This window comes from Pseudopodoces humilis, chromosome 1 (genome assembly GCF_049639895.1).
Source record: "Pseudopodoces humilis isolate 2021_Gansu_Grassland_sample_001 chromosome 1, ASM4963989v1, whole genome shotgun sequence".
Lineage (NCBI taxonomy): Eukaryota > Metazoa > Chordata > Aves > Passeriformes > Paridae > Pseudopodoces > Pseudopodoces humilis.
In genome coordinates this window covers 117,174,214-117,397,980 of record NC_142200.1, presented here as the reverse complement: position 1 = coordinate 117,397,980, position 223,767 = coordinate 117,174,214, and the positions used below count along the sequence as shown (strand labels likewise).

The 223,767-nt window shown below is 40.8% G+C and overlaps 7 protein-coding genes across 22 annotated transcripts; 3 read left to right on the top strand and 4 right to left on the bottom strand.

The window, feature by feature from the left end:
- Positions 1 to 2,771: 2,771 nt before the first annotated feature.
- Positions 2,772 to 40,657, top strand: WIPF3 (WAS/WASL interacting protein family member 3). Of its 6 annotated transcripts, none has more exons than XM_088055765.1 (8): positions 2,772 to 2,803; positions 17,046 to 17,211; positions 30,808 to 30,940; positions 31,560 to 31,688; positions 33,173 to 33,910; positions 35,522 to 35,668; positions 36,354 to 36,455; positions 37,360 to 40,657. In XM_088055765.1, the coding sequence occupies exons 2-8, from the start codon at positions 17,101 to 17,103 to the stop codon at positions 37,398 to 37,400; spliced, it is 1,401 nt and encodes a 466-aa protein (XP_087911891.1). In that variant the 5' UTR covers positions 2,772 to 2,803; positions 17,046 to 17,100; the 3' UTR covers positions 37,401 to 40,657. The 6 variants fall into 6 exon arrangements, with proteins under 6 accessions (XP_087911891.1, XP_087911884.1, XP_087911883.1 ...); XM_088055758.1 differs by lacking the exon at positions 2,772 to 2,803 and adding an exon at positions 2,898 to 2,993; XM_088055757.1 differs by lacking the exon at positions 2,772 to 2,803 and adding an exon at positions 3,127 to 3,208.
- A 1,750-nt stretch (positions 40,658 to 42,407) lies between these two features.
- SCRN1 (secernin 1) lies at positions 42,408 to 79,308 on the bottom strand. Of its 4 annotated transcripts, none has more exons than XM_005518919.3 (9): positions 79,256 to 79,308; positions 68,211 to 68,370; positions 57,172 to 57,353; positions 51,863 to 52,065; positions 48,885 to 49,079; positions 47,108 to 47,273; positions 45,089 to 45,269; positions 42,954 to 43,113; positions 42,408 to 42,715 (listed from the first exon to the last, which is right to left on the bottom strand). In XM_005518919.3, exons 2-8 carry the CDS (start codon positions 68,367 to 68,369, stop codon positions 42,955 to 42,957), a joined length of 1,245 nt encoding a protein of 414 aa, XP_005518976.1. In that variant the 5' UTR covers position 68,370; positions 79,256 to 79,308; the 3' UTR covers positions 42,408 to 42,715; position 42,954. The 4 variants fall into 4 exon arrangements, with proteins under 4 accessions (XP_005518976.1, XP_087911910.1, XP_087911913.1 ...); XM_088055784.1 differs by lacking the exon at positions 79,256 to 79,308 and adding an exon at positions 79,123 to 79,243; XM_088055787.1 differs by lacking the exon at positions 79,256 to 79,308 and adding an exon at positions 79,119 to 79,229.
- A 9,058-nt stretch (positions 79,309 to 88,366) lies between these two features.
- Positions 88,367 to 97,720, bottom strand: FKBP14 (FKBP prolyl isomerase 14). The gene is made up of 4 exons (XM_005519140.3): positions 97,435 to 97,720; positions 94,697 to 94,848; positions 92,113 to 92,240; positions 88,367 to 90,839 (listed from the first exon to the last, which is right to left on the bottom strand). The coding sequence occupies exons 1-4, from the start codon at positions 97,650 to 97,652 to the stop codon at positions 90,681 to 90,683; spliced, it is 657 nt and encodes a 218-aa protein (XP_005519197.1). The 5' UTR covers positions 97,653 to 97,720; the 3' UTR covers positions 88,367 to 90,680.
- Positions 97,721 to 98,265: 545 nt separating this feature from the next.
- Positions 98,266 to 150,269, top strand: PLEKHA8 (pleckstrin homology domain containing A8). Of its 4 annotated transcripts, none has more exons than XM_005518921.3 (14): positions 98,266 to 98,398; positions 108,305 to 108,421; positions 109,066 to 109,221; positions 110,820 to 110,944; positions 112,349 to 112,507; positions 113,430 to 113,470; positions 114,156 to 114,313; positions 116,823 to 116,982; positions 117,391 to 117,476; positions 118,116 to 118,174; positions 119,451 to 119,581; positions 120,075 to 120,145; positions 121,420 to 121,481; positions 122,383 to 129,374. In XM_005518921.3, the coding sequence occupies exons 1-14, from the start codon at positions 98,359 to 98,361 to the stop codon at positions 122,578 to 122,580; spliced, it is 1,563 nt and encodes a 520-aa protein (XP_005518978.1). In that variant the 5' UTR covers positions 98,266 to 98,358; the 3' UTR covers positions 122,581 to 129,374. The 4 variants fall into 4 exon arrangements, with proteins under 4 accessions (XP_005518978.1, XP_087908875.1, XP_014103886.1 ...); XM_088052740.1 differs by lacking the exon at positions 98,266 to 98,398 and adding an exon at positions 98,432 to 98,450; XM_088052749.1 differs by lacking the exons at positions 121,420 to 121,481; positions 122,383 to 129,374 and adding an exon at positions 150,193 to 150,269.
- On the bottom strand, positions 140,841 to 179,932 carry COLQ (collagen like tail subunit of asymmetric acetylcholinesterase). 2 transcript variants are annotated; one of them, XM_088052763.1, is made up of 17 exons: positions 179,766 to 179,932; positions 167,374 to 167,486; positions 165,410 to 165,505; positions 162,533 to 162,577; positions 161,751 to 161,777; positions 160,295 to 160,366; positions 157,860 to 157,922; positions 156,896 to 156,922; positions 156,252 to 156,296; positions 155,498 to 155,533; positions 154,534 to 154,614; positions 151,254 to 151,350; positions 148,801 to 148,940; positions 146,036 to 146,155; positions 145,308 to 145,428; positions 142,960 to 143,062; positions 140,841 to 140,971 (listed from the first exon to the last, which is right to left on the bottom strand). In XM_088052763.1, the coding sequence occupies exons 1-17, from the start codon at positions 179,869 to 179,871 to the stop codon at positions 140,902 to 140,904; spliced, it is 1,362 nt and encodes a 453-aa protein (XP_087908889.1). In that variant the 5' UTR covers positions 179,872 to 179,932; the 3' UTR covers positions 140,841 to 140,901. The 2 variants fall into 2 exon arrangements, with proteins under 2 accessions (XP_087908889.1, XP_087908893.1); XM_088052767.1 differs by having other exon boundaries at positions 165,410 to 165,502.
- BTD (biotinidase) lies at positions 179,611 to 220,240 on the top strand. Of its 3 annotated transcripts, XM_088052726.1 has the most exons (6): positions 179,611 to 179,835; positions 209,724 to 209,871; positions 211,287 to 211,369; positions 214,603 to 214,837; positions 216,394 to 216,543; positions 217,921 to 220,240. In XM_088052726.1, exons 4-6 carry the CDS (start codon positions 214,607 to 214,609, stop codon positions 219,103 to 219,105), a joined length of 1,566 nt encoding a protein of 521 aa, XP_087908852.1. In that variant the 5' UTR covers positions 179,611 to 179,835; positions 209,724 to 209,871; positions 211,287 to 211,369; positions 214,603 to 214,606; the 3' UTR covers positions 219,106 to 220,240. The 3 variants fall into 3 exon arrangements, with proteins under 3 accessions (XP_087908852.1, XP_087908850.1, XP_087908859.1); XM_088052724.1 differs by lacking the exons at positions 179,611 to 179,835; positions 209,724 to 209,871 and adding an exon at positions 210,409 to 210,461; XM_088052733.1 differs by lacking the exons at positions 179,611 to 179,835; positions 209,724 to 209,871 and adding an exon at positions 210,430 to 210,449.
- HACL1 (2-hydroxyacyl-CoA lyase 1) lies at positions 188,835 to 210,267 on the bottom strand. 2 transcript variants are annotated; one of them, XM_005518923.3, is made up of 17 exons: positions 210,172 to 210,267; positions 209,097 to 209,201; positions 205,407 to 205,447; positions 204,786 to 204,866; positions 202,056 to 202,128; positions 201,457 to 201,534; positions 200,311 to 200,405; positions 199,798 to 199,910; positions 198,018 to 198,153; positions 196,786 to 196,891; positions 195,326 to 195,409; positions 194,928 to 195,029; positions 193,745 to 193,899; positions 192,443 to 192,601; positions 192,051 to 192,158; positions 191,225 to 191,411; positions 188,835 to 190,812 (listed from the first exon to the last, which is right to left on the bottom strand). In XM_005518923.3, exons 1-17 carry the CDS (start codon positions 210,226 to 210,228, stop codon positions 190,780 to 190,782), a joined length of 1,713 nt encoding a protein of 570 aa, XP_005518980.2. In that variant the 5' UTR covers positions 210,229 to 210,267; the 3' UTR covers positions 188,835 to 190,779. The 2 variants fall into 2 exon arrangements, with proteins under 2 accessions (XP_005518980.2, XP_087908845.1); XM_088052719.1 differs by lacking the exon at positions 210,172 to 210,267 and adding an exon at positions 209,502 to 209,734.
- Positions 220,241 to 223,767: the final 3,527 nt, after the last annotated feature.

Here is a 223,767-nt window from a genome sequence, read left to right as displayed (position 1 = left end):
CTCACAGATTGTTGTTCTCAAAATCAGTAACCATGCCAATCTGTTTGGGACACACCACCTCCTTTTCATTGGTTTCATTTATTTCAGGTATTTTTCATTTTATTTTATGGGATTTCGAGGAGTCTTAAAGATGACAGTGTCATAAACATACTTTTAGTGCAGAAAGGTATTTTTAACTAAGAAATGGTCAATTATATATTTGCTAAGCATGATCATCACCTAATATTGAACGAGTTACAAACAGGAGGAAACTCCTATGAAGTTATGTGTGGGGTTTCATTCTAATTTATATTTGTTTGTAGTAAAAAATGGTGAATCAAAATGAAATTTCTCTCAGTCTCCATCAGATACTATAGCAGCTCACCACGGGCTATTCACATCTCTCCTGTCTTTAATGGCCATGACTTTTTTGTATAGAAGACAGAGATTCTGCTTCATTCTGGTTTAGGTTAGATTTATCCTGGCATTCATTTGTACTCCTTTTAGACTACACTTTTGTAATGTTTTAGAAATTAAAGGCTCATAATGAATTTGCCTTTCAGCAGGAGGGCCAGGAACAGAAATAGAAAGGGTGAAAAATTTCTCGGTAAGTCTAACAAGGCTGAACATACATTCAGCTGGGGTTCAGCTGTGCAGGACATAGCAAAGGAAAGAAATGTAGGAGGAAAGTACCAGGTCTAGCAGCTGTCTGTTTTGGAACACAAAGATAACAGGCCAAGGCTGTTATATTGATCAGCAGAGCCACTCAGAAAATCTTCACCAGATTGACCTCAGAAACATGTTCCCAACCTGTGACAAAACCCAAAATAACCTTACAGTTGCTTGTGAAATGGTACCAAGGAACTACAGAGAACTAGTAGCTCAAGTCTAACATATATACAGAGATTCTCCTTTTCTAAAGAAATTGATGTGTTGTTTGATCCATGTTAAAAAGTATTTGTCAAGAGTAAAAATGTAATTGCAATACAACATAATTTTAAACAGTTATGCAGGTAGAATGTATGGAAAATAAAATTGCATTTATGGCTATGCATTGTAAAACATATCTATGTTAGCTACAAATATATTTGAGGCAAGTTTTCAGTATTTAAAACATTTCAAATAATCTTAAATTAGTAGATAATCAAACCCAGGAAAAGCACATCCTCTACAGTAATGTAGGGTCAGTTTTGTCCCTGCTGCATTACTCTTTCTGTGATCTTGGATACAGCTGGGAGGAAGGCAAGCAGAAGGAGGAGGAGGAGGAAGAGGAGGAGGAGGAGGATTACATGTGGAGAAACAGAAGAAATGAGTGTTTCAGTGCCTGGCCTTCACAGAACTCCTTGAAGTTTGTGCAGAAGTCTTTGGCCTCCTCCACTGCCATTGTGCGCTCCAGAAGTGCCCTCCTTCCAATTCAGCATAGGAAAGGCCTCTTTCCTTTTTCCTTTTCATCTACATCTCCCAAAGACAAAGCAGAAAGAGGAGACTCTTGTAACTCCTAGGCATGCAATCCACTATGATTCTCTGAATGAAATATAATGCGTGACAAGTTTCTGTAACTAGCCAAGAGGCAGTAGTACCTCCTGCAGTGTTTTAAATGTGGGCAAACTGTACCACAGGAAAAGCTGATTGTTTCAGACCAGACCAGCATGCAGCCTTTGTACTGGGTCAGTCCAGCCCCATAGGTAGAAATGGTTGCTGCTGCACTGGACAAATTCTGCAGTCATTATGTGGACCTTGTTGGGAAGTGAAAGAAATTAAATGAAAGAAAAGTCATAGAAATGGGACAAAGCCATTTCTTTTTCCTGCAGCTCTTGCAGGCTGTTCCTCTGAAGTTCTTTTTCTGTCTAATCCAAAAAGTGGACAAAGTTCATTTCAGCATTAGCAAGCTAAAATCAAGTCTCAGATGAGACTAATTTGCATGAATCATGAAAGTAATTTTCAAGTGTGGTATTTTATTATTTTTTTTAAAGTAAATGCTGACATTTTGATTTTTCTGGAGCACTACCTGTGACCCTCTTGGCTTTGTTTTGTGCTTTAAAGTTCAAACTAGTGACCAGCTGGAAACGGGTTTAGAAGTCCCTGACTGCTGGGGTAGGTACTTAGGACTGAAAATGATTTAGTCTGGAAAGCAATCAGGATGATATTTTCAGAATAATAAATCAAACTCACACCTCTGGACAGACAGGACATGGAGATCAAGATCACTCATTTTCATGCCCCTGCCCTGATGAGCAGAACTGCCACAACAGCCCATTGTTGACCTTCCACCAATCTCAGGCTGATATTGCCATCATTCAGGTCCAAGTGACATAGATTTGTCTGGACTGTTTTATAAGCAAGCAAAGCAATGAAAAATACCATTTTACATTTCTACAGCTAAACAGGTTTTCCAGAGAAATCCAGTGAAGATGGGCCTGCCTTTCAGCCACCTGAAAACACCATCCAAAGGCTGCTGGGCAGACCAGCGCCCACATTGTGATTTTTAAATTATTCATCAGCATAGTCATTCCTGAGACACTCGCACATGACAAACTCGGGGTGCCCCATTCCCCCAGCTGTTCTGGGAGGCTGCTCTACTGCAACTCCTAGCCCTGACAGAAACATGGAAGGCTCATTAGGGCAGGACCTTAATGTTCCCATCTACAAGCAGCCTTGGAATAAATCCAGAAGAAAACAAGATTTTATTTTTTTTTCCAGATGGCAGTGCACTCTCAGGTGTACAAAAGCCAAGGGCGCCCAGCCAGCTCCAAGTGCAACGCCCTCAGGGCACTGCAGGGCAGAAGTGGTTTGGCAGGTGGACGTCTTTGGGCAGGGGGACAAGGTAGTGCCATCTTTTTTCCGTCCCGTGGGGCAGCACTGTGGCATCCTCGTGGGCTTTTAAAAAAAGCTTTGGCTCTACCGAGGCACCAGCATGTGGGAGGGTGCGCCAGGCTGCAGCTGGACTTCACCCTCGCACCAAAGCCGCCGCGCCCCCAGGGGTGCGGATGGAAAGTGTGGGTGGGCGGCGGTGGGTATGTGCGTGCATGTGTATAAAATTACTACTTTTAAAAATATATATTTATTTTTATTTCCCCGTAAAGCCCGGGGCGGGCTTTTTCCCCTCAGGATCCTACGATCCCTGCGCTCCTTTCCCCGCCCCCCGCCAGGAGAGACGGGCGGCCGCCGTACCTGGCGCCCTCAGCCCGGGAGGAGCTGCCTCGGCCCCGCCGGCACCGGCGCCGAGCAGGTGGGAACGGCGGGGGTAGGGCGGCGGAGCTGGGGGTCCCCGGTGCCCCCGGCCCCCTCACAGCCTCGGCCGGCCGGGAGCGTCGGGCGGGACCGGGGTTCCCTCGGTGCTGCCGGGGCAGAGACGATTTGGTGGGCAAAGTTGTGCTGCGGCTCGGCCCCGGCCCCGGCCCCGGGCAGCGTCGGGCCGACGGGGCAGCCAGGGCAAGGGGTGACCGCGACACCCGCGCCCCTGGGATGTGGGTACTGCCGGCGGCGGCGAAGGAAGCGTGGCTGAGGTCAGGCAGGGGCTGTGCGCGGTGCTGCTCCTCTGTTTTGTCAAGCAGAGGAACACGGGTTGTTTTCCGGCGGCGGTGGATGACAAGAAGTTTGGGGTTTTTTTTCCCCTAGTTCTCGTCCTTGAAGTAGATGTGCCAGAATAGGTCAGCAGAGAAAACGGGGCTGATTGTGAATTATTAAGTACTTATATACATACTGGAAGGGGAATGCTGGAGAAATGTTGGAAATAAGCTCTTAAAGGTTTAATAATAATTAACATGGATAAAATTGAGACTAAAATCTAATGACTTTCGCATCAGCCTGTTGGCGCTAATACAGAGCGACAGGGAATGTGTTGGTAATGAGTAGCATGCGGATTTTTTTATTTCTCTTTGGATACTCTTGGGAGTTTGCAAAGACATAGAGATGATGGGTTATGTGACACCCTGCATCTCTGGGGTTGTGGGGGGGTGGGGCTGGGCTTGTGTCGCTCAAGAAATTCGGGAGTTTGAGGATAGGGAGGACACATGAGACCAGCGTGCCTTTGGTTTGTTTGGTCCTGAAAGTGGAATATTACTAGGGGATATTTCTGAAAGATAGCAAAATAAGTCTGATTCAGGAGAGGAAACATAGATGTGAAGTTTAATGATTTCCACACAGACCTGTCTTGGGGCAGTCTGGATTTATGGGCTAAAGTCTGCAGGTGCTCCTGCTGATTCAGACAGTGACATATTGCTGAAATTGCGATAGCAGTGATACCTGTTACTGTGCACGCTGCATGAATCAAGTCGTTGAACTGCCTCCTGATACAATCAGTGCTTTCAGTTTACTCCATCTGTATATGCAGTACAAGTTCCTGTTTATTTCACAGGGTGTGTTTGTATAATCAGTGTTCACATCTTCGGTTCGCGTGCTTTGTCCTGAAGGACAAGCCACAGGGCAGATGGTCAAGGAAATGAATGCGACTTTACTGTGTGATGGGTGCTGGGACACTCTTTATGCACTTGTGTGCGTGGGGATGGTTCCCGTTCACTGCGTGAACCTGTGACCCAAAACAGTGTCCCGGCTGGAATGTGCAGGCGGTGCAGACGCTGCTGCCACCCACGGCTCGTACGGGACATTGCCCTGAGTGCAGTGGAAAGGTTGAGTCTACTTTGCTGCCAGGTACCGGCTTCCATGTGCAAGATAAATGAGGAGCTCGGTGTGGGACCCTTAAAGCAGATTGCGTGAGTGTGTTTTTTTTAATTGATAGACTGCTTTGACTGTTTTGTTGTAGATGATAATGATAAAATCTGGATTAGACTCGTAACCAGGAAGAATGCTGTGGGAGTTGATGTTTTTTCCGTAGAAGATGCAGGTTAGGGAATGGGGCTCTCAATTTCAGTATGAAACTTTTTTTATTTAGCTTTTTTACTAAAGGATATATATTCTCTAAAAACAGGGGTGTATAAATAGTTTGGCCAGCTTTGCATACAGACTTTGGTTGCTTAGGGGCAGATGCAATCTTTAATTCATTAGCTGCAGTGCTCAAGTTATTGCTGGTTTGGATCTATGCCTGAAAATGATTGAGATGCACTTTAAATTCAGATTCTGTGATTGTACTGCACTGGAAAGGGCAACATATGACTGTATTTATCAAATCATGTCGTATAATACAAAGCAACTTCCTCTTTTTTTCTCTCACTCCTTCCCCACCTACAAGAGGAAATATAAAGATCCTGTAACATCTCAATTTCTGTTACTGCAGTAGGGGAAAGTACAGTCAATGTTTGGAGTTTTTACATAATGATTACTAAATCTGAACTTGCAGAAAGTATTTAGATAGTTGGTTTTAACAGTAAGTCAAAACACAGCACTGTCACATCTCAGCAATCATACCATGAAAGTTAGCACTGTTTGTTGAATGTTCTAACAGGATATAGCCGGATTCTAATAGATGATCTTTATACTTAGTAATTTTATTGCTTGATGAGGTCAGTATTTTGGGAAACTCATTGTCCTCTGAAAAGAAGACCTTGAACAAAAAATAATATCTTAGTCATAACAAATAGAAAAATATTTGCATTTCAAGAGACAGATGTTGAGAGCTCTATAGTAGAATAACACAATTTACAATTTTACATCTTAAAAAAATATTAACTTATGTTAAGTATTAAAAATATTTTAGCTCCAAAGAGAAGCAAAACAGTGAAAAGACTGATATCAAATCTCTTTGTTTATAAGTCATAAATCACCTATAAGAATTACATTATTTTTTTCAGAAGCATTTACTTTTGTGGAAGCTTTTCTGTGCTCCATGACTGGGACAAGTTCTTTTCAGTCATGCAGAGTAGGTGAGACTGGACAGGCTCAGCTTTCTTTCCCTGTAAGTTACTGATCCTGCATGTGTGTGAGCATCTGCTGCATTATTATGTGGGTATTTTATGCAGTTCATTTAAGTTCTAATAAATAAGATCACAGTTTAAGGTTTAAGTTCTGGGGAATTTATACTAGGCTCTGCTGCACCAGAATAAAGATTCCTATCTTCTTCAGACTGTATATGAAATTAGAATCTAAATAAACATAATAATCAAGTGAGATATCCAGTAAAGTCTTTTATCTAGAAGTCTTTAGTACTCACATTACACTGAGTTACCAGTGGCTGCTATGCAGTTTTGAGATGCAGCTTTCTGGACTGCCTTTAACACTGTTCTTATAGATCTTCCTCAATTAGTCTGTGTTCTTAAACAAAGTAGTTACTGTCTTTGAAAGACTGAAGCTTTCTGAAAACGGACTTATAGTAGCAAAACCTTAATGGTACTTCACAGTTGCTTTTTTATCTGTGGTCATTCTGCATCAGGGTTGTCTGGTGGCTTAGTAGCCAGGATGAACAGAGATATAAAGAGTGCTATATTTGCAAACAGAAAAAAATGTTCTTGGGGCTTCCAGATTGGAAAGAAAGAATCTGTATTTTTAGACCAAATTGTGGTTTTGTAATGTGCCCATCTTAATTTGACTTCTGAGTATCATGAAGTGGACTCATTCAGTATTACATACATGACAGCTGTAAATCTGCCTTTTGATTGCTTTGAAAGAATGTGAAACAGCTAAAGGATTTTCACAACATGCAAAGAGCATGTTTTCATGCCATGGTAATTGAAACAACAGCTGAAACAGATTTCACCACCAGAAATATCTCTCTCTCAAATAAGATAATGCAGGGAGAGCCTAATTCTCCTACACATTGACCCTGATTGTCATCTTTCAGCATTGTTACAAATAGATATATAACCCTCTGTGGTGCGAATGGTGTCTCTGTGCAGCCAGCCCAGGCAGGGCACAGCAACATAGCAGCTATGCTGTAGCTACAGTGTAAGTGCTAAATTGAAAAGTGGAGGAAAAGTGGGCCAAAAGTCCCTAAGTGATTAAGTTCTCTAAGCATAAGAACAGAAAATTCAGCATGAAAGCACTTCAGTCTTGACCCTGCTCTTACAAGTGTCTAAGATAACTAAACAAACTGTGTCTGCTCTGCAGCTTCTGTGTAATGGATATTCTACATCCTCCATTTACACTGGTGGCAGCTGCCATGCCTGCCTTGATAAATGGAAGTGTTGGCTAGAAATTACAGTGCTTCTGCTTCATTCATAAGAGAGGGGTAAAATGAAGGAAGTGGGTGAATAGGTTTAGAGATAGTAACCCCTTTGTGTTGGTGCCTTTCATGAGCCTTACTCAGGTCTGTAAATGACTACTGTACCATTTAACTTTTTCTAGTTGCTATATCATGTTTTCCTCTTTTCATTTTAAGTAACCAAAAAAAAGAAAAGGAGAACAGAATAAGGTAGTGGATCACAGAGGAGCTCTTGGGCTCTTTTGTTCCTCTTTTGTACCCTATTGTTTTAAAGCTGTTATGTTATTGCTTTCCTAACTGACATAATTTTGTGTGAGAGAAAAATATGTATGCAGCAGCACTACTGATGTGCATAAAAAAATAGTCCTGACAGGTTTTGGCTTTTGTCCAAGTCAGTTACAGACTTTTTTATATGCTAAAGAAGAAAATAAATAACACTATATCTGTTCAAAATCTATAGATCTGCTGTGTTAGGTGAGTAGACACATAAAGAAAATCATGAGGCACATAAAAGCCAAGCCAAGCTTACATATCAGGAAAACAGACTGGGGTTTTAGCAACTAGTTTTCAGAGGGAATGTTTGCTCCTCTTGGGGATATGTAAATCACTGCAAAAATATCTGTCAAATCCTGCCCGGGATTTAGACAGAAAGTTGCTTTTATTGGTCAGCTGTGTGAGTGTGAACAGCTTAACACACGTTAGTGATGTTACTTCTGTTGCTGCAGATCATGTTTCCTGGAGTATTTTCAGAATTAAACCCTAAAGAACTGATCTCACTTCTACTGAAAATAAAGGAAAATTTGGCATTAAAAAAAAATAAAATATGTATTAGCCCCTAGATTAGTAAATTGGCAGAGGGGGTGGAGACTATCCCTGTATTGTACTGTGTGAATGATAGATGTGGGGCCTAACAGGGCATTTAATGCAGAATGAAAGCCTTTTTTTAGCCTTAAAATGACTAAGTAGCAAGGAAATTATGCAAAAGCGGATTGTACAAAATATCCTTGGATCAAGTGATCATGAGTTTACATTGATTTAACAGTGGGATAAATGATGCAGTTCCATGTGGGCTACTTGGGCTTGCTCTGAACACACTGAACCAAGAGCTACAAAGGCCTGGAGTAGGTGCAAAATGGGTTTGCTGTGGTTTCTCTGCTCCTTTCCTCTGCCCACACCTGCTTGTTTTTCTCCAATACTTCAATCTTTTATCCAATCCATCAGGTGGGGCTTTGTACATTTGCATTAATACTTTCCAGTTCAAGTTAGGATATACACCCTGATATCTCCTAGAATCACATTTTCTGGGTTTTTTCAGAGCTGGATCAACCTAGCTTTGCATTTCTCTGTTTTTCTCAGTCCTAGTAGCACGTGCTGAACCTTTAGTATCATCATGCAGAGTTACTTACTTTTGCCCCATGTGCAGTGTTTCTTTCCCCCAGGCAGACAGCTCTACCTTTTAAATAAAGTGTCTTTTTTTGCCTTGCCTTGCATCAACAGCAGGCAACAGTGCAGTGAATGGTGACAAGGGCAAAGAAAGTGGAGAGTGGGGATGGAGAGACTGGTAAACCTCTAGGAAAGGGAAGAAATATTCACAAAGTGAAATAAAGAAAGAGGATGGGCCATATCCAGACTAGTTAAAATGTGAAAGCTGAAGTCCAAAGCCAGCATAAAACTTGACACCAGAATTCATGGATAGAAGGGAGTCCTCATCTTTAACCTGCTTGGTCTGATGGTAGCAGATACTGATTGCTCTGCAAGTATACTTGGGAGCTGTTCAAAGAAAACCACTTTTCTCCTTTGTGCCTAGATACAAATGCAAAAAATTTCTATTGCTGTTTAATCCCTAGAATAATTTTTCTTCTTCATCAGGCAGCAAAGTTAGTTGAGTATTTTTGAATCCCCGATGTTCATTGCTTGTGCCATGTGTACAGGTAGGTATCAATCACAATTTCCTCTCTAAATATAATGCCTTTCCCAAGGAATTACAAATGAAGACCTTTAATAACTCAAAGGGCTGAAACTTCGATTTAGTAAATTAATACTTTTTTTTCTCAGCACTTTGTTTTATTAGCAATTCAGAACTAGGCCTACAAATCAAAACATCTTTTGTCAGGAATTTTTTTTGTTGTTGCAATTACAAATGACTGCAATTTGTTGTTCATTGTACAAAGTAAAATCATTGTCCTGAATAAATGGATGTAAGATTGGAGCTAAATACTTTGTGCACTGCCTTCAAAAACAGCTAACAAATTTCTGTACAAGAAAGCATATTTACACCTTTATGCACATAGGAAGTTTGATATCAGCTTTTACACTTAAGGGAGAATAAGAACATATTGCATATTATTTTTTCAGAGCAATGAGTTAGTTAAAATACCAAAAATGCAATTTTATAGTAGTGTAGAAAGACCTTCTTAATAACATAGGGGTTTATAGTTACGTACTTTTAAGTATGGAAGCCTTACCCTGGTGTAAACATCTGAGATGAAGCTTTGAATTATGTCACTGAAATGGGACAGCAGCTTCAACAGGATTGACAGAAAAGGGCATGAAAGTGAGAATGAATGTTCAGAAATTATACTTTAATTTGTTAGGCCATTAGGGCTAACATTTTTACCACTGGAATAGAAATTAAGTAATCACAATTTCACTGAAAACCAGAATCAAAGCTTCCCATTCCTTCTTTGAGGTGAGGATTTCCCTGACAGCTTATTCCTGCAGGTGTCCCGATCATTGTGTTTTACATCCCTTGTGAAAGACAATTCTGCTTAGCACATACAATGACCACAGTCCTTGCTGGGGCCTCAAACTGTATTGTAGGAAAGCATGGTTCCTGTTGAATTGCAAAATTTATTTTTCTTGTATTGCCAGTATTAGACTGTTTCTTAAGCTGATAGCTATCAGCCTCACGTGGCATGCATGCAGGTTTTTATAAATTTACATTTTCAAGATGTAAAGCTGTGAAAATAGGACCTCTGATAAAATATCATGTGGTTGACAGTGGAAATTACAAAATTATTTAAGAGCTGGATTTTTAAAGTCCTCTAGTCTTCCGATACCCACGTTTGCAAATTCTTTTCACTTGACTGTCTTTTTAAAACAAGGTTTGAGCTGTCTGTAGCAAATATAGAAGAGCAAGATGCTGAATACTGCCTTGTTTGCATTTTCTATTTTGATGCTAGTTACTTAATTGGAAAGCAAAACTTCCTTCTGTTAAGGGAATTGGTTAAACAATGTTTGGCATTTTTTTGTGGAAACCATTCTATGTACAGGTATACTTTTCAAATAACTCTGTATTATAAAAGCAATAGTCAATAAATATATTAATAACTATAAAGGAATAGATGATTAATAATTATGTGAAAACATTAAATTAGCTTCTTAGCAGGGGCTGCAAAACTTGCAAATGTTAACCTGAAACATCAAATTACTGCTACAGAGGTCAAGCTCTGCTCACACTGATACTCTTGAGGAGTATAAGAGTTGTCTTGAGAATGTGGCCCTGACCTTGAGCGTCTACTGAGCTGCACAGTCTTTAGCTTAGGCCAGTGATTAACTTTGCTAATGGCTGTATATCAAATTCACCATTGTTTGCCTATCTGGCAGTGAAACGAGCCATGTCTGTCTTTGTGTGGAAGATGCAGTATTGATTTCAAGGAAACCCTTTCTATAAATTGTTTCCTTTGAAAAGTTATGTCTGTGCAAGTCCTGATTACTTCTAATTTACCTCATTTGTCTTTGGACTCTCTAACTTCAAATTAACACTACTATAGGCACAACATATTTCTTCTTGGTATGTGTTGTTCTTTTTCCTTACTCCTTATTTAAAAGAGGATGATGAATTCTCTTATTCTGCTCCCTTACAATCAATCTTCTATGACAGATCCCCATGGAACAGAGGAAACTACACCCTGAAATAGTCATATGGAGGGATGTGAAGTCATCTGTGCAGCTTTGCCTCTGAAGGGAGGGTTGTCAAGGCGCAGCACTGTAATTTCTGGCCTCAGCACCATAGGGAACCCAGCAGAGATCTGCCCACAGGACACATGGAAGCAAGGCGTCCTCAAATTCCTGTAGTCTCCTGCTGGGTCAGCCCTGAACAGTTTGTGGCAATTTTATCAGGCTTCTGACTGAATAAGAGTCATGCTGGGTTTTTTTCAGGCAGAAGGGGGAAGCAGTCCCTAAATCCATTAAGCCTGGTGGAAATAGTCCAAGCTCAGGGGAACTTACAGTCCTTGGCTTAAATTCAGGATACTATTACATGCTGTGAGACAATCATACAGACCCTGTAGAAGACAAATGCTGCTTAGAAGTGTTTCATCAGGTATTTAATGGAGAAAAGCCCTTCACTAAGGTTTGCACATTCCAATGGAATTGAAAAAGCCAGATTCTGCCTTAAGTTACAATGATGTAAATGGTGACTGAGAGCAGAAATTTCTCTCAAGTTGTACACAATTCAGGTGTACAATTGTTTGGAGATGGTGAAAGGCTGGAGTTTTCTTAGTCAGCTGTAGGATACATGTGAAAGTCTTAATATATATATATATGTATATATAGTAAGATGTGTATGTGTGTATTGGTATTTACCTTCCTTCTGTAAATGAAGTTTCTAACAGTTTGACACTTCTGCACAGTTCTTAAATGTCTCAAATGCAGCAGAGACTATAAATTATTTTGTGAATGGGATTATCATTGCAGGGTGAAAAAGAGGATATTCAGAGGCTCTACCTAGGTTCTTTATTGTTGTCTCTAAACTAAAAAAGTCATTCACACTCTAAAAAGAAGAAAAAAATGTAGCATCCAATGCTTTAATACTAAATGGTTTGATTCTGTTAAAATTAGAATCTAGACCAGCTCATTCCAAACAGAAGCTTTTTCCAAGTCTTACCCAGTTGTGTGATAGTGACATCAGGAAAGTTGATCTGTGTTAACACACATCTACTGTTCTCTGTTTTTAATCTTCCCTGTATCTACATGTGTTGTACTGTCTTTAAAAGATTAGTGGAGATCTCATTCTTCAGTGATGTTTCACAGGAGAAAATGAGCACACAATTATGCTAATTGTCTGCTTTTGAGATCATGAAAGTTGAGCAGATGCTTATTGATGCTGTTTTTTCACAGGTAATTTTGAAATTATTTGACTTTTCTGTTGAAATATAAGGACTTAAAAGCTATAACTCAGAACAGTACAGTTAATCAGGAAATCATATTTGATTATATAAAAGTTGATTAAAAGATAAAACCAGTTTGTGGTCTTTTTTTCTTCAGTTTTTAATCAAGAAAGTGAGACCAATATTGTAGATTAGCTCTCCTGCACACCTTTGAAATATCTACCCCAGTCTTCCTCTGAAAGAAGAAAACCTATACATTTCCCCAGAGTGGAATTACCTACTTCAGAGTGTGAAGCTGCAGTGATTGCAAATCCAGTAGTAATGAACCTGTTATTTTGCAGTCCTTTCTCCAAATTCGTCATAGGGGTCAGATTTTCAATTCCATCTGTGTTGTTTCATGCTATTGACTATACTACCTAAAGACCTAAGGACATTAGCCCTGTGTAGAGTTGTTTTAGTCTATAAATGCATATTATGCACATTTAAATAATTGTGATTTTTTTTCCCCCCTCTGTCTTTTCCCCTTCTAGACATTGTACTAAATTGAAGGTACACCTGTTTCATGCCTTCCCTTTCCTTGATGGGTGAAGGTATTTTGGAATAGTTTTTGCATGCCCACCTGTGGTGGTTCTCCTGAATGTTAGTGTGACAGGAGATGCATGAGCTGCTTTCCAAAATCCAGTTTCTCAGTTTGGCTCTCTGCTCCCAGCAGGATTTTGTTTTAGTGTGAGCCTTGCACTGAGGCTGTGGCAGTGACACTTCAGGAGGAGACTTTGGAAGCGCTTGGATCAGAGTTTTTGTGTGTCTGGTAGCTGGATAAAGCGAGACCAAAACTACAGAAAGGCTTAGGCATACATTTTGAGTTTCCCACAGGCAAATCTAGCACAAAATTGAGAGAGCAATCCATGAAGAAGAAAGACCTGCACCTCCTCTGTCTTGTCTGACACTTCAAATTGAAGTCTGGGTGAAGACTTTATTTGGGTCTTCAGAAATCTGGAGCTTGAATTCTGACATTGATGACTGCAGTCCTCTTCTTAAACCCATCTGCTATTAAAGCACACGCAGTGAGAACACTCAGAGAACAATCTGTGACACCTGAAATTACCAGGTTCAGAATTATCCTTACCAAGAGAACAAAAGAAGACCAGCTGTTTTGAGATCAGAGGAGAGCAATAATGTTCTCTGACTGATGAGAAATTCACTGCCGTGTGAGAAGTAAAACAACTCAAAAAGTGTAACAAGTCCTTGCAAATGTACTTTTGAATTACAGTGCTTATATTCCACAAAGCTGGTGCTGAGCAGTAGGAGAAACTATTTTGTTTGGAACAAGGTAGAGTCATCTGCAGTGGAGTGCAAATGGGATAAAACTAAGAGAAGGAGAAATTAGGCTGCGTGTCAGGCAATCTGAACTAAAAGAGTTATTTTACTGGGAAAGAGCTTCCCAAGGGAAATAAAAGCCACATTATTTGGGACACCTAAAATTAGACTTTACAAAGCACTAAAAAAATGTACAACCTTGCTTTGGTAGGGAGGTGGACTAGAAAAGGCAGGGTTTGGGATTTTCTTATCTTTTTTTTTTTTGCAATAAATTCTACAATTGTTTGGCTTGATTCTGTTCTGTGATATTTAAATCAAGGTGAGATTTACATTGCTTCTTGCCTTAGGAAACTGAGGTTAAACATACAGGCTCCTCCTCTCCACCTATTGCCAGCCCTTTGAACTATATCTTTTTATTTCCGTCCCTCAGGGGTAGTTCAGACCCCTCTATTCCAATTATAGGAATGTATATTTAGAGGAGTGGAGAAAGGGCACATGTGCCTTAAGGATACTTTGTAGCATTTCCTTATTGCTTGTCTCTAAGGAGACACTAGAACTGATCAATATGATACTCCTTTTTTTTTTGTTTTTAATTCAGAATTTATTTAGATTATTATGTGAAAATCCATTAACTTTGCATGTTCTGAAGCTGTTGTGTGAAATTACTGACCATGGGGTTTATATATATATATATATATATATATATATATATATATATGTAGCTATAATATAATGAGGGGAGAGGCAAATGAAATACAGCCTTTAACCAAGGAACTCCACATAACTTGTGTTGATATACTGAAAGTGTTGCAGCCTGTTCCGTAATTTTCTTTCAATACGTTCCACGTGATATTGCTGCAGTAATACAAAAGAGGTTATCATAGCCAATCCTACATATTAAAAAGTGTCCATTGTACAGTTGTGACTAAATGTTAAGAGCCAAATGTTTTTTTTTGTAAGCTAGCTTGAAGATTCCTGCCTTTATCAGTATACATTGTCTACTTGTCAGATGGCAGCACTCCTTTCAAAGCCCACTTGAACACCTGAATAAAGTGAGACCAAAGCTACAGAAAACCACTTGGAAAGTGGTTCTTCATTGTGTAGGCATTACCCTGTAAATAGTGCTGGTATAAAAACATGAGTTTAATGTGTACACAAGAGCAGGACAAGGTCAGGACATCGAGCCTCCTAGTTTGTGTTGAGAGACAAAAGAAGGCATGTCAGCAGGATTTTTCTGAAAGATGGTTCATTTGCAGAGGGTTTGAAACAGCATGGGAGGAAAGCTATACGGTGTCTCCAGTATTTAATTCAAAGGCTATGTGTTATAGCCCCACAGAATGCATTTTTCCTTGATCCCACTGGACAGGAGGCTATGGGAATGGGATACATGGTGAACCCTTCCTCTGCACTGAATTTTGGGTTGTAGATGGTCACACAGTTTCTAGTCCTTGAATTTAGATTGCATCATTTGGAGGAATGGATGCTGGAGCAGGGACTGGTGGAGAGGCAGCTAGGAAAGTTATCTGATGGCATTTCAGATTGTGACTTTTAAACAGCAGGAGCTGATTCCCATTTCCTTTCTCCCACTGCTGCTTCCTCCAATGTTCCCTACCTCCTGCTGCCATTCATGTGGTCTGCCACAGGAGCGTGGGTTGTATTTTTTTTCCTAATTTGACTAAGAGCATATTTCCCATTCTAAAACCTTAATGAAGACAAAAGGCCTGTATTGCAGGGTAGGAAGATACTAACCCGAAACATATTATTAGCTGGGAAGACTCATTCTCCTTATGTCCGTGTTTTTGAATGGCCTAATTGAGGAAAAGAGACATCTTCTGGTAATGGGTTTTTGAATAGGGCAACAATGAGGCTGAAATGGGAGAGATGCTGTGATGCCAGCTTTCTTGGAAAGCTTTATTAGGAGATTATTAAAGTGTTTGTAACCGATTCTGTTACAGATCAGGGTGCTTTGATATGCCAGCCCTTTGCACAGCAGTCTCTCAAGGGAGAAAGTGAGTGTTTCAGAGGCTCTGCGTGTTTAATTTTTGACTGATCTCTCATTAGGTATTTTACAAGATAGAAAAAGAGAAAAATGCTCAGATATTATCGGGATATTGTTCATGTACACTGGGTAGGAAGTGAACAAGTCTGCATGTAAATTTTAATTTCACTGCCTCTTCCAATCTAACCCTCTAGCAAAACAGACAGATATTCCGCTCAGGACTGTAACTTGCCTCATATCTATATTGTTTTCTCTTCTGAACTTTTCCAGACTTAACTGTCATGCCTCCTTCCTACACAGATGATTCTGGAAAAGCATGGAGTGCCTGCTTTTAAAAATGAAGGGAGAAGCAAGGGGAATAGGGTCTGGGAGTTGTGGTCTTTTCAACTTAACATCAATTTCTAGTAAAACATTAAAATGTGAAAAATGTTTTTAAGACCTTTCAGGAGTCAGGGAAACAAATTATGACCTAGAGAGATGTATAAAGAGTAAATGCGAGAAACCAGTGTAATTTCTTGTTAAGATAAAGCCTTACAAAAAGAAAATACAAAGCATATAACATATTTTTTGTTATTGTAGGGCTTTTTACGTGGTTTCATATGACATTGTGAAGAGTCTCAGAAAATAATCATGACATGATGAATGTAGAACAAGATGTAAAACTAGATGTGTTCGGAGCATTTATCCAAGTCTCACTATCAAAAGAAGATTTCAAGTTTGGCTTGCAGAGGGCTCTCTTTGGCACTGCCTAGTACTTTCATTTGCAACTTTACTAATTAAATATAGGGATTTATTGTTAACTTTAATGATGACTGAGTCATGCTGAGGGCTGGGTTAGGTATGAAAATCAGTGAGTGATGCACTGTCATTTTGCAAAAGAATTTTTTTTTTTAAAAAAGCATATAGCTTTTGTTGGAAGATATGTGCTTTTTGTCAGTGTTACTAAAGAACTGTGAAAATTAACTTTTAAAAATGGCAGGAAAAACACTTGATTTTAACACTTGAGATGTCTGATCCTTCATATTCTATCATTTGGTAATAGAAGCATTAATTTGTAGAGTTATTTATTTATTTATTATTAAATCATGAGGTAGTTTTTTCGCTTTTTTTCTTTAACATTGAGTAAGTCCACTGAACCTTGAGAAGTCCCTTGCTCTCTCCTTAGAGCAGCAGACCTCTGGCTTAAAGTCAACAGAGTTTTTGTCCCAGCAGGAGTGTCTACATGTGGTCAACTGTGATTTGTTCTCTGCAGAATTGCATTTCAGGGCTATGGGCTAGGTTAAGGCAAGATGTAATAGTTGGACAGGCTAACATCTGTGCATTTGGTACTCATGGCACTGGTCCAGATCCATGAGCTTGCTCTTTAGATGTATGTTGTCATCATAACTGTAATGAGGCTGTCCGTACTGTACTTTCGGAAGCAATGCAGTATAAAAGTCTTCAGTCTGCTGAGAGCTAGATATTTGGCCGATCTTCAGCTTTCAGGGTATAAACACATTCCTCTCTGGTTTTAATTTTTATTCTTCCACTTTTCCTTCTCCTCAAGGACATAGACTTTGGCTATATTTTTCACACTTGCGTGAAGCTAGAAGTCCAAGCGGATGCCTGTGCCGCCGCCGCCACCTCCTCCTCCACCACCTCCACCACCACCACCTTCTGGAGGGCCCCCTCCACCACCACCTTCTGGAGGGCCCCCTCCACCACCACCACTGGTAAGACTGACTTTTCATTTCTGTGAGCTGCAGTAGCCAGCTAGTAGCCCAAAAAGGATTTTGGCATGGATATTCATAAGAGATATCTGGGGCAGATGTTTGTTTTGCTGGCACTGGTTCTTCTGTTTATTACAGCAGTGGTCTCCAAAGTGGGGTGTGTGAGATGATCCACTGGTGTATGGGATGAAAATACTGGAACTTCAGTCATACATGTGTATACTTTATAAAGAAATAAACATATGTATATTGGCGTGCATGCACAAAAATTTTGTTACTGCTAGGAGTGCATGATCAAAAGGTTTTGAGATGATTAGAGTGCATATGGTGAGAATTTAGCATTTGTGAATACTTTTTCAGCCAAAGGGAATTCATTTTTGTATTGGTAATGTACAGATGGTAAGTATTAATTTCTTTATCCTTTTTCCTACAGCTCCTATTAAGACTCACAGTGTTCAGCTGTATATTTTGCCCTTTCTAGCACACGGTGTCTTCCTGGGGGTACAGCACAGTATTCTTTTGTACATGTGCAGGAACAATTACAGCTTGTAACAAATCATTACTGTGTGTGTCATGAAGTAGAACATGTGCCTTGCCAGCATGTTTGCAATAAGAGGAGGATGCTCTGGGTGAACTTTCAGGGTATTACATTTTCATACCTTCACAATCAGTTATTCTACCTATGGTAAAACCTGTTTAAGTAATTCCTTGAATTCGGTGATCAGTTGGTCATAATGTGTTTCTGCATTGAGATTCTTAGACTTTTTTTTGAAAGAGTGGAACCAGGCATAGTTGTGTTCAAGTCATAAAATCTCTCCTGACTTTTTTTCACATATTTTTCTGTCACTGCTGTGTTTATTTGCAGAGTGTGTTAGTCTCTGTAGCATGGTACTTCATGTTTATTTTTTTTTAAGGACTACATTTCTCCCTTGCATTCCCTGGCATCTCTGCCTGTTTTGTTCCCAGGAAGGTTGGTTGATTTTGTTTGGTATTGTTCATAACACTCTTATTTTATCTTTTTTTCCAGAAGGCGGTTTCTTTTTAAGTTTCTCTCTTCTACTTTACAGGCTGAACCATTTTGTAAAACTCCACTTGAGTTGTGGAGATGAAGAGGAGGAGGATAAAGACAGCAAATGAAATAAGCAGTGTTTGATTCTTTTCAGCATTCATTTTCAACTTTGGCACTATGAGCAGTGTTTCCAATTAGCAATTCTTCTGGGCTGGTACACAACCTATACTTAGATGCTAAAATAAGTGGGCTGCATATTGTGAGCAACTTAATGCTCACAACTGCAATTGAAGTCAACAGAAGTTACAAATGTTCCTATCCTAATAAATTTAGATCAGTGAAGTATTTAGAGACATTTTTTGACTCCTCTGACATATGCCAATTGTAAATGACTTGAGAAAGCTAAAAGGACTCCTAAGGATCATTATGAACAGGTTTAGGATTTTTTTGTTTCCCCTTCCTTTTTCTGACAGCTAAGCCCACTGCTGTGATAGGGTTTGATACAAAAAGGCTTGATTTCATATTGTAGTTGGATCATTCCGTTTCAAATGGGGTGATCTCTTACAAGATACACAGAATTTAGGGTCAGCTCAGTCTTGGTGACACAGTACATACTAGATGTGTTTCTAGTTAATGTCTGATATTGAAGCCTTGCTTGTAATAAGTCTTGATGGTAAAAAGACTATATGAATCAACACAATTAATAAAACAGCGTGGCAGGACATTTTTTTTTCTGCAACAGCAAAATTACTTTTCCCTGTCAAAATTGAATGAGAGACGGAAACAGAAATCTGCCTGGTGAGTTCAGCAGAAGTACAGAATAAGAGGCTGCTCTCCAGCTGGTGCCAAGTTACAGAGTAAAATCTTTTAGTTGGAGAGTCTGAGAAACTTGCTACAGACGCTATTTTGTTTTACTTGAAAGCCTTTCTCTAGAAATTGGCATTTGTCTTTTATGGTTGCTAAACTTCCCAGCTGCTGTTACAGCTGCTAGCTTTACAGTTGGGGAATGGAAGAAGGAAAAATTTTAACAGGCATATAGCTTTAAGGAAAACCTTCAAAGCAAATAAGTTATAATTTGGCCAACAGCTGGAAAAGTTCCAAAGTAAACAGCACAGTGATTTTTATTATACTGGTATGATTAAACCAGAGTAAGATTTCCCTGTTAGCAATTATGTTAGATTTTAATTTTGCTATTGATATGCGGGTGAGCTACTAGTTTAACTTATGTGATTTATGTTAAAAGAAAAATGTCTGTGTGTAGGTGGGGGGTTTAGAATCCTATTATTTTTCATGATGGTATTGCAGGGGTACCATAGGCTTGTCTTGCTTTTCTAGTTATGGATGAGAACCGTGCTTTCCTCTTGATTTCACTATTGAGATTTTTAGCAGAAGTAGCCACCACATTATCTTTTTCTCTTTACATTTGTTTTGCAAATATTGTGAGCCTTGATCCCAAATAATTTTGCGGTCCTTACTTCATGGTAATTCTAATCATGGTTGGCACATAGCTTTTTTGTCCTGTTAACCCCTTCTTAAGGCAGAAAAAAATTCTTTCCTAGTGTTTTTTTGGCCTTGTTCCTACTGTTTTCTAAGACTTTTGGACTTGATAATATTCCATAAGTACTTGTACTGAATTTTGTTGACAAAAGTTGTTACAAGACAATACAAAGTGATTTGGAGATGGTATTTAAGACACGCTAGGTGCCACCTGTGCCAAACAGCCAAAAAGCTGCTGGCTGTTAGAGCAAACTTAAAAAGAAGCAAATTCCTGGATTTCTCAAGAGGGAATGGTGGTGTGTCTGCTGTAGCAGATGTAGGTGGCTGAACCAAAATGTAATAGATTAATTGAGCATGTCTTCAAATGCCTGTCTTCTGGTGGTCATAGAGATGAGAGGGGTGAGTAGGCAGGATGAAACTGTGCCCTGATGTATTTTCTTGAACTGGTTCACAGAATTCAATTTTCTTCTTCCCATTTCCTCTATACCTTAACAAAGCACACTTAGATAGGTGGCACGGGGTGTTTGTTCTAAAGCTCTTTTAATTTATGAGCATATCATGTAAGGTGGGGTTTTTTAATAGAGTTTTTGTTGGTGGTCTTTGGGAAGAGGGTGGTAGGTTTGGGGTTCTTTAAAGCTTTCTGCTCATGGAAAACTTCATTTTATTCCCCCTCTATTTCTTTTACCAGTTTGGTATAAGAGGCAACTAGGTTAGTTTTGGTTTGTCATATTTTCTGGAGAGAGTGTCATCACTGAGACTGCTTAAAATTTTTCTCTACTTAATTTCCCAAGAAAAGGATCAAGAGAGAATTTGCTTTGATAAACCCTGTTCACTTACTACATGCAGTGAAGGCTGCTTACTGCTGTGTAGCCTCTGTATATATGAATTTGTAATGTTAAGATCAGTCATCACCTATTAAAATGTTAATATTGGAGGAAGTGTGGATGTGTAGCAGCCCTGCTGGGTTGTGCCTTACTCAGAGATGTTTGTTTAATGATTCATATGTTTGTGGAGTTTAAGAAAATACTTTTGTTCTCTTTAGAATTGTTATGATTAAAGTCTTAGCATAGAAATTAACCCCTAAAATCACAGCGGATCAGATGATTAAAGCTCATAAATTAGCACCAGGTGTTTATTTGCTGCCTTGTGGCACACTAGAAACTAGGATAGCAGGAAGAGAAAGTAATGTGCTTACTTTGGTGATAGAAATGTGAAACTTTAAATGATGAGCACTAGACTAGCATGTAGATTAATCTTAATGATTACCTCATTCTTATTTAGTTAAAAAAAAATAAAAATTAAAACATAGTTAGTGTTGTAGATAAGCCAGTCAGTGTTTATCAATTTGGTTATTCTCTTCTTATTTTCTACTCTTATCCTACAAAACTCAGAAAGCAATTCCTCATGATATAATGCTGTGATAAGAGCATAATTTATACAGAAGGAGGATTTCCAAGGCTTAGAAAAACATCATCTGATAGTTTTCCTTGAAGGGATGTTTTTTTTCCCCTTCTCCATGCAGTTGTTAGATGGGAAACCTTGCTGAGCTGTTTCCTTCAGCCTTCACAAGAAATTCAGTGAGCTACAGCATTCATCTGAAGTTGTGTGGGAGTTGGTTTTGCTCCTGTGACATTTAGCACTACTGTTCTTTGGAAAGAGAACAAACAACATATGTAAAACATCTTGGCTGAAGATAATGATGATTTGTGGTATTTTGATTTGGTCTTACCAAATATAGTATGAGTGAATATGTGCATATGAGCACTTATATGCATAAAATTTTGGTTATGCTTGCTAATTATTTTATGTAAAAATTAAAATAATTTCTCAAGTTTTTATTCAGATCCCTAGACATGCAAGTGTAATACTGAAAGAACAGGATCATGCATGGTGCCAATAGCAAAATATGTAGGAATGTGTTTATTAAAATTTTACCTGAGATGTAATGTCATATTTTGTACTTCATCATGGAGTCTCTAGGCCAGGAGATACTAAAGCACAATATTTATTGCTGATAGGTAAAATACACCAGAGTGAGAGAAAGTGCAGGCTTGGTAATGTTGTTGGTGACTGACTGATCATAAAGACTGTGCTATGGGCTGGACAAAGCACAGCTGAAATTTTTGAGTGCTTTGTTCCAGACAAAATAAAGGATACTGATTGATTGTGTTTTAATAATATATCATATCTCACACCATTCTACTTTCATAAAGAAGTGAGAGGCAATCATATAGAAAAAAAAATGCAGTGTCTTTGTGTGGTTTATTTGACTTCATTTTCTGCTGTTGGAAAATTGGGGTTGCATAGCTGTGGCATCTCAAAGTATTGCTGCTGAAGCCTTGTAGTTCTTGTAGTCAACAAATACAGAAAAGACAAGTGGGAGCTTTGAAAGATGGGGAAAATGAAAAGAAAACATAAATATTAGGCTGGCACTGCTCTGTTTCATCTGGACAGGCACAGGGGCATGGAATGCATATAGTTCCTAGGTGCTAATTTCAATTGCTTCACTTGAGAACTCCTATGTCACCATTTTAAATGTATTTAGATAATGAGTTCTGTTTTGCAGGTTTCTTCATAATGTCACGTGCTCTACGTGTCTGAATGGAATGGAACACATTTAAAGAGCGTTCTTTCTCTTTGTTTTTCATCTGTATAATATAAAAGTATGGAAATTGCAGAGTAGAGTTACCAGCTGTAAATGATCAAACTAAGCCTAGCTGCAGAGAACTAATAGGTTAATTTGCCATTCTAATCACAAAGTAATAATGCCCTTAGAAGTCAGTACCCCATCTCTAGTGCATGCAGTGGCTACCTATTAAATTCCATCTGTCAATTAATATTATACTTTTTGCCTTTTAATTAAAAGAGAACTCAGAATAATAGCAACACTTGAGTAGGACTTCTCTAATGGCTGGAAGGTGACAGTGCAAGAAATGCTAGTTTCTTGTTATTCTGTCTTGGGTTAACCATAATTTTGTGTGGATGCTAAAAGGCATTTCAGAATGATCATTAGCTTCTGCACAGGTAGCTGGGTAGGAGAAATAGCCTACTGTTCTTAGAGAGATTAAATTGTGATGTGTGTAGATTGTTACATGCTGAAATTTCTGTTGCCACTATTAATGGTATCTCTTGTCATTCTGGGGACTCTGCTATGGTAGACAGAGAGAATAAACAGTGCTAGTGTCACCAGCTCCCATGCCAATGTTTTCAGCCTCGTATTGTTTGACATTTTCATTCTAATTCCAGACCCTCACCCTCAGATTTTCTAGTTTATGTAAGAGTTTTCCCTTTCTTTTCATTGATGCAGAGGTAGTTATGGGAGTTTGAATCCCAAAAATTTAGAAATCAAAAGATGAAGTTCAAAATTATTTTTTTAAGGCAGTCTAAGGGTATTTTTGGTACTTGACCTGTGATTTTTCTGGACTGCTGGGAAAGACTTCTAGAGTAGTTTAAATTTTATACTGCTTCCATTGTGGTGAGTTCTGTTACTGCATGGTTTCTTTTAGTGAAAGAACAGTCAGAATTTGCGTTTAAAATGTAGGTGTCAGAAAATTAAATACCCACAGAAAAGCTCAGCAGGCATAAATGATCCTATTGATTCTGTTGCATTTTTTGTATTCAGGTACAGAAATCTAGGAGCCCATGCTGGAAAACCTTAAGAACACCCTAGTGAATAAGCCCACTGCTCCATTTGAGGCAGGAGCAATTGAACCCTTTAGTAGGCAAGGTTTTATGTTGTCTGATACAGTGGTGCTAGTGTAAAGTGCAGAAGTGTGTTTGAAATGAGCACTGGGAACATAGGTTTAGAAGAAAGTTGCTCCTACCATGCTGGTTTTTGTGTTCTGTTCCCTGCCATTGTGTGTGGTGGTAGCTTCAAGGAGGTGCAGAACAAGCACCGGGCTCTGCTAACACTGAAAGGCCTCACTATTTGGGACTAAAGCCAGGGCTAGGCGGTGGCTGTAGTGCCAGGCAGAGATCCGTAACAACTTCTGCACTACTTCCCTTGCTGGGAGCTGAGAAACAAGGTCGGTGTAGACTCAGCCTATCTAAGTACACACTTGCTCAATGACCTTTTCAACCGGGCAGGTTCAGACTGCAGAACTTCGTGCAGTAGAGACTGAGATCATGGTTAATCAGTACTGAGCTGGGTGTAGGTGGAATTGTCAAGTTCTGGTCCTGTCATTCTCTTGAAACAATGATTTCATTAGCTGCCAGGAAGCTATTTGGCAGGTCCCCTCGTGTGGGCTCCCTCAGAAAAGTTGGCTGGAGAGTGACCCCTTGCATGGGAAGCATTTGAAGCTCAACTTGCCAGAAGGCTGAGAGAGCACCATGTTTGCCCAGGCAGACCAGGTGCCAAGAATTAATTAGTTTTGTCCTATGCTACTCAGCAGAAACACAAGAAGTGGCTCTGATCTTGCAAACGACCGTGCAGGTGGAGTCTTGCACTGTCGTGAGGTCTCCTGTAATTAAAAAGCTTTAAATCAGAGGTCAGAGCTTTCTTGTGAACAGTATAAAAATTAAAAATTGTGAGGTACCTGATCTCCCAAGCTTTTTTAGAAACAGGCAGTTTAAAATATTTAAAATAAAAGAAGAGATCTGCTTTGTTGTTGAGACTTGTTGTGTTTTTCCTTAAACTGGAAGAGGGGATTATTTTGATTATTTTATTTTGTATTTGACAGTGCATGACTGAAACACCTGATGCATATGTAATGAAAATATAAGAAGTATGACAGTGTTTTTCTCTGTGGTACTCTTGTTTGTGATATGCTGGAAACTGGGTTTGTTATTTTAATAAGCTCCTTCTTTTTGTTGCTACTTTTCTTGGCACATTCATGGTGGAGACTTTAGCTGCTGGTTTGAGAATTCTTTGTAAAAGCAATGCCCTTGCCTGCTGGGCAAACTGTTTCTGCTGCAAATTAAAATCATTAATTCCTGGTATAATTCTGAACTAGTAATAGTAGATTGATCTTGGAATCAAGTTTCAAATTCCTCTGGGGTTTCAGATTTCATGCTGAGCTACAATGGATAGATGACTTTTATAATCCTCTGCTGTGTCAAGGAAGACATACAAGTCAGCTTACAGTAAGATTTCTGGTAAACTTCCATGTTTGACTTTGTCCCAAAACAACTTCATTTTTTTAATAAAAAGTTCTGACATTGTAGTTTGTTAGACTGTTCTGGGATCTTACTTTTTTTCTGCCAGTTCTGCTTTTGAAAAGGATGCAGTCTTTGAGGGGCTGAATTCATTTAAATATCTTATTCCTGATGGCTACAGGAATCACCTTAAGGAACACTTGTGGTCAGCAGCTTGTGGTTAAGTGGAAGGAAGCTACAGAGTAAATTGCTTGCAAGCAGGTCTCCCCTGTTCTTGGTCCACTCTTTTTTATCATCAGTGGTCCCAGAAGGGTATTTTAACAGACTTGTGTCCTTTGAGGCCCCTTACTCAAGCTCTCTTGCCCTTCCAGACTGTTGTGAGCACCAAACCAATGCCTTGGCTTTCCTTCAAAGGAGTAGGAGATTTATGGCTGGATGGGGACCCAGTCATCATCTCTCCCTTCATGCTCCCCTGCTTGGAAAGTCTTGTGGTGCCATATGGGTGGTAAGAACACTTATCATCCTTACTCAGATGGTTTACCAACCACAAACAAGCTGTGTTTTTCTCTCATATTCTCAGCTCTCTCTGGCATGACGCACATATTGCATTAGGCAGCTAGCTTCACCTTTTTTGTCCTCTTTCCTGAAAAATCTATATTTGTTTACACCAGAATTTCAGTTATTGCTAATACAAAAATAATATTTGGAGAATTTTGTTAGATTTCCAGTGGTTTCTGCTCTTTCGTGATGCTTTTATACATCCTTTATTTAAGATTTAGATGTTTTAGTTGTGTCTCATTATTGACAAATATTTTCTTTGACCAGACCTGGCACTATCACATTAGTAACTGCACTGCCTCCACAGCTCTTGCTTATTTTGCCCTACCTGCTGTTTTAAATGCTGTTTTTAATGGTCCATTGCCATGTCTGTAGGCTTCTTCTCTTGCATTTTTTAGTTTAACTTGGGTCTCTGAATCATAACAGATTGGATGCCAGAGAAGGCCAGGACTCACTCAGAAACTATTCCCCCCCTCCCCCCATAAATATTTGTCTCTGTGATCAAATATCCTTTATTCTAGAGCTTTCTGCTTGGTCTTTATCTTGCTGCACTGTCTTTCCCTTCCTTAAAAGCCAGACCTGAGGTGTTTCATGCTGCAGTGGTGAAAAATCACTTGCCTCAGCTTGGATCTGTGCAGGTTTGGCTGAGGATGGCAAAGAAAAATAAGAAAGCAAGGGGTGTCCTCAAACTCTTTTTCCGCTAAAATATATGCTGCTTATGCCTTCTGCCAGTACCTTTTCTTGATCTCTGCATTGAGTCCGGGGGATTTTGCATATGGTGGGAAAAAATGTTAATGGGAGAGAGGAAGGTTAATTGCCACCAGATTCATATAAATAATTTATATTGTCAGCAAAAGAGAGCTCTTCTTCTGCCCATAATAAAATTCTGATGTCAAATGTATTGATTGGTCTTTAATTTTATCATTATATGTCTCAAAATAATTAGGGAAAAGCTAAATATATTTAGCCTTTTTTTGTTTTAGCTTTTTTTCTAGTTGAGATAAATAAATCATTTTCCACACAGGTGTCTTTCCAGTGTTTCCTATCAAATGTGACCAGGAGAAGGAACCTACTGTGATCATACAATTCATTGCACATTAGGCATGCAAATACTCAGTGCTGTTAAGTTCTCTGAGTAAAAGTATGTCGTGCCTTTGGATGGAATAATGCTTTATCTTACTTATGGCTCCTATCTAATTTAGACTTTTAGTACTGGATCATCTTTTCAGATCACTTGATGGGTTTACTCTGAAAGAAAGGCCTATGACTGCCTGGCTATTGGGTTGTCCAGAAGGCTAGAGGAGCATTTTTCCTGCAGCTGTCCTGTTTATGTAGTTCTGTGTTACCCTGAAGTACTTTACAAATGCATGAAAGAACATATTTAAAATCTGACTAAATACAAGCCATTTATGGGACAGTATGTATGAACTGTGACTGAATTACCTGTCCAGAGTCCAGAGGATTTTCCCTTTTCTGTGTGCAGGGGTACTCTTTAGAATCTGAAGATTGTAATTAGTATTAATATAAACTTTTTTAAATGGCTGGTGCCTTCTGCATTTACATCACTTTAGTATCTGAGCACGTATATCTCTTAAATATTTTAAGTATCATAGGAGCCCAGAGGGTAGGTCGATGTTCCCATCTGTCTTGCAGAATGTAAAGTGACATTCTGAAGGTGATGCAAATATCACAGCAGAGTGTACCCAGAAATGGAGCTCATTGCCATGCATTTCAGTCAGTTTTCCCTAGAAAAAGTCTGTCAGTTCTTAATTTGTTTTATACAACTCAGTTTAGGTTGTTAAGATTGTGATTATTCAGGGTCAAACCTGAAGTGGTCCATGTGTAGAAAGTACAAAAATAGAGAGTTGTTGTTCTAAATTGAACAGTCCACTTCCACAGAACTCTTAACTGGAAGAAGCTGTTCCAAACCGCTGGCTGTGCCCCTCCACCACAGGGTACTGCACATCACCAAGTAGCTCTGCACAGGACCTGGCAAATTGTGCTTCACAAGAAACACTTCTGCCAGAGAGGATGCAGCCTTGATCTGAAGTATTTTTCTGAAAGTTTGAGATATATTCTGATATATTTCTCAAAGGCTGAGATATATTGGAGGAGTGTATATCCCTCCTTGCCATACTTGCTAATTCAGGCTTGCTGCTGGAGCCCCCTTCCAGGTCCTGGCTTGTGGGACTTGGAATGCAGGCTTTAGTTTCACAGATATGACCATTACTTGTAATCCAGTTATTTTACACTTGACATCTTTTTATTGTGCATTTTTTTTCTCCTTTCTCCCCTCCACCTCAGCAGTGGGGAAACATGTTTTGGGTTGTTGTTCTTTTCAAACTGCAATGATTTAGGTACCCCTCTATATCCATGCTGTCCTCATTCATATCTCCACTCTTCTAAGCTATCAGCTTCAAATTCTGAAATGTTTATTTCCAGCATTGATGATTTTCATGTGAAACATCACTGTAAAAATATGATTTGATGGTATTTTCCTATTTATGGATATTTTGAAGACCTGGCAGATACCCTAAACATTAGTCCAATACTTTACTGCATATTATAGCTGAGTGTGTAGTTTAGGACACTGGAGACAAAATGTGATGGAGTTGGGTGAGTTGAAAAGTAAGTATTTCTTATGTTCAGGCTACTTACATGCGTGGTTTGTTCCATTCTGTTTCTAAGTATGTACTGAACGTGACGTTCTTTGTGTCTGAAATAGTAGCAGAATAACCTAGTGGTTGCTAAGGTAATGAGAGCCCACCGTTCCCTGTAAATAAAGTATGGCATTTAATTTCACTCTGTGTTACCTGGGGCAGCTCTGGCATCAGATGAAACAAATGATCTTCACATTCTTCTCCACTTCCCTTCTGATTTTCATTGAAATACTGAGATGTTTCTCTTTTTGTAAATAAATGAGGCTGCCCTGCAGATGGCGAGGTAGAAAGTAGCCTAAGAATTACATCTTTTTGTCTTGCAGCTGTTTTCCCTCTGTGACTTAAAATGTATTTGTCTTTGCTGAAACACTTCTATTGGGTGTCATCAGGGCTGAAGATTTAACAGTCATAAGAATTCCTCCTTCTGTTTTTCTCTTGATGCAGAACTTAAATGCTTATTATCTGTGCTTGTGCTATGGATTGCAAGCACAGCATGAGTGTGAATCTAAGATTTTTTTCTTCATCAAAGAAAAGAAGGTTACCTCAAAATACAATATGGTAAATCCAGGAATTTGCAAATGCTGGACACCAGTAGAGGAGTGAGTGAGATACTTACCTGGTGAAACAGTTCTTGGCAAGGATTGTAACTGGCCTTGGGACTGCAGGCAGCAAACAAGAAATCCAAAGGAGCTCTGACTGCTGTGCAACCAGGCAACACTACACCCCAGGCCATCTTGACTTTGTAATGGAAAAAGAGAGAATCCATATCAAGCTACTCGGCAGCTAATCAATCATCCGAGTCCACCAAGCTGGGCACAGAAGATTGTGTCTCTTATGTACATGAGGAGGAAGAAGAAACAGCTGGGGCATGGGATGGAGTTATTCTTGGCATAAAGGAATCTGTTGTAAGAGAGAAGCAGCTTGTTATGCTGCATTATGGAAGGGCAGAAAAATATTCCTGCTTTTTTATGCAAAAGATTTTTGTCTTGCTTATGTTTACATTGATACTAAGTCATGGTCACTAGCCACAAGTTGCCACAAGTGGGTTATTTTAGCCTAATAGCTGTCTGGATATCAAGACTTTACATTCTAATAGCCTGTCTGCCCAGATAAATAGATCTGGGAGGTGAAATGGACAGCTGGCATAATATATGGACACTTGAACCCGGAAATTAAAGACAGCTGCTGGATCTAATTTTAAACATAGCTCTTGAGCAGATCCCTCTAGATCCTGCTTGTCCTGCTACAGCAAAGTCATTAGTGGGAGTAGAGAGAAAATACGTGGAAGATACTGGTAGAGAGCTTTTGTGAGGAGGGGAATCACCCTTGTTCCAGTGATGGTGTTTCCATTTTTCACAGTAAGTACTGTCAGCTTCCAGAGAAGGGGAGTGGGAATGGTTTGTGGCTGGTACTTGGTCTAACACCGCTGACACGGGCAGCTCTTCTCTGGGGCCTCATAATGGCCAGCGGGACTCCAAGCTCTGCAAGTACAAGGGCAGGCAGCGCTGTTCCAAACGAGGAAAATGTGACAGAGTGGGGGTTTTCCTAACATTTTAAAATAACACGTGGTTACGTATCAGCCAGGTTGTAATTCCGAGTTTTTACATCAGGGGCCGGGAATGCAGCGGCGTTAGCGGCGGTCTGGAGCTCCATCTAGCGGGGCGCGGCAAATCCCGCCGGCTGGGTTTGGATTTTTTTAGCCAGGTACAAAAATAACTACGAATAATATCGTATCCACAGAATTCTTCACTTGGGATTAACGAGTTAGTCACAATATTAATTCAGCAGCTGGTTAAATGTTTTCAAGTTTCTGTTTTGCTTTCAGAATGCCATTACCAAGCTGGTTTGGTTTTGGGGATTTTTCAAGTGTGACAGTATTGTTCTGCTTTATTACAACTATGATACTAAAATTAAGGGCTGTGGAAATATTTCTGGTACTCGCTTCTTTAGAGAGTTACCTAACCTCTGGGAATTTTGGAAGCAAGGAGAACATTGCCCCTCTGATGCGAAAATCCCCCTCTATTAGACGGCTCTGTTAATCACAATAGATTTTGAAATAACAGCTTTGCTGTTTATTATCTGCTTTTAAAAAGTGAAATATCCAACTTTTTTAAAGATATGGGGGTTTTTTAATATATATAATGAGAAACTTGAAGAAGTAAGAATAATTTTTGTTTGTTTTATTACAAAACTTTAAATTGCAACTTGACTGTACGTTTACCAAGCTTGGTTAGAATAGAAACGTTCCTAAAATATAATTGTATTATTCTAAAGGCATTCTTCTTAAACCGGTGTTAATCTCCAGTGCAGAGAGACAGTCTAAGTTAATTATCACATCCAAATATAAGTGCATCATGTATTTATCTATCCCTTTTCCTAAGTGGATAAAACAGATATTTACTGTAATTTGACATATAAAAATCTTGATGTAAAGCATTGTAAATAGTATGATAAGAGCTGACAGAGGCAGTTGGAGGTGGAGTTGTGGGACAGAGGCCATAAATGGCCAAATGAGGTCACATTGCATTTAAGCATGTTTTCTAATTTGCTTTCAACAGTATGAACCCAACTAGTATTAGATTTGTGTTATATTTAAACTTTCAGCTTTCCTGCCCTCCTGCACAACCAAATGCTGTTCCTGTTGATTTGATTCAAAGGCTTGGGAGTGACAGATGCCAAGGAGGGCTTATTTTAAATCCTCTGTTCCCAGTTTGCCTGTGTATCCTTTCTAGGTATGCATTTTTGTCTGTACCTCCCGTCTAAAGCTCTTATTGTCAACAGGCAAGCTCAGAGATACCAAAATTGCGAAAGGAGGACCAAAAAGCACGAAACGCACTCTTGGCTGATATCCAGCAGGGAACTCGCCTGAGGAAAGTGACTCAAATCAACGACCGCAGTGCACCACAGATTGAAAGTGAGTGTGTGCTCCTCAGTAAGGCCCTGGGGGAGATTTGCTGAAGCCTCGAGTGTGGGTACAGGTCAGATGGACAGTATTAAACTGAAGGGCAGGTTTGAAGGTCAGCAAAGGTCTGTTTGTTGTATGGTTTTAGGATGCAGAGAGGGGACACTTTCTAAACATGCATTCTGCTCTGAGATCAGTGACTGTTAACACTTCATGGTAAATCTCCAACTGATTATCAGCTTAACAGGCATTCCTTGTTCCAAAATAAATAATGAATGACGAAATCCTTGAGAGCATTTCAATAAAATAATTAAGTGGGAATTGTTGGCTCTCACAGAACAATTGTTCTTTATTAGATTAAAAGGACAAAAAATGCTGAAAAACTCCGGAAACATAAATTCAATATTAAGCCTAAGACAACTACTTCTTGGCGTCATGATTTGTGTGAGATTGAAGAGCACCAGAGGGTGCTGTGCTCCAAGGTACAGGTCAGAGAGGGATGGCAGTTCCTGTAGTAACAGTACAGGAAAAGTGTGGCCTTGGTTGTTTGTTGGCACCAAGCCTTAGCAGTCTCAGGGCAAGGATGAAATGATTTTCTGATATACCTTGGGTTTTTCATTCTTTTTAACAGAACCCAAAGAAGCTAACAGAGATGGCAGTAACACAGCTGTTAATAAAGGTGGCTCTCCACAGCCTCTGGGAGGTTTATTTGCTGGTGGCTTTCCTGTTCTCAGACCAGCAGGTCAGAGGGACATGACAGGTAAGGGCTTCATTTGTATGAAAACGTAGCTGGGCTAGCAGAAATTAGGGGTGAAAGTACTTTGGGATTAGCTTCACTGATTGATTTTTATTGGGTTGTTTGCTTTTTTCTGAATGCTTAGTTCATCATGTGACCATGGAGGGCTCAATTAATAATGTGATTGAAGCCACCTTTCTAGATCTGAGGTGCTTTATTCCTTAAAACATAAATAAAAAGCTATCTCCACACTTGGTAAGAAAGAGATCAAACTGATCTCTTTAACTGAGCTTTTTACATTATTTTAATGAAAATTTTTAATTGTGCCTTGAATACAGTATTGAAATCTGACCTTATCAGTTTCAGTACAAATGGCAAATTCATATTTCCTTACCTCCACTAGTGTGTATTTCTATGCTATTACAGTCTTGTGTATTACTTTAAGGATTCATATTTAAGATTTTTGCCCTCTGGATTTTATAGAGTATAGCTTTGATCCGGCAAGGTAATTTACTGATCTGAAAAAGAAGGGTATTGTTGCTTCACAATGACAGGAGGAAGGCACATGTGGGAGCCCCACTGCTGCTTTCACCTCAAGAAATGCCAGTATCAACGAGGGATGAGTTTTATAACCACAGTAATGACCTCTGTCACTGTTGGGCAGCGGATGCCTGCTCATACAGCACAGAGCAAAGTAGCTTTTTGCAGGGAAAGACAGAACTTGGCTCTACCTAAAGGTTTTTTGCTCCCAAAAGGCAAGCCAAAGATGCACAGCACTGTGTGTCTGGGGTTTTGACATAGCTTCAGTGGCAGTAAGTACTTTGAGTTGTTCTTAAAACTATGGCCATGCCTATCAGACTCTGTGTGTGTCAGATGAGATGCCTTTTTTGACATCTTGCTTTGTGACATTTATTCAGGAAAAGACATTTTGTAAGTTCAAGAGTCTTCAGGCATTTGCTTTTAAAAAGGAAATAGCAGAACCTGTGCCTTACAGAAAGCCTTTGAGGCATTGCTTTTTAAAACGTGGCTTTTATCCATGGAGTTGAGGTTTCTGTAACATTTGTGTGAATTTTTTGATACTAAGCAAGTACTTAGCTTGAAGGATGCCAGTTGATGTGTGTCAAACTGCTCGTGTACTTTTCACCAGGGCAGTGGGTTGTACCAGGCAAGATGAAGCTGCTGTGTAGGGCCTCAGACTCTGCAGAAAAGTTCCTTCTTCTTAAGATGTTTCATTCTGCAGAAGCTGAGGAACAGGGAGGGGGAGCAGGGTCTCTCAGCAGGTCATCATATAACTAAGCAGAATCCCTGGTGCCCCCTGGAATACATCACCTCCTAAGCCCCATTACAGCGTGGGCAACCTGTTGGATATGAAGTGTTTGGGGTGAATGAGTTTAATCCCTCCGGGTATCCACTGGGGAAGGGAAGATGAAGAGCTTGCCCTTGTCGCTGTTCGCTCTGAGGAGTGGGAACGCAGCCTCGGTGTGTAACATGTGGTATCTGGTTTTCAGCAGGGAGGCCTGGGCAGCCCTCCGGAGCCCGACCAGCATCCCCCAGACCCTCCGCACCGGCGAGCAGCGGCGCTGCCAAGGCGAGCAGCAACCCCTCGCACCCGGCCGAGGGCCCAAGGGCAGCTGTCCCACCGGAGCCTCCCGGCACCTCCCGAGCCGCAGCGGGAGCGGGTCCCGGGCGCCCCAGCCTGCCCGCCCCGCCTCCACCGCCTCCCGCTTCCAGCAAGCCTTCCCTCACCTTCCCTCCTCCTCCCCCTCTGCCCCCGCCGGCCGATCGCCCGGCCAAGGGGGTGATCCCCGGCGCTGCTCCCCCGCTCCCTCCCCCTCAGGCTGACAAACCCGCCAAGCCTCAAGCAGGCGCTTCGCACCCGCCCCCGCCGCCCCCTCCTCCTCCTCCTCCCCCGCTGCCCCCCGTGCCCCCCTGCGGGCTGCCGGGCAGGGCCGCCGAGGCCTCTGCGGCCGAAGGCAGGGACTGTCCCCCGCCCGCGCCGCCGCCCCCGCCTCCTCCCCCGCCGCCTCACGCCCACCCCCCGGCCCCCAACAGGCTCTCCTTTCCCCCCTCCCCGGCCTTCAGCGGTGCCGACGTGCCCCCTCCGCTGCCCCCCAAGTCTCCACACTTGCTGTCACAGTTCCACAAGCCGAGCAATATCCAGTCGCTGCCGCTCCCACCCACCCCCGGCCCCCCTCAGCCCGCAGCCGTGGTGGATACGAGGAAGAAGAGACCCGGCCGAGGCGCAGGTGAGAGCGGCACCTCTGAAGGGAGGAGGCTTTTCCCTCCCTTTGGCTAGCGGGGAAGATCATAGAATTATTTGGGTTGGAACAGGACCTTGAAGATTATTTAGTTCTTCAAGACCCCTTCCAACCCAAACCATTCTATCGCACTGGTGACTGGAGAGCATGGAGGGGCAGGGATGAAGAGCACACATGGGAGGAATACCTATAGGTTGCACGGCTGGTGTGAACACCCAAAACATCTGGCTTTTTGAGATGTCAGGCAGTTCTTAGAACTGGGCACACATGCCTTATAGTTCAAGCTGCCACTCTTGGAAGCGACATCCAAAGTCTTAGGACCACTGGGCTGGTTCTTGCTTTTGTGTTGGCATTGGTATGTCTCCAGCAGTGCAATGGGTGGTACCCTGACAGACTCGGGGTACAGCAGAGTACACACCATGGTGTCTATCAGCTCAGCAGCTTCTCATGTGCCAGACTGCCCAGGACATCCCTCTACAGCTATACCCATGCAGGAGCAATATTGGCAACAGCTAGGAAACACTAGGAGATAATGAAACAGAGATGGAGCAGCTACCACCATAAGTAAGCAAAAGCAAATCTGGCTGCAGCCCTCTCCTGTTCAACAAAGAGGAGCAGCCAGTGCATCCTGTGATGAAGATGGTTGGGCTGAACTTCTTCCCAATTTCTTGGGAAGAGGTGTATTACCCACTATTTCCTTGAGTAGATGATAGAAGGAAATTTTTTTTGACTCCTCTAATGTAATGAAAATAATAAAAAAGATGAGTCTAGATCTGTGTGGGTTTGAGAAATGGAGACAGCTACTTAACAGGGAACATCTGAAAGAGAATGTTCTGTACCCTGCATTTTAGCAGCCACATGTCAGGAAAAAGATTACTGGCTCCCTTTGAGAGCCAGGGGAAAGGCCGTGTAAGTACAGCAGATCAGGTGCCTTGTGGTGGTGATTAATGCTGCTCAGAATGCTCTGTGAACTATGTCAAGACGCTCTTTTCTTGTGGCAGTTCCATTTATACGTTTTCCATAAAATTACCCTGCCTTCCCTTGCTATGTAGGAGGATAAGCAGTTTTGAGAGGCTGCTAACTTGGAGGCCTTGGGCTCGCTCCCCCTCACACAGCTCCTGTGGTATGTCTTCCAGGTGTAAACCTTGATGGCCCTTGCCATCAAGTGAATATCAGCTCCTCAGTGAAATGCACAAGACTAATGGTAATTCTATTGCATAGCTGCCAAATTGTCAGCTTTTAAATTTTTACATTTTCTTTTGACATACCACCTCGTGTGGCTGTTTTGTTGATTTCCTTTGCTTATTCTTGTGAAAATGGAAGGACAACCTTCCCTTCCAGACTGGGACAAAACCACACTTCAGAATGTCACACTTCCCTTAGAACTGGAAATGGAAAACCCCAGCCAGTTCCAAGAGTCACTTTGAATTTAATACTTAACATTACAAATCTGTGGTCAGGCTTGGCAAACAACAGCAATAGGTACATTTTCCCCAAATACTGCATTCTTTCTACACTCCCTCCACTTTTGTGTGTCGTTTACTGTTGGGTTTAAGCCATGATGATGTTTATATGCTGGTCTCCTGGGTTTTTTTAAAGGAACTGGTGCTGGGAAGCTGGTCACACCTCCACAGCCACCAGCAAGATCCCCAACAACTGAACTTACAAGCAAGTCTGGAGTCTCAGCCTGGGCTACAGCGCATGACCCGTACACACCACTTAAAAATGGAAATATGCACATCATTGGTAATATCATTAAATTAAATCTCTTTGCCTTAGTTAATAATTTTACTACAAAAGCCTGTGTGTGTCTCAGACCCCAAAAGCTCACTCAAAGACTTTGTCCTAGCAATAACAGGGTAGTATAATAGAAACATTTTTGTACAGCCTTACACAATGATAGAAAATTAAGGCTTTTTCACAAAGGATTTTAATTCAGTCAGTAGAAAAGCATGCACTACCTGCAAAGTTACTTAAAAATATTAAAAGTTCCCATAGTGTGCTTATATTACCATTCTTAAACCAGATCATGGACATTTAGAGGCTTCACTCCTAAAGGGCAAAGACCACTAAGAATTATATTTATGGTCTGATGAATTGGCCACTCATTCTTGTTTACAACTAAAAATGTCTTGAAAACCACCAAGGAATACCTCTATTGCCACAATACCATCAATGCAGAAAACTGGAATGGCAGCCAGAAGCTTAACTTCAGTTTTAACAGCAGGCAGTGATTGTAATTAATGCAAAAAAATTGGATGACTCATCAGGATAGTTTATATGGAATGAGCCACTATCAATTCCAGGGGAAAATAAATCAGCATTTTTAATTGAAATTACTTGTGGCAATATTGTTGGGATTTGGGTTTGTTTTTTTTTTTTAAGTTTCTCTCTAGCAGCAGCTAATGTTTATTTCCCTGAAACTTCCCAGATGACTTTGAATCAAAATTTACTTTCCATTCTGTGGAAGATTTCCCCCCACCTGATGAATTCAAACCATTTCAAAAAACATACCCCAGCAAGATAGCCAGAGGTAAGTGTGTAAACATGAAAAGATCTGATCATTAACAAGAGGTTTAAAAATGGGGATGAAAAATAAAGAACTGAATAAGCATTAGCATAACTGGACTGCTAGCATAGGCACAGAGAGGCATGGGATTTGTCACAGTGGCAACAGGGACCAAAGATACAGTGAAAAGCTCCAAATACTTTGGAATCTTAGCTAAAAACAAATTATGTGGCTGGACATGGAGCCTGTGTTTTTAGATTCCTAAATTTGCAAAGCCTGTAATGTTAAAAACAGTCATGTTGTAAAACAGACTTGGGCAGCTACTAAGTTTGATTTTTTTGTTCACTAACTTGTGAAATCACAGAGAATGACTCGATCCATGTCCTCTATTATATATTTTGATTTAAATCCTATGCATGGTGTTTTACCTGAATAACAAAGAGACTTAGTACCTGAACTTCGTCAGGAAAGTAATAAATGGCTGAACCTTGCTTTATTTTTTATTCCTCCCTTCTTAACTTTGAAACTTAGAATCAGGTCACTGTTGTAAGAACAGTTCACTTATCCAGTTTTGAAAATGGGTAGTTGAAAGTGTCAAAAGAACTCACACCCATATTCTGCTTTTTATAGAACCCAGTTTTCTGTTATTATTAGCTCTCCAACTTTTAATTAACCTTTTGTTTTGTTTCCATGTTAAGGTACTTTGCATGACTTTTCATAGCAGCCTCCGTCAGACTAAATTGTCTGCTGTATATTCTGACTTTTTACTGAAGGGCTGCAGAGCACAAGCAATATGTGTGTGTATGTAGGTATACATATGTATATATGTACATGTCTGTATATATCAGTAGTAGCAGATAAATGCAGCATCCCTGCTATATAACTGTATCCAAAATACTTATTTAAAATCTGTCCTATCTATTTACAGATCCCTCTAAAAATCCTCCGTTAAGAACACACGTGAGATGAGAAGAATCTTCTGATTGTCTCTGGACTAGTATAAAAGTCAAGATCAAGATACTATATAAAGCAGAAGTGGTTCCTGTTGAAGTGATAGATTGTACTTGAGTCACAAGTACTGCAATATTAACATTTCTATAAACTGTAAAACAATATAAATCATACCTTTTGAACTGGCCTGCATACTACAGGAATGTTAGCACAGGCTTTTAAATTACAGTATATAGGGGAATATTTTTTAAGCAAAGCAGCATAAAATTTAAATTCTTTGTAATGTTGAAACAGTTCTCATTCTTACTATGCTGACAATGTTACCTCAGAATGTTTTGTGCTACGTGCCTGTAGTTCTTTTTTCCTCTTCCATCATAATTTTTGGAAGTTCTCCAGTTATTATTCAGACATTTTTTCAATGAACTGTCAAACTAATATGCTATCTTTATTCTGTTTTTATGTTTATTCACTTCTTCCATTCTGCCTGGCCTCAGATTGCAGCAGGCTGTCACTTTTATGAAGAGATGGGCCCACAGTCCTTTTCTCATGAAGCATGAAGAAGAGATGCCAAGGAGCTGTGGCTGTTAATGAACCTACCTCCTAATGATTACATATCCTTATAGGATAGTGTCTGAAGAAGCCCAGCTGGATAGGGTGGTCATGGACTTGACAGAGATGACAGAACCTTTCCAAAGCAGAGGAAAAGGAAGTTGCTCTATTGTAAGCAAGAAAAAGAAATAGCATGTGTGAATACACGTGATGAGTGTCCTGTCTTTTCCTGCAGGCAAAGTGGATATTTACCATTTCTGTGATAGACTGCCTTTACCCAGCAATTACAAGGCCTTTGGATGAGGGGTCCAAAACCTACATTTTAAACAGGCAACTAGAGCTACTACTGTTCGCCAGCAGTGAAGGTTCATTGTCCAAAACACACCATGTGGAACACTCAGCCCCAAAAGTGGTCATTGTCTCAAATACAGTTGGTTGGGAAAAGTAACAGCCTAGCAGCAGACAGGACTTGAATTACTGCTTTGAATATTCAGACCTTGAGTAAGGTCTTTGGATCACAGATGTTCAGATCTGGTCCTAAGATGTCTATTTCTAGCAAGAATTACCCTTATTCTTGTGCAATCACTGCATTGGGAGGAGTGGTGCCAGGTCAGGGAGGTGATTCTTCCCCTCTGCTAGTGAGGCTAGACCTGGTATATGGCCACATGTGCTGTCCACATTCTGGGCTCCCCCGTGAAAGAATGACATGGCCATGCTAAAGAGAGTCCTACAAAGGTGGACTGGAAGGAACTGGAGCATCTCTCTTATGAGGGAAGGCTGAGAGAGCTGGGACTGATGGGCCTATAAAAGAGAAGGCTCAGAGGAGATCTCTCTAATGTATATAAATATTCAAAGGGAGGGTATAAAGATGAAGCCAGACTCTTTTCAGCGGTGTCCAGTGACAGGACCGGAGGAAATGGGCAACTGCAACGCAGGTGTTGTCAGAACTTCAGGAAACAAATTTTGACCAGGGGGGTAACTGAATCTTAGAACAGGTTGCCCAGGGACCTTGTAGAGTTTCACTCCTTAAGGTACTTAAAAGCCATCTGGACTTTGTCCTCAGCAACTGGCACTAGGTGACCCTGCTTGGCCAGGGGTGTTGGACCAGATGACCTGTAGCCATCCCTTTCAATCCCAACCACCTTTTGATTCCCCTTTTTACAGCTTTTCTGAGTTCCTAGACATGGGTTACAACAACCCAAGGCACCAGGGGAGAGCAGAGCAGCTGGAAATCTGCCTGCCACTAAAGCACCTAGGTGTGCTGTCTGACAGTGGCTAGACATGCTGAACAGGAGCCAGTGTGTGCTCAGGTGGTCAAGAAAGCCAACAACATCCTGGCTTGAGGAGGTTCAGAGGGGACCTTATCACTCTCTATAATCCGAAAGGACACTGTACCAATGTAGGGGTCAGTCACTTCTCTCAAGTAACAAGGCACAGGACAAGAGGAAATACCCTCAAGCTGTGCCAGGGGAGATTCTGTATAAGGAAAAACATCTTCTCCAAAAGGGTGGTCAGGCATTGGAACAGGCTCCTCAGGTAAGTGGTGAAGTCACCATTTAATACCTACAGAAAGAGGTATTGTAAAATACTTGTAGATGTGGCATTCAGGGACACATGGTTTAGAGGTGGACTTGGCAGTGCTGGGTTAAGGGTTGGATTAGATGATCTCAGGAGTTGTTTTCCAGTGTAAATGATTCCATGATTCACCAGCCTGAAAAAAGAATACTGCTGTTCCAGGGTGAGTCTGGTGCTAACAGCCAGGCTATTACAGTTATGGCATTAATTTATGTAATTGCCATAAATTCCCCTCAGTTAGAGGTGTAATAATGTTATAGATCACTGATGATCTTTCCCCATGCTGTTGCCTTTGAACAAAACTGTTTGGAAAAGACAGGTAACTGCATCTTTTCATCCCTGCTTTTCTCTTTGTTCTTACAGCAGCTCAGTTAAGCTGTAAGAACATTCCCACACACATGCACATTCATGGTGTAAGATAGTGTAGGGGTAAGAAGCTCTTCACCCACAGAACTCCAAGAAAGCAACATTAGTCTTTTTCTAGCCTATTATGATAACTTGCTGTACATCATGTGAAAAGAAAAAAAAAAAAGTGGTGATGCTTTGACCAATACTGTCACTTTTTATAGTTACTTGATGACTATGCATGAATATAGTAACATCTACATTGCTTCTCAAACAACTGGAAAAGCTGAATACTGTTTTAAAACTATTTTGTTATGGTACTATAAAAGTGGCATATTGTTGGCTCTCATTCTGAAATTTGTGTACTGCGCTGTAGTAAGCACCTTCCTAAGGATTTTAAAACTACCTAATGCTAGACTACCTGCCAGCATATATATAAAGGAGAAGAAAATTTTACTCCATTTCTATTACAGTTTGGGTATTTTAGAAATAAACATCTTTCAGGGATGAAACTAGAAATCCTGTGCCTATTTGTTAGTATTTCTGAAATGTTTCCATTTATTTGTCATTCAAGATCCATTGAAGCCTCTGGAGATACACTGTCACCCTGAGGCAGCTGATCCCACAAGTCCCTCGTGTCCTTCCACTGAGATGCACCTCTGTTCAAGACCACTGCAAATATTAAAACTGTGCTGTTGCTCCAGTTTCTACTACCAACCATGTTGCTGTACCACAGTTGTTTATTGTTTTTAAATGCACTACACTTGTAAACAAAATCAACATTCTATTAGAAAATTACTACCTGATCACTGTGCTCAAAACAATTTATTCATTCTGTCATATAAGCAGTTCCAAATAAGGACATAAACGCCCATGAGATAATTGCAGGTGCTGCTTTCTTCTTTCTTAAGAAACAGACAAATAAGATATATGATGTTTTCAACAGGAACACCCACTTCTTTCATCTTGCCTCCCTCCCAATTCTCAAAGACTAGAGATTCAAGTTGTGCAAAATAGCTGTGAGAAGTGGTATATCCTAATATTTTTCTTCTGGCTCGGGCAACCCATTTTATCCCTGTTCCCCGGTTGTTCAGAAATACCCAGCTGGTCCTAGCAGGAGTTGCAACTTCATGGGAAATCCATTTACTTCAGTTATGGGCAGCTGGAAAAAGCACACTTCTCTTTCAGTGGGCTTCATTCCCCCCACAACATTCTCTGAAATCAAGTGTGGTTCTTGCAGGCAGCCCCTCCTCTGGTTACCATACAGAGAAGCTAAATTTCAGGGTCTACTTGAATATTTTCTTCTCTTATTGTCTACACCTTAAAATACTTAGACACAGGAGTTGGTCCTATGATAGACACCATGGGAGGGTTTTATTGTGAATGGGAGATTATTAGGTAGGCCATAAGAGAAAATATATTCTTCCTTGTTTTCTGTAAGTGAAAAGGCCCCATGTTTTCTTGTTCAATTGCCATTTGTCATATAAGGCAATAACAAAGTAATGAGTCTGAACAGAACAATTTCATTTAAATAATCCTGAGAATGCAATATGCCAATATGGCAATGACTATTTCCCTGATGCACAACTGTTACAGTTTCAACTGGAGGTGTTTCTGCTTTCTAAGGAGCTTTTACATCCTCAGTACAGAAGCCTGTAGTTCTTCACCATCCACTTTCCCAAACAGTGAAGGATTTTAATTCCCTATGTTAACTTCCACTTTAAAGGCATGGATGTCTCCGTTCACCTTCCCGTATGAAAAAAACCCACCAAGCATCTTCACTGGACACAGTATTTACTGGTTTAATTCTCAGTGTTTGCCCTATCTCACTTCCACAAGAAGAAAATACAATGAAAAGCAGGTCTGCCTGTAGGACTCTGGAGGAAGGGAAGCACATTGCAGCACTGCACTTAATGTAAGGAAGCGTAGGACAGCCATTTCTGAGCCTAACCACTTGGATTGCCACACCCACCAGCATCTCCTGGTACTTAATGGATTCATCAGCTATGTGTCTCACAACAGAAATTACTAGGAACTGTTCAGCAGTACAAAGGCAGAAAGATGGAGAGTAGCCAGGTATTTATCAACGTCCAACATATATTCCCTTAAACAATTCCAAATCTGTAGCTTGTATATAAATCTGACATCTTCTTAATTGCAACTTAAGAGCCAATATGTGTAGATCTCTGTGCCATCCAGGCTGGCTCTGCAGTTCAGTACTCAGTTCTGGAGCAGCAGCCAGGTGCACTACAAACACAAGCTGGCTGAGGGTGAAGGCAGAAGTTTAACCTGGGGACCTAATGCTGATAGTTTGTACAGGCATAATGTCAGGTGCTGAGTTACTGCAACCAGATACAGCCATATGAGGCCAGCACAAGGTCAAGAACCAGGACTTACCTTCTTGCCCATCTCAAATTGTGATTTCAACTCTACCATTTCAACTCTGTATGAATTAGCAAGAAGAGAAAAATGCAAGTCAGCTTTGCTGCAAGCCTAGTCCTGAGCAACAGAGGGAAAACCAGATTGCTTTCAATGACAATATGGCAATTAGCTTGATGAAGTTAAAGATTTACTTTAATTGGTTGCCCAACATACATGTTTTAACATTCTGTACTAAATTAGCCAGCATGCACACAGTAATTGGACCAGTCAGTGACTTTCTCCTTTCACTATATACATACACAAACAGGAACGCCACAAGATTGGACAAAGGAAAGCAGTTTGTTAACCGGATACAGCTAGCAAGTAATATCTTTTCCTCTAGAAATGTTTTTTCCTGCAAAATCACAAATGTGAAGACTTTCTTTCAAGGCTTGAAGAACATTGCAGTCTTCCAGTGAAAAGGCTAACAATAGCCACTGTAGCTGAAATGAGATAAAACTTGTTGAAAATCCATTCCAAGCAAGAGTGAAATTGAAAAAAAATCACCTGCAATGCAGCATAGGGAAAAGGGACTTTGGAGACAAGCTGAGCAGGTAGGAAGTTGGGTTTGCACCCAATTCTTAACATCCTCAGCTTAGTGTAAAAGAGGAGGAGGTTCAGAATCAGATCCAACATTTTACATTTAGTGGTAGAGTAGTACCTAAAGAATTGCTTGCTTACTTTATTTGAAGAACTTTAGTTCTGTGTCAACACAGTCATAGAAAAGATCCACTACTTCAGCTGGATCCAGAATCTCTGTACGAGAAAGGATATCTTCCATTGCTTCTAAACCTTGTTTTTCAAGGTCGAACATAATCCTCATCAGTTTCTGGCCTTTATCCTAAAGGCATGGAACAACCAAACTCAGTTAACCAGCAAACAGGCTCACTAAAGCATTTTACTGTTTATCTTTTTTACAGAGATATTTTCAAATATTTTTAAAAACGAAAAAGCCTTTTAAAGTAGAAACTGTTTCCGTTATTAATTACTTTGGATGGCCAAAGACTAAGAGGAACAGTCCTGGACAGTTTGTGCATTAAGAAAAATAACCAAAAAGGAGTTGCTAAGTTTAAAGCAAAGAAGGAAGAGGGTGAAAGATGGATAGAGGAAAATTATATAATGCTAGTACAGCAAGTTCTTAAGCTTGTGATCCCACTAACAGAACTATATGAGAAGACTAGAAGCCCTAAGAATTGTACAGGTTGTGGTATTTGCATGTGCATCCCTCAAATCAACACCTGCAAGATGATGAATAGATCTGAAATTATATGTCATGTAACAGTATTAAGACTCCAGAACCCAGGGAGGTTTTGTGTGCCATTTGTGTACTGTTCTTTGTGTTTCTAGAAAATTTTCTCCTGGAAAAGGTGTAATTTCATTTTATCCAAATGTTATTAAAACTTTTTTTTTTTTTTTAATGCAGAATTGCTGCTTGCTTTGCTTGCAGCTTTCAAAGATGAGTTTCAGGGGAAAAAAAAAGTCATTTAAAATGAGTGGTGGTTCTGAGCTTTTCAGGATTTTTCTCAGCATTTTGTCCAGAAAGAGTAGAGCATCTCATTTAAGGTTTAAGCTCTCAGATTGGCAGCTTTTATAGCATGAAGCCTTAGTAAAAACTGCATTTTCTTTTCTACCATAGCTGTTGGTGTCACATTGTGGGGATTTTAACAGGCAAGAGTCCACAAGATGCCTCTTCTAGGTCTTCCCCTAAATCAACATCTTGCATAATGATATGAGAGCCAGCTGCACATTAAAACAATGTTAGCAGAAACCACAGATTTTAAATTACACCATTCCAAGAAACTAAAACTCTAGCCTAAACTGCATTTAAATAATATTTGTACTAGCAAAGGTTATCATAGCTTCCTTAATCAATAATGGGTAGGTCTGAATGTTAGATTGTAGCAAGACTCTGACCCATGCCAATACACACAGAGGAAAATTGTAGAAAAGCAAATCCTCTGTGGAAGTTCAACACAACTATGTGAGGGTCTTCCACAAATTGCCTGAATACCAATAAAAGCCTGACAGCTGTGCCTTGGTGACCTTTCCCTCTGTTTCACTTCCTTAAAACCACTTGTCCAGTTTACTGCTGTGTAGTTGTAATTGCAAAGGTTGAGAAGTTATTGAACTACCTGCCTAATGACACCAGTTGTTGTATCTCAACCATTTGGAAAAATTATATAGATTAATCCCCGTCCTGATTTTACTGATTCCAAAATTATTTGCATAAGAGATGTTCTACACTAAGATTTTAGATTGGAAGGTTTTCAGCCCTCGGGTCTGTACGGCATGGCACTGCAAAGTGTTGTTTCTTCTCACATGGTTTCTTCTCACATGGCATTTTCAGTTAAACCACAAAAATTAACAGAAGTGCATTACAAAACACAAGACTTGAAAAACTGTCACGTACACATTACTCCTTCAAGAAAAATACCTTTCCAAACTATGTAGTTCGTAATCCAGCATGTAATGTAAATTACAACACTCCTGCCCTCACCCTAACACATAATTCTGATACCATGTTACACTAGCGGCCAGTGTTCTAATCACTAAAAAGATTATATGCACAGTGGGGATTGAACAAGATAATCAGTTTAACAGTTTGACTGTTCATTTTGTAAAAGTAATGGAACAGAGCAACACTCTCAGGATAAGAAAAACTAAGTTTGTCCTTCAGAGGGCATCATTATTCAAGCTAAACTCACAAGGGTTCTAAGAATATTCAGAGAATGTCGTTCAGTGACTATGAACTAAGTTCTGGAGTTAGGAATTTACATTGACTTCAGTTCTTTAATTCCAGGTCCCACAGCTCTTACCTGATCATTCTCCAGGAGAGATCGGGCCCATTCATGTGCCTTGTACAATTCATGCCTACGATCAGGTTTCTCCTGGAATCGAGGTATCTTTTTAGCAGGATCATCATTGCCAAAAGAAGGAGACTGCACTTTTGGTACTAATTTTACATCATCAACAAAAATAAAGGGTTTAAATATGGACCTGAAAGAAATGAGAATTACTGCTTGCAGCAATAAGAGAGATCTCATATATGTTACTGAAATGTTCACCAGGCAACAGTTACAGAGCAGCATAGGTAATTCATCTACACTAGGAATGGGTAAGGTTAGAGACTTGGAACTGGTCACAAGCAAAAGAAATCTATGTGCTTTAAAAGAACTGGGTTTGGCAATCATTGTAAAACCTTATTATCCCTTTTACCTATAAGATTCTCTGGTGTCCTCATGCCAGTTCCGCCACTTCTTTAGAAGAGCGGCACTGATTTTGTCCTCCAAGTTTTTTGTAACAAATCTCAACATTCAGCCTCATATCACTTTTTCTCCTTGTTCTCACTATCATCTCTCCTCCTCCTTCCAGATTTCATTTTTATTAAAATCAGAAGAAACACTTGTATGGAGCGGGGAAGATTACACATCTTGCTCAATATCGGAAGATTTTACATATAAACAGCAGCACTTTAGAATTTTACTTCAATAGGTGGGGGAAGACATGGCTACCAACATTGTGACATTTCTCAAACAACTTTAACACTGAGTTTGGATCTAAACTCCAGAGAGAGACAAACAAAAAAAACCCATCAATACAGAATCTTCATTCCTGAGAAGCTGATAGGAGGTTTTGGCAAGTGCATGGAACAACTGCCTTCCTTCTCTTTAGATACAGAAAAACAAAGCACCCTGCATTCTGCAGTGAAGAACCTGCCAAAAGTGTAAGACTTCTGCAACACACAATTAAAAACCACTGCCTGGGTACAGTCAGCAGGTTCAGTGCTGCTACCCTTTCCATCACTGTCATGAAGCCTTGCTGACTAAGAATTTACATGACTCACTAGCTTCATTTAAAATAATTATTTCTTAATGCATTACAATCTAGAATAAAGCAAGAAAGGTCTCTAAACAAGACTTTTAAGACAGGTTTTCCACCTTCAAAAGGACAGAAATCCCAAAAAAATAATTTGAAGCCTTGCTCCTTTTTATCGCAAAGGATTTGCATCAAGTTAAAGAAAGATTTGGGTAAGCAAGTTTAAAATTGACACTTAACCCTGCAAGGCTGAGTTGCATAATGCAAAGAAGGTGGAAAGTCCCTTTGACATGGGTGACTTGCACAGCCCTCAGTAAAACCTAATGATTACTACCATCCTCTTACATGAATGACTGTCAGCTGTTCAAGGACATCATTTCTTCCCCCCATAACCTCTTCACCTCAATGCAATCTTTACCTCAGGCTGATCTCATGAATAACTGCAAGTGGTTTAGTTTAATTTCTGTGAATCCCAGGTGGATTCTGTTTAAAACACAAGATAAATCATTAGTTTTTTAATGATCTGGCCTGTGAGTTCCCTGATCTCCTCAGTTACTTTCAGCTAGAGAGAACACCATGTAAACCAACTGGAAATTGTCCCCCCTAATAAAAAACATGCTTGGGATCCCAGAAACTTGCAGAAGTTTTGCTGTGTTAATGTTTTGATGTCATATGAATACACCTAGAGTACACAAACTCTCTTTGATAGTTAAGACACATTTGTTTCAGTTTTGCACCCGCCTGTTCAAAAGAAGTGACTCGGGAAGTCCCCGACTTCATAATCTCAACTTTCCAACTGGAAAGCAACTACACTGGAATTCCTGGCTCCTCTCTAAACTGCATTTCCCCTAGAAGCTCGGTAACACAGGACTGTCAGATTGCACATCACAGAGAACTGACTGCATTTGTGGTTAGAACTTGCTCTTGAAGTAGGTTCCAGTTTGGGTGGCAGGGTTTGTTCATCACCTTTCAACCCATCACCTGCTCTGCACCCCAGGGACCCCAGTGCTGTGGCTTACCTTGAAGGGTCTGGCGTGCCAGTGAAGTAATGAATACAGGGAAAACTAGGGTCCTGAGGCAGAACAGACACTATGCTAGCTGTAGTAAGGAAAGATTCAGAGTCCACACAGACACCACTATCCTTGTCACGCAGGACATCAATCATAGCTTGTGCAGAAACGTCACCTATATGGAGGGGGGGAAAAAATTCCTCAGTGTTCAATGGCTTAGAGCCCAGGTAAGGATTTTAGCCTGAACAAGCTTTAGCCTAAAATGGCCACTGACACTTGACATGGGCATGTAACAAATCCCAGTTAATAATTTCTACTTAAGCAATGAACATTCAGAAAGAATGTGCCCAGCTAGTAAATGAGAACAGTAGGAAGCATTACTTAGGCATGGCAATTGCCTGGTAGGGAGAAGTGCTATTAAAAAGATACTTTTCAGGAAGAAGGCTGTAATACTGCTTTAGCAGTCAGTGGGAACAGACTACTTACATAGAACATCCATTTTCCTCTACCCATGCAGGGCAGAATGAGAGCACCCTGATCTTCCACTTCTCAATTTCCATTATCTCTCTCTGTCAAAATTTTGAAACATCATCTCACAGTCACAGAATGTTACAGCAGCAGACCTAGGCACCAAGATTTTTCTCCAAACCCCTATGTACAAGAATCCCCCATTCTCACTGTGTTTCCTGCCTGTGTCTCTCACATCTTTCCCCCCACAGCCCCTGCATGTTTTCTCACATGCTCCTTTAGCAGGTCAGGCTTCTTCCCCATACCTTCTCAGACTCTGCAGTGACTCAAACATCCATGCACAGGTGCCTCAACACACCAGGAGATATGGAATGACTCAGTAGCCTGCAAGATTTTCAGCCATAGCCATTTATCTGTAGGGGCCCTTAGTGCTATCATTCAGATTTATTAAGTTCTTTTACCTATAGTCCTTCAGAGTTACTGTATCTGCCTCAGACACAAACCACACTCCCTGCAATCCTACAGCCTTAGCAAGAACTCTGCAGTGCAACAAATACCTCACCTCTACACCCCTCAGGACATGTACCAACATGTGAAAATGCCAACAGTCTAGTAAATGCACAGCTGTAGTAAAGGGCTTTTTAGAAAATGATAATTTGTGCTATTTTTCATGCATGAAAGAGCAGATATACGTCAGCCATGCACTGCTGCAGGCTGGCCATTTCAGAGGTATTTTGGTATTTGCTGCAGCAAACCAAAGTCAGTAATAAATTTGGGTCTGGAAATAAACACTTTCTTTGATTGCAGAGAATAGGCACAACGTCTGTTCCAGTAGCTTTGTTCTACTCAGCAAAGAAAAAGGGGCTTCAGTTTGCAACTGCTCTTCCTTAAACTATGCTCTTGAAACTTTCCCCAAAAGGTAAAATCTACATTTTCCCAAAAATGCAGATTCCACTGAGCTCAATCTTTGACATGTGAGGCCATTTTTTTATTAAATAGTATAATTTTGGTATTATACTATACTATATTAAAATTACAGGAAAGCACAAATACAGTGGCACATCATGCACATCAGAACACTGAAGAAAGTTACTTTGTAATTTCAATCCTGTTTTGAAACCTTGAGGGTGACATGAAAGGCTTCATCCTAAATTGTGGCAAGTTTAGGGACAATCTTTAGTTCTGATTTTCTTTCCTACACAGTTTACATGTAGAGGTGTTCTCAGTCACACGTAGTTCTGGACAGAATGCCTGAAAAGGAGGCAGCAGTGACTAAAAAAAAACCAGTGTACCCACAGAAAGATAGTTCAGCACTTACCACCTTGCTTTTCTAGGCTCTCCCTGCCAGAACAACAGGCCAAGTGGTCATCGGCAAGAGAAAACACTTCAGAAAAATTGAAGTCTGAGTCTCCATTCCACCAGCCTTGACTTTTCACATAATTCCTTAGTTCAGGATGCTCAGCATCAATTTTTGTAGTTAATGAAAGCTGATTGCAAATGCATTTCACTCCCTCTAGAAAGAGCCACATATTAAAAGAGAGCATTAATACAGTTTTTCTGAGAGAAGCTGGAAGGTAAATGTCATATCAATTAGGAAATAAATTAAACCATTGGTATGTGCATTTGGCATGACTATGTAACTATATAATTACACGTACAGGGAACTACCAATCACTGCTGACACTTGTGATTAATAGAAGGATTTAGACAGAATACCAGTTTCACAACCCACACCTCACACATTCTGACCACAAAGCAATAGTGGTATCCAAATGCCAAAGGCACCTGCCTAATCTTTTTTTTCCAATGGCATATTCCACAGGCACGAGAAGGCTTGAGATCTGACTTGATTTTAAAATATATTTCAGCAGAGCTGCATTTAATCAACCTGCCTTTCCCTTCAAAATTAAGAATTTGGAAAATTATTTTTAAAATCTTAACAATTGCTTTAAGCTTCCCAGTTGAGAAACAGTTTCACTGTAATCTGCAAGACAGGTTTAAATAGAATTTTTTTTCTCAAATTTTAAAATGGCATGAAGTAAAAAGAATGTGTAAGTAGCCTCCAAAGAATACTAAACAGTTCTTTAAGTTCCTTTTATCAAAAATACTGCAGTGCTTACAACCATATATCCACAGCATGACAGTGGTTGCTGCAGATATTCCTTAGAGAGAATAAAGCAAATGTATTGGAAGCCAGAGAAAGAGCTGATAAAGTAAAACTATAAAATAAACACATATTCTGGAATTTGGCACAAAACCTTTCTTAGACAGAAGCAAAATCAGTAGTTGTGGAAGTTTTTAATACTGCTTTCCAAAAAAGTAAGCTTGTTTTTGTCATGCCTCATGCATGAAATTTAAATAATGGATAGCAACCTCAGGAAACGCTGTGCATCATTCTTCAAAAAAGTCCCTGTCCTCCAATTCTGACTTACTCTAGGGTCACTGACAGCTTACTCTGATCCACACTTTCAAACAGCATACTTTTCAGGGAATTTTCTTGACTTGAGTGATGAGTGTATTCGTGTCCAGCTAGGCAAGCCACTCTTTAAGAGCTCTTTAAATATTACATTTATTAACCCATGCAAAATAGTGTTTCATGGGTTTGATCCACCGGAAAAAAATATGATTTATCAGTCAAATAATTTTTTCCACTGAGGTTTAGGAATGTTAATAGAAAGGATTTTGAAGTGTTTATTCTTAGATTATTGTCAGAGAGTTGCTTGATAAACACTCACTATAAGCTTTACAGTCCTGCAGCAGTAATATTAGAACTCTGAGGACAGTCAGGAAAAGATATGCCTTCACACTGGGGAATGACACATATTCCCCATTTTAACAGCATTTGTGCATTCACTTGAAAGCTTAAGAACACCCTGAAAAAAGTATGAAATACAGAGTTCTAACATAGCCAGCAGCCTTTCCTCCTGGCGTGCTGCAGGAGATGGAAAGTACTTATCTGCAGCTCACAGGGACCTCCTGAAGAGCAATGTGCTGGTAAAAACCAGAACAGAGCTGCAGAATCATTTCAAAAAGCTGCAAGCAGCAGATGAAGGCAACAGTTTATTTGCTGGGAAGAAGGACGTGAAGGTTATCTATTGCTGATGCAGCTAAAACTGCTAAATAAAACCCACTGTTCTTCAAATATCAGCCAGGCAGGTCAAGAGAAGATGGCAGGCTGTCACTGCATAATCCCAGGAACCTCAGGAGTCAGCTGCTTTCCAGAACTGGGGTTTTATCAGGGCAGCATTTTCCGTCTTCCCTCCTCTATGTTTGGAATCTGTTCGTGCGAGATAACCTGTAGGTATCTCTAAAATACAAGGTTTACTTGGGAAAACACCACCTCCTTGAAGGTAACTGATTCCTATTTGGTGGCAGGGACTGACAGCAGCTCATCATACAGCATTGCACAGCCTGGTGCTATTTCTCTGCTCCTTCCCATATCTGCTATCTCCTACCTTTCATTTAGGGGGAAACGAGGAGAGAATTTAAAGGATCTGTCACAGCTCAAGTCATGGATGACAGAAGTCCTCTTGAATACTCTGAATTTTCACTTCGTTCAGACATGAGTACATTATAAAAAGCTCTACTCTTATGAAAACAAAAATCCCTTCAAAATCAAGATGAGAATAAATTAAATACAGGCCTTAAACAACCAAATTATGTTAAGACAGCCCATATATGCTGGAAGTTTTAAATAAATTCATCCACTAAGCCAAGTGAATTCTAGAAGTTAGCTTGACAGTTCTGGCTTCACACATACAGAAAAAGAAACCATTTAGAAGTTAAAGAGCAGTAAATTATTGTTTTGCACTATCATTTAAGAAACAGGGAGTATATCTATTTCAGTAAAGGAACCACCACCAGCAACCCATTCAATTTATCACCTAAAAAAAAAGCCCTTTTGTCAAAACTATCAATGCTTATCCTCTCCTCGCAATATTTTAGTTTTGTAAGTAATAATTTGGGCATTAACTCCATCAAAACATCTGACATATTCCAAACAGAAAATAAATCTGGGAAATTACACTTATCAAATATAAAAATTATGATTATTACGTTGTTTATGCATAAAGGCAACAATCTCCATCTTCACAGAAAGTGCTAAGTCACATCAGCTAATGCAAATCAACATTAAAAAACAGAGTAGTACAAATATAGAAAACTAAAATTAGTGATTTAATCAAACACTTGCATTCATTAGTCTCTTATTTAAACTTACTGACTTTAAGACCAATTCTTCCAAGACAACTTTTTATAGCTACTTTTAATAGGATTTGCTGTGAGTTCTAAACTAACCTGTGATTTTTTCAGCTGCCCAATACTTTCCAGAAGTCTCCAATATCCAGGCTTCATTTCTGTCCACAATCAAAAATGCACTTTGGAAAGTATGGCATGAACTCCCATCTTCATAATAATTTCCACCTTGTCCATGCTCTTCTAACAGAGCAACTATTACATCCAAAGCTTCTTTAGCTGTTGCACCTCTTTCTAGGCCAAGTCTATAAGAAAAGGGTAAAACAGAGATTCAGAAAGGAATGAAACAGTGAGAATACCTTAAGTTATTACTTTTAAACATCAGCACTCATTTGGGTTTAAAATAGTGAAGTGTCTGGTATGCCTAGTTTAAGAGTTCTTGCTTTAATGAGTTACTAGAATTAAAGGATGAGATGCTGAATTATTTGTTTCTAGTCTTGATTTTCTATGCTGGTACTTTACTCTCAAGCCTATCACAGCTGGCTTTTAGTTTTTTCAAAAAGAGTCCAATTACCAACCAATGATCTCAGCTGCACTGTAAACATGCAATGCTCTATTTATCTCCTCCTCAGGCAGAATACATTTGAAGGACAATTTGCAATTTTTTTCTTTTAAGTAACAGCTGTACCAAGTTTACTTTTCTGTACAAGGGTGGGAAATTGTGAATTAATATTACCAGTTATCAGAAAAGGAAAGGAGTATTCAATAATACAAGCTCTCTACAACATTTCTTTCCCAATGCTCTAGTTGGCCATGGAAAATAGGTGTTATCCTTATATGCAAACCACATGGTGTAAAGACAAGCTTTTGTGCACTCACTTCAGAGTTCCTGCAGAGGTTTCCCCAAAAATTTATTTGAATAAAAGATATGGCTTTTGTCAGAAGTAAGAACAACCGTATGTGTGAAAGAACAGAATTTTTAAAGGAAGTTCAAGCAGAGCAAGGGTATTTTATGGAAAAGTAAACTGCAGTGTGGCAATAAATTTTACAAAGCCAGAGGGAATGACTGTATCCTGCCTTGAATAAGTGGCATTTAATAATCCCTTGATATAATTTACAGCCCTAATTGAGTCAACAACAAAAGCAGTAACCAGAAGTTGAAATCAGACCTGCAAACAATTTCACCGGTTTCAAAATCCAATTACTGGTAATGAGGAAATGCAGTGTTTCAAAAAACAGCATATCCATGCCCCTATCCTTTGGGAGAGTTACCTGGATCAGTCCAAAATTTCTGTTGTTTTGTCACCTTAATATTTTCCTCTGTGTTTGTCTTTCTCTAGCTGCTCAATGAACAAAATAATTTTGACTGATGGATAGTTCCAAGAAAATCACTTTTTTTAGATATAAGTACTATCTATGCTAGCTCTTTCCATTTCTCTTGAAATCACATGACAAGAAAATACTACCCTGTTTCTTTCCTAAAGACTACAATAGACAAATCAGGTCCTGATAATTAGAATATAAATTTGTTGATCTCAGTACTTCTCAACCTGAGCTCTGCACTGGCTCTGCTTTGTTAAATACTTGGCTACCATTAGCCTTGTTTTAGGCTGAATTATTGAAAGCACTGTTTTCATCTCTCTCAGAAGCATCTATTTATCACTTACTGATGAAGAAGAGCCAAGAGCCAACTAGAATTTTAAGGATTAACTTAAAGTGACAGTTCCTCCCCCATCATCCTCTTACTTTGCATTTATAGGATCTTTTCCTCTCGTCTTTTCTTGTTAGCTGAAACTTGTTTTGTACTGGTGACTCCACTTTTAGTCCCTCTGCATTTATGTTTTTCCTTCATTCTTTTCATCACTGGTGCAATTCCTTTTTCAGACCAATACAGCTATGCCAGTCTTTGCACATACCACAGACATAATTTAAAAGCCAGTCCTAAAGCATGTTTTATTTATTCCCTAAGAGCAGTCCCTGCCACAGGTAAGTGAATGGACTGAAAACTACCTTGGGAAAAACTACCTTTGGAGATTCAGTGATAATCTGCTCCCTTCTCCCCAGTTAATGGCGAAAACCATGTGGTAATAATTAGATTAAAACCTGCCAAGAGACATAACATCCTGCTAAAACTTTAATGATGTCTCCCTGAAATGTTCCATTTGAGATGGTTACAGTCTAGCTTTCAAAATCACAGCAGGGATTCAGGCTGAAGAAGTATCCTTTAGGTATTACTTTTTTTTATAAATGGCCCTAATGCCATATTTATTTCCAATAAGTAAAGGTCTAGGCCCTGCTTTTGCTTGGCTGCTCCTGTCAGTCACAAGAGACTGCAAAAAAAGAAAAAAAAAAAAAGAAAAACCACCAAACCAAACAAACAAAAAATAAAACCAAAACAAACAACAATAAAAAAAAACCCACACAAGAAGCCCCATCCTACACAACAACCACACAACTCATTTCCACAAAATTAAGTCCTGTCAGTTATCTCTGCATCAGTGTCCTGGACAACCACGGCATAACCCTCCCACTAACACACTTCAGAGTACCCTTCAAGGTGAGCTGGAAAAACAGAAGCAATTTCAACCCCAGATGAGAGCTTGAATTAGTTATTAATAAAATTTCAGTGATTTAGTACAATCCACTGCCTAAGTACCTTCAATATGCTGTCATATTGTCAAAACAATATTATCTTTTTCAACTTCACCTATCAATTACATAATGCAGGCTTTCCAAATTAACTAACATACTTGATGACATTCTACTTTATTCAGTTTTGAGATCTCTAAGGAAAGAAATTGGTAAACAAATTAATACCATTTTAAAGAGCATTCTTGACTCCCTGCCAAGATTGGCATCTCTGTGTGGCTCTGAAAAAAATATTGCACCTGTGATGAAAAGAACAAATAAATAATACAAACACATAGGGATTAAAATTAAGACAAAAATGCCAAAATAAGGGTGTAATTTACAGGTTTTTCCATATTTATCTTTTGTATGATAATGCTGTCCTAACTTAGCAGCAAAACAGTACATGAACTCTTCAGAAGAATATGCTTCCATAAGTGAACAGGTGCTTTACAGTTGCAATTGTGCATCAAAAAAAACCAAACCCAAAACTGCAGGCAGCTAGGAAGAATATGTGAAGAAAATCCTGCTAAGCTAACTATTGCAGTAATATTGATATATCTTTTAAAAAATCAGCTTTTGAATAAATCCCTAGGGAAAAAAAATAAAGGTTCCTTAGGAATTTGTTCTGGAGCATTTTTTTCTCAGTTTTTCTGTATGCTGTGTCTAAGTCCATGTTCTCCATTTAGATTAACTGGGATGGGGACTGGCCTGCATGGAATAGGACCAACTTCTAACCCTGAAGTCCATCACACAAACTTTATTAGTTTCTTAAGAATCACTCAAGTGTTCTGACACGCTGCGATACTTTCTCAAAGAGGCAGAGCTGGCACCAGCTGCTTCCCTGCAGCCTACAGAGATGGATTTTGTTACTTGATGGCTCTCTGTTCTATGAGGTGACATGAAATAAACACACCTAATTCAACTGGCCAAGTCTCCATAATAAGAGAAAGAATCACTTAGGCTGGAACAAGCAGCAGACGGTAACAGCACATCTCTGGTTCTCCTTGCCTGAGGCACACTCTCTCTGCATCTGAGCTACAATTTCTTCTGCAGGTAAGAAGGAAGAGAGAGAGGGCAGCATCTACAGGTGATGATTACTTGTAGTTTATGGTCAGTGCCTCCTTACTTTGGTATGTCCTGATTTGCTAGTGTGGGTAAATCTAGAGCTGTTGGATAACATATATATATATTTGAATGTTAAACAGTCCTTTGAGACTGCAGTAACTGAGTAAGAAATAAGTAGGACTCGACATTTAAACCAATGGTTTGTTAAAGTTTCAAAGGGACTGTAGTAGGATGGCAAAAATAAAAGTGGAGCTTAGAAAGTCATCTAAGTCCTTTTCTTCACAAAAGGTTGTCCTATACTTTCTTAAACAACCCCTCACTTCTACTCAGCCTCCCTTGATGCAATTAAATTTACTAGTTCTCTCAGGTATAGGTTCTCCACAGATTCCTTCAGTATTCCTACAGGGCTTAGAAAAAATACCAAAGAGAAATATAACCCAAATTCCCTCATGATTTTCTCATTGGTCAGATTCTAAAGCTCTCAGATCACATTTCCAATTTCCACTGCATTCTCTCCAATTGGCCCATATTCCTCTTGATTTATGGTGGCTGGAAGCAGACACCATATTTCTGCTGAGACATGTTAGAGAAGATTTACAGTTACAGTTTCAGGCAGCCATGCACCTAACATTCTAACTCATGCTCTAAAAAGTCAAGGTATCCATTTCCTATCCTTTTATCTATAAAATGTGTTAACTCACTGCACGAGTAAAGTAGAATGGTTTGATGGGATTTTTCTTGACTGCCAGTTATTACTGTGCATTTATCAGCTCCTTGATATTTAAGGTTTCTCCCCTTCAGGAACTGAGGTTAAGCTGGTCTACAACTCTTTCTAACTATACTAAGCATCTAACAACATCTAACTTTTTTGCAGTCAACCAAAACTTCTCCCATTTTTCATCAGTCCTCAAGAAAAATGAGAGTTCACCTGTAACTGCTTCAGTCAGCTCATTAAGTATCCTGGGGCAAAGTCCAGCAGGACTATTTTGTCTAAGACTGATTTACTTAAATATGCAGCTGTTGTCCTGTTCAGTCTTTAAATTGAGTCAATTTGCTAATTTCTCTTTGTAATAAGTTCACATGTCCTCTCCTTTCACTTTCAGCTTTCATTCCCCCACCCAAGCCTCCTTTAAATTCTCTTCACTACAAGACCAGCATGCAGGCTGAGGCTTACAGTGCAGCACAAGCCTTTTGGGCAGAGAGCTGTCAATGAACAGGCTCACGGGAGTTTGTGTGCCAGCATTTGAATAAGGGCAATGGCTTGCATTGGAATGCATGGGCTGAGGTAAGGCATAGTAGTTTGTTTATGCCTACAGTTGGCTATAAGCCCAGAATAAGATTTTTAGGTCAGAGTAGGCTGTTGTAATGTGGGGAAGAACGAAGAGCACACTAGCAATCTGGTATTACAAATTAGTTAGGAGCTCCTTACTAACAATGTAGTCATATCTCTTACCCTGCCAGAATAGCCACTGCTAGACTGTAGGGTAGGTAGACAAGGTAGATTGAGTGAACCCACAACAGACTGGTACATTCTTGGTAGGTAAGTTCAGATTGCAGGTACTTTAAATTTTCATTCAGCTGTATCTGGAGCCCTACCTAGCCTGCTTAAATTGTTCTAAAATATCCTTATGCCAACATCACAAAGCTGTTACCTGGTACCAGCATTGTCTAAGGCTGACGATGAAAGGCTGGTCACAGCTCAGCAGGACACCCACCTGACAAGATCCATGCCAAGCAGGGCTTCAGACTCAGAAGCTGGTTCTCTGGTCACGACAGCTTCATTAGCTACACACACTCCATGCTCGTTAGCTCCCATTTCTGCCCCCCAAAGCCAGGAGGGCCTGCTCAGCACAACAGCATGAGTCTTCGGCGCCTGCTCAATCTCAATATACGTACACTGCAGGGACAGCAGGAAGACAGAAAGTTAAACAATCACTTCATCTATTGCTGGGACTGAAGTAACACAAGACTTCAATGTATAGAAAGGTCACACATTATTTTAAAGGTCCATGTTTTGTGAATGAACAAGGAACGTTTTTAAACATGTCATGTTTGAACCTTCACATCCTTATATTGCATAAGCCTGGGAAAATACATGTGTTGATGCTCGCAGGCTCCCAAGAGACAAGCAGGACTCAAATGCTAGAATCAGTGGGAGAGAGCAGGAGACAGACTGTACTGTTACATTAATAAAAATACAGATCATACCTCTACATAGTAACAACATCAAAGCATTCTACCACCTCCCCTAAGCACCATTTCCAGTACTTAATTACATACATAGTGTAACAATGATAACTGGGACAAGATAGATCAGAGGGCTTCCTCCTCTCCCTTGCTGCCTTCCCTGCAGCTGCCCCCAACACAAAGACAACGGGTAGAAAGAGGGGAAAAAAAAACAAGCCTTGAAAATATTCAGTAGTGTAATAAACCACTTTGATAAGCAATCATGGAAATAAAACATGGCTATTGCTGTTGCTTAAAATGGTGTTTTTACTATTTTAAATGGACTGCTTTAATAAGTTGTCCGTGAATATACTGTGACAAGTCAAAAATATACAGGAAGGCTGCAGAGAAGTCATTGTAACTGCAAGGAAGAAACAAATTATGTTACCTCTCAAATACATTTACTTGCCTTCAAAACAAGCCCTTGCCTTCAAAACAAGCACTGTTTTCCCAGGCAGCACAGATGAGAGCTCGATCCATCATTGGTTTGTGCAAACCAAAAAATGGACTTTACATTTGACTGTTGAGTTCACATAAAGCTTTTCATGCAGAATTTGCTTTTGAGAAACCTAAAGTCATCTGTATTTATGAGGCATCTCTTAGGGTCCAGCATTCCTGTTGTAACATCTTTCCTTTCAGGAAGTAATCTGCAACAGTTTTTTTGGAGGAATATCTGATCAGGTATATCAAAGTAAATAGGATCATCAGAATAGACTTGTGGACTAAAAGTTATTCACCTTGTTTGACTGGCTGTGTCTATATTAAAATCTAAAGCCAAAGACATCAATCCAAAATTATCAGAGCATCAAGAAGCTTTGGGTTTATCCTAAACTTTCTTTCTGCCTTTAAGGATTATACAGCATGATCATCTTCAGCCTGCAGTCTTGAGCAATGATTTCTACAGTAATAGTTCCTCTAGCATGCAATTAAAATATGTAATAGACTATCTTTGGTCAGAAAAGGGATTTTCAGAGTCCTTCACTTTGACCATGCAAGAGGGATACAAGCAATTGCCATCTTCATTAGGTAATGTGTGCAAATAGGTCAAAACTAAACAAAATCAAAACCAAAACACCACAATGCAGAGAGGCAGTGAACTCTTTCAGTCTAAGGAGAGGCTTAGGCAAGAAGATCCTGTCAGGGACAAATACCTGCTGTATTTGTAGGAGAACATCCCTAATGTTTGACCAGGCTGTTTGACCAAATTGCTTATACAGTAACACACTGCGATTTTGTAGAGGCAAATTCCTCATCTATCAAGGTGCAACAACATTTGGCACTGGCCAGGAGGTAAGATCTGACTAATAGAAACTCTTTACACAGTTCACCCTTTGCTGCATTTTGTAACCAAGCCGTGCCGTAACTGACATTTCTCATCAAAACTCCTACTTCTGAGCTGTCAGCTAACAAATCTCATTTCTGACATTCTGCACAATTTCATTTCAGAGCTTCAGGTCAGTGCAGTTTGGATAAGCTCCTGACACATGTGTGTGAACAGAGAATAACTCTACTTGCTGGATGTGCAGAGGGGGTGCTGGAGCAGCAAGGGAAGACAACACCGGAGCAGCTACCAGGCCCCAGCTCTGCAGCCTCATCCCCCTACATGTCACAGGTGGTCAGCTGGCTGCAGCCATCCTGCAGAGTCATCCATGAACCTTCTCAATCCTACAGCAGAAAGCAAAAACCTAGACACAGTGTGGAGGAGACTTCAGTATTCCATACACCCACACTTGCATAGCATTTTCTGGCTGAATAGCCCTGTTATACAAGCTTGCTTACACTGACTCTTTGATTTTTTAGAAGGAAAAATGATAACACTCAGAAAAGTGATAGTTAAGCTAAAAAAATGCTGAATGCCTTTCCTCTGCAAAACGTATTTGCAAGGCTATCCTTGCTACCAGTCATTTATTACTTGGTTCCTCATTCCAAAAGCAAGCACTACCAAAGCTGCTATTCATTGCAAAGATCTTATTGTCAATAGTAACAGTTGAGAAAAGGGAAAGAGGAAATTGTTTGTTCCTGCTTGACGAATCCAGAGCATTCGGGGAAAAAATGTGGTTTTGTTTTGTAACTATGTAATCAGAGGCCAGAAAACATCCATAGCCAACACACCTCAAAATACAGCTGTTACCTTTGATATTGCTTCTTTATGTCCCTCAAACCAAAAAGAAGTAAACATGGAGCATATTTTCATGCTATATTCAGTTTTCATACAATAACTCAGGCACATAGATGATATTCAAGACTTGCCTTATTTATATAAATTGCCTCAGAAGATCTAACTAACAGAAAAACCATTTCAATCTGACAGTCACTGACAGGTCTTTTAAAACTACTATTGACTTGATTCTTATTCATTTGTCATGGGTATTGACACTGCTGAATAAGTCCTGATGACATTTTACCTTTCCACTATAGTTATTTACTCCAGTAAGCATAAAAGTAGGCACTCAATGGGATTGATGCATTAAGGCAGGAGCTCGGTTCATATTTATAAGAGTAAGTATGAGCTTCTCAAAAAGATAGGGTCCAGAGGTGACAGTAAATTATTAATTTTAAACATAAAGCTCTTCATAACTTCACTGTCCTCCCCCCTTAAAATAACATCAGAAAACTCTTTCCCAAGAAACAAGAGGAACTGGGCTATGGGAACTTGTAACCAAGACACATAAATTGTAAAGATAGGTCAACTGGAGCCAGACACTGGATTTGCAACACAGCAAACCACTGCTTCTTGTTCCACAGAAACCAGGACATCCTTGCAACGGCCAAAGCACAAAAGCAAATAGTGGGGGAAAGACAACACTATCCACCAAAAATACCCCACTGGCCACTAGATCTCTAGAAACAGGAGCTCAGATGATGACAGGATTGCAAAAGCAGGCAATTCCAACATCCCTATCCCCTCTCCAGCACCCCAAACCCACCTGGCAAATCCCTCCAGCACAACAGCAGAGCAGCCTGTTCCACTGAGCACTGTGCCAAGCTAGGCAATGACAAATAAAACAGACATCAGGTACTGCTGTGATTCTGCTTGCCACTAACCCAGTCTTCAAAATCCCTGAAATGTTCAGCCTCAGCTGGACTAACATTTTTCTTTGAGTATGAATGCTAAAAACAGAAAAATACTGACAAATTTGGTGGCAAAGGCTGAGAGTGAGTGGTGTCAGGCTCCAATGATTTTCTAGAATTCAGCCTCTGAAAGTGGTAAAACTGGCATCTTGCCCTGTGACAGTAAATTCCCATTAGAAAATATAAAACTTTAGAAGAGAGACCTCAGACACAAGAGGTGCAGCCAACAACTTTTAAGAGAATTGAGCAGGCTGGGAACTAATCATACTTCTTTTATTTCACTTACAGTATCAAGAAGAGAATCCCAGAAGGAGTTCTAAGAATAGCACAAGGCACAAATGTATCTACCAGGCTAGCTAGGGCATGCAGATAAGTTGGAGGTATTCCAAAACCAGACACCACAGTCATAAGCACAAGAGATTTCTTCTTTCATTAATGAAAAGAAACTATTGTGCAGTTTCTACTGTACTAAGGCTGCAGAAGCCCAATTCCTAGCACTGTCAGTCAGGTCATTATGAAATATCAATGAAATCACGTAGGCCTCAGCCCTGGATAACAAAGGCAATAGTCAGGGAATGCTTTAGAAAGAAATTATCTTTGAAAAGGGGTATTAAGATTCCAAATTACAAAAGAGAACCAACCCCCTTCCCTGTCAACAGATCCAGGCTCAAACTTAGCATTAACTCCTCGCTTCACTACTTCAAGCATTGCCATACCATAGCACATATCTGAAAATAGGTAAAATATCTGTATGATTGCAGCAACTCAGTAAGTTGCCCCATGGCTGCTTTTTTAACCCCTTCCAAAAGTGGGATGCAAAAAATGTGCTGAGGCAGTCTCACAGCCTGCTGCCTCACTGGCCATCAAGACTGACAGCCTGGTTGGAAATGTATAGACATTTTATATAGACAAATGTGATTCCACAGGTGACATGGGGCTGCCTGGACTTTCCCATCGTGGTGAAGTGGAAATCTGGAAAACTAGAACAGAGTCAAGGAAGCCCCTCAGACTATCTAATGCAGATGTGCCTAGCAATGAGCTTTACAGACAATTCTTCTGCTGCTTATTTACAGAAACAAATTTAGTTGAGCTCAAAGAAGTGGGAATAACCTCTCCTTGGAAAGAGAAGCATACAAGCAGCAGTACACAGTACAAGAGAGGTAGTTAGTCAATGCTATTGCCACTGCTTGCTTACACAGTAAGCAGAACTAAGTGTAGAGAGGAAAATATCTCAATGACTTTACCACACCCATTAAACGTGGCCATGACATCTCCTACAGCAGCAGAACTTGTGCCACAGTGAAGGGGACAGCCAGACAGCAGGATAAATCCAGCCTGGGGGTAACTCTCAAGTAGTCAGCCCCAGTTCCAGTGGCCACATGGCCAAGCCAGAACAGTGAGCAGGAGCCTCTCCAGCAGCAGGATGAATCCTCAGGTATCATGAATCCTCAGCTCTCAGAAACACAAACTGTGCTACTACTTGTATCCTCATATTGTAGATAAATATAAAAGTATTTACTAACTGTACAAATAGAGAAAAAAGCCATTTTCTGCCACAGTAAAGTGTCTCTTTCTTCTTCATATTAAAAACAGGGTTTTTTCTCTTTTTATGAAGATCCTAGAGCACTTTACATATGCTTACTATTATTTTTTACACTTTACATATGCTTTATTATTATTTGCATATTGTTCCCAGCTGTTTGTATTCATTGCAACCAATACCTATAAAATTTGAATCTTTAGCAGTGTGTAAGGATTATACATTTTATTCCAGGAAAAAAAATAAATAATTGGAGAAGCTAGAAAAAAAACAAACATTTCCCCTGAAAAAAAGCAAAACTATCTGCACCCTCTGACTGACTCTAACCTGCTCTATCAATCCACCAAGGAGCCTCAGGCATGTGAGCCACTGTATGGAAAAGTGCTCCGCAAAATGAAATTTAAATATCTTTAAACAAATCAAATACCACAGAGTGCAGCAAGGCACCCAAGGCTGAGAATACTCTCTGGAGACACTATATGCCAGAGTAGATTTAGCAGGCAATAATTCACCTCTTGTTTGTCAAGATACAAATTTAGCAGTCTCCTGGGTGATAAGCAAAAGTAAAACTGAAATGTGGATGAAGCTTATTAATTTAATGTTTTAAAACAGTAAGAAACAGATTTCAAAGAAGGCACAAAGAACCCAGAGATATCCTTGGAACTCCTGGATATCCTAGGTGTTTGAAATACTTGCTCACTCACATGTTTTGACACAGTCAAATGTTTTGGGTCAAGATGGAAGAGTTGGCAGTTTTTTGCTCCACACAATTCTAAAACTCTCCCCCTCCTCTTCCTGTCTGCTACAATAAAAAAAAGGAAAATTAAAAATATTAAGAACAAAAAAGCACAGAATAACAAGTTTTGCTCTGGTAGCAGAGGAGAACAAATAAGCAGCACTCCTACAATAAAAGCAAGCTTTGAGAGGGCAGAAACATCCAAGAGATTATAGCTTCTACCTCTGAACCACTGCGGGGTTGTGCACTGTGCTACAAAGCAAAGTCAAACACATTAGTTTAAAGGCCAGTGGCCTGCAGTGGAGCAGAAGAGAGAAAACGCTCACATTAGCCAAGCAATAGACTGCTGAAGGCAGCAACCAGTTTCTTTTCTTAGCTGCTGTCTGCCTGCATGGTGCCTCTGTCTCTGTGCTCAGCCTCAGGGTGAGCTCCAGCAAGGTGCTTGGGCAAAGCCATCTGTCTGTGCGTGCAGGAGCTCTGCTGCCCACCAGCCAGCACCGCAGGGGCAAGAATGCAGCTTCCTAAACCACCTCTGACCCACAAGCCTTCCCACCACAACCTCGTCTATCCACACAGAGTAAGCAAAGCACTCCACTGTAGGCACAAACCCTGCTGTGTTTCATCACTGCTTCCCTCCAGGCACTGCTTTCTCATGGAAGTGTCACTGGGGGTGCCCAGACATACATCCACACCTGCAGCAATGTGAGTTAGCACTGCCAGTCCAACCTGGAGGCTCCCCAGAGAGCAAATTCTCAGTAGATCCTGCTGCTGATTGACTTCTGTTACCAGATTGTGAACCCCTTGCCCATGACAAAATGCAGATAACCCAAAAAGCTGGCAAAAAAGGGAACCAAAAGTACCCCAGAACTGAACTGCAGCACTGCTGTGATGCCTGGTGATTATGCTGCAAACACAAGGATTAAGATCACCATGTGATACAAAGACAACTTTAATACAGTCAAAGTCTGCTTTCCAAGCTTTATGCTGTCTTGCAACACCAGGCAGGGACCCATTTCCTTTAAGTGAGTTTTTGTCTCAGCTTTATGCAGTCCTCAGGCCAATGTACAGAAAAAATCTTACTGCTCCTCTGAAAACTCAGAGCAAGGGGAGGTACAATGATATCCATTAAAAAAAAAAAAAACAACAGAGAAAACAAAATAACTAAGGCATGATGATTATATGATGTTTTAGAGAACAAAAAAATTCCTCCTACCCCACAGAAGGCTGGCTTTTAGACCAGATCTGTGTTTAATACCAATATACTAGAAAAATTTTGCATATTCCACAGTTTTATAGACTTCTTTGCTTGTCTTTTCTACTTTCTACTTTTCTACTTTCCCCTTTCCATTCCTCCCTAAGAATTTGCATGACGTTAAGATAAAAGAGCTTTTACAGCTCTATATTGAAGCGAGAAACCATGACTATTTTGAAATCATGAATATAAGGTCAAGTTAGAGGAAAGGAAGGTGGATCTAAAAGGAAAAAAAAAATGCACATAGGAACGTCATCCACAAAAAAGTCATTCAGACAAGACTTCTTCAGAAGAAAAACCACAGCAAGCAGTAGGATAATAAATAAAAGAAACCTAGTAAGAAAAATCTACCTTACAAATAAGACAGAGGGGCTTGCATCTGAAAGAGCATATGACAAGAATTCTCACTAACACATGACAAACTCTTAAAATCCACATCTGGGAAAAAAAGAACACTTACTTTTAGTAGCAGAATTTAAAAAAGGACCTTATGTATGATTAGGGGAGCAATACTTCACCTGGACACACAAATTCACTAGGCTGATCACTACAACAAGGAAGAGGGCTGATCAGCATCTGCCCCTGCAAAATTGCAATGCAAGAGAAGAACAAACTTTTGAGAAAGTTGTCACACACATACACAGAAGGGACCTTTAATGAAAAGCCCCATTGTTCAGGGTCTTGGGAACCTGCTGACATGGAGGGAAGGAATTATGTTGATGAGCTAGCTGCAGTGTTGTTACTTGTCTGGTAGATTGAGCCACAAAGATCAGGCTGAAAATGTCTTGCAGTATTCACTGAGCTCCCCTGAGGCCCTGCCACAAACTGATAGCTGTGCAGCACAGCCCACCCCATTCCTTTTTGGCAACAATCTCACTGAATTACTGTGCCACTTTTGGTTACACTCTGCATTATCACAGTTGCAAACAGGAGAAGCACAGAAATAGGAAATAAAGAGGATACAAAGTCCCTGACAAGAGTTCTGTAGAACAACACTTGTCATTACCACCTCATAACAAAAATTCAGAACATGAGCTACAGCCACAAACAGGTCATCACAGTTTGATACACACTGAAACACATTATATGCAAAAAGTAGAACATAATGAGAACCAAGTGCACTATCATTGTCCCATGAAGGTAAATAAATCAGAGCAAATATACAATATGGAATGGAGAGAAAAGCTGCTCATTTGGAAAAAAGGAGCCCAAAACATTAGGATGGATGAGAAGAAAAATCTAGTCAGAGGCACAAAGGATTACTGACTTGGAAAAACTGTAGTGTCAAATTGATCAGCCACATTTTTTCCAGTTGTAAATATTGTACATTTAGTTTCTCAGAGCTGGTTAGTTAGTTTTACAAAGTGCAAGGGAAGGAAAGCTGTAATAAAAAAGAAAACCCACAGCAACAATAACTGAAGTGTTGGTAGCTTTCACTGGTTTTAAAGAAGAAAGTATAAACCCTGAGTATGTCAAAGCTACATATAGAAGCTTTGACACTCCTCTCCACTCCTTCATCAGTTAATTAACTCTGACAAGTTTGCTTAAAAGGTAGATAGTGTTGCATGCCTGGTACTTAACCAGTCGAAGCAGCTGAATTCGAGCTTCTCCTTAAAGCTTTTCTTGATTTTGAGGTACCACTCACTGGTAATACTCAACAACTGTGCAAAGCTACCAGACAGCCCTTCGACCTAACAGAACTATTAAAATCAGTTCTGTGTTTTAACCAGCTTGCTCTACTCAAAATATGCATGAGAAAAAGAAAAAAAAAAACCAAAAAACCAGAAACCTACATTAACAATACTTAGTGCTGAATGTGATGAAGATGCAGTGATAAGCAATTATTTGCACTACTCAGAGAAAATGATGATGTTTTCATCCTGTGCTAGGAGGAAACAGGAAGAATTCTGGCAAACATCTGGATCCTGTATGTTGCTGTACACAACTTTGCTTGAAAAGCCTCAGGCTAGCTAATGAAGACTTATGTATTAGCATAGACCAGCAGAAGCCAAAGCATCAATTAATTAGGATTTAAGCTCCTAATTTAGAAAAAAAAAATATATATGGCCCACTCCAGTCTGTCATCTGAAAGTGCACCTCACTGCGCTGCAACAAACTTTACCTTGATTTAAAAAAAAAACAAACAAACCCGCATTTAAGGAGAATGCTTACAGATCCTTGTTGGCAGATTAAATCTACAAACTGTGTTGTGCAATGAGAACGAATTATGCTTCCTGCTTCTAGAAGGTCTAGCAAAAGAGTTGAGTTTATGACTGAATTCTAAAAAAAAGGCATTAAACCACTTAATCATGGTATGAAAGAGGAATCATAATAGATTATATATACGGCTTAGTGATATACTTCAGCAAATTATGACAATCTTATCAAAGAGTTAGATATGGAGCAAAGAGACCAAAAGAATCAAGAACTCTTACAGTAAATTCTTACAAATTATTCTCCATTAAGGGTACAAAACAAAGAAACTTTCCAAAGTTCTTTTTCCCCAGTAATAAAACTTTTTTTTCCCAGTTCTATGAAGAGGCATTTTAAAACAAAATGCTCTGAAGCTTTCTTCTTGTCTTGTTGTCATTGTTGTGTTACATATGCCAGCACATGTCTACAAGGTGCTACAGCACTTAACTGCACATAGTGATCCTGGGGGAGGGGATTTCTTGATATCCAAAATGAAACCATTTAATAATGCGTAAGTTGTACTAGATGTTGGCAGCAAAAAGAAGTAAGAGAACATTAACTGTTAGAACGAAGAGCATCAAACCCTCTGAAACTGGGAAAAACATTTGAAAAACAGAACTAAAACTGGCACTGGCCTTCAGATATCTCCTCAGTATGGGACAACTAGATCTATAAATTATCTGTTTGGATGAGAGACATCAGCCTGGTGTAAAACACCTCCTGTACTCAGCCTTCTGCACAGCCACAGGGGCAGCAGGAAGCTGAATGCAGGGAACCTTACAGATTCTGCTTTCCCAGCTGCCAGTCAGAGCAAGAACCTGCTGTCTCTAAAAGCTCCTGGCAGTGCAGCATCAGGCTCTGTCTCCTCTGGTACAATGACTGCCTGCACAGATCCTTGTCTTTCCTTCTGGTGCCTCAGTCACTTCATTCCACCTTCACTTTACACTTCCCCTCTTCCCGTCTTCTTGTTCATTTGTCCCTTTGCTTCACTCTTCCACATCTGCTTATCCTTTCATTTCTGCTGCCAGTAAAACAAGGCTGCAATAAAAGATTACAATTACGATAACCTCCAGCAGGGTGCCTTTCAACCATGGCATCAGTGTCCAGCTTCAGGACTCCACATCCAGCCTGGATTCAGAGAAAAGCCACAGCACTAAAAATTGACCATGATGCAGGTGCCCAGCTGCAGAACATCCCAACAGAGCTAATGGCATGTACAAGAGTTAAATCTGGCTTACAAAGCTTGCACAGTCTCATTCTCCTCCTCTCACATTCCTTTATTAGAGCACAAGTTCCTCAAGTTCCAGATTTCTGGCTACCTGTTTTTCAGCCTGTGCAGTATAGTCAGGCCCCATTACTGCCAGATAACAACCATGAATGAGAATAATTCATTTGGCATGTGACAAACTCAGAAAATTGGCTTCTAGTTCCAGATAGCCAGGATATTTTTCCCTTAAAACAAAATCAATCGACTACATGGTGCAGGAATCTGAGAGGTGAACAGTTTTGCCTGTCTGCCAGAAAAAGTACAGATCATGGATTTTTCCCCAATTAAAAAAGTTACATTGTGAGTTTCATCTTCAGACTTTTAAAAAAATCTTGGGTTTTTTTTTCTACTCAAGAGATTTGAGTGAAGTGAGCAAGGACTCCACAACCTGATGAGAAAACAAGACAGTATTCACTTCTTCCAATAACAGTGATTTCTTACAGTTTGAATGCAACAATTCACCCTTACCTCAACTTTGCTTCCTGGATCATGCTCTGCAGCAGCAAAGTAGACCACCTCCTGTACCTCATCCCTAGGCCGTGCAGAGTTCTTTCCAAATACCACCAGCCCATCTTTAGAACACGGGGGGAAAGCTACAAAACAGTAACTTGGAGGAGCTGCAGCCATCCTAGAAAAGGAAGAAAGCATAAACAAACAAAACTCGTGGGTTTTTTATTCATAACTGTATACCTTAGAGAATCATTCAGTCTACTGGTACGAACTGTAGCTAAGAGGGAATTAAATCCCTCTGTCAATTGATTGCCCAATGATAAGGGAAGAACAGGTCAGCTCAAAGGAAGCTTATCTGAATTAAATTTTAAAAATATAATAATTTCCATCATTTTTCACCCAAGCTTTGTGAAGGCATAGATAGGAAAAAAAGGCAAGAGAACTGTGCCTTGATGAGTCTGCTTAGTCCCAAGTAAAAGAAGATACTCTGCAGTGGAGCTGCTCTGGAATGTATGACCTAGATGTATTCTGCTGACTCAGACAAGTGCAGAGCCACAGAAACACTTTAAATAATTTACTCTCTCTGCTCACCTGCACTTTAATATTTTTAAAAAGGAAAGATGAAAACATGTTTGAGGGATTCCTGAGAGGACAATAGTATGTCTGGAAACAGAACAACAGCACAATTACATCAAAAACTGTCAGTCAATTTATCTACTCAGATGGGAGTGACTGAAGCACTAATTGCACTTTATTTTCTCTGTGGTTTGTCTGCATTGCTACTCTTACCTGAAGTTAATTGATTGCTGTTTATTTGTTTATGTAGGCTAATGTGAAATGTTTATAGGATAATTTCAAGTGTTTGCAATGAAAATATATTTTAAAAAAATGCAAACTGTTTCAGGACTATCACACTACTGTAGCTGGTCTTGCGTACATTGCCATATCTGACATTTTTTTCCATCATTCAGGAAAACTGGCACTTATGCCTACAAAAGAAAAATGTGGGGTGTCTATCATTTGTTAAAAAAGTACTCAATGCAGATGTCAGAGATATCTTCATAGTTCTTATCACAGCAATAGAAACTCAGCCCCCAAATAAACAAACATGTTCCCCTTTGTCTTCCACAGTATCCAGAAGTAAAAATACTTGCGCACATCTGCACTCCTTAGAAACAACCAGCACATGAGCTCCCCCCCAGATTCACCTTCAAGACAGTGCTGAGCATAGGGGAGTGGGCAATAAAACAGGAAAAATTCCTTTTGTATAAGGACTGTAATCCATAAAATGGTAATTGTTTGCCTGTGGACTATGAACAGGTCACACAGATGTTCAACCTTGCAAAAAAAGGTCAAGTAGGTCCTGGTTAGAAGTGCTCTCTACCAACACAATGTGAGGCAATGAATTGTCCAGGGAACTCACACAATCTTTCCATTTAGGTAAAATTATATTCATCCACTTGAGCTGAAAATGCATTAGGAAAGAAATAAATCCTTTTTCATAAGCAGAGTTTTGACCAGTGAGAAAGGACAAGCTACTCTGAGCTGGAATTACTTCAGCTGATAAAACACATCTGTCAGAGGACACTGGGCTGCAGACCTGCCTCTTGTGCCTCTAAATCTGGGACACTGCTGGTCCTGCATGAGTGTCTTGCACACAGACACGATAAAAAGCCCCACTTCAGCTGCTGCTCATTGCCTGTGAGCCATCAGAGGATTTGTGGTTTAACTGAACCACGGTGTGTAGGCAGAGGATTGCCCAACCTTCTTCACTAATGAAACCATTCAGTATTTTGCTATGAATTATTACTGTATTAAGCCTGTGTATTACTGTGTGGTTGATGTCAATGGAACTGCTTTCCAGCACTCCAAGAGCTCCCATCTGCCTTCAGGTAACTCATCTTTTAGTGCGCCAAATTTGTCTTCTGATACATTGCCAGATGAGACAAAATCTTGAATAACTTGCAGACTTTCTGAGGATCTCGCTATCCAAAAAAAGTATTTCCTTTATTCTAAGCACCAAGCATATTTATTTGAAATACATGACACAGCTGGAAAACATTAAGTATCCAAGAGCCTAGCAAGAAAGGTTAAAATTACATACAATATTAATTTTTATTAAATTAATACCTAAATATATTGGCAGGTAGGCTTAAAAAGATGGAAAATGTTTCAGCACTGTTACTGAACAAATACGAAGGTATGCAAGGCAGACATTTACAGACCTACAGTCTGAGTAGATAAGGAAAAGAATTAAAAGCATGTAGGTATCTAATGCCCTTCAGAATTCTGAAATCACCCTGAAATAGTCTCAACTGTATGTGTGAGATTTATTTTTTCCCCCCCTTAAATATACCAACAGTTACTGAACCTAAAGCAAATTGCCATTTTGGTAATGCTTTTTAAGCACGAAAGTATGAGTAAGCTCCTCTATAACTAGAGCTCCCTTCAACACACAGCATATTTCATAAGTATGAGCAAGCTACCCAGTAACTAGAGGTTATTTCAACACAGTGCATCTCATACAGGCAAGCATGTAACAGTCAAACACTGTGTCAATTGTGTTAACCTTATCCTGAAAACATCACTGTCAATGGAGGAGTTTGCACTAGGACCTCAGATTACATTTTAGAGAAGGAAGCCATCTAGCAGTCTACTTCATTGTGAAACTACTTGCTAGGTTGCACTTTTTCCCTGAACCTCATTTGGTTCATTTTGAATATGACAAGGATAGCCATTTCTCAGATATACCCACAACCTCTATTTGTTCAGAACTCCAGGGTACTTTATCTTCCTCCATCACGTAGCTAAAACAGCTGAACAGCCACCTATCTAAGCAGGACATTTCTACTTGCCTACTTCATGTTCCTCTTTTCTTTATTCAGCTTCAGGTTGTCCTCATGCTCATTTTTTCACGTATTTGCCACCTCTCCCGTCTTACACAGCTCAATATCAAAACACCTTTCACTCACAGGAGGAAAAGAACAGTCCTTCATGGTACCTCTGATAAATCAGCCTGACTTATAAAACCACCTACTGTTATAATTCCTACACTTTTTTTTCACAGAGTTTGCTCCTCTAGTGAAAGGTAATCCTGAAAACCTTAGAAAACACAGGGAATGACTGCAAATAGATCTCAAAGAACAGCTTGCTGCCCATTCACACAGTTCTTTACCATAGAGCATGTTAAACATGCTGGCCTGATTTTCTCGGCAGACCATACCTCAGACCCACATTCTGGTGCAGACAGAGGTAAAGCTACACCATATGTCTTGATTATAAACCATTACACTCATAAATGGGCCACTGCAAGTTCAGAGAAATGGGGACTGTACAGATCATTATGGGCTATATCCAATATCACTCTGCATATGGAAGCCCTGGAAATAGACAAAGAGCTGTACGTTATGCTATGCCACTGTATAACAACTGCTGCACTTGCAGGGAGTTAACAGGCATCATGCTTGGTTGACCTCAAATCACTGCAGGCACAAAGGTTGTAAAAAGAGTTCTGAGCAGCAGCCACAAGCTAATATACTCTGCTTGCTATCTTTTTATTTGACAAAAACATGCTACAGCAGGGATGCCATATTCCACCTGGTCATATTTTTTTTCCAGTCTCCTGTGTTCTGACACTATAAAGAAGACTTACTTAACAAGTTCCTTTATTAAGATCTTTTCTCATTGTGATAAGTCCCATTTAACACCTGACAAGCCAAATTAATTGTATGAATATATCACCACTACTGTCAGTGGTAAAACAGACAGCACTGAGTTCATAAGTATTTTAATGCAGAGAGAAAGGAGTAACAACCATTGGGTTGATTCTTTTACAGAATCAAAACAGTTGGAAAATACCTCCATGACCATCGAGTTCAGCCTTTGAGCAAACACTATCACATCAACTAAATCACATCACTGAGTGCCATATCTAGGGGTTTCTCAAACACCTCCAGGGATGGTGACTCCATTGCCTCCTCGGGCAGCCTGTTCCAACACTTAACCAACCTTTCAGTGAAGAAATTCCTCCTGAGGTCCAACCTGAGCCTCCCCTGGCACAGCTTGAGGCCATGTCCTCTTCTCCTGTCACCAGCTGCCTGGAGAACAGGCTGATCCCCACCTGGCTACAGCCTCCTCTCAGGCAGCTGTAGGGAGCAGTAAGGTCTCCCCTGAGCCTCCTCTTCTCCAGGCTCAACAGCCACAGCTCCCTCAGCTGCTCCTCGTAGGACTCACTCTTCACAGCTTCATGGCTCTTCTCCAGAGAAGGCAAATGTCTGGCTCCAAATATCACAAACAACAGGTACAACAATTATCAGGGCTTTCTAAACGTGTCTGAACATCACTGTGCTCCTGAAATAGGGTGAACACATGGGTGTGTTATTGCCTAGCACCACCTCAAGAAAACTAACGCATAAATCTTGATAAACAGAAAACACCATAAAACTTCCAGGCTGAAAATACCAAAACCTGAAACATTTTACTCTGGAGTATTTTTCATTTCACAGCATGAGGATCTTACACATATTAAAAAAGCTCACGAATTACAATTAGAACAACTTGCACTATTAGAGTAAATGCCTATCCACAATCAGAAATTTAAAGTGCTCAACACATAATAAAATTGCTACTAAATCTGTACATACAGGTTGGAACAATCTAATGGAAACTTCATTTAGATGTCATTCTTCACTTACAAAAAATGAGCAGACAAATAATGCTGGAAGAGAGATTAACACATGGAATAGAGATTGCAGTATCCCATCCTCCACCTCATGAACATGAGTGTCAGAGGCTGAACCTCGGTCTTAAGAAAACAGAGACAGGCATAAATAATTCAGTGTGCTTTAGAGACTTCCTTCCCCCCAGCCCAAGAAAACTGAGAAAGCTATGCATCCACAACAAAGCACTCCCAGCTTAGCATGATAGAGTCCAAATTAAAGAAAAGATTTTCATAGTAACTCATTCTAGATTCCTTGGGGTTTTATTCTGTTATTTTTCCAGAATAACACTGTGTACTTCTCTGAAAGCTGTAATTTGGTACTGCAATAATCTTTTGTAAAGCTAAAGAATCTTACTGCTACAATAAAATTACTTCTCAGAAAAATAACTTTATCATCCCACATCAAATAGATGTTGACTTGTAAAGTCAACTAATTTTCCATTTGCCAAAATAACCAGAAGACATTAAGCACAAAGTAATTACTAGTTTTACAAAACTACAAATTATGTGAAAACTGGCTCACCAACAGCGGCTTTCAGTTGCTGTCTTATTAAGAAAAAAAATTAACAAAAATAAACATTCAGTTTTATGAACTATTATAATCTTGAAGCTCTTACAGCAAGTTATTGTTCAAGTAATTCCAGAAGTTATAACAGTTCAACTGGATTTGCTCTTTTCTCTGTCTTTTCTGTTAATTAAAAAAAAAAACCCAATATGTTTATAATGAAAGTGCAGCACTCCCTAGGAAGCAGTGGGTGATAAAAAGGTGTGAGGAAAAAAGGGGTGAAAGTAAGGGTCTGTCTTGAAATTTAACTCATGTTTATTGAACTAAACCAATATTTGCTCTTCACACATCTTTTAATTGCTGCTCACTTAATGCCCTGCAACTTTTTCTCAGAAAAAGCTAGAGACACCATTAACATCACATGCCTTTGGGTTTAATACAAGTTTCTGAAATGTTAATTAGTAGTTATTGTTAATCTCAATTAAGATTTATACCAGATGAAAAAGTTCTGAAGGAGCTATTCCTGTGCAGAGCAAGTCCTTTCCCAGCAACACATTATTTAAGACATTTTAAGTGATGGACATCTACAAACAGTTCTAGACACACTACGCAGAAGCTGTTTTCTACACAATATAGTCTCTTGCTCAAAAATTTAATAGTATCTAGTCATCATCATGTATAAAGTAAAAGGTGCTACATGAGAAGTCAGCCATGACGAATACAGACCCTTTTCACAAGAAACTGTAGCAATGCCCAAGCAGATATTAAGGCTATTAAGCTTCAGTGAGACCAGGCAGTCAGCACTGACACCAGAAGAGCATTCACCTCGTGCTGTGATGAGTAGCATTCAGCTGTAAAACTTGCCTTGTATTGATTTGACTCAGAAGCTGCCAAAACCTCAGCTTGATCGAGCCAAACCTTCACCCAGGAGCACAACTGCTGTGTTCATTACTCAGCATGGCTGTGCCAGCAAGCAGGGATGGAGCAAGGAACAGCACACCTTGCTTTCATTCACCTTAGTGGGGTTACATAGATACATCACACAGACTCATCTTTCAAACATTTTCTGTGTTTGTCTCCAAGAGCTTTGTTGGTATAACTGTCAAGCTCCCTGAAGCTCAGACATGATCAAAGTGCTGTACAAGATGAAGACTAAACCTCTCATAAGACCCAATTTTTCAAGCACACCTGTGATTGTCCCAGATTACCCATTATTAATGCTGGTAATAATCAACATAATGCTTTCAAGACAGCACAGGTGTCCACAAAAACAAGTGTGGCAGTGTTAACACTAGAGTTTTGTCTCAGACCTCCACAGCAGTTTGGTCAGAACATGAATTTTACTGACTGTATAGCCTGATCTTTCTACCCTCACTTCTTTGGTTTCTTCAAATTCAAGCTGGTCTTTGACAGGCGCTTTAGGTAGCAGAAATACAGAGGCTGCTAAACTCCTTGCTGCTAAGTTCAGACTACATTCTGGTGATGACAGCATTTTCTTTAATATTTATCTTACAAAAGAGATTTGAGCTGCTTTTAAGGTCCAGAGAACACATTAAACCTTTTATGAAGACATATAATGTGGTTTGGTGTATTAAAGGATGATTATTCCTCACTGTATTTTGTGATCTCATAAAACGGAAACCCAGCTGTGCTAATACTGCTGAACTATTTCAGTAACATTTAAAGATTTCAATAAACCTGTTTTCATTGCAACCAGAAAGAGTAGGTGATCTTATCTGCAAGAAACGTTTACAGTAAAAAACAGAGAGGCAGCATATGAACAGGAGTCCTCAGATTTGGATCAAGGCTGTCTTGTTAAGAAAGGAAGAATTTATGGAATGGGCCATGCATCATTTATCCTCAACTCCTCCATATTTTTAATTGGGTGGCAAAAGAAAGGTCAGTTACATTTGTGAAAACTTTGTTCAGGGCTTAATTTTTGGTTTTCAACCTTTGTTTTAACTTTCAAAATAAGATGTTTCTTGTGCCCGAGACAAGCTTGTATTTCCATTTACAAATCAAGCCCAGCATCTTATGCACACAGAGACATGTGATCTCTGCACCCTGCAGAAAAGCAGTGCTTCCAAAAACAGAAATGAAAAGCAAAATTCATTCAGCTGCAGGCACAGAACAAAGACAGCAAACTGAGAGGCACAATAATAATACTGTTCGCATCTAAGGAAACACTAAAAGGTTATTTTTTTTTATTGACAATTTGGACAGTTTTAATGCATGACTTTTCAGGAGAGAGGAAGGTTGAATGTATTAAGAACTTAGAAAGCAGAGACTGTTCCTGAACATAAAGCACAAAACCATGCCAAATCCCTGTGTCCCTATGGTTTGGACATTTCATTACCAGACCTAAGTCAAATTGTTTGACTCTTTCCTATCTACCAATGGATGATGATGCCAATTTACTGCTTGAAGGTGGGACACCCAACTGTGATTGTTTCTGTCCCTCCAAGCTGTGCCTGACAAGATATCCAAGAGGAGTTTAATCAGCAGCTGAAATTTAGCAAACCATGCTCAACACGTTTTTTTATTTATTTTCTTTTACATTAACTAAATGCTGAAAAATTCTCAAGAATTTACTCAAAATGGGCAACACCTCAAACTTTGAGTCAGGGATTTGGGATGGCCTTTTTCTCCACTAAATTCATTTTTAGTTTTGAATTATGAGAAATAGCAATTCCCTACACAGGCATAAAATCAAGTTGCACTTCAAAGCTTTATTAAGCTGTATGCTCCCTCAGTCATTTAACTGAACAAATGCATAATAGGCCTGGAAGGAATTGAAAATATTTCTCTTGCTGTATGTGGGAAAATTTGGAATATTCCTAGCAACAGCTGCCAGACTGCTTTATACTGTGTAAAAAAAAAAAAAAAAAAAAAAAAAAATCAGGTAGTGGCCATCAAATGCACATTCTAAAATTCTTCAGCACTTTAAGTCCTAACAAATGGTAAGATTTCAGCTGTTACAAAAGTTTATAATCCCTTGACCAACCAGTTCTATTTTAATTCTGTAATACACCCTTGTCCAAAGTATGTCTTTGCTTTCAAAGCAGGCATCTTTCAAAATAAGACAGGATCTTATTTTTTGCCCCACGTAATCTGAATTATGTTAATGAAAACATAGTTCTATTTAAAAACAAATCAGGGTCAGTCATTCAGAAGACAACAGATTTCAGACTCATTTCCATCACAGGCTGCACATACAGGGAAAATTCATTATTTATACAGACTTTTCACAGAGTGGGTGTCAGTGCTCTTAATTAAGTCTCCACGCAGTCACAGAACTCTATCCCTTTTGTGGCTCGTATCCCAGCCTGCAGTTTAAGGTCATATTTGTAACACTCTCCATTTTGTAGAGAAGCACCTGCTTTCTTGCTTCTGTCACTGGGACAGAGACCCTTGTTAGGGGCTGCTGGCATCTACAGCATTGTACAACACCCAAGTTTATAATGAGAACTTGCTAACTCTGCTGCATAACTCGTGGGCACGCAGCTTTTGCTTTTTGTAAAGAGGCAGCACAATCGCGTTTTGCGGTTCAGTCGGGTCTTGGTCCCTGCCCAAGGGAGACTGTCCACCTCCTCCCACAGCTGGCTAATGCACACTGACTGCTCGTCATTTCAAATTAGCAACACTGTTATGTTAACAAGGCGCAAAACAAAAAGCATCCGAGTAGCTAGGTGGAAGCCTCCCTTTGCTTTTAAATATGCACTAAAAAAAAAAGCGTCGCAACACTATCCATAAGAGTTTGAAAATGTTAGGATGTAACGCAGCACATTGTCAGAAACCAGGCTTTTGGGGACTTCACAGAGAGGCAGGTCTGGGAAAGACAACAGAAATCTGAAACAATTCTGTTTCTCAATCTGCTGAATTTACAGCAAAGTATGCTATTGGAGACAACGTCCATCTTCACAACTCTTCAACTTCATAATAAAGAAGCTCTGTACTAGAAGCTTTGAACATGTAGCAAACTTTCCAACATTCAAGCTGCATAAAGCATCCACAGTTGATGACTTCTGAAGGAGAGGGTGCAGACTCAAATTCAGCACCCTTTACCAAAGATACCAACCTTGGCACAAGTAAATAAATGGAGCTTAAATCATGCTGCACTTTACCAGAAAAAAAAAAAAAAACAACCAAAAAAACCCCCCAAAACAACAAGAAGTTACAAATGTCTTTCAAAATTGGAAGAGACCTTTAAAAATCTCAAGCTCTAAGCATCAAAAATACTTTTCTGGGGAGGACAAAACTGACTGATACCAATAAGTGTTTTCATCTACCACATTTGCCTCAATACAACACCTGCCTTTTTAGACTGTTTATGTAAGCTCTGGGGCATAAGCTACTTGCGAAAGTCCACAGCATTATGAATAGTTCAAGTTAATTTCAGTGTTGGTTCACCTCAAAAAGCTGAAAGTCCTGTGTTCACAGAGATCTACTTCCCAAGCAGAATATGATTGAAGGGTTTTCAAGATTTTGTTTTGCTTGGCTGGACAATTTAGAGTGCGTATTATGAACAAAACAGCATGTTTGGAGGTGCCTTAAATCATTAATTCTAAAACAGCTTTTATAGCAATAGTTGAAACTGTAGTAGCCTATAACCAAATGAGCCAGTCACTCCACTTCTCACAAGTTCATGTACTTATTATCTTTTAAACTAGTTAGCACAGACACGTAGTTTGCATCACAAAATTTACCAAGTTTACTGCAGCACAATCATTTCTCTGGGTTTATTAAAGTTTCATATCTTACAGGTACGGATGGCTTTTCTCAGTTCTGTGACATTTTTTCATAGGGATAGATTAACAAACGTGCATTCATAGGATCAAGGCCCTAAGCTGTCTTCTGCTTGAGAATCTGGTTTAATATGATTTATTTCCCTTTTATTTGTCAGTACTGGAGAATTTTTATTTTTAGGGCAGATCAATCATAGCCCGTAGCATTATTAAAGTAGCACAAATAGAGGTGTCAGTTTTGTAGGCACCTGCAGGAAGGTATATCTGCTCATCAGTGACTGAAACCAGCACATAGCTACCCGAGTGTAACAGTATGCTTAGAAAAGCACACGGAAGCATCTAGGTTTCAAGGTGACCATACGAAAAGGTACCTTCAAAAAAAAAAAAAAAAAAAAAAGAAAAATGGGGGGAAAACAATCCTCGCCGAGTCCTTCAAGAGCAGAAGGGAAAACAGCAGTGACTAGAGAGTGCAGCCAGCGAAGACGAGAGGCCGGAGAGCCTCGCTTCAAACGGGAAGGCAAAGGACAGCCGAGGACAGCATCTGCTGATGCCAGCTCCCAGCACTGAGTCCTCCCCCACCCCGGACCCCTCCCGCACCGCGGGGCCGGGGGAGGCGGCGGCGCAGCCCCGCTACGGGAGGCCCGCAGACCCCGCCCGGCAGCGCGGTGCCTCCCGCCGTGCGCGGGGCCGCCGGGGGACATCGCCCGCCCCGGCTCCGGGAAAGCGGCTCTGCGCCATCCTGCCGCCACATCCCCGCTGCTCCCCTCCCGCGCCATCCCCCACGGCTGCCTCCTTCGTGCCTCCCTACATCCCTCCCTGCCTCCCTACATCCCTCCTTGCCCGCTCCTTGCTTCCCTCCCTGTCCCCCGCCGCCCGGCGCTGGCGGGGTGAGCCTCGCTGGGAAGGTCGCTGCCCGCAGACCCCGACACTTTCTCCGGCGCCGAGAAGTAACACACCAACCCGGCCGCGCCGCTCCGAGGAGGAAGGGGACAGGAAGGGGACGGGAAGCTGGCGGGGATCTGATGGGGATGACGGGGAGCTGCCCTGCCCTGCCCTGCCCTTCCCCGCGGCGCTGCCGGCTCCGCTGCCGTACCTGAGCGCCGCTCCCGCTCCGCCCGCTCCGCTCGGCCCCGCGGCGCCCCGGCCCCGCCCCCTGCGCGCGCAGCCGCCGCACGCTCCCGGCCCGAGGAGGGCGCGGCCCCGAGCGGGCGGGCGCGGCCCCGGGCGGCACCGGGGATGCTCCGCCGGAGCCACGTGCTTTGGGGTGTCCCTGGAGCAGGGAGCACTGTGGTCCCTTCCCAGCTGAGCCGCTCAGGGATGCTGCGGAGAGCCGTCGGCGCTCGGCGTGCTATCCCTCAGCCCGTCTCGAGGACCAAGAGTTGGAAGAGAAGGGACTTTTTTATTAAGTTTTAGTCTTACGGCTAACTTGTGTTCCTCTGTCTCACACAGAGGACAGGTCTAGGAAGCGAAACGAGTGTGTTAAAATATAGCTGCTACCTCATTAACCAGTCAAACCAAACTGTGTAAGTAGTTCTCCAAACTTTGCAAAGCTGAGGAGATGACTTCATCAGAAGTCTCCTCAAAGAAAGGGTTGTTAAGGATTGGAATGGGCTGCCCAGGGAGGTGGTGAAGTCACCATCCCTGGAAGTGTTCAAGAAACAGCTGGACTGGCATTTAGTGCCGTGGTCTAGTTGACAAGGAGGTGATCAGTCACATGTTGGGCTCAATGATCTTGGAGATCTTTTCCAACCTAATTCTGTGATTCTGTGGTTTATGACTGAGAAATTCCCTGCTGCTGCATGTGAAGTGTCACAGTGGGGTCCTGCCCCTCCAGCAACTGAGCCTCCAGGGACCTCTCAGCTCTTTGGCTGCAGTAGCACCAGCACCATCAGGTACCACTGTCCCTCTGAGGTCCCATTCACAGCCCAGCATCCCTCAGCCATGGTACATGGAGCAGATGGCCTACTCTCTTTGCCAAACCTGCCCAAATGGGGCTGTCCTCTGTGCTCCATCCTCAGCACATAACCTGTGCTCTCATGGAGAGGTGGGAATAGTTTAACTGTTAAGTATAATCATGTAGGTCCCTGCGTAAATGGTTAAACTGCTAAATATGGTCTAACACATATGGTTACATGGTGCTGGTATAAGGCAGCACCTTTATGTTTCTATCTCTGTCTTCAAGGAGAAGAGGAACCTTGCTGCACATTCTACCACTTCCTGCCTTAAACCAGACATTTAATGTGCAGAAGAGACTGCCAAGTATGTCTGATGGGAAGATAGGAAGGTTAAAAGGAAGCAAGGGAGAAGTCAGAGAGGCAAGGACAAGCCAGTAGAGATAGTAAAGAGCATTATAAACTAGATTATTTCACCATGAGAGCAGAAAGAAGCAAGTATGTTAGGCTGGTACAGCAGTACCACTTAAATATTGCACTGCCTGTTAGATCAGAAGATCTGGTTTAGTAACCTGGCTAAAGACAAAACAAAAAGCCAGACAGAATCTGCATATGGGACCCTACTTTTAAAGAAAATACAGGAGGAAAAATTCTGAAATCCTATGCACCAAAACCAGCATCTCATCACCACAAACAGCACCACAGGTCTGTGTCTGTTCAGAAATTGTGGATAAGCTTTGGACACTGTTGCTGTCAAACTTGGATGCAGACCAGAAGGTGCAGCTTCATTATATAACTAAGACAGAAGATAGTTTGCTGTTCTCAGTCTCAGTAAATGTGAAATTCTGTGGCATTGCACCTGTCTGGGGTATATAAGTAGCCTGAGTAGGGACTACTTAGGCTCAATGGTTTTGTTGAAAAAGCAGGGCTGATCATTAGCAAATCGGACCCCTTCATACTCTAAGGGTTTCCATTCTATATTTTAAGCAAGACCTTTATTTTCTTCTGCTATCAGTTTTGCTGTCATCAGAATTATATTTCAATGTGTTTTACAACAGGAAAAGACTCTGTATCTCCTGCTTAAGATATATAATTGAAAGGTGATCTGAATCACTGAAAAGCTGAGGACTTGATACCAATTTAATTGTAACAAGTTTAGTTGAACATAACAACCCAAATTCCTTGCTCTGGAGTTACATCAAGGATGAACTGCGTCACAGGCAGCTTGCTTCTTAGAATCAGAAAGACAGCCGATGAAAAGAGCAGGTGCAATTTAGAAATGGGTTTAGACTATATCCTATAACACACCACTTATATTACCTATATTATGCTCACTTAGATGACTAAGTCTCTTCTCTAATTACACTGGAGATGATTATGGCTGAGTATAATCTACCTAAGAATTATTAGACTGTCTACAGAATGATTACATGCTGTCAACACAGAAATCCTTGATGCTTCCTTTCTGTGTAAGCTGTCATGAACTGTGTAAAACAGCAAGGATGAGTGGTTAGAGCACAGTACTGGGAATCGAGAGAGGCTGGGGTGTATGTTGTTCTGCCATAAGCTTGCTTCTCAGCTTTGGATAAATCTTGCAGCCTCACAGTAATTAAATTACCTCACACAAGAAATGGGGAGAGCATTTCCTCAAAGCTGCATCTTTAAAATCTTTGAATAGAGATTGTTGCGTAAACAGAAAATACAAAATTGTAATAATTAGGACAAAGCCAGAATACTTACCTATTGATTATTTCCTCTTTAAAAATATAACAGCGGAATGTATGGATTTTATAAATGTGGGTTTTTTTCTCCTGTAAAAGATTAATTTCCAATGGGATGCAAAATCAAGAGCAGGAAGGACACCTCTTAAGAAAAGAGAATTTCAAAGAATCTTTGTTCCATGTTTTATATGTGAAAGGGAAAGAACAAAAGGCAGACACTGCATCATACAGCTTAAGTTACAGTGGGTTTTTGGTTTTCTTTAACCACCTCCTTAATTGGAGATCAAAACTAGTTCAGTAGAACTAGTATCCCAAAACAATCAAGACACTGCAGCACTAGTCTTTGTTTCATCATTTCCAAAATACTTTCCTCTGCAAGTCCAAGACAGCAGCCATGCAGGCATAGGACAGATGGGACTGGTTTTCTCAATAAACTGTGTTTAGGAGAGAAGTTGACTTAATGTAGATGGTAGAAAATGCAGAGGCTTAAATGATAGATTTTGGTGGAAGAGTAGTACAGCCAAAAAAACCTTTTTTGTTGGTATTCAGTTTTGTCATTTCAGGGCACCATCTTTGTTGCCTTCTTTCTGGTGGAACTCTGATTTGGAGTACCAAACATCAGATGAACTTGGGTTATTCAGAAGAAACGTACTTGATTACTAAGGCAATCAAATCCGATACCCATAATTTAAATTATTCCTCTTACTGCGAGTTACAGGAAGAAAAGAGTTCCTCATATACAGAAGAGTAAATAACATTGAAAACACCTATGAGACCCTAGGTGATAGTTACATCATAGGCCAGTAAATTCAACTGATGCCATAGAATGAACCTAAAGAGCAAGAAGTATCAATGGCACTTGGGTGTTTTGGGGTATTTTTATATAGTCAGAAGACTGGACCAGATAATTGAGAGTAATTCTCCCACACTAAAGGTAGCTTCCATCCATAACAAAGAGAAGGGGTGGCAGGTGCTGGATTATGATGTAAAATAAAGATGTCACTTGCTGAGCTCTGTGAATGTTCAAAATGGAAAAGATAGGAGAAATCCTGGCTGCAGCCTCTTTATCCAATTATACCACTGAAGATTAATCTATGGAAATGGCTGCAGCTGTACATAAAATGTGACTGTAGGCACAATGGCAGGCTTAGATGCTGAGCTCTTACTCATGCACCACAGAAGGTGATTCATATCCCCATTACACAAGTGACACAACAGAACACGACTCCTCAGTGTGACAGGGACAGCTGCAAGGACTCCAGGCATGCTGCAGTTACTCCAGAGTGCTGCAAGGACTCCAGGCATGCTGCAGTTACTCTCAGTGTCCAGAAGCCTGCTAGGCATAGCAGCACTGAACCACACAGCCAAGCTGCTCCATTGCCCAGTCAAAAAGGTTGCCTACTTCTAGAGTAATGTTGTATCAAAAAATCATCAGTCTCTTGCTTTGTTTTCATAAATTTTGACATTTTCCTTATAATTCACAGAAATTTGGGATAGGATATTTATGTTTGTGGCTCTAAAATGTATCACAAGACACATTTATTATTACTGTCTTTTTTAATGTGTTAGAATGCCACAATGAGGCTAAAGCACATGACAATAGCTAAAGACTCATAATAATAAATAGTCCAGGCAGGTGGACTGTCATCCTGAGTGGGTAAGGCAGTAATGACAGCAAAGCAGCAGAAAATACAGAGGCAACTGCATTAGTTTCTTATGCAATGAGCCTGTTTAATCTTCATCTATGCTTCATGGTTTTTGATGCTGCCTGTACAGAAATGCTTGTGGCAGGCAGATGAACTGCAAAAGGCATCTCGCTTCCCTCTGCAATAAATGTGCTACAGTAACTATGTTATTAGAATTATATTAAAATCCAGGCATAGTTTTTTTCTCAGCTTAACATTATTCATCAAATTGCAAAGTGAACATCAATACATAAGGCAAAATGCATTTTTTGCATTATGCAGGTGATACTAGAGTTCATTAAAGTGACTGCACACCTGCAGCAGTTTCATATCTTAGTGTGTCATGACTAAATAATCTATGTGTGAATTGCTGCAAATTAAATCATAGCACTTGGAGAAAAGATCGGACAGTAACACAAGGGACAGCAAATTCCCCTCTGTGATTTAGCAGCCATCTGGTGCAGTGCAAATTGCACTCATTCAGGGGAGGTTCTGGTTAGTAACCACAGCAACAGGTCTGCTGAGTACTCCAAAAAGTTATGCATGTGTCAGCAACCTTTTCTCTCCTCCCATACACATCATTCACTGGGGAATGTGAGCAGTGGCATGTCCTTCCTGGGCTACAGATGTTTTTGCTGCAGCATTTTTCAGTATTCCGTTTTTCAGGAGACTTAAAACTTGTAAAGTTTTGTTTTGGTGTTTTGTAATATGCCTTCAAGGACTTCTGAATCCAAAAAACAAAGCAATTTTCCTTATTCAAGGAAGGGGCAGATAGCTGCAAGGTGGGAAGAGATCACTGATAACAGAAATATTTTAAACTAAAATAAAAAAAGTGCTTTTGGCTCCTGTACTTCCAAAAGGACAGGAAAAATGTGTTTTCTAAAATGTTCACAGCTGAGTACCTCTGTTGTAAAAAATTATATTTAGTTAAATGGCCTTATCCACCAGGTTCAACTGGAAGATAGTAGTTAATAGATGGGCAAAATTACAAAGCTCACACTCTGTTGGAAGTTTAACACTGACTGCATGTTATTCCTTATGGACATATTTTAACAGAGAAATGTAAATAATAAATTACCCAGGAGGTTTTAAACTTCCTTCTATTTGCTGTGGGTTATCAGCCAAGAAAGACTGGATGGTACATGGACATAGACACAGGTTCACCAAAACCATTTTGCATTGCATTTGTGGAATGAAAACCTATTCTCTAAAGATATATCCTAGCAGATTAGAGAGACCAGAGCTAAACTCTGCTATTTACTCCCAGAGAGAGAGCAGGCCAAGCACACAAAAGAAATAGGTATTATCTACCTCACTATCAGGGAAAGTGGCAGGAGAGGAAACATAACTGCTTTAAAGAAATTTCAATACCAATAACATGAAAGAGGACAGGATTGATTTAATGCTTCCAGTCTGACTCCCAGATGAGGAATCAATTATCCTGCATCATTTTAATCTCCTTATGCAGGTCATGACACAAACTAGAAATTAGAAGTATCATGTCTAAAATGAAGAGCAGCTCTTAATGGTAGTTAGAATCAGCCTCAGATATTTTTAGAGGAAAATATACCTGGGATTTGGGGAGCTCTGAAGAGTTGGCTCCACTGGATTTCTGCAGTCAGACCCTAATATTTTAAAAGTGGGTTTGTCCTTGTTTACCTAATGGAGATGCAAAGCAGTTATAAAGGGAAAAAAAAAGAAAAAGAAAAAAAATGTTATCCCTTTGGACAAACTCAAACCTGCAAGGAACACGACCTGCAGAAAATTTGCATAAAGTTTCATGCCATGTTTCAAATTATTCCTGTCATGGCAACTTTCTCAGATAAACCAAGCTCCTACATTTTTTATGTCATTCAACAGAAATACCACATGATCTCTGACCAGGTCCAACCCCTAGCTGAACCAAACATTTTTTGGAACAAAAATTCCCAGAAGGCAGAAATGTGATGCAGTAGGAGCCTCCATCTGAATCCCCTCCAGGCTGGAAGCGATACTTGGTTATCCAAGTTCTTGTCCCTATACAGCCTCCCACTGAGATTGTCAATTATATTTCTTGTGTGAAACTGTTGACATAATCAAGCAAAGGCATGAAAACAGAAGCAATATAGCTAAAGAAAGATCCTTATTTTGTCAGAGAGTTGTTTTTCCTATGAACCAGGAGAAAACTAGGACACAGAATGTAAGCATTACGATTAACTTTCAAGAGAAGCTAAAATTATCCAGGATTATACAAATATAAGCAGTTTTGATTTATTTCCTGTTATCAAAAACAATTCAGCAGTGGAGACAAATTAAGGGGTTTGGAATAGTGTGTTTTGGGCTGTGTTTGGGGGGGGTTTTGCAAAAACTCTGTGATGAGGCCAATGTATTTTCAAGAAGTAAACTCAACATACCTATTCTGAAATCTCTTTAACAAACCTTGGAAATGTGAATTTAAATTTTGTCTTCAGCTCCATATAGGAGCTGTCCAAAGCAGTGGTTTCTAATCAAAGTCAAATCAGGAACTAGCCTTATTACTTGCAGTGGCTGCCAGTGCTCTTTCTTCCAAGTAAGCAGGTGCCAGAGGATCTAGGAAACAAAATCTTTTGCATTTCTCACATCACGCTGCATAATTCCACTCTCTCTGACATTTTCCCTAGCTTTGTGTCTTTTCCCAGAATGCCCCATAGCAGTGAGCTTTCCCAATCCTGCTGGTACTCACCTGCACCTGAAACTAGGATTTCTGGATCAAAGGATAGAACATCTTGTATCTAACAGCATAAATGATGGGATGTGGGAAACAAGTACGACAAAGGTAATGTAAGAGCCAACCTGTACAACTTATTTTTTATACGAAAGTACTCGGGAAACCAACTATGTATCACTTTCATTCAAGATCATGAAGAAGACATTATGGCAGCAATTTGTTCAATATGTACTTAACACTACAATTTTATGACTCTAACATATCATACTCACCAAAATACCAAAAGACACTCTATACTTGGGATGTTCCTGGCAGCACAAGGATGTGCTCTACAGAGGGACCTGGACAGGCTGGATTGATGGGCTGAGTCCAAACGAACAAGGTTCAACCCCCAGCTACTGGGTCACATCTACTCCAGGCAGTGCTACAGGCTGGGGCAGAGTGCCTGGAAAGCAGGAAAGGACCTGGGGGTGCTGGTCAACAGCAGCTGAACACGAGCCAGGAGTGAACCCAGGTGGCCAAATAGGCCAATGGCAGCCTGGCTTGTGTCAGCAATAGCGTGGCCAGCAGGACCAGGGCAGTGATTGCCCTGTACTGGGCACTGGTGGGGCTGCAGCTCAAATCCTGTGTTCAGTTTCGGGCTCTCACTAGAAGACACTGAAGTGCTGAAGTGCATCCAGAGAAGGGAATGAAGCTGCTCAGGGGTTTGGAGCACAAGTCTGATGAGGGAGCTGGGAGTGTTTAGGCCAGAGAAAAGGAGGATAAGGGGGAAAACATTTTCACTCTCTACAGCTGCCTGATAAGAGGTTGTAGCAAGGTGAGGGTAGGACTTTTCTCTCAAGTAACAAGGCACAGGACAAAAGGAATCATCCTCAAGTTGTACCAGGGGAGATTTCATTGTTAGGAAAATTTCATCATGTGAAGAGTTGTCAAGCATTGGGAAAGGTTGCCAAGGAATGTGGTGGAGGAACCACTGAAACACCTGCAGGTATTCAAAAGACATGTAGATGTGGCACTTGGACATGACTGAGAGGTGGACTTGGCTGTGCTGGGTTAACAGTTGGATTGGATGATCTTAAGGGTCTTTCCAACATAAATGATTCTGTAATTCTATGACATAAGTTTCTGTAAAGATTCAAGACCAAATAAAGTAATTCCTTCTGTTTGCCTTGTCAGTTTATCTCAAAAAAGAAAACTTTAAAACGTTTCAGACTAAAGCACCATTCTTGAAGCTTTGCCAAAAGCTTTCTTGTGTCATTGTATTGCATATCAAGAATTTTCAAATCAAATGTGCTCTGAAGGCTGCTTCTGTACCTACAGAAGGCAGCAACTCCCACTGTAATTGTTAGATACTGGCTGTGAATAACAGGCTGCAGTTCTAAAAAACATCACTATATATTTTCCCAAATAACCACAAACCAACAAGAAATGTTTGAAGAAGGCTGTAAGATGCAGAAGTGCTCCATTTTGAACCCTCTCCACTTTTTCAAGTGCCATGTTTTACAGAGATGCAGTGAGAGTTTCTTTCTTCAGGGGAAATACACCTCACACTTCACACACAGGCCAGCCAAAATGTGCCTGAGTGCCACTGAAGTTCCAACATTCCTCCCCACTTTGGGGGACAGGCAGCTGCCTGCCTCTGGCATCCTGCAGGTTGTTGGCTGGCTCCTGCTGGCACTGCAGCAGTTTGCTCTGTGGATTAACAAGCAAATGGAAGCAAGGTTAAAACAGGCAGTGCTATTTCTACTTAAGAAAGTCTTTCATCTTCACAGGAGGACTTTTAATGGGAGCAAATGATAATCAAATTGAAGTGACTTCTCAAATCTGCTGCTGATTCTGCACTTTTAAAAAAATATTTTTCAGTTCAATTTCAGAATTTAACACAACTCTCAAGAAAACTACCAACAAAAACCATACTCTCATTTGGCATAAAACTATACACAACACCAAATAAGGCCATCTTGGTCTTGCAGCTTTAACACTGCTGGCATTAACAAGTAACTATATGTTCACTGAAAGTTATTTTTATTAAATGCTTTAAAAATCCAAGCAGAAGATTATGTCTATGTACATGTCACAGCAGTCACTGACTATAAACTCCTATTTAATACAAAAGAAACAACTGTCCCCCACTGGAGTCACATATTGGCACTCCATTATTTAATCTTAACTTTCAAGTATTAGGTCAGTAACAAGGGCAAATTTAATTCCATGCTTTTATGCTTTCATTCCCCAGCCACATATTTTGAAAACATGCTAACAGTGCAAACAATGATCTAAAACCCTCTCAGACCAAGTAAAAGTTTCAGTTCTGTTCTTCCCAGCAATGCACTCACACACACACACACACACACACACACACACACACACACACACACACACACACACAGAGTATTCACCCTTTGGTTGGTTGGGTACCTGCCAGTCCCCACATCTAGGCAAGACTGGATTAAAGATCAGCTTCATATTCTATTATCCTCCCTTGGCCTAGGCTATAATAATTGTCTAGGCTCCCCACATAGTCAACAGAGAAAGACTATTTGATAAGACAGCTTTCTCAATACAAGATAAACAACACATGTGCGATGAGTTGCCCCCAGGTGCCCAGTGCTCTGGTGACTGCGGGGGAAATCAAGTCAGCACAGAACATGCAACCAGCCTTGGGCAAGCTGAAGTCAGGCAAGCTTGATTTTTTGTAAGTGGTGAGAAAAAAAAATATCAATATGCAAAACCAGTAAGAATAGCTGAATAGGTAATGACTATTCATTATTTCTTCACAATAATAGAATAAGGGCAGGCAAAGAGCCTAAAACAGAAGGGAAATATTTTCCTACACTATTTTACTGAAATTCACAGCCACAGAAGCAGAAGTTTTATTGGTTTCAAGAAAAGCAGATGGCATTACTGAGGAAAAAGACCTAAGGTTACTGAAAACAAAATACATAGTTGCAATTCCCTGTCACTTAGAACATCACCCACAAAATATTAGATGTCGTAAGAAAACAAAAACAGAACAGCCCAGTGCTGCCTACCCTCACAACTTTCCTTTTTCCCCCAATCGTCACTGTTGACAGGCATCTCTAAATGCCCCTCTGCAGCTGAACTCAGTTCAATGAAGCAGTCCTCTAATCCTCAGTTGCAACACTAGGTGGCAGGGAAACATCTAACACACCTACAGCGCTGAGAACCTTGAATGCAGAGTCTCAGTTCGCGGTAGTTAAGGGATAGTGCAATGCAGCAATCTCACTTTCATACAACTGGATTTGCTTTGCGTCCTTACATAGCTTTGGCAAACAATTTTCAGGTACAACGCTGTGTTTACAGACCCATAGGTTAGTGATGTCAGAATAAATTCTGTCCCTGAAATACCTTGCCCTCTCATTTAAGAAACCATGGACAACCACAAAATGTTTCTTCCTCTCCAAAAACAGTTCTTTGAACTCAAATTTTGTGTTTGAAATATTAATGATCTCCACCTCTGTAAAGACACAGCACCATAACACTTACCTCACACCTTTATTTTTCTAAAAATTCATTTTTTTATTTAAAATTCCTAACACTTGTGTGCTACTTGTGAAAAAATGCTGCGAAGGGGCAATGAAACAAGTTCTGCAACTCACACAGCCGCAAAACAGACAGCCCATGGAAACTGCTCTTCAGACCATACTGATCTTCCTGTCAGTACACTCTCCCTTCTGCCACCAGGAAAAACTTCAGACTTGTAACATTCTGCTAAAGATCCCCCTCAAACTGAGAGGGGTGTGAGCTTTTCTGATGAATTCCAAGTCTGAGTTTCAAAACAAACGTGTGCGTACATTTAAAGGACACTGTGCACTGCAGCACAGCTTGCTGCTTTCCAAATTACAGATGTTTCCTAGAATGTTGCTGGCAGTAGAAGTGAAAGTCTGACATTTAACTCCTGCTTTGTTCACAAAATCTAACAAAAAAATGCAGACAATTATTGGCATGACACTCTCCCTTTAGAAGGGCAATAACCACTCTTCTCATTCAGCTTCGCATCAGTTTCTCAGCCATACAGAGAGATGCTGATGCCTTCTACTACATCTTTCAAAAATCTGCAGGAAAAAAACCCAAGGTCAGCAAACTGCTTTTTAAGCAGTGACACTCAAGTAGGAAGGTCAAGTAATTAAGCCACAGACTACAAGTAATACATAAGGTAGCTGCTGAAAGTGATCTTGGCAGACAAACAAATCACAGAAAGTCACTGAACTGGATTTTGATTTTCGAAACGAATAATAACCTAGAAAGTTTGTTTCATTTCTGAAAAATAATTTAATACAAAATTTTAAAAACACTGATGTACTTCATTGTATAAGAGGAGGTACATTTTCACATTTTAAAATAGTTTAAAACTTTTGTACATAATGAATAGAAATTCTCTTTTATATAAACCAAGTGTTTCTTTGCCAACAGCAATTGTCAATTCCGGAACACAGAATTAAGATGACACAAGAACCAGACAGTCTAAGTTACTGCTATTTGTATCAAAAAAAATTATTCCACCCTTTACTTTCTACAGCTCATCATGCTTGTATGTGAATTCCCTTGCAGATATAAACCCGTCACTGTCTTCATCCTCTTTATCAAATATGTCTTCAACCAAAGCATCGTGCTGGGTGTCATTTACCACTGCTCCATGCTTTTCAAATTCTTTCTTCAAGTAAATTTTCACCTGTTAGACAAAAAGTGAGAGTGAACATTTTCAGACTTATGAAATAATTGATTACTGCAGCGTTACAGAGGGATGCTGCGCTCAGGATGGTGGTATTAGATAACAGATACCTCCCCTCCTTTGCCACTGCCAGAATAATACTTGTCTAACTGATTCTGCAGTCCCTCTGAGTGAAGGGTCTTTAGTGATAGAAGTGACAGTAAAACTAGCAAAGCTGCTGCAAAACATTTATGGTACCTGACTCAAAAAATGAGTCAAGACAGCCTGTCTTCTATGTCTATACAGTAAAGTACAAATAGCTGGTCAGAAGTTATTAGCTACCAATTGGTCAGAGACAGCTTTTCCTCATTCTAGCACCCTGCCAACTCAGTACACGTAAACAGCCACCCCAGATATATACAGAAATCTGTACACAATCTCAGTCTTTGCTGCTTCAATGGGAAATACATTAAAAGATTTCTAGATATCTCAAAATTTTTAAGAACAAAGACCCAAGACAGGTTTTAAACAGATCACTGGAATACTTAACGACATTAACCTAGATACTAATGGTAAGCAGTGTTTTCAACAACATCAGAATGGTTTTAGTAAGTTTTTAAGGTTTAAATATGGAGATCCCAAGTATTCTGAACCACAGAGCCTTCTACAAAAATAACAATACCAACATATCTATTAAACAGATACCACTTGTATAAGAACCATGGACCTTGTTTTGGGTCTGTTTTAGTTACTTCAGTCCCCGGGATTTGTTAAACTTATAGCTTACATTCCTAATATGCAGACATTACACACACTGATACTGTCTGATGCATAATACAAATGGTTAATTAGCCTTCTGAGTCCAGTAAACTGTACCAGACCCAAATCAAAAACAACTCAGTGGTTTATACTAGCTTCTCGTGGATCACTTTTGCTGAAAAAGCATAATTTTGAAAATGAGAGGCACACAGATGGTGAATAATGCTGAATAAATGTCCTTCACAGAGTGAATGCTATGAAATAGGATTGCCCTACAGCAGAAGAAATCCCAGTTTATTTATAAATCAGCAATTAAATCCAAAAAGCCCTGAAGTCTGGTTTTATTTCTGTGATGCTTTATCCAAGTCTTCCACAAATCACATGCCTATCCTCAGCTTACCAAGGCTCCTTTTGAACCTCCAGTCCAGGATTTTCACAAGGATGCAAGGCTCAGAGCAGTGCAGCATAGATATTCATTCTTTTCCACTCTCCCATCCTGTTAGATTTGCTCACAAGAGAAGGATAAACCACTCACCTCTTGCTTGGATAGCTTCCAGTCATCATTAAGATCCATCTCTTGGAATGACTCATGAGACCTTGGTCCATTTCTAATTTCTAGAAGGTCAATGTTGAAAATCAGTGTGCTCTCAGGTGGAATTTTTCCTGCCCAAAATGGAAAAAAGTTAAAACCAACTATATATTCAATGCCATACAAAAGCCATATGCATCAGAAGAATGTTCCAGCAAGCCTAGTCATTTCAAAGCAGCCTGAAGTTTGCACTAGTAAGGATAAGTATCTGTAACAGTGATGACCACAACACCATTTCAGCCTGTAGCCTGGACTCTGAGCAGCCCTTACAGCATAAATGTAAGCTTAGATGCAACTAGTTTTGTTGGAGACTGGTAGGTGTTGATGCAAGCTCTTATTCAGCAATTACCATCACAAGTTTATCAAACAATGTTCTTGAACCCTTTTTCTTTCATGGTCAGAGCCAGATAAACTGGAAAACACTAAAGGAGACTGTACAGTCAGACTGCCCACAGCCAGGTCTAACGGGCAGCAGGAAGAGAGAATTTAGTCTGCCAGATACCCCATCACTCCCCAAATTCCTCTCTACTGCCAGCTGATACCTTGTATCTCCTGTTCTGCCACTGAGAAAATCTCTTTTACAGAGAAAGACAGAAAGGCTGGGATGATGTTGGTCTCCCACAGCAGTCTCTGGACTCAGGGAACAAAGTACCCAGCTATTTCCAAATTCACAGCAGAAACTAAGTACCTAAACCTGATCACAAGGCATGTGTTATCACAACAGCATTTCTGATGTAGGTGAACAGACCGGTAACTTCCAAATAGTGCCACAGAGTACTTCCCCATGCCACCACACCTCAAGGATTTCAGTTTATCAGGCACTGCCTTTTACAGAGCTGTGATATGCCCTCATGCTCATGGCTGAAGCTACTGTCAAAGACCTTTTAGCACACACTTTGCTCCTTTATATAGAGAGATGTCGAATAGCACCAAATATATCTCTATGTTGGATGGCAGCACCCCAAAAAAAATTTCTGTGCCTTGAGAAGACAGGGTAAAATAACCCACATCTACCACTTTGGAGTAATGGTGTTAAATACACCCTGCTGCAGCAACAAATAGACTTGTAGATTTCTGGGATGAATAAACATGCAGAATTTTCTGGAAATACATGGCACAGTGCCCTGTTTAGAGTTTGGAACACAGGTGATTTTTTTGAGTGTAACAGAAAAAGGCATCTGACTCAAATGATGAGTCAGACAGCACCAAGGTAGGAGGCTAGTGAAAAAAAAGTGCATTTGGAAGAAAGCATGAAGAAAATGAAAAAATTCTGTCTTCAAGGGCATCGCTTGAAAATAGCAACAAAATTATGTTAAAATACTTCAAAATCTTCCTAAAGCAAGTAATTTCTTACATCAGTTAACAGTGTTTAGCTGTTTAACCTTCTTGCACTAAAAACAGAGGTGAGACTTTCAAGTCTTTGAAGAACAACTATAGTGCTTTACATATCAATCAGACAATTAGGCCTGTGATGACTACATGAGCACTGCAGCATTTCTTATATTTTTTTGGAAAATTTTACAGCTGAGCCCACCATAAAGACAGCTAAATGATGACTAAATGAAGTTCCTGTTCTCTACTAGAAACATGATTACTTCTAATACTGTATCTTGCACCCTTGAACCTAAACCAGAGCTTCTAGAAAAATATGTATTAAACAGGTACATTTAATAAAGGAGGGTATGAAGTATGCTGTAGGTATGAATACTACCTGGCATGAGGTAATATGGAGTGCTAAGCCTGTGTGCAGCCTTACTTGCCAGAAGACACAGACATGCAAACAGTCCTCATTCCCAAAACAGTCTCATAGTGATGGGAGAGATGGATGGACTGTACATTCCTAGACATTTATCCTTTCTGCTTTGGAACCTTGTACTACTGCAGGTCATTTGTTGCAACTCTTGTCATGACATAAACATTCATAGTAATTGCTCAAAAGGAAGTCAACTTAAACAAATCCCATAACGCAGAAATATAACCATTCAAGCTGTCACTTGCTTAACTGCATATTCCAAATCTAGCCCTCCTGTTAAAGGAATCTGGAAATATTTGAAAGGAAAAGCCCCAGCACAGGGAGTTTCTTAGGGTTCTAAAAGAAACCTGAAAGCAAGAATGAGGCTTGCACATGTACACTCATGAAGTATTACCACAAAAACAGATCCAACAGCCAAAAAGCCAACTGTTACCTAAGCAACCACCTCCACTTGACTGTAAAAGGGAGAAAAAAAAACCAAACTAAAAAAAGAGTAAAAAAACCAACAAGGGCACCGTTGAACACAGCACTAGCAGAAGACACTTAGAACATACAGCACAGCAGTTACCATCAGTTTCTGGGGTTTTTTGCCTGCATTCACCACATAGCCACTTAGTGGATATTACTGCAGGAAACAAATTTATGAGAAAGAGCATCTGACTCTCACTTTAACAGAATCAACCTGGAAAGCTTGAATGCTTGCTAACTTCTCAGGCCATGAATAACAGTAAAATACAGAGATTAGAAACAGTTAGAGCAAGGGTACGGTTTTTTTACCTTTCCCTTCTTTTCCATAAGCAAGGGCTGGTGGAATAGTTAGCTTCCGTTTCTCTCCCACACACATGTCCTTCAACCCTCTGTCCCAGCCTTTGAGAGCTTCCCTTATGCCAAGTGTAAACCACATAGGCTGACCATTGTTATGCTTGTGACTGGAAAAGAAAGGAATAAAACACTTGGCATTTAAACCTCAAGTTCCACAAAAGGCAAATAGAATATGCTCATAATGTAGATATACAGTTAAAAACAGAGCACTATTCAGCACCTTGACAAATGAGCACTTTCAAAGTCTTTAAAATTTATGCTTTGCATGACAAGGTTCCTTGGGAAGTGGAAAGAAATAAACCAACATTTATCTGGTGTGTTTATGACAACACTAACCAGTCCAGATCTCCACCTTCACCTCCCTCATCACCTATTTCCACTTGGAAATTGATCAGACTAGAAGGGCATTTTTCTTACAAATCTACAGTCAAGGCCATCGTAAATTGCAAATCACAGACCAGCATGGTCATGATAGGAATACACATTTTAATATGCTTAGAAGAATCAGCCTCATTTCTTTCAAGAAGCCACTGGGGGGGGAAAAAGCAAATAACAAAACAACTACGTAACAGTCTAGAAAAAAAAAAATGCATACAAAACATTGAACTTTAGTTTTGGGAGACAAGATCCTTTTCTGATTTGACCACTTTCACTCTACTAACAGACAAGGAATTTGAAAGCTCTATTTACTAGTCATGCAAGAAAGGTGTTTAAGAAGAAAATAGAACACTTACAGAAGTTAGTCAGCAACAAAAACTTTAGTGTGTCACTAGAAGTCCTTTTAAAGAGGCAGGTTAACTACAAGAGAAAATTAGTGAGATTTTAGTTGAATCGTCTGCAAAAGCATAAACATGCAAAACTGTCTTTTTTGTTTAATATACAAAAAGTAGCCTTCAGGCAGCCTGCAGAGACTTGAGTATTTTGCTGTCTCCCACTATTAACACTTCGCTGATGTTTTACAGGACATTTAGCATTAGCAAGTCATTGCAGGCTCTTAGCAGAGTCCCTCGAATTTCTGGCTCTTCCTCCTATTTGCATTTCTGTGGCTCTGGTATGTTGACTTGTCTGGTCGGGGCCAGGTAAAGAATAATGAAAAGCTGTGATTGTGGTGCCACTAGTGGAAGGATACATAAAACTTTTTTATTTTTTAAATTAATACTTCGCTTTAGAAACCAAACAGAAATTCATGCGTAGCACAAGACTTACTAAACCGCTGAGATCATATACCAAAACCTGCACCTAAATGACAGAATCATACAACGGTTTGGATTAAAAGAGACCTTTAAGATCACCCAGTTCCAACTCCTCTGTGCCATGGGCTGGGACACAGACTAGAACGGGTTCTCAGAGCCCCATCCAAGCTGGCCTTGAACACCTCCAGGAATGGGTTGTCAACAACTTCTCAGGGCAACCTGCTCCAGTGTCTCACCATCCTCCGAGTAAAAAATTTCTTTCTAATAACCTAATCTACACTCTTTAAGTTGAAGCCATTCCCCCTTGATCTGTCACTACACGCCCTTGCAAAAAGTCTCTCTCCATCTCTCTTCACGTAGTGGAAAGCCACAATTAGGTCACCTCAAAGCCTTCTCTTTTCCAGGCTAATCAGTGCCAGTTTTCTCAGCCTTTCCACACAGGAGAGGTGCTCCATGCATAACATCCCCATCTTTTAAGAAATGCCACATGGCTCTACTTCCTACAGACTGACCAGAAAACAAATGCTAAAAAGGAGATGAGCCTTACTCCTGGTGATCATCTTGAACAGCATTGTGAGATACTGCTTCACACCAAACTTTCTGAGAACAGGTGGCAGTGGGAGGGGCCCCAGTGACAAGTTTATTCGGTGTTATTTAAGCTCTTTTATCCCAAAACAAATAAATCATTCATGCTTTTGTTTCCTTGCACATAAGTAAATGCTAGTTTTGGGCTTTTGGGGAGGGAGGAGTCAAAAAACCTAACAAAAAACCGCTTGCCCCTTACAAAATGCTCTTCACAGAGCTATTTGCAGGCAGATTGCAGACACCTGTGAGAGGTCAGGATTCAGGAAAGCACGACCAGAAGAGACCATCTATAAATAATAGATATACCTTAAAATATACACACACATGAAGGAGCGAGCACCAAGATTGCTAGAGGGATGGAGCAGCACCTCTCCTACAATGGAAGACTGAGAGAAATGGGATTGTTCAGCCTGGTAAAGAGAAAGCTGCAGGGTGACTTAATTTTATCTTTCCAGTACCTCAAGGGAGCCTACAAGAAAGATGGAGAGAGACAATTTAAAAGGGCGTGCAGCGACAGGACAAGGGGTGATGGCTCTAAACTGGGGCTCAGATTAGATATTGGAAAGAAATTCTTTACTGTGAGGGTGGTAAGCCACTGGAACAGGCTGCCCAGGCAAGCTGCTGACCACCCATTCCTGGAGATGTTCAAGGCCGGGCTGGATGGGGCTCTGAGCAACCTGGGCAGCGTTCAAAGGTGCGTCGGATGGGGTTGCTCTGAGCAACTTCATCTAGCGGAAGGGCCAATGAATCTTTAAGATCACTTCTAGCTCAAGCCATTCTATGATTCTATTACATATATATATGTATGTATATACATATATATACACACACACACACACACACACATATATATGTATATTTCCCCACGCAAGCTCAACCAGCAGCTGGCTCGGAGAAGACGCGCCGCTCACTTACGTCGAGTGAAACATGGAGCCATCCCTCTCCAAGTAGCCCTCGTAGTGAACCAGCATCATGTCCCCCCACTTGGTCTTTCTGTGGCAGAGGAAAGGCTTGTGCAGCACCTCCACCTTCACGTCGGGAGCGGGGGGGATCAGCGCCGCGCCCGCGCAGCTCAGCGCCGCGCACAGCAGGGCGGAGCACAGCAGCAGCGCCGCCGCCATCGCCCCCGCCATCGCTCCTGCCCCGCTCCTCTCACCGTGCCGCCATCCCGCGCCCCGAGCCCTGCCGGTCCTTCCAACGTGGCAGCGGCGCTCACCGCTCCCAGCCCCCGGCTCCCTACGGCCCGGCACCGGCGGCGCGCGCTCTGATTGGCTCCCCGCAAGGCCAGCTCAGGAGGAGCTGTCGCCCATTGGGACACATCCCTGTCCGTCACTCAGACCACCCAATCGGCAGGCCCGAACAGCCGGGAGTGGGCGGGCCGGGCGCTCCGGGAAGTCACAGCTCCGGCGAGCGGGGCAGCCCCGGGGAGCGCGCGCACAATAGAGCAGGCTGCTGCCGGCCCTTGATTGGGCGGCAGCGGCAGCGAGGGCGCGTTCTGATTGGCCGCGAGAGGCCACCTGCTCTGGGCATTCCGCTCCTGCCCCCCCCCCCTACCCGCCCCCCTCTTCTTCCCGCTGGTCACGCGGGCCGCGATTCACAGCGCGGGTTGCGCTGACGTAGCGCTGCGGGGCCGTGCCGCGGCTGGGCGGATGCGGCGCTCCCTGCGCTGGGAGCGTGGCGGCGGCGACGGCGGGGGGCGGGCGCGGCGCGAGCAGGGCGGGGCGCGAGCCCCCCCGCGATGGCGCTGTGTGGCGGCAGCGCGGCGGAGCGCGGCCGGTGGCGGGCGGCGTGACCCCGCCGCGGGGCGGCCGCGCTGTATGGGGCCGGAGACCGGCCGGCATGGAGGGGGTCCTGTACAAGTGGACCAACTACCTGAGCGGTGAGTTCCTGCCAGTGCTCAGCCTTTGCGGGACGGGCGCCGTCATCTTCTCGTATGTGTATTTATGCAAGTACATAAGTGTATTATGTTCAGTGTATTTGCTGTGTGCGGGTCAGTGCTCCTCCTTGATCCCTCCATCCCGGGGAGCAGCCCCAGCTCTGCCTTATTGTCACTGCCCGGTGTTTAACCCGGTGCCGGTGCCTGTCCGGGCGCCCCTCGCCCTCCCCGCGGTCCTGGGTTGGGGTTTGGGGTAGTTTGGGTGCTCTGGGTCACAGTTCGAACAGCGAACTTCCCCGTTCTCCACACACCCCCGTGGAACTTCTCTTGAGGCGAGTCGGGGATTCCGGGCATTCCCAGAGCTGGGAGGAAAAGGTGTTGCCGTGTCAGTCCCACCTGGGGGATTCGGATGAGAAGGCATTGCAGGGGGAAAAAAAAAAAAAAGAAAAAAGACAAGAAAAAAGGTGGAGGGGATTGTCCCGCTAGCTCTAGGCCCAAACTTTAATTTTTCGGGTGTTCCCGTGCCACGGAAGGCTTGATTTTCATGGCAGATTGGAAGCAGCCGTGTGTGGCCAGAGTTTGCTCTGCAGAGGTTAAAGGTGCTGGGGTCAGAAGCCCCCTGTGTTCCCAGGGGATGTCCACTGCCGGACTCCTTCGAGCCAGGTGAGGCAGAGGCGTGTGATTTGGGGTTGTGGATGGGGTCTTACCGGGTGCAAACCTCTCCGTGGTTTGTTGGAACAGTTTGGAAACTTGAAGGTCAGAGGAAAGTAACCGCGACCACCTTGACATTGCCAGGTGCGAGGCGAGTGTTGCTCAGTAGTGTATGTTACAAGGGCTGCCGCCTTGCTTGAATTTTTTCCCGAGAGGTTGGAACAGCTGCACCTCTCTTGTTAGCTGGGAAACTGTAGGAAATCAAAATTAAACAAAGAGAAAGCTGAAGCACAAGCGAGTGTTGAATTTATATGGTAGGGATGGCGGGGGGCAGGAGTGGTGCATAACACTTGATTTATTGCTGTGCTAGAAGATTGCTGTGACTTTTCCCCTTTAGGCATGAGGTGTTCTGAGATGAGAATCAAAATTTGTCAGGTCTCAGTGAACAGACATGGATTTTTTTGTTCTTGTTGTTAATTATTTGTGAATGCTCTTGAATTATGAAGTGGAAGTAGGAGCAGCCACGCTTGCTCTTTTCATTTGAATTGCAGGACTGTGATAGTGGTATTAGTCCTTTCTCCACACTAAAAACACGTTTGGTCTAGTTGATTGAAAGTTTTACATGTTTTTCTTTGCATTGCTGAGATGCTGGGGTGTGTCTGGAATCCTTGTGCTTGGTTTTGTGCCATGAGACCTGGGAATGTGTGTCTGTGGGAAACAATGCATGTTGTAGATAATTTACTGGCGTTTGACATTTTAGTGCCTGCAGTAGGATCAGCTGGTTTTCTGTTTTCATGGTAAGATGAAGACTAAGAAGTATTCTGTTTTCATCACAATTAAGTTTTCTTTTGTTAGCCACAGTGATAAGCACTTCCAATCAAATGACCCTTCAAGAAGAAGGATGATGCTTTGCAAACCTTAGTCTTAAGTGAATGCAGACTGAAGGAAGCTTTTCCTTGCATATATAAGATTTGTACTGGCTGAAAACTGGAAGAGGTTTTGCTGTCAACAGAGACAAAATCTGTGATGAAAGATTGAAGCATCCTTCTGATTTCTTGGTTGAAACTTGACTCTTCTAGTGAGTGATCAAGGTCACTCTATGCCTTTTCTTAGGTTGTAGAAGGCCCATGGTGTGTTTGAGAACAGTAAATTTGCTGCTCTGCAAGCTGTCTGTATATACTAGTGCTTTCTATTGCTGTAAAATGAAGACTTCCTGCCCTAAAGCCATTAAGTTATAAGTTTATGCAGAGATGGGAAAAAAAAAATTCATTCTGGAATGTGGTGTTAATTGTATCAGTAACAAAGAGCTGGAATGAGAGACAGGAAAGCCTCCTTTCAGGGATTAAGGGAAGTAAGAATGTTCAACAGGTCATCCAGAACAGTATTTCTGCTAGTATTCTGCCCCCAGTATGCTTTTTCTGTTGTTCAAGGTTGATGAATCAGGTGCTGTATAGTGTAAATGATGCAAGCAAAAAGTAGGGAGATGGTGTGTCATCTCTCTGTGTTCGCCTGTGCTAGTAACATGGTGGTGATGTGCCTCGGAGTGAGGACCCCTCACAGTCAGAGAAGGGATAGGACATTCAAAAAAGAGTAAGCATGAAACTGTAGAAAAGAACTGCTTTTCCTTCTTTCTGTGAGGGAGGAGCTGATGGGAATTTGTTGGTACTTGTGTCTTTTCTGGGACTTTTGATTTTGTAATGTCTATGTCATTGCCGTTATGAGAGGTCAAGTCCACATCTAACCCATTTCCTCCCAGCTCTTGGGCTGGGAGCTAGATCTGTGTTACAAATTACATAGTTACTGACAGCAAGAACGTTTCAGAAATAGGAAACGAGTTTGGTTTTCTGTGGGCAAAGGGCAAAGAAAGCACACCATGATTGCCACCAATTGAAAGACAGATCAGTTTGCCTTACTGCTTAAACAAGTTATCTTGTTTGTAATAAATGCACTTGTTTGCTTTATACAGATTAGAATAAATCAAATCAGTATTACCTGGTTTCTGCTTGGAGTAAGAGTTTTTCCTCTGGTGTTGATCCTGCACTCACATTGTGGTTTCTATATGTAGGGTTCCAGTGCTACCTCAGAAATCTCTTGAGTTTAGAAAGCTGAGATTTTTAGAGATTTTTCTGTTCCCTAATGCAATGGCCACCAGATAGTGATTTCTCAGTGTGTTACTTTTGTTTAGGTTCAAGTGAAGTGTTCCAGCTTTGGATCAGATACACATTCACAAAGTTCTAGCCTATGATAACACGTTGGGATCTTGTGCTTGCACTGTGTGTCCTTTGATTGCGTTTTTCTATGCTGTCTCCACTAAATCGGTTAAAACCTTAAGAGAGCAGGGAACTTTGCAAGCAGTTATCGTCATACAAAGTGAGACAGCACTTTTTCTTTTGGGCAAATATATAATACATCTGCAAACCTCAAATTATTAATCCTCAAAATCTGGAGCAGGGTGACTTAAATCATGCAGGCATGTAAGTTGGCCTCAGCTGAGCTTATAGTCAAAGCATGTAACATGATCTTAAAAAATTCCTAGATTTCATCCTTTGCCAAAAGTCTCTATCTGATGTTAGCTTTGTTTGATGGGGGCTGGGGATGGGTGTGTAACTATTGTTTCACTGCCACTTACTGTAGTGAGCAGCTGGAATGATGAAAGTGTGCCTTCCCTATAGCTCCTTGGTCTGCACTGCCTGCAGTCCTGGCTGAGCACAAACCATTCTGCTGTGGGCAGCATCAAAGGCAGATCCTGGCTGCACTGCCATAGCGTGACTGATCTCCAGCTGGGGAGCGCTGCTTGCAGGATAGAGAAAGGACAGAGCGGAGCTGAACTGGACGTGAAGATTACTCTTTGCTGCTTGGAAACTGCGTCCCCTGGGACTCTCTGACTGAACTTAACCTGCATTGCATGCTCTTTATTGAGCGTAACTTCTGATTAATAAAATAAATTTATTTAGTCTTTGGAGTTTGCCTTGTAAAAGGCATCTATGTTTTTTTTTCTCATCTCATTTATAGAATGAGTAAGCTGGGAAACAGCATGGAGTTGAGGAATACCTCCCTTCAGTGGTGTGTGTGAGGGCTTGGCACTTTCAAGTTGATTTTTTTCTTTCTGCTGAAATTCAGTTCAGATCTTCAATGTAGGCACACATCCTACCTGGGATTGCTGGCCACAGGCAGGATTGATGATAACTGTGGAAGAGACAGTATGGATCAGCTCTTGGCTGTGGGGTTCAAAGGCAGCTTCATCATTAGATGAAAAAGGATGACTGCTTCCACTGGCTTGTCTGGTATTTGTTACATGCTTCATGAAATGGCTTTGATCACTTTCCTTTACAAAGCTAAGCTTTTGCTGATATTTAAATATTCACTTCCTTATTTCTGCTGAGTAATTCAAACCCTCAGTATTTCATCTTCCTCAAGGCACGATATACTCAGTTTCATGCCATCACCTGTGACGCTGCATCATGCCACATACTTCAATTAGCTCTCCCCATCTACCTGTATGTAATCATCCCCTCTCAGTTTATTGTTGTACTTTGGATTCTTTTCAGTTTATCCTGAGATACCAAGAGCTAGCACCAAGCAGTACATTTCAGCTTTCACATAAAACTTTAAATTACTCTTGTCTCTAATGATTCAGAATTCCTTAATAAACTTAGGGGTAGAGCTTAAAAAAATGTGAAAAAGCATTAATTCTTGTATCTTGGATCTGGATGCATATGATATTGCTTAGAGCAAGTCTTTGTTTTAGGAGTTTAAGAAATCTGACCTTTAAGGATCAGAGACACATATCCTTCCAGCAGGAAATAAGCTCCCCTGTTTCCAGACATGGAGGAATTAATGGAAAACTTCACACTTAGATAAAGATTTGGTTCTAAAAAGACTTTTATAATTTTCCCCTTCATTTTAGCCTCTGGATATACTCCAAGATATGATTGTATAAAATTAGAAGTCTGGCTTTTGTGGAGGTGGACCTAGACAGCTGAGGTTTCTGTTGCCTTCAGGGCAATGGTCTGCCTTCTATTACTGGCTGTAGCTGCTCTCAGGATCCAGGTGTTGGTTTAGATTAATGCCTGACTCCCAGCCAGTTCTGGCTGGATGAGACTTTTCATGCAGGATACTTCAGGGACTGATTAGTTAATTCTCTTTGGATTTTGCTTAATTGTCTTTCTGTGATTTGACCTTCTTTCTCATTATTTGCTTCCCTTTCCCTCTGTATTTCTTCATGCAGCAATCTTACTTTTGTCCAACCTTTTTGGAATTGTGCAATGTACTCTCAGTAGAAAGGTTTGATGAGGCTGCAGGAATGGAAATCGGTGTCCCTTCTCTCCTCTGGAAGTGTTAGAGCACTGCTGCAGAGCCTCCATGGTGCGGCATTCCCTGCCAGGTATGCTGCAGTACCAGTGCCTCTGCATTCAGTCCCTCTGCACTGAAGTAAGTGATCACAGGGTAGGACTGAAGCCAAAGGTGTGGTAGACTGATGGTGAAGAGATACCATCATGTGGTATCTGTATGTGCTTACATAAATTCAGTCTGTTGACTTAGTCTGGCATGATAACCACCCCAGGGGTCAGAGAGAGGAGCAGCTTGTTTGCTGGGGCTGAGAAGTATAAATAGAGGAGGAAAACTCCCAGAGCTTTTTATGATTTGAATTAGTGTGTCTGAGCAGTGGGCCTGTATTATTGAACTTCTGCCTCCACCATGATCCCCTCTCTGCCCTTCATCCTTTCACTGCATCCCCTTAAAAAATACCTGATGCTGGTACATTGTGCTCTGTGCCTTGGCTGGTCTCTGCCATAAAATCATTTGCAAACAAGCCCAATTGCCCTGTGATGACAGGATGCTCTTTCAATGCTGCTAACATTGCCCTAACACTAGTGATTGAAACAGAAGTGGGCTTTATGGACCCCCTGTGAAAAAAATCGTTTAGGAGAAGGTCACTGTGTTAAAGCCCATTCCAGCTATTGCTACCTTCACTTGAACCTCTAGTGTCCCTCAAACTAATGCTTTAAAAAGTGATACCATTGTTAAAGTGCTAAATCTTTGAACTTTGTTACCTTTAGGGGCTTTTTTGTATTGATTCCTGTTGTTAATATTCACATAATCAGAGTGAAATTGCAATATGGGCATTTCCAGAAGCTGCTCTCTAGGTGACAGGATAGTAGCTCAGAAAAGAGGTGTAGATTGTCACACGCTCTTGTCTGCCTTTCTGCTATCCCTTACGGATACAGGGGAATTTTAAACTGTATTTTTATCCAGTCAGATAGTTTTGCTACAGAATTAAGGCTGCAAAATGCATTCTAGCACCTGGGATTGCCCTTTGCAAAATACTGGGTAGCCTTAGAAGGCTGTCTAGAAAAATAGACACCTGTTTTGAGTGCAAAATGCTTGTGCCATCTTTTACTTCTGTTCCTTGAATGAGAAAAAAGGGGGAATGTTTCAAGTTTGATCTGTGTAAGATACTTTCTTGCAAATTGCTATTTCTGACTAGGAACCTGGTTGACTGACAAGCGCCTTTGCCCTGCTAGAGCTGAGTTTTCAGCAGTTCTTGTCCAGCTATCAGTTGCTGACACAGCACTGGGCAGACAATGTGGTGCTTTTGCCCTTGGAGTGAGCTTACATGGCGCAGTTTACCTTTGCTCAAGGTAGGATGAAATGATGGATATTGGTCATTCTCACTGTGAGGTGGCTCTGTCAGGGCACCCACTCTGGGACTTTTTTGTGACCCTGCACAGAAAAACAGGGATCTGTTCTGCTGTGCCACCTGCAACTAAGTCTTGGATCTTGTCCTTCTTATAAGCAGTAGGGAGGGTTACAGTGGCTTTAACTCTTCCTATGAGACAGATGTTGTAACATGGAAAGTTCATAATTATCTCCTATCTGCACCTAAACTCTGGATTAGGGGCAAAGAAGTCCAAGGACTTTTTTTGCAAAAGTTTTACAAAAACTTTTTCTGAAGCTCAAGAAATTAATAAGCCTAAGATATTACATAATTCTCATGGAAAGCAAGCAATAATAGAAACCTGGATGTCTGGCCTTTATGCATTTTAGAAATGCAGATGGAACTGGTGTCTTAATTGCTGCTTGTTTTCCAGGTCATCAGTTTGACTTCTTGAGTATGTAATTCTCCCTGATGGCTTGGCTTTGTAGATGTCTGACATGATCTACATGTCTTCAAATGTTTGGTTGTTTGTTTTTTTTTTAATTCAGGCTTGGCACTTTGGAAGGAATACTGTCTGGAATCTGAGTTGTATAACATCAAATTTTGAATTATGTCCAAGTTTCAGCTGTGTTATCAAGAAATGTCAAGTTTGCTCAGTGATAGCTACATCCAGATTTCCTGAAGTGTAATGGTGGAAATAGGCAGATCTTTCTTTCTTTGGAAACTTCTTGAGAAGTAATGAATCCTTAGCAGGCACAGACTGCTTAAATATCTGGTTTTCTAGTGGATAATATCAGATCTTCCAGGTATAACAGGCACTAACTATAACTTTCACACAGGAGTGCAATATGTACTTTAACCAGTGCCTGTGAAGTCGTCTGGAATATCTTCACTCTCTTCTATGGCTGAGACCTTAAGCTGCTCCTCACTTTTTATTGTGCTTTGTGCTTTACTGGGGATTTTTTGTACATACCTTTCCCACCAAGGTCAATTTTTACTGTTAATGGTACTGTGCCTCTAAAACGAGATGTTGGAAGTACAAGCTGTATTCTTTCCTGCCTGTGCACCACCAGTATAATGGACTTAAATTCTTCTTCAAAGTTGTATTAATGCTAGCACCAGTAAGACCTTAAAAGGTTCAGCTTTATCTTTCCATATCAGGTGAAATCTGAATGCTCAGTTCCAAAAATTGCAATATTCCTGTGTCAGTTCATGGGAGGAAAATAACACTGAATAAACCCAAGACTTGCTTTCTTGGAAGTGCCTAAGTATCTTTTTTGCTGCTTTGGTTTTTGTTTTGTTTTTTCTTTCCTCCATTCTTCACTTGTCTGCGAAAGTGAAGCTCCCGTAATTAAAGACTGTATCCCTGTGCAGTGCCCATGGTTTGACAGCCACATGCTATTTTTAGCTGGTTGTTTAGGATAACCTTCCCATGGCTGCTGACTCAGTGGCAGTGAGTACCAGCTGGTTAGTGCATCTTCTGACAGAACCTTGCTGTGAGTATTTTTTTTTTTAATTGTTTTCCTTTCACAAAAATGTGTTTTTATTAGTGTAAGAATTCTGTTGTGTAAATATATATTGTCCTAGGTAAAAATTGTCTATTACAGTCTTTTTACTATGTATCTAATAATTAAAGAAGAGTTTGCTTCTGGAAAGGAATACAGATAGCTGCTCTGTTCCGCACAAAAAAAACCCCAAGACCCAGAACCAAAAAACCAACCAAATGAAAGTCTCAAAAAATACATTGATTCATAACATATTTTTAACCGGCCTCCAAAGTGATGGAGGCAGAGTGATTTGTATGTTGGCTAATTGATTGCACAGCCTTTGATTGATGGAATGCAATTTGGTTGAGCATCAGCTGCAATTGTAAGTTGTAGGACCATGGCTGAAATGATTCATGCGCAGCAGCAGGAGCTCCGGACTGAATTAGAGGCTTGTATTGACTGTGGCGCTGTGCATTATTTAAAGACTTGGTTCTGTGCCATTGAGTGTCTGAAGCAATTAACTGCTTCTCTCTGCTGAACAATCACTTCCTTTTTTTGTGAGTTCCTACATATCAATAGTGACTTTTAAGATAGTTTCTTTATTTTGGAGGCAAGACAAATAGAAACCAGTCTTGCTGATTTTTTTTTTTTAATTCTCATTCTTGTGGTTTTTCTCCCCCTTCATATAAAGTAAAGAAGTGTTGAGAGTACTTTGGATTTTCAATATTTTTGTATTCTTATAGGAAATAATGGAAGAGATCTGGAAGGGAATGAAATAATATTTATGTTTAATTTGTTTTCCGGCCACCACACAGGGTTCAGCAATCTATAAACTGGGTTGGACTGAATGCAGTGGTATTGATTGGAAAAAAAAAAAAAGGGGGGGGGCAAGCCAGACCATACTCCTGCTGTTAGCCTGAGGCTTTAGGCCTTTCCAGTCTAAAACTGTGTTGAGCTTGGTTTCAGCAGTAGTCTAAGGAACCAGTTTCTAGCTGGAGAGGAGCTGTCATTCCTCCAAAGTCGTATCAGTCCAAGCCCAGCCTGGGTTCCTGCAGCACAGTGCTGGTTGGCAGAGCCCTGGTGCAGGGGACAGCAGATTTGAGGACCCTCTGCCAAAATATCTAAGAGCCATGTGGCCCCCATGGTCTTGTCCAAGTGTTCCTTCCAAAGAAGGTTTGCTGGCACAGTGTGGGAGTGTCAGAATCTCTGTCCATTGGATCTGGCCAGCGAAGCTTGTTGTAGCTCAGTAATGAAAGCTCCTTTCCTCCAGTGACGTTGCTGCCTCATTTCTTCTTAGGTTAATGAGCTTGTAGTTTTTAATCAGACATAAATGGCGGCTGTCAGGTCACGTTTGGTTTTATCTTTTCATACTGCTGGTGTGCTTCCAAAAGTAGAAAAAAAGGATAATTTACTTCTAAAGTTGGGCAGCAGGGTGGGCAAAAATGTATACCCAGAACTACTGGTGTGGGTCCAGCTTTGTGTTTTGGTTTTCCTCTGGGAAGGCATCCAGAAGTACAGGTCGGTAATTCAAGACTGTTTTATGTGGGCAGCACAAGAAGTTTCAAGAGCTGTTGAAAACTGCTTGACTGAAAGATGGTGTTCAGAATGTTCAAAAATTAACACATCCGCCTCTGTTGCTCTGTTGATTTTTATGAGATTCTTACACGTTGTTTTTCAAGATAACCTGGCTAGCCCTTCTATCAAGGGAGGAAAACTTGTAAGGCAAGACAGCAGGGGTGGCTTTTGGGAAGAGTGAAGAGGTAGGTTGAGGCAGGGTGGAAGGAATTGAGGGGTGGTGAACTGAGAAGGTGGTTTTGGAAAAGAGGGTGAATCAGTGATGCTGTGTTAGCAAAACTACTGAAAATTACATATGGCATCTCAAGACACACACTGCTGTGGTCCAGTTGTGTGGAGAACAAACACCATGTAGGTGCCAGCAAGCTGGGGTTATGGTGTACAACATCCGAGTCTGTCCTGAAATGTTAATACTTCGAAGAGTTTTGTTTTCCAGGGGGACTGAGACTCTTTGGGGCTGTATTTGCTGCAAGTCTCAAGTGAGAGAGATGGTGGAATTGCAGGGAGATAACTGAGAAATGGAGTTTTGTTTTTCAGGCTGGCAGCCTCGATGGTTCCTTCTCTGTGGTGGCATCCTGTCCTATTATGACTCCCAGGAAGATGCCTGGAAGGGTTGTAAGGGAAGCATCCAAATGGCTGTTTGTGAAATTCAAGGTAACTAAGATACAGTAACACTTAGCTGCATGAAGTTTGTCCAATAATGTTGCATTCAAGATGAGATTTCAGGTGACAAGAGCTATTTGGCTGCTTCATTTCTCTGGTATGTATTTGCAATAGTTTGATGTTTATGTGGTTTTTATACAATAGTATTTTTAAAATGTTGAGAGAACTGCAAGCCTCTATTCTCATGGATATTCTATGTGCAGGTGGGTCACTGTTTTTCATGGGTTGTGGTGGAACATTGCACAGCTTCAAATGACTCCTCATAAGCACAGAGCTGAAGCTAGAAACATGTATAATAAACTTCAGTACTAGGTCTGCTCAGTCATATTGCCACATTTTTGAGGTTCAGTTAACAGCTGGAAGCTTGAAAGAGAGGTTTTCCAGAAAAGGATGCCCTTTCCATAATGACTCTCAGATTATACTGGTCACAAAGCTGTCTTTCATAGCTGTACACACGTGCGTCCTGTCCATTCCCTAGCTCAGAAGAGAAGTCATAAAATGGCAGTGGGGGAAGTTGGGACCATAGATTCCTCCTCTTTCATTACTGTTTGACTTGCCACCTAACACATCTGTTGGAATATTTGGTTGGGCTGGGAAGAGCCAGGAGGCTGGTCTGAAATCTATGTTGCTTTCAGTTCATCCTGCAGATAACACACGAATGGACCTGATTATCCCAGGGGAGCAGTACTTCTATCTGAAGGCAAGAAATGCAGTTGAAAGGCAAAAGTGGCTGGTTGCCCTAGGAACTGCCAAAGCCTGTCTGACTGACAGCAGGACACAGAAGGAAAAAGGCAAGAACACCCTTTTGCTGGCACAGAATGTTTGTTTTCTGTTTCCCCATGCTTTCCTTAGTGCGTGTACATACATCTTCAGTGTCCAGCCTGTGGTTCAGGTCTTTGGTGCTGCTAAAAGCTAAGACATGTGGGAATATTAACTAGAAATCTCAGGTATTAATACTCAGGGCAGGGATTTGAAAACTTTGCTTTTTCCTTAAAATACACTATATAAAAATAATTTGAAAACCATGTGCTGATGGGTTCTGTAAGTACAGTGAGTAAATAGGCCCTGGCTAGAGGTCACTGTGATGCAGTACACAGTGTACAAGAATGTAAGACCCCCACCTTCTCCAGCTGTGTAAATATGATGACCCAGCCTCTCACACCAGTGTTTCTTCAGCTTTGGAGTTCCTCACATGCTTTCCTTACGTGTTCCAATTGGGCTGTCTTCTGCACTTTGAGAATGCCTCAGCAATTAAGAGGTTTGCACTGGGTTCCAAATCTATTAGTATTCAGATCCTTAAATCTGATCATGGTAAGGCTATGAAAATTAATTCACTTACCACTTTGCTTTCACCAGCAGTCTCACTTCCCCCTCCCCCAGTGAAAGCCCCTCTTGCTTACAAGTGTGGCATTAGTCACAGAACATTGTGAGGCCTTGTGCCTTCTTAACTTTGTATAACCTCAGCACAGTGACTATACAGAAGATGGAAAACCAGCAAATTATTAATGTCCTGGGCAAATGCAGGGGTGGTGAGCACTCCTTTCCCTGACGTGAGGATTTGCTTCTCCTCTTAGCCTTATGTGTGTTATCACCAGGCTTTGCATCTGCTGGTTCAAGCTGAGTCAGAACTGAGCAGAAGATTCTACTGTAGAGTCCTTCACTAGGTGGGATTCTGATGTGCAGTGCTATGATTCAGGGACTCTAATATCAAAAACATTGCTTCTGAAAAATCTCAGAATGACTGTTAATCTTATCTGGATTAGTCTTCTCAGTTCTGCACTCTGTTTCTCAGTATAAGAAACATATGGACACACTGGAGTGAGTCCAGCAAAGGGCTGCTAAGATGATTAAAGGAAATATCTAGTGAGAGCATAAAAAAGATGAAGCCAGAGTCTTCACAGTGAATGAACAAGAGAAAATATGCATGAATTTTGATACAAACCACTCAGTTGAAACATAAGCAAAAATGTTTATGTTGTGAAGAGGAGGGAGCGCTGAAAGGCTGCACAGAAGAGGTTGTGTCGTCTCCATCCTTGGCATTGTTCAAAACCTGACTAGACCTGAGTAATTTGCTCTGACTGTCCTTGAACAGGGGAGTAGGACTAGCTGATATCCAAAGGTATCTTCTAACCTTACCCATCCTGTGATTCAAGGATATCTATATTAAATTAATCTCTTTCTGTTGGACAGAATGCATCTTTTCTAGGTGTTTTCTACTAGAACCCTATCTAAACAATGCTATTGCTTACACCTTAAATTACTTTGTGAAAACAAAGAATGTTATGTGTAGAGCTTTTGTCCTATTTAAAAGGTCTGCTAAGACCAAATGTTGTGTACTTGCCTTGCATTGGATACAGTAAATTTAACTTTTCTTTTGTTTAACTTTTAGAGTTCACTGAAAACACAGAAGCCTTGAAGACTAAAATGTCTGAACTCAGACTGTACTGTAACCTCCTTGTTCAGCAAGTGCATAAAACAAAGGAAGCCAGCATTTCTGGTGTGTCAGAACCAGAGGTACAGCTCTATTTTTGCTAGAGACCACATCTGTAAAGTCTTGGGCACATGAGCTTTCCTGGGTAGCCAATGTAGTATTCACTCAATTACTTAATGTTGCAGCCTCCATCTGCAGAGAGGTAAATAAAGTGCTCACAAAACAGTTCTTGTTTAAATGAAGTATTACTATATTGTTGCAAATGACTTGCCCTTTGTTGGGCTAGCAAGTAGTGAGATGATACCTGTGATCTAGGCAGTAACACCTCTGTAGGTGATCATGTGTTTACAGTGGATCAAAAAAAGCAAAAGATCTTTTATAAAAAGATAGTTTGCACAAAGCACACATTTTTCTGCCTGAGTCATTAATATCCTGCTCAGCAAAACACATCCAAAACCATTAAAAGGTCAAGAGATGTTGCAGACCACAAAAAAAGGGCAAAAGTGATATAAAGAACTGGCTTGGTTAGCCTCACTTAAGTTAAAGTTTCAAACCTTGGAAATCTTTCTGATCAAAGAAGCCTTATTTAAGAGGGATCTCCTAAAGGCAGTGATCAGCCCCTTGCTTTGAGAAAGAAATGTATGAAGATGCATTTCCCTTGCTAGAGAAGCTGGTGTGGAGTTGCAGAATGCCTCCCACTGGAGAGATGGGTCCTCAGGTGCAGAATGAGCAGGCAGAACAATTGAAGGCTGACCATTTGTATGCCCAAACCGTCTCTGTAAAGACACCTGGCAGACTGTTTAAGGTGAATTAAAAGAAATGAATTAGAAGCATGATGTGATGTACAAATGACTAAAAGGCACTGTTAGAACTTGCAGCTCACAGGTGTTGACCTATAATGTGGTGTTTATCCTGCTCATATTTCATGCATCTGGGGAAGGACTCTTTTCCTGATCTTACTGGCATTTAACTGCAAAGATTTATTGCTAAAAGCATTTCAGCAACAATAACTCACTTTGCAGAGATGAAGAGGCAATGTGATACCTCATTCTGCATTTTTGTCATTTGCAGTAATTTTTTGTTCATGGGGTTTTTGAAATGATTATCTGCAGATCATTCTGCATCTATTTAATTTACTTACTTTTCATATCTCCTGTCAGTGGTGTTTCCTGGAATGCCATTGTTGAATACATTCAGGCGTAGTATTTCATGCACTTTTAACACCAATAAGATAAGTAACTAAGAGGCATTGATTTCAAAACACAAGCATGCTAAGCTTCTTGTACTGAGAGGCTGACAAGAGTGGTAATACTGCAAGGGGACATAGCCACAGTAATATGTGATGCCAGCTCTGAGCAGCTAACACATTGAATTTTAATTCATGTTAACCAGAAATCACAACTGTAGCAGCTGTGGGCTTTGCAGACATTAGTCCAAATTGCTCATCTGTGGTGAGTCCATTTCTTCCAGTTGATTTCTTCCTGCAGAGTGAGATTGATATGGGAGCTCTGTTGAAATCAACTTGTGACACTTTCCTGAAGACTCTTGAAGAATGTATGCAGATTGCAAATACTGCCTTCACTTCTGAGTTATTGCATCAGACCCCACCTGGATCCCCAAATTTAGCAGTTCTCAGAACGAGCAAGGTAAAGGCCAGTATCTTCTTTTCTAAGCTTCAGCAGGGATGCTAATGGGTCCTTTTTTCAAAAGTAGCATTTGTAGAAGTAGGAAATGTCTTTTTACCCATATCATAGCTACTGGTCCCACACTGGACATGCTCTGCTATTTCTTGTGGTTTGCAAGTGAGGTAGGGCCATTTTTTTAATAAGCAGTGACCAATCTCTTAACTTTTAATGACAGGTGGAAGTTATTAAACATTAACTTTCAGGGCCTGAGAGTTACACACTGGTGTTTCACAGAAAGTAATGCAATGGTGTTTCAAAATACCTTGGCTTTACAGCAAGTTTGTCCATGTGGGAGCTCACAGCAATTATTGCTCTGTTAAACTACAGCAGTATTGGATGTGTGCTAATATGCCAGTGGGAGGTGATGAGTAGCTTTTTAATGAGAAGGGCACTTTCTTGAATCATGGATCCATAACTACATGTGGAAAACTGGAGCATCTCTGGCAAGCAGAAAGATCTATGTAGGAAGGTGGATGCATGACTGCATCTGAGAAATGGGATTGCTTCACCATACCTAATGTCTAGCCTCATGTTTCTTCTTTTTTTTCAAAACTTTTTTTTATTAAGTGAAGAACACATTGCAAAGGAAACTTACTGCTTTATCTCCATATGCTGTGTGGTGGCTCACTTGACACTTGCTAACTAGCTTCTGAAAGAAATCTTCTGATTTTATTTCTTCTTTTTCTTTTTTTTCTTTACAATATTGTAATGGTGTAATAATATAGCACCATTTTCACGTTTGTCTGTGTACTGCGTCCAGGTCAGAGAATTAGGGAGGGTTTTTTTGCTGACTCAACTTGTGTTTAAAAAAATGTGAAATTTGAGAAGCATGATACAGTCTTACTTGCTTTAAACAATATTCTCCCCCCTCCATATCTTGCAGGTAAAGCACTCTATCTTGTCCAGTCACGCCTCAACAGAAAGGTATAACAGAAGTCTTTACTGTCAATCTCTTTCTAATCTGTGTTTGGTTGTTTTTTCCCTCCTGCTACTCTGCTCTTACTGGATGCAGGCAGAACTGTATCACTCTGAGCTGCCTTCTTGGAAGCAGATGGAATGAAAGGGCTCTGGCTTATCCCATTTCATGTCTCTTCTGTATCAGTCCTTTCCCTTTCATTTTTCTCTGCAGTCCACTTGGTGTCGTACTGCTCAATCACCAGCCAGCTCTCTCCCACTTCAGTGCTCCTTCCTGCATTTTAGGTTCCACTCCATAAGCCCATAAAAATCATTGATGGTGAGCAGACTGACTCCTGAAGTAGGTGGCAAGGATGTGTATTTCAAAGTACTAATGGGGGGATATTGTAGAAGTTACAGTACCTGCCTGCAATTTTCTTTTCTGTAATTGTATTTTTTTGATTATGTACCTTTTTAATAAAGATCACTGTAAATATACTTGAACTCTGAAAGCTGAGGTTGAGTCTTTAATCCTCTTTGCTGCAAAAAGCTGCCTCATTCTTGTTATTATTTTAGGCAAGTTCTCTGCTCAGAGCAGCATGTGACAGCCTATAACTTCTGTCAACTATTTTGCTCTTGTTGTTTGTGTGTTCACAGGAAGAAGCTTACTAAGCAATGCTTTATGCATTAAATATTATTCTTTCCCTTTCTTCAGACAGGTGGAATTGAGCCCCTGTGAAAATGGCTGTGTAAAAGCAGAAATTAACCATCAAGAGCAAACAGTTATTAAAAGTATGGAATGTTTAAACTTGGAAACGAATGAGGGGACTGGTGATGTTTATGTTGAAGATCATGTAGCAAAGGATTTGGCAGGTATGTATATGCACACTCTTCTGTCCAGGATGATTGATTTTTCTGTAGGTGTAAATTAAGGAAGGTGTAGGCACCTTGTGAGATTCCTGACTCCCAGGAGAGGGAATATCAGTTTTTTAGTCTGATACTGCCCCTTGCAAGTTTTCTCAGCATGGCTTCTGCTGCCTTTGTTGATGGCTAACTTGGGACTGAATGGAGAAGGAAATTAAAAATTTGTTTTTGGACAAGTTGGGGCCCTCCAGGTGCAGATTGACGTGTGTAACAAAACAAGCTGGCAGAGCTTGGACTCTCTGTACACTGTGGGCAGGCACATTATTCCCTGCTAGTATGTGGAAGCTTTGTGTGCCTAAGGGCTTGAACTTTTAGTCACTCTTGATTGCTCTGACAAATGTTTACAGAAAATTAACCCTTTTTCTGCAACTAAGAGTATCCTAGAAAGCATCTTATTTCTTCCTTTATCATAGCAATAGTGTGAACTTAGATTTGTATGTGACTTCAGTGAAATAGTGTTGAACTAATTCAGTATAAAATTCCTTCCAGTGTGGTTATATTGTTAAGGGCTGCTAAACTTAATTTGGATAACTATTCATGTAACATGATTTTTGCACATCCTGTAGAATGGACTGTACCATTCTTGAACAGTGGCTGTCTCTGCCTGGCTGTTATTCCAAAACATAAATATGCAGTCAGTGACAAATGTTCCAAAACATAATATGCAGCAGAAGCTTTTAAGTCCAAGTTAATGATGATAGTGATTTTGCCCTTATGGGTTCCATTTGGAGTTTTTCCCATTTTTGGGGTTGGTACTATGTAATGTGGCACATCCTTGCAGAATAACACACACAGGACACCATTTAGCATAGTATCAATAAAACAGCACTAAAGCAAAGACATCAAACTAATTCAAGGTGTTGGTGTCAGTTAGCTATTGTGGTTCCTGTGCACAAAAGAGAAAAGGCTACCCCCTGTTGGGTACACATGTTTGAGCTGCAGAGTTTTGTTGTCAATATGGGGTGGAGTTGGGATGTGCAGGGCCATCCATAGAGGGTGGGCTGACACAGCCAGCCCATGGCCTTTGTCTCGCTGATGGCTGTATCTGGGTGCTCCCCCTGACCCCAAGAGCTCTGCCCTGTCTCAGATACTTTTCCTTCCCTTTCCCCTTTCTTAAGAAGTCAGTCTTTAAAAGTGCTTGTGCACTAAAGTCCCATAGCAAATTTCTCTGTCTTTAAGGGCTTACGGTGTTTGAGTTTGAAAACAATTAAGTTTGAATTTCAGAGCACCCAAGGTTTTGCATAGAACTCCTGCAGGGTTACTGCAGACTTGGGCTGTTTTTCTACTCCCCAGCCTATGTGGCTTGGTGCAGGACAGATCAGTGGCATCACTCAAACCTCTGTCATTCTTCGGCAGAGACACTTTGCTTGTGAATGTCAGTGGTGTCTGAGGCCATTTTTATTCTGCCTTGAAGAGACTTGCTGGTCTGGTGTGAGGGGTTTTCTTTTCACCCAGCACCAGGTTTGTTCAGTGGTTCTGCAACTAATAGGGACAGCTGTAAGCCTGCTTTCAGTTGTCGCTTGGAGGAAGAGAGTTCCTTGCAGCTTGATCCTTTCAGCCAGAAGCTCAATTCCACTTCAGGTTTCTCTCTGATCCTCACTGACACTTGAAAGTATTCCTTTCCTGGAAAGACAGGTTCCCTGGGAAATCCTGGATGTTAGTTTGGCAGTCTGGCAGCAAGATGTGCTGTAGCTGTAGCTTGTATGATGCAGATGCTGTGAATCATTTTTGCTTCTTTACTCATTCTCTGAAGTTCTCCATGAGGTCAGAGGGTCTTACCACGTATGGGATGTATATGAAAGATTTTGTCTTTCCTTTGTCTTCCTTGTGCTGTATGTGAAACAGATGCACTTGGCCCCAAAGAGGAAATAAAATAGACCACAGTGGGGAAGATGTACCTGGACCTTTTCTGGGAAACTTTAGAGATATTTATAGAAATCACATAGAACATAGCAGCCTTTGATAACATACAAGTGTCCATCTAAGCAGCCAGTTTGCTTACCTGTCAGAAGGAGTAAACATGTTGCTATTATTCTTTTACTTTTGAAAATGCTCTGTGGCACTTCAACAATAGTGGGAAAGTTACAGCCATGTGAGAAGTAATCTTCCTTTCAAGGAGATGAGTCAGCTCCCTGCTGTACCAAATTGCTTCTTCAATGCTATTCTTTCTCACAAGACTGTTCTTGCTGATGTTGTGTGGGCTCACCTGTATTGTAGCCTGGTCTTTGGTCTGTCTGATTAAAAGAAATGGGGGGTGACTGATTGAAATGTGGTCTGAGCACCTACCAAACCTGCAGTGAGAGTAGTGGTGCTGGCAGGGATGCTTTTAAACTTGCATTATCCACATATCCAAGTGCCTTCCTTCAAATAGAAAGGCATATTGATGAAAAGGAATAACAATATGTGTATGCAACTTTTTTCTTTTTTTTGTTTTTCTTTTGTTTCCTGTAAATGTTAGGCATTAAAGACGATGGAGAGGACAAGTTGCAAGCTGTAGAAAGCTGTGGTGCCCACAAGTTGCTGCAGTCAGAAACAAATTCTTTAGGTGGATTGATTTTGTGTGAGGAAGAAGGAAATGAAAAGGATTCTCCTACCTTCTTCAGTGTCATGAGCAATAGGTAGTACAGATTTCAATTAAAAGGATTATTGCAACTTAATGTTAAGCCTTTAATTGACTTATTTTTAATTCATTTCTGTCTGTAAAGCTGTTTTTACTGAGATGATTTAACAAGACTACCGACAGCACAGTAATTGGAAGAAGATATCTTTTGTGAAATTAGCTGTACAGAGTGAAGTGGGAGGTTTTTCCTTGTTTGTGATTGCAGGCCTTGCTTGCACACCACCCAATGTGTGTTCTCTGCAGTCAGTTACTTTAACACAGTAAAACAAAAGCCATGTTGGAGGTTTCATGTCTATAAATTTTACCTCTATGCAAATGACTTGGACAGGAAATCTAGTTTTGCTTTTCAAGTTACATAAAAAGAATTGTTAAGGTAACAATATTTTCTGCTTGTCCTGGACACCAGGTTCAGTGATATTGAGCTTCGGGAGGAGGAGGGCATACCAACAGAGGAGTTCCTGGAGTCGTGTTATGCAATTGTGCCTGTTCTGGGTAAGCAGCTTCTTTTCTTCTGACTCCTTCTGACTGCTGCTGGCAGCAAGCAAAGGTGGAGCAGTTGGGTTGGAAAACTTGTTTCTTCACTAAAGTGATATAGTAGAACCAGTATCGGCAGATTCAGTTTGACTGATTCTGAGAACATGTTTCTTACCCCCTTGCTTTAAAGAGGATCCACTCTCATTTAGATGGGACCCATATATAAGCTGTTTGGCAATCTAGGTGTTTGTATGGAACAGCAATTTCTCCCCCTCAAAAAAGCAGCATAGGTGCCTTACAGTGTATTACAGCTGATAGGACACCATCAGCTGTACTGTATTGATTTTTCCAAAGACTTTGATCTTCACCTAGCACAGCCCCCTACCAGCTTGACCCCTGCATGTACTGGATGCGGTGGCCCTGTGAGCATGCAGCCTTTTGAAGATTTCTGAACTGTAGGTCAGAATATTTTAACACTTGTAGCAACTGGGATGGATTGGTTCTATACCAGAGAAAAATATCACTTTGTCATTCATTTACTATTTTCCTGCCATTTAGAAAGATTGTTAAATGAGTAAATTAAATTAATTTTTACTAAAACATGACAACTGGAAAAAGACACAATTTTAAAGTACTGTGCGCTTTTTTTTCCCCTAGATAAGCTGGGACCAACTGTTTTTGCTCCAGTTAAAATGGATTTTGTAGGCAACATCAAGGTAACAATTTATTTCTAGCACTGATTTTCAGTTTTTAAACAGAATATCTACTTTAGACACTAGAGCTCAAGAATCTTTGTGGTAGGAGTCAATATTAGGAATTAATATTATTTAATATTTGATAATGTTGCCATCTGTCAGACTAAAGCACTGAAATGCCCCTAATTCTGTTCTGACAGTACATGCTCTGTTTAATAAATCCAGTTGTGGGAAAACTTATAAAATACTTGATTGACTGCCAAGTAAAACATCTGTTACACCTAGTGAATTTGACTGATTCTGAACTGTATAGGTTATAAGTCATGATGTGATGTTAACTTTAACCTGTAAAACAAATGGAGGGGGTGGGGGAAAAACTTTGCTCAGTCACGTAGGAGGAATTTAATACTTTAAGAAGCAGTTTCTTAGCAGACTGGGGCAGACCATGCAGGCTTGGTTCTTCTTCTGGAAACTCTTCCAGCTTCAAGTACCTTCTGAACAGCCTTCAAGAACCTTTGAAATACTGGTTATGAGACAAAATGTGTTCATAATGAGACTTTTCATAGCATTTTCTTTCAAGAGAAAAAAACAACAATAAAAGCAAAACATATCTTCTGGGTGTATACTAAGGAATATTGTATACAATCAGATTTGTTTGGATGCTTATCTTATAGAAGGTAGCCACTGGAAGACTGAAAATAGCAAGAGAAAATAATGCTATTTAAAAACCTAAAACAGAATATTTATTGGCAAGTGATAGACAGTTACTCCTTTAATGTAGAAGAAAAATCTGTTTGTCTGCCCCTTATATATTGTCTCTTTTGTTTGTGTGAGGAGTTGTGTATAGAAACTTGGGAATAAATTGAAACCATAGGCATGCTGAGCACTGCTAAGTGTAATATTGAGAGTTTGCAGTGGTCAGAAGGTAAATTTTGCTTGTAGTTGAAGCTCTGGGAAAATGGGACTTGCTTGAAGAGCAGTTTGAATTAACTCCTTTCCTCCAGTGGGGAGGATGTCATGGGAACCTCAAGCATTTTGTTGGACAGCAGTGGTAGGTCCCATGTAAATTTTTGGCTGAGATGTTTTGTTTTGGTTGTGTCAGCCAGATGTGTCTGGGGTGTGCCCTGGAATGGCATGCCCATGTCAGAGCAGCCATGCCATGGGAAGTAGTAGGTGACATCCTTGGGAATCTGTAGTATCTCTTAGCAGGGAAGAGTCCTGTTAAATGGGTGGTGTATTTGTAGGCCCCTGTTGGGTCTTAAAAGTCATAAAGCTTTGCCCATTCTATTCTTTCCAGAAAATAAACCAGAAATTTATAACCAACAAAGAAGAGTTTGATACCCTTCAGAAGATTGTGCTCCATGAAGTGAACGCAGGTGTAGCACAAGTTAGAAACTCTGCTACAGAGGCTCTCCTGTGGCTGAAAAGGTAATGGCTTTCTTTCTGCCTTCACTGTGAGCTGCTGGGGCCTTTCACCAGTGCAGACTTGTGTACATGGAGCAGGCTGGTTACTTCCCACAGGCTCCATCAATCCAAACTTCTTCAAGAAGTCAGCCTCAAAATTAATGCTGTCTGTGGTTGTACCACTGCAATTTTGCTGAAAGCTTGAAAAAAACATGGCAGGCGAACTTTTTTCCTGTAAAAGTGAAGTTACAGTGAATGACTGACTGATCCTACTTGGCTAGGGCATCAAGCAGATGATTTCAAGCTGCAGCAGAAATGTTTAGCAAAGTGGTTTTCCCTTTTACTGGGAGAGAGGCTGGAGGAGGTGGCTGCGATTTTGTTCAGATTGGAATTGTCTCCTTAATTCTGAGTTTTATTGCACTTCGGGGTTGTATTCCAACTTTGGGGGCTTTGTTATACTTTGGGTTGCTTTCTTATAAATATGGTTTCCTTTTATTTCATGTGCTCATCCTGGCAGAGGTTTAAAGTTCTTGAAAGGGTTTTTGACGGAAGTGAAGAATGGGGAAAAGAATATCCAAACAGCTCTGAGTAAGTACCAATTGCTTTGTTCCTAATGTGCTTCTAAATTTACATACTTGGCTACTTTCCTTCTTGTTTAGAACTGTGTCTTCTTCAGTGACTGATGAGGCAAGTGATTTCTAAGACATAACAATTTTGAAAACTTGAATTTTTTTAAATGGCTGCCTTGAGATGGGTTACTAGATAACTGGTTGTCCTTTGATAAACATTGATAAATGTTGATTCATTAGCAAATAGATTCCTTTAATTGGCATACTTTTGGCAGAGGAGACAGTCATATCTTAGGGAGACAAGTGCTTTGACTCATTCAAATTTCTCTACTGGCTTGTAGTGGGAGCACTCCCAAATGTATAATTGCTGTTTTGTTAGTTTTCTAATTCCTCGTGTGATTTGCCATCATTATTTGAAATCACCTTTTTTTCAATATAGCTGTGAATTGCCTGCATCAATTAGAAGGGATGTTGTCACAGAGAAAAAGGATTTTTTCCAAGTACACCATTTCTGACACTTTCTTTGTCAGGCTACTGGCCACAGCAAGTACAACAACCCCCGTTAAACTTGACTTGGTTACTCCTGGACAAGACCCTCTCTATATGCATGCAGTATAATGTTGTAATAATCCTTTAAACCAACTTTGAAACAGCTTTTTTTTTTAAAGCTTTTTATTTTATCCTCTTTTACACAGCACAGCAGTTGCCTTATAGGATTAGTAAAAAGAACTACTACACTGAAGTATGTAGCAGCTCTTGGAAGTGAGGCTGTGTATACATTGCTACCAGATATGGGTGTTAAACACCATAGAAAGTGTTTAGGCATCTATTTGAGCTTCTGAGTCTGGAGGCTTCAGCCTGAACTACTCCTTGAATTGCTCTGTGTCTGCAGCAGAGTCATGCTGCTGGTTTTTTCTACTTTTTCATTCCCTTTCTTCCCGTGAAAAGCTCTTCTATATCTGTATCACCACTGCAGCTTTGGTTTACTGTTCGAGTTTCACTCCATACAGTATTTTCTTAGACTTTGCATTAGCCTTCCTGTCTGTTAGAGCACTTACTTTCTGTGGATGAGTTGAAGGAGTTTTGACAGTGGAGCTGAGACTCCAGTGCAGAAATCCCAAATCTGTCATCTCCTTTCAGTCATAACTTAAGAACTCAGAAACAGCCATCATTTACGTTGAGTGGCAAGAGTATACCCTCGAGTAGTAATTTCTAAGCTCCAAGTTCTCTTTGTGATGCGAACTTAAAACTGCCACACATCTATCTCTTGATTTATTTTTTTTTCCTTTTAAGACAATGCTTATGGAAAGACATTAAGGCAGCACCATGGTTGGGTTGTCCGTGGGGTCTTTGCAGTAAGTATTTATCTTGGCTGCTGATAGAGCTGGGGGTCTTGTTCATGTGATGTTATGTTGTGTGTAATTCATAAACTGTGTTAAAATTCTGAGTACTAAAATTAATAGATTCTTTTCCCAGACCTTACTTTCAAAGTGAAGATTGTGGTTTTCACTATGTTTAGTACTGGACTTGCAGGGTGGAGCCTGCTTTCTAGAGATGAAACAGACAGATTGCACTTGCATGCACAATTTTTTAATTATGTGCTTTTGAGCAGTCTTGAAGGGCTATTAAATGAAGAAGAGAGGATTTGAGGTTGCTTTTTTGAAGATTGATCTCTCTTTGAATATGATGAGCATTCACACAGTGTGTGTGGGGAATTGAGGTAGAATATATTGGCTAGGAGAAATTTTTCGTTCGGTCTGGCAGCTCCCCCTTGTGTCTGTCACTGGAAAATTATCACTGCAATTACAAAAGGAAAAAAGAAAACCTCATCTAGGCAGTCATGACTTTGAGAGAAGCAGAATTGTTGGAGAGAGCTTTCTAAAAGAGCATGTTGAGAATTTGGTGATGGTGTGTAACACTGGGTTGGGAGCTCCCCTAACAAACTACTTTATTTGAGGTTTGTATTTAATTAATTTCTATGTGCTCAATTTATTTATGCAAAATATGATACACTGACACTTTCTAAAAGTTAGGCGTTCTGAAGATATCTTAAAATGGGGATCTACACAAAAAGAATAAAAAAGAAAAGTTAGCCTCCCTTCTAGTTAAAGTTCTCACTATATGCATGTACACATGATTAAATTGAAGCTATGCAGTCTAAGTGCAAAGAGGAAAGTCTTAGAAGTTTTTCATGGCTTTAGGTATTTATTTCTCCATTCTGTGTTGCAAATCTAAAAGCTTTGTTTCTTCTCCCAGTTAGCTTTAAGGGCAGCTCCAACGTATGAAGATTTTGTGGCAGCTCTGTCTGTAGATGAGTGCGATCCTCAGGAAGAAACATTTTACAAAGGGATGCAGAGGGACCTCAACATTTACTTACCAGCCATGGAAAAGCAGCTAAATATCTTGGACACTCTTTATGAAGTACATGGTTTGGAGTCAGATGAGGTGGTATGACTACAGCAAGATCACATCTTAAAAATTCAGGGACTGTGTCTGTTAACAAAGATTTCTTCCATTTTGGTTTTGGGACATTGTTTCTGTTCATTGTGTCTTTTCCGGTGGGATGGGTGTTGAGTGTTTTGGGGGAAGGGTATGTGTGATTTTTATCTTTTCATTACGCTTGTGTTGCATTTAAATGCAGAGGTACTGTCTTTCTCTGGATCATAACTATGTCCATGATGAATGTTTTTGACTGTTTCTCTTCTGCCTGTGCACCTCATCTTCACCTCATAAAAGTAACAGAGCAGAATCTGGCCTTTGCTGCCGTACCTGAGGAGAGACCTGCTCATGCAGCAGAACTTTTGGGTGACCAACATGGCACCCAGGCAGGTGCTGCTGCCTCTGACTCTCCCATTCCCTGTGCCCACTCCCTGCCATAATGTAGGAGGATAGTGAGAGTTATTGTTATCCCAGCGGCAGAAGAGAAGGACAGCTAAACACCACCTTGTAATGTGGTGAATTTGTCCCTCAATTTGGGTTGAAGCTCTTTAATGCAAATAATATATTTGCATGACATAAGTATTTATTAAATTAAATAAACATTTTAATCCAAATATTACAGAGATCTTCACCACAGGTGTATGTGGCTGGTGGTCTGAGTGGCCCCAAGGTCTAGCCTTTGAAACAGGATGTCGTGTTTCCTGACCAGCTCCCAGTACATGCTATGGCTTCCCTGCCAGCTCCTGCTAGTGGGCCACAAATTTGCAGGCACAGACTCAGCCCAGTAAATTTCAACAGTACTTTACACAAGCATTTGAAGATCACATCCATCATCCTGGCTTATTAAGGTTTAGGAGGGTTTTTCTGTTTTAGGTTTTTGGGTTTTCTTCAATCAAATTCATGCAAAACTGTAATGGTTGCTTTTAAGTTGAGTACAGCTAGCAGTTTGAAAAGCAGATATCATTAAAATCCTTTGTAGACTGTCATTATGGGCAGAAACTTCATGAAAGTGGACATGAAATGAGTAAAGTATAGGGGAAGCTGAAATTTATGATGGAGCTATTAAACATGGGACCAATTACAAGTCTAGAATTTTGAAATTATTTAGAAGTGACTAGAAATTAAGAAATATTTCCCCTGTTTCCCATTTTGCTGACATAGATAAAAACATGTTCCTTAGCATTGCTGCTATTAAAAATAATGAAGAAGTTCTTTTAGTTAGTGATATGGTTAGGGACAAAATTCCTAGTTGTGTTGATGACCAACCAAAAGGCTGTCTGTGAATTACTGACTCCAGTTCAAGGCATAAGCAGGTCTCTCTGTGTAGACCTAGGGCTTCAGATGGCTTAGTACAAAGAGCTAAGTTTAACTCATCTGCAGGAGGGGAGAAGACTGTGCTAGTGAAGTACTTAGAATTAGTAAGTTTTCATAAATACAGAAGGCAGTGTTGCCAAACTCACAGAAGTAGTGCTGGCTTTTGCTAGGCTAAAACCAGTGTTGTTAGTAACATGAATGTACTGCAGACCTACTGCCCTGCATTGCTCTGTGACAGGAGCCTCTGCACACTGAATACTTGATCCTTTCTTAAGAGCCTAGCATGGTGAGCTTTAAGAAAAGCATATGATACTTGAAGAAAATGCCAACATCAAACTTACTGTATAAAGAAAGATACCAGGGCTCTAATTAGATGCTCATAGAGTCATAGAATATGTTGTGTTGGAAGAGACCCAAGGGATCAGGACCATCAAGCCCAACTCCTGGCCCTGCACAGGACAGCCCAAGAATCCCACCATGTGCCTGAGAGCATTGTCCAAAAGCTACTTGAACTCAGATGGGCTTGGTGCTGTAACCATTTCCCTGGGGACCCTGTTCCCATGTCCCATCACCCTCTGTGTAAAAAACTTACCTGGTACCCAACCTAAACCTCCCCTGACTCAGCTTCATGTAATTTCCTTGAATCCTGTCACTGGTCACGAGAGTGAAGAGATCAATGTCTGTTCCTCTGCTTTCTTGTGAGGATGTTGAAGACCATAATGAGGTCTCCCCTCAGTCTCCTCTTCTCCAGGCTGAACAGACCAAGTGACCTCCTCATAAGGCTTCCCCTCCAGACCCCTCACCATCCTCGTGGCCCTCCTTTGGACACTCTCTAATAGTTTAACATCTTTTTCATGTTGTGGTGCCCAAAACTGCCCCCAGCACTCAAGGTGAGGCTGCCCCAGAGCAGAACAGGACAGTCCCCTCCCTTGCTTGGCTGGCGATGCTGTGCCTGATGCCCCCCAGGACAGGGTTGGCCCTCTTGGCTGCCAGGGCACTGCTGACTCATGTTCAACTTGCCATCAACCAGGATGCCCTGAGATCTCTGCAGTGCTGCTCTCCAGCATCTCATTCCTGTCTATGCACTCAACCAGGACTGTCCTGTCCCAGGTGCAGAATCTGGCGCCTGTCCTTGCTAAACTTCATGCATCTGGTGATTGCCTGTCTCTAGTTTGTCAGGGTCTCTCTTCAGGGCCTTCCTGCCTCAAGGGAATCCCAGTCTAGCTCCTCCCAATTTGGTGGTGTTAGCAGACTTACTTAGTAACCCTTCCAGTCCCATGTCCAAGTCATTTATGAAGATGTTGGAAAGCACAGGGCCAAGGATGGAGCCATGTGGAACCCCACTAGGGACAGGACACCATCCTGATGAGTCACTACAACCCTTCGTGCCTAGCCCATGAGCCAGTTGCTCACTGATCATGTAACATGGTTATTGAGCTGTGTGCTGGACATCTTGTCCATCTTGTGAGAGACAGTGCTGAAAGCTTTGCTGGAGTCCAAAAAGATTGCATCAGCTGGCTTTCCTAGATCCAACTAAGTGGGTTACCCTGTCATAGAAGGAAATCAGTTTTGACAAGCAGGACCTGCCTCTCATGAAGCTGTGCTGGCTGTGACCAATGACTGTGTTCCCTTTCAGGTGTTTTTCAGTACCTCCCAGAATAATCATTTCCATGATTTTACCTGGCACTGAAGTGAGATTGATAGGCCTGTAATTTCCAGGGTCCTTCTTCTTCCCCTACTTGAAAATGAGGACAATGCTTGCCAGCACCCAGTTAGCTGGGACCTCTCCAGATTCCCAAGAGACTGTTTAAATAGTGTGACTTCTTGCTCTGTCATCTTCTCTGAGTTTTACATATGTGTAGTTCCTAGGTACTCAAGAGGGATCAGAAAGAATAAGGTTTTAGTTTTGTGCATTTTATTAAATCAAGTAGTATATGTGTGAGTACAAAGTCAAAACTTTTGACCAAAGCTCTATTCAATTATTTCACTACGCACTAAAACTGAATTGTTAAAATTGAAGCTTCAATTCAGTGTCTGCTGCTTCTAAGCATGAATCCAAAGAAACCACCCTGTGGGAGAACAACCAACTTTACAACCTGTGTGGTTTCCTCACGGTCTTTTGGCTGTTCTTTGGGAAACTTCACTGTAGCAGTTTTTAGTGGAATGATCTGGAAAGATAATGGAGACCACATTTCCACAAAATATCAGCTAGGTTATGAGAAGACCAGGAAGAGATCCCTCTTTTCTAGAAATTAACCATCAGATCACGAAAAAAATTGAATTCTTTTTTGCTCTAAGTTTTTCCAGTAGTAGGAAAATATATTCAGCTCAGAGTATTTAGAGGTATTTTTGGGGTTTCTGTTTTGTTTTGGTTTGTTTTTTAACTAGCAGGAGAACCACTAGTTTGTTGGGTGTGCGTCAGATGCAAAAATTGTTTCAAAAAGACAGGAGGAGGCTTTATTTTGTAGGCAAAGAACAGCTTCGTTGGGCCACTAGCTCCAGTTACTACCATTCTTCTGTTGTCCAGCAAGCAGGGAGAGGGATCCACATTACCTATTCTCTAATCAGCATGGCATCCTGCCTCAGAGCAGGCTTTCTCATCTTGCTCTTCTGTGTAAAGTTGTTTTTTCTGAACTCTGGAATTGGTGCTTGAGAACGTTTTTAGGAGACCCCTCTATACTTGTTGTTAAACAGGGCCCTTGCAGAGAAGGAATTGAGCAAGGTCTCCCTGCCTTCAAAACTTGCACTTCACCATGCACTGCTCTTGCAGGGCGTTGAGCACTTCTCAGACTTCTGAATGCTATCTTTGCAGTCAAACCACCGCTGAGAAAGAAACCCATATGCAGCATGTTGCAGAGCTGAACTCCAAGTTACCACTCTCAGGATGTAGTAGACCAGATAACCAAGTGGAGGCAAATGCACTGACAGACAACTCACTGTCTTCTTTTGTGGTGTCAGTTTGGCAAGCAAAAAGGATGGCATTTCATTAGAATAATTGTAGAGAATAAGCAACTAATTTTTTGCCTTCATATTTAGAATTGGAGAGAAGGTCGGTGTTTTCTGCTTCATTTGTTTGGTTTGTTGATTAGTTAGGGTTGTTTTCTTTGTTTTTGTTTTTTTTTTTAATGGCTGACATTTATGAACAACTGACCTACACACTGATAGAGATCCACATGACTCAGATAACAGGTAACCCTGGCTCTGTATACTTTACATGGACTGCTTTGGTTTCTTAAGTTATGCTAGTCTGAAGTTTTGCATCCCTTTCCTTTAGAAATGCTTTTGGCTGTTTCCTTCAATGTCTAGCAGTTGCATATTCTCAGGGATTTTACTTACCCAAGGCTAAATAAGAGTAATCACAGCCTTACCCCAGGGGGGAGTAGGGCTGCTTTTTGTGAAGTTAGTATAGCTGAGCATAGAACTCTGATACAGCAGTGTCCATACAGTGTGCATCCTTGCTGAGACATGGTAAATCCCAAAGCAATCTGATAGAAGTGCTATCTAGTACTGGATAATTGCAGTCAGCATATTTCAATAGAGATCATGAACACATCTTTGTTATGTAATGTCATTGGCATTAGAGCAGAGCTCTCAATTTCAGTCAAGTTCTGCTTAGTAATCGGACACTTTTATTTATTTTATTTATTTTGTGGTTTGTTTGTTTTTTAAACAAGCTATGTTCTGGAGTCCCCTCTACTATTTAAAGACACCATACTCAGTTTCATATTGAAGTTCTGTAACATTTCAGTTGTAGAATATGACTACTGCATACTCAAGTGCTTTAGTGTAAACATAATGAGTCCAACATCCCTGTTTGACACTGTTGTGCTGTGGATCTCCCTTTAACAGATGCATTTTTGCAAGTTAAGGGCCATGTACCTTCACTTACAAGCTCTTTGTAAAACATCATCAGAATTTAAGTTACAGCTGTTTGCTTTTAAAATCTTTCCTAGTTTGAAAAGTGTTGTTTGGTTGGTTTGACATGTAAAAAGTATGCCCAAAATCTGCCCCAGGTGACTGCAGCCTGCTTTGGGAAAGGGGTGTGGGCCATTATAGAAAAAAGTACTATGTATATCCATATGCTGGACCTTCTAACCCTTTCTTTTTTCATTGTCACTTCAGCTTTTGTGAAAACCTTTAGGGAAGCTTAAACTGCCTTTCAGACACCAGGAAAGATCATTAGCATGTTCCTACCTGGCTGTCTTGACCTTTCTTCCCAGCTGGTCCTTCTTTTCCTTTTCCATTGTCATCTGCTTTGCTATCGAAGCTGTTGCTGTCAGAACAAACCAGGATGATTTGTAAGGCATGCAAATATAAACTTGGATATTCAGATGTGAATTCTTTGGCAGGCAATGTAAATTGGGAAATTTAAGACTTGGGTGTTGTGCCTCACAGGAATGAAAGCGTAAGACTTTTTGGTTCTGTTGTTTTATTTTGTTGTTTTAGTTTACTTATTTCTCTTCTCTTGCCTATGTAGTGCAGAAAACAAAAAACAAAAACCCAAACAAACAAAAAAAAACCTAAAACAAAAGCAGTGTGGAAAAAACTGAATTCGTGCCTCGTTGTTCTGTAGCCCCCTGGTGAACAAACCCTACTAACTTCTTCTTACTCCAAGCAATATAAAACCTCCATGCAGGAGGGGTGTCATAGTGCACTTAACTGTCTCTGAGCAAACCCAGGCCATAGCTGACCCTGCTCACAGTTGACACAAGGATTTAAGCACTTGCTTTGAAGTTATGACATAGGCGTATGCTTCACTCACACACACGTGCACCATCCCACTGGCATGCAGTTCTTCAAAATGCAGTCTTGGATTGTCATTTTTAATACCCCTTTCTTGGTGTAAGATTTCTCCCCCACATACTTCAAATGTGCTAAAGCTGGATTTTTTTAAGTATGAAACTTCCTTGTTTTCATTTCCTTATTTCTGCTTAACACTAAGTATGTCAACTTTCTTTTGCATTTCAACATTCAAGGGGTCCAAAAGTTATTTATTCCTTTATTTAAAGTCATGTTGAAAGTTTGAGATTTATGTCTCCTTGAAACTGAGTAAATTGCATTCCAGAATACAATAATTAAACTGAAAACCTAGGCAGCTTGCTTTTATGGTTTCTTTTCCTATTTTTTAATTTTTTTTTTTTAAAGCCAGTTTTGGGCATACATTTTTATCAATGTCAAGCTAAGCTTAATGTAAGCCTTACTTTCCATACTCAAATATATACATACCAAAATACATTTAAAGATTAAAAGAAGGTATATTGCCTCACACTTTAAATTTATTGAATTCTAAGGGCTTGTTCACGCCCCCCAAATCACCTTTCTCAGTGTAAGCTTTGCACAGATTGTGCTGTCATAAGCAGTTCAGTCTGAAATACTCTGGTTTCCAGTCTGCATCATCTCTCAAATCATACAGCGTCTGTCTCTTCTTTTGGAGCATTGTTAAGACTTTGACAAACTTTTATAGTATTTCATTATAATAAACTTATTTTAAATAAGCATGCTTTAAAATCTCATTTTCTCCTTGCATGGATTTGGTTCTTTTATTACAGTATAGGGCCTAAGGTGCTCTTCAGGACTCCATTTGTTATGAGTACTGTGTGAACAGTCAAAAACAGTACGTTTCTGGTTGACAGAAACTGCCTGTATGTATCTTTGTATGAAGAATGTTAACACACATAAAGCCTGTTTAGACTGCAAGAATAAAAGCTGTATCTGGCACATGGTTCTGGGTCCTTGGCCACAGTGTAAATATGTGAAGACTGTAGTTACAAAACCCAGCTGGGCAGTGTGAGAGAAACTCATATTTTCAAATTACATGTATTATTTGTCCTTGGACTTATATCTCTTCCATAGAGATTTCAAAGACTTCAGAAACTCCTGTGTGGTCATCTGGAGATGTGGATAAGGACTGGTGCTCCTTAATGTGGGTGGAACATATCTTCAGAATCTTTTGCCAAACAATCATACTCATAAGGTTTCCCTGTTTCATCCTCCCCAACACTCTCCCTTTTCTTTCTCCATTTGAAGACAGCATGGACCTGACAGCAAATCTGTGATACCCAGTTGTGTCTCTAGCAAGGGCAAGTCCCTCTGTGAAATGGCAACAACCAGGGAGAGAGCTGGGCTGTGGCAGAGGCATTTTCTCAGCTGCAGAAGAGCCCTTGCCTGTGCCTAACCAGCCCTGTGGCAGGGGTGGGATGGGGTGCATGTATCCCGTTGCAGCAGCACTGCTCAGCCAGAGCTCCTGTCTCCCATGGGATACAGGAAATTCTGAGCCCTTCTAATTGCAGTTGGCCCTAGAGCATCATCCTTGCAAAGGCCAGGAGTTGTATTTGCTTCAGCAAGGACTAAGCATGAGTTGTCAGTCCCCTCTGCAAACTACCTCGTTCTCCTGAGCAGCCAAACAGACCAGCAGCGCTGCACAGATGTCTTCTGGTAGAAATCCCATGCACAAAAAGATACCTCCCAGGCAAGTGTCACCTCACCGCAGCTTCTGCTGGTTAGAAAAGTGAATCTGCTGCCATTACAGGATCCCAGATGAACTGCAGAAAGTGTCAAAGCTGGGGCTGTTTGCCATGTTTGTTAGTAAAGGTCAGGGGATGTGATACTGGCTGCTAAATTCCTGTCCCTGCAGGAATCTAGATCCATGTTTCAAAATAAGAAATTGGTGTGCTGAGCATGTCGGGTTTGTAGGAACACACAGGTGCTGCTGTTGAAATGGGAAGGTCAAAGAGAACACATTAGTTTCTGTAATAACCAAAATATCCTTAAATATTCTTTTTCCTTAGGGTTCATCTGTATGGATAAAAAGTATGTTTTCTGATTTGAAGAGGGAAACAGTGCAGGCTCACAGCACAAAAGCTATGACCAATGCAAGGAGGCAGAGTGCAACCTTCAGTGGGCTGATTTCCTTTTAGCCCAGCTGGAAACCTTGCCTGCTCTGCATGGGGCTGGCATGCAGTTTTGCTGACCTCTAGGAAATAAAAAGCTATTGAAATGCCCAATATGAGACCATAATTCAGCACTACAGCAAAACATGGAGTACAGGTTTTAAACATCATTTTAATACATTTATGCAAAGTTTTTCCCTGAATTTTAGCCATGAGGAGAAAAGTTTTATCATTTGAGAACTGGTAGAGTAAGAATCAAGCACAAGTATGAGGACTGAGAAGAGGAATTGTAGGAGATGCTGCAGTACACCAGACATTTCCAGGCATTGGTGCAACCAAGCTAAGTGTCTGCCCATTTGAATGCTTTTGTCCATGATGTCACCATGTGTTTTTTCCTAATATTTCAATACATTGACCCAAATATATTTTTTAATGAACAGCTATTTATTCCACTTCTCCGGTGCCTAACACAGGTTTTAGATTTGTTTCTTGTGTGTTGCCAAAAAAAAAATCAGCCTTAGAAAGCTTCCAGCTTCCCTTCCCTGCCCCGGTGAGGGGATGGTTTTCAGAGAAGCTGTACTGATGGCACTACAGGCTCAACCCCCAACTTTTGGGGATTAGGGAAAAAGGCTTTTCCAGCTTTTATTGTGTTCTGGCATTCCCCTAGCCTTCACCTTTTACCAGCCTGTATTTCTTTGCTGTTCCGGCTTGCAAGGTCTGGTAAAATTTCTCCAGAGTCTCATTGTTTACCCATGACTCTGGGGAGGTGTCACCATGAGTGCAGGAGTTCTGCCTGCAGCAGAAGGAGCTGAAATTGGTGCTACTCCTATCCTTCCAGAGCTGTCAGCCAAGGAGCTTCACTAAGATGCTGCTTCCCCAGTGGGTGCTGGTGCCACAAGCAGCATTTGGCTGCTTTATCTGCCTGTACCTCACTGCTTTCAGCAAGATGCACTGGTGTGTGGCCTGTGCAAAGCCCTACAGCAGTGCCAAAGAGAGAACAGCTCCCCATTTTCCCAAAATCAAATAGATCTGAGACTTTGAAATGCATTTTGCATCAATTTGTTTGTACCAGGGCTCCTGCTCCAGCTATGGCTTTCTGCCAAAATAATTTCCAATCAGTTTAGCATCTGTTTCCAGTGTTGGTATCACCAGCTCATCTGTAGTCTTCAGAGACCAGACATGCCTCACATGGTTTCCTATAGGTCACAGTTTTCCACTTGCTTTCTTGCTTAGCAGCTGGTAGCCAACCTCTTCCTGCAAGTGGGAGGAACCGGGCAGTGCAGCCTCCACTCGCTGCCACCCCTCGCCCACCTCGCTCTCCCAAATGTGACATCGGATCTGTGGCCTCAGGTGCTGGACACCGGCGTGTAGCTTTTCTCTAAAAACTCTTTTTTTCTGTTTTTCTGTTTCTGCTGCATTTCTTCTGTAATTTTCTGTCTCTTCCTGGATTTCTCAGCCTCCTTTGGACTGAATTCTTTTGGGATCCTCCCTCGTGGGGAGCCCTGCTTATCTCAGTTCTTATGATTCGAAGAAAACTCCTGGGCTAGTTAGAATCTTGTTTCTCATGTTTATTAGAAGGTCATCACAAAACTTGACAGGTCTTTCTAGGCTGGTTACACAAGGTTAATCTTTGCAATCTAGTACATTTCTTTCTTCTGATGGTACAAACAAGACCTTGTGGCACACTTGGTGTCTGATGCACAAAATGGCCCCGAAATACCCAGTTCTTTTATCTTTATACCTATTCTTACCCAATTAACAATAGACACATATATTATTTTTCTTAATGACCCATTGCCTCTGTGCTGCACTGCAGCATTTTCTGTCCAATCACTTACTGCTACCCAAAAACCTCTAGGAGAAGAACATGAAGAAGAAAGAAGAACAGACAAGAGACAACACCTTAAATCCTCCATCTTGTCTCTTGTTCTCTAAACTAACTTTTTCACCTAGTGACTTAAGAAAACTTTCTAATCTACACCCTTACACTTTTAGTCTTTTCTATCTAATTTTAACATTTGTTCTCATGTATCACCATGAAAACATGCTCATGAATTTCATCTTATATGAAATTGAGTGGTTTTCTGAATCTTAATTTTAAGTATCAGAAACAAGGGCACACACTCTGCATTCCAGACTCCAACACGGCGGAGCCCAGCGCTCCATGGAGCACCCAAGGGAGCAGCAGCCACCTTCCACAAACCAAGCCAGCAGCTCTGTCCCACCAGCAGAACATGGCTGGGTGCAGCAGGGTGCTGTGGATGTCTGTGAAACCTGCACCCCTCTGAGCCCTGGGGCAGCTGGGAGAGGCTTTCTTGCCAAAAACGCTCTCATCAAGGGCAAGAGGCCTGCTCTCCCACACAGCTTCATTCTGTGTCCTTGTCTGTGGTGGGAGGCACTGACAGTCCTGCCCCAGCAGATGTGCCAGCTGGGCACAGGAACCTTCTGGCACGTGTTTCTCTCCTTGTTGGGATGTACTGAATGTCCCAGTCACACAGTGGACCATGCCAGGACATCTCACTATTTATTTTCTTCAGCCCAGCTTACTAAATTCCCTTTCCTTCCCCACGAGTCTTTTAAGGATCTGCATTCTCTCACCTTCCATCTACAGTGCACTGTCAGTGTATAAATAGTCACTTATCCCCACCTCACACTTCATCAGTCACCTTGAGCAGGCTGCTCTCCCCCGGGGCTCAAACCAGCCCCTGAGCAGAATCTGGGGAAAACCCTGGACTATTTCAAAGCACTTGGACATGCTTCTTGTCAGCCATCCCTGAAGTTTCTTCATATAGGACTTTGTTTACTTATATAAGTCTTGTGTGGAGAGTTCATATATCCAGACCATACTCCTTCTGAAATAGGACTCCCTCCTGTCCAAGCTCTTCCACTTTGGATAAAGTAATTAAATATTAATTTACATTTTCTTAACCCCATATCATCAGGCAATGTTCGCAGCCTGTGAGTATGTAGCTGTTATCCACCCAGGGAGAGGATTTATCTGTTCACATTAATATTTTTTTGTCTACTGTCCATCTCAAATGAAGCTCTGCTTTCTGCTCTATTGATGGAGATGCCTAAGAATACATAAAACCAGGATGTTCCTCCACCAATAAAATTTTTTCTATTTTTTCTTTTTTCAAAAAATTTGGCAGGAAGCTTTAGCTCCCTGCAGCTGGAGCCTCGACATCCTCAGGGCTGCAAAATACAGGGGCAGTACTGGTAGAGAGAGCAGGGGATTCCCCTTGCAAATGGCCTGACAGATACTTGACTGCTGAATGCAAGACAAATAAACACATTATTTGCATGTTAGGGCTCACTTCTTCCTTGCCAATACCCAGTACAAACTCTCTGAAGTCAAGTTATTTATTCCATAGGCCCATGACAAGCCTACAGGATGTAATTACTCATCTAATAATGCCATGGTGTGGAGCAGAGAACAAATATTTGACAGTCAGCATAACAGCTCAGTCTCAGGCAGCGTAAGGCAGAGCTTGCTGGCTCCACACAGCAACAGGTACAGCTCTTGGAGCTTTATTTAGAAGCTATAATCCTGCAGCCTTTCACACCAGATATTGTCTTGCTCAAAAAGTCCTGGCACAGAGCAAGCCTCTCTGCCCTTCACTGTGCCCACCAAGCCCAGCGAGAAGGCCAGCTTTCCCCACTGGTCCCATGTTTCTGCTTTGGGGCTGCTGCTGGGTTTGACAACCAACTTCTGCTCAAATGGCACTTGTCACTTGTCACTACAGCCACCACGTGGTTTATGATGGTTTATATTGGGGCATCACTGTTCAAACCCAGAATTTAATTGTATTTCACAACCAGTCTCCCTGTGGGTCTTGGCCCCTAATAAACGCATTTCATCCAGCCAGTTCTGTACAGTTCTGTTTCTCACCTCTCATTAGTCATCCTCCCCTTTAAATCTGCTAACAACTCAAAACCTGAGCAATCCTCGATGTTCTCTTTCTTGGCACAGCCTGTCCTCAGAGACAGTAATACCAGGCAGGTAAAATGTCAAACCCAGCGGAAATGTGTAAAAAAACTTTACACTGCTGTGAAGCGTCAGGGTTACCAGGCTCCACTTGTCCATCAAATAATCCCGCGAGAGGAAGGCATGGGAAGCACCAAACATAACCTGCCCCAAATATTTGACTGGCTGAGCACAGCCTCTCCCACCACATGCATGATGAGTTTCACGGGGGTAACGTGGCTAATTGAAATGAGCAAGGCAGGGTGCAATGGTAGCTCTTCTCTTCCAAACAAAATAAGTCACTAAAGAGTTTGAGGGATCCCACAAAGGGGTCAGGGAATAGATGGGGTTCTCAAGCGGTTCTCTCCTTGCTCCACTAAATTTGGGATGTTCTGGCTAGGAGGGCAAAGGGAAGTAAGTGTTACATGCCTGCATTTCCATGATAAAAGTCAGCACTCTGTAGTGATTCAGGGGAAATTTCCACTGGGTGTCTGTCTCATCTGTCTCTTCCTCCCAGGAGGGTGAGAATGAATAGCCATCAACACCCACTCCCCTGTTTACCCTACAGAGGATGCTACAGACCCTGATAGGGCTCTGGCTGCTCTTCAAGACGAATTCTGAAAGCTTCCTCCTCACCTGGCACAAGGGTCAAAGACACCTTGCCATGGGCTTGAATTTAATGCTGATGTCAGTTTATTCACTCATTGAATGGTGACACTTTAGACCAGCTAAGAGAGGGTCATCAGTTGCCAAGTTTCTAAATATACTGGACATGCTGCTGTGTGAGTAAGTAATGTTACCTCCTCTTCCTCCTGGCTGATTTATTGTGCCATTAACTCCGATTCCTGCTCTGCTGAACCTCGTGTTTGTGTTATCGCAGACCAGCCAGGCAGGCTCCCAGCTGCACCTGCAAAACAGCTCAGGGAGTGCTTTGTCCTTCCCTGTGTCCTGCAGGAGATACCACCAGCAGCATTAGCCCTGGGGACAGCACTGCAGACAGCTTTTCCTGGAGAACACGAGATGCTCTGGTGCACATGTGGCAGCATGAGGCCCCTTCCCACCCTAGCCACACTGGCCAGAGTGGCTCCTGCTCCATGCAATGCCCTGCTGCATCCCTTGGTTTTACTGTCAGTGGCTTTGAGGGGTTCAGCTCTCACTCTCCTTCCCAAAGAAAATCTTGAGCAGCACTAGATGCAGGAGGACTACTTGCTCAGTAGTGTGTGGGAGGGCTGCAGCAAAATATGTCTGTTTAAACCCTCTTCTCTGTCACTGGAGAATATTATGCATCCAAACTGGACCTTCCCTCAGATGCTCGGGGAAACTGTCAGAGTGAATTAAAAGCTGTAAAAGGCCAGGGCTATAACTCAGTGCCTTTTAAGTGCCAAGATTTTGTTGGGGATGGAGGGAGGGAAGTAGCCACTAATGTAATTTCCATCAGGAGTACACTCCTCTAATATGATTTGGCCTAGCCATCCTTTCAAATGCAGCCTTCCCTGGCTGGGCTGGTTCAGGGCCATCCTCCTAAATGCCCCTGTAATTACTGATGCAATGAAAACATATGCTCAGGCTTTGCTCTGGCCTTTTCAGCCCTGGAGTGACACCAGCTTTCTGCATAGAGCACATTGCTGGGCGTGTAACTGGATATATTAATATAGTGGTGGGTCTTCACTGACTATGTTCATTAAAGACACAAATGGCTCACTTGCTTAGGCTTTGTTCCTTTTTTTTTCCTCTTTGGTAAAGATCTGGCAGTGCTCTAATGGGTTACAAGTTGTATGGTGTCTTACCAGATTAATAAGCATCAGTTACTCTGATCCAAATTCCTGATCCAAATTTTGCATTCACCAGTTGCCAGTACCTTTTGCCAGTATGCTGCCTGTAGCAGAGTTCAATAACCCATTATTCTGTGCTTTCCTTGCAAGGGAATGGTTTCCAGGGAAAGGACCCTTGCTTTGCCATATCCATCTCCTTAGGCAAAAGCTATCAGAGAAAGAACTTGAAAGCCTTTTAGAAATTGCTGTTATTGCCTCACCCTTTGTGAATTAAAATGTGATTTTTCCAACAGCTCTTTAAACATCTCCTTGCAGCATTGTGCATGATAGACTTAAATATCAGCAAAGAACCACAGCACAGCACTGATTTCCTTCTCTTTGGTTTATTTTGGTCACCTTTTTAAAATACATCTCCTGATTGTATGTGGCAGCCAAGTGTATTGAATTGTCCCCAAATGCAGCTAATTGGGGACTTATTACTGTTACTCCTCTTAAACAGCTGATGCTCAAGGACAGTTCTTGGGGATTCACAGTTTAAGGATAATCACCACTCCCCTGTCTCCTTGTACAAATGAGTGGGGCTGAAGTGGGAAACAGATCCTATGATTTTTAGAAGGTAAGGACCATCACCAAGGAGCTTTGCTGTGACATATGGCAGGGCTGTCACAAGCATAAGATGTTAGAAAAGGGATGATGTGAGAGACTGAAAGAAAAGCTGATGAAACCCAGCAGAGCAGCAAGGGCATTGCAGTTTTCAGGAGGTGACAAATTATATGAACTTTGGTGTCTTTAGAGGAAATAAGAAAAAAGAAAGAAGGAGATGAGGTGGATGGCCAGATTTATGGGCAAGGACAGCCTTCACAGCTATGATTTTGAACAGTTTGAAGGGAAGGGAGAAATGACGTAGGCATTTGGATGCCAGAGAGGTGAGTGTCACAGAAGCTGAGTTTTTAGAAAGGACAGGCAGAAAATACTCACTTATTCTCTGTCAATACACTTCCTTTTTCCCTGGGGACAGGCAGGACTGCCCTTCTCTGGAACTCCCTGTTAAACACAAATGCCTTGGGACAACAAACTCTCACAGGATGCTACTGCAAGGCAGGACCCTCTTCTGGAAACCTGGGTGCCAGCTTCCAGGAGTGTCCAAATCTTGGGTGCCAGTGTCACCATCTCCATTGTCCATCAGCACCCGAGGCTGTTGCCTTCTGTTTCACAGCCATCAGCTGAGCCTGACACAGAATTACAAAACAGCCAGTATTTTCATTATCAGGTAGCAGGAGGAGACAATCCCCCAAACCACAGCTCAAAGCCTTATTAAAAAGAAGTTTACAGATTCCAATTAGAAATCGATGGAAGTGGAGCTGTTCTGCCCATGGCGTGTTGCAGGGGTCACTTTGGTGACAAGCCCAGGAGCAGGAATGCACAGTCACATTCCCAGGCTGTGTGAGCATCACTGTGCTCACACAGAACTGGATCCCACGGCAGGCAGGGAGAGGCAGCAGGCATGGGAAAAAAAAGAGGTGTTTTTCTCTCCCCAGCTTCTTAAACTAGGTAATTATATTTGAAAAACATGCTTGTAAACCCAAAATTTAATAAGTGAAAGTAAGGACGTAGGGAGCTAAGGTAGCACGATTTATTGACATGAGCTGCTAGTATACACAGGAGGTAATTACATGTGTTTAATCATGTATTAAGTGCAAGCCAGACTTTTTGTATATATTAATACAGTGCATGGCAAAATGCTTTGTACTTGCCTAGAGTTGCAGACTAATCATTAGAAAACTCTTGCACAAATGTATGCTGCTACAAAAGTCTAGTGAACTGAAATATTCCAATTAACTTTTTAACCAGTCTTGGCACAATGCATTAAGTTCCCAAATTCAGAGAAGGAGGGAAGACAATTTGCAGCAGACCCAGCATCACCCAGCTGAAGAATACCCAATTAATGATAAATCAGGTATGTAAGAAATGAGGGCAAAGGATTTATTTTGCAGCATTTTAAATCATATATACTTTACACCTTCCCAGGTGTCTTTCTCATGCTTTATCTTCTGAGGGGAACAAGACAGTAACAGTAGTATGAAACTTCTTTTTTCTTTTCTTATATTTTACATTGCTTTGTCCATTTAAAATCCAGGCTTTGCAAGTGTTCCCAGACTGACCAGACTGATAGGCCCCTTTGTGAACATGTCCAGCACAGTAGTTTTACCTGGTTGATTATATCTCCTGTTTGTGCATTCTATGATCCACGCATGTAGCTTTGTTATTTCAATGTCCTTTGGAGGTAGGAGCTTTTAATTAAAAATGATCCAACTGAAAACTGAGGGTGAAAGGCCACTGGAATTACCAAGCTTCTCAGAGACTCCAGCCTTTTGTGGGGTTGAGATAAACTCCTTGGAGAAGGTGAATAGTTCAGATGAAGTGTCTCCAATCCCAGGATGGTAACACCAGCAGATGCTGCCAGAGGTTCAGCCAGAGGAATGGCCAGCAGGAATAACTGCTGGGAGCATGTCTGTCCGCGAGAGCCTCCCAACAACCAGAAACCTGCTCCTTGTGGTGTGGTGCTGGAACCCACTGCTGGCACAAGCACAGGAAATTAAAAAGGCAGCTGTGCTAGTGCCCAGATTTCCAGAGTTTGTGGCAGTTACTTGTCCCAGTGATTCCTGGTCCTTTTATTAAGACCTCAGATAATAAAAAAAAAAAATTAAACTGTTGAACTGGGCTACAAATACTGGTGACTTGGCTTCATAGCAACATAAATAGCCCAGGTAAGTGATAATCATGACAAGACCACGAATTTCCTTTCTTTTTTTGTTGTCAATTGGTGATTTCCACTATCACTTTATACATGCATAGTTAAAGTCTCCTAGGCGGGTGGTAAGAGTTGAATGTGTTTCTTGATTGCTTTAATGCATTATCGTTATAACACAACATCCACCTTTATTTAACCTCTGCAGAAGTGCCAGTGTCAGTGCAGCTGTTGCAGTGCTGTTACTGGCACAGATAACTCACACGTTTCACACAGTCCTGTACAACATTTACCACAAAGCAGGAAAAGAGTGGCTTTATGAAAATAGTGCCTAGTTTTAAGGCTTTAGTCCTGAATTCTGCACATTCTCGGTTTCATTTTCTGTTATAGACTCTTTGTCACATAACATTTAATATGCTTTCCATGTGAAATTTACTCTTTACTACTTGCTAAGAAATAAGTATATAATTACCCTGACTCCAATCAGAGCTGATATAATTGGGAGGCCTTCCCAAAAAACAAAACCCACATGTACATTGCACAGCATGACTGAGCATCCCCGCGCTACCCTGCGGTCTGATTCACGGCGATGCAAAAGTGAGCACACGCACTGGGGTACAGGGTGGCAGAAACAGCCAGTGGCAGAGGGGAGGGAGCACAGGGGATAGCTGGGAATTGAATGATGATGGTCAGGTGGATAAGGGGTTGCAAATGCAAAGACCTTCCAGTGTGGACACAGAGACAAGACAATGCATTCATGGCCGTGGTTTCAATCAGGGAACCGATGTTGTCCCAGCCCCTTGGGGTCCGGCAGAGTCCAGCCAGCTCAGCACAGTGGAGAAAAAGACAGAAATATGTTCCTTCTTTATCTTCCCTCCTTGTCTGATTTTCTCCTGGGAGAGAACTTCTTGGCTATTTCACAGTTTACTTGTCCAGTTTGTCCTTTGTTGTGTGTTTTGCAGGCCTCCTCTCACTGCTTGTAGAGCACAGACACACAGACAACGCCTTTGCCTGAAGGTGATATTAACCAGCTTATTTGGCTGATTTGCTGTTTCTGAAAGAACTTTAACTCCTTTGACCAATGAAGGAGCATTGGTAACCTTACAGTTGCTGAAGTCATCTCTTGTGGACACAACACTTGCTAAGTTCACATTGTAACAAAAGAGAAAGTCCCTCTAAACACGGCATCCAAGACATGCTTTGTGTTTATTCGGAGAAGGGTTAAAGACAAAACCCCCCCAAGAGATTACATTTGGGTTTAACAGTGCTAAATCGAGGTAATTGTTACACGACATTCCTGTTCAATGAAACTCAGCTTCCAGTAGCTTAATGTTGCTTTTGTAATGGAGAGTACGTTGCCATCCGCAGCAGCCGCATGGAAATCTCACTGGCACACACTGTTTGACATTTATTTCTCTATTAAGACAGGATGCAGTGGTCCTATTTTTCCCTATCTGAAAAAAAAATAAAATATATATATATATATAAAAAAAAATCTCAAAATGGCCATCAGCAGCATGATGTGTCCTTGTTTGTTTTCCCAGAGGTGGGTGGGGTGTCTTTTTGTCCCAGTCCTTCTTGGATAGGTGATAGTGTAGCACCTAGCACCCGCTACACGTGGGATGTTATCCACCTCAGCTCCCCTCATGTGAAGTATCGGCACTGTGTGGAGTCAATGTAGCAGTAAGAAGTGCATCGCAGTTTTCCATAAGACCTAGAATAAAAGAGAATATCTCAGTTTCAAAGCATGATATAATTCACTTACACGTTTCCTGGTAACTCCGTAGGAGTGAAGAACCTCAGAATATGCATATGCAGCAACATATGGGAAACAAAACAGGAGGGCAATTTTCATCAGTGCTCTCCTCTGTCAGCAAAACAGGAGTCCAGGAGAAACTATGAGTGAAGACTCAACTCCCAGTAAAGTCAATTAAAAAATATAAAATCCCTATTGGCATCAGGACTAGAGCATTTCATGGGGGTGGATGCAAAAGGTCCCGGCGCTCACCCACGGGAGCTGTGGAACAAAATATCTGAGGCTCTGAGTTAAGTGTTTTTCCAGTTACTCCCAATAGCTTCAGCAGGCGTGACTGTGCCTGTCCTTTAACTTCTTCTTCATGTACTTGAAATAATGAGAGTGACACATTCCCACATTTGAAATAATTTAAAACAAAGTAAATTGAAGAGTCCTTGCAAAATAAGGAAAAACAGAGATTTTTGTCTTTCTACTGACTTAAACTGAGCAGTGACTCTACCTACTGAAGACCTAACCAGAGTTGTTAAGAAGAATTTAAATGAGTTTTTATTGCTGGAATGTCTAAGTGAATAACTCATCCACAATATCAAGCTATGGACTAAGCAGCTTTAAAACTACGTCCTAGGATAACCCACACTCTCAGACTAACATAAAATCTGCAGAGAAGGTGTGTGAAACAGGAGGAGGGATCTGTGGGCTGGAAAGAGTAAAAAATGGGAAAATCAGCTGCAGCAGAATTCTTGGAGGAAAGGTTACTGCGGGGTAAAACTCCTATGGGAGTGTCATAGTCACATACTCAGCCCACTTTTTCATGATTCACAGCTTTTTCTTTAGTTTGGCAGATAATTTGCAGACTACACACACACAAAAAAATCTCAGTTGCTCTTCACAACTTTAATATACATGCCAAGTGAAATTTATAAAATTGTCCTTAAGCTTTTATGGTGCTATCTTAGGCACCAAATTTCAGACTCTAAGAAGGGAATAGTTTTCACAGTAGAAAACAACTCCACACTGTCAGAAGATGAGGTCTCTGTAAAATGTTTCAGTTTTGTCAGGTTGACTGGTCTGGATTTCAGTAATCTCTTATACCAGAAGTGTTCCAACAATTACAGTGGAAGGATTAGCACAGCACTAGATTTACAAAGACATCCTGTGGTTTCTTATTCCTGTCAATTAGCACATTATTGTTCCCTGAATGATGAGGGCTCTGTGTATAATTTAATTTACAAATTAAATGTTTCCTGTTAGCCCATAACGATACCTGACAGCTAAATAGAGGTGCTGCTGTTGGAGGAAAAACGCTGACCAGAGGAAGCTGCCTGAACAAAGGCAGAGGAGGTAAGTCAATAATAAGCAGATGTTTTAAATGAAGGACGTTGCTATGCAGATGCATCGCTTCGCATCTGCTGGTGAATGAATTTCCTGCACCTTGGGAAAGCTTACAGATGACAGCTTGATTCAGTAGCAAATACACCTCTAGAGTACCCATTAATGGGAAGGGCAGCAGGAGGTCGGCAGGAGCCTGTGATTTGGATATTGTGGGTTTTTTCCTTCAGTGTGATCATCTTCTCATGGTCTTTCCTACTCTTCTTATGTTATGGCTGGACATTAATGTGACCAGCTGAGGAAATCTTGGCAAGAAAGGGGCAAACAAAGGTCTACATGACCTTCATTTATTTTGTACAGTAGGAGGCATGTACTTCTTACTGTGAAATGAGATTTAGCCCTTAAAGTCAATGTTATATAGAAATAATTTGATAGATTCTTTCTTCCCTGCTACTTGCAGTGGTCCCAGTGGAACAAGGTTTAAGTGGATGAGACGCCTCTGTTTTAAAGCTGGCAGAGAAAAAAAAAAAGAAAGGAAAAACACACACACAAAAAAAACCCATAAAGAAACCAACCAAAAACCCACCAAACCAAAGTGAAGACCTCCTCTCACATACCCAGGAAGGTATGTTCTACATGTCAAATATCCAAAATCCATCCCATCGCAGTCTTCAACCCCCTCGTGCTTGTAGCCATCTCCGCAGTAAGCACGGCGGCACCCTAGTGAAAAATAAAGGAATAAATACCTTCCAGGCCCTTCATATTTAAAAGAAACACCTAAAGTAAGTGGAACTAGATTTTTAAGGGTTAAGTACGCAAAGCAAGATATTTTAAGGCATTCTGTAAGGACTGTCTTAAGAGGAGCAGTACTCTTCACTACATAGAATGAACTTTTTTTAGCCTAATTTCAATAACCAGGGGAAAGAATGGATAAATACTAAAAGAAATTACTACTAAATCACTAATTACAACAGCACTTATTTGAAACTTATTATTGCCATAGATAATTACTGTCAAAACAAGTTAAGGGAAATATAAAATACAGTTAACATAAATGATTCAGGGAAGTCACAATCTCAAAAAAATAACCTTAGATTGTTAACTGGTTTGAAATTCCCAACCTAGATATTTACACAATTCTGCACAATATCTATGTTTGTCTGCTGTGAGTTTCCACATATGAACGGAATTATACAGCCTGTCTATAAAAAAAATAAGATATATAAAGGCTGCCAAAACTATGTTTTTCCCACTGCTGACTCTTACTGACTTGAGCATGAGTGGGACTTGTCACATTTTTTCATGGTAACTGACATGTAGGCTGCAGTAATTTGTGGGTTTGTTTGGCATTTTAGCAATTGGACTTTGATTTTGATATGTTCAACATATTGAGAATGACTTTCTAACATTAACAAATTCATTTAGTTAAAATTCCTTTGACATCTTCTGGGAGAATCCTCTGGTGTTAAGCAAGGGATTAAACTAACACTCAGGAACAAGGAGTTTATAAGAGGTTAAAGTGGGCTATTTACAAATAGAAATGATTAATTAATTGCACCAAGGATGTGTTTGTCAGAAATTGATGCTTCTAAGACCAACAAGCCTTTTTTTACAATAAAATCCATTTAACATTTGGTTAGCCTTTTTCTATTGGTTCAGTTACAGGAGAAGAATGATGACAGTGTACTTATTTCCAAGTAACTCGATGATGGGTCACACCAGTGTCAGAAATCTGTGTATTGCAAGGCCTCCACGGAGACTTTTCCCGGGGCACAGAGAACATGATGTGCCCTCAGACACAGAGTGCACAGTTTTGCAGGCACTAGAACTAATGAACACTATCTTCCCACATGGTTGTTCCCCACAGCTGATTGCAAACCCTAATTTAATTGTTTTCTCATGTCTGGAAACAAGAGAGATCCTGCTGTCTCTGGAGTACTCTGCAGTCAGGCAAGCTTAGAGGACCATTTATTTTTATGTCTTCCTAGACCTGTTGAGACTGAATTGCCTTTGAAATCTCTTTCCTGTCATCATTGAAAAGTTGGCTGGAATGCCTAAATTTTAAAGGGAAGGGTGGTGATGGACAGGTGGATGGAGAAACTTGCATAGGGCGTGGCTGCATACACCCCATTTTCAAAGTCAGGCTGAAAAATTGAGGAATATATAAATGAAAAATTGTATCTTTCGGTGTTGGGTGACACTGTTCTGAAAAGTGAAGAAGCATCTCTTTGCTGGGAACAACAGAGCACCAAACCTACTATATGGAGATGGTGTAGGGCTGTGCCTTGGGGAAGGATTCAAGATGTAAAAGTAACTGAGATGAGGAAGTGAAGGTTGCCACGGCTGCTTGAATGTTTATATGCTCTTTGCTATCCACAATCAGCAAAATGGAAGTAGACATGAATTAAATGTTGTATAAACCTAACAGTGAAGGCAGTGGGCCGACACCTTCCCTGTGCAAGTGAATAACAAAATCCAAAGTGACATTTCAGGACTCAGGTTTCCTTTTACTGTAAGAAACAGCCAGCTTCAGTGTCTATCCCAAGGGCTGTGCTGCACTGCAAAGGTGTGCTACAGCTTTTAGATAGAGCTGGCAGCCCACAGGAAAAGTGTGTGTATGTGTGTCTATGTGTCTGTGTGTCTGTCTACGTGTCTCTGTGTCTGTGTGTCTGTCTGTCTGTGTGTCTGTGTGTCTGTGTGTGTGTAAACCAGCAGCTGGATGTGGCCCCCGAAATGCAGTGGCTCTGACTCAGCAAGGGTGCAGAGCAGTACTGCTGTCACCTCTGTCCTGTGCTGGTGTGTGCTATCCACATGCATGAAAGCCTCAGTTTTCACCCTGTGGCCATTGTGCCTCCCTTTCCCCAGGCCCGCACTTGATCCACAAACCACACAAGCTCTCCTTGTGTGATTTTAGTTGCACCCTGTGGTACCACTGATGCACCTTCCCCCGCAGAAAGAAACTTACTTATACAGCCATCAGTCACAACTGCATTGCCGTCGTCACACTCCTCCCCATCCTGCACGATCCCATCTCCACAGGTACCCCCATCCTGGAAGCGGTAATCCACGGGATAGAGAGGGGTGAGCTGACCAGGCAAACACACAATGGTTACTGAACCAGACCAGCTGCAGGATAGCAAGCAGAGGAGAAGGGCTCTGGGGAGCATGTCCCACAGACAGGTTTTTATGTCATGTTATTTGCTGGTCAGAGGGTTTATACAGTCTGATCCAAAGTCCAGTAGACACAAGAAGGATCCTGCTGTTAATTTCAGCAGGACTCAGCTCCTTGAAGCAGTAAGGAAATACATGAGTTTGGTTTGCAGGGTTTTAGTTCTGCAACTCTGTACTTTTTTGCAAAACAGCAGAGTTTTGCCTTATTTTGTATTAAATAAAAACTCTCTTTACTACCAGAATTCCCTGAACTCTGCTCCAGTCTGTTCACCTGTTCCCTGTGAACCTGGTTCACAGGGAAGTTAGCAAAACCTGCAACACTGCTGACTTAATTCTTCAGTAATTAAGACTCCTGTGAGCAAATTCACCGAATTATGTACAGTTGAAGCAGTGTTCAAAAATGAGCATTCCCCCCATTTGCTTAATTGATTCTATATGACACCTTAGGTACAGAAGTGTGTTCTGTATTTCAAAATGAAACATACACTCACAAGTTTTCTGAGACCACAGTCATATTTTCACCTGGACTGGGAGCCATCCAAAGGTATCCTTGAAATACAAAGATCTCTGATCTCTTCTAAAAGCTAATGCATTTTCAGTGTTTAACCGGTCCAATTCTTCTTGATTATTCACCACAAAAATCTGGGGCACAGAAAAAGAGGTGATTAGTAACCTTCTCAAGAAGTTTCTTGGATTGTCACAGAATCTAGTTTGGCATATGTGTCTTCAAATAGAAAAATAATATCTAGAGATATAGTTCAGTTGTTTTCAGAAAGAGAGGAGGTGAGTACCTACACCCACGGAAAGAATGGTGTTTCCTAGGCCCCTATCTTGAAATGCACGTCCTCAGGTAAAAATCATACAAATACTGGTGCACAATTACTGCTGAGAAGTGCACAAGTTTCTGGTGCTCAAATGGTTTGATGCTGAAACAGTTGCAAAATCCAAGTGAGCTAAGTGCTTTTTGTGGATTGACTATAACTTTTCAGCCATGTTTGTGGCTACAAAATCAATAATGCATGGCTCAGTACAACCTTCATTTAACTTTTAGCTCTTCGTGCTTTTTTTTAGATTTAATTGGCACTAAAATGCATGTTTCTTTATATGCATCTACTATGGTCTAAAGCCAAGTCTTCAATTACACTGAAAAAAAAATTAGTTCAAAATGGGAAAATTAGGACAAGCTGCTCTCTTACCCATTTCTTTAATGTCTCAGTCACTGAAATTTGATGTAAGAAGCATTAGGAAATAATCTCTTCCTTCAGCAGCTTAATCAATTTAATTTTTGTAAGATTCAAGCCATTTTGAAATTAAGAAAAAGCAAACGGAGTGCTTCCGAGCAAAATAGATTTAGGTCTGAGTCTGATTCTCACCAGCATAAACAGAATTGGCTCTTTTAAAAACAAGTTACCTTGAAATTTTTGCATAGCAGAATATTCCTATAACCCTGGACAAAGGCAAATTTCATTAAAGAAGTACTGAATAAAAATGCCTTTAGCTTGAATGAAAGAAATTGAAGATATAAGAAGCCAGCACAGAGCTGATTCTGTAATTATGTTCAGGAGCTCAGGGCCCAGCCCCAGAACCCAAATTTCTTTTGAAATCAATGGCAAAACTGTGCTTTCTCAAGCCATTGGAGATACCAGCCTTTAAAAATGCACAAGATTAAAAAAATGGAATGAATCTAAGCCAGTGACAGAAAAGCAGCACTTTGTTTCCCAGCCCCTGCCCACCTCTGTAGGAGCTGCTGGGTGCAGGGGTGATGGCAGTGAGGCTGTGCTGCTTTGGCAAACCACAGCGCCAGGGCACACAGCACCATCTCTGGATCTTTTCCATGTGCAGCTATAGGAGCCTGACAAGAGCTTTCAAGTGGCCCAAGACAGGCTTCAAAGCTGCTACATGGAGACCTGAACAGAATAAACAATAGTGATGTTTGAGCTCTAGTTTAAGTTAAAGTGTTCTTTACACTCAAGGGAGTAAAACAAATGAGGCAGGCAGGAAATTCTGCTCTGGAAGTTCCAGAACTAAGACTTGCCTTTTTGTCATCCCACATTCCTGGCAACATGATTGTACTTGGGAGGTCTTGGTGATAGTGTATGGTATTTTAGATATTTACACTCATCACTATCTCTTAAGCTCTGATATGACACAATGCCTGATGGAGAAGGAAGGTAATAAGACCTATACATTATATTGCAAGCCTTAAAGCTTTTCCTATAAGTTCTCCAGGATGCAAAGTACATGATGTGGGTTTTTTTTTTTGCTCACAGTGTGGTGATTTCAGCACATTCATCTCTCACCATCATGTTTTCAAAACAACAGGAGGGTTTTTTCTAATGCAACAGAGCCAGGGATGAGTGAGCAGCTGACACAGCTAACAAGACTTGAAACACACTCTTGCAAAAGGCTGAGCTCAGTGACCCAATTTAATGGTGGTGTGAGTGTGTCCCTCCCACACACTGTGACAGCTTTCTGCCAGTGTGACAGGTAGGGCTTTAACAAAGCTAATTGCTGCCCATTGACATTCAGAGACAATCAGACACCACAGCATTTCCACTCCCTGAGCTCTGCTGGCACACAGCAGCAAAGGAACATCTTCATTGCTGACTAAGTGCTGCTACATTGCACAGAATAATAAGGCAGAGCCCAGCAGAAGGGAAAGTACAGAAACAGTAGTTACAAAGCCCAAAGAAATCAGTGATGAAAAATTGCTGGGTCACATTTCACCAATGCCTTGTCCTTTGAAGTACTTTGTCCCATTTGCTCATAAAAATGCTTTCAAGTCTAGAGATGGAAATTAGCTATATAATGTGTGTGTCTGCAGACTGGAGCCCAGACACCTGATTCTCACAGTTTGTGGAAACTCCTGTTGTTGAGGGTACGTGCTTTGGGAGAAAACTCTATTGCATAAAATGCTTGATCCCAATATTCAATTCAGGAAAGAGATTACTGACTCATCTGAAATGTATTCTGATTTCATTAAATAAAAAGGACAGATTATATATGTACAATAGCAGATGAAAGACAGCATCCTTAGGCTTGAAAAACGTTTCCAAACATGTGCTATCTTACTGATGTTTTGGAACAGCTGCATTTCAGCACATCAATCACACAGGTTATGAGACTGAACTCTTTTGCACCAGCTGGATCTCAGAGGTTTTGGGTACTAGAAATCACACATTGCCTATATACCTTCCTATTAAATAAAAAATACTAGTGAGTTCAACACCTCTCGTAATAACAGCACTTAAGAACTGCTCACATCCCCTCCCAGAAAACCTGCTTACCGCGGGAACTTTTGGGTAGCTGTGTCCAAACACAGATTCCTCATATGATGGGTTACTCATGTGCTGTGGGGTTCTGCAGAGACATCTCCCTGGAGGCCCTGGAAGTCCTCTTTCTCCTTTTGGTCCTATTGCAAATTGCCCTAGGAAGCAGAGTACCAGCTTGCCTTGTTATGAAGTTAGTACACAACACACAAACACAGCCTTAGTGGGAAAAGTACAGGTAAGGTGGATATCTGCATTTACCCAAGTTTTCAGACAGACACATCTCCCACCAAATCCACTGGGACATGAAGGGAGGCACTAATTCCAGTGCTTCAGGAGAAGGATGCCATTTTTTTATCATAGTCATATTATTTCAGATCACCTTTTGAGTTTTTCTAGCAGTTTTACAGAGGAAGAGAGAGACCATTTGCCTAGAATAAATGTCTGTTTGACATTTGACAGTCTGACAGCCTGTTTGAAGCTTCAGAAATTCAGGACAGGATGAACACACAGACCACTCTACAGCATCTATGCACCAAGTTTTGTAGAGTCAGTCTCTGCATATGTCTACAACACACTGGACTTGTGCCTTTGTACAACCACTTGAGCACTGCTGTTTCTATAGAGCAAAAACCCAACTAAAAATACAGGAGCTTTTTAATGTTTTAATTAAACACACACACAAAAAAAATACTGCTTTTTTGACTTTCAAACTTTGGCAAGGATGCAATGCTCTGCAGATTTAGATTATGAGCCAATATGGTCATACTGCAAGCAGTGATGTCGTTACAGAAATGTCTTTTAGGATCAAAATTTATATTCTAGAAGAAAAAGATTCATAACCCTGACACATAAACTTTCTGTGGATGGAATAAAGCCTTGAAAAAGTAATCCCAAAGTTTTGGCTGCCTTCCCGTTAGGATGGTAAAAATTCTGCCTTCTGAAAGCTTCCAGCTAATTTACTCAAGCAAAGATGCTTCTTAATGGGAGACATGAGATATATGAAGATTCTGAAGCTGTGCCCGGCTTCACAGATGTTTTTCCACATTTCCACACCACCACAAGAAGAGACCTCCCATCCGCTAGTGCAAGCAAGGGAAGGAAAAGGGAAAGCAAAATGGAAGGGGGCCTTGTGTATTGTGGGTCATGTATTGCCCTTCATGTCCATGTTTGGACCCACAAGCTGACCAGGGTTCATGCGCATACACAGCTCTGAGGATCTACAATTATTTTATTACAAGGTTTTTCTCATAATTTCTACAACACTCACAATTGCAGTGAGCATAGATCTCAAGCACTTAATTACACAGAGAGTTTTGCTCCACTGCTCTTTTTTTCTCCCTACTCCCATCCCTTTCCATGACACTTAATGACACTGTCACTTGAATCTCATTTGTTTTTCTCTTGCAGAGCTGGACAGGGTGAACATGTCCTGGCTGATTAGAAATCACAGTTTCAGATTCCTGTAAGCCAGGATATCTGAAGAAGCAGACAGAATCGCAGAATCACAGAATCACTCAGTTGGAAGAGACCTCCAAGATCATCGAGTCCAGCCCATGCCCTAACACCACAACTAGACCATGGCACCGAGTGCCACATCCAGTCTTTTTTTAAACACATCCAGGGATGGTGACTTCACCAACTCCTGGGGAAGATCATTCCAGTACTTTATCACCCTTTCTGTAAAAAACCTTTTCCAAATATCCAACCGATATTTCCCTCAGCACAGCTTGAGGCTGTGTCCTCTTGCTCTGTCAGCTGCTGCCTGGAGAAAGAGACCAACCCCACCTGACTACAGCCACCTTTCAGGAAGTTGTAGAGAGTGATAAGGTCACCTCTGAGTCTCCTTTTCTCTAGGATAAACAACCCCAGCTCCCTCAGCCGCTCCTCACAGGGTTTGTGTTCCAAACCCCTCACCAGCCTCGTTGCCTCCTCTGGATACACTCAAGCATCCCAATGTCCTTCCTAAACTGAGAGGCCAGAACTGGACACAGAACTCCAGGTGTGGCCCCATCAGTGCTGAGTGCAGGGGGAGAATGACCTTCCTGCTCCTGCTGGCCACACTGTTCCTGATCCAGGCCAGGATGCCAGTGGCCTTGTTGGCCACCAGGGCACACTGCTGGTCATGCAGACCTTTGATGATAGAGATTACCTAGTCTCTCCAAGGCTGCCAGATAACTTTTGATTGTCCCCATCTACAAAAAATCCCTCAGGGACCACATAGGCTTTAGTTTGGTTTTATCTGAAAACATCAGAAGCCATAAAGTAGGCTTTAAAGTAAGGTATAGAGTCCTTATAATGGATGAGGATGGCATGACCTGCCTCCAGGAGAAATCCTCTCCTTGCCATGGGTGGAGAAGCAAACAAAGCCCCGCAGAACTTTGTGCAGAAGGGCCTATGTGTGCCTGATGAGTCAGGAAGGGCTGGGGAGCAGGGACACTCTTGAGGAGCTCACCTCATTTTCGGCTTACCTAATCCTGATGGTCCAGGGGGGCCTGGCTGGCCAACAGGACCAGGCCTACCAGGTGGGCCCATGACACCCGCCGGTCCAATGTCTCCCTTGAGTCCCTAGAAGAGAAGTGACATCCATTTCTTGGCTAAGCTACTAGTAACAAACAACCTCTTCCAAACAGCACTGGCTTCCCATTTCAGAAAGCCAAGACACTCACCAGAAGAAGCATGAGCTTCATGGACACCACCCCAGGGAACATTCCTGTCCCATGTGGAGAGAGAAAGGCATGCCCAGGCAGGACTACTGATCCCAAATGGGAATGGTCACAGGGATCTGCCCTGTGAGGAGTCAGGAATCTCCCTGCTCTGACTTCGATCATTTGATAGCCTTTCTTTAAGGATGTCTTTTTAACCCCTGTAACTCTCTAGGAGTGAGTGCTGCTGAGAAAGAAAGGGGAAAATCACTGAGGAGTTGTCAAGGACTTCCACAGAGACATTTCCCAGTCTTAGGGTGCAGCCCTTCAGAATCTCACTAATGACTTTGATGCTCACACTATTTTCAGAATGTTTGCTTGCCTGGATTCTGGTATCTCCTTGACTTTCACTATGGGTATAGCTATGATAGCAGGTCATCACAAGCCAAGCAAGGGCTTGGCCTTAAAACTGCAGTTTAATGTATAGCAACACCATGCTGAGAAGCGGTGTCCCTCTGGCAGCCAAAAAAGTACTAAATACTGCAAAATTACCTGTGGAGAGGGGCTTACACACTGTTAACATACAATAGCTAATATTCTCTAAAATCAGCCCTAATTTGCCTCATGGGAGCTTGTTTGTGCAACCATACCCTTAGACATTTGGAGGTTACAACCTAGAGCTGTTTGGCACCTTGTCATTTTTTGCTCCTGAATTTAATACAGTGACACTTATTAAAAATAACTATATTTACCCTCCAGCTCATATACTCTCCAAGGCTTGGATTTCTCAGCTTTAGATTTCAGAAGTGTATTACATAGCTTAAAGTTTAAATATCTGACTAGATATTTATGTAACTGCAAATGTTATTTAGCATAATAAAAATGTACTGTGTAAGCTTTCTTTTAATGACAAAGGAGATTATTTCCTGGAGAATGGTGCAATTCCAGGTTAATGTACATTCAGAATCATACAATGAATGATTGCACTTCTAATTTAAGAGTAGCAAAGCATATATAGTAATACATAGTGAAATAATTGTTGTTATACAAAATGTTACATCCTGTGGATAAGTTTGAATGTCACTTGCACCATTTCAGCAGAGGAAGGCTGATTTTGCCATGGCCTATAAAGAACTAATTGAATATTTGCTTTGTTTAATCCTATTAGGTAAGTCCTGAGCCATAAAAATATTTCAGGATTTATGTGAATGTCAGTGATGCTGATCTCTAATTACTTCTTACATTATGCAAAACAGAACTAGCAGACCAGGATTTTGTAGCCCCAAAGAAGATTGTGGGAAATCTCTTTCCCCCACACAGCAGCAATTTGACAGAGGCAGGGTTGTGCCAGTCAGACACGTACTGACTGAAAACAACCTGTTTTCTGTGTCCCCTGCTTTGGAGGGACGGCTGCTTAGCACTGATGGATTAAATAATATTGGCAAGGGTTGATGTTCAGTATTTTTGCCTTGTTTATCTTTCACATGTACCCATGGCATTTGGAAAAGCTTTTCCCATTGACAATATTTGTATTTATGTCCTTTCTTTCAAAGCAGCAGTACCTAAAGCCCTAAGTCGTTCCTCCTTTTGAGGACTGAAACCCTAAACTTGGGTTTTCTTGGGGTCAGCTCCCAAGTTATAAAGCTTTGGGTGTTATATCTCGGTCAGCAGCTGTAAGGCTGTGACTTGTGACTTCCCTCCTCCTGGCCACCTTTCAGGAAGAGCCTAGCCCAGAGGCAGGGAAACTTGAAGAAGTCAGTGAGCTAATCAAGATATATCTCGGAATGGAAGTGGAAGTGACACCTGCTTAATTTAGCTGCTTTTATCTAGGCATGTCAGCTGGATCAAGAGACAGGAAATGGCCCCATGCTGGTGGAAGCTATCCTCTCAGCTGAACAAGCTTCCAGACAACTACAGCACTTCAAGGTGGCAGCCAGACCCACAGAGCCTTAAAATGCCACTCCCGTTTTTTTCAAAGGATTAGAAAAGAAGAAAGGAAATAGCAAGTTCACCAGTTACAGAGAGGGAAAGCCTTTTTCATGCTGAATCAATGCTAAGATTGCCTTCAGGGCACCAGAAAGGGGTTTGTGTACTGAGCCTCGGGACTAGAAACACCAGACTAGGGCCCGACTATAGTTTTGTAAGTCACACTGATTGTTGTGTTAAATTATGACATGCTTATGCCACTACGTTTTTATTAAGCCACTGTGTAAGGTGACAAAATGTCTAAGGTCAAATAAGGAGTGCACGATGTTCAAGTTGATCTGCAGGCGCTGCATCTTCTCTTGTCTCACATTGTGGAAAGACTCCACAGCACACAGGCAGGACAGATGAACCAGGTTTACAAAAACAAAACCCAAAAACCAAAAACCAAAACCTCAAAATCATGAAAGAGCACACAACAGTTTTTGAAATCTGTCAAATCTAGGACAAAAAAATATTTCTTGCTGGTCATCTAGGAGATTTACATTGCTCTTCCTTACTTGGGGTTCTGTTGTTTCATCCCTAACACCCAACTCCTCTTTTTTCCCCACACTGGCTACTTTATCACTTCAGATATTTCCTGCTCTCATCAGAGCAACAGTGAAACTGCAGGGATGTGGCTCTCCTTGCCATGCTGAGCATAACAAGACTGCAAATAAACTGCTTCCAGCTAAGCCCCTGCCACTGATGTGCTGTATTGGTGGAGTCAGTATCCAACTTACACACAATTCCTTTAGTCTTTACAGTTCACTTGAACTCTGAAAATATAGCTCTGCTAGGCATAATTTTGAGCTCTCTAGCTGTCAGGTGGAGCTGGGACCACAGCCCTGTGTTGCTTAGGATTCAAAGGAAGCCTTCAAGATCTGCTTGAATTGCATTAAATTAGTTCATTTCCAATCCAGGATAAAAACAACTTTTCCCATGCTGCATGGGCAGGGAGCTGAATGGTGCAGACAAGACTCCAGCCCTGAGGCTTTAATCCCTGTGTAGCCTGTGCATGCCTGGGAGGTGCTCCTTGGCTTCTGCCCACCCCCTGTGCCACACAGTGCATGCTACAAGAGCTCAGACCACACAATCACACAGATGCCATGAGTCACAGGAAGAGGAAACACCGTGGTCCTACTTGTTTGCCTCGTTTTCCAGGTCTTCCTATAGGTCCTCTGTGTCCTGGTACTCCGGATTGTCCCTTAGGGCCCATCTCTCCCTTGGTGGTTGCAGAGGGAAGGAAGCAGGAGGTAAGTACATGGCTATACCTGCCTCACACAAGATAGCAGATGCACACTGTTTTCATTCACATGATTCCTCTAGATAATTCTGGCACCGTTTCTTTCTTCGAAATCCAAAATTATTGTGAAATATTTTAAAACAAATGTAAAGTAAAAAAAAAAGCTCATGAAATTTACCCACATAACCCTGAAAAATCCTTTCCTAAGGAAGAGGCCAAATGAGATCAGAAACATGCTTGAGAAACTTGGAGAAGTCAAGGCTGGGAAAGCTCTCTGACCCCTTTGCAATATCTTGCTTTGCTGTTAAGATGCATGTGTGATGAAAATACTCAGGGACAGGAAGGTGAATTCACTCATCTTCTAATCTCTGTAGAAGCAACTATTAATTCCTTTTCTAATTTCAGAGACATAATTTGATTATATCATAAAATTATCCACCTTTAGGTTTTCCATAAGCCAGCATCTGGATTTTGATTGTTTTTCAAGTATGGAATAATGATGATATAAAAACTGGTCAGGGTTATCACTGCTATATACAGTAGTGCCATTTTGTTTCAGAGTATCAAGAAGGAAATATTTATTAGTTTCAAGTGAATAAAACCCTATCAATTAGGGCAATTAAACAGGAGGGAGATTATGACTAAACAAACAATCTGGGGGAAAAAAAAGAAACAACACCAAAGAGCTAAATCTGGGTTTTCTCAACCTAAAAAGGCTAAAGAATTTGGTCAAGTCCAGGCAGTGTTGGTCACTGCCAAGCAAGGCCTTCAATGTCTTACACCATATGGGAAGTCCCTGAACCCACTCATTGATCCTGTCTCAGAATTTAACACAGCTCCCCAACATACTACACCCACTTACTTTTTGTCCCAGCATTCCAGGAAAGCCTATTTCTCCCTACAAAGTCAAAGGAGAAAAAATAATTAGAAAATGTGTAGTGATCTTTGACAAAGCAGTACCTTCCTTGGAAGGAAAAAACAAGTGCCATGTGTGGCCATCAGTTAAAAACCCCTGTGTTGACTCAGCACTACAGGTAATGCAGTAGGTGGAGATTTATAAGCAAAATTTTACTGTAAAGCACCTTGTATAGTGCCCTTACTCCACTGTCTGATCCTCTGCTGCCAGTTACTGTGTCTCTGGCAAAATCATCCTGATTGTTCTCTTGTCTACAGTTAGCTCTGTTACCAGGACAACTCCCAAAGCCTGCCTCTGGGAAAGGCATTTCTCCGTTTCCACCAAAAGCAGTTTACTTTTCCTTTCTTAGTCAAAAGAACCCCCAAACCACGAATCTCTCCCCCTCTTCCCCTCCTGGTACTATAATATCAGCAGCTGAAAGCATTCTGGGAAGCTGCACAGCCCAGGAGGGGCTGGGGTGACCTCCAGGGAAATCCTCCTGTGGCTCATCAACCCCGCTGCGCACCGGGCTGGGGGCACAAGGACATGGAGCTGCCCCACCACCCTCACAGCAGATGGGAACACTGCTTTCCCTCAGCACTCCTGCCCTCCCTGGAAGATGCTTTCTGGCTGCTTTCCTCCATGCCCCTCCTGTTTTTCCCTGTCAGAGGCACATTGATCCTCAGATGCACATTCACAGCCATCTGGAAAAGAAAATTACCGGGTCTCCTTTGACTCCTTTGTCACCTCTGTCACCTCTGGATCCCTGAAGAGAGATAACAGGGGAACAACAGCCTAATTGCTACCATTTCATGAAGAAGCAAAAAATACTTTTCCTATACAGTGTGTTATTGAAATCAGCAGAATATGTTTCATGACTGACATCATAACAGAATTGATGCTAAGGACTGTAGGAAAAAGGGAGTAATTCTCCCCAGGTAATTACTTTAAATAAATGCTTTCCTGTACATAATCCTTTCAAATTTGATTTTTTTTCCCAGTTGGCTTCTTTCCCAGTTCAGGTCCCACTGTAAAACCTTGAGTACAAAGTGTCTCAGTGTCAAAGTGTGTGTGACCTAACTAAACCAGACCAACAATTAAGGATTATTCTACCCATGCTGCAGATGGGGAACCCGTAGTGAGTTTCACTGTAGCAACTCGTCCACGAGGATACAGGGTGCAAAACTCACTTCTTCAGCGCCCCAGCCCAAGCCACAAGACTGTGCTCTTTCACGATATGTGTCTTCATTTCTCAGTGGGACTTTTAGACTTCATCAAAATTCAACCTTCTTTCTACAGTTACTATTTTTTTTTTTTAAATGTTTCCAGATGTTAAATTATACATTACTCTGTTGTCACACTGACCTTTTCTCCTCTAGTTCCAGGAAAACCCTAAAGGGAATGATAGATATTTTAATGCTTCTCGCTTTCAAGATCACCCAAGAAGCCGGACTTTCAAACTTTGAAGTGAAGAAAAAAAACGAAGCACAAATAATTAATTGCATCAACATGTAAAGGCAAATGAATATTTACAGCTCCTAAAATTTCACTGAAACAGAACTGTGAAATATGAATTAAAGGCAAGACAACTCAGCCCAAAAGCCATTATGAAAAAGCCAGGTAAAGCCAGCAGCTTTGATTATGCTTTGAAATTGAAACAAGTGAAATAAAATATAACTGAGAGTAAATAAAGCATTAGATTCCACTATTAATAATCTAAAATAATTTTAACAATAATCTTCCTCTTCTGTTTTGTTTGTTTGTTTGCTGTTTTTTCCCCCCATGGAACATACTTGTTATACTTAAGTAATCTGATGTGATCATTAATATAAAACTGAGTTTCTTGTAAAGAAACATAGAATAAACAAAGGTGTTCAGTTCTTCTTTCCAATCCTTTGTTTGAATAAACTTATTGCATAATTTATTTCAACTGTCAATACATATGACCTGTGCTAGGGGGACCTAGTATGGACTAGTAGGGGACCAAAATTATCTCCACAGTCTTATGAGGCAGGTGGAAAACATTGCAGACATGATTCAATGCTGCAGATGTGCTTAAGAGCTCCATTTTTCTAGTGGGATACAATTATATCTGAGCTTGCTTTTAAAAGAAATTACAGAAATTTATACCAAAGCATTTTTATGAAAAGCCAAAAACACAGCCAAGCCCAAACAGATAACATAACTTTGCTTGATGTACAACGTATTTTTTTATCTGTATTAGAAACATATATCTTGATAAATGCTTTCCAGAAAATTCGTGAGGGAAGCAGCTGTCAGCAGAGCATTAGAAACCAATGTCTGAAAATGCAGTGTTTGGTTAACAAACCTTGGAGCCCATTGGTCCTCTTGTACCTGGCAATCCCATCACACCCAACTCTCCCTTTTCACCCTAAAGGGGTCAATAAAGAGAGTTATTGAATGTGGCTTTCTGACGAGTTCATATTTGAATGTCTGACAGTTTAGTGTTCAGCTTTCATGTCAAATAGTTAAGCCTGACCTTGGTGTAGCGTTGTGGACAGGGGTCTATATTACAATTGTATTCTGCCTGAGCCCTCACATGTTATCTTACTCTTCTATTTGCATTTTCTTGTGTGGGTAACTTTTTGTTTTGGTTTTCCCAGATGTTATTAAAGGACATGCAAGCAAACCACCATCAGCAGTGCATCCATTTCTGCACGCAGGTGCATTGTCTCTACCCAGCACCATCTCCACTGATCTGCAGAAAAGAAAGGCATTTTGCTGCATGCCTCATGGCTTGTGGAGGCATAGTGACTGCTTTTATTGTGGCTCTGAGGCACCATGTGCTGAACAGTCATTTGGAGCCAGTAAATCACGAAAAAGCTTTACAACCACTTCTCTGGCTGCTGACAGCTAATTATATCAAGCGTGAAATATAGAATAGACCCCCAGACACGCAGCAGTGCTACCAGAAGAGTACATTTGGCTCTTACTCTCCTTTTCTTTCACTGTCCAAGAAATGGAGAGGATTTTCCCATTGGCTGCTGCCCCTGCAGAAGTTCAGACAAGACTTGAAAGAATGAAGCAGGAGAAATAAGGACTGAAGTAAGGCTGTGTCAAAGTAAGAGGAGACAAGAAGACCCAGCTGAAGAAATGGCAAATATCCATAGAAGTGGATATGAGTTAAAAAAACCTGAAATAGCAGCTTACTGGAGATTTACAGCAAGATGGGGATGCAGCAAATATCTGTGGTGAAGAAGAATATTGGAAGTTGGTGAAGGTCAGAGATGGGGAGAAAGGAAAGAGAGATACAACCAACTGAAGTGGCCACAGAGATTTTCTGCACTGTCTTCAACTTGAGCCTTCACTGACAGGCATGAAAATGAAATTTATAAAGACTGGAAGAAATGCAACTGTGAACTTACCTAAAGAATAGAGGAGAACAGCATCAGAAGAGACAATAAAAGCAGAATCATAATCCAATAGCAAGTAGGACTTGGCAGTTGAAGTATAGGGAAAAGTATTACTACTGAATATGAGGTATGCTTCTAGGAGTGTGATGAAAAAGCATAGTAATAGACTAATCTAGACTAATGAGACACAGGAGATGAATCAAAATTAGGAAGACTGCATAAATAAAACTAACGCTTACACAAGGAGAAGACTGAGTGTATGAGTTTTCTGTCAGCTTTGCTCTCTTCCTTCACTAAGACTATTAAGGAAGGATTTGATTGAACCTCTTCTCTGCCCTCATTGCTCCTGCTGTGGGAAATCATAGCACACAATGTGTTTGTGGGGGAAACCATTTCCCATCTCCCAGTTCAAAGTGAACATTGATTTCTTTTAAGTACGTACTCTCTTGCTGCTTGCCTACATCCCCACGTACTATAATACGAAGTTCTTCATCTAACGTGGCTGTGAAGATCTTGAAAGTCTGCTTCCCACATGTGGCTTGAATTGACAAGTCAATTCCTACTATTCTTGCAGTATCAAGAGCTAATGCATCACATCCTCTGAGGTGGGGGCATCAACCTTCACAGAGCAAATGAAGAGTCAAAGATTTACTAGAAAAAGCAGTTTCAAGCTAGGCATTGTGTGCAGTCCTTTAGCCTAATGCATCCTGGATTGAAGAAATGCAAGTTGTCTCAAAAGTCCCAGTAGAAGCTCCATAAACCACAGATCCTACGAAGAGCTGTTACACCTTTTGCATAAGCCAGTACTTACTAAAAGACTACCCTGAAGCCTTTTTTTATAATGAATGCAGATGAAGCAGCCACTTTGCAGTAGCAATGTGCTTCCTGTCATTTCTTCTGCTGTTGGTTAATAAAAATAACAGGAATTAATGTTTGTTTGTATGGGAATGAACTTCAAAGGTGTGATCAGCCATTCTCATGATTGATCATCTCTTTCCCATGATATCAGCCTGGTATTTTCCTTCTGATCACAAGAGCTCACAGTACATCTTCAGGCAAAGGGATCCTCATAAAGAATAGTCATAACGATGGCAATCAGTTTAGAAACACTGATTTGTGTGGTTGTGGGACACCGGTGAGACCTCAGTGAGTCTTCATTGTATTAATTTTCAATTTCCCTTAGACATGTTTAATCCATATGAGAAGTGCTACAGGGTCTGGACAGAAGGTGGAGTAACCTAACCCTAGACTTTTCAGAGCAGGGTAAGAAAGGGAGCAAGCACATTGTCCTTGCACTGCTACAGCTTTCCAGCCTCCTGCAAGGAGCTGTTTAGAGATTTCCCAAGATTGTGATGTTGAACAATTTGCTCCATGTGAATTTTAGCCTTACCTTCGGTCCCACAGGTCCCGGCCATCCTACTGGTCCTGGCATCCCAGGGACGCCCGGGGGACCTGGTCTGCCCTTGAATGGAAAACATTGATTACAATGATTCATAAAACACCATTCCTACACAGGTTACTGCAGACAGGGGATGAAAAGACCTATGTGTACTTATATCCATACAAATCCAATTTATATTGAGAGCAGAACCAAATCTTTAACTAATTGTTGCTGTTACTATGGTCCTTATTCTGAACATTCCTACATTGCTAGCTACAATTTCTTTTTATTAACTACTGTATGACTAGCAATAACTACCTATGTACATACAGTTATTTATGTGTTTTAATTGCTGCCTGTAAATCACTCTTTCAATATCTCCTAAGATGCTGCAGATTAATGCTCTTCCACTGCATTACACTGCTTGACAATATGATCTCAGAAATGTCGTCATGATATTCAGGGCCAAGAGTGAACTTTCATGGGCCAGACAGCTTTTAACGAGAGCTGTACACTTTTATTTCCAACCTGAGCAACTTCTCTTTCAGAACCTACTTGTTTTTGTCAGAACAGTAAGTTGATTTACCATGTTTAAAGTTAAGCACTTCTTTGTAGATTTGTGTGTTACTCTCTCGAAGACATTGCTGTTTCAAACCCTTGAATTTATATTAATAATATTTTTGTTTACTGTACGGCATTTAAAAATAGATTAAAGAAAATTACCTCTCCTGTTTATGTGTTTTATATTTATTTGAATTACTGATTGGTAGTTGGTGTCAAAATCCTTGGTATATTATTAGAAAGGTGTCAAAATCCTTGGTATATTATTAGAAGGGTACTTCTTTTCCTAGTTACTGACCACCCCCTGCATATCTCTGATTTCATCCTGCATTTCTGTCTTCTTTAAAGTTAATTACATTAAATGGATGTACTTAGTGACTGAGATAACATATTCTGTTTCATCACATGTAGGGGCACATATTTTTGACAATATATCACAGCTCATATGTCACCAAGCATAGGATTGTAGTCAGCATTTTGCACTGGTGCCAGAGCTCTGGAAGGGTAATCATTAATGGTTGTTCCTTCTTCAGGGGTATCTGGCTGAGCCTTGTTTAGACTTTGGAAGAGTAAAAAGTCTGATTTTGCCTTGTTTTTTTTTTTTTGGAACACCTTTTATAATAGCTCCTATAATGCTTCCCCTCTCCACACAGACATTCCAGGTAATGTCCCACTCTTTGGCTTCTCTCTGTGCTTTTACTCAGGGGATTTGTCAAATGCAAGCCAGCTGGGGCAGCTCTCCAGCCCTGCACTGGAAGCTCCCTACTCTGAAGGCCAGTGACAGAAGCACAATCAGGCTAAACTTCAACATTAGATAATTTTTCTTGAACTCTTGTCTGCACCCCTGTCTGGCAGTTGCTGTTAAATATTAGATGGATTTCTGAGACAGCACCTTTGTTCATACCTTTCTTCCAGGCCTGCCAATTTCCCCCTGCCAGAGAAAGGAATATGTCAGTCTTGTAGGCAGCACATGAAGCGCAGAAGCTCTTAAGTCAATGCATCAATGCATTTCTATTAAAAAAACCCCAACAAACAAGCAAGCCCACAACCCTCTCCCCAAACAAACAAATGAACAAATACCACCAAACAAAACACTGTAAATATTTTTGTGATCAAGACTGAGCTAGCAGAGGTAAAATGAGAAGAATTACTGTATCAGAGCTCCTTGGTCTCTCCTGTGCTCTCAGCCCTGAATCTACAGTCAACTCCTTCTATAACAAAGCACACAATTAGGTGCTCAGCTTCAGTTGTAAGGCCCTTTAGGCATCATTATGGAGCAGATCTTTGCACATCTGAAAACATAACATATAGGGTAGCTTTAATACCTGAGCTGTCCCATCCAATTCACACTGCATGGGAGAGCTCTGCTCCTCACATCCTCCCAGAGGTACAGGGAGCTCAAAGGCCTTTGGGTCAGTAAGATTGCTGACTTTTGCACCTGAGACGTCACAGCCAAAAGAAGACATAAAATACACAAAATATATTTCAAGGCTGAAAATGAACACAGAAAGACTAAGTTTTAAATTATAGCTTCATGCCAATTCATAGCTTTACATTCAAATTAAAGCTAAACCCTCCATTCATAAAGCCCACCATTCACTAAAAGGGCAAAGAAAGAAGTGAACACCCTCCCCTGCTTCTTTTCTCCTCAAAAACACATCAAACTCCATAACAACAGACACTTACCTTCTCCCCTTTTGGTCCCATTATACCAGGTATTCCTTGTGGGCCCTAGGGAGGAACATGAATGCCATTATTAAACTGCATTAGTGAGGTGCTTGTCTCCCATCAGCCCTTGGCCCTATCTGTGTCTCCTGGGACCTGAGGTGTTGGGTGTTGTGTTTGAATGTGGCCTCCAAACACCAGGTCTGTGTCACTGCTGAACTGGCAGGATGCAGAGTTGGGCTGACATGGGAAGGGCAGGGGAATCGCGTCAATGAGGAGAACCCGCAAGAAAAACAAGCCTGGGGCGAATGAAAGATGAGAAGTTATCAGAGTCCTGAAGAATTAGCAACCACGACATGGAGACACCACATCAGCTGGAAAAAGAGGTCAGCCCTAGGGGTGGTAAGGGAAGTTGCTTAAAACATGTGGGCTGGGCTCTGCAGGATGGGATGAACATGGAAGATTGCTGCCATTTCTGAATTCTGAAAATATTTCTCTCTGTCAAACAAAGCTGATTCTCCTTTCAGGAGACTTCTTAATCCAGGAAGACCTTGAACACCTTTCTCAGAAATAAACCACCGGAAAACAGATTTATTTCTAGAAGGCTATGGTTCACAGATCACCTTTTACTTTTAAATGACTAAGGAAAAGAATCCCATGAGCCTGCATCAGAGAAGCATTAGATTCACAGTAAAAATCACTCACTCCAGGTTTGGATCCTGCCTGTCTTATAGTGTCCAAAATGTGATCAAATTGTACATGAATAGGAGCAAAATCTACCCCCTGACACAAATTACTCCAACTATTTTAGCCAGTAGAGTTATTTTAGGTTTTCAGTAGTGAAAATCAATGCACCCTATTAGAGTCAGAAGCAAATGTAATCTTATTTATTTGTTTGTACCTTAGGATACACATGGGAGGAATTACACTCTAAGTCATACCATTACAAATCTAATTCTCCTTCTTATGAAAATTTACTAAAATTCATCTATGAGTCAACAGTATGAGCTTTTACAACTCCTCTGAAAGCCATGCAAGCTACAGAAAAAATCAGAAATAATTACTGGATGTCTCCTTGTAATGGTAGTATTTCTTTGCAGGTGGACATTGTCACAGAAGTATTTCCCAAAATACTGCTGGTTCTTACATTGTCCCTGTACAAGGCACCATCCTGCAATTTATAATTAAAAATTCCAAAGCCATGTTATACTCATCCTACTATCTGCTGTTATGATAAAACCTGCCAGCCTGCTCTATTTAAAAATATTATTGGAGGGATTGTAGATCATTTGGTTGCAAGATTAATATTATTTATAGCAGTGGACTTTGTAGAACAATAGAATTAAAATTACTTTCTTGAAATTTAAGTCCTCTGACTTCAGAGGCTATCAACAGGATTATTTTTTTTTAAAGACAGTCTAGCAAAGACTGAAATAACAAGTGTTTTTTTCCTCATGAACAGCAACTCTGGATCATGGCAAATCCCACTGGAAGGCTGTTTCATAATGCAGAGAAGACTTTCCTCAAGACAGAACTAGGCAAATGCTAAGCATCACTTCTCACACCTTTCCACTCTCATTACCTAAATGAATCTTTCTCATCCTGCATCTCAGCAAAGACAAATTGGCAAAACAACAAAGACACAATTCATGGGGAGTTGGAACTACTTGATCTCTAAGGTCTCTTCCAACCCAAACCATTCTAATGATTCTATAAAAAGAAGAATTTGTGGCTTTCACCTTAAAACTTCTAGACTCTCCAATTATCTTCTGAAATACTGACTTATAAATAACTAAAGCTAAGCTTTTTGCCACATTAGTGAGCCTTTACTTGTGTCTATACTTTTTAAGTAGTGTTTGGGTGCTTGTTGCCTGCTCAGGCTGCCAAAGCCTCAGTCACAGCTTTGCTGAGCACAGGTCCTGTGCCACGTGTGCTATTGGCTGTATGGCAATAAACTGGCACTGAGGGGGCTTGAGGGAGGTCATTGTCCCAAGGCACCAGGCACAGCACATGGATTGGCACTGCCTGTGCCCCAGCAGGAACTGGAAGTGCCTCTCTACAAAAACTCTCCACTTTCTTTGGAGGGAACAGGCATGGAAAGGCAAACGGCTGATCCTCTCGACAATACAGAGATGTTCACAAAAAACATCCCTCTAGGGTGGTTCATCTCCTCAGAAGAAGGCCAGGTTGGATGGGGCTCTGAGCAACCTGGTCTAGTTGTATTGTCTCTGTTCATTGTAGGGAGGTTGTACTTGTTGACCTTTAAAGGTCCCTTTCAATTCAAACGGTTATATGATTCTAAGATTTCTGAAAGAATAAACTGTAGAAAATGAGGTGTGAGGTCAAAAAGACTGGTCTGAGGCTATCCAGCAAGTCAGAGGCAGAGATGTTGCAGTCAAGCTAGGAGACCCTGCACCTCCTGAATCCCACCCCACTGCCCTGCTAAGCCCCTCCTTGTCCCTGATTTTACTGTAGATGTTTGCCTTCTCAGGGACATACTCCACTAACATCCTAGTCCATTTTATCCCTTGTGTATCCACTCCACAGGCTCTTGTCATCACAAAAAAAGAAGAACAGAGTCTAAAGCAAAGAAAAAACTGACAAAGAGTCTCTGAAGGAAGTGATGACAAATCTGTGGTTTTTGAAGGGTGCTACCCTCTGTAAAACTCCTCAAAAATGAAGGGTGAACTTGAAACAGAATGAACTGTGTACGGCAGGGATGAGAACATAGGGTAAAAAGCCTACATGATATATGCAAAGTCATATCAAAATGAAGTTAAACCAGAGCTTGGCACGCTTATTGAGTGTTAAAAAACATTTTCATGTGTTTCAGAGCTTTGTAAGGACTTTGGAGCAAGTGAGAGAACGATGTGGTTTCGTCACACATACATCACTCACCTGGGGGCCAGGAGGCCCTGCAGAACAGTGCGATTCAGGCAGAGAGGAAGCCTGTATTATCTGGAGCTCATGACACAACTCCTCCATATCCAGCTTCTATGAAACATCAAACATATGAGTGAACATGCAGCCACATGTAGCCTGTTGGAGAAATGCATAAAAATCCAGCTGCCATACACTACAGTCTCAAAAGAGTTTATTTGCTTCCTTTGGGAGAAGTCTGGGGCTTGTCACAATGTTATCTTCATGGATGCTTGAACATTAGCACTTCAGCATAGCCTCCTGCCCCATGCTTCCTTCCCCTCCTCCTCTTCCTCCTTCTCCTCTCACAGAGGCACATCACAGCCTGGCTGCCCCTCTGAGCCAGCGTGGGACCCTGGCCTATTCTTAGACATGACCCTGCCCTCTCTGTCCCACTTTGCCAGCAGCAGCTCCTCTCCAGGAATAGCATCTTTTCTCTAATAATAGAGACTTCACTCAGAGAGGGCATAGGCAGCATGAAATTCGCTCCAGAAGATACTAACCCAGAGGCATTCATTCACTGCAGTGCAGAGCCAGTGCCTTAAATGATCAATGAACGTGTGATCTCTTGACTTCAATATTAAGCTTTCATGAGTGAAATGCCTTGTTTATGTCATATGACAAAAGTGATCTCCCCTGGAAACAGAGATGAACACTGAGCCAGAAACACTGGATTAAAACAACTGATCTTCAGCTTCCAAGAGAAAGGCCACTTTCCAGTAAAGCTCTGACTACAGGCTCCAGAGAACAAACTGCTCATAGCTTAATTCACGTGACTCCCACCCTGCTCATAACTGCTTATTTTCATATCATGTTTTTATGGGGAGATGGTCTGGAGGGTGATTTTAGGCTCAGAAGCTCTAAGATGCTTGCAGGAATCTCAGGGACCCTGGTTCCTGTCTGATTCTTACTGAAGGAGTACACAACATTCCTAAAGGCATCTTGTCTTTGGATCTCCTTTCTGTGGAAATCAAGGCACAGGCAGGGGAGGTGATGAGGAAAGCAAAGGCAAGTGTATTTTGGTCTGGAGAGAACAGCACCCTGAGTTCAATCCTGACCAATCAGAAGGCAATGGAGGATTTTACACTGTACATTTTCTTGGGTTACTTCTTGCCTGACATCTTACTAATCATTATTTATGGAACTCTAGCAATAATTGCAGTGTTTGCATATGGTAAATGAGTATTAAAATTAAGGAATAGGAATTACTGAGTAGGTAGAAAAATTCTTTATGTTGGGGTGGAGAATATGTTAGCAGAACCTGCAGTAAGAGGACTTGGGCAAATTGCTGTGTCATATTCCCATTGTATCCTGCACATGCTTATGTCAGCATATGTTTATGGACATATATCACACATGACAGGTTTGTGCATGGGTGGGTGAGTGAAAACTGCATACCAGCATCTCAAACACATATGTGCTTCTGCAAAATGAAATGGTGGGGAATAGACTCCACAGGATGATTTCAGGACCTTCCTTTCACCTACTAGGTAAGGCAAATGTGATGCAGAACAGGACATCTACATCTACATCTACATCTACATCTGCATCTGCATCTGCATCTGCATCTGCATCTGCATCTACATCTACCCTGAAATCATTGTGCAGGATGATTTTTGATTTACCTTTCTGTCCTTACTGGTTTACTGCATTGCCATGTCCTCTGGCTCAGGATTGCCTTACTCTAAGAAGGTTTCAAAATAGAGTAAGGAAAATATTCTAAGTTAATGGAATTAACTGCAGGAACAAATCCAGCCTCGTGTCACTCCTTGATCTATCTGATATTTACTTCAAGCCCCAGTCTGGGATGCTGTGTGATTGTCCTCACAGAGCCTTATCAGCACAGCCAGGCAGGTTTGCTGAGTGACACCACAACGTGCTTGAGACAATACTTCATTCTTTGTCATTACAACTCGTGTAAAAGAAGTAAAAGCCACACTTACAGTGCTCCAGCTGTGCCTGAAGTACGGTGGTGGGAACAGGGGCGGTGGAGGAGGGCCAAGGAGGCAGCATGCTCTGCAGTTGAGCTGCTTCTTCTGTTCCAAACAAGGGAGATCTGTTCAATACAAACACTCAACTGTTGTCTTGAAGAGCACAATAATTTCTTTCAGAATAAGAGAAGTTGCCATTTCATGGTATTGTCCTACATCCTGTATGCATTGGTTGCAATGCTGTAATCCAAGCAGGGATTTAAGAAAGCTGGTGGACCCTTAAGTCTCTAAGTTCCTTCTTGTGCCAAAGGATATGGAGAGTGTTAAGCTCCAAATGTGGCTCTGACAAAGGCAGAATCTTGAAAATTCCAGATAGGTGACATTACAAAATGAATCAAACATTTATTGCTTTCTCTACTCTCTGTTCCAAAAGTGTGTTACAAATAACATCTTCTGGTCCCTGTTACATCCCACTTGCCACCAGGAAAGCTCTCACTGCTGTTTGCCATCACCTTCCCTGTGAACTGAATCACTTTTGGCACTTCCATGGTAAGTGGGAAGTCTGAAGCTGCTCCACAACACATTTCCTCGTATTTCCTCTGGAAATGCAGCCAGGTTGTCGTATTCCTGATTTGTGTGTCATCCTTAAGCATAAATACCCCACAACCCAAGCTTAGCTGATACCTTTGTCACAGACTGACTGGTAAGACAAGACCTCTGTTGTGTTTGGCAGTGTCTTTGATGTTTTCTAAGAGGTAAACTTCCATCAAAATATAAGAAGCTGTGACCAAAATTCACAAAGGAAGATATTAAGATGGTGCATTTATACACTGCATTTTTTTCCTGAATCTTATTTACTTCTTGGGAAACACATCTCTGATCAGAGTGAGAGCCTCCTTCATAGGTTTTGCCAAGGATAGCAAATATTTATTTATGCCTGTTGGTTTCTCCCTCTGGCTAGTGGCAGCTGAAATGAGTGCCTGATCTGAAAGGTGGCGGGGAGCCAAGAAGAAAAGCCTATGGTGAAGTATCTGGTATTAATAGAAAATCTCTAAATTAAGTTTCTGGGAAGACAAACCTGATGAAATTGCTAGATTTGTGTGCAAATCAATTGCAGGCTGGATATTAGTCATGTCTCAAGGTAAAGGAAGAACAGAGTTACTTCTAGTTTTTCGAATGTCTCAGAAAATACATTACCTCAGTTCCACCATCCCATGTTATTGGGGACATTATTTTCTCAGTCCTGATGCACAGAAAAGAGCTGCCCAGAGGAGTGGGATTCAGCTACCAGGGGTAGTTCATGTCATTCAGATTTTTTTCCTCTGTTAAAACACTATTTGTGATGATACCTTTGATAACCCAAGTCAACTGAATTCTGGAAGTGTCCACAATGAAGACTCTTTCTCAGTTTTCCTCACGAGTTTGAAACTCAGTCAAAAACTTCAATTTAAGAGAAAGGCAGATTTATTAAGAAATTGTATATTGTTTATTTTAAAGCTTTGAATATGTACTGAAAATGCCAATGTCCTTTAAAAAGTAAACAGAGGTACGAGTCACCGGTCTCCAGAACTTACAAGTAATAAAATACAAAGATACAAAGAGTTCAGTTTTGTATTGGCTTAACCTGAATTCAGTCACTCTTATGCAGCTGTAAATAAGTTTTTCAATTTTTAACATGCAACTTCTGCAGTTGTCTGAGTTTCAGGATTGTATTTCAACCTATTGCATTGGGACAAAATAGTGCAATATTAAGGTAATGGACAGCTTGTAATTTAACAGGGTATAAAGCGTGATTATTTCTTTATTTTAGGCCATATCCCAATATAATCTTTCTTAGTATCACCTCATTTCATGGTCTAGACAAGATTTCAGTAGGATTATTATCGTTCAACAAGAATAAGAATATCAAAACTAGCCTGATGTGGCTTAGTTGCTAAGAGATAACTACCAGCAGCTTGTTTTCTGCAGAAAAAGGTTTACATTACTGCAGTTGTACTGCTACTTTAAAAAAAAAGTGTTGTTCTTGAAATATTTTGCAAATATAAGATTAAATACAGATGTACAGCTATAGTTCTACTATGATACTTATTGCATCCTCATGCGTAAATTCCAGTCCTGGGTTACAAAAAATTTGGATTCTCCTTTTTTAGAAGAAAAGCCTGAAAATCTGTAGGACAGCTTTCTTGTGAAAAGCACTGTAGCTAACTGAGATGGTAAAAAAATAGCCTCTAATTTTAGTCTTCATCATATTATGAAACTGTAACACAAGTCAGGTTGAAGCCCACTCTGGGTTTGCTGGTATGAACAGTGATAGCAGGTACTGATCTCAATGTGGAGCCAAGCAAAATTTAACTACCAGCAACAGAAATAGATACTATTACTACAGATATTATTAGACACTATTACTAATAGATGCTATTACAATAGATAGATACTAAATTCTGATCGACACTATCATTATATACCAAGTAATTATGTATCATTAATAGTAAAGATATTGCTATATAGGACAGGTATCAATTATGTAATGACTCGAGTAGTTAATATTTCGGGAGCTCCATCAGCAACCCTGGCTATAGTCTGGAAGGTGCCATTCTCAATCAAAGATTTAAGAAAAGACTGATTCTAGGTCAAAGAACCTTCCCCACTCAGGTATGACAGGTGATATGACAGAAGAAGGAGCAAAAAAATGAATTATTCACAAAGGGACTGCCGGTATGACTGCTATAATCTGATCTTCCGGGAAGCACCACATCTCTTTGGTACTGATTTTGTCAGAAAGTGCTAGAGGTCCAAGATGCACAACCATTACAGTATTGCCTTGATTTATATCACAAAATGGTTACCTTGGCAGCCTTACAGGCTCACTGCAAATGCAATGCGTATTTGTAGGCTCCAGGTTAGCTTTGTTTGCTAAACACAGCCTCAGAATACTCCAGTCCCCATCAGTGGAAAAAATCTCAGCCCAAGAATAGGACTGTCATAGTTTTCTGTGAAATATGAAGACCCTGCCTACACAGAGCATGCATTTACATATCTCATACAGAAGCTGCTCTTTCAACAACTTCAGTGCCAAACATGTTCAATAAGAAAAAAAAAAGACAAAATGAAAATATCCTCTTAGGACTTATCCAAGAGGCACTTGTTTTCAAAGAACATAAAAATTAAAATAGTCACCTTTGAAATAGAACGTATTTACATTCTCTGATTATTTTTATGGTTAAGGCTATAACCATATTTATATGGTTAATCCAATTCAACAAGAAAGTGACTTTATAAATCTATGGGTATACTGCCAATGGTAGCTTCAGAAAACAACATACTTTAGAAAAAGTGTGATGTTCTCTTTTGTTCCTGCAGATTTCTTGTGATCATAGCTGGACTTTGGGAACTCTTCTTCAAGCTGGTACCACACAGAGCCGGAGAGAAGCCTTCACCCAGGCTGAGTCCCCTAGAGTGAGGCTCATATGAGGTCTATGAGGCCTCCCAGGGCAGATCCTAGAGAAATCCTCAACTCCACAGCCACAACAGAAATACCAGATATCCTACCCCGGATTCAAGTCAGATTTACAGGATTTCATTGAAAAAAAATCGTAAATAAACCATGAAAGTGACTTTCATCCTAAAATCACAAAGCTGTAGGCTGAATGCCAGGAGGAAAGGACAAGAAAGGAAAAGGATACTTTACATGTGTTTCCCTTCCTATTTATGACCACATTGATCCAGCAAGTCCTGACGGGAAGCTGAGCTATTATCCAAAGTCTTCTCACCCTGACAGCAGGGCTGGTGGCTTGCCCAGCCTGTGACAGGCAGATCTCTGCTGGATGGAGCCCTCTGACGGCTGACACCCATCACAGATGCTTCTCCCACTCGGATGCCGCTCAGAATTAATAATAAACGAGCTGGGCAGACCAGCCAGTTAATGAATGTGAGCTTGTCCAGCTGAAACTGAGCCTTTCATCTGCTTTGTTGTCATTCATTCAGGCCTCTCTCAGCCTCTTTGCCAGGACAGAAGAGCACCACAGGCCACAGCCACCCAGCTCCAGCCTGTACATCTACTGCAAGTGACCAGGCAATGTTTTCCTCTTAAGTTAGGAAAGTTAAAGATCTTGTCCAAGGTGCTTTTATTTACAGAGCAGATGCAGGTATTAAGCTCTCCTTCAAAATGCCAAAGATAAGTTCCAGCATTACCAATATATGCTTCTTTAAAGTGTGTTTCATGTAATTTTTTGGCCCAAAGTGCTTTAAGGACATATAAGCAGAGATGAGAATGCAGCTTGTGTTTGGAGCTGGGTTGAACAGTCAAGTTAGTGAATTGTCTGCATCTCTCAGTACATTTTTGAACTTGGACCTTATAGTTGATGGCCTAAATATATCCTTTCCTATAAACCAGATTTAATATGCCAAAGAAATATTTCAAGCTTAGGTAATGGTGTCTGTGTAGAGGAGGTGGTGACCTGTGAAATTCCCACCAGAGTTACAAGATGAGACACAGAGCTGCAGCTCTCCCCTGCCACTAGTTTCCTTTTGCTTAAGATGGGCTTCAGACTCTTTAAGAAACAGAAAAAAGCAGATCAGAAATTATTTCAATTAATTTTAGAAAATTAAGAAATCCAGATGAAACCTTGCAGGTTTCTTTTAATAGAATCATAGCATTCTTTAGGCTGAAAAAGACCACCAAGTTCTAAAGGTTAAACTAGCACAGTCAAGAAAATCTCATAAAAATTTGGAAGTGCTCCATTTTTAATCTCTGAAGGACCACAGGCTGTGGCAGCAGCACTTTACCAGCTGATGCACACTCAGAAACTGTCATAAATAAATGTATTTAAAAATCAGCCAGTGTTCACAAAGCTTGACAGCAGCATGATCCCTGGCACGCTGCCTGGACGGCGGGTCTGGATATCCACCTGGCCACAGGAGCAAGGACACTCTGCCCTCCATCCCCACCTAACATTTAGCCCACGTCCCTCAGCAGCTCTGGCAGCCTGGCTGGGGAGCGAGGTCAGCCCTAGAAAACTCTGCAGATGCGGCAAGTTGTGGGAAAGCAAAGGGGCCTGCGGGATTTTTAAGCAAAGGAAAAGCCTTTTAGTCCCTGTATGTAAACATTTCAGACATTTTATCTGTGTGTATGTGCGTGTATGAGGACAACAAGTATGCCAGAAAGGTTATACACTGTTCTCTCAGACTGATTGCAGAAGGAAAATTCTGAGATCAGTACAGGGAGAGAGAGAGAGTAGAGGATTTTTGTGTGTTGGCTGGGCATTCTGTTTCTCAAAACAATGAAAAATGCCAGTAAAATCTAATGGGTATAACACTTCAGTGGGTTATAAAACAGGTTTGTAAAATAAATCTGTTGTTTTATAAATCCCAATAACCATGATAGGGCTATTCTGTGCAATTTCCCTCCTATTGCCTTTCACTTGCAGAGCTCCAGAGCTCTAGACACTGCTAAACAATGTTGACAATTCTATTCACCCCCCATCAGTTCATGAGAAACTGAAGCACAGAGAAGTTCTGCAAGTCCCCCAAGTCCAGGGGTACCAGAAACAGCCTTCCAACCCGGTGAATTACAATATCTCATCTTGATTAGTTTATGAACCAGATCATAAAACTCCACTGCTTGTCACACCAGAGCAATACTGTAAATACTCTGAGTATTAAAGCCCAAGAATTTACCATAATCTGTAGAAGAGCCTGAAGCACTAAAGATTAAAGCAGGATAGATACTGCCTCAGCCCTGAAACACTTCTACATGTCATTCACTGCCACACAGTCCTCTCCCACTTTGTGTAAGATCAGTAGCAACTGAGCTGAGAGACACCAGTTCCGCCCTTCTGCAACTGCAAGATCATAATCTGTCAGTGCTGGCATGGATCAAACACGTACTTGACTTTGATGTTGCTCCACCATATGCTCAGGCAGTCCCAGGCAATCCCTATGAGACTGTGGGTGTTACTGTGTGCTCAAAAAGACTTCAGAGAAAAGCCTCTCAATTCTTCTTTGAAAATTCATTGCCATCAACTGGATTAATTCCTCACAATTCCCTTGCTGCAAGAGATTCTCAGGCCAGCTGACTTTATTCTCCTGCCTTTGACCGAAAGACCCAACTATATATTGACTTTGTATTATAAAGATTTGTTAACTTTGTAGTTTCCAGAAGCTGATAATCTGTCGCCGCTTCCCTGGGTAGAAGAAAACTGAAATTGTAGCACTGCCTTTACTTGTGAGCATTTCCCAGAAGCCTGCATTTATCCATACCCTCTTGTAAGTTCCTGAGGAAAATGGTTAACCTCTTTTCCCCTCACTGCCTCATTTCTCCTCTGTGGTTTTCCTCCACCATGTTGTCTTCCCAAATGCTCTTTTAGCATCACAGGTGTGTGACTACAGAAAGAGTCCCCACAATTTCCTTTCCATTAAAGGGGTGATTTCCTTGGAGAGGGGACGAAATAGAGCACCTAGGTTGGGGTTTGTTAATTCCTGTAGAGTTTTTCCTCTCTTCTTTATTTCTGATCTTCCTCAAACCATTCTCCCTAGATATGAAGGTCTTGCCCTGTTCTTTTCTACCTTCTAAGCTGCAGCACAAGACAGATCTCCCAGCTGTGTCCTGGCTGAGTGCTGTGCTGCACCACGGCTGATTCTGCAGCCACATACCATCCTAGTGCCAGGAGTTAAAGACTGCAGGGATACAGGGTTTGTCTATTGTGACAACAAATGTCCTCCTGTCTGAACACAGCTGATACTTTTCTTTGGTTTTAACTAAAATTAGCTGTTTCTTTTGCTGCAGTCACATTGCTGGTGCTTCTTTGCCAGTAGTTCGCCCATGGGAAGCCTCAGTGTCTGATAGGAAACAGATTGTCAAATGCAAGGAGGCTAAAATGTGAAGTCACAGACTGTTCCCCTCCTGTGCAGGGGTTTGGTAATATTGACATACCCACAAATGAACTGTCTGTACTAAAGGCAGAGGCCTACAAGCACCATCTATCTGTAGCTATGGGGGGACTAAACTGATTTTGCAGCACTTTGGATTGCTTGTTGGTGGAGCTTCTATCTTTTCACTGAAAACACCTGATTTTGAAACAGCTTGCTTTGCTGTGATGGAATTTAAGCCTCCACATTTCAGTCTGCTGGTAACAAAAATCTAGTATTCATCAGCACGTCCAATACCCATGGACTACAGACAGTGCTATCCTCATTCATGGCAATGGTACAGCATGCAGAAGCTTGGACCATCTGGATCTCCACGTCAGCTGCAGATCACTTTCAGCTGAGGTTCCCATTTGGGAAATGCCGCCTGTCAGAAGCATTCATAGGTTATAGAAAAACCTCCAGATCAGTTACTGCTTCCTTTGCTGGAAAGCCAAGCAAGCACTGCCTCAGCTCCTGTACAGACATCTGTCCCTGGCAGCTGGAGGACTTCTTCACAACCCAACAAGTGAATGTCATGATATTCAACTTCAACAGCATTCCACTGAACCTTTTCCCTTTGTCTGCATTATCACTCAACCTTTTTTGACAAGACAAGCCCCTTGTCAACCAGTAATGCCATAAACACATCAGAAGCCTCTTTCTTGTTCTGCATGCAAGACCAGGGCTGTACTTAAGGAGCTTTGCTGCAAATAGGTTCTGGCTTACTCACTAGAGGCCATGTCCTCTTCTGATTTTTATTTACTGCTGCAAGGCAAATGCCAACCTCCTGAACTGCCTCTGGTGTCCTTTCCTTGTCCCTTACCCACAGGATCGAGTGGGCTCCTTCTCACTGGTTTACTGTGAATTTCAGAGCATCTCTGGGGGACCTTGGCCTCTGTGGATGACATCAGTGCTCCCTTTGCCCTTGCTGACGAGAAGGTGGATGTAGGCATGGAGTCACGGACAGGCTGTGCACCAGTGTGGCTGCTCTGCTCTCTCTGTGGCTTTCTCAGCACAGGTGTTGCAGCATACACCACCAGAGAAGGTCTGTGAGTCCTAAGGTGATTTCTTTCCTGAATATCATCTACATTGACCTGAGCAGGACACCCAGTTTGGGATTTTCACAGGTCATATTCACCAGGGGAGAATATACAGATAAAGTCAAATCAGGTAGTTTTTTAAATTCTGCATATTTAAAGACCTATTTACTTGAAGCAACAGTAACCACACCATACTAGGCTGTTAAATTGCTGGCAGCTCAAGCATTTCTCCAGAGGCTGCTCAGGAGCTGTCCTCTTCATCAGCTTAGAAGGGTAGCCACTACGCCCTCCTTTTTTTCACTTATCTTCCCATTTGGGCTATCAAGTTAAAACAGCCATTCCAAGGTTATTTTCTCCTCTGAAGCTGAACAGAGAATCTACTGAAAGAATATTTTGGGTCCCTTTCAGGCTCGTATGAATCACAAACAGGACAGAAAGCTTTCAACATCTTGCCCCAAGACCTTTGGCAGCTCAGCTCCACAGCTAGGTGACTGCTGTGCCTCATGGTCAATGATATTTTGCTTTCCTTCTTCTAACAAAGCTGTAGCCTTTGCCAGTGGCTCATTTCCATCAGGAATTTTAATCTAACCACAGCTTTCCTTCTTATGTTTGTTCCATGAGAAACCCACTACCAATGGTACCAGGATGCTCAGCACCCCCTGGGCCCATGCTGACTTTACAGAGAAGAGCCAGGCTTCCCTCCCTGGTCTGATATTTTTGATTGCTAGTCACCCTTTGGGCTATTTCCCCAGCAGGCTCTGACTGCTGCCTTTTGAGAGTCTTCAAGCTTTTATTTCTCATCTTGTTTTAAATTCCTTCTGCAACTTTCTTTCTCCTCCAAACACTCGGATAAGTCATTCTCTTGTGATTTTACACAAAAATATTTACAATTACTCTCTTTAGAAACAAAATAAATCCACCTGACATCTTTGCTGTCCATTATGACAATAGTTAGGGTTCCTGCAGGGAAAAGAAAACCAAGCCCTGATGATGGGGTCAGATATTCCTTTTATGGAAAGACAGCCCTGATCCCAACTCCCTCAATGTCAGGAATCATCCCTTGTTTCTGGCTCTTTTCTCTCCTGCTGTTTCTCTCACAAATACACAATGTCCTCTCCCCACAGCACAGCACCACAGTGGCTCCCAAGGTCCCTTCTCTGTGCTGCCCAGGCACAGCTCTCACCCTACACAGCTCCTCTTCCCAGCCCACCTTGCCCATCACCACACCTCCAACAGTGTCAGTCCACAAGAAAACATAATGCTTTTCTGCAGTTCTGCCACATGAAGTCTGGTTGCAAATATTACACCTTTTTGATTCAAAGAGGATGAACCTAGTGCCCACTGAGATATAATGTTCCTTTTCTTCAGGAAAATTATAGGACAACAGCAAAGAAATCGTGAGGAGTACTGCCAATAGTGCTCTAATATCCTGTTGAGTTCTTTTAAACTAATCCACCCTAATACTTCCAAAGGACTGTGAATCATTATTGACTGTAGGAGTCAATTAAATCAAGGGATGCACTTGTGGCACGTATAAAAGGCCAGAAGAAGCATTGAGATGCAGTTCTTTTTCTTCAGATGTTTCTGGTACTTTAAATACTGTCCCATCTCTCTGTGAAACCTCGGGCCTGGATGAGCAATAAAGGGGAGGAGAAGGAAGGAGCAGGAGAGGAAGAGAGTCTTTCTACTACCTGAATTTGGAAGGTGGCTTCAGGGTGGTTCTTACAAGGTGCAGACTGGTTCATGTGGCCCTACTAAAAGTGACTACAGAACTCATGTCTTCATCGTGTGAGTGCAGCAGCTCAGGAACCTCAGTAGGGTAGAGCTTTGAAAAATAGATGTAAAAGACACCACAAACAAGCGGTGTAATGGGTGGGATATGACAGGTTACCCTGAAAATAACCTTTATTCTCCAGGGGCTGAGTTCCCCTTGCTGGGGGTCTTCACTGCCGTGTGGAACCACAGCCACACACTGTTATAATATGTTATAATATTATTTCCTAGAACATTTTCTCCAGAAATGATGCTACAGCACCATGAGACTCAACTCTTTGGAGCTGACATGACACTCAAAATGCTTCTAGAAACAAGGGTTGCGTGAGGCTGATGGGACTCTGAGGTGGAGTTGGCAGAAAACAAAGATCCAGATTATTCTTCTTTCCCCAATTATTGTACCAACACCTCTCCACCCTACAGGCTATTTCCCCTTTGCTTTCTAGCTACTGCTTTGTGATCTGTAAACCTTTTTATTTGTGACCTGTCGCTATGCAAAGATGTGTGAGGACACAAATAAAAGTACTTTTAGGCCAGAAGTTTTCAGACATACCTGGAAGATACCCAAATGTTTTTTCCCAACTACAGTAAAGCCAAGAAATTGCTTAAGAACATCCTCTCTGCTAAATGGGATTAGTTTCAGAATTTGAAAGTGTACCACTGAAATTCATTCTTTAAATGTGGAATTGCATCTTGATGCCAAATACAAATAATTGACTCAGCTGATAGTCAGAGAACATTTGAGAAATGACTAAAATAACTGAGAATGTACGTGGAATTAATTCACCTTCATTGTAAATGGAAGTAATTAATCTCCTGTGCCCCCTGTCAGATTTCTACCAGAAAAATCACAACTTACTGTTTTTTCTTAGAAGTTTCTTAAAATGCAGGTGTAACCAAATCACTAAAGGAATCCCTTATTAGATAATTTTTAATACCAAATAACCCTGATTAGCAAGTAATAATGACACACAGGTATGTCTCTTAATCCAGCCCTGCAGCTGTGGGATTGATAGAATCTTTGGCCAACTGCTATTTTTTCCACATATTAAGCAAACATTGACAATACATACATGACAGGAGCCTCATGAAGAGCTTGCTGAGTATAAAGGTGATTTTCAGTGTCTTGGCCAGAAGAACAGAGTGTGGGACTTTGCCATGGAGCAGACTGTGGGGTGGGGATCTGCCCAGCAGGGTCTTTGCAGATAAGACCCCAGGACTACCCTGTGGAAAATGCCCAGCCTCTGGCATTTTCCTTCATGTTTACCTCTTCTACCATGTTTTTAGCAGAGATGACAAATCTTCCTCCTTAGGGGCAGGCTACTTGTTGAACTGTTATTTCTTAACAGGATACTCAAATGTCTTCTGTAGACACACAAGTGTGTGCCACAGGAGAAGGCAATGGAAGCATCACAGTCTTGTTTGCCTCTGTGGCATCTACAAGCACCAAAGAAACATAAAGTTCTTCAAAACAAAGTTTGAGGTCTGATGTTATTGCAGTGCAATTTGGAATGTATCAGAGAAAATAAATCCTGGTGATTCCTGTACCTCGCCGTTAACTAACCTCAACCTGATGGAAAAAGCACTTCCCAATCGAAAAGAAATGGTAACAAATTTAAAGGCTTTTTAGCATCTTAGAGAGCTTGATCATAAACCATCTGGCTCCATGGGTACAGCTGAGGGATATGAGAGCAAGAAAGGCCACGTGTCTTTAAGTCCATGTCTAGGGTTGGTTTTATTTACAGACTTAAAATATGCACCCCTTTGATCACTGTGAAAGCCATGGGGGGATCTATAGGTACAGCAGGCCCTGACCTACCAGCCTCAGTTGAACCATCTCAGATCTGACACTGAAGGAACACAGGACATTAGTCAGAACATCTGTATTGATACAGAATAACAGACAGAAGGTGGGAGACAGCAATTTGCCATAAATTGGTGAAAATTCCTCAGAGAAGATGGAGTCAGAGCTCTCGCTGGCTTTCCCCTTCCTCCGCCTAGAACGTGACTGAAGGAAAGTCTTGCTGCTGAAACTGTAAATTCTGTTAAGAGGGATTTCCAGTGCCCTGGCTCAGCTGACAACTAATTTGTTTTGTCTTTGCCTAGCAGGGATTTTCCATGCAGTGGGCTCTTGTTTGCTATGTAAGTCATCCGAGTATTTGTTAGTGTCATAGCCGGAGCCAAATGATGTTTATTCTGCTAACATCCAGTCGGGCTCCAGCAGCACTCATTGAGGTCAAGGCTTTATTTATAGAAGCAGATATACATTGAGATTAATTTTCTTTCCCTTGCTGTATTCTATCTAAACTCATCCAAAACAGAAAGAAACATGCAGACATGCAAGTAATAAACTAATTGGGCCAGATCCATGCATTAGCACAGCACCACAGAGGCCAATGGAAAAAAAGCATTTTTGAACAGCTGAGGATCTTGCCCATTATTTCTCATGGGGAAGGGAAGGGAGGGGTTTAAAACCAGAAATTATAAAGCAAAAAGCAAAACTGACCAAGCAACAAAATGTCCTGGCGTGTGGTAGAGCAGGTCTGCAATGCAAAATCCCTCAGCCAAGATCTGCAATTTGAAGTTTGTTTTTTTTTTCTCCTGTGCTCCCAATCACCAGAAAGTGCAAGAATCAGAGTGCAGAGCGCTCCGAGCAAGGAAAAGTAATGACTTAAAGCAATTTACCTGCTGAAAGTGAGAAGACATTGTCAGCGTACGCAGTCTGAGACAAAGCAAAGCAGAAGAAAAGCAGCAGGTAAGATCCCCGGACAAGTGGGCTGAGGACCATCATGCTGGCTCTGCCCTGGCAGATCCCAGCTCAGAGGTGCAGGGCTGCCTTGGGGCTCTCTCTCTCTCCCCTCTCTCCCTCTCTGCCTTGCCTGCTCTCTGCCTCTGCCCTCACTATGGGATGTGTGTGTCTGTGTGTGTATCTCTCTCTCTCTCTCTCTCTCTCTCTCTCTCTCTCTCTCTCTCTTCCCCCTCCCTCTCCGTGCCTTTAGGAAGAAAGAATGCCAACCATTTCCCATTAAATCTTCTCCTTACACTAGACACAGTTATATTTAACTCCTGTGCTGGATCAGTTGCCCCTATTGTGGACATTAGCTGCTAAAACTGAGCCATGGGGGATTCTGGTTTTGCTAACAGAAGCAAAAAAGCACTTTGGATAATAATAATTATGATGATGAGCAGGAACGAGAGAAATTAAGAACTGGACTGTAAACAGAATCTTTCAGTACAGGCAACCAGACACCGGCGTCGAGATGGATAAAATCCCTGATTGATCATCTTCTACAGGTCACTAATTGTCTTAATGAGAGAGATGAGCAATGACCTAACATCTGCTTATCCCTGGTAGCTACGAGTGTTGCATTTGTGTACAGAGTGCAGCTCAAGGTGTGGGATGCCACAAAGGCTTCACAAACTGATGAACACATTATTATTTTGGATTTACGTGAAAATGACAGTATCACTGACAGTGCCAGATATTGCCGGATTGCAGAGCTCACTGATGGGGTGCAACAGCGGGAAGAAATAATACATGTGCCATGATGGGGTGCATGAAACACTATCAGCTCCGGGGGTGGAGATGGTCAACACACTACACAGCACTATGTGAAGAAAACAAACCTCCCACTCTCTGAAAAGCAGTAGGTGTCCTTGCTACCTGTACAAACGTTTGGGGTTTCTGTGCCTTATTGCAACATGCAGGGCTTTACAGATTAAAAGATTATATCTCTGAGTAAGTAGCAGAGATATCTTCCTCTCTGCCTGGAATCTGATAGTGGTTTCCATGAAAATCAGAGGTACATCCTCTGCTGTGAAAAAAATTACTCTCTTCTAGATTGAGATGGTTTTCTTTGCTCACTGTTTATAGTTTCTGCCAAGAAAAATGTGAAAATATTTTGGATTAATTATGGAATTGATTTTTTTTCCCATTTGAGAAGAGTTCTCACTGACAGAAAAGGTGACATGTCCCCCTGAGCATTAATTCCACTGAAAAAGTGAGATATTTCCACAATTCTGGTTAAACAGTCTGGGCTGTTACTTTCAATGCATTGCAAACATATTGACAAAATCCTTCCAAATGTAATGGCTAGATGGGAAGAATAATGTCTGTCTTATACATTTTTAACCCTAAAAGACAGGCTTAATATAACCATAATGCTATCTAAAATCTCTTTTCAGTACTGCAATATTTTGGATAACACATTTTCTACTTTAATTTAATCATATCTACTTTATTCCACTGTCTGTTAATTTTTAGTATTTGGTTTTTCTTAGTGAAGATAATAATTTGGTCTCTTTCTTCTTTGGCCAAGATAACCATGGATTAAGTGACTACCATTAGTTTTTTTGGCATGCTACATCTCAGAGGGAAAGGAATATCTCTTAGGAAGTTTATTGTGACAAGCCCTGAGCATGCAAGATAAATGTCCAGCTGCAATTCCCATGTTAGAATCCTGCATGGAAGCCGGAAAAAAATTGCTCAAAAGTTAAAATGTCAAGATTGTATTAAAACACACCACCTCTGAAAATATGTGACCAACACAATAGTTAGTCAAAGGAACAAGTGAATAATTTCACATCCTGCAGAAATCCTCCTGCAGTCTTTTAGCAACTGAAAATTTGGTAGAAATTTCTAGTAGAAAACAATTTCTATTTGATAGGGAAATAATTAATCCAATAATAAGAGAAAGAACTAGGATCATGCAGTAGGACCAATATCTTTCCCCTCCTTCTGTGATTCCATATCAAAGGTATCCAAGAGTGATACAGAAAGCCAGGGCTGGTTCAGAGTTATGAAAAACACATGAAGTTAGCTTTGCAGTCAATTCTCAAATAGAGACTTTTTAATCCACTTATTGCAGTGGAGAGAACCCTGATTAAAATGGAGGTTTTGTCAATGAGCTCCTTTCTTTCAGCACAGCATCTCCATGACTCTGAGCCTGTTTGACTTGAAATGGTTCTCAACCAATATGAGAAGAAAGCTCTATGGGCACACTCTCTTCTGTGGAAAACACACCATCTTCCACAAAAACTTGAAAGAAGACAAGGCTTTGGAGTTCCATTCGTGTGAAGATGCCTCATCCTCATGATGTAGTTCCAGTCCCTCTTTAGATTTTAGTGGAGAGCCCTCATTACAGGGCAGCGAGCCAGGCCATGTCAGAGTGCAAGTCCTGAGTTCTATTTCCTCTAATTTTGAGGTGTGGGCCTTACCAGCTGAGACTGCTGGCAAGGTTGGTAATGGTTTCACGAGAGAAGAACAAAGTCCATTGGAAATAAAATGGACAATAGCTGTGGCCTTACTGATTTGACTTAGGCAGGTGACAGCGCAGCAGACTGACTCTCCCTGCTCCAGGCTGGATGACAAGGCTGCACACCTGGTCACACAGCTTCTCTCTGACCCCCATGGCATCAGGGCCTGTGGCAGAGAGAGTCCTGAGGAGGGAAAGTGTCACGTAGCAGGGGGAGTCTGGCATGAGAGGCTTGACAAACGTGTGCTTTCCAGGCCCTGGGCGCTGTGAACTTGCTCAGCCAAGCAATACATTTCTCCAGCTATTCCTTATTTTTTTTTTAATTTGTGGTAGATGCCATAGCAATTAAAATGCCAAAAGTCAACCTACACATAATGAAATAAATGGTCTGAAAAGTTTGTCTGTTCAAGAAGCTGCTTCTTGATCTTTTCAGCCTAAACTTGAGCTCTTAGAAGCACATGGAAGAATCTGCTGATGATAACACCATGTAAACAGAATTTATGAGCTTTTTTCTATGCAAGAATTAATAAATAATTGTTAAAAAGAAGGCTTCTTCCCAACCCTGTTCACTTTTGGTTGGCAGGTACTGCATCAATGAGACAAGGTAAAATGAATATAGTTAAAATACCATCAATCTCAAATTCTTTCAGGAACACCATTCTAGTTAGAAGGACAAGATATTCATGGAATAATTTGGGTCAGATAGGTCATCTAGTCCAATCCCCTGCAATAAGCAGAGACATTTTAACTAGATCAGGCTGCTCAGAGCCCCACCCACCTGAACTTAATGTTTATAAGGAAGCAACATTCACCATTTATTGGGGCAAACTTTTCCACTGTCTCACCATCCTCACCACAAAAGATTTCTTCCTTTTATCTAGCCTAGATCTATCCTCTTTTAGTTTTAACCTATTCCCCCTTGTCCTGTTGAGATACTCAATATAAAATGGAGATTTCTAGTTCAAAAGTCTGAAAGCCCTTTTGCTGAGTGGGGCAAAGGTAAAACAGCAACCCCAAGTTAATGCAGTAATTCAGTAACAGCCCTAACTGACTAGGGAAGATGATTTATCTTTACACTCTTCAGAGCATATTTGTTTACAGAGCAGCCCAGCTCTCATCCTATGTTTAAAAAATGCATCTTGAAACATTAAAGTTGCACTTTTAGACTTAATTCAAAGGCTCAGTCCTTCACTTCTTTTCACTTCTATGAGTAATCCCCATGCATACATTTATTTTTCTACTGAAGACCATAGAACAAAAGAGTTAAGGACATGATTAAAGTTCATGGGATCATTCAAAGTGACTTCCATCAAAATTACCAAAACCACCCCACTTGTGTTCTTGTAATGTTGGAGGGCACAACTAAGCAGAACAAGTTTAAAACAATAACTCAGATGCTAACCTTTATAAAAGCACTCTTCTTCCTCTGTTTTTCACTTCATTTTTCTTTTAAACCTCGCCTTTCGAACTGCAGAACACACAATGCTTCTTGGATGAAATGCACTCATCATACATGCTCACACATAGGCAGAGAATAAAGATACATGTCCAGGATTGCCAGGTTTTGAAAATCTGGGGCAAACATGCAAAACCTCAGAATGATTCATAGAAAAATGTCCTACAGGACAAAGAAGATGGCCTTGACTATCATAGTCCCAGCCAACTGAGGTCTCCAGTCACCAGGATCTAAGCAGATAAATTGTCTTCAACATCCTCAGATGGTGAACCACAAACAAGTCACAGCTGTAACTCAGTCTGGTCTTGGTACATGGTAGAGGAGATGGAAATAGTGTGCAGGGTAATTTTTTTCATCTTTTTTTCATTTGGATTTTCTACTGCTATTTACTTCTATTAGTAAATGTCTGCAGAACTCCCTGCCTGTACCAGTATTGCTGCCGTGCTGCTGGAGGCACAGAAAACAGAAATATCTGGCAGTAATTGGCTCCCACAACTCCTAATTTAAGTGATTTATCATCTAGCTTGCCAAAGAGCCCAATGAATTGAACACCACAAAGCACAACCTTCTTTTTTCTCTGTCAACTGCCAATGTTTTTTTTCAGAAAAACAACCTATTAATGTCATTATTTTAATGCTCACACTAAACTCAGGGTTTATAATTCCAGAGAGCTTCACAGATGCCTGGCAATGCAGTATCCTCTTCCTGATTTTCATAGTGCAGTACAGCCCATTACACCACTGAGATGCAAACAAACATGGATCCAAACACCAGCGTGTACATGCCTAGGAAAATGCCCCCAGACACAGGGATCCTCTACAGAAGGTTGTAGTGCCCTTCAGATGGGTGGCCAAAGCACCACTAATTCAGGAAAATACTCAATCATGAGTGTAACCACAGGGCTGCAAGTGAAAGCAATGAAGGTGTTCCTGAAATGAAGCATATGCTTAGGTGCCTTGCCAAATCAGGGCCTGAAAAAGCTGCAGATAGCTTGTCTTTTAAATAACATGAAGCCTCATTTTCCCATGGCTCGTTTTTCTCTCTCCTGGATACTTCTGGGCACTAAATGTTTTGGGATTCTGTGACTTACAGAATGCAAAACCAGGAGCAGAGCTGCTAAACCCACTTGGAGAACAGTAGTAGAGGACAAAATCCAAGGGTTTACCCAAAGGCTTGATGGAAGAACCAACACTATAAAGCTGGGAAAATGTAAAGAAATAGGTCACAGTAGAACAGCAAGAAGGTTTTGATTTTCAGGGTGTTTTAAGCAAATGGGTGGCTACAAGTGCTGACCACGACACTACAGCAAGCAGGACTCAGAGTCCTCTGGCACCACAGCTGTTGGGCAAGCCACATCCATGGAAAACTGCCCTGTTTTTGTAAGCTGATAATGAATTTCAGGCTGAGTTTAAAAGATGCTGGTTCAGGCTAAAGGTGGAGAGGATTTCTCTTTTTACAGTGGTTAGAATTTTGAAGCCCAGCTACACTGTTACCATGGCAGCCATAGAAAACACCTGGGCACTGCCTGTTGCCTAGTCATTCTGGGATGCCAGGGTTGTCATCTTCCAAACACAGGATAACTGAACGTAATCAAATTAGACAAGTGCATTCTCCCACCACCCTTTGCAGAACCAGGGAACTGTAATTAAGGCTGTATTAGAATTTCCGTTATAAAGTCCTGCTTTTGAAGTTTCACTAATTTGTATTTAAGACATCCTTACCAAATGGTAATTTGGCACACAGGGATGAAAACTTAGAGAAAAACCAGCTTCTGCACCAAAATCATTAATAAGGTCTCACTGATTTCAACTACATAAAATGAGACCCAGCATTAGCTGCTTAGGTGGGGTAGATTTTAATTCCTGGCAGGGCTGAAATATTAATTTTACCTAACATATTTTTTACTTATTTTCTGGCCACTTGAATGATACACCTGCTTTTGCAGAGCAAAAAGGTTGTTTATGGCCTGGCTAAGGAGGCTTTCATACCCCAATCCTAGCAGCCATGGCTCCTTGCTCTAAGAAGGATGCACTGCTTTGGCTGGAACCTGAGGTATGCCTGAACATCCACCAGTTCTGGTATCAGCACTTCCCAGCATCAAGCCTTATGAAATACCATACATTGTCTTAATGACAATGCCAATGAGACAGAAGACAAATCCTTCAATCACTTAGGAAAGAGCAAATTTTTTTTTAAAAAAATCTTTTTAATGTGAAGATTTCATTAAAGAGGGACTTGCAACCAGACATTGTGGAGCTCTAGTTTGGATCACTGAGTGTGTATGTCAAAATCACATCACCTCTAGAGCTGCAAGGTGATGCAGAGGTAGGCAAACTCACACAGAAGTGAATGGCCTCTCTGTCCAAGAGTTTTGTTCTCAGGTAGGCCTGCAGGTTATGAAGTTTCATGCTGCAACAGCTACAGGAAGTCACTGCACAAAATTCACACACAAGAACAGCAATTGCTTTCTGGAATCAAGAGCCACAAAAATTTAAGATTTCTGTAGAGACTGGAGATGTAAAAAGGCTTACGTGAGTCTTCCACTATCTTCCTCATGTGGTATCATTACCAACAGTAAGTACTAGAGGAAATCTCCCATCACTTATGTGGAACGACGTTCTAAGGTGCTTACATTCATGTGATCATGGCCATTTATACAATCCTAGATAAGAAGCTAATCCATTTCTCCAACTCTCAAGTACAGCAATTCATATCCTGTCTTCAAAAGCATCCCTTCTCTGCATCCAGTTTAGAATTTGATCCAAGGTATTATACAAATAATTGCTAGTTAGATTGCTCAGACATTCTATAGCTGACAAAACCAAAAATAATTCAAGATTAAATTACGCAACATTTTCAGTAGCATCCTTCCTTGCTTCTTCTATCACCCCTTTGAAGAGACTGATGAAACCCAAAATTTCTTAAGCATATTTACACAAGCAAGCAGACTGTCACTTTATTAACTTTCCTTACTTATTTCGTCACTATTTCTTAGGCATCTTAGAGATTCCTGGAAAGAACAGACACTGAAATAACTCATTTATATTAGCATGTGCCATAATTAGCTGGAAGCATCTGCTTTACTGATGGCCTCTTTAAATCTTGTCCATCTGGTTTCAATCACCTCATCAAAAGAAACAGCAACTGTCTCATTCAGAATAGCTGTTTCTTACTCATTACAATATTCAGTTAGAAGTAAATAAATCGACAGAAGTCACATCGCCAGTCTACCACACAGAAGAGCAGGTCTGACATCTGGTCTGACCTCAGAACATTACTAAGTAGAGAAGTGCCAAGCACTTTTTCCTCTAAGCACAGCCATCAAGCTCTTTAAACAGCCTAAAATGAGCTGCAGGGGTGATTTTGATTACAAACTATAAAATAACAGGTAGTCAGTGCAGAAGACATATTTCTTAATCAGACTTTTACCATAGCTTCCAGCCAGTGTTGCTTGTGGGTCCACAGTGGCAGACCTGAAGATGCACTGCTGCTTGTTTTATGTGTACTTGGGCTTTTGAAGGAGTGCTTAAAATTAAATCTGGCCGGACCAAACCTACATCTCATTCCTTGTCAAAATGGCTACGGGCTATGTGGCCATAACAACTGAGGGCAAGCAGACACAATCTACACCCAAATGCTCACAGGTCAAAGCCTACAAAATTCACTGCAGAATAAAGGTGGAACACAATTACTGAGCAGTTTGGAATCACTGCAAACTGAACCTGCTGGCAAGCTGAGCACACAAGGGGCTGCAGGAACACATACTCAATACCTTATGCTATTTTGTGAGGTGCTGAGACAGTAACAAACCTGACCTCTTATCTCAGGTGGCTGGAGCATGGTGTTAATAATGCCAAGGTTGGGGGGTTTATCCCTGTGGGACACCCACTTTAAGAGCTGGATGAGATCATCTTTCTGTGTCCTTTCCAACTCAGAATATCCTGTGATTCCATGGTTCTTATTTCTCTTACCAGGCCATTTTTTTGTGGCTCCTAATGGTTTCACCTCTGGTGCCATATGAAATTACCAGCTGGGTTTTGGACACCTCTGTAATACTTTTCCTGTACCACTTGTTGGCCCCATGTTTCAACCCTTCCATGTCTCTTTGAAGAGGACAAGTGCTGCTGGACTGAACTTTGGGCTTCCTAACCCCTAGAACTGAGCAGGCTCCTGTTAGAAAAGTTTTCACAGGCACTGGACTAATGATTAATGGAGGGCTCCTTTAACATTAACAAACAAGAATATTTCAAGTATTCTTGATTTACCTGAAAACCTTAAGAAAGAGACTCAGACTGCATCTTATTTAAACACAAACTTCTCTGGCCATGTCCTAGTAAATTACACTCAGTATCTCTTTCACAGAATCTTCCTTCAGCTGAGGCCCAGATATTTTCTTTCTCTTGAGTCTGTTCAATACCTTTATTTCCAAGTTTTGATGTTGAAGAAAAACTTCCAGTTGGGTAAAGCCACATGGGTCACAGCATTCTCCAAGCTTACAACTTTCATTTTTTGCTACTTTTAATAAAATTAGGACATTTCAGAGACAGCTTGTTTCTGTCTCATCTTTGAAACTGTTCTCTTTCATGCAATTTCATCTGCCTTATACTCTTAGATCAACTCCATGGTGTAAAACAATACCTAGCAGATAAGCTCTATAATCAAAGCAGCAGAGATTTCACTCTCCTTGGTTTTACAAGGAAATCATGCCCTCTCTCATCTCAAAACCCCTTATCATTACAACCTAAGAAATTCTATTATATTATGGTATTATGTCTGTTTTAAAGCAGAAAGAAATGCAGTGTTAATTCTTTCTTAAGCTTTTTTAAAGCTTAATGAAATCCAAACTGATGTTATCAATTATGTTATCACCTCCCCACAGTTTTAAATTCTTTGCTTTCCATTTTCCACATCCTGACTTATTAAAATAAACTGTGCATGTTATTGTAGTTATTCAACGACATTTTAGGAAATCAAATGTAACTCAATTTCCAACAGCTGACACAAAATGCTGACATAATTCAAACACTCTTATTAAAGGAGAAATAGCATGAAAATCACTTTTTATTAATTTCAAGTATAAACCAGTAATTTCTACATTTGCTTATCCAATACAAATTATCTCCCCTGTGGTCAGTTCCAGCATTAACTCTTAGAGATATTTTACACCATCATAACAGATTGTGTTTAATCCCTGAAACATACCAAAATTAATTTGTGAGACAAGAAGAATGAAACAATATTCAAGATTCAACACTGTTCCACATTCCTTGCAGAGTACTCTAGAGGACACAGCAACTCAGCAGCCGTAATTTTTTTTGTGAGCTGTATCCACTCTAGGATTTTATCCTTTTGCTTTTCAGATTATTTTAGACATGATTTCTTCCAGATGTTATCTCCCTGTACTAGTGTGAAGAGACATTCCTACGCTCCTCTGCCCAACAGTAACCCATGGCCTTGGGCCAGACCCAAACTAAAGTGCCACACCCAGTAAGCCAGACCTTTGACAACAAACCCGACTGTAGGCCACAATCCCCTGCCAGCCCAGTCTTTTCTCTCCTTAGGTCATCAAGTGCCTTACACTGGATAACTGACACTTACTGACAATGGAATAATAGAAAATAAAGCAAGCAAAACCCTAATTTAGAGACAGAATATTTCCTTTTGTGCATGTAACAACCAAGAACCTGTGCCTTTAACAACAGATGTAAATACAAAGTAATCTGTTTAGAGTATCCTGCATAGTAGCTGCTGTAGGTCATGGCACAAGCATAGACAAAGAGCTACTTCATTTTTAAAGTCTGAACTCTAAGTCAGATTGATTAGATCAATCAGATACAGCAGATCAGTCAGATACAGCAACAAATGAAAACACAGCAGACAGAACCCCAGGCAGGCCAAATATCTGCTTTAAATGTTACCTGTGCATCACAATGCAGATGGGACTCTAGGTTTCTATACAGTTACACCAAGAACCTTTGTTGTACAATTAGCTAGCCATAGCACAAACACTGGTGATTGCTTGGTGATGCTAGCCAAAATGAACCTTATGCTCCAATCTAATAGTTTTTATTGTTGTTGCTCTGCTGAGGAATTTTTTTAAATTTTGTTTTCATTTGGGTTTTTTTGTGGTCTTTTTGTTGGTGTCACTGTTGATATTTTGGTGATGGTGGCAGAAATGTTTTATTTAAAATGTTTCTGATTATAAACATTTATAATCTATTAATACTGGAAATCTCACTAATAAATATGGCCACATTTTCAGCCTACAGACATGGTGGTGTCTGTGAAGAGTTAAACTTCAAACAAAAATCCAGGATTTTCTTTTCCTATCAACACCATAAGTTCCAGTTAGTAAAATCAAATTTGGTAGACAGAAGCTTAGCCCTTGAGTAAGTCTGCATTTTTAATACACTACTTCTACATTCAGAAGAAGCTGAAAAATCAATCTGTAAAATTAGGAAGCTACTACCAATGCAACAGGCTTTGATGGATAATGAGGCCAATCAGGAATTATTCACAACATGAATAATTCGAAAAGGATGAACTTTGCTTTGGTCCTTAGAGGACAAAGTTTTTAACAAGTAGAATGCTGGTGTGTTTGGTTAAAAATCAAGCTACTATAATTGCAGACTGTCAAACACTTCTATGTTTCAGACAGCATAAAACCCTCAGCTTATTCTGCTCATCCAGAATGTTCAAGACTTAAATTCACAAATAATGGGTATTACTCTGAGTAAAAGAAAAAGCATATAATTTTATCATCAGTGTTTGTGTATAATCTGCTTGAAGGCCTGGTATACGTTCGTATGTGTCTTTCTCATTTTACAATTACCTAATTTCAGCATTTAAAGATTCCTTTAACAGCAGTTCTAAAATCTCACTTTGTTCCAAAGTCTGTGCAAAACACAGTTGTATCACTTCCACTTCCAGAAAACAATTCAGTTTTGTTTAACGTGCTGTCTTGCACCATCATCATCTTCCTCTTCTACTACAGGTTAGAACGAGTCAGCCAGGGAAATTCCTGGAAGCAAAAAAACAAACCAACACAGAATAAAAACCACATCAGAATGGGCAAACAGTAAGAGGAACAGTTAACTACCAGAGGCAATCCACAGGATATAAAGACTGCTCAGAAATGTTTCATCTTCTTTGGTCTAGAATGAAAAGGAATAACCTTAAATTCTGCAAACAATCACTAAAGACACTATATGTTAATAACAGCCAGTGGGGGAAAAACCCAAACAAGCAGATAGCAAGGAAAGCAGTTGGCATGGTGTAAAAGAACCTATTTTCTCCATCTCCCAAATCTAAGAACTATCTTTCTGCCTTGCAACCATGTCTGCCTCCTCTGAGGTTTAAGTGATAGTCCCTAAGGTTTCCAGAAGCTCACCACCATGAAGCTTGTAGAAAAGCAAAGGAAGACACATACATACCTGTTTCTTTCTCTCAGACTGTGGATCAATCATTACATTTATAAGAGACGGTGTCTGCTTGTCAGTCACACTCGCTCTCAGAGCATTCTGCAATTCTTCTGGTGTTTTAACAAAGTATCCTTTACCTCCAAAGGCAGACATAATTTTCTCATAGTGTGCATTTGGCAGGAGAGAAACAGGAGGTACACTGTAACAGAATGGAAAACATGACTGATGGCACAGGAAAATTGCCAGGCTGACTAATTTAATTACTTCAGCACCAACTTTAAAGTGCAAGATGATTTTTGTGCCGGCCTGATGAATTCTTCTGGGCTGAAAGAACTATGGTTCCTGTATCACCTGTAAAACTATAGAAAGAGCTATGGTTCCTGTAAGATGTGCTTATAGGGTACCACACTCATTTTTATCTTGTGAAGACATTCCTCAGCAAAGCTTTTGCCTAGTTCTCTTCATACAGAGATCTCAGCTCAGAAGCAGATGTCCTGTGTAAACTCGGAACTCAAGTCTCAGGCAATTTTGGAGAGTATCAGGATTTTGAAAGTTAGTCCACTATGAACTTTGTACTTCGTTGGCTGAACTGCTGCAGGAACCTGAGAAAACTAACAGAGAATCATCTCTCCGCTGCACTGTTGTGCAAACAGTAGGCTGGAATTAGGTTGGCTGTTTGCTTTAGGTAACTGGTTCTTACTTACATGAACTCAGCCCAGGACTAAATTGATTTTATAAAAGTAATTTTAATAGAGATCATAAAACATTAAAAATTAAGAGAATTACCATTTTGGTCACTTCCTCCATGGTTGACAGGACATACTTTGAAGATGCTTACCATGTAGCAGGGTCACCAAACTTTAACATCTCCTCCCAGGAATTTGCATCCAAACCAGTGTAAATCCCGTTGTTGTTTACTACAATAATCAGGATTGGCAAGTTGTATCTAAAAAAAAGACACATTTGGAAGAATTCTGAAATACTTGCCCCCTTCTGTAAGATGTTAAGAGTGTAATTTTCCTTATAAGGAAAAAACCAAAACCACTTCCACCTGAAATATGATTTAATCATAGCTGGTAAAGCACTACACATCACAACATAAAAAATGAGCATGTATGTATTTTGGCTTGTTTTTATGCGTTTTATGTTTCACCCCACCTACTAGCAGCTAAAGTCTTCTAGTTAAAGTGACCCTGAAGAGCATCTTCTTGAGCCAAGAAAAACAGTTACCTGCAGATAGTCTCCACCTCCATTCCAGAAAATCCGAAAGCACTATCCCCTTCTATGCAGACAACTCGCCTTCCAGGTGTGTGGTCCCTGGCTACCATTGCAGCTGCTATGGCAAAACCCAGCCCCACTCCCATGGTTCCAAAAGTACCTGCATCAAGCCTAAAGGGAGAATACAGAATTACTATGCCTTTATTTCTATTCAATCTCTTCAATTAACCCATGGTGCCTTTTACTTTTAACACCTTTGCTATATAATATTCAAACACTGTTTTATAAACAATTGGTATAGATACCACATGTAGTGATCATTATATTCAGCCAAACATTTGATAAAACAGCAAATGTTTTAAGTGATATAAACATACTGGAACTCAAATTAAAATGAGGAACTCTTGTACACTACTGCTACAGTAAAAAATTATTCTCATATGCTTTTAGCTTGCATAGTAACAGTATCTCAAAAACATTCAATTACCGTAGAGACAGACAACATGAAATATTTCTATATTTAATTCCTTGAAAATATAACTATTAGTCTGAAAGCCATTGATTAAATACTGCTGTTCAAATTTTAGTCTTCTGTTCAACCATTTGAAATCAAATTGAAAGCTATAATTTAGTTAGATCATTTCAATCAGAAGCACATAATGGATACAAAAGTACATAAAGCACTAGATTATTCTAGGGTTAAATGCTCAAATTTGCTTTCAGATATGTGCAGTGCAGTCTGAAGAGACAACCAGTAACATGACTGTGTCCTTATTTTAAATAGGAGGGGAAAATGCACACTCTTTCCCCAACTCCACTTGAAGTACATGGGTTTTCTTGGTTGTTTTGTTCACAAAGCAATATTTGGAGTACCCACATCTTAGGCATGCAGGTTTACATGAAAGCATGCCCAATATACAATCCAATTTTCAAGTTTTCCCCATTTTGAAGTGTTCCAGAGAAAAACTCTTCATGAATTCTTTTCAACATGAGAATCCCAATGATTGTTTTTATTTTTCATTGATATTCACCACAGACTCTGAACACAGAAACAAGCATCTAGGTCAGGGAATTGAACACAATGCTCATCACTCACTTTCCACAAGAGAGAGAGCAACTATCATCATTCTGCTGCAGAGCACACAGAGGATTGTTAAAATCTATGACAGGACATCAGTATGTGAGTGGAAAACTTTCCTTAATCCCTCTCCCAACATATTATACTTCTGTTTTCCAGACCATTATACTTCTTAGCTAAATGAAGACATTTATGCAGAAATGTAGCCTGCTGAGTCAGAACAAAAGATATCACACCTTTGACGGGGATAGATATTTGGAAGCATAGTTCGTCCAATGTCCATGGTGTTTGCTCCCTCGCTTACTAAAATGCAGTCCTTGGGTATCAGTTCTCTGATGTGATGAAAGACTGTATAATAATTCATAGGCAGAGATTTCTGTAATGCTAACCCCTTAAAAAGAAAAGATATTAGTAACTCCCCTGAATAGAATTTAAGGTGAAAAACAGAGACACATAAATAATAATGATGGAAATAAAAATACACTCTGCTAGGTAAAGCTGGAGCATTTGCTTTTGCACACACATCAAGGTCACTCCTGTATCTGTTCTGGTGACACAACATATTTATCAGAGGCTCAACAAGCTCAGCAACCCTTCAATGGCCTATCATTAGCAGAAGCTATTAAAACTCAGTTTAACCCAAGAGGCACATGAAATTTTGCTGCACCCGGGTAGGACTATTGACAACCCTATCTGAGCTGTCATCTGTGTGCTGGGAGGTAATTCAAAAGAGCAATCTGCTAGAATGAATTTAAATCCCAGTCTCGGGAACATGCATCTGAAGCTGCAGAAAAATGAGTTACATAAAGTTAGGTATATACCTAACATCTATGTATATCTATCTATCTATCTATTTAATATATATATATAACATACACACACACATTATATATATATATACCTTATAGAGACATATCTGTTGATATCTATATATAGGTCTATACCAAGCATCTGTTGTCTCTTGGTCTTAACAGCTACTTGCTTTTAACATAGATTACACCTAGACCAGCACTGCCAACAATGATTACAATTAGAAGAAAGCTAAAAATGCGTCTTCACCTAAACCAGCTTCCACTTGGAATACTTGGATAATCTGTCCGTTGCTTACAAGTCACTGCCCATAATACAGCAGCTCTGGCTGTGGTCTTCTACTAATGACTTTAAGAATCCAATCCCAAAGTGTAATGATTTCTACACAGTTTGAATTTACACAAAATCACAGCATACTTAACCTATAATGCTTACAGTTCCTAAGCAAAAGAAGAGTAAGCCTGTAGCAGAATGGTACAAATCTTCAAAGTCTGGGTGACTTAAATGAGAAATAATTGAGGAGGTTGGATATAGACCAGTTACAAAACTGACAATGCATCAGTGCCTGTTATAGCAAAAAAGCTTTTAATTTCTTTAATGTCACACTACCTTTGATCTTTCCACATTGTTCTTTATTTTCTCTCTTAGCTTCTGCCACCACTCTGAATCAGAAGGGTATTTCCATGATCTTGTGTTGAATTCTTCTAAGAGCTGGAATTATATTGAAATGTTGTAGAGGGGTCTTTCAATATGTTTAAAAGACAACAAAAACATCAATAATAACATTATCAAGAATGACCCCACCACAATCACAGTAACACTAATCAGAATCTTTATAAATATGTAATTTGAGAATAGACGGGATATACAACATGAATATACTGCCTGAAAAATGGTTTTCCTTGAACTGTTGTGGTTCTTTTTTTTCTTTTCTTTTTAACTGGCAACTTCACATGAATCAAGAGGAAATTGAGGTCAAAACCAGAGGACACGGGACATTACGTTACCTGCTCAGTCACAGCATTTAGGTCACCTAATAAAGTTGCAGTTGGCCTTACATTGTTTCCCAGCTCTTCTGCACAAATATCAATCTGTATTTCAAAAGAAAGGAAACCATTAACTCGAGGATATTAAGGGAAACTTTTTCTTTCAGTTCAAGTGAGGAACATGGCCTAACATACATAGATGTCTAACATTGTCTTCATAGCTTGTTTTGGCTGTACAGGTAACTTCCTTTGCCTTTCCTTGACATGACATCAGGAAATCTTTTATACAAAGTAAAACCCTATGGTACACACCTATTTTAATAAAAAGTCATATATATCCTTAAAAAGACTTGAAAAGTCTTATATATCCTTGATTGCTTGCTTCTTTCAAGCTCCTGCAGACACTGTAGAACCTTATTACAACACTGTATGACAGCTAAAAATCTAGGCTCATGTATACCCTTAAAGTCTATACAAAGCAGCAATTTTGTCACTGAGAAAACTGTGTACATGCTACTTGACAGTAAGAACTTAGCATGAAGAAACTTAAAAGTAAGTGGCAACTACTGAAGCAAATGTATCAGTGATGCATGAACCCCCTAAGGTTACATGAATTTTTATTTTTGACCAGGTCACACAGACTATCACACACTGACTTAGTATTTTACTGCTAATCTCTGATAGTGAAAAAAAACTTGAAATGAAAAAATATTTTCTTTAAATTTTTTAGGAAGAAGAAACATACAATATGTATTATTTGTAAAAATAATAATTGCAGAAATAACATGTATCTTAAAAAATTTAGCTTCAAAATTAATGTTATTGCAAAGTTTGGAACTTTAGACTGTGTTCTAGGTCAGTAAGCAGAACAGCTGACATGCTGGATCAACTACTACTATTTGATCACAGACTCTTGGGAAGGAGACTTTAATGACACAATTTAAAGACTTCTCTTTCTAAGAGCTGGCAGATTGTCAAATGCATGAATTAGTTAAATAGCCTTTCCTCCTCTTATTTCATTTCCGAGTGACTGAGCTCTTACATTATGACAGGATCTGAAAGCAGTTATTAGTCAGAAAAATTCAGCCAAGAGAGCAGTATGAAAGAATCAACAATTTCAAAGAGTTTTCTTTCAATCATAGAAATTCCAATGCTTCAAAGATCACAACAGTATTGTGAGTCTAAACCTCTATTAGTCAACTGCATGGAAGTGTCTGCCCTCCTCATTACATAGCAGCACCAAGCTCTTGACACTAGGAACAATATTGTAAGCATTCTTAGAAAAAAATTAGGAAGTAAAAACAATAATTAAAGATACCATAAGTATTTCTGGAGACCATAACTATATGCACTATACTGCACTATCCATATGGCATCACTTGCCACATGACATACATTACCAAAATAATTTATAATAATTGCTCTGGGCAATGCTAGAACACAGAAGACTTCCATTAAGCGATAATAATTTTCCTGCTTACCTGAATAACCTTTACATCCTGTCGATACCTTGGTGGAAGACCAAAATGCAAAATCCAATTCAACCTTGCACCAAGCAAGATGATTACATCAGCATGCTGTAATGCCCTAATAAAGGGAAATGACAGACCCAGATAAGAAAGAATCACATCAAACAGGCTTTATAAAATTAGAAGCAATCCTAACCACCACAGCAAACCCCATAATATACATATAACTCTTCCTTCCTCTAAGCTGCTTACTTAGCCCCTGCATCCTTTTATACAGCCAATTACCAAGCCATTCTTGAGCTAAGGAACTTAAGAAGAAAATTAATTACTATTTTCCTACTACACAGTATGTAGGAGAGGAATCACTACATTAGGAGACCAACAAGATGCTAGAATAATGCTGAGGTTAAGGCAGACGACTCACTATTGTGACACTGGCAACAGCGGGTGCCAAAATTAAGATTGTATGGGCTTCTCAGTTTAGTCTCTCATCAATTTATTTTTCAGATAGGCAGACAATATTTGGTATATTCTTTTATTCTCCATTCTTCCTGGCAGTGTGCTTAACAGTGATAAAGCTAAGATGCTCAGCAACGGACAGCATTTTACTTTCAGGGTATAAAAATGGTCCATTTGCAAACCGACTCTGTGCATATTCATGCATATTAGGGGTTCTTAGAGTCTGTTCACACGAATTTTGCCAAGAGCCAAAAAGAAAAACATGTTAAAAACTACTTTAAACATAGTCTTTCAGTGTAGTTTGAAATACCTTATTTTTCTTTGTAAATAAAGTGCAATTTAGTGGTAGGGTATTGCAAACACCACAGAGACAACAGCTGGCAGAATTTCAACTGCAACATGGGCTGTTCAAGCTTCTGTTTATGGTGATAAAGCAAAAAGAAGTCAATTTGTCTAGTGCACAAAGTTAAATGTTTAACATAAACTGTTTGCCAGCTCTGTTTTATGTTACGAAACACACACTAGCAACATTGATACATCCACTTGCCATAGGCTTCATAGCTACAGAATATAATGTATCTCAAAGTGTCTTCCTGGTCAGCATTCTAAAGTGATCCACTTAAATATGTTTCCCAGCAAGATCTTCAGCGCTCTACAGTGAGGTGCAAAACACGGTTGAAAAAATTTTTGTGGTATGAATTTTCTCTTCCCTGGCATCTTGTAGAACACCAAAATTCCTAGTTGTTTCTCGGTTGCTAGGATTAGAAGCCTTGCTTTATATTTACGTTGATCTTGCTGCAGCTACACAATTTGGATGGTTATCAGGAACTACTCCTTTTGCCATTGGTGTAGGCAAAAAAGGCAGTCCACAAAGGTCCACCAGCTTTCTGATGTTGTTTTCAGCATGTGAATAAGCAGCACCTGAATGAAATGAAAGAGACTGGTTAATACTACAGAAACCAACTGTATTTGCTTGAACTTCAATTAAGCTGATTACATTATGGCAGAAAGAGTACTGTTTCCTATTATGAATGCTGCCTGTTATTTTTCATTCTGAAGAACTCAAAACAAAACATGTCAAACCACACATATCTGTGCTTAAAATTTCACATATTTTTGTGAAAAGTTTTGTTTGCTTGGTTTTTTTGTAAGACTTCAGCTGAACTATTTTATCAATTTTTATGAAGTAGGGCAGGGAAAAATAGGAGATCTTGTTTATTTAAAATGACAATTTTTTAGTGGGTGAAGTTTGGTATTATGGGACAGAGACTTCTCCAGCAGATACATGAGATGACCTTTATGTTGTGTCATGTAACTTCTTGCTTACTCCCTGCATGCTGCCGTACCACATGCTCCATAACAACCTGCCCAAAGACTCTACTATAAGCCTTTAGTGAAAAGAGAGACACGTGAACAAGTCCTTGCAAAGGTATGTGTTTGTGCACACATTTCCTGTGACACTGCAGCAGTACATGGCTGCTGAACTAAGCTTGCCCAGGGAACCTGGAATAATTGACTGGTCCTTGTGCAATAGCTTGAATCTGTGAGTCTTAAATCCTGACAAATGTACTCTTCTAAATCTTTCAAAAAATCTGCTAACGACAATATATAGCAACAAGACCAGGTACATTTGTTGAGTAGATTCTCAGATGCTGACATTGACAAAACACAGATTTTTTGATTTTTTTTTAGTTTTCCACCTTTTACTTTCAAAGAACACCCTCTTCTTCATGTGTATCCAGCCAGTGAGAAAAAAAAAATCTCCATAATCTCTTCTGACCTACCTTCTGTTTTCAATTTCATTACCTAATCAATCATAAGATCCATCTCATTTCAACCATTGCACTCCCTAATTAAACATAGATAGAGATCATTCCCCACATCTGCATGAAACAGCCTGAGTTAAATGAGCTGGTTATTTTAATTCTGTTCCTAGCTGACCTGTATCTTCAACAGAAAAACCACTGCACTGGCTAACACTCCACAAGGAGGCACAAAAGAAGTGAACCAGCACAGAGAATAATTATATTCTATCTCCAAGAATTGATTAAAAAGGCAAAGTACAATGAAAAGTCTGTAAAATAGCAACAGCAGCAGCACCCGTTATGTTCCTGTATATACCCACACAGGTAGGCTGCCACTTTCAGTAACAACCAACAGAAAAATGACCTTTGCTTACTCTGATTCTTGCTATATATGCCAGAGCATCAGACAGAGAATATAACTTATTTAATAGAACTGAAATAGTTCAGAATTTCTGAAGTGATCCCTTGGTATTTGCTCTAGGATTTAAGATAACAGTTATCTGATTTTTTTCTGCATAAACTTGTATTTTAACAATTGATTTTTCTTTAAACTAGATGAAAAATAAACCACTATAGAACAGAAAAATAAATTCTAAAACCAGAGCAGATTTTAACATTAAATTCCAAAGAATTTTGTGTTTGTACTACTGGTTGGTTGGTTGGTCTGGATAAAAAGAAGATGGGTAACTCTTCTGGGGAAAAGCAATCACTGCTTTTGTCCTGAACGTGCACAGTTCAAAGCTACATCAAAGCATTCTACCTTTGCCAATGATGAGCAGAGGCTGCTTGGAAAGAGCAATGACAGAGGCTGCTTTGGATACAGCAGAGTGGTCAGCCATGCTGACGGGAGGTGGCAGACAGCATTCCATGTACCTGAAGCCAAGAAAAATAAATGAGGCTCATTAAAAAATTCTAAACAAGAAATGCTGAAAGATAAAACCTATTGTTTAGCATAAAATTGCATGTTACAGCATTTATTAGAACAGGAAATATTTTTTTCAAAACAGGCTTTGAAGTTTTCCCTCCTTGTTTCTTTAATCTTGTAGGTAGTGTTGTTTCAGAGATTTACAGAGTGACAACATTATATTATCATGTTAACTCATTCTTCTTCGCACATTTCATTACAAACTGTAATCTGTATCATGTTATGATGGAATGTTACATTCAGAGGCTTGAATTTCTTGTTTTAGGAAAATAAAATATGAAATTAACCTATAAATAAATTTTCTTTTGTTCAGTGATTTGAAAAATAATGAACGTAATCTTTACGCACTTGACAGAGCTCTTATTCACCTGAAGATTCACAAAATCCCCGGGTATGTCAATATAGCAGGAACCTGGACGACCATACATACTGGTTCTTACAGCCTAGGAAACATACAATCACAGTTTTAATCATTGTTTGACAGGATTTTAAAAATATTTACATTAAAAAAATATTTGTATTCAAAAAAGAAAGAAAACTCTTCTGTAGAGTTCTCTTCTGCAGAGAAGGTGCACAGCTACATTTTTCCGATTGATCATAGTGGAAGCTTCCATGGATTGATTTAAACCAAAAAAATAAAGTTCTGACAGCTATTTATACTTTCTCTTATATATCAGCTGAAGCCTTTCAGCAGACATACAGTATTAAACTCTCAATTTGATGTACAGTATTATACTCTCAATTATTTGTTTAATTTGCAATGAGACAACTGCATTATCATCTGCTATGTTTGGAGATAGAAAATTAAACATTCATGCTGAATTCTACTTAAAGTTAGCACAAACAGAGTAAAACCAAGATAATCAATTCCTCCATTTTCTATTACTTTTGATCCCAGCTCTTCTATTGCAGGTAGATGCTCTGCTGAATTTGCACTTCTCGAAACAGTGTGACTGTATGCAGAATTTAGGCTGACGTGGCTGAAGGGCTGCTAGAGCAGTACCAAGAGACTTCTCTAATCCTCTCTGAAGCACTAAGATAAGGATGTGTTTTCTCTCACTCTCAAAAAAAACCCCAAAGCAAAAACTAAACTCAAACCCCAAACACAACCATCCCCACTGCCCCCTCCAAATCTCCTTCACATGACAGTGGTAAAACAGCTGAAGCATTACATTTCTAATTATTGCATCTCTCCCTAAAAGCATTTATTTCATAAAAATTTTCCATCTCTCTCTGAAGCTAACAAAAACCACCACCCAGTACTGCTTACTGGGATCAGTAAGCACCAGACTGGACTAGGATCTATTTCTAGCCTATAACATTGCATAGTTCATAAGGCAGAACCTCCCCAACTGTTAATTTACCCAAGCAACCTCACCTCCTATCTGCCAGAGCAAATTACTTAGAGTAACAACTGTACAAAAATAAACCCTCAAAACTTAAACAGGAGACAGTTGCCTGATGTTCTGTTGTTAATTTTGTATTTTTTCATACCTTTTCAATAACAGCAGGAATAACTTCCAGGCTGCTTGGGCGGACAGAGAGTTTGTTGTACAGCCTGCCAGCTTCAACCTGAATAAAGGCAAATAACCATTATATTGATTTAGCCAAGTGATCTGCTCATTTCCTTCTCATTTCAACATGAAAAGAATAAAAGAAATGTCAGATGAAAAGCAATAAGGTGGAAACCTTCCCATAGAAAAATGCAGTAGCAGCTGATGAAAACAGTCAAAACCATACTCATTCCTCTGAGTACTTAAGTATTTTGGCTTTTTTTTTTTCCTCACCCATAAACTGGTTTATTTTCTAGGACATTTTGCTTTTGTCCATCTCAGAACAAACAAAGGTTATTTATTTAGCTAGCTTAAAACCTAAAACAGACTACGAATTCCAATATGAGTAGGGACAAAGACATTCCAGGCAATCTGCTGGATTTACACAATGTCAATTTTAAACCAGTAGATGGAGCAAATCAACAGCATTATAAGATCTGTTAGGAAATGGTAGTGTTTGGGATTGTTTTTCCTACAATAATGAAGTAACAAGAATTATTTAACTGAAACCTTCCTGTAGAAAATTGTATGTGTGTGTACCTGTGGGAATTCTTGGAAAGCTCCCATAGTTTCCTGATTTCTGTCAGAAGAACCTCCAATAACAATCAAAGGCCTAGAAAAGTATATTAAAAAACATACAAAAAACCCCCGTAAGTCTAAAGTGTATATATATATATCTCATCCATAGAACTCTACAAAAATAAATACAGAATACAGAAATGGATTCCAAATATCAGAGTGTCAGACAGTAGCCTTCCCAGCAGCATTTGGGTCACCAGTTTTGGGACAACTGGGCCATATTAAGTGACTTGCATCACAGAAGTTCTAAAACCAAATCATACTGCAGGCAATTTTCATTCAAGTTTGATAATATGGGTGACATAGTGGTTAGAAGGAATGACAACACCTAATAAGAAGTCAGGAAGTATTGACTGGTCCAAAAAGTATTAAGATGTGTGTTTATAAAGGGTACTGTAGTATGCACAAGCACTAGAACTAAGATACAAGCTAGGATACAATTTTTCAAAAAGATTATGTTTTCTTTGCATACGATTTGGAACACAGAAGTTAGCTGGCTGAGAGAACAACTGCCTGCATTTTGTTTTTAGTAAAAAACCTCCAAACCAACAAAAAATTAACATGCCTGCAAGCAGTCCTGAACTTACGCTAGTTCACAGCTACATGAGGATGGCAGCATTACTTTACAATGAGGGTTATACGTTCCACAGGAGCACATTTTTATTGTAATTTCCACAAAATATAATAAGTAGTTTTCCTACAGTGAATGAAAATCTGTCTTTTATTCAAATTGTAGGTCAAACTCCTTAAAATGCTAAGTGCTGAGTCAACCGAAAAAAGTTGTTTTATTGATCTCCTTATTTATCTGCACTATATTGAAATATTGGGTCAATAGTTTTCTCAGCTTTTTCTCTTAAACAATTTCTCTTCCGATATTCTTTCCTTTGACTGCATTTATCTATACAATGTATCATGCAGAAATATTTGCAGTGTGTTCTATGCATAACCCTAAATTTAATCACCCACAAGACTTGGGGATATGTGTATCTAGATCCAAGCTTCATAACCAGGCCATTTCTCTGCCATAAATCAAAAATCTCAGTTTGAATCCCCTGGTGCAGTGAAATGAGAACTTCAGGCTGTATCTTACCTCTATGAAAAATTGTTATGGAAAAATGCACTTGGTGACTGCTCTACACATTTTATTCTGCTTATTCTCTCCCCTCAGCAAAATGATTATTGCTATCCAAAACTGTTTGAGAGTGACAAACCCTATGTTCCTCTCACTTGCCTTTTCCAAATTTATTTAAATATTTTAATGAATAAGCACCTACTACTTCCCAATAATGAAATACAATTACAAACCTGGTCTACTATTTAGAAAACCAACTCCAATAGTTATATCTTGAAAAGATTTAGCTCTGTCCTTGAAGTTTTAAGTAATTCTAACTAGAAAGAGGTTTTTCCCTCAAGGAAATCATTTTACTACTGTCACAATATTGTAGACATTTTGAAGAGCAGTGCTTACAAAGCAAGGCAGATATATCAGTGAGGCAGAAAGAACACTTGACTATAATGAAACTAATGGTAAGTTTTCTGGATTTGCAGGAGAAAAACTTGAGTAAACTGAAAAAAAATTTACCCGCATTTCAGGGAAAGAGCATGGTACTTCAGCATGCTTGTGTTTACTCCAAATTTTACCAACTATCACACACTTGTCTTTTGAGTTTATTGTCATAGCCAGACTGAGGTACAAAATCTTGCTCAGAATGAGACAGGACAGGAGGCAGCAGCATGGCAGGTAATTTTCATCACAATATATCACAATGTTTTACTCTCAAAAATGCAGTTTACCCTCAATAATGTCTCCTGGAAATCCGTAAGTAGATTACATGCATAGTTCCTTCTTCAAACCAAACTCCTGACTGTTCAAAAGCAAGGTTTTAATATAATCTTCCTTTTTTAGTTGAAGGTCAAGTAGTGACAGCAAAACTTTAGTCAGCAACTCATTTTTAAAAAGAATTTGAACACTAGAGGGCCTTTTTCAAAAGTCAGACTTGATTTGTTAACATTCCCATTACCAAACTTCCCTCATCCATCAGTCACTACTAATTCAGTGTTCCTGATCACACTGCTCTGGATCCCATTCTGTTCTGCGCACACATCTGCTCAGTATTGCTACAGCTTCTTCCCAAAATACCTCGGTACAGCTTTCTGAACAGCTTTCAGTGGCACACCAGACAAAGCTGGCACATCTCAGTCAAGGCTTTTAGAAGTAAATACTTTCTCTCTACACCTCATTTAATTCAATACTTAATTACTACTCTAAATGTGTGGGGAGGAAATAGGGATTTTAACAATGCAGTGTCAATTTATTCACGTATGAAATACAGTAATTCAAAGGCAGTATGAATTTAAATTTAGGAAACGCTTTTAGGGTGATCTCCATGATCATGAAAGCATTACAGGCTAATAATGACTTCATTTTCAAATACATCCTTACAACCAGCTGTACAGATAGATTTTTCTAAATATGCACAATGGGATAGGACAAAACCAAGAATTTTATCCATGAGAATACAAAAAATGTAACTAAATTAATTTTAATGTTGATAAAGGAAGAATTCCTTTCTGGTTATCCACATGAAAGGGGAAAAAATATTAAAATACTAAATACCATGGAGCTCAACATCTAAAAGAAGTAACAACACACAATTATTGGAATTTTAAGGGAAAATGCAATTCAATTACCAGCAGTTAATGGTTGCATTTGCCATCCCACCAAGGGTGTGTAAGACACCTGGACCGGACACTACAAGACATACTCCTGGTCTACACAGAAAATACAAAAACAAAAAAAGAGGAAGAGAGAAAAGGAAAGTTAGCACAGAGAACACCAAATAAATAATCAACAAAAATTAGTTAGGTGCTGAAATATAGACAATTAAATTTTTACTCATGTCACCAAAACTCATGAACAGCTAGGAATTTGTATGCATAACTAAAGGCAGACATTGAAATCAGAAACTGTGATGCTGTATCTATCCAATTAGAAAGGCAAGTGAAAATTTATGTGCCGCCCACACAGAGGCAGGCAATATACACAGGCTTATCCTAACACAGCTCCTGACTTCTTGTATCTCATTTGCTCCACCATCCATTTATATGCAATCATGTTTGCAGTTTTCTCAGCTGCACTTTATCTGCAGCTACCAATGAAGAAAGCTCATGCTGGAAGTGCATCTGATTCAACACAAAGTTTACTGAAATTTAATTCAGGCACAGACACTTGTTATTCCAGGTGCTGAGATAAAAAATGGCAATTCATAACTAGTAAGCATTTCTTAACAGCTTTGCACACTCTTTACATACCTGCCAGTCAAATATCCAACAGCAGATGCAGCATAACAGGCCTGTTGAAAATATTGCACTTAGTGATACTGCTGTTATTATTATGTATACATTTAATATTTTGTACATAACTTTCAACAAAAATACTGAAAATAAGCAGGTGCAGATTCTTGCCTGACTATAAGAGCTTAAATATAAGTAAAAGTTCCATTTTGTCGTTTCCATTATAAGATGTGTCCATGAGGACTAACATGAAAAGTCTCCAGACTGTTCTCTACTTCTCTCCACATTTCAGGCTCCTGTTGTTACAGGATATTACATTAGGATTATCTGGGATTTGAAATCAACCAGATTAAAAAAACCCAACTGAAACCAGAACAAAACATGAAACTTCTGCTTTCCACTGCCTTCTGGATGAACATGGAAGAGGGGCTTGCAAGAGAAAGACAACAAGCAAAAATGCAGCCATTCTGAATTGTATTTCAGAAATACTGAAATATATTCTGTATATTCAGAAACCAAGCAAAAGGTTGAAATTTCACATTGGAGAGAATAATTAGATTATGTGGGATTGTCTTTTACAAGCTGAGCTGCTGAAATACTTCTCACTCCAGTACCACACTTTTAAAGAAAAGTTGTGTTTTGAATAAAAATCACAAAAGTAACATCTACAACATGCGTTGGCATAGCTCATCAGCAGTGTCATTGCAGAGTATGTTTTTAAGCTAACCCTGTAGTGATATTAAGCATTTGGATGTAAATTTCACCTGATAAAAAGACAGTATGTGATCAAGAAGTTTACAGGTGACAACAGAACTCAAGAATTAACACGTGACACTGCCCACTCTCTCGTATTTTCATACCCCTGTCTTGAAATCAGCAAGTTCTAATACATAATGGAAAAAAAACCCAAACAACTATATTTTGCAAGATTTTGTGATTTTTTTTAAGTAAGCCTTAGAACCTGCCTCTTTCATTTTTAAATGGAGTGGAGATTTGATTTTAGTTATACTTGAGTACTCTAGTGATAAGATGCCCACTTTGGTTCCAGCTGCCATTATTAAAGGGTTCTCAAGCCTGATTCCCTTGACAGCTGCACCAACTCCAGCATATTGTATGCTCACAACTAACTAGGAATACAAATATCAAGAGATTGCTTTGAATATGTAGTGATAATTATTATTAAAGATTAAGAGCTAACATAAACAATGAGTGTTGTTAACAAATAACCATATAGGAAAGGGGGTTTTGAAGTTTAGAACTGATCTGGGTTATCAGTCTTCTAAACAATTGCAGCAATCTCTAATTACCCAAGGACAGATACACAAAATGCACGCCCCTGTGAAGTTGCAACACAGTTTTCACTGTTCAAAGGGCATATGGATGCAGATGAATTGCTTCTGGCAAACTTCTGCCATGTTACAGGCCACAGGAGACTGGCTTATGGGTAGTGGTAGTGCTACTTCTAGCTTCATGCTTTCATTAGGTGTTTCTATTCTGCAACAGAATAGACGTTAGAATATAATAGTCTGCAGTTTTATAAGCTTTTCACAGAATCATTAAGGTTGGAAAAGACCTCCATATTCACAAAGTCCAACCTTTAACCAATCACCATCTTGCCAACTGGACCATGGCGCTCAGTGACATGTCCAGTCATTTTTTAACAGCATGGCACTCAGTGACATGTCCAGACATTTTTAACACCTCCAGGGATGGTGACTCCACCACCATCCTGGGCAGAATAACATAAGGATGCCAACCAAAAACTACATTGCTTGATTATTGCATCATCATGAGATTTTATTGTGTTTTAACTTGTTTATGGGCCCTATTTCCTATGAACACTACTAATCAAAATTTTACCACTTTTACAGGGAAATCCTTTTGCTACATCTGGCCTAGAAATGAGGTAGAAACTCAATCCCTGGAGTAAAATCCCTCAATTTTCCATGTATCATATACAGCTGCTTTCACCAATAAAGGAGGCAGCTGTACACATATCCCCCACAGCCAGACCACACAACTGAGACATTTAAAACTATGACATGCATATATTGAGTATATCTTGAATATACTACATATAACTTTTCCTTTGCCAAGAAATTACTCCGTTATTCACTGAGGATAAAGAACAAACAAAAGCTCACTACAAGACGCAGCTTCATTCATCCTTTTTGACTCCCCAAAGAAGAGAAATCCTGATATTTTGACATTAAAACCAGTCTTTGTGCTATTTTTATTTCATTAAGCAAAAGCAACTCATCATTTATCAGCAGAATGTTTTTTGTCTCCCTCATCTAGTAAAGAGTAATAAATAGAACAGCATCTCATTTGGCAGTGCAAAGCAATTTTCTCTGATAATTACAGACACACATGAGGAAATTAATTTTAATAATGTTAGTAATCACAGCAAAAACTAGAATATTTGCTAAATGGCCTACTGGAACATAAAGATTGTGCCAAATTCCCAGTTCTTCAAAGACTCAAATACACCTTTTAAACATGTTTGTATATATTTGACTCTCTCATATGTTACAGATTTTCCATAGAGACATGCATTCCTCTAAATTCTCACATTCCAATATAAGAGTGTAAGGATTAGACAGCACAAGCATGCAGCTCACAACCACCTGATTTAGGAGAACTACTGTAACAATACTTTGTTGAGGACTGGGACAATCCAAAAGGTTATTAGCAGCATAAATTAAGGAAAACTGGCAACTGCTATAGATCAGGTACGGAAAGCTGCTGGTCCCTCTCCCACCAGTTCAGCAGCTATCAGCCAGCTCCCCATCTTGTGCAGCAACCCTTGAAAATGACATATAAATCTGAGGTTATTATCTTCAACTTCAGACCACCCAAGAAACTACTGAGATTAAAGACTTACTACTGTGGGAAACCAAACAAATGCAGAACCAGCAGCATAACACCCAAATGCTGAGGAGCTTGGCTCTTAATTTCTGACACCTACACAATAAAGTTGAAATAGACATAAATAAGAGAGTCTAAGTTCATGGTTGATTTTTGAGCACTTGGAAGCATTATTATTTTCTATAGTTTGCTGTTCTGTGAGCTTTTAAAACACAGCTAAGGAAAAAAAATCTAGAATTACTTAAATTGTCAGAGCAAGTTCATCAATCAACGGGAAAACTTTCCTCTTTGGGCACTTAAGAACACCACATAGACAGGGAAAAAAAAGTAAAGAAGTAGGTAATAAAGTCCTAAAAATAACTAAAACATCAACTAGAGTGAGAATGATAATATTGGAAAGTGTGTAGAAGGCTACAGAAAAAAAAGAGGCACTGGATGAGCATCTCAAAACCTGGTAGGTATCTGACAATATATCACTTGAAGGAGATAACTTTGATAATTTGTTTCTTCTCTATCACATGCTGTCTTTAAATACTTTTTTTTCCCTATCCTTGCTCCCTTATTGGAGAATGGCATTTTAAATGAAAGAAGATGCAATTCCCTTAACAGAAAAGGAGGGACCACTTCAAAAGGGAAGTGGGGAAGGAGAAGGGAGCAAAGAAACACTCAACTCAATGCACCATTGTTCTCCATGATTCCAAAATAACAGTGGCTGCTCCTGTATAAGTTCTTTAAAGGAAAAATCAGAGACCACATTCTTTCAGGAAAACTTAAATTGTGCTTTTTTCCACTGTAAAACAGTTAAGGAAAGGGTTGGTCTCACTACAGATGTATACTTACAGCTTGTTCATTTCTCATTCCCACATATTTTATTCCAACCGCCTGGGCTGCAACTGCGATTTCAGTGACTGGAATACCAACAATGCCAAACATGTATTCAATATTCTGTAAAGAAAAATGTTGGGAAAAGTCAGACTGTTTTCTCCCAAAAGACAGCTTTAATAAGCATATGCCAAACACAGACATGGTAACTAACTACACAGGCAGTCTAAAACTAAGGTGTAACATATATAGTCATGGAGAAGTTCACAGGTCACTGTGGAAACAGAGCCGGCATCAGCTGGTATTTGCTGCTCAGCCCTCTGTGGTTGTGAAATCCCTGGATTTTGAGTCTATAAGCAGTGGGACAACGGCTCAGTGCCTCAGTCAATGTGCATTTAGCGCTTTCTCCTGAGCAATTCTTACCTGGGCCATGTCTGCTACGTCACTTTCCTGATTCTCAGTATGTCAGCTTCCTCTACTCTGAAAATGCCTCATGGTACCTTGTGTTTTCACACTTTCACAGAAAATCAACGACAAAAAGCCCCCCAAAAATGGTTGGGAAAGTATCGTGCCCACAGAAACACAGAAATAAAGAAGACTACGCTTATTTGGATTACAACTGAACTACTTTTCTATGTTTCACAGGCCACACGCAAAGTCTTCTCCCAAGAGCCGTGCCAGGCCTGCAGCATCTCGAGTTCAGGGACAACACGGAGTGTTGGTCACTGTGGAGGAGGCGCGGGAGGCACACGTCACGGGGAGAGCCGCAGACATTGCTCGGCATTGCCTGGTGGTAACGGGGGGATCGGCTGAGCTCGAGAATGGGGCAGGCTGCAGGAGGGGGCAGGCTCTCTCCAGAAGGGAATCAGTGTCAGCCTGGGGAACGCCGCCCTGGGGTCAGCAGCTCACGGCGGCACCGGGGCCGGACCGCTCCCGGGGCTGTGCGGTGGAACCTCCCTCCATTCCTCTCATTCCCTCCCACAAAGCGGTGCGGCGAGCCCTTTCCGTCCGCCCCCGGGAGAGCGGCAGCGCCGGTCGGGCTGAGTCCGGCCGCGCACATTCACTCGCTGCAGACTATCCCGGCCGCTCTTACTTGCGCCCTGAGGGCCTGGGCGATGAGCTGCGCCCCGCTGACCGACTCGCCCTCCATGTCAGCCCCGCCGCCCGCCTCGAACGGGCCGGCCCGGCGCCCCGGGCGAAGGGCGCGCGCAGTGACTGACGGGCGGCTCGGCCAATCAGACTGCGGAGGGGGCGGGCCCGAGGGCCCACTCCATACCCTGCTGGCTGGCGGCGCGGGGCGGGGACCGGAACAGCTTCCCATTGGCCAGAACGGGCAGCCAATCAGAGGCCGCGAGGCGCAGGCCCTGCAGCGTGAGGCTCGCGGTGCGCGGGGTGGGAGCGGGACGGGTCCGGCCCGGCCCGGCCCGGCTGGGAGCGGGGCGGGCACGGCGGGATCGCTGCAGGTCCGGCCCTGGCCCCGACCCTGCTGGCCTCCGTGAGCCGCAGGGCCGCGCGGTACCCGGGGCAGCCGCCCTCGAGTGTTCCCGCTGTGTGGGGCCGGTCTGAGGCGGCGAACACGGAGCGGGGCGAAGTACAGGGGTTGTGTGAGGTGGCGGTGGCCGCCGCCGGCGCTCACCAGGAGCAGCGCCAGAGGAGTACGAGACACCCTCCCAAAATCCCAGCGGAAGGATGGCGCACGCCCCTTTGTCCGGCTCTGCCCATCCCGGCACGTGTCGCTGAAGGGACACGGGTGGCAGCGTGTCCCTGCCCCACGCTCGGGCTTGTCCGTGCCACCGCTCTCGGTTTGTCCAGCTGAACCACTAGCGATAGCAGCGCTCCGTTCGCCCTCACTCGCCAAACAACAAAAATACATAGATAACAAAAAACCTTCACAAAACCTACATTACAAAATACTGTAATATAATGCAGCAAATAAAAGCGCTAGACAGGAGGTATCAGTAGAAAACGCCATGAATTTCACTATATTTTATGTATTTTTAAAATACATTGTATAGTAGAATGGCAGCAACATCACAACCCGTGGTTATCATTCAACCTAAAAAACACTTCAGTTTTTCATAGCCAATTGAATATTTGCCTAGTAATCATTACTGCTTATGTTACTATTATTACGGTTTATGTTGCTACTTATGTTACTATACTATATTGTAGGCATAGCTTAACATGCATTTGCTATTAACCACTCAGGAGGACCCAGACCAGCGCTGTGCTACCTCTGTTATTTCAAGGTCTGTTGGATTCTTCTGAGCATAGAAGTGTGAAGAAGGAGGGTATGTGTTGCTTTTCTCTGTGTATACATCCAGGTGTGGTGGCAGGTGACAGACAAGTTTCCAAAGCTGTTGAAAAAGCAAGTGACTGGATGCTTTACTTCACAACACTCTGAGATCAGATGGTTCTGAAAAGGTGAATAGGAAAACAGCCTGCAGTGTGAATAGGAAGAGTTTGCAGTGTGACTGGGGGGAAAACTTGGCATCCAAACCTGGACACCAGTCTTTTTATGGAGAACTACAACTGGAATATTGTGACTGCATGACAGCAATACTGCTATGAAATATTTGTATTTGGGTGACATGATCCTGCTGAAGCCTGTCTGTTGGGCAAAGGACCACATAAATCACAGGAAAGGGACATAAAAAGATAAAATTGTTAAGCATTTCAGGTAATAGAAATTTAAAGTCATGGCTCAGGTGAGGTGACAGCTCTGTAGACCCTAAGCAAATTAACTTGCCTTCAAGGAAAGGATTTATGAGATGGTGTGGCACTGTTCAATAGTAAATGCATCCAGATTGCAGCAGAGACATATTCAGAATTTCAACAGCCTAAGGGCTGAGTAAACCCTATTGGTTTCCTTATTTTGGCTGGCAAGTTTAATATACCCAAGCCCAGCCTTGGGGCTTGTCATGGCTCTGTGTGTTAGAAGCAATCCATGAGAGAGCAGAGTTTAAGCTGTCAGACAAGGGAAGGGCTTTAGGGAGCACTCACACAAGTGCTCAGCCATCATCTGTACGACTAGCAGTAATCACAACCCAGGGTTGGACTCAGAGGAACTATTTTAGTTATTTCAGTTGCCCCAGGTTCAACCAGACAGGGTTATGTAGTTGCATGTTCAGTACTAAACCTCTTGTGCATCTAAATGAGTAAAAGATTAGTACTTTTGAGTGTTTCTGACCACCAGGAAATGAAACGTAGTAGAAAAATAAGGCCTCTCCAAGCAGGTTTGTGAAATATAACCTTATGTAGAAGCTTATTACCTGTTAATTTTTTTCTATCAGCGTGTTTGGCTTTTAAAAAAAAGGCAGTTTATCTAATGCATAGCAATTCTATCTTGTGATCTGAAACTCTTAAACTTCTTCCATCACTAGTAATGATGAATTCTAATTACATCTTAGTTGACAACTTTATTAAGGAGCAGCTGACTAGAACTCATTCCTGCCCTAAATAGGCATTTTGGCTTTGAAGGGGTGACAAGAAATAGCTTTGCCAGTGAAGTGAAACACACCTTGTTTATTTTCAGTATGTTCTTTAACTGTGAGAGGTTTCTCACCTCTGAACTTCCTCCTTCTGCTACTGCTTTATATCTTCACATATGTTTTGGTATTTCAATTGCAAAGCTGAGCTGCACAGGACAAGGAGGCCCCTCCATTCTTGATATTCATTGCCAAATCACCCCCCAAAAGTACTGAATGTTTTCCTCAACATGCAGAATAGCAAGGATAGCTTGTCATACATCACTTTCCAAAACTGTTTATATAAATGCAGTATCTTTAATCCATCTGATTGCAGAGAGGCCAAGGTTTTATTCTGTTTTTGTCACACTTTAAATAAATTTACACTTGAGGATGTACATATGGACACATTGGCTAATTAAAGCTCAAGGAAATAGGAATATGTAGTTGAGCTTAGCAGCATTTGAACAGCTAAGTTACTCCTGTACCCTTAGAAGTGTTACTATTACATGTTAAGACTTTAGTTGAACAAACAATTCTGCCTACCATGGGCACCAAGGTTATAATTTTGCTGTCCTACATAATGCTTTTTCCATTTGCTCACTGTTATGTACTAAGCAGTTGATGTTTAGGTGTAAAAAAAAAGCAGTATTGATGATTGTTATTAGCTGCTTTTAATCCTGGAATTCAAGCAGAGTGATATTTTCAGTTAGCTTGCCATAGACATTCTTTTTTTGGGTACACAACTACATTTAATAGAACATGAATAAAAATAAGACTGTGATTAGTTTAGAATTGATTTTTTTTTTTTTCCTAATGAACTCCTAATGGGCTTTAGAGAAGTCTCTTCATGCATGTGTCTGTCAGTCTTTACTTGCTTTGGAAAAATTCAGGGAGTTGTAGATCACAAAGACTGAAGGGCACTAAGACAGGTTTGGAGCACTTTTTTTTTCCTCAGATACAAGTTCCCAGAGAGCAAATACAATTAAAAAGTCAGTAACTGAACTTAGAGCTATCAATGTATAGCACCACTAGGTCTCTCCTGCATGCTTTTTTGACTTCACTGATACTCAAGATTTAATTTGTTAATGATACTAGTGACACTGTGGTGACAAATACAGAATTCTCATGTTGTGAGAATAATTCTGAATAAAAAGGCATTTCTGAAGTCTTTCTGAAGTGTTGCACAATCATTGACTGCATCAGTCTTTGTTCTAAGTCCTTTCCTAACTTGGGAAGTCAAAAGGTTACATGGGGAGCCCATATTGCAGAAAATGCCCCAGCCTTCCAGATTCAATAATGCATCACTTTTTTGTAAGAAAAGCCAACTAATGCAATTTTTCTCTATTTTGTATCGCTTTCTTATTTATTTGTATTACTGTGAAAGGATTTTTGATGTTACCTATCTGCACTGTGTGGGAGGAATGCAGATCTGAATTGCAATCAACATTTTTATAAATGTTCAAAAAAGCCGCACTGTAGGAGAAATATTTGCCTATTTCATATGTGAAGTTGGAATACAGTAAATTCATAATACATTAGGGGAGGCATTTTCATGATAGATAGATGCAGAAGTAGTGTCTAGTGTAATTCACTTGGCAATTGTCTCTTTAAGTATTGATAAAATAAGTCCTATTTCTGCTTGACTGCTAAATACACTCTCCAAGTAATTCTAGGAAATGCTACTTTTAAATACATCTCCCATCACTGAATGGTGGAGGACCTGCAATTTGAGAGCTGCTTTAAACTTTTCTCAAAGATGCTTTGATATATGGTGTAATAATCTATAAATGAATGTTAATTATAAAGGGAAACCAAGCAAGGAGATCAGTAGAGCTATATATGAAGCTTAGATGCCTTTGAAGAGGACACAGTTGTTTAAAGCACCAGTGTAGATGGATTTAGAAACAATGCACAATGGTCATTCAGGAACTTAAAAGCACCACACTGCTGAGAGCCTCAGTTACCATCCACACTTAATTGTAAATTTAAATTCCTGACATGATATTTTGCTCAAGCTCCCCCACCCCACCTGTCCGGGTTTTTTTCCCCTCTAGATTTATGGGGTTCACCATGGTGGCTCTGTGCTGGAAGCTGCCCATCTGCCTTCTCTTCTATCAAGTGGTATCAGGAAGAGTGAGGAGAGAGGGGCACTACGTGGCAGCCGTGTACGAGCACGAGTCCATCCTGAGCCCGATGCCGGCGGCGCTGGTGGAGCGACGCTCCGCGCTGGAGCTCATGGGCAGGAACCTCGACATCTATGAGCAGCAAGTGCTGGCTGCTGCCAGGCAGGTACGGCCCAGCTCCAGGCAGCACTCCTGTGTGCCCTGGGTATATATAGAGGAAGTGCTGTTTGAAGATAATCTTTCACATTTGTGTTCCCAGATGACTAAAGCCGTGTTTATACCCGTAACTATGGTCTGGGTTCTCAGACGATCTGACCTGCCAGCAGCTCTGAAAAAGAATCAGGCCAATTAGCATCCCGCCTGACTCGGGCTATTCCAAGCTTGGAAAAACACACCCATCGTTATTTAGTATAGGGAAATTAATTTTCTGTTTTGGTCTGAATACCTATCTCCTTTCTGTTTTCTTAAATAGAAGCGTTTCCTTGAAGGTTTGTCTTGCTGGCAGCTGTCTTGGGTTTGGTTTTATTCCAGTGCTCTCAATGGAAATTCCTGAATGTTTCTAAAAACTAAGGACATCAAATGCTTTGGAAATTAATGTTCCGCTTTTAACAACTTCGTGGAACTAAAGTTTTCCATTCCTTTCTCCTACCCACCATGGAATGGTTCTCAGTCTAAATATATTTAGACTAGTATTGCCAGCTGTTCTTATGTGTTGCACTCATTCCTCCCCTCCCAAGAAAACCCCAGCTGGTTCTAGTGACAGGAAGCAAGTGTTACTGGTCCTACACAGAGAAGAATTGAGTTGCAATTTTCAGAGATCTGTTGTTCTAGGACAGAATAATTACTGTTTTTATATAATTTGAAAACATGATTTATTTAATTTTTTTTTGAGAAGTTCAGATGATAGGGCAGAAGCATAATGGCAATTTTTATTCAGCCCTGCACCCAAGACACATAAATTATCCCAAAACCATTGCATAGGTAATACATTTGAGCTGACTTTTGAAAACTAACAGGAATTTGGGTGGCTGGTGCTGGGTCTGATTTAAGAAGAGCCCACCTCATTTTTAGGAACAATTCAGATCTCTTTGAACTTCAGGCAGAGCCTCTCATTTCTACCAGACTGTGCACTGCTTCCACAGTGAAGCTGTTTCTGAAATGAGCACTCCCAGTAACCTGTCCAACCCTGTAATGAAATGGGATTTAGAGAAGTCTCTTCATGCGTATGTCTGTCAGTCTGTATTTGCTTTGGAAAAATTCAGCAAGCTGTAGATCATCCAATACCTAACTAATTAAGTGATGCTTCACCTTTGACAAAACGTATCTGCAAATAGCATAATTCTGATAAAAAAATTAAGACACATTTTAACATCATCAGTCTTTAACCTGAATGATGACATTCTCATGACTTGTGTGAAGGGAGAATACCTTTGGTAAGAAATTGGAGGCGGTATGCTTTCATTTGCATGAGCTTGAAATAATGTCAAATTACTTTTCAAGAGAAAGGTATGTGTCAGGTTAAATAAGTTTTTCTTTTATACACATAGTTACACATCTACTACATAGTTATACCTACTATGAAGTTGAAGAAAAGACATCTTCAAGCAACATTATTGGCAAAACATAATTGGATTATCCTTAACTTTCTTTAGTTCTTTTTACCCATAAGAACCCCCTTTTCCTTTGCTTTGCCTCCAAAACATGTCTTTGTTTTACATACAGGGGGCACAGATCATTGTTTTTCCTGAGGATGGAATCCATGGCTTCAACTTCACCAGAAGCTCCATTTACCCTTACTTGGATTTCGTTCCGCATTCCCACTCTGGGAGGTGGAATCCCTGCAGAGAGCCCTATTTGTTCAATGACACAGAGGTAAACGTAGCAGGGATGCCTGCATGGGTGGGATAACTGAACGCTCCAAGTGGGAAACAGTTCAAGTTGGTTTACTTAAGGAAGTAAGCAAGAAGTTTAACAACTCCTAGTACCAGATTCTGTTTTCATGGATGCTCAAGCTCTGCCAGTTTCATTCTTAGCAGAGGAGGGTTTCACACATACATGTGAGATCAGTTGTGTATGAACCATGTGGATTTGTCATCTCCTCCTCCCCAGCCTCTGAAATGGTAACTGCTCTCTCCTAAGATCTGTTGTGTGTGGTTTTAGTTTGAACAACATTGTTTTATATAAAACAACAGTAGTATCTTCCCTTTTGGTGCATTCTCATTACTCAACTTTAATGACTTAATGCCATCACAGCATTCTGGCTCAGCAATCATTGCCGAATGATTAGCACAAGTAAGAGGACTTACCTGCTGCAACATAATAGAAATTACAGCTTGACACGGACCAAAGGTGATTGCATAAGATATGACCTGGATGTTACAGAAATAGTACTGTCATTCACTGCTCTGGACCTGAACTGAAAATAACCATGCTCAGTAAATACAGACTGCTAATTCTTCCAGTACTCAATATAATGAAAGAAATCGTGCCTGTACCTAGTGAGCAGGATTTGTGTGTGAACATGAATCGCAGTTGTAAACAATGATCTATTTTGGCCTATGAATCCTTGTTAGCAATGATCATGGCCAAGCAAGCAAGAACTTAGTTTGCCATTCAGATGCTGTTTGGAGATTGCAGTAATGTCAGTCTTTGGTACAGCACTCTGTGTTAGGGAAGATAGCCCAGTAATACTATGGTCTGCAATGTTTTCTGTTTATTTGCTGTAATATACAAGGTCTATCCCTTTCCGTCTCTGCTTCTCTAAGTCGTAGGTAGTAATTGCTTTTTAAAGATTCATAGTAGAAACATCCAGGTGCCGATGGTCATTATTAGACACTTGCTGTTCTAAAGGCACACACAGATCAGTTGTGTTCCTTGGCAAAGCTTTCAGCTGACATACGGTGTTTTAAAGCCATTGGTGCTCCTACAAGTCACAAGTTTCTAAAAATTAACACCCTTGGAATAGATTTATTTACTTACTTCCTTCTGAGGAAATAAAACTCAGACAATCTTTTTTTCAGAGTTGTTTTAAATGAAACATCTGAAATACCTTTCTGCCTACAAAGCTACTGGTCCAAATAGCTTTTGTCACAAAATCATCAGTGCTTTTAAATTTTATGGATATGGTTAAATGTGTTCAATTTTGAATTTCCAAAATAATAATTTGGAAAGTATTAAGTCATAGGCACTTAAGTAAAACTTACTCCACCACATTCTGAGGCGCTCACATTTCTCCCTGCTGTTTTCCAGGTTGTTCAGCGCCTCAGCTGCATGGCTCTGAAGAACAAGATATTCCTTGTGGCCAATTTAGGGACCAAGCAGCCGTGTGAGTGCTCGGATCCGCAGTGCCCGTCGGACGGGAGGTACCAGTTCAACACCAATGTGGCGTTTGCCGCAGACGGAACGCTGCTGGCCACGTATCGCAAACACAATCTGTACTTCGAGTACGCTTTTGACACCCCTCCAGAGCTGGACTATGCATTCTTTGACACCCCTTTTGCTGGCAAGTTTGGCATGTTCACTTGCTTTGATATACTCTTTTTTGAGCCTGCTGTGAACCTCATCAGACAATACAATTTGAAGCAAATTGTTTATCCAACTGCCTGGATGAACCAGCTCCCGCTTTTGTCTGCTGTAGAGTTTCAACAAGCTTTTGCAACAGCTTTCAATGTCAATATTTTAGCAGCCAACATCCACCACCCTACCTTGGGCATGACAGGGAGTGGCATATACACTCCAGTCAAATCATTCATCTACCACAACATGGAAAGTTATGGTGGCAAGCTCATAGTAGCAGAAATTCCTGTGATTACTGCAGATTATAAAACCAATTTAGAGAGTAATGAAAGACTTAGAGAGAACTTACATGACTCATGTAAGACTTCTACAAGCACCTCACTGGATGATGAAGTTTGCTTTAAGGAGCAAGAAGAGACTCCTGACAGAGTATCTGAGAAAGGAAAGGGACAGTCACCTCCTTCCTTTTATGCAGAAATGATGTATGACAACTTCACTTTTGTTCCTGTATGGGGGGAAGAAGGAGAGCTCCAGGTTTGTGCCAATACCCTTTGCTGTTACTTAGACTACCGGAGAGCTGTTTCAACTGATGAATTATATGCTTTGGGAGTTTTTGATGGGCTCCATACAGTACATGGCACATACTATGTCCAGGCCTGTGCCTTGGTGAAGTGTGGTGGTCTCAGCTTCAGCACTTGTGGACAGGAGGTCACAGATGCCACTGCTCTCATAGATTTCCAGCTATGGGGAAATATGAGCACCCCTTACATCTTTCCTTTGCTGCTGACATCTGGTATTACCTTAGACTTTGCTGATCACATGGGCTGGAAAAACAACCACTATTTCCTCAGCAAAAATAGAACATCGTCTGGCCTCCTGACAGCTGCTCTCTATGGGCGATGGTATGAGAAGGACTAGCACAGATATTTGACTGACTCAGAAAACAACTGCCCGTATGTTCAGAGTATGTGTCTTAAAAAAAATTGTTGGATATCCATATTTCCTAGAGGTTCAGGTGTGTTTGTCCCATCACTGCCTGATTAGGTCCCACATTTGAAATAATGGCTGTAAGTACAGTCTGTACCATGGTAGCTGATGTCCTACCAGGAGTGAAAGAACTGCCTTGCAAAGGTAAAGGCTTGCTGTGATCTGCTGAGATGTTTTATACCAGAAAATAACACTTCTCATTTCAACTGAATTTATTACTTTTAATTGAATCCTTTGGTTTTTGAGGGTCCTGGCAGGGAGTATGGAAATTAATGGAGTGGAAAACTATTGTAAGAAAAAAAACCCAAAACAAAACAAAGGAAGGAAGACACAAATATTGTGCATAACATGCACAAAAACATGTAGGTATACAGACATATAGCATTTATGTGCTGAGGTTCTGATTAGGGTCCCATGACTGGTTTTCTTACTTAGAGTCAAAAACTCCCAGCTGAAATCATTACCATTGACTGCCCACTCAGGTATCTGTAGTCCTGTTACCCATTTAACTGAATGTTACAGCTGTAAACATCTACAGAATAGCTAATGACTGAAAACCTAGACTGCAGCAAGACACAACTCACAAGAAATTATGTTTAAAGAAAACATCAGCATTGAATATCAGTGGCCATATTATGTACTGTCTGAGTACTTTAACTTTCCCTGTTTAAAAGAGATTTAAAAGAGTAATTTTAAGACTGTTTTGACTTTAAAACATCTTACATGCTGTTGATGAATTTATTCAAGAGGAGTTATGAAAAGCACATCATAAGCTGTGGGGCAGCAAGGATTTTGCATCAGTGCTTCATGTGCCAGATGGCAGGTTTGTGCTGCTGAGTAAAACACATTTTTTTCCAGAGTAATAACTAGATTAAGTGCTATAGCTGTTCTGCTGCAGTGGAGAAGTTGGGAAGAGAATATTCAAAGGTTATTAATTTGGAGTTAAATTCAGACAAGTTAATGTATTCTCAAACATTATAATTTTATGGGGTCTTACTGGCTATTATGACTTCATCTGGGTAATGGCTGTTGAGTAATGGAATAAACACAACTGTTCCTTTGGTGAGTCCTTGTGTTCCAGCTGCTCTGTTAGTCAGGCTGAAAGAAGCAGAGCACAGGAGATAGGAAAGCTGGGAGTCTGCCTTTATTTTGGTGGTCTGAGTAGGTTCAAACTCAAACCACCACAGCTACAAGGATGAGTCCTGAGACGTGCTCAATCAGCTCCTGCTTCGAATGAACTCAGCTTCTGCTGTCAGAAAACAAAACAACCAAAAAATTGCTGAATTTCTACCTTAGGATTTCTTAGATATTTACACAGAATTAGTGTATAATTATGGAAGATCTTGAGCTCTATCTCCTTCTCCAGTCTGTATCCCTGTGAGTCAGGCCCTTGTCAAGCACTGCTCTGATACAGCAGCACAGCAGGTTTGTTTATCCTGCAGCATATATTGGACAGAAATATTGAGAAGGGAATGTCTGTATTATTATTAGGCATAAACTTGCTGCTATAAAAGTAGGTCATTCCACCACAGGTTTATTAAAGATCATTAATTCTTTGGCACCCATACCATGTTCCTGCTGAATGCTGCACAATTCCAGGATTTACAGGGTAGAACAGAAAAGCATTTGCAGTGCCTGTTGATGCTTCTGCTTCTACTACCACATGACCAAGTCTGAAAGGATGGAACAGCGAACAACTGGAGATTTCAGCTCTCAGGACCCTCCTGAGGTCTCCACTTTGGAGGCTGAAAAACATGCAGCTTCATGCACTAAAATACTCTTTGGGATTTAGTTCCAGAGCAGACCACTACCACAGTAAGTCAGGCTAAACAGGTAAATAGCATTACACATATTTGCTATGCTTAAGGAAAGAAGAAGTATTTATCTGTGAAATACTTGCAAAGTGTGTCCCAAAGAGCTACTCTAACTCTGGGTATATTAAAATTGTTAGAAGCTTCCAGCCCTGTTGGAGTTTGCATGAGGCACATTCCTGTCTCCTCCCTGAGAAGTGCAGGCATTAAATCACAGAGTGTTCTCATACCTTGTTCCTTTCACCCAAAACAGCCGCCTCTAGCAAAGAGACACTGGGAAAGGTCCAACAGGCACTGCTAGACACACTGGATTACCAGAAGTACCTGCTCCTGCCTCCCACCTGATCTTTGAGCAGATGTGTGTCTGACCCGGGGTGACCATCACCACTCATTGGTGCCTTCTGAAGTGTGTGCTGGAGCAGCAATCCTAGCACTGTTCTGTTCCCAAATAAACCAGAGGTCCTGTCAGTGAAGCTACTTAGCACGTGCTGAGGAGGTGTGAGAAGCCTTCAGCAAGGCTGATGTTCACTAGTAACACATTGTAATGCAGCCCATCATCTAATGGATATGAACAGTTTTATTAAAGCTTCCTGAGCCATTCCTGTCTGAGAGTGGAACAAAACCAAACCAGGACACAAGGATTTTTGACATAGAGGAAGTAGAGCTGAAATCTAGAGCTGCTTTAAACCACTCAGTCTGTGGACCAAAGTGGAACCAGAATTTGTGAATTTGTACTGACACTAAATTAGAAACTTCCTTTCTGAAACAGGAGGGGATGGTGTCTTTAAAGGACACTGCTCCTGGGAAGGGTAACAGCCATAGAAACTCTCTGTCTGGGTAGGAGTAACAGCACACAAGTCAGAGGGGTTGGAAGGTTCCTCAAAAGGGATCTTGCTGCTTCAGGATTCACAGTGATTTTTCCAGGTGGATGTCAGGATACTCTCCTTACCGTGAGAGAAGCACCAGAAAGCACATCAAAGGAACAGCTAGAAAACAGAACCCTGAGTTGAGCTATCAAGAGGCATGGGAAGAGACTGAGGTGACACAATCTGTTCAGGTCAGAGACCTTCACAATGTCCAGCTGGGCATAACCTCCTTTAGGCAGATCTCAGCCAGTGAAATGGAAACCCCAAATATCCACAGGCAGAACTAAATTAAAATTATCATTCCATCAAGTTTTTAAAAGTCAACAACAACAAAAATACTTGGGTTACTGTGCTCTCCTTTTTCCCAGCCCTGGGAGAGCAGGTGTGGTCAACACAGGTCAGAAATCAGAGATAATAGTGGGACCCATAGCAAATGAAGTGAACTCTTGGTAGAGGCGATTAGAAAGGTTGAATTCATTAAGACTTTAATAGATTAGGAACATTTTTAAAGTTTTTAGAAAATTATGCTGACAGTTTGAGTAACAAAGTCTGGCAAGGGATAGGAAATACATGACAGGATACATTAATCACTAGATTGCTTTAAAACTATTTAAGCCATCTAATCTATTCATTTAACATAGAACACCTGAGATGTCAGATTTACATCAGATGCCAGAGAAGAAAACCTGCAAGTCTGTCCTTTGACAAGGCTTTAAAGCAGGTTTTGTTTTGTTCTGTTGTAAACCTGAATAGCAAAAGTTCTGGCTGCATCTATTGCAATTTTAATTAAAAAAAAAAAGAAAGATGATAAGGGTTTTTTTCCCCTCTTTAAATATTTAGTGAAATCATCAACGTGGAGACAGTTTGAAAGGCTCTTTAGGGTCTCTATTATTCAACTATGTTTACAGTTACATGAGGGAGAACTGCAAGACCTCTTTCCCAATCTCAGCTTAAAAATTGCCAAAACAAAGCATAGAATGGAGTGAGCTAAATTTATCCTAATGTAAAATAACACACAGCACACCAGGGGAACATGGATAATTTAAATACTGCTTCATCTGAAGAAAAATAGTGTGCTAATGAGACTGGGATACCAGGTTGGAAAGAGTTGCAAGAAATCTTCAAGTCCTGTAAGCAGGGACAGTCATCTTTCCCTGTCAGGAAAGTTCAGTTGTGAGATGAGCTGGAGAATTTGAAAAATTTAGTCACGTTTGTAACTAATCTTCCTCAGGGAAAGGAAGCCAAAAGAGTCTTGTGATCTTGCAGTGCTCTAGATGCCTGAACAACTCAACAAAATGCTCTTTCCAAGGCTGCCATTTCAGACCATTTTTCTCTCAGCAGGTCTAAGAGGGAACAGAGACCAGGCTGGGTACCTGGGTGACATTCACCACGTCCAGCCAGGCATTTCCGTCTCCTGAGAAGCAGTAAAATGAAGGGATTTTGTGATAAGGGGTACAGATTCTCATAAATACAGTAACAGGATAGTTTCTTAAGAATAGCCAGTTGTTTCACCATTAAAATTAATGCACAGTGATACCTTTGCACTTAACATTTGAAAACATACTGGTATTACAGTGAGCGAAACAAAAAGCCAATGCTATCAGCTAACAAAGAGGCCTGTGCTGTCTCTTCTCATTTAATAAAATATGACTGGAAAGAACCCACTAAGATCTTTGAAGCCCAGCTCCTCGCCCTGCACATGATCACCCCAAGGATCACACCACATTCCCAAGAGCATTTACCACCACAGGTTTCAGTCTGTAAAGTGTGGAGCCCCGTATTTTATAAATTCTTATCTTGTCCAATTCAGCTACACATTTAAATAAAAAATATGTTTTCCATTCCAATCAGAATTCTACTCCAACTATCCTGCCAGCTTCTTGCAGCACATTAAAGAGGATTATAAGGAAATCATC

Excerpts from the sequence above, each read along its gene's own strand:
- WIPF3 (XM_088055765.1), top strand. The coding sequence starts at position 17,101 with ATGCCTGTGCCGCCGCCGCCACCTCCTCCTCCACCACCTCCACCACCA. Across the intron at positions 30,941-31,559 it reads CAGTGCACCACAGATTGAAA|AACCCAAAGAAGCTAACAGA; the intron begins GTGAGTGTGTGC and ends TCTTTTTAACAG. Across the intron at positions 35,669-36,353 it reads TGGAAATATGCACATCATTG|ATGACTTTGAATCAAAATTT; the intron begins GTAATATCATTA and ends GAAACTTCCCAG.
- SCRN1 (XM_088055781.1), bottom strand. The coding sequence starts at position 68,369 with ATGGCTGCAGCTCCTCCAAGTTACTGTTTTGTAGCTTTCCCCCCGTGT. Across the intron at positions 49,080-51,862 it reads GGCAGCTGAAAAAATCACAG|AGGGAGTGAAATGCATTTGC; the intron begins GTTAGTTTAGAA and ends GGCTCTTTCTAG. Across the intron at positions 45,270-47,107 it reads GGCACGCCAGACCCTTCAAG|GTCCATATTTAAACCCTTTA; the intron begins GTAAGCCACAGC and ends CATTTCTTTCAG.
- FKBP14 (XM_005519140.3), bottom strand. The coding sequence starts at position 97,652 with ATGGCGGGGGCGATGGCGGCGGCGCTGCTGCTGTGCTCCGCCCTGCTG. Across the intron at positions 92,241-94,696 it reads TTATGGAAAAGAAGGGAAAG|GAAAAATTCCACCTGAGAGC; the intron begins GTAAAAAAACCG and ends CATTTTGGGCAG. Across the intron at positions 90,840-92,112 it reads GGAAGCTATCCAAGCAAGAG|GTGAAAATTTACTTGAAGAA; the intron begins GTGAGTGGTTTA and ends TTTGTCTAACAG.
- PLEKHA8 (XM_005518921.3), top strand. The coding sequence starts at position 98,359 with ATGGAGGGGGTCCTGTACAAGTGGACCAACTACCTGAGCG. Across the intron at positions 116,983-117,390 it reads TTCAGTGTCATGAGCAATAG|GTTCAGTGATATTGAGCTTC; the intron begins GTAGTACAGATT and ends CCTGGACACCAG. Across the intron at positions 120,146-121,419 it reads GAATATCCAAACAGCTCTGA|ACAATGCTTATGGAAAGACA; the intron begins GTAAGTACCAAT and ends TTTCCTTTTAAG.
- COLQ (XM_088052763.1), bottom strand. The coding sequence starts at position 179,871 with ATGATGGTCCTCAGCCCACTTGTCCGGGGATCTTACCTGCTGCTTTTC. Across the intron at positions 167,487-179,765 it reads TGTCTTCTCACTTTCAGCAG|ATCTCCCTTGTTTGGAACAG; the intron begins GTAAATTGCTTT and ends TGTATTGAACAG. Across the intron at positions 145,429-146,035 it reads TTGGATGGCTCCCAGTCCAG|CTCACCCCTCTCTATCCCGT; the intron begins GTGAAAATATGA and ends TTGCCTGGTCAG.
- HACL1 (XM_005518923.3), bottom strand. The coding sequence starts at position 210,228 with ATGGAGGGCGAGTCGGTCAGCGGGGCGCAGCTCATCGCCCAGGCCCTC. Across the intron at positions 202,129-204,785 it reads AATGCAACCATTAACTGCTG|GCCTTTGATTGTTATTGGAG; the intron begins GTAATTGAATTG and ends ATACTTTTCTAG. Across the intron at positions 196,892-198,017 it reads GTAGCTGCAGCAAGATCAAC|GGCATTACAGCATGCTGATG; the intron begins GTAAATATAAAG and ends TCCCTTTATTAG.
- BTD (XM_088052726.1), top strand. The coding sequence starts at position 214,607 with ATGGGGTTCACCATGGTGGCTCTGTGCTGGAAGCTGCCCATCTGCCTT. Across the intron at positions 214,838-216,393 it reads TGCTGGCTGCTGCCAGGCAG|GGGGCACAGATCATTGTTTT; the intron begins GTACGGCCCAGC and ends TTTTACATACAG. Across the intron at positions 216,544-217,920 it reads ATTTGTTCAATGACACAGAG|GTTGTTCAGCGCCTCAGCTG; the intron begins GTAAACGTAGCA and ends GCTGTTTTCCAG.